We start from the raw sequence: 286833 nt of genomic DNA on the forward strand, positions 1-286833 counted from the left end.
CCATATGGGTGCCGGTTCTAATCCTGGCTGCTCCACTTCCCATCCAGCTCCCTGCTTGTGGCCTGGGAAAGCAGTCGAGGACGGCCCAAAGCTTTGGGACACTGCACCCATATGGGAGACCTGGAAGAGGTTCCTGGTTCCCGGCTTCAGATCGGTGCGCACCGGCCCGTTGCGGCTCACTTGGGGAGTGAACCATCGGATGGAAGACCTTCCTCTCTGTCTCTCCTCCTCTCTGTATATCCGGCTTTCTAATAATAATAAAATCTTTAAAAAAAAAAAAAAAGAAGAAGGAAGCTGGCCACCCTTACAGATATCTGCAGAGATCAAATATTTTTGTCTGAGTGTAAATACAAAATCACATCTCCTGCCGAAGAGACCCCTTGGGTTTGACAGGTTACTGAATTTCCTTTTAGAAGTGGTTGTTGAGTGGAAATTTATTATGATTTTTAAAATGTACATATTTTTTTGAAGATTTTGTTTTTATTTGAAAGGCCAAATGACAGAATGAAACAGAGAGCCAGAGAGAGTAAGTGAGAGATCTTTGCAATGGATGGGGCTGTGCCAGGCCAACACCAGGCACCAGGAACTCCCAGCTAGGTCTCCCACCAGGGTGGAACGGACTCAGAAACTTGGTCTCGCTTCTGCTGCTTTCCCAGGTGCATGCCTTAATTAGAAAAAGAAAAGAAAAAAATATATATATGTGGACTAGTGGCTTACATAGTAGGTTAATCTTCCACCTGCAGTGCCAGCATCTCATATGGGTGCTGGTTCCAGTCCCAGCTGCTCCATTTCCTGACCCAGCTCCCTGCTTATGGCCTGGGAAAGCAATGGAGGATTATCCAAGTACTCATGCCTCTGCACCCGTATGGGAGATCCAGAAGAAGCTCTTGGCTTCACATTAGCTCAGCTCCAGCTGTTATAGCCTTTTGAGGAGTGGACCAGTGGATGGAAGATCTTTCTCATGTCCCTCTTCTAACTCTGCCTTTAAAAGAATAATAATGATAGAAATGAATCTTTTACAAAAAGTAGAAAAAGAAATATGCTTTGTCCTTTAACACTGTCCAATTAGCTAAAATCTGAATGTTTCAGCCAGATTTTTTTTTTTTTTTTTTTTTTTTTGGAGAGGCAGAGAGAGAGGGCACCCTTGTTTGCTGGTTCTCTTCCCCAAAGGCCCAAAAGGCCCAGGGCTGGGCCAAGGACAAAGCTGGAAGGCAGGAACACTAGGCAGATTTCCCCACATGGGTGGCAGGAACCCAATCATTTCAGCCATCAAAGTTGCCTCCCAGGATCTGTGTTAGCATGAAGCTGGATGGGGAGCTGAGCTGGGAACTGAGCCTCCAGGGGTACCTTAGTTGCTAAGCCAAATGCCTGCTCCCCAGGTATATTTTACATGTCCAACCTTTTTAGTATTTTGCACACAAATCTCAGCAAAGAATTCGACTTTTACTGCAACTACTTGTCTTGTGCATTATAAAGGAAAGCAGAGAGGTAGAATTAGGGGGAAGAAGGAACCCACCAAGGTGGCCGTCATCTTCCCCACTGGTTGGTAGGATATGGCTCATCAAATCTCAGCTTTGACTTGTGTATCTGTGTTCTGTACAAGTTTGCTGGTTTGCCTCTCGAGGAGAAGCTGCCGTAGGGTGCGGGGGTTTCTTGGGAATGCTGGAGCAATCCAGCCCATGACTCCCCTGAGATGCTGGCTGCCATCCCTCAGGCATCAGAGAGTCAAAGGAGCTCCATGTCACAGCTGGTACAACCTGCCTGAACCATGCTAAATGCAGAGAAATGGTTCATTAAAAAAAAAAAGAGAGAGAGATAAATAGCATTTTAGAAAAACATGAAGAACAGCATATTCCCTTTTAGGTCCAACTAGTTTAGTAAAGTGAAACAAGTCCTTTTCAACTCAACGGCCGAGGAGCACCACTGAAGAGTTCGCGTAGGAGAGGAGCAGGTGCTAAGATAAGCATTCTCTTGGCCGGCAGACGCCCAGCTGCCTCGCAGCCCACGAAGCATTCAGGGCATCTGGTGGGGGCCTACGTGGATGATGACGTGTTTCTCGTAAGCCCTTCTCATGGTCTTCTCGATCTGCTTCAGAAAGACCTGCGGAATTCGTCCACACAAAGTGTGCACTGTCTCCAGGAACTTCAGCTGGAGAGGGTAGTACATGGATTGGAAGAGATTGTCTTGAAAGGGAAACTGAAAGAAAAAGTCGATGTTAGTAAAACACCGTTCAACATGCAGACCACTTTCCTAAGAAATGACCGGAGATTTTAACGTAAGCACGCAGACACGGGGTTGTGTGGTATGAGACTTCGCAAAAGGATCTCCGAGGGCCTAAATGAAAATCCTGACTTAGTCGTGCAGTCTCATGTAATTTAACCTCTCTGGGCCTCAGCTTCTTTATCTATTAAAAAAAAAAGGAGGAGGGTTTATTTGCATCCTCCATTCTTTTAAAGTTTAAAACAAAGTGCGTCATTAAAGACAGGATAGTCTATAGGCACAGCATATTCATACTGAGTAGAAATAAGACTGAAATAGATAATTTACCTGAAATCTATTACACCAGAACATTCAATTCTTCAGGTTTTTTGTTTGTTTGTTTTTTGCCTTGGAAGTAAGATTTACTTTTTTTTAAAAGATTTGTTTTTATTGCAAAGTCAGATATATACAGAGAGGAGGAGAGACAGAGGGGAAGATCTTCCATCTGCTGATTCACTCCCCAAGTGGCCGCAACGGAAAGAGCTGAGCCCATCCGAAGCCAGGAACCAGGAACTTCCTCCAGGTCTCCCATGCGGTTGTAGGATCCCAAGGCTTTGGGCCGTCCTCGACTGCTTTCCCAGGCCACAGGCAGGGAGCTGGATGGGAAGTGGGGCTGCCGGGATTAGAACCGGTGCCCATACAGGATCCCAGTACGTTCAAGGTAAGGACTTTAGCCGCTAGGTCACGGCGCCGGGCCCAAGATTTACTTTTAAAACAGTATTTATTTGAGAGACAAAGAGAGTGTGAGAGACAGATTGAACCTCCCATTCACTGGTTTGCTCCTCAATGGCCACGCCAGCTAGGACTGGACAAGGCAACAGCTGAGAGCCAAGCTCTCGGTCCAGCTCGCCCAGTCAGTAGCAGACCGACTACTTGCCTCATCACCACTGCCTTCCAGGGTTTACACTAGCAGGAACATGGAGTCAGGAGTCAGGGTTCAAACTAGGATATTCAGATGTGGCACCAAAGTGTCCTAGCTTGCAGCATGAGCACCAGGCCAAATGCCTGTCTGTAAGCGATCCTAGTGAAGAAACTTCAGCACCCATCTAAGGTAATCTCATCAACCCAGAGTCAAGTGATCACTAGTGACATTGATTGGCTGTGAACTTCTTATTCCTATTACACTAATGAATTATATTTTTTGAAAGGCAGAGAGGGACAGACTTCTCATCTGCTCATTCATGAACTCTAATGCCTGCAACAGCAGAGGCTGCGCCAGGTCAAAATCAAGAGCTGGCAACTACAACTCTGTCTCCCACTTGGGTGGCAGGATTCCAGCTCATTGAGCCATTACCACTTCTTCCCAGGGTCTACATAGGCCAGGATCTGTCATCAGGGGCACAGTCAGGATTTAAACTCAGGAGCTCTGATGTGGGTGCAGGCCTCCCAGGGGGGCATCTTCACTACTCCACCAGAGGCCTGTTTCCAGTGAACTTTGTTTTGCAAGTAGATGTACTCCATACAGATGGTTGTTTTTTTCCCCCAGTCAATATCATTCCCCTGAGGTTTTTCTGCTTTATGAGCTAACTTCTCTGAGTTTTCCCATAGGAAACAGCCCATGAGTGATATTTTCCAAAATAAATCTTTCTTACGACTCAGCCACGAGCATGTGTCCCTGTTTGATTACAGTCTTGAAGGAAGGGAAGAGGCTGCAAGGAGATGAGGTTAGGCTCATTCCTGGTGAGGCAAGGAAGGAAAGGAAGGCCGAAGAGCAGCATGGTTTGATGTCTGGTGACTAGAGCACATGCTAATCCCTGAAATTTCCTCAGAAGGAGGACGCGTTGCGTAAGACAAGAAGACCCTATCCTAGACCAGCACTGGGACATGGCTTTCTTCCTGGCTCAATCTGGACCAAAGACAGCTCTAGGCCCCAGGTCCAAGTCTGAACTCCTCACCCACTGTCACCCCAGAGATGGGAATCAGAGGTCAAAACCGCCTTGCCTTCATCCTCTCCCTCACACTCCCATTCACCCCGTCAGCAAGGCCTGCAAGCCACATCCTGACTACGTACGCAGAGTGTGGCCACTTCCCCAGCATCTCAGTCCCCTGCAAACCCACGCCGGTCCATCTGCCACCCAACAGTTATACCCAGACTCACGAAAGGACCAGTGCTATTTTTTCTTTTGTGCCTCTTCCACTCAGTTACCCACGCAATGAATCAGAATACTCTCCAGAGCCCATCACACTCCCAAAGTGGCTTCCTGCTGCAGGTGGACCAAGGTCCAACTAATGGCTTAAGGGGACACAGGCATCTTCCCCAACCATCACCCCCAGCCTATCATGCTCCTGAAAACATCCTGCCCAGATATCCCTGAGGCAGGGACATTGGACTGTCTAGTGCTTGCAGAGGCCTGTCCACTTGGAAGCTCCTGGCTCCCAGCTTCAGATTGGCTCAGCTCTGGCTGTTGAAGTCATTTGGGTAGTAAACCAACAGATGGAAGACCTTCTCTTTCTGTAGAATCTGCCTTTCAAATAAAAGTAAGTAATCTGAGAGAAATGAAGGCAGGCAGGCAGGTATTTTGTGTAAATGCCAGATACTACTTGGGACACTCAGAGCTCATTTTGGGGTACCCAGGTTCAAATCCTGGCTCTTCCTGATTCCAGCTTCCTGCTAAGGCACACGATAGGATGCAGCAGGTGACCGTTGGAGTAGTTGGGTCCCTGTCCTGCACTGGAGACCTGGATTGAGCTCCTGGCTTCCAGTTGCAGCGTGGTCTAGCCTCTAACTGTTGCCAGCATTTGAGGAGTGAACCGGTGCATAGAAAGATCTCTCGGGCCCGGCAGCGTGGCCTAGCGGCTAAAGTCCTCGCCTTGAACACCCCGGGATCTCATATATGGGTGCCGGTTCTAATCCCGGCAGCTCCACTTCCCATCCAGCTCCCTGCTGTGGCCTGGGAAAGCAGTCGAGGACGGCCCAAAGCTTTGGGACCCTGCACCCGCGTGAGAGACCCGGAAGAGGTTTCTGGTTCCCGGCTTCGGATCGGCATAGCACCGGCCCGTTGCGGCCACTTGGGGAGTGAATCAGCAGATGGAAGATCTTCCTCTCTGTCTCTCCTCCTCTCTGTATATCTGACTTTCCAATAAAAATAAATAAATCTTTAAAAAAATAATAAATAAAAAAACAAAAAAGAAAGATCTCTCTGAGTGTCTTTAAAGTACATGAAAATAAATACAATTTTGAAAAAAGAAAAGCTTTTATTAGCTATTGAGTACAACCACAAATCAATCATTTTGTCAACTTCTCACAGTATTTTTATGAAGCAGATACTATCTCCATTTTATAGTTGAGGAAACTCAGGGATGTAAAACCACAGCTAATGACAATCAGGAACAAAGTTGGGATTTGAACCCAGGTCTGTTCTGCTCCAAGTGCAGGAGTGTGCAGAGCCTGGCAGAGGGTGGGTAAGACCAGTAAATACATCCTTTTTTACACAGTCTGTCTATGGTCCGATCACTTTTAGGGATGGTGTTAGTGATTTTGCCAACCAAAGTGCCTGAACGAAAACCTGTCGTGGAGTGTATTTCACAGGATGTTTATGAATCAAAGTTGTCCGACCCTTCTCGTGGTCTCCTAGAACACAAGCCAGCAGCCAGACTTGTGAGAACCACAAGCACTCAACCAAAAACCAGGGCTGTCACCCCATCTTGCCTCACACCACTGCCAACTCTGCAAACGGCATGGCACCCCTACAGCTGCGGCTTACTGAACCCCATGTGTGCCCGGCAGGGTGTTTCCCGGCAGTCAGTGTCTGCAAGAGAGGTTGCCACCAAGCTCCAACCACATCTATGCAGTTAAAACAACTGCCCTTTGCCACCCAAAGAGCAACAGAACAGGTGCAGGCGACTCTTCTCCTCGCACGAAAGATGGCTCCAGGAACCCTAGAGGTGGAATTCTCTCGAACTCTTTTCTGGTTAAAGGTACACTTTCATAGACACACAAGAATGTGTTTCTAAGTCATGGGACTCCACCTGCTTTACTCTTTCCTGAGCCTGTACACAAAACCCTTATGGTTTCTCAAGGGGAAAGAGAGAGAAAAGAAAAAGAAGAAGGAGAAAAAGAAGAAAGGAGAGGAGAGGAGGACAAGGAGAATTATTCAGAAAAAAAATGAACATTTTTATTAGAAACAACTTACAGGGGCTGACATAGTGGCATGGCAAGATAATCTGTAAAAGCAGCATCCCAGCGCCCAGTGCAGTGGACTAGCAGCTAAAATCCTTGCCTTGCATGTGCTGGGATTCCATATGGGTGCTGGTTCATGTCTTGGCTACTCCACTTCCCATCCAGCTCCCTGCTTGTGGCCTGGAAAGGCAGTAGAGGACGACCCAAAGACTTGGGATCCTGCACCCGTGTGGGAGATCCAAAGGAAGCTTCTAGCTCCTGGCTTCAGATAAGCTCAGTTCCAGCCATTGTGGCAATTTGGGAAGTGAGTCAGTGGATGGAAGATCTGACTCTTTGCCTCTCATTCTCTCTGTAAATCTGACTTTCCAATAAAAATAATAAATAAGGGCCCAGTCAGTAGCCTAGTGGTTAAAAGTCCTCACCTTGAACGCGCTGGGATCCCATATGGGCACCAGTTCTAATCCCAGCAGCTCCACTTCCCATCCAGCTCCCTGCTTGTGGCCTGAGAAAGCAGTCAAGGACGGCCCAAAGCCTTGGGACCCTGCACCCACGTGGAAGACCTGGAGGAGGCTCCTGGCTCCCGATCAGCGCAGCTCCAGCCATTGTGGCCACTTGGGGAGTGAATCAGTGGACAGAGGATCTTCCTCTCTGTCTTTCCTCCTCTCTATGTATCTGAGTTTCCAATAAAAAAAATAAAATAAATCTTTAAAAAATAATAATAAATAAATCTTAAAAAAAAAATAGCATCCCATATGGACGTTGATTTGTGTCCCGGCTGCTCCACTTTGGGGTCAGCTTTCTGCTTACAGCCTGGGAAAGCAACAAAGAATGGTCAAAGTCCTTGGACCCCTGCACTCAGGTGGGAGACAGGGTAGAAGCTCCTGGCTCCCAGCTTCGCATCGGCTCAGCTCTCGGCATGAGATCATTTTGGTAGTGAGCCAGCAATGGAAGACCTTCTCTCTCTATAAAATCTGCCTTTCAAATAAAAATAAGTAAATCAAAGAAATGAAGGAAGGAAGGAAGAGAAAGAAAAAGAAAGCAGGGAGGGAGAGAGAGAGAGGGGATCTTTTATCTGCTGGTTTACCACCCACATGGTTTCAATTGGACAGTTGAAAGCCAGAAGCCAGGAGCTTCAGCTGGGTCTCCTGCATGGGTGCAGGAGCCCAACCACTTGGGCCACCTTCCACTACTTTCCCAGGCACATCAGCAGGGAAACAGACAGAATCTGGAGCCTATATGGGAGCTGGCGCTACAGGCAGTGGCTTTTACCTGTTATGCCACAATGCCAGCCCCTGGACTTCTTTTTCTGATATGAAATTTCCCAAACAGATTAATCTTTTCTCTAATTAATTGAGAGATCTATTAGAGAGAGTGTTCCATTAGTTCACTCAAATATCTGCAATAGCTGAGTTTGGACTGGGATGAAAGTCAGGAGCTAGGGATTCTATGCAGGTCTCTCTCCTAGGGGTGGCAGGGGCTGGAGCCATCATTGCTGCCTCTTGAATTCGCAACGGCAGGAAGCTGGAATCAGCAGCTAGAGGCAGGTACACCATTATGGGATAGCAGGCATCTTACCTGGCATCTTTAATCACTATGTCAGACACCTGCCCAAAATAAAGGTATCAAAATACATTTATATGTCAGTAAAAATTAGTGAGTGGCCTACAGGAAATAGAAAGCCAATAGTGAACTCAGTAGAGTATTAGGTTTTAGGGATATGGGCAACACTGAGGGAACTCGACACTTCGTGAGTGTCTGGTCTTCCAAGGGGCTGGAGAGCACTGTTGCCTGTGCTGCTTCGTGCACGTTCAGCACACGTCTGCTGGACACAGGTCAGGGCACACTTACATCCCGTATGGCTTCGTAGAGCGCCCTGAATGTCGGCTGCTTGTCGTCGTGGTAGACGCCGCGGTTGCCGTGCAGGACAGACACACCTTCATGCTCAGCCTCCTTGCAGTTGCTTCCGTACATGCAGTGGTCAGGCCGGTAGTTCCAGTGGCAGGGGAACACATAGAGACACTCTGGGGGGATAAGAGAAGGACGTGTTCCAAGTCAGTGCCAGCTCCTGTCTGCGTGACTGGTGATGAAATGACTCATGAGCTGAACAGCACACAGGAGTGCAACGCCCAGGAACCTGACTGTGACCCATGGACCAAGTCTCACTGCCAGGGTCTGGATGGGGCTTGTTCCTCTCTGGCAGACTGTGAATGTTTCTGGGGTCCAGTGTGCCCCAGGACCCCCTCTATCCATCTCCTAACTGGTCAACAACACACTGTGATGACTCTTTTTCTTCAGATGCCCCTGTTCTTCTGACCTGCATTTCCCTCCACCTGGGCATGTGCGTTGCCCTTCAGGAAGACAGAACAGTGGCCGTATTGAGAATGGAATCCTAACTGCTCTATCCGCTAGCTGTGAGACCTTTCCGCACGGAGCGGATGTGAGGACCAACTAAATAGAAATATCTAAAACTGAGGCAGGTGTTTAGTGGTCCAGATGCTTGCATCACGTATCTAAGCACCTGCATTCCATTCTCCATGCCAGTCCTTAATCCCAGCTTTATGTTAATGCTGACCCCACAGGGCAATGGCAACGGCTCAAGCGCTTGGGTCCTTGCCACCCATGTGGGAGATATACATCAAGTTCCTGGCTCCTGGGGCTTCAGCCTGCCCCAGCCTTTGCAGGCATTTGGGGTGCTGGGGTGAGTGACGTGGTGTGAACTAGCAGATGGGAGTGCTCCCATAAAACATCTGGAAGTGCTTGCGAATTGTGCCTGGTCACAGTCTCATTGTTTCCTATTAGAACCTAACGGGTCATGTTATGATACCTGCCAGGTCATCTGAGCTGTTCAGGCACCAGCTGAAAGGACTGTCTTAGAGCCTGTGTCTGCTTTTGCAAATAGACTGACTGTTGAAGCCATTGGTGCCTACTGAACACGTGCTCTGAGTACTGCGGACCATGCATATGGCAGGGAAGTCCAGCCCCTGTCATGCTGGGGTTTACCATTAGTGATGAAAGCTTTTTGCCTCTTCCCAAATACGTTAGGACAGCATGACACATGAAACCAAGCCTCTCTTTGCAGCCTCCGCAGACACCTGAGCCAGCTGATGGGCGTGTGGGGGTGCAGGAGAAAACAGAATGCGCACGGGCTGTGGAATCAGGCATATGTAGTTTCAGACTTGGCTTTCAGTCCCCCGCCCCGTTCAGCTCTAGAACCATGGTGTTGCTCAAACATTTAGCCTCCACTGAGATTCAGTAAACAGAAGCAGAATGACCCTGGTTTGAAGCGTAACTTAAAAAAGAAATGATTTGGGGCCTGGCATGGCTGACTCCTCACGATGCAGGATCCCATATGGATACTGGTTCATATCCCAGCTGTTCCACTTCCCATCCAGCTCCCTGCTTGTGGCCTGGGAAAGCAGTAGAGGACAGCTCAAAACCTTGGGACCCATGTGGGAGTCCTGGAAGAAGCTCCTGGCCCCTGGCTTCAGATACGTTAGGCTTCTGCCATTGTGACCACTTGGGGAACGAACCAGAGATCTTTCTCTCTATTTCTTCTCTTTGTGTAAATATGCCTTTTCAATTAAGATTTATTTCTTTTTATTGGAAAGGCAGATTTGCACAGAGAAAGAGAGACAGGAAAAGAAATTTTCTGTGTGATGATTCACTCCCCAAAGGACTACAATAGCTGGTGCTGGGCCAGTCTGAAGCTTGGAAACTCTTGCAAGTCTCCCACATGGGTGCAGGGCCCTACGGATTTGGTCCATCTTTCGATGCTTTCCCAGGCACATTAGCGAGGAGCTAGATTAGAAGTGGAGGAAGTGGAACTGGATGGGACTCAAAGTGGCACCCACACATGTGTTGTGGGCACAGCAGGCACCTGCCACATCACAGTGTGAGCCCCAAGCCTAGATTTATCCGTGCTATCTGTGACCTAACAGCAAAATGACTAGGAGAGCAAGTTCTACTACTAGAAAAGTAAACTCAAATTACAGAAATTTTTGTTCCTTAGTTTCATTATCAGAAAAATGGGGAGAATCATAAAAATTTCCAGTACTCTAAGACATGCAGGAGGATTAAATGAGTTGTTCATCTATGTCTGTGTTAGGCACAATGACCGACATAAAGTAAGTACATACTAAACTTTTTAAAAAGATTTATTTATTTTTATTGCCAAGGCAGATATACAGAGATGAGGAGAGACAGAGACGAAGATGTTCTGTCTGCTGACTCACTCCCCAAGTGGCCGCAACGGCCAGAGCTGAGCTAATCCAAACCCAGGAGCCTCTTCTGGGTTCTCCCATGTGGGTGCAGGGTCCCAAGGCCTTGGGCCGTCCTCAAATGCTTTCCTAGGCCACAAACAAGGAGCTGGATGGGAAGTGGAGCTGCTGGGAGATGAACCAGTACTCATTTGGGATCCCGGCACGTGCAAGGCGAGGACTTTAGCCACTAGGCTACCGTGCCTGGCCCCATAACAATCTTAAGCGGTTATAAACTTAACCATTGGAATCAGTTACTGTCATAAAATGAACTACTGGGGCAGGTATGATGGCACAGCAAGTTAAGCCATCACTTAAGGAGCCGGAATCCCATATCAGAGTGCCAGGGATCAGGTCCCCACTGTTCTGTTTCATGGCCCGGATTCCCTCTAATGTGCCTGGGAGGCACAGTTGATGACTCAAGCCCTAGAGCCTTGCACTCACATGGAAGATGAGGATGGAGTTCTTGGCTTTAGGCTTTGGCCTGGCCCAGCCTTAGCTGTTGCTGACCTTTGGGGAATGAACCAGCAGGTGGAAGACCTCTTTCTGTCTTACTTCTCTCTGTGACTCTTCTTTTCAAAAGAAAAAAAAAAGTCAGTATGCTAAAAATAATTTGGGGGGTGGGGGGAGAATGATTGCATTAGGTTGCTGGAGGGATAAAACAAGATGACTTAAACTGAATAAACCCAGCCTAGCTTCCAGCACACAGTACACCTGTGATCAATCTTTCATTCCAGTTGCTTCTGGACATGCTGTTGTCAGCTATTCTTAGCCTTTCATGGGCCACAGATCTCTTCAGGAATCTTATGGAAGCTTCAGGCCCTGTCTTTGCCAAAAAAAAAAAAAAAAAAAAAAACCTCACTGGGTATATTTAAAGAACATTTGCTGGTAAGACCAGGAGCTTACAGATCTTCCAAACACCAGCTAAAAACCTTAGCTGTTGAACACCAAGTGTGAAATCAGATTCCAGACCAAACTCCATTTACATCCTGACAGCACACCTCTAAAAGATCCCAGAGCGAGAAATACGAAATACCCCGAGTATGTACAGCATCCAGCCACCAGTGCACACAAATGCCCATGGGCAAGTGCCCCAGCCATGCTTCTAGCCTCTGGGAGTTCATGCTTCTGTGAGGGACACAGCACATACATGGTTGCAGTGAACACACTTCCTCCCGGGTCACAGAAACGACAGCTCATTCCTGAGAAGTGAGATGATGGCAGGTTTCAATAAAGCTTCTTTCAAAACAAGCAGATAGAAATGGTGGCCCGGAAGAGCATCCCAGGAGGAGAAGAACATGGCCTGCTCACAGTCCGAGGCTCGGGAATCAAGAGTGTTGTAGAAAAGATGAAACCATCTTAGGTGTTTAAAATTTTGGATAACATTTATTTGAAGAGTGGCAAGATCACAGACTTATGTGGGCCACATTCCACGACAGAGCAGGCCAGGAAAGGTGGGAGAGAGAAAAATATTTCAACCCTCCATCCTCTGCCCATGGGAAGAAAGAGAGCGCCCCTTTGTGTTGCCAGACTAGCCCTAAGAGGGCAATATTGACATGATTTTGCCCCCAGGTCCCAGGGGAGAAGTACATCCTAGGGCAGAGGCCATTTGATTGACAGGTAGGCAGATGGGATTACCTAGAAGAGAGGTATGACTTTCCACTACCTGCCTGTCCCCCCTCAGAGATTTCTCACCCTAATCTAAGGGCTGCTGAAGGATCTTGTTTTTACTAAAGTAACGGTGACCCCTTCAGAGGAAGAAGACAATGGGGGAAGGTCATCCCATAAACATGGCTTTGACCTCAAATATTCAAGAAATGAAAATCTACATTCAGCTGCAAGTCTCCAAATATGGTGTTAGGTTGTGAAGCAATGGGAGAAAGTTCTTCTCTTTCAAAAGGAAAATGGGGTAGCTCATAAAGTCAGAGGAGCTGGGGCAGGAAGTGGGGCAGCCTCCAGGATCTGGGGGAGGGAGGGAATTAATGGCACCTTTGCAACACTGCTGTCCAGAAGAACCGGCCCAGGCCACCTTCTGCCCCTTTTGGCTCCCCGGAGATGGTTTGACTGGTTGAACAGGGCTCAGGCAGGTCAGGGCTCCAAGCCTGCATGCCAGAGAAAATGATCTCTCCTAAAAATTTGGGGGCCGAGCCCCAAAGAAATGGAAGCCAACAGTGGGAGAGTGAAGAACAACAGGTGTTTGTATTCGCAGAGAATTTTCTCTTGGGTGTCCCATACACTTGGTCAGTGCAGGAGAGAGGAGATGTAAAATTAGCCTCTCCAGGTGGGCTTGGATGGAAACCTCTGGACAAGCTAAGGAGTGAGGAAAGTGGTGGACTAAGGGCACATGATCAGTCATCGGTTCCAAAATGGGTCTGAGAGAGAGTGAAAGGGAGGGAGGGAGACTGTGCACCCATCCACTGGTTGGCCCCCACCCCAAATGCCCACAACGGGGGCTGGGCCCAGCTAAGCCAAGAACCAGGAACCAGAACTCAATCCAGCTCTCCCCATGTGGATGGCAGGCAGCCAATTACTTGAGCTATCATCCCTGTCTCCCTGAGCTTGCAGTGGCAGGAAGCTATGGCCAAGAGGGATGCCAGGACTCTAATCTAGGTACTCAATGTAGCATCTCAAGTGGCCTGGTCACTGCTCAGCCCAGTGCACCCCTTCTAGTGAACGGCTTTAAGATGTCCAATTCCCCAAACCGCTGAAAATGATTTGACAATACTTTCTCAAACCAACCTGTCTGGAGACTCTTGGTCTTTGCCAATTTTCTCTCAATTTAGATAAAGAGGCTCATTAACTGATGATCTAGGAGTCTGAGATCCCTTAGTGGCACCTTAAGGAGTCTGCATTTACTTCCAGAGCCTGATAACTGCCTGCCAAGTACTGCATGAATTGATTGCTCCTTACATTCCTATTTCATACTCTTGGGTTCTCAAGATTATGGGAGAGTTTCTGACTGCTCATTTTAACTTCACGGCAAACAAGCTCACTACTCTGAATTAAGAAGGGTGGCTATGTGCTTTTTTTTTTTTTCTTTCTGAAGCCACAAGAAGAAACTCAATCCAGGTTTCCCACATGGTGGCAGGGATCCAATGACTTGAGCCACCACCTGCTGCCTCCCAAGGTCTGTGGCAGCAGGCAGCTGGAGTGAGGAGCGAGGGGCGAGAGCTGGGAACTGAACCCTGATATTCTGGTGTGCAGCACAAGTGTCCTAACCACTAGAACAAATGCCGGGGCTGGGTTCTTTTTCTAACCCTCCATCCTAGACCTGAGCTTTCCCAGCATTCTCTTCTTCCTTCCAGCTAAGGGCAACTTACTCTGCTGAGATGTTCCTAATCATACTATCTAAGGAAGCTCATCTCTGCCTCCAACCTTGATGCTTGCACTTTTTAACTTTGTTTTTTTTTAATTTATTAGTTAAGATATATATTTATTTATCCTAAAGGCACTGGTTCACTCCCCAAATAACTGTGCTGCCTTCGGCTGGGTCAGATCAAAGCCAGGTAGGTGCAGGGGTCCAAGCAATAGGGTTATCTTCTGTTTTCCCATGCCGCTGCAGAGAGCTGGACTGTAAGTGGAGCAGCTGGGACTCAAACTGTTGCTCTTACACGGTGGCAGTATTGAAGGCAGTGGCCAGCCCTTTGGTGGCTAGTTTTTCAGCACCCCACCTCCACCACCGATTTGTTTCCTGGATAACATATCGGACTCTGTGTTTCTGCATGCCTGGCTGTGATTCTTGGAAGACCTGCTTCTTCCAATGGAAGATAGGCTTTTTGAACACAGGAGTTATGCCTAACTTGCTACAGGCTGTATCCCCAGCACCCAGCACTGTGATTGTGTAGGTGCTCAAAACTACCTGTTGAATGAAATGAACCTCATCCCTCCTCTACCATATGTTCCTTCCTCTTGCTCTCTGCCTGCCCTTTCTGTCTCCTCCTGCCTTTTCTCTCATTCCCCTTGCTAGGGTCGCTTCCTTCACCCCTTTACTCCTTTCTTTCAATTCCCTTCTCTCAACCAACCAACACCTCCGCAGCTCCTCCAGCTGGAAGCTCCAAGCCTTGCACTGCAAAAGCCAGAGATCCTGGCCCTTCTTGCACAGGCCCTCCCATCTCCATTCTTTTCCTTTCTGCTTATGTCAGGGGATCTTACACTAGTCACAGGCTGCAAATTGATTTGAGATCCATTTCCCAAAACAGTTCTCATGCCCAACAACTGGGCTGGCCTGCTCACACCAGTGTTTGTCATCACCAGTTGCTGGGTGCTTGTGGGCAGTGACAACACAGTATAGTTGCACACTCCAAGGTGGGGCTCACATGATTCCCAGCAGGAGGATAGACTCTCACAAGGCCACCACAGACTTGACCCATGTGACCTTGAGCTCTGCTCACTGTCGTTCTAGGCACCCAGCATGACTCCCTAGTACTGCTCACTCACTTCAGACCACCTCTGTACATCTCATGGGCCCTTCAGCAGCTGCCACTCCCCTCTGACAGGGCTCTGTGGCCTCCAGTCTGGCCAGATGCCCTGTGTACCCATCTGCATGTGGCTGGTTTTATTTTCTCTTCCACTTGCGCATTTCTTGCTGGTCAAGGTGGTCTCCCAAAGGGAACAGATTCATTTTAGGACTGGACCAGTCTCTCCTGTAAAGATGTATTTATTTATTTATTTATTTATTTATTTATTTATTTATTTGAAAACAGAGTTACAGGGCTCTGTGTGATGGCTCAATGGCTAAATCTCCCTAAATACTCCCCTTGCAAGTGCCCAGGATCCCATATGAGAACCTTTTTGTGTCCCAGCTGCTCTACTTCCCATTCAGCTCCCTGGTTATGGCCTGGGAAAGCAGCAGAGGGTGATTCCAGTCTTGGGATCCTTGTATCCCACATGAGAGACCCAGAAGAAGCTACTGGCTCCCGGCTTCAGATTATCTCAGCTCTGGCTTTTGTTGCCATTTGGAGATTGAATCAATAGATGGGAAGATCTTTCCCTCTGTCTCTCCTTCTATTCATAATCTGATCTGGCTTTCCAATAAAAATACATAAAATCCTAAAAAAAAAAAAAAAGCAGAGTTACAAAGAGAGGAGGAAAGATAGAGGGATAGAGAGAGAGCTCTTCCCATCCTCTGGTTCACTGACAAGTGGCCACAAATGGATCAGGACCAAGCCAGGAGCCAGGAACTTCTGGGTCTCTCACATGAACAGCAAAGGTCCTAGCACTCAGACTATTTTCTGCTGCATTCCCAAGCATACTGACAGGGAGCTGGATAGGAAGTGGAGCAGCTGGGACATAAACCAATGTCCATGTAGAATGCTGGTGCTGCAGCTGGTAATGCTGGCCTTGGGTAAACAACTAACAGCAAAATATGGGATGCCAGCATCACAGGCTCAACTTGCTATACCATAACATCAGGCCCTGTTTTGTTTTTCATTTTGAAATAGAGAACCCATCATCTTTGGTTGGGAACTGATAAGGTTGTGTTGACTTGGGTTTGGCAATCAGCCCGGGCCATGGGTGGAGAGAGGATGCTGACAGAGGATGAATCAGATAGGCCTGGGGAGATACAAAGCTGACCCTGAGGCTTCTGAGGCAGGAAGAAGCTGCTCCCGTCCTCAGCAGGTTCCTACAGGAGACACTCTTGAAGCGCAGGTGATCTGATGTGTGTGGACATGAAGCTGCCCAGACTCTTAAGGATGCACTCTCGCTTCGTGGGCCCAAAGGAGTGCTGTTTTCTAAAACCTAAGCACACTGAGCCAAATTCATTTTCTACCTAGAACTCCCCTGTTGGCTCCTGTGGGGGCTTACTCTGGACACAGACCTCTGCTCCTGCCTCAAATGCACCTGATAACACATGAGTCCAGTTTCTCACTCCTTGAACAAGCTGTCTTGGGCTGACCTGCCAGGAAATGTCCTTCCCAAGAGTGGATCCACATGCCAAATCCCCATGGGCTTCAGCTGTCTCCTCAAGTCAGTTTATTACGCAACACCACAATTACACTCCCACAGGCATTGGACTACCTAATTACAGCAAGAGTGATAAAACATATTTTAGCTAATGACGTTTAGGCACATTTTTGAAAGCAGTGGTTTTATCCATTGGAACTCTGACAAGAATCACGTTGCAGACATGTGTCCCTGGTTTTATGTGTAAGGTTTCACCCATGGCAACCCAAGGCACCAAAACAAAAACATACTTATCTCCTGCGATACAGCCAATGGTCTTTCTTTCACGGGACAAAGGTGACAAATCTTTATTCAGATATAGTTTGTCCTGGCTTACAGCAAGTGCTTCTGGTCGACAGAAATAAAAGGAGACCTTAGAATGCGGTAAGTGTGGCTTGCTTTTCAGTTTAAAGATCTCACGTTTAACCAAGTATCTGGATAAAGGAGGAACTAGGAAGATCAAGAGGAGGTCACACAGAGAGCAACACTCAGCAACAGAAAACCAGAGAACTTGGGTGTTTGTTGGCCTTGACGCTGTTCAGATCCAGGAGGGAGGACACATTCACAGCTAGTTGATAATAACTTCTTCTTTTGAAAAATTTGTTTATTTTTATTGGAAAGGCAGATTTTAGAGAGAGAAGGAGAGACAGAGAGGAAGATCTCCCATCTGCTGGTCACTCCCCAAATGGCCACAACGGCTGGAGCTGAGCCGATCTGAAGCCAGGAGCCTCTTCCAGGTCTCCCATGCAGGGTTCAAGGTCTCAAGGCTTTGGGCCGTCCTCCACTGCTTTCCCAGGCACATCATTAGGGAGCCAGATGGGAAGTGGAGCAGCCAGGGCACGAGCTGGCACCCACATGGAATGCCAGTGCTTGCAAGGTGAGGATTTAGCCACTGAGTCATCATGCCAGGCCCTTGAGAATACCTGCTGCCCAATGGCTCCAAGATGAGAAGTACAGCAGCCACTTAGCTGGCTTCAGCCCCAGTCAGCGACAAGAGCTCAGGTCTTTCTGCAAAGCTGCCTACGGTGGCCTACGAATATGATCTACTCACTGATCACACCCTCAAATAATCGGCAACAGGCTACAAGGATGTCTGGGGAAGCCACTGTGGGAATCCTTCCAATTCTTCAGTTTGGGAAGCAATATGGACAACAAGGCTTATCTTTGATAGCTTTAGCCAAAAAACAGAAAAGGCAATGCAGTATATAAAAAAAGCAATGGCATAGCAGAAAGATAGGTTTTAGATTTCTTTCTCACACTCTGGGGTGCCTCCCACCCTCTCATCTCTGAAAAGTCCCTCTCTGTGCCCCATTTGGATGCAGTTGAAGTGTTTTTGGGTTTGTTATCCCTGCCCTGATACACATTAGCCATGTCACAAATTATTTACTTTTCTTTTTCTTGCTAATTAAAAAAGTTGATATTTATACAGGGAAGTGTTTTTAACCAAAAAAAAAAAAAAAAACAGAGATAGCGGAGAGAGATCTTCCATCGACTGGTTCACTCCCCAGATGGCCACAGTGGATGGTACTCAGCCAGAGTGGAGACAGTAGCCAGGATCTTCCTCTATGTCTCCCATGTCAAGGACAGGTACCCAGGCACTTGAAGCATCTTCTGCTGCCTTCCTAGGCACATGAGCAGGGAGCTGGATCAGAAGCAGAGCAGCAGGAACTCGAAGAGAGGGCTGGTGTCGTAAACCACAGTTTAGCCCACAGTGCAGCCCACAGTGCCAGAACACAAGCCCCTCCCTTGTTTTCTTAATCTACAAAATGGGGATTGTAGTCTCAGGATTGTTGTGGGTTTAAGTAAGAAAATATGTAGATGTAGGGAAGAACAGATCTTCACCATGGTTCCTAAGCTCCATGCTCCCTGCCTTGCTGACCCATGTGTGAGCGCCCTTACTCTTCCCCTGGGACTTGGGAAGTGGGAGAAAGTTGGTCTTTTCTGTGTAGCTGAGGCTGTAGCCTGAAACATCAGGGCTTTGCCAGAAGGCCCTGGGAACAGGGAAAAGCAGTCCAAGGAGAAAAATAAACAGCTTCCGTGCGACAAGGTATATCGCGCCTGGGGTCCTCAAGTATCCCCCCCCATGCAGTTGCTGGGCTGTGCTGCCCTCCTACCCCTGATTTCCATGAGACTGTCATCTGTTTGCAAAGCCCAACAGTCTCCTCCATGCTGCAATCCAGGGTTCTTATTTGCAGCCAAGAGTCCTAACCAATACACATCTACTTCAAATCAAAGATGCAATCTACTTGAGAAGAAGAAATGAATGCAAGCTAAATTCCCTACAACTTTCAGTAGGAAATCGGTGAAAGCAAGACACAATGGATTGTTTTTTTTTTTTTTTTTTTTTTTGGTATTTTGTCTTAGCATTAGGAGTACTTTCAAAAGTACATCGTGGGCCCGGCGGCGTGGCCTAGCAGCGTGGCTAAAGTCCTCGCCTTGAACGGCACGGGATCCCATGTGGGCGCCGGTTCTAATCCTGGCAGCTCCACTTCCCATCCAGCTCCCTGCTTGTGGCCTGGGAAAGCAGTTGAGGATGGCCCAAAGCTTTGGGACCCTGCACCCGCGTGGGAGACCCGGAAGAGGTTCCAGGTTCCCAGCATCGGATCGGCGCGCACCGGCCCGTTGCGGCTCACTTGGGGAGTGAATCATCGGACGGAAGATCTTCCTCTCTGTCTCTCCTCCTCTCTGTATATCCGGCTTTCCAATAATAATAATAATAATAAATCTTTAAAAAAAAAAGTACATCGTAACAATATATTTTTTGTCTTTTCCAGGATTTGGTTCTTTGTAATATGAAAACACATGAAATAAGGTCTTCTTAAATATGTTATTTATTTGAAAGGTAGAGATAGATAAAGACTGTTGTATTGCTAGTTCATTCTCCAAATGTCCTCAATGGCCAGGGCTGTGCCAGGTCAAAGGCAGTAACTGGGAACTCCATCAGGCTCTCCTCCATGGGCAGCAGTGACCTAACTGCTTAAACCCTCACCTGCTGCCTCCTAGGGTGTACACTAGCAGCAAGCTAGAATCAGAACCCTAGGTGGGACTTCAAACCTGCCCTTCTGGTATTGGATATAGCCACCGCAAGGGGCGTTCTAACCACCGTATCCAACCCCAGCCCTAGGAAACTAGATTTTACTTCAGACTTATGTTCTGAGCAGAAAGCACGGAATAGGTTTTTCAAGGGTGACATAAAATCACAGGCAGATATCTCAACCTCAGGATTTTTAAAGACAAAGACCCATACAGAATGGAACCAGGATTGCTTATTCCCACCCCCCACTCTCCAACCTTTCTCAAGGAGAAAACATGGCTTTGATTTTAATGGCATTAAATGAGGCTTTAGCAAAGGAGGAGGAAAGAAGGTCGTTGTTTTACCTCCAATGGTTAACGTAAAAACATGGACCAAACACCATGCTCTCCCTTCCTTCTCCGACCCTAGGAAATCATTGGCTTGACAACATAAGAGCTTCTTTTGCTCTAGAGGACAGGAACAGAGTGGGAGGATTTGGGGCCTGAGTCTGTATTCTAGGCTCTTTTAACCTTGAATGAGTCAGTTCTCCTGAAGACTCCTCTAACCAGTTCCTTTCCACGTAGCCACTGTTCAGGCTGGGGACGTACTCGTGCCTTGATTCTAGTATTTTCAAGGACTTGTGTGCCACACGTCCATTGGCACTTCTCTTTGGCACTGCAGAATTGAAAAGATCTTTGCTGAGGATGGGATCCAGTGATGGAGGTTTCAACATTTTGCCTTTTGTGTTGGGAACACAAGGACTCGCCTCTGCTGGATGCCCAGAGGGCAAATGAAAGGGTGAGCATGGCAGGAGAACACACAAGCTGCTCTGTGCCTGAGTCAGCTCAGTCAATAGCAAGCCAGGCCTGGAATGCGCTCTGTGGGGCGAGGTGGGTGGAACTCCCACACACATGGCATGCATGCTAGAGCAACCTACCTGGGTTGAAATAGAAGATGATGTTTAACAAGTCCTGGTCTCCCCACGTGATGGCATTCTTGTACTTCTGGTAAAGAGGGTACAACATGTCCCCCCAAGCCAAGCCCGTGGGAATCATGCTGTTCTGGAAGAGAGAAGACTGTCAGAAGAGCTGAAGCAAAACAAACACGGACACGTTGTCCACTAAGGAAGCAGAGATGAGGGGCTGCACCTCTTTTCCTCTGGAGGACAAAGCCAGTTCAGGAAAGGGTCTCACCACCCTCGGGGTGGGGGCAAAGCCACATTAGGGCTCAGGAGTGTCTTGTTTGGCCTGACAGGCATGCATGTAGGGTGGTAGTTGAGCGTCTGACTTCTCTGAAAACCATGCCTGAACGCAAGCCTCTTTCTTAGGCTTCCGAAGCATGGGAACAAAATACAGGAGCACTGTTAAAGCATTTTAAAGAAAAACATCTTTCCTTGTCTTGAAATATTTTGTTCCTTTTAAGATGGAAGCAAAACATCCACAGACTAAATATGCATGAAGTATAAAGTTAAAATCTTAAACATTATCTGCCTCCATTCACCTCTAGACCCCATGTTCTGTAGAAGCACCCCAATGATCAAATGACCAGTCTCTTGGGTATTCTTCTGGAACTTTTTGACAAGTACAAGTAAGCATATTGTACAGTCTCACGATATGCTAGCTGATTCATTATTTTCTCAATATTTCCTAGAGATCTTCTTAGCTCAGTCATATATCAACCTGTTACTTGTAACAGGAGGGTGGTATTTTTTTTTTTTTTTGACTACTCTATGGATAGTCATTGAGATTCCTTCTAATTCTGCACTGGGATAAAAGATGAGATCAAGGGGCCTGGCATGCTAGCCTAGCGGCTAAAGTCCTCGCCTTGCACACGCTGGGATCCTATGTGGGCGCCGGTTCGAATCCCGACAGCCCCAGCTTCCCAGGCAGGTCCTTGCTTGTGACCCGTGAAAGCAGTCGAGGATGACCCAAAGCCTTGGGACTCTGCACCCACGTGGGAGACCCAGAACAGGCTCCGGGCTCCTGGTTTCAGATTGGCGCAGCTCCGGCCATTGTGGCTGCTTGGGGAATGAATCATCTGACAGAAGATCTTCCTCTCTGTCTCTCCTCCCCTCTGCATATCTGACTTTCCAACAACAACAATAAAATAAATCTTTGAAAAAATATGAGATCATGAACACAACTGAACAAGGGTCTCTGTGTATTTACATGATTATATCCCTAGAGTGATCCCAAGACATTCTATATGACCTCGAAACTGCACAGGATTCAAAAACAATGACATACTTCTCTGTGGCTCTTTCTGTCTCTACCTGCAGACCACTGTATTTCCAAATTCACCATCACGACTCTGTAGGAATGTCATCCTTGACAAGACAAACTCTTACAATGTAAAGAAGGAATTCCGTAACACTTGGTTACCTTGAACTGGGTGCTTCTTATCCGAGTCAGGTTCATCAGCATGACTCCCGAGTTCACACCCGCAGAACCATAGAAAGGATGCCGAGCAAAGCGGCTGTACCAGCCAATCTTGGGGATTTCATGCTCGGGGGCCATTGCTGCGAGCTGGGTGGAGTTAAAATTCCTCAGAAGCTTCCAGATATCCTCCACAGGCCTCAGAAAGAGGACATCTGTGTCCACGTAGAGAAGGGAATCCACATCCTTCAGAATCACCTTCGTGGGGCGAGATCAGCGGGAGGGCAGAGACAAAACAAAACAGACGCAGATAAAAAAAAAAAAACAGCAGAAGTGGCCTAATACCAGCATTTTCCATATTGGTCAGAGTTCTAAAATGGGATCACTCCTGGCTACTCTTGACTCCTTCTCCGTTGACCTGAGGGATGCGGATCAACCAAGGAGTGGCAAATTGGAAGAGAAACCTTGGGCAGGCATTTGGATAGTTGGCATGCCTGCAACCCATGGAGGTTGTTGGTTCCAACCTTGGCTCCTTCACTTTCAATCCAGCTTCCTGCCCATGCATCTGGGAAGGCAGTAGAAGATGGCCCAAGTCCTTGGGTCCTTGCTGTCCGGGGACAGACTCAATGAAGTCCTGGCTCCCCCAGTTTCAGCCTGGCCCAGCCCCGGGTGTTTTGGCCATTTGCAGAATGAGCCAGCAGATAAAAGAACTCTTTGTCTCCTTCTCTCTGTGTGTGTGTCATGCTGCCTTTGAGAAAAGTAAATAAATCTTTAAAATTGCAAACTGGGATGTAAATCTAAAATATGTTATCTCTGAGGTTAAAAAGGGGGGGAGAAAAGAATGGGAAGAAGGGAGGAAGGAAGGGGAGAAGAGAACATTATTATATTCTTAGAACTTTATCTGTAAATCACACTGAATCTATTAAATGCTAATTAAAAATTAAAATAGATTTTTAAAAAGATTTATTTATTTTATTACAAAGTCAGATATACAGAGAGGAAGATCTTCCGTCCGATGATTCACTCCCCAAGTGAGCCGCAACGGGCCGATGCGCGCCAATCCGATGCTGGGAACCAGGAACCTCTTCCGGGTCTCCCACGCGAGTGCAGGGTCCCAATGCATTGGGCCGTCCTCTAGTGCTTTCCCAGGCCACAAGCAGGGAGCTGGATGGGAAGTGGAGCTGCCAGGATTAGAACCAGTGCCCATATGGGAACGGGGGGCGTTCAAGGCGAGGACTTTAGCCACGCTGCCGGGCCCAAAATAGATTTTTTTTTTAAATGACAAATGGGAAGGACTTCCCAAATCAAGCATGTAGAAAGACAGAAATGCATGTGTTTGTAAGAACTCCATACATGTTATACTTATAGGAATAAAAGGTAAATAGAAGTTTGTAAATAAATAATATCAATTTTCATCTAGATTGGCCCAATTCTCGAACCCTGGACTATATTTGAGAGAAATAAAACTCTGAAAGGGCTGAGAATATCAGCCCACTGCTACAGCTCTCTCTCTTTCCAGCCTCTAAATAAGGCCCCCGTCTTCCTTAGCTTTTCCTTGGAACTGCGCTTTTGCCATTTGAAAACCTGAAGTGGACAATCCTGCCCATCTCTGGATCCATTTCTTCCATTTAGTGGTGAGGGAGTGTGGGGCACCATTTTTTTTTAAATTAGATATATTTATCTTTATTTTATTTTATTTTACTTGAATGGCAGATATACAGAGAGAGGAATTTACAGAAAGATCTTCTATCCACTGGTTCATTCCCCAAGTAGCCACAACGGCTGGAACTGAGCCAGGAACCAGGAGCTTCTTCCGGGTCTCTCACATGGGTGCAGTGTCCCAAGGCTTTGGACCGTTTTCTACTGCTTTCCCAAGCCACAAGTAGGGAACCAGATGGGAAGTAGAGCAGCCAGGATACGAACTAGCACCCATATGAGAGAGATCCCGATGGATGCAAAGTGAGGATTTAGTCACTAGGCTAACACCCCGAGCCCTTGAAATTATATTTTCAGTTAACATGGGAATAGTCAAAGCAAGTCATTGGCCAGCATTGGGTGGAGAATGGGGATTGGTAAATTTCTCCTTCTAAAAAGAGACAGGTAGTAAATATTTTCTGCTCTATTGTAACTACTCAGGTCAGCTGCTTGAGCAGACTAGCATGCCTAGACAGGCCTGAATAAATTAGAGACGCCGTGATCCACCACAACTTCACTTAGAGACACTGACATCGGAGCTGTCACGTGGTAATCTTTGTGTGATTCTTTTTTTCCACAACCATTTGAAAGGTAAATGTCATACTGACAACCACCTTAGGTAAACAGGCTCTGGGGGCTAACTGCTTAGCTCACCAAGGCAGTCTGAGGCTTGTCGGGACTATAGCATTCACCTTGTTTTGCCTTTGACCCTAGGTTTAAAGACAGCTTAAGCCAGGCTGTGAGTCTTCCTGGATTTCCCAATGTCATAACAATACTTGCTCTTTGAATGTTTTTGTCCCTCACCCCTAAATTCTTGTATGGAAGCCTTAGCCCCTGAAGATGGAGATGTGGAGGCCATTGGGTTTAGTTGAGAACCGGGGTGTCGGACCCTCAGGATGGGGCTAGTTAGCTACACCTGCCAGTGCCCCGTCTTCGCCAGGCGAGGACAGGGCAGCGAGGACGTCATCTGCAGGCCAGGATGGGGAATGGGAAGAGGGTAGAATGGGAAGAAAATTCTTTACTGAAAGGATAGAAAAGTCAGCTCTTCTCCATCCCTAAGGAAACGAGTCAGTGCGAGAAAGGAGCCTTTGAGAGGCCTTGGAGTAAGAGGTAGGGAAGGTGCTCACAGAAGCTGTTCGTACCCAGTGCAACGGGCCCTCCTGATCCTGCTCCACTCACTGCCACGTCCTGGACAGCCACTCTGGACAGCTGAGCATCTGGCATCGAGCAGGAACCGAAGCTGGGCCACAGTCAGTGTCATTTTCAGGGAACGTGTGTGTCTCACTTCCAAGTTCCCATTGTCCAAGTCCTGTTCTGACTTTGACAGGACAACTTGGTAAATGAGTTTTGGGTTTGAAATTGAACCTGCTTTGTCAAATCCCATGTCTACCATGATGGGGTCTTGCGTGGGCTGTGTAAATCTTTGAAATCTCAGCTTCCTTATCTTGTAAATGAGGAAATGAGACTGGCTGTGCACTTCCTGGTGCTGTTGGGGTGACTGAATGAGATTATATGTGTGGAGCACACAGTTCCTGAACAGAGAGGATGCAGTGATCGCTGGGATATTATTGTGTGTGTTTAAAGACTTATTTTATTTATTCACCAAAGAGATGAAATGAGAGAGAAAGATTTTTCATGTGCTGGTTCACTTTTCAAATGGCTGCAACAGCTGGGGCTGGGTCAGTCTAAAGCCTGCAGCCAGGAATTCCCTCCTGTGTGGGAGACAGAGGCCCAGGCCTGCCTAGACGCAAAAACAGGGATCTCAATCAGAAGCAGAGTAGCAGGGACTCAAATCAAGACGCTGATATGGGATGCTGGCATTGCAAGCTGCAGCTTAACCCACTGCAACACCACACCAGCCAGGCTGTGTAATACTGTTATCCTACTCTCATAAGGGCAAGGTCCCTTGATGCATAGCCAGGTCCCCAAACTGACTATACTAGGAAGAGTAAAAGAGTGAATTCTATTCCTTGTTCTCAGGAGCACTCAGGAGGTAGACAGAAAGCACCAGGTGATGTCAGAGGCAGCCCATAAGCACATGGTAGGGCCCCAAACCAATCGAAAATGAAATCAAGGAAGGCTTCCTAGAAGAAGAAACATCTAAACTAAGAAATAGATGAAGAGCATGGCAAAGAATATTGAAGTTTAATGGAACAGCATATGCAAAGGTCCTGTGACAGAGAGAGAGTGATTGATTGAGAATAGTGCAAGCTGGATGGGGCTGTAGGAACGGTAAGACATTGGGCTGTCAGAACAGCAGGGACGCCTGCTCAGGAGCAAAACTGACAAGTTTGGACTTGACCCTGAGAGCAGTGGGAAGATGCCCAAGGACAAGACTCAGCACCTGGAGCCACTCCTCTTTCTTTCCTTCCACATTGCCCGCATCCAGGGTCACAGGCTTCACTTCCACAACACCTAGCTCAGCTCCCTCACCCTGAGCCCCAGGCTCCATGACAATCCCCTTAGTGTTCTGCAAAGTTCCCCTGGGGGGTCCCCCTGCATCCACCCTGGCCCTCCTCCCACTCACTCCTCACAGGGCCACCCTGGGAGTTTTAATTTCCAGTGTGAACTTTCTGCCTTCATGAGTCAGTAAATGACATGGGTCCACGTCCACGTGTTCGGAATTTGCCTCCTTTCTATCTTAGTTCCTTTGCCGCCAGGGAGCAGGATTCTGCAAACTTACGGGGCCCTGTCTTATGACATAGTGTCTACCTTGGCAAACAACCTGCATTTATATCGAAAAACAGAAGTGTGTGGTTCTGCAGCTATTGGGTGCAGTGTCCCACAAAGACCCTGGCCGTTAATGAGGCCACTTGATCAACGGTGCTGCCCAGTTTCCTGGCTTCCCCGGCTTGTGTGTTTGTTATAACCACAGCAGTTACATGGAGCTTTACCTCCAGACTAAACACCAGGGAGCGGCACGTGGGGCGTGGGGAGAAACACGAAGTGACTACAAATTCACTTACAGCGGCACAGGTGACTAGGGAGTCACTGCTCATTTCCAAATCCTTCCTTCGCCCCCACCCTGGGTCTAGAGATAAATCTTAGCTGAACACCTGTGCGTTGTGACAAATGACTTCCCAGAGCTGTTGGTTAGAGGGCTTCTGAATGCCGCCCAGGGGTAGCCTTGCATGTAAGACTCGGGCCAAACCCCGTGTCTCACATTCAAAAGCTGCACTTTCTGCTGTCTGCACTTCCTGTCGTCAGCTTCCTGCCAATGCAGACCCTGGGAGGCAGCAATGATGGCTCGCGCTGAGGGGAGACTTCGACTGCACTGTCAGCTCTGCTGTCAGCTCTCTGTCCCTGATTGCTTGCCTCTCAAAAAATAATAATAACACCATAATAAACGGCCAAATGAAAACATTTTAGGAAGCCCCTCAAAGCAAGCAGAGCTGTTCTATTCCTTCCAGTCCTCGGCTCTGACCTCTTCCCCCCAAAACAAGCCTTCAAAGGGACGGTCTACCCTTTCCTTGCTTTACAAATGTAGTTCTTTATTTGAAAGGTGGAATGACACACACACACACATACACAAAGAGAGAGAGAGGAGAGAATCTTCTCTCTGCTGGTTCCTCCCCCAAATGGCTGCCTATAGCCAGGGCAGTGCCAGGAGTCTGGAATTCCACCTGGGTCTCTCACATGGGTAGCAGAAGGCCAAGTACTTGAACCATCTGCAGCTGCCATGCAAGGTGCATTAGCTGGGAGCTGGATCGGAACCCAAGCAACTGGGACTGAAACCTGCACGTGTATAGGGTGAGGGCATGGCAGGCCACGGCTGAATGTGCTGTGCCACAACTCCAGCCCCGAGCTCTTCGGAGTTTTCGGTTCCTGGTTTCCACCTGGCATCTGGGGAGCAAACCAGCAGATGGAAGACATCTCTCTTTATCACTCTGTTTCACAAATAAATCTGTTATGCAAATGAAACCACTATGACTGAAAAAAGATGACAGCTCAACATTTTGATGTAAATAATAAGCTATCCAAAAAATGAGAGATTAGCATTTAAAATTTTTATTTGAAAGGCAGAGTTCCAGAGAGACAGGAACACACATACACACAAGAAAGAAAGAGATCTTCTATCTGCTGGTCTGCTCTCCAAATAGCCACAATGGCTGAGGCTGGACGAGACCCAAGCTGGGCACCAGTTCTCCTGAGTGAGTGGCAAAGGTCCGAGCACTTGGGACCATCTGGCACTGCCATCCCAGGTGAACTGGCAAGGAGCTGGTTCAGACGTGGAGCAACTAGGACTTGAACCAACGTTCATATGGAATAGCAGCATGACAGGTAGAAGCTTAACCCACGGTGCCACAAACACTGGCCCCAATACTTAGATCAACAAAATGTTATTTTGACTGGACAAATGTTCAAACTAATGTTACCACTTAGGCACTAGGTACTACTCAATGAGATTTCCAGTATTTGCGTTCATTCTCACAAGCGTTCGATGAGGCAGCCCTAGTCTGATCCTCATTATAATAGACTAGGCAACTGAGACACAGCAAGGTTAAGCAACTTGCCCGAGGTCACACAGCCATGCTAAATACTCACTCAGCATTTTGTCAACACATGCTTTACACAGGTTTCCACCCTTCTCTGGCGGTGTTCTTCCTCTCAGGTGGGTAAGAACAGATGGGCCTATGCGGTTTGCTGAAGGTCACGTACTTGAAACCACAGGTCTTCGGCACCCAAACCACTTATTCTTTCTGCTTTCCCACAGCAACACATGCCCCCCACGGAGCACATGCTCAAAATGCAAATGACAGGTGAGGTCGCTGTTGGAGCATTTTTTTTCAGTTATTTATCTATTGGAAAGGCAGAATCAAACACACACACACACACACACACACACACACACACACACACACACACACAGACAGATCTTCCAACTGCTAGTTAACTCCTTAAATGGCTACAATGGCCAGTGCCGGGCCAAGTCAGAACTAACAGAAACTCCATCCTGTTCTTTCACATGCATGGTAGAAACTGAAGCCCTTGGACCATTATCTGTTGCTTTCTCAGGTTCATTAGCAGGGGACTAGCCTGGAAGCAGAGCAGCCGGGACTGCAACCAGTGCCTTGACAAGGGATGCCGATGTTCCAAGTGGTGACTTCACCCACCGGGCCATGATGCCAGCTGCAAATCACCTCCTTCTCTGGGCTGCGATCCCCTGAAGGCTCACACTGCCTTTTGGTCCCATCCCCTTAGTTTCCTTGTCTGCGTTAATCCTGAAGTCCATGCTTTCTCACCACCCCAGCATCTCAAAAGAGCGCTATTCCGACCAAGACCCTTGCTTGGGGAGCCTGAGGTTTTCTGCTGAGTGGGCTGAGGGAGACACCACGAAGAACCTGGCGCTCCTGCTCTTGGATGCATGTGGTTGCCGACAGATCCTGCACTCAGCGAACTCAGCCTGGACCGCTTGGTGAAGGTGGTGTTTGCTAGTGCAGTTTTCTTCCTGGAAAAGGAGCTATTTCCCCTTCTGAAAGTACTAACTGTTGTAGAGGAAACACTTTAAAGCCATGCACATATCTCCTTCCTGATGCAACGCCCATCCCATCACTTTAGCATCCCCAGGTAGATGTCACCTGTAGCAGTGACCACTGAGACACTCTAAGGATGGCATTCTCTTTTCCTCATTCTTCCTCTGAAATCACTGGGAGGAAGCGGGGTCATCGCTCCCCGCTCAGTTTTTTGGTACAAAAGGCAGATCCCAAAAGCTAAGGGGAAATGTGTACTCGGAGAAAAACAAGGCATGGATTTATTTTAAAGACTTTTTTTTCCCCACTGAAACAAACTTATCCTTTTAATTTCAACTCATTCTCCAAAGTAATTCTGGTTCCTTTCTTGTAGGATGGGGTTCAGAAGTCAGTGTCTGGGTGCAGGGGTGCTCACTGCTTATTGGGGCGCTCTGAGTTTAAGTTTCTCAGTGGCTAGACTTAGGAATACAGATAGATAGATAGGTAGGTAGATAGATAGATAGATAGATACTTATATCTATACACAGCCCTGTACACATACTTATCGAAGGTTAGTGCTATGCCTATCCATGTGGGTTACCTGTTTAAATCTTCCTACATAGGGCCCGGCAGCGTGGCCTAGCGGCTAACGTCCTCGCCTTGAAAGCCCCGGGATCCCATATGGGCGCCGGTTCTAATCCTGGCTGCTCCACTTCCCATCCAGCTCCCTGCTTGTGGCCTGGGAAGGCAGTCGAGGACGGCCCAAACCTTTGGGACTCTGCACCCACGTGGGAGACCCGGAAGAGGTTCCTGGTTCCTGGCTTCGGATCAGCATGCACCGGCCCGTTGCGGCTCACTTGGGGAGTGAATCATCGGACGGAGGAGCTTCCTCTCTGTCTCTCCTTCTTTCTGTATATCTGACTGTAATAAAATAAATAAATCTTTAAAAAAAAATCTTCCTATAAATGTACATGTCCATATACATCTTGGAGTTTTCAAAATACCAGCGGCCTTCAGGGGCACAGTTTCTGATTCTACCTGAGCAGTGGTCATGCTTCCCTTTTTCTGTGTGCAGAGAATGCAGCACCTTCTACATCATGCTTCGTCATTTCCAGCATCCTGTTCGATGCTGCTGACATGATGTGAGTGGTAAGAACAGAAACTTAGAAACAGTTCACCCAACATCGGAAATTCACACAAAAACCAATGTACATTCTTTGATAGCACGTCACCATTTCACTGCTTTGAAATTTTGAGGCTTCATTATTTCAATCAATTACTAGCTTCAAATGTGGTGGCAAAGGAGAGAATTAAAGCATTTCCGTTCTTATTTTTGCTTCTATTGTGCCCCCTTGTGGAACCACATATAACGTGCATATTGACCTTAGTGACATAACAAAAAGGCAGAGGGTTCCCAGGCCAAAGCCTTGTTCACTCAAGCTTCCTTGATTGGAGTAGATCCTTCTCCTAGGTTTAACCCTTGCAAACAAAATTCAGATTTGCCTCTGGGTTGGACAAACGGGAGGTGGCTTAGTTCAGCACGGTCCTGCTAAAATCCTGACTCATCAGGCTGGTGTTTACTCTTGGATTTCATCCTCTCAGCTGGCGGACTGTGAGGTCCGGACGCAGGCCGTTCTCCACAAACCTTGCGCAACCGCAGGCCTCTGGCATTTCTGGCACGTTCTAAGACAATGGCTCAGCTCTTCCATCTGCCCTCCTGCTTTCTTTTGGCTTGCTTCCTCCACTTAGCAGGGCTTGCCATCTCAGCCAGTCACAACACACTCTTTCCCTGTTGGCTACAGACATCACGTTGGCCGTGGTGACTGTCATGGAGAGCAGAATGTGGCTTCTTAGTCATATGGCACCTCCCTAGAGACTGTGTTCTCTGCTAAAGAGTTACAGGAAACAAAATCAGTGGGTCACAAGGAGCTGTAGCTCTGATAGAACTAAAATTAAAACATACCAATCAAAAAGTAGAGCATCAATTAAAACACTGTAAAAATGGTGAGTGGACTGATTTTTTTTTTATTCCCCTTTTCTTATATGTAAGAATCAAACAGTTGGCATTGTGGCATAATGAGGTAAGCCACTGCCTTCCAGGTCTTTCTCATGGGTGCAGAGTCCAAAGGACTTGGGACATCTTCCACTGCTTTCCCAGGCCATAAATAGGGAGCTGGATGGGAAGTGGAACAGCTGCGACTCGAACCAGTGTTCATATGGGATGCTGACACTTGGGGGTGGAGGATTAGCCAGCTGAGCCATTGAACTGCCCCCTCCCAACATTCTTTTTGAATAAAAAGCATCTTTCTATCCCTCTATCTACCTACCCATCCAAGAAGTTTTACTGAGTGTCTGGTTAATACTCAGTGATGAGTTATATTATTATTATGGTTATTTCATTTCTTTCAAAGCAAAGGGCTTTCTTTCCTCGCTTATCTGTACACTTAATTGAGCCCTCAGAATAGAATACCACACAGTTTACTTTATTCATTATCTATAATTGCTCACTATAATTGAGAAAAAACAACACTGCTAACACTTAGTTTAAATTCTTCAGATGCATATGGATATGGGGCAATGTGTTCACTGAAAAACATGCCAACTGGAACCGACATTGCAGTGTACCAGGTGAAGAAACTGGCATCCCACAGGGACTCTGGTCTGAGTGCCGCCTGCTCCACTTCCAGTCCAGCTCCCTGCTAATGAGCCTGGGAAAGCAGTGGAAGATGGCCCACGTGCTTGTGCCCCTGATACCCATGTGAGACCCCAAAGAACCTCCAGACTCCAGTATTTGGCCTTAGTCCTAACTACTGCTGCTATCTGGGGGAGTAAACTCTCAAATAAATCAATCTTTGAAAAGAAAGTATGCTGAAATGTATGTATAACATAAAAAGGCTGCCACGAGTCCACAAGCCGGAGACCACTTTCAGTAACACTAAAGTGCCTCCTACTAGGATTCTGTTTTCTGAATGCATTTCTTCAGCATGACTGAAGCAGTTCAGCATACACAGTTCCATACGCACTGCTACCACGAGGTTTTCTAACAGTATAATACCACAGCCTCCTAAACAGCAATTTCCAATTAACTCCCAGACAGCAGGCTCCCTCCTGCAGAAACCCTGACACTGAGAACAGTGGCTGCTGCGGCAGGTGCTCAACACATTTTACATTGTATCGGATCCTGAACTTTTAGACAAGTGAGTCAAGAGGAACAGAAACAGTTAAAAAGTTTCTTGATTTCAAATAAAAATCCTGATTTGGGAAACTGCCATTGATGAGGAAAATAGGATTAAGCCTAAGCAACACAGTTCCTGATACCCAGCAGTCAGTCACGCAGCCAGGCCAGCTCTTCCCACTCTTCTGCAGGAGTGGATGGCCTGGGGCGCATCCTAGGATCCAAGGGTGAAGCATCCCTGTCCCTGCTTCCAGAGCTGGTGACAGTGTGTAGCATTCACACCCTGAGCCCTCTGGAAACTGCTTGGCAGCCCCAAGGCCACACTCTGGGCTGGTGCAGCTCAACAACCAACAGGCAGCATGTGAGTGACCCCAATACCCCACTCACCAATACATCTTCGACCTGCTAGACTTTCACCTTCCAGGTACATTAGCAATCCTGGAACGTTACACATTCCCTCTGTCATCTACCAGGATGAATAACAGATATCATCTGATATGCAAATGTGCCATGTACTTGATTTATGGCCAGGACTGAGCAGTAGAAAATACCCTGAGGTCCTACCAGAGATAAGCTTATTATCATGGAAAAAGAGGGTGCACTTGTTTCTTTGAGGCTTGTTACTGAATTAGAAGGGAAATTTTCAGTGCAGCGTGCATTTTACTGAGTGTTATAATAAGTGCAAGGCATTTTACGACTTGGTAGGGTGTTAAATTGAACAGGATCCTTGTCCCTTAGGACATTTGCAGCCAAAATTTCTTTGGATCCCTTTTCCTAGGACCAACAATTAACCACAAAATCACACAATTAATTCTCAGGGAGCCATGTATCTAGAGATTAAACCTTCATCATACCCCTACATGACTGTCCAACTCAAATGTCATTTCCCCCCTTCAAAATAAGTCAGCTTTTGTTCTTTTGTTTTTAAAGGTTTATTTATTTTTATTGCAAAGTTGGACATATATATATATATATGAGAGACAGAGAGAAATATCTTGCATCCAATGATCCACTCCCCAAGAAGCAGTGTTGTGCCAATTCGAATCCAGGAGCCAGGAGCTCTTCCAGGTCTCCCATGCAGGTGCAGGGTCCCAAGGCTTTGGGCCATTCTCGACTGCTTTCCCAGGCCACAAGCAGGGAGTTGGATGGGAAGTGGGGCCACCAGGATTAAAATCAGCACCCATATGGGATCTTGGGTGAGTTGAAGGTGAGGACTTTAGCTGCTAGGCCACCATGCCGGGCCCAAAATAAGTAAATCTTAAAACAAACATCTCCCTTGTGCTGTCTGAGCAGCAGGTGAATTTCAAGGAAAAGACGACCTAGACTTTATTTCAAGTTACCTTGAAAATCAGTATATCTCACTGATGCCCAGAAATGCCATGTTGATCATCTGCTGTTATGCCAGGCAGAAAGTAAATGTCCTGGCAGCCACAATCTCTCCTTCTTATTTTTAAGGAGAGCTAGTTTCCATTATCAGAAGCAGATAAAGAATGCCAGCACTCATTTGTCATTAAAAATGGAGCACTTGCTTAGCTGGGGATGAATGAAAACTGTCAGGGGCTAGGTTTGCTGCTTCAGCGGTGGTAATAAAATCACCATTCAAGGTCAGGGAAAATTCAAATGTGGTTCCAGCCAGTTGCTAATATTCTGGACAGGGTATGGAGACAATTTCCCAAAGTAAGCTATGGCTTCTTAATACTTCTGTCTCTTCAAAAGGAGATGAGAAACAGAAGCCTGATGTTTCCTCTCAGCATTTGCAGTGGTAATGAGTTTTTACATCACCAGAGCAGAGTTTTCGGATTCATTAGGTAGTAACTGTTAGTCCTCTTTTTAGGTATTAGGTCCCATCTCACAATATGCCACTCATATGTGAACAGTAGGTCACTTCGTGAGTCAGTGTGCATGCGCAACAGATCAGCACCAAACGTCTATCCAGGCCTTGTTCCTTTTTTTAATTGTACAAATTTTAGTTTTGACAATTTTTACATATTTGATTAGGGTGCGAAGGTCAAGGGCTAGAGGAAAGTGGGTGAGACCACTGTTTTCACATTCCCTTTTTTCCTTTTTGTATCTGAGGGAAGGGAGAGATAAGGAGAGAAGTCACATCCAGCCTCCCAACGTCACCCCCGAGTCCCCGATGTGGGGTATGTTCTGAGGGTCTTGCTCAGATGATTTTGATAGTTCAACAATTTTGTATGGCTGCTAATCTTGCCATTCTGATCACGATGAATTCTCTCCAGACTCCAGTGACTGACATAGTCCAACTTAGTCTCCATTTGCCCAGGTATTCATTGCCAACCCTTGGCTGGGGTAGTTGATTAATTTGTTCTGTCCTCTGCCATCTGTTATGGTACTAGGTATCCTCTGCAGGCTCCAGCATACTGCCATATCCTCCATGTGCATCTGGATATGCTGTCCACTGCTCCATCTAAGCCACTGAGGAGGCCCAGCTCTGACACCTGCATTCCACGGTTAGATCATGGAATCTTCAAATTCTTCCATGGTTGGAATTCTGGGTCCAGCGGTTCAGTTGGGGGAATTCCCAAAGAAACTTCATCTGAGGTGATCCCAGACCTAATTCTTCTGTGTGCATGCCAATACAGGGTCCAGTACAGTCTGTCATCCCAATCAACTTATGCACATGCTGGTGGTTGCAATTGCTGGTCAGTTATCTCCAGTCCTGTCTTCTATGCAAACTAGTGGGTGTTGCAGTCCAGCCAGATCCTGCCCACTACACACTTGACCCTCATGCAAACCAGTGGGAGTTGTAGCCTAGTCGGAGCAACCCACAATAACTCACACCAGGCCTACCCTCTGCCCTGGTTTCCATGCTTGCCAGTAGGTACAGCAGACTCGTCCTGTCTGTACCACATCCGATTAAGCTCTCACACATGTCAATGGGCAATGAAGCCTAGTTCAACCCAGCTATCCCCTCTATCCAGCCCACATGTGTGCCAGCGGATGCCACTCTGTCTAGCCATGCCTGTCCCAGTCCTGGTTCTCATGCTCACCAATCGGAGTGGCAACCCAAGAGGGAGGTGCCACTAATGGGCCCACTCCCACTCCTGATTCATGCACTCTCCAGGTGGTACTGCAGTTTAGCTCGACAGAGTTTTCCCCTGTGCCAACATCTGCTAACTGATGCTGCGGCAAATCCCAACCAACCCTCACCCACTCTGGCTTATACATGTACCAGTGGGTACAGTCAGCCCAGCCTGGCTTGTCTCTGATCCAGCTTACACACAGGCCAACAGGTGTTGTAGCACTGCCCAGCCTGGTATGCCCCCAGTCCCAGCTCTTATGCCCAGGAGTGGGAATAATGCCCAGCAGGGGAGCTCCACATAGCCTCCCTACCGGGTTTACCCACTCTCCCCCAGGGTCTCATGTGTGTTGGTTGGGTGCTGCAGCCCAGTCTGGAATGGCCCACCTCACCTCAGCATTTGCCAGTGGGTACATTAGCCTGGCCAGGTCTGGCCCACCCCCAGGTTCAGCTCATGCTGGTGGCGACTATAGCCTAGCCAGCCCAGCCAGCCCCCAGTCCTGGCTGATACTGCGGCCAGACCTGGCATGACCCAAATACCTTTCTAGCTCTCAGACTTGCAGCATGTGGCCCAGCATGACCCATCCCAGATCTGAGCCAAAGGTTAGTCCATGAGTACTGTAACCTGACCTGGTGTGGGCTGTTCCCTTTCATAGTTCTTGTGCTTAGCTGCAGGGACTGTGTCCTGGCGGAGAAGTTACCAAGCTCCTCCATCAGAACCTCTCCCAATGCCAGATCTCATGCACACCGGTGGGTCCATGGGCCAGCCCTACTTAGTCCACCTCTTGTCCCACAAGAACAGTAATCTTTCCTGACTGGCTCTTACCCATTCCGGTTCTTACTGTTGGGTGTTACAGCCCAGCCAAGCCTAGTCCATGGCCTGCCCCATCTGTCCCAGCCTTTGTATGAGATGGTGTGGCCTGGCCCGCCCCACCCCCTATTTTAGAGAGCTCATGAAGGTGTTGCAGCCTGTTCCTGCCCCGCTTGTTCCCAGCCCCAGTACCAAGGAGCATTGGTGAGTTCCATGGACACATCTAGCTCAGCCCATCACCATCCCAACTCTCAAGCTAACCAGCAGGACTTGTAGTTCCATAGGGTTGGGCTCACATATCCCCCACATAATCCACGCCCAGACCTATTTCTCTTGTGTGCTGATGGTGTCATGGCCCAGTCTAATGTGACCCTTCCTCTGATCTGATACTCACTGTCAGGTATTGGGATCTAGCCCTGCCAGACAGGCTCTCAGCCATAGCTTGCGTGTGCTGTGGTATGTGGTGGTCAACCATGTTCCATGCTAAAAAGCCCAACCCAGGACTCCCATGTGGGCTGGTGCATTGGTCTGATCATCACGTCTCTCCCCTCCAACCTACCAGTTCTCATTCTCCTCACTTACCTGCAAGTACAGTTGCCATGTCGTTGGGTATTCCTCAGGATTCATTCCTCAGGTACATGTACAGTGGTCTTATCCATGGATGTCCCTAGGCAGTAATTCCATACCCCTAAGACCCGTAAGCTCGCCCCCAGGCAGCAAGCTGGTGAATCTGGTGCCACAGGTCCAGAACCCTCCCCCTGCCTAGCAGTGGAGGATGGGAAGCTATGATCCCCAGCAGGAAGCCTGGCCCGGCACAGGTTCCCCCAGTCACAGCCGCATGGCTGGGGGATCCAGATACCCGCCGGCTGCTCAGACTTACCTGGACTGTGGGCTTAGTCCTGAGTCTGCACAAAATGCTATAAGAGATGCTCAACATTTCGAGTCTCCAGACAAATAGACAGGATAACCCCCTTCCTCGAACACACCCCAAGGCATCTCCAAACAAAATATGATCCTAAGTTTTTGGATTATATTTTGTTTGGATCACCTTTTGCCTTTACCAAAACCACTGTTCCTTGACCTCTGAAATACACCTCCATCCATTTCACAGGGTGAACCATAACATTTGCCTTTTTTTTTTTTTAAATTCTGGTAGATCAGAAGTAGTTGAACATCAACAATTTCAAACAAACCAACCTTAACAGTTGTTCAAGGTAGAAATCTCAGTGACACCTGTATGACCCCACTCTATTTCAACTTTCACCATCTTCTAGTCACAAGCACCAATTGAATTCCTGTGTTCAGGTACCAGATCCATCCCTAAGTGCCTGCATAGCTCAGCATACAATGAATTGGCCTCACAAGTTCCACTGGCCACACTGCAATGGACCAATGCATCTTACTTTTTCTAAAAATATATTGTTTTGAAAGTTAGAGTTGCAGAAAGAGAGAGAGAGAATGAGAATCTTCTACCACTGGTTCACTCCCCAAAACGGATACAACTGCTAGGGCTTGGGCAAGGAACCAGGAGCTTTCTCCAGCTTTCCCCTGTGGGTATGGGGGTCAACACCTAGGCCATCTTCTGTTGCTTAGTAGGATGCATTAGCAGGGAGCTGAATCAGAAATGCAGCAGCCAGGATGGGAACCAGCTCCTGTATGGTATGGTGACATTGTAGGTGGCAGCTCTACCCACTGGACCACAACACTGGATCCCAATATGTCTTTAAGACACAGAGCAGACTCTGCCACTGCCACCCAATGGCTTCCCACTTTCTTTAGGACAAAGACCAGACATGCCAGTGCACACTTCAATCCCTGTGGATTTCTTCAATCTTGCCTCATCCTCTATGTTTCAGTTAACGTGACTTTCTCTTATTTTCTCTTTGAACATACTGTTCCATCTGTCTGGAACTCTTCCTTCATTATCCCCTGCACCTTTGTCATCCAGAAACCCCACTTACATTGATTTCAACATAAATGCATGGTCTGTCCCAGACTAGGATGGGATTCCATGTTACACACACCCATGAGACTCTGCCTCAACTGACCATACTTCTTATCACTACTCCATATTTATTACGATTTCATACACAGACTCAACCCACAAGGACCATGGTCACCCTGTTAACCACCATATCGTCTTTATGAATCTAGGGCCTGGCATTTAATGGACACTCAACCAGTGTATACTGAAGGCAGAAATCCCTTGCAAATGTTAAGGCAGCAATTCACAATTCCAAGTGGCTGTTCTTTTTCAATGATAATCTCAGGTCTGACAGACTACTTAACTGACTTCTCTATTAAGGAATATTTTAAAGGGCAAAAAAGCATGCAATTAAAGAATCTGAAGCAGAAAGGCTGCACTGGAACTGTGGATTCATTTTGAATTAAACCCTAGCATGGCTACCTTGAGTAGCAGTCATGTTATCAGAGGAATACTAACAACCAAGCTAGCATTTCTGAGGGCCATCAGTGGGACATGCCCATGGATGAGAGAGAAGCTGGAGGATCTGTTGAGGTTACACAGCTGCTGACTGTTGCAGCAAAGTCACAGACACCCCAGAGCCAGCCCAAGCTTCATCTCCAGGTCGCCAGGCACAGATCTCGGAACACAGAGGGATCCTTACCGGAAGACAGCTGTCCTTACCGGAAGAAAGAGTCTCTGGGCAGCACAAGGTTTGAACAATTTCTTCCACTCCTGAGGGTTTCCTACAGAAAACGTGATGGGGTAGAGTCTGTGCTCAAACTTCTTGGTGTAAGAGTCTGGCCACTGTCGTAACTGGAAAACAGGGGAAGACAATAAGGCGATCAGATGCCAGGAGGCTTCCACACTGCCAAGGAGAAATCCCGCAGACCACTCCGAGGCAGAGCCTAAAGCCAGCAGCCCTGTCACATTCACTGCCTGGAAGGTCATGTTCTCTTATCAACATCATGAGCGCTTTAGCAAAGCAGCACTCACAGTCAGCAAGGCTGTCGGGAGACTGGCACATCAACACTCCTGAGAACGCTGTTCTATACAGACTTCCCAACAAGATACAGGTACTGGGGCTTTCATTGTAATAAAACTGGGGAATATTCTAAATATCTGAGCCTAAGGAATCAGGTCAATGAACTAGGATAATGAATTAAGTTTTCTTTATCTCAATAGAATAACACACACTATACAATAAAGTACATCTATATGCACTGACATAGAAAAATGGTTAGGGGGCCCGGTGGCATGGCCTAGCGGCTAAAGTCTTCGCCTTGAACACGCCGGGATCCCATATGAATTCCATGCAAGTTTCAAACAGTGACTTCAACCTAACATGAAAACTCTCAACGATCTCAGTCTATATAATGGGGACAGGATGGCTACCTTCTCCAAAGGGTTTTCATAGGGATTAAAATGAGATAAATCAGAGGGCCTGCACCCTTGGCAAAGGCTGTATATTGTTATCATTTCCCTTCCCCTGTGGCATCAGAAAATTCCAAACACTCATGACTACCGGCTCCTAGGCCTTCTCTTGGTGAACGTGTCCAGGGTTGGTTTACTTTATTTTATTTTTCTATTACGTGTTTTCTCTGTCCAGCACGCTCTTAGAGGACTTGTCATCATTTCCTCCATCTAACCAGGCACTGTTGACTCAATGCGTAGATACAGAACAAAATAGATGTTCACCCTGCCATCATTCAAGAACTTAATGCCAGAAAAAAACAAAGCTTGGGTCATAAAGGTCATATGCATACCTAGGCTGGGGACCTTTCCAGGGTCTTCTCGTGTGCGGGGGAAAAACACATTACCTGCTCCTCAGGATGGGCAAGGTCAAATAAAGGATGACCCAGACACAACACAATTCTTTGTGGTCACCAAGAAGATGAGCAAAGGATGAGGCTGACATGGTTCAAAGTACAGAAAAGCAGGTTCCACAACAACACAGAGAATATAATCCTGATGCTGCAAAACAGATACATTTTAACCTGGATACATATCTGTGTTTGTAATGATGCATATGTGTACCTGGAGATACAAACACACAAATACATATGCCCGTGCTAGGATAATTGGAAAAAGTACGTGGAGCAGCAGCTGTTTAGCCTAGCCATTCAGATTCTAGTTCCATCCACCCATGTCCTTCATCACAATATCTGGGCTTCATTCCTGGCTCAGCTCCTGGTTGCAGCTCCCTGCTTGTGCAGACTCCAGGAAGCTGCAGGATTTGCTCAAGTTCCTGCATTCCGGCCACACACACATACAGCAGACCTGAACTGCATTCCTGGCTCCTCGCTATAGCCCTGGTCATTGCAAGCATTTGGGGGTGTGAACCAGTAGATGGAAACTTGTCTCTCTAGGTCCCCACTTCTCAAGTACACAAATAAGATTTTAAATGCTCGTGGAAAATGCACACTTCCTTTAAAAATGTATTTATTGGAGAGGCAGACAGAGCTCCCATGTGCTGGCTTACTTCTCCAATGCCTGTATACCAGCAGGGGCTGGCCTGGGGCCTAAGCCAGGAGCTGGGAACTCAGAGCCCCAGCCACCTGGGCCATCATCTGCTGCCTTCCTGAATCTGCACTATTAAGAAGCTAGAATCAGGAGCTAACACTGGGGATAAAACTCAGGTCCTCTGGTATGGAACCACCAACACTGGGGATGGAACTCAGGTCCTCTGGTACGGAACCACCAACACTAGGGATGGAACTCAGGTCCTCTGGTACGGAACCACCAACACTGGGGATGGAACTCAGGTCCTCTGGTACGGAACCACCAACACTGGGGATGGAACTCAGGTCCTCTGGTATGGAACCACCAACACTGGGGATGGAACTCAGGTCCTCTGGTATGGAACCAAGGGCTTTAAGCCCTAGGTCAAATGCTCAGCCTGCACTATACCTTTTAAACTCACATTGCCCACAAACATTTCCAAGCAAAAAATTTTTTTTGAAATCCATCCATAGTCCTTTTTGTAATATGAATCTTTATGAATGTTTGCAGACCCCTTGTACTCATGGATTTCATTTTTTTTTTTTGCACCAAAATAAACTTTTAATTCCATTTCCCATGGACTCCTTGAAGTCCTCTTAGATATGGGGGAAAATGACATGGAAGAACTGTCAGCTCTAACCATCGTCAGTGTGGATTTGAAAGGTAGACAAGATGCTCATCTTTTATCATCTATAGCACCTGAATGTATTGCAATGAATATATATTCCCTGTTACTAAAAAAATGCATAACTACCAAAAATTCCCTAAAGGAGAATGACATTAATCACTTTATCCAACAAGGACAGCACCCTGGATGGAAGGCTATGAGTGCATCACTCAATTCAATCCTCCCTATCTGTCTAGGAGGTGTAACAAACCCTATCTTACAGACGAGAAGGAAAACGTGCCCAGGCCAAGCATTCAAGGGCGCATGCTGGGACACACAGCAATCAGAGACCAGATGAGGCACACGCAGCTCCTAACAGCCAGGCTGTCTCCCACCACACAAGCACCGAGCCACGATACCCACAGACTCACCTGCTTGTCAAACTCAGGCTGTAGAGACTCTTCAGTGAAGATGTGAAACTGGATTTTCCTGTGGCTGAAGAGCACAGCAGACTTGAGCATGACCAGCGTCTCCTCCAGTCTATTGCCGCAGGCCACCACGGCCAGGTGGATCCAGACCTCAGGAGGCTGCCCTGCTTGCCAGGTCCTGGGCTCTCCAGGCCTCCTAGCACGGAGCAAAACAAGGGAAAAGTCATTACCGAATGCAAAGAAAATGAAAACGGCGAGTGAATGGTTGGAACATTTCACAACATGAACAGACACAATCTGTTATATTTTATACAGTGATAAGCATTTTGACAATTCTTCCTGCTCACAGAAAAAAAAAATACCATTTATTCCCATATTTATCCTGGCAGTGACAGGATGAGTCACTGTTTGGACGGCTATAGGTGTCTGAGACTTTTTCTGCCAGCACTCAGCTGTCTAGTGCCTGCTGGCTGCCTCCTGGCCCGTGTTTGGAAATAGTATTGCTAAACTTCCAACAGCTGACTGACTCAAACGCTCTGGCGCTTCCACTCGCATGGGGCATGGAAATCAGATTTCAATGCGATTTGAACAAGCGGAGGGTGGGCTGTGGCTTTCCCATGTGAAAAGGGGCAATGTGATATTCCCATCATCTGGATGCTGTAGGCTGCGGTGGAATGCGTGACTGCCAAACCACAGGAAAATCATGCAGGTCCAGGAGGTGGGTAAAGAAAACAACACTTGAATCACTCCCACCCTCTGCCACACATCCTGTTACATCTCAGGAGAGTAGCAGGTGTTAATCCTGTCTCGCCAAAGACCGGTGAGGTGAGGGGTGTAAAATTCAACTTCCAGCATGAAATTTGTACTAACGAGAAACAGACAGGAGAGGGAGCAGGTTAGCCTAAGAGGGATCAAGGTACCAACCACGGAGTCCACAGCTGGAAAGGCAAGCGGGTCCAAGAGCCCAGAATCATCTTCCAGCTATTTCCTAGTAATAAAAGATTTATTCCAGACAAGGAGACCGAGCCAAGCCCCAGACACCCCACCAAGAAACGTTTGCAGGCAAGTTGCAAGAAATTGGCCTGGAAAAGGTACCCGGAGAGAAATGAAACTAATTTACTTGCACAAAAGATTTGCGGGCCAGGAGAACTTGGATGTCAAACACTAGCTTCCTTCCAAAAGCTTCGACTTCCATCAGCATGCTGCCCCCATTATTCACTGCTCTGTTGAACAATGGAAGTCAGGCTGCAGATTTCTTTCACCAGCAGAGCTCAAGTTCTGGGTGGAGTGCTTTGGGCAGCTTTCCAACAAGATTACTTAAGAACAAGATTACTTAAGAGCGTGCTTAGAAGCACAGCCGCTCAGCCGCATCCGGATGCAGAGGGCTCTCTGGGTTGGGGGAAGAGAAGGGTACCCAGGCAGGCGATAGAGACATTAAGGACCTCTGCAAAGTGTCCTCTTCATCCTCCACTACTGTGACAACCCTCTAGGGGTCCACCTGCCTCCAGTATGACTAACGTTAGCCTAGACCCTATGTTTCCGCCTTACTGGTGCTTGGAAGACTTTTTTTTCCCAACACACAAATAGGATCATAATATTCTACTAAATGAAAATCACCCAAGTGGGGCAGGCATGTGGCCTGGGGTTTAAGACTGCTAGGTTGTAGATCAAAGTGCCTGGGTTTGACTCCTGGCTCATCCCCTGCCAGTTCAGATCCTGGGAGGCAGCAGGGGACAGTTTGCTTGATCGTGCCCTTGTCCCCGTCCCCCCACCCCCACCCCAAGGGAGACCTAGATTAAATTCTCAGCTGGCAGCTTACACCTGGCCCAACCTCCGGCTGCTGCAGGCATTCCGGGAGTGAACTAGAGGAGAGGAGGTGCTTTCTTTTTGCCTCTCTAATAATAAATCAATGCAAGGCCACCCTATCACTGTCAAAATCAAGTTCAAACTGCCAATTGCCAATTCCTACTTCCATCTCCTGTAGCTGTCCCTGCAGCCTTAGGTTGGATGAACAGCTACTCATCCTCACAGCCACAGTCATATCATATTCATAGTCTGTTTCAGTTTCCATCCCTGAGAGCATGCGATGCTGGTTCCAAGTCTTGGCACCTGCACTCTCTCTCTAGTGTTCTTCCCCACCCTCTTTTCCTGGCTAACTCCAGTTCACTTATTAGCTAACAAATCATTGCTGAATACCTACCATGTGTCAGGCACTACCTAGTGAGCAAACCCAAGAGGCTTGCTTTTGCAGAGGTTACATTCTATAAGGGAAAGACAGAAATACATAACAGGCCGAGTAGGTAGTAACTAAGTGATGTCTCTAGGAAGTTTAGACGGTGGTAAGTGCTTTGAAGGGGAGCAACAGTTGAACAGGAAAGGGTACCAGGAGAGGCCGCTGGGCAGGTGCAGGAAAATGCAATGCCCAGGAGGGAAAGCCACCATGGAGGAGAGGTGAGGGCGAGGGACTGAGGTGTGTGTACTGCTGGGGGGAGGAGTCCAGCAGAAGGGCCGCCCAGAGACAAGCTGCAGAATGCAGGCATGCCTGGAGGACTTGCGGACCCCCACCCGCAGGACTCATGCTCTCCCCCTTGGCTTCAGGGGTGGTTTTCCATGACCATCAGTAAAACCAACCCCCCCAAATCCCATATAGGAACAGTGGTAAGGATGTGGAAAAGACAATGCTAGAATGACAGCCCATTACAAAAGAATCACAATCAAGACACCAAAGTACAACATAAAAGAGATTTCATATAAATGCATGTACTGAAAATGATGCCCCCGAGCATCGGAACACAAGCGTGATCCCAAGGGACTAACAAGACATCCAATCACGCTATGACCTGAGACATGAACACACTCCCCACACCCACGAAGAAAGCAGGGCTTCAAACTTTAGCCTCACCCATCAGGGTTCTGTATGAACTTCATATCAAGCGCTAACCATACAGTCAGCAGAGAAATACAAAATCAGACAATGAAGCAATTGATTTTACTTTTAGTTTGGTTAGGTATTAGAAAATGAAAGGCTTGGTCATCCTGAGCCATGGTTGTGGATAACAATCACGGAACAATGCAGGAACTTGTAGGGGTTTGAGGTTTGGTCCACCTGCATGAATAAGGACATCTGTCCGCCATACCTCCTCTTCTACTACTACATATACAAGGGCCTTCAAAAAAGGTTATGGCTGGATTAAAAAGAAATGCATGCTGAAACACAGAAAGAGAGATCTTTCATTCACTGATTTACTTTTTAAATGGCTGCAACAGCCAGAGTTGGGTCAGACCAAAGCCAAGAGCCAGAAACCCAGCTCTCCTACCTGGGTGATAAGGATCCAAGCACTTGGGCCATCTTCTGCTGCTTTCCCAGGTGCATTAGCAGGGAACCGGACTGGAAGCAGAGCAGCCAGAACGCAAACCAGTGATCCCATATGGGATGCTGGCATCTCAATTGGTGGTGTAGCTGTTTACACCACAGCACTAATTCCTAATAAACTGATCTTTTAATTCTACTTTGCATAAACTTTTGAACCTGAAAAAACTCCTGCATGTTTGCAAAAGACTTAGGCAACAATGTTCACAACAGATTTCTTCATGACGATTAAAAAAATTGGACATAAAACTCATTGTTCATGCAAAGGAGAATCATGAAGATACCCAATATATTTAGAAGGGGGAATTTTTTATCTGGAAACCAGTGAAAAAGAACAAACCAGAGTGACATGCACCAACTTAAGGACAAAGAGCAAAAGCAGCGGTCTGAAGAATGACGTCACTCAGGTGAAGCTGAAGAACAAGCAAAACAGCACCGTGCGTCATTCCCAGGGAGACGCAGTTTTCAGGATGGAAAAATTGAAAATGTAGGAGAGTGGCTATTTCTGGAGATTCATATTTCTCAAAAAGAAAAAAAAATCTATATATTGGGACCAGCATTGTAGTGCAGTGAGCAAAGCCTGAGCCTCAGCTACTCTGCTTTCCAGACGAAGGCCCAAGTACCTGGAACCCCTACCACCCATGTAGGAGACCTGGATGGACTTCTACCTGGCCCAGCCTGAGCCATTGTGGCCCCCTGAGCAGAGAGTCAATGAGCAGAAGATCTCTGTCTCTCCCTGTCACTCTGCCTATCAAATAAGTATATATTTTTTTGCCTGAAAGTGAAACTAAGAGAGAGAGGGAGAGACAGAGAGATCATCCATCTGCTGTTCACTCCCCAAATGGGTTCAATGACCAGAGCAGAGCTGGTTTGAAGCTTGGAGCCAGGGGCTTTTTACGGATGTTTCACGTGGGTGCAGGGCCTCAAGCACTTAGGCTTTGAGCACTGGCACAAAGCACTCTGTTGCTTTGCCAGGCCATAAACAGGAAGCTGGATCTGAAGTGGAACAGCCGAGACAAGAACTGTCACCCATATGGGAAGCCAGCGTTGCAGGCGGAAGATTAGCCTGGTGTGCCACCACATTGGTCCCAATAAGTAAATCTTCCTTTTTCTTAAGTGTTTTTTATTTTCATCTAGCTGAGAAGCAGAGAAAGAGAGAGAGAGAGAGAGACACAGAGAGAGAGAGAGAGAGAGACTTCTCATCTGCTGGTACATTCCCTGGATGCCTACAACAGCCAGGAGTGGGCCAGACAGAAGCCTGGAGCCCAGCACTCCACCCAGTTCTCCCATGTGAGTGGCAAAGATCCAAACACATGAGTCCCCATTTCCTGCTTTAGCAGGAAGTTGGATCAAAAGTAGAGGAGTCTGGACTTGAATGAGGCATTCCAATGTGGATGCAGGCTTCCCAGGTGGCAGCTTAACTTGCTGCACCACTCCCTCCAAAACGATTTCTTTGTTTATCTGAAAGCAGAGTTACAAAGAGAGAGAGGAGAGAGGCAGAGATCTTCCATCCACTGATTTGACACCCCCCACCCCCACCATGGCTGCATCAGTAGGGGCTGGACCAAGCTGAAAGCCAGGAGCCAAGAGCTTCTTCTGGGTCTCCCACATGGGTGCAGGGGCCCAAGGACTTGGTCTTTCTTCCACTGGTTTAGCAGTGCCCTAGCAAGAAGCTGGATCAGAAGCAGAGGAGACTGGAAACCATGCCCATACAGTGCCTTATGCCACTGTACCACAGAGTGCTCACCAGCTTCTTAGTTCTCAAGCTGAGTGGTAGGCACACAGACTCCATCTTGCTATTATCTGTATCTCTTTGTGCCTCCAAACTATTTGGCAAACACATTTCTCTCCCCCATTAAGAAATCCTGCACTCACCTGCAGCAAAGCAAGCCACCACTGGGCATGTTGCAGACTCCCAGGGCTGGAGCCTGCCCAGCACAAGGAGCAGGGGCCAGAGATGCCAGCAATCTTTCATGCTATCTGGTGACAGGTCCAAGAGAGAAAAATCAAAGCCCCTACTGGTGCCAGTTCAGGTGTCAGCGGCTAGGATTTACGGAGACCTCTGCCAGACCCGCTCTGCTTCCTATCCTATTACAGGAAAAATCCCAGGCTGCAGGCAAAGAGCACTTGTGCTGTGCGCTCACAAGGAATACAGAACCGCAAGGGCCCTACCGTGGTGTGCCTTTCACCAGCTCCTACCCCCCAGCACACTCAGCCCCTCTCAAATGTCACTGGGTCCCAGGCAGTCTGGGCTAGGATTCTGGGACTCGTTAACCCTTTGAGTCACTGCACCAAACAGTGGGTAGATGGTGGGGAGTTTCAGTATTGTCTCCCTGATGGTTAATAACACTCCTAGCTACCCCTAGTTATGAAAGAGGACTGGAGTTAACGTTTGCTGCCCAGCATATCCACTTCTATTCACTTATTTGAGGGACAGAACTCTCTTCTGGTTTACTCTCCAAATGCTTGTTGGCGATGATCCCTGGCAGGGGAGGAAGCCCTGAGCTGGGAACTCAAACCAGATTTCCCACATGCATGACAGAGACTCAGTCACTTGAAACAGCACCCACTTTTTCCTAGGGTCCCCATTAATAGGAACTGAAACCGGTTATGAAGCCCAGGTACCCCAACATGGGCATCTTAACCAGAGTCTTAAACTTCTAGGATAAACACTTGCCCCGTTGACTCTGGCTGCTAACACTGGAACTGAAAGCAACCGTTTCAGCCACTGCACCGCTGCAGCCTGACTGGTACCAGGTACAACCTGATGGGTGCTGGGTTCACACTTTCTAGAACAAATCTTCTCTTGCAGAAATAAATCTACTCCTGCACTCCTAGCAGCCAGCATTCATCAGTTCACTGGAGTGCAGCCTCATAGCCTAACTCCCTTCCCTGAGGCCTCATCTCTTAAGGATCCCATCACTTCACCACCACACTGGGGACCAAGCTGGCAGCCCACATAGCTTTGGGAGGAACTATCCCCAACCACAGCAGGGCACTAAAACAGATCCTCTCTGAGTCTTTCTGCCTCTCTTATTTCCACCTGATTCTTCCGCCTCAAAGTCCGGTTCTCTTCCTTGTTGCTCATGCTGTGACCCTGGCCCACATCCCTCAACATGTGCCCCGTGTTGGGATCAGAAGAGATGCGATAAATCACATAGGATGTTAGGCTCCCCACCTAGCCACACAGCCTGACCATCGGCAGAGCCTGTGAATGAGCAGAATCCCAGCCTGCAGGGTCTTGTGTGAGGCCCCGGGGGCAGCACAGCACCCAAGGTCTTCCCAGTCAGGCACTGACCACCCACCTCAACTGACATCCTGCTTCTCCCCTCTCTCCCAAATTTTCCCCCATGCAGTTCCATCCTCAGCCTTCGCTGGAAGGATTCTTGATGTCTCTTGCTTTAATAAAAACATCACTACCCTAGGAGAATACCTCCTTCCACGCCCTTCTCCCTCCACCCAGGGTGGGGTCTCACAGTAATAATAGCTGGGGCAGGTGCCCTTGACCTTTATGGTCAAACCCTGACACGCGACACATCTGGAAAGGAAAGCTTGACTCCTTAAGCTGCTCCATCTTCTCCCTGTCTGTCCTTGAAGGATAGTCATCAGTCAACTAGCTACCCTGTTCTGTTCATCTTGGAGTTCAGCTCACAGCACTCCTCCCACTTCCTGTTCCTCTCATCACTCTGGGCTCGTCCATTACTACTTCAAAGAAGCTTTGCAGACTCTTGACCCTTCAATCCTTCCTTTGTGTCTTCTTCCCCATCTCTCTCTCTCTCCCTTCCTTCCTACCAACCTGCCTCCCTTCCTTCCGTCTTTTTGTAGGCAGAAAAATAGAGAAAGCAAGCTTCTACCCTCTGACTCATTCTTCAAATACTTGGAACAGCCAGGACTGGACCAGGGCTAAAGGCAAGAGTGGAGTGCACAGTCCACACTTCCCAGGAGGGTGACAAGGACCCATGTACTTGAGCCATGACTTGCTGCTTCCTAGGGCATGCCCCAGCAGGGAGCTGGAATTGGGAGCAGAACCGGCTTGGAACTCACACATTCTGATGTGAGATGTGGGGCTCCCAACCAACGACTTAACCAAAGGCCAAGCATACATTCCCCTGAACCTCCACGTACATCACTGCTTCCTTCCTTCCACCCGAGACGCCCAGGGTCGTAACCTTCACACAAACCACATACTCCGGTTAAGAGGTTCTCCTCTGGGTCTTTGCAAGGCCCTAAAACATCATCGAAGGAATGCCCTCAGATTATCTACATTTTATTTCCTTCCAAAAACTCACCTCTGTTTATGATTACATATTCTTGCACTGTAATTTATATCTAGTATAAAACGTTACATATAGAAATGATCATAAGCTATACACATAAACAAAGATATCTCTTTAGAAAAAGATTAGGCCATACAATGTGCTTTTAAACTGAAAAACAGAAGACATTGAAAATTTTACCTATTTTTCCATAAACTTAATAAAATGTTTATTATTTGAGAAACAAAGGGAAAGAAAGAGGGGCAAATAGATATAGAGCACTCATCTGCTGGTTTGTTCCCTAAATTCTCAAACAGCCAGGTCTAGGCAAGGGCTTGAGGCCACAGCTGGGTTTCCAGGAACTCAGTCCGGTCTCCCGCATGTGGAGCAGTGACCCAATGACTTGAGCCATCACCACCGCCTCCCACCGTCTGCATTAGAAGGACGCTGCAAAGGAAAGGCCACTGTTCCTACCAGGACAGGAGGTAAACTGAGTAGGGCTGGCCCATGGACCCACTGGTATGCGTGAAATCTGGCATTGGGAGAGGTTCTGATGGAAGAGCTTGGGCAACTCCTCTGTCAGGACACAGGTGAGTGAGTGCAAGAAGCATGATAGGAAACAGCCCAAAGCAGGCCATGGAAAGGTACCCATTGGCATACATTGGGCACAGGTCAGAGCAGACCAGGCTGAACCAGTTCATGTCACCCACTGGCAAATCCAAGCACCAGAACAGAGTGTGGGTCGAGCCAGGTTTGGTCGTGACACAAACCAGTGCACATTATGGAATGCCAAGGTGAGGGGCCCCGTACCACATGTGGCCGCAGTGCCCAACCAGCACACGTGAGAACCAGGGAAGGAGGGGGCAGAGCCAGCAGGGGGAATGTGGGCTGCCCTGCTGGACAGCTACTCCCACTGGAGAGCGTGGGTTGGGATGGGAGCAGACCAGGCCAGGCAGGGCTACAACACCTGTGGGTCTCATGTGAGCTAGATCAGGAAAAAGCCAGGCTGGGCTGACTGTTCCGACTGGTGCTAGCAAAAATTAGAGTGGGTGAGGGTTGGTTGGGCTTAGCTGCAGCATCAGCTGGCAGGGACTGGCACTGGAGGCTAAATCTGTCAAGTTTAATTTCAGAACCACCTCTAGAGTACAAAATCCGGGAGTGAGAGTGGCCTAGAAGGGAAATAGTGGGCTCCTCCCTCTTGGATTACTACTCCCACTGGAGAGCACGAAAACCAGGACTGGGGCAGAAGTGGCTAGACAGAAAGGCAACCAACAGCATGTGTGTGGGCTGGATAGTAGAGCTGGTTAGGTTGAACTAAGCTTCAATGCCCATAGACATGTATGAGAGCCAAATGTGATGTGAGACAGACTGGACTAGTCTGCTGCACATACTGGCAAGCACGGGAACCAGGGCAGGCCTGGTGGGGGTTATTGTGGGTCGCTCTGACAAGGCTGCAGCTCCTACTGGTTTATGTGAGGGCCGAGTGTGTTTTGGGCAGAATCAGGCTGGAACACCCATTGGTTCCAGTGGAAGACAGAGCTAGAAACAGAACTGACCCAGCAATTGCAACCACCAGCTGATTGGGGCGACGGACTGTATTGGGCCCTGTACTTGCAAGTACACACAAGAATCTGGTCTGGGATCACTTCAGACAAAGTTTCTTTGGGGATCTCCCCAATCGAACTGCCGGGCTCAGAACCCTAACCATGAAGAGAAGTACAAGTTCCATGGTCTGCTATGGAGTGCAAGGGCCAGAGTCGAGCCTCCTCAGAGGCTCAGACAGAGCCATGGAGAGCATAACCAGCTGCACATGGAGGATATGGCAGTGTATCGGAACATGCAGAGGATACCTGGCATCACAACAGAGGACAGAACAAATTAATCAACTAACCCAGCCATATGTTGGCAGTGAAAAACCGGGCAAATGGAGACTCTAACGTGGACTATGTCAATCAGTGGATTCTGCAGCAACTTCATTGTGCTTGGAATGACGAGATTGGCAGCAATTCATAACTATTGAACTATCAAAACCATTTGAGCCTGACCCTTGGAGCATACCCCACATCAGGGACTTGGGATGGGTGGGAGACTGGGTGGGGCTTCTCCCTTTATCTCCCCCTTTACCCCACATACAGGAAAAAAACAATGTGGAAAAAATGTCGTAACCACTTTCCTGTAACCCTTGAACCTTTTTTGCCAAAGGCTGTCAAAAATAAAGAAAAAAAAATGAAAGAAAAAGAGAGAAGAAAGCTGGAGTCAGGAACCAGCTCTTAGTAAAGAGCTGAAGCCACGCACAGAAATCATGTCTTCCGGGCGCCTTAAGCACCAGACCAAACGCCCATTCCCACAAAGTAAATTTGGTAAATGAAAAAAAAAAATCGTTACACAATAAAACGTTCAGGATTTTGTATGTTACTTCTGTGTTGTTGTTCAATTAAATATATATTTCTACAGCTGCCCTAATAGTGGGCTTATCTTTTCACATTCCTACATTAATTATTTTTAAAATTTTTTTTCTGATTTCTGCTTGTCTTTGAACTGTTCATTTTCATGGGCTATCTACTCTTCCATCCAACTAAAGCACGATAAGCATTTGCCTTTTATTTGCCTTTTATTGTTTCCAGCTACTGTCAGTTACGTGTGTATTTCACAACCTTACACCAACCATCTGTGAAACAGAGATTATTTTTTTTTCTTTTGCATTGCCACCATAAGCTACATTCCCAGAAATACAATTACTGGGTTTAATATCATCTATTATTTAATCAAGAAAGTAGCAATTTTGATAGTTTCTCAAAATTTATCCAAGAGCTCTCTAGCAAAACATCAGACCATGAGAAAAAAAAAATCCTTAACACTCAGCATCCCAGGCACCTTGAGCTGCTCATAGGATATAAGCATGGGGCCAACTGCCCAACAAGACCAATTGGACCTGCATGAGCTTAGTGTTGCCTAATTCCACCTCTGTGCAGGTTGAAATGCTGCACCAAACCACAATAAGTTTCAAAGCGAGAAAGTTAGCTGCTTTCAGTTCATTTTGAATCATCTCCATCAGGAAATCTCTGCTTGGTGCTAATCAGGTTGGAGCATCTTCCTAGGATTGCCCAGGCCTCCCCTTTAACCTACAAGAATGCAGATCTCTGGGACACAGACCTGAACAGGCATGAGGACCAAGCTAGACACTAACAGCACTGCTCACTTTTCTTCACATTCTACTGTTCTGTTACACTCCCCTTATGTTTTTCCACAATCGCTGACCACGGTGCAGTTTCTGGAGAAAAATCAATGTCCCGAGGATGTGGAGAAACTAGAGCTGCTGTTGGCATGAGAACCTACCCAACCGCTCCACACCTGGTTAGAGACCAACAAGAGTTGCAAACATCTGTGCACATGGAAGCCGGTGCCCGAGCACTCTTCACAAGAGTGCAATCCACATGTCCATCAATGGATGAACGCACAAAGAAAATCAATCACAAAACGGATTTTTGCCTGGCAAGAAAAAAAGAATGAAGAACTGACGCATGCTAAAACATGCATAAACCTTGAAGGCAGGAAACTTATAAATGTGGAGAAAATGTGAAAGTTCATCTACCCGGTGAAATACAGCCACAACCGTGAAAAGTCCAGAGTAGGGAGAGATATGGGGACAAACAGTAGATTGATAGTTAAGAGAATGCGGTAATGGCATGGCTCAAAAAGTTAACCTGCCACCTACAAGTGCCAACACCTCATCTGGATACAAGTTCATATCCCAGTTGTTCCACTTCCCATCCAGCTCCCTCCCTGTAGCCTGGGAAGGCAGTGTCGGATGATCTAGAAGCCTTGGGACCCTACAACCACATGGGAGACCTGGATGAAGCTCCTGGCTCCTGGCTTCGGATTGGCTCAGATCTGGCCATTGCAGCCACCTGGGGAGTGAACCAGCAGATTGAAGATCTTTCTCTTTCCTTTTCACCGTAATTCTGCCTTTCCAAAAAAAAAAAAAAATATTTTTAAAACAAATAGTTAAGAGGAACGTTGCAGAAGAGCAAACAAGAAGTGAGAGTGCATCACAGGCACAAGACTTCTTTCCAGGATGAGAAAAAGACTCTGCTGACGTTGGACATTGGTGACGCTTGTACAGATCTGAAGGGTATTCCAACTTAATCTCAATAAAACCATTACTAAAGAAATGCACGTTGGCATGTAACTGGATAGGGTTGTAAAAACGCACAAGGCAGGCGATGGTAGGCAGCAATTTTCCACAAATCAGGATGCCATGTGGGACTGACTCAAATGCAGAGACTCTTCCCCAGTGGTCCCGGCTAGAGTCCTCTCCCTGCACAGATGAAAAAGGAGATTGACAAGAGCAGAGGTAAGTCGGGGTGGTGGTGCAGAGGAGACAGCTTGCCCGTTTCCCTCCCTGCCGCCTGAGACAAAGTGTTTCCTTAATCGCTTAAAAGTCTCAAGTGTGTGACTTAATTAAGCCTCAATTTCTGGAGTATATAAATAATGAAAGACACGTTTAAGTGTAGTGCTGTTTACTTTGTCGTCGATTACTGCAAAACACACTGAATTATTAAAGTGAGTGATTGTTCCACTCAGGCTGTCTTTGCCACTGTCTTCCACTCCCTCTTATCACTGCTTCTCCTTCACTGACAAGCTAAATTAACCCAGGTCAGCCTGATGCTGCCAAGTGGGCTGCGGCTCCCAGAGGGCGCTGGATGGGAAACCACGCTGCCTTCCACCACGGCCCCAAGCCACACTGCCTTCGATCATGGCCTCAACCATGCTGCCTTCCGTTGCAGCCACAAACCACGCTGCCTTTGACCACGGCCCCAAACCGCATTATGCACAACTCACTGTTGAGCAAAGAAAACTAGAATGTTTGGGAGAAAATGGTAGAAAATGCATTTTTAAGAAGCTGAATGTTCTCACCAGAGGGGAAGAAGAAATTAGTAGAGTTACTCCTCTTTTGCAAAAAAAAAAAAAAAAAAAAAATTTTTAGTTTATTTATTCACAAGTCAGAGTTACAGTTGAGCAAGGGAGAGAATCTTCCATTCACAGGTTCTGTCTTCAGATGACTGCAGTGGCTGGGCCTGGGCAGGGCTCAAACCTGGGGCCTGGAACTCTGTCTGGGTCTCCCACGTGGGTGGCAGGGGCCCAGGCACTTGGGCCATCCTCTGTTGCCTTCCCAGGCACATTGGCAGGGGGCTGGATCAGAAGCAGAGTAGCTGGCCTGACAGGACATGCAGGTTATCATAGGTGGGGGCTTAACACACTGCTCTCCTACACCACCCACCCCTTCCTGACCCTCCACCCCACGGTAGAACCTTTTACAAGATGAGTCAGCTTCTTTGTTTAACATGGGGAAGTCTGTAAGCTAGGCCAGCAAACGCAAACACCTTTCATGGCCCCTAGAAAGCAGACTGTCACCAAGTGCTGACAGCTGAGCTCCTACCCTTCCCTACCAACCATGGGCTCTGGCAGACAGGAAGCTCTTGCCAAGAAACTTCTCCACGGAAACTGTGGTTACAGAGCCCTGTGTTCAACACCCAGACCAAACACTAAGGACTTTGCTAACAGGCTAACTCACTTTGAATTACCCGTGGTTTAGAGTTAATATCATTCACCTTTGTACACAGACAGAAAAGCTGACACATGCCTTGAACACATGCTCTTGTCTAGTATGCAGAGAGAGCCGAACAAACAGTGTCCAGAGAATGATAAACAACCAAACAAAAATGACAGGGCAGGCGGCTTGCTAAAATGAGTTGCTAAAATGTGTTTAATTCTGCATAGCACATATTTTGTTTGGTTCATGACCTCTAAAATGTGGCTGTGGTCCTAAGCAAAGTCTAGGTCTAATGAGTAGGTGTCGAAATATACAGACAACTTGTGTGTGTGTGTGTGTGTGTGTGTGTGTGTGAGAGAGAGAGAGAGAGAGAGAGAGAGAGAGTCAGTCTGGACACCATGGAACACACACACACACACACACACACACACACACACACAAGGACCCAAACCTGGGGAGGAGCTACAAGGCTGTTAGGTTGTATTTAGGAACGTGCACAAGTGAGTCAGAAAGAGCCCTCTCTGCACAAACGCAGCAGGGCTCAGTCCAAGGTTGGATTGAAGCCTCCGGCTCATAGTCTGCCTTGCGTGCCCCATGCAGCGTGAGATGACCACCTGTGCTCTCCGCGCGGCTCTCTTGCCACTGGCCGTGGTCACTCACTCTTGAGTTTCTTGAGTCTCTCCCAAACTGTAGGACAGTGCCCAGGCTGATCATAAGTTTCTTTCTTCCTGATTGTTTCTGACAAATGGAGATTCTGTCTCCACATCCCCACCCCTTCTAATTAAGATGTGGTGGAGATTTGGAAATATGAACCCAGAGTGCTAGTTTGAAATAGATGGCTGCTGCATGTGAAAATTCTCAGGCTTTAACCTCAATTTCCTTTAACCCATGTCCCCTGGTGAAGAACATCTGATACTGTGAACACCATGGCTTGTGACTCCAGGGCCAGTTTTCAGCTAATCCTTGTGATTCCTGCCAAAGTGGGAAGACAAAAAAAAACAGAGTGCAGACTGAAACCTAGCCAGAGGTTCGGGTCCCCCAGGAATAGCGTCAGTGGGCACACAGGTCCCCCAGGAGCAGTGTCGGTGGGCACACCACCTTGTTCTGCTTCCCCGAGGACACCTGCAGATTCCTGGCCAATGCTCCCATCATTCCTGGCTTCCCTCAGCTGGGCACACCAACCCTGGAGCAGACCTCAAGCTGCAGCCATCCAGAACTGTAGCTCACAAACTCGCGAGGACAGGCCAATTCCCCTGGAGGATGAGGAGGGGTTCCTGCAGCCGCCTCCACTGCCCCGGCTTCTAATGAGGACCAGAGGCCTAGGGTGGGCCTACCAAGTACTGTTCATGGAAGCTGAGTCATAGCACCAGGCCCTAGCCATTTCCTGGCCTTTCTGGAGAGCCCGTTGAATCTGCATCTCAGCTCTTGCTGACACTTACTGACAGTCTCATTTTATACATATCTACACATGTATTTGCAGGAGGGACTGACACCGAGCAGTTTGGAGGAGGGAAGCTGGAAGATCTTTATGGGTCAGACCAATATACCAGCCCAAGTGGGAGACCTGAGCTGGGCTAGGTAGCATCCACCACCACACACCAGACCACACTAAAGCTAAGACTGGGGGCCTGTCTGGCAGGGCTAGATCACAGTACTTGCCAGTGTGTGTTGGAACAGGGGATACTGAAATGCTGTCAATCTCACCCACAGGAACAAGGGCTGGGCCTAGTGGAGGTTATTGGGGGTCACTCCAACTAGGTTGCAGTTCCCATTGATGTACGTGATAGACAAGTGTGTGGTGGGCAGGGCTGGGCTGGGCTGCAGCACCCATTGGTTTATATAAGAGATGAGGATGGAGACAGAACTGACCCAGCAATTGCGATTACCAGTGCGTGCATAAGCTGATGTGGGTGATGGTCAGAGCCAGAACCCATACTGGCAAGCACACACAAGAATCAGTTCTGGAATCACTACAGACCAGGTTTCTTTGGGGATGCCTCCAACTGTTCCACTGGGCTCAGAACTCCAACCATGGGGAGAATCACAGGATCGGTGGGCTGACAGAGGAATGCATGTGTCAAAACTAGGCCTCCTTGGTGGCTTAGAGCAGTGGAAGGCATACCCAGATGTACATGAAGGATATGGTCGTCCACTGGATCCTGCAGAGGACACCTGGTACTGTACAGGATGGAGGGCAGAACAAATTGGCCAACTATCCCAACCAAGCGATGGCAGCATATATCTGGGTGAACGGAAACTCTAAGGTGGAATATATCAGCCAATGGACCTTGGAAAGATTTCCTCATCCCTGGAGTGATGAGATCGATAGCATTTCAGAACTATCAAAACCACCTAAGCAGAACCCACAGAGCAAGCTCCACACCAGGGACCCTGGGATGAGATCAGGTGGCCATTCCCCATCTCTGGGTACTGAGGGGGGTTGGGAAGCTCTTCCCCCAGATTCAGGAGGAAGAAAAAAGAAAATGCAAACAATGGCCACCCACTTTCCCATAACCCTCAACCCTTCCACCTTAACCAACTATGTAAACATCATTAAAAATAAAATTTCAAAAAAAAACAATAGCACATGCATGCATGCACACAGAGATCTCTCATCAGTTGGTTTGCTCCCCAAATGCCTGGAACAGTTAGGGAGGGGCCAGGCTGAAACCAGGAGCTGGGAATTCAATCAAGCTGCCCCCTGTGGGTTGTGGGGGAACTGGCTACTGGAGCCATCTACCTGCTGTCTCCCCAGGTGCACATCGTGGGAAGCTGGCACTGGCAGTGGAACATAGGCCTTGCAGTAGTGGATGGATATCCTAAGTGGCATAGTGACATCTTTTTTTTATGTCTTCTTTTTTTTTTAAAGATTTATTTATTTTTATTACAAAGTCAGATATACAGAGAGGAGGAGAGACAGAGAGGAAGATCTTCCATCCAATGAATCACTCCCCAAGTGAGTGCAACGGCCTGTGCTGTGCCAATCTGGAGCCAGGAGCCAGGAACTTCCTCCAGGTCTCCCACGCGGGTACAGGATCCCAAAGCATTGGGCCATCCTCGACTGCTTTCCCAGGCCACAAGCAGGGAGCTGGATGGGAAGTGGAGCTACCAGGATTAGAACTGGCACCCATACGGATCCCAGCGGGTTCAAGGCGAGGGCTTTGGACACTAGACCATGCCGCCGGGACCCATAGTAACATCTTAACCATTGCACTAAACATCTTCTAACAAGCTTCTTCTGTTGCATGTACTACGACAGTTCTTCAGCTGCACCATCTCATTTCACCATTGAACTTTGGAGAAACTCAACATAATGCTGAGGAGAACTGAGGTAGATACAGAGTCACACAGCTAGTTAGTGCAGTCTAGTTAGGGTTCAGTTTTTTTTAAGATTTATTTATTTTAACGGTGTTACTATAAAAGATCCTTGCTGTGTTCTGAAAGGTTTGGGGGTTATTTTGCATTACCATTAAATAACACATCATTAATGACGTAAGCAAAGTCTCAGCATGGGGCTGTCACAGCAAGTGCTGCTTCTGGTCCTGAGTTCTTTCAACATAGTTGTATTGAGTACCTAGTAGGAGATCATCTGTATTGTGGGTGCCAGTGATTAATGACCATTAATGACCATAAAATACAGCCGTCACAGACTGACCAGTTCAACACAAAGCCAACTCTCCATGGGGTGTGAGGAGGACACTGCTGCCTTGCACTGCTAGGAAGGCTGTTCTATGGAGGCCACAGGCCTGGAAGGAGTGAAGGATCAGGGTGTGAGGATGTGAGCTGAGAACATTCAGTGTCAGGACCAAGTCAGACAACCCTGCTGTGGAAATGAGCCCACTGCGGCAGAAACAGAGAGAGTCGGCAGGGAGCTACCTGAAATGACGTCAGAGAGCTAAAGAGGGTTGAGAACTGGCAAAGGTTAGAGGCCCCCCCACTGCTGCATGCTGATCTCAGTGTGATGGGAAGTCAGTCACTGGAGGACATACCTCAGCCCAGAGACCTTGTCTGGTCTAGTAATTCCCACAGCTGTGTAGAAAATGGACTGCAGGGGGCGCTAGAGTAGACATTACATAAACAGTCTGGAGGTTACCCCGGTGGTCCTCCCACCCCCGCTTTTTAAAGATTTATTTATTTTTATTGGAAAGGCAGATATACAGAGATGAGGAGAGACAGAAAGGAAAGATCTTCCATCTGCTGATTCACTTACTCCCCAGGTGGCTGCGATGGCCAGAGTTGAGCCAATCCAAAGCCAGGGGCCCAGAGCCTCTTCCAGGTCTCTCATGTGGGTGCAGGGTCCTAAGGCTTTGGGCTGTCCTCAACTGCTTTCCCAGGCCACAGGCAGGGAGCTGGATGGGAAGTGGGGCCGTCGGGATTAGAACCGGCACCCATTTGGGATTCCAGCACTTGCAAGGCGAAGACTAACTGCTAGGCTGCCTCATCAGGCCCCGTGATGGTCCCTTTTAATCTTGTCCTCCTGGAAGATGGAAAATCAGTTTGAACAGGAAAAGATGGCACAGAGAATCTAAGCCACACGCGAAAAGTACAGTGGGAGGCCACAGTTAGGGTCGCCTGATTCTAGGATACAGGTATTTTGCTCCATATACCCAATTCTTCTTTCAGCAGATTAAGCCAGTCCCCCTATGCACAACAGGGTATTGTGTGTGAGTGTGTGTGTGTGTGCGCACAGGTGTGTAAAAAAACATGGGCTGTAAGGATGAGTCTGAAGACCAACACCCCATACCGAGTCTGTGCTATTCAGGGATAGCAACATGAGGCAAAGACTAAATCTTTCCAAATTCTTGGCTTCCAGGGAGACCCAAAAGTGAGGGCCTCTGTGGTGAGCAGAGCCAGTGTCTGCCCTGTGACGGTAGTAGATGTGAGCATCATGATAAGCAAAGGAGAGAAGGGGAGTTTCATGTACATGCTCAGAAATCACCCACCTCTCTGTATTAAAACAGGAAACTGTAATAGAACAGCTCGGGTGGTGTGTGTCTGATGCCAGTTCCTGTGTATCCCCCAGGTGACCCACCTTCAGTTACTGTAAGACTTCGCGGAGTCCCTGGGCTGGTCATTGCTAGATGGTCTAGTTTGTGTAGATACAACATGATGGTCTTTCTCCATGTTCTTTTGCGATTATGTTTACAAATTTCTTTTCGGTATTGAGAGAAAAATAGCCCAGGCACTCTTGACAGAGGATCTACCCCAGGCAAAAGGATCTGAAATGTAAGCTTGGGGGTCTCCCTCTTCTGGGTCTTCTATCCTTCACACTGGTTCCTACTCTACCGTCTTCTCCATTCCCATCTACACACCCACACATGAATGCTGATTCTTGGAGTGATTCATGCAAAAGTCCTGGAAAAAAAACAAACAAACAGGAAATCTGTCCCTTCTTCCCAACCTCCTGAGTGAAGACCATTTCTTGATGTGATGCATGCCAAAAACCTAAGGCATGGATGTACTGGATGACACAAACCTAGCTGATTTGTATCCTAAAGAAGAGAAGTTCTTGGGCACCTTCCGTGTAGAAAGTGAGATTTAGAGACCAAGAAGGGGACTGTGAATGTATGCTCAAGTCAACTGGGAACTTTAATGCAGGTGCAAGAAACGTACATCAAAGCTAACACAAGTGTTTGATAGGAGATGTACAAACATTAACTCCAAGTTTATGCTAGAAACTGAAGCTTTCCATGAAATCTTGAGTTCATGAGGAGGACAGGAGAGAGGCTAGAAAATCTAGCTTGTGTCTGTGCCTTCATGGTTCCCTTCTCCCCTTCCCTGAACTGCAGGCTCCCCACACCTTGTGCTTTGGGGAGCCCACTGCTGGGGTGAGGTTATGTGAAGGGTGACTGTTCCCCAAAAGAGCACTTCCTTTCTCATTTTCTAATTGCTTTGTAACACATATGTGAACTCTCCCCATCCCTTCTTTCCCTGAGCAAATAGAATAAGTAAATCAAGATTTATTAGTAATGAAAAAAAGAGAGAGAGACTAATTAGAAACTTGGGAGTGACAGAAATAGTGGGACTAGTCTACCTTTCTGGAACAGAACCCACAGGGCTTACCGACAGAGGAGGCCTGAAGGGAGGCAGAGAGGAGTCGCCGGCTACTCAACAACAGCCAGCAGAGTTAAGACTGCTGCCTAGGGCCAGCGTTAGGGTGCACAGGGAGGTGAAGCCGCCATCTGCAACACCAGCATCCTGTATGAACACCAGTTCAAGTGTTGGCTGCTCCACTGCCAATGCACCTAGGAAAGCAGTGGAGGATGGCCCAAGTGCTTGGACCCCTGCACCCACATGGGAGACCCAGAGGAAACTCCAGGCTCTTGATTTTGACTTGGTCCAACCCCAGCTGTTGTGGTCATTAGGGAGTGAATCAGAGGACAGAATCTCTCTCTTTCTCTCTCTCTCTTTCTCTCTCTCTTTCTCTCTCTCTCTCTCCGTCCCTGCATTAAAAAGAAGACAACGACTCATGGCCACAGAGCATCACAGTTATTTCGTGAGGCCTCCAGATCTGCACTGTACTCTGGCGCTAGCCCCTACTGACAGCATGCCACAGGCTCAGATGCCCCTAAAAAGGCAGCAGCTCTATTGACTCAGTCATGAGGTCCCTGAGATGCCTTATCTCAGAGACCAGAGGGAGCTGCAGGAAACGGTGCCTCCTGACGGGCAGGGCAGGTGTGCCCACTTCCTCTCACTGAAGCCAGTGGGGCAATGGGCAAATTTTGCAATGCTTCTGTAGTACCCACAGCCCCCCCCCCACACACATATACATACGTACATGTACACATATTCATACATACACACATATGCATGCATACACACATATACACATACACACATGCACATGGCAAAACTGTAGAAGACAGCAAGTCCATTCACCATTGAACACTGAGTCCCTGGGCGGGTATACACACAATCAACATTGACACAGGGAAGGCCTTCAGGTAGCCTTGGTCTCCCCAGCACGTGAAGACAGCCACATCCAAGCCAATGCAGAAGGAAACGAAGGGAGTCTAGGAAAGGGTGGGGGTGGTAATCAGCAGGGCCTCAGGAGGGAGCCAGTCAGTGAGACACCGGGATTTTGCAAGAAGGGGAGCTCAGGGGGCCACGGGAGGGCTGGCATTCTGCTGCCAAACTGGATGATCTCATCACAGGATTATCCAATGTCCGAGCAGGAAGAGATCTGGGAACACTTTGGGAGCAAGCGATCGGATCATTCTTCAGATGAGAAAAGTAAGGTGAAATGACTTGGGACTAGAACCCACTCTACTGGGCTCCATACTCCAAATTCTTTAGTAACCACACTAATTAGCAGTTACATCAAACTTCCTCTTTCATCATAGGCCCAGGCAGGAGCCTGCAGAAGCCTGGTGGAGAGAAGCCTTCTAAGGATTCTGTTCCCAAACTCTGTCTCCTCTCCCAAGTCAGTCCCATTAAAACAAAACTCACTTCTTGATAAAGATCTCACATATCGATCAGTGAGGAGGCAGCCTGTCACTTTTTGACGTGGTTGCCAGGAAGCTTAGAGTTCAATTAACACTCAATCCTCCTAAGTACAGTGGCCTCAGTTTTTTGAAACAGGATTTACTTCCCCTTGCCTCTTAGGACATTTTGCTTTTTTAAATAACAACTTCAATGGCTTCATTGTATATGTGTCTTTTCTAGTACAACATCTCAAGGCTTTTTGGGGAAGATAAACAGGTGTAAGTCACTAATGAACCAAAACATTAGATTTCCTTTCTCTGTGCTCTGGGACAGCTACCTGCAGATCCCACCCTTGACCTAAAAGCTCAGAGCTTTTCCCTTGGATTTGTTATTTCTAGAAGAGGGAGACTATCTTGGACGGACTGCATACAAATAACTAGTTAGGAAATTGTAGGGTCTACCGAGGCAAGCCCTTGGAATCTTGATGGAAATGAAAACAAGATGTGGAAAGGGAGAGCTGTGCTGCCTACACTGACGTGGCAGAACCTCATCCCGCATAGCCTAGGCAGCTGGGACCCCGCCTGGCCCGCAGGTGTCCCCTCCAGCCAACTCCCAGCTTTCCGCTAGCTACACCCACCAGCCCCGGCCTCCCCAGGCAGGAGAAATGAGCTCACAAGGCCTTTGTCCCCTTCTGGATGCTAGCCACAGAAGGAGATTAAAGCTCTCGCTTTCTGAAAACATGAGGCTTTCTCCTTCCTCCTTAAATGAAATTCCTCTGAAACCACAAAAATGTGGTCCGTGCAGGAGGGCAGGAAGGGAGTTCCATGCAGGGACCCCCACTCCCCTCTCCTGCAAAATCTCCTTGCCCTTCTGACAAGTTAACAAAAGGAGCAAAGAAGGAGGCCCAGCAAACGTCAACTGTTTATATATTGGAAGCCGAGGCAGCGTGTGGCTTTTTGTTATTTCCACTCTGTCCCGAGTTCTTAAATGTTGTTCTTTATTCCGATGGTGTTGGCCGTGATGTCAACGATCATCTAAGAGATATGTTCGAAAGAAAAATGGCTTTGAGAGAATTGTGGCTCATGGAAATAGCTGTTCCCTAAAGCATCCATTTGGATTCTATTCATGGTCTCCTCCAAGTGGGAGCCAATTTGTTCAGATAGCGACAAGAAGATGCAGCCCCAAGAGTTTCCAACACCTTGAAGCTTGAGACAGTTCCAAACAACTATTATTTAAAAAAAAAATCTGATTCTGAATTGTAGGGCAAGACCACCCTGGGACATCACATAGTGGGAGAAAGCCCACCTAGAGCCAAGGCTGCTGGGATTGGTGAACTCCGGGCAAATGCCCAAGCCTTGTACAACAGTCTCTCCATGTGCCTGAAAAACACAGACAGGCTGGGGAAGCCATCCATCTCTGACCCAACTGGGATTCTGGAGGGCTGGGGCCAGGCCCGAGAATCTGCATTTCTAAGTTCCTGGAATCATGCTGGTACTGCCAGAAGCTCACGATTTCAGAGTCACTGTCAGAGTGCTCAAGTGTGGATGACACAGTTACATACAGAAAATATGCCAGCCATGACTAGTATTCATGCTTGCTTGCTGTCAGCAGCATCCCTATGGCAATCAGCTATGCTAAGGAGCTGTCAGCATAGGGGCAAAGCCCTGTGGTGTAATAAGTGCACCTACCAACCGCAATGTTGGCATCACACACAAGCACTGATTGATGTCCAGGTTGCCCCACTTCCCATCCAGCTCCCTGTCAATTTGCCTGGGGACAGTAGCAGGGAATGGCTCTAGTGCTTGAGCCCCTCACATCCACGTGGGAGACCCGGATGAAACTCCTGGCTCTGGCTTGGCCCAGTCCTGGCTGCCACAGTCATCTACAGGGTGAACCGCTGGATAAAAGCGCCAGCTCTCTCTCTCTCTTTCTTTGTTTTTTAAGTACATAAATCTGAATAATAATAATAATAATAATAAAGGAACTATCGGTACTTACTGTAAGTAGTTTCATTGAAATTAGAAATCATAGTAAACTTGTGGTTAGGCTCAAATCCACTCTAACCCATCAAAAGAAACCCCAGCCCATAGGCAGGAGACTTGTGATGAATTCCAAATTTCTACAGAAATAGCCTTATGTTATTACAGAGCGTACACATTCAGAAGGGGTTGTTGAGTTGTCAGCCTTCACAAGCAATGCCAAGTCCACGGATTCCCCCTCCTCAAACTTGGCAGCACCCATCTGTTCATTGACTCCCAGGCACAAGAGAAATATAAGCTGACACAGCGACTTCTTGAGGTTTCGTGTCTTCTCTCCTAGCTACAGCCCAAGTGCCAGACACACTTAGTCATTATGGTCAAAAAAGAATTCTTCAACTCGTTTCAAGTAATTAAAGGAGCCCAGCAAAAGCGGACGTTGCGAGGGCAGTTGGAACAAGGGCTCTGAGAGAGCGGAGGAAGCAGACCCACTCGGAGACTAGGGCATTGTGAGGATGCTCTCCACGACCCTGCCCTGACACACAAATCCCTAACCCGAGGCGTTCCAGCAACCCACCGGCTGAAGACAAAGCACGCTTAGCTTTGCTCTAGCAAAAAGGAGCACCAGGCAGCACGTTCAAGGTCAAGATGTTCTCCTCACAGCACCCCTGGGCCAGCCAGCGCCTGAGGGAGGAACAGAAAACCCCTACTGTGCCCTTCGCGTGCGGCGCACCACCCCTTGCAAAGCAGGAGACTTGTAGGTGGAATTGACTTCTGCGCCTCCAGGTTCAACAGGGAGGCAGCCTTGAACTTTGCCAACTGGATCAGATCTAAGTTCTTTTAGCAAGAACTCTGCAGTGCAACATGAGAACTGGCTCCAGCCTTCTCGCTCCGGGAGGGCTGTGGAGAACTTAAACAAAGGGCGCATGTGGGCAACAATGCGAAAGAGACTCCTGCCCTTGACACTTTGAAAACAAACCCCAGAACGTGCAAGCCCCCTCCCCTGACATTTCTCCAGACCTGTGCCGGGGCGTCAGCGCTTCGCAGGCAGGAGCAATTGCACGTAGGTGCTCATCTCTTCTATTGGGGGAATATAGAGACCTGGGCAGTCCCTGGGTTGGAGGGAATCCTGGGGGGGGGGGGGGTTGGGGGGGGCGGTCCGCCGTCCAGCGCTAAGCCTGCAAGGATGGGGGGGAGGGAGACCAGCTCCCTCCCCCTCCCCCAAACAGGCACTGTGAGGTTGCCACGACTCACCTCGCCAACTTCTCCAAGCTCGCCGCGCCCCGGCGGCCGGTTCGGGGGCGCGGACGCGGGGGTCGGCGCCTACGAGCGCCCGGGCCGGCCCCCGGGAAGACAACCGGCCCGGAGAGGCGCGCGGGGCCCGGTGCGGGGTGGCGCTGCGGGGCAGCCGCAGGGCGCGCGGCCGGCTCGGGGGGCTCGGCGCGGCCGGCGCGCAGGGGCAGCAGGGCGAACAGCAGCGCTGCCAGCGCGAGCAGGAGCAGCGCCGCCGCCTTGCTGCGGAGCCTCATGGTGAGGCGCGGCGGCGGCAGCAGCCCCCGGGCGGCGCGGCCCCTCTGCGCATCGCGGCGTGCCCAGCAGCGGCGGGACGAGCGCAAGCGGCCGCCTCTGGCGCCCGCCCTCGGGGGACTGGGGTCGTGGCGGGCAGCGGGCGGCGGCGGAGGAGGAGAAGGAGGAGGCAAAGGAGGGAGGCGCGAAGCGAGGGGTGGAGGCTCGAGCAGGGCTCCGGGAGGAGCAGCTCTTGCCTACCGTACTGTGTGGAGTAGTGGCCCGCACGCCCACCCGCACGCCCGCTGCGTGGATCACACTCACAGCCACTCCATTCATTCACTCATTTCTTCACTGCCTAATTCACCATCTCCTTCACAGCGCTTGCGCCACTGCATCCACTCTCCCGATTCTCTCGTGCCTTGATTCCATTAGTTCTTCCACCATCGACCATTGATTTTATCCATCTCTGCACTCACAGCCTCTCCACTCTCCACTCAGGCGGAGACATCCTTGTCCTATTGGTGCACAACATATCCCTTCAGATAAAAAAGCGCTCCAGATCTCTCGCTGTATCTATTGATAGATAGATAGTCCGTCCGGATATGAGGTCTGGTGGTGTCACTAGCGTGGTCTTACTGGAGAAGCCACACAAGTTTCTGAGGGTTAATTTGCTTTCATGCAAAGCAGAATGAGACCATGCAGCTCAGGGATGTTTTGTGGGCATTACATTAAATCATGCATTCAGAGAAACTCGCTCACAATAGATGCCCAAGTGAAAGTTCAGCACAGTTCATGCAATAAACCACAGCTCATGGTGTGGCCAGAAATGCAAGCATTCCGGCTTCACTTGGCTTCTGGCAGAGATTTGCAACAGAGTAATGACTTCACAGCCCCCTGTAAAAATGGACCTGAAGGGCCCAGCGGCGTGGCCTAGTGGCTAAAGTCCTCGCCTTGAAAGCCCCTGGATCCCATATGGACGCCGGTTCTAATCCCAGCAGCTCCACTTCCCATCCAGCTCCCTGCTTGTGGCCTGGGAAAACAGTCGAGAACGGCCCAAAGCTTTGGGACCCTGCACCCGTGTGGGAGACCCGGAAAGAGGTTCCAGGTTCCCGGCTTCGGATCGGCACGCACCAGCCGTTGCGGCTCACTTGGGGAGTGAATCATCGTATGGAAGATCTTCCTCTCTGTCTCTCTTCCTCTGTGTATATCTGGCTGTAATAAAAATGAATAAATCTTTAAAAAAAAAATGGACCTGAAGACTTTGAGCAGAGCCAACCACCAGATCAAGGGCAGAGCTTACCAGTTGTTCTCTCCACACATTCCGCTCGCAAATCTGAAACATTGGGACACATCCTCTTATCCACAGTGGAGTCAACACAGGCTGAACTCTATTAACTTTTTCTCAGCAGGCACCAAGTGAAGAAACTTCACTGTTACCAGTGTTCCTGATTTCTGCAGGGGTCCAAGTTGGCTTAGAAATCATCTAAATCCCAATGGTATTCTGAACTGTCCTAGTAATGATACCAAGTTCTTTGTGTTTAACTATCTAGGGACTAGATGGTTAGCAACCCCAAGCCTCCTGCCAGACAAGCATCTTGGAAACAGCAAGGCGCTAGCTCGAGTGAGTGGTAGCTGTTGCAGGTGAGCAACCACAGACAGTCCCTTGGTTCTCAATTGGCAGGGACAGGGATGATCACCCTGTCAGGAAGCCTATGAAATAACTGGAAAGGTGAGTTGGGCTGCCACATAACCAGCAGGTTCTATGGGCATGCTACTAAGCATCCCACACTGCTCAGGGCACCACAGTGGGATATTCCTGAAACCCTGTTAGAATGGCTAGCATCCACGACCCTGCAACACTGCATGCTAGTGATGATGAAGGGTGACAGAAAATGTCACACAGTCGCTGATAAGCATGCAAAAAGTATCACCCGGGCCCAGTGTGGTAGCCTAGTGGCTGTAGTCCTCACCTTACATAGGCCAGGATCCTACCTGGGAGCCGGTTCTAATCCCAGCAGCTCCGCTTCCCATTCAGCTCCCTGCTTTTGGCCTGGGAAAGCAGTCGAGAACAGTCCAAAGTGTTGGGACCCTGCATCTATGTGGGAGACCTTTGAAGAGGTTCCAGGACTCCTGGCTTCAGATCAGCACAGCTCTGGCCGTTGCAGCCACTTGGGGAGTGAATCAGTGTACAGAAGATCTTCCTCTCTCTTTCTCTCCCTCTCTCTCTCTCTCTCTCTCTCTCTCTCTCTTTAACTCTGCCTTTTGAATAAACAAATAAATCTTAAAAATAAAGGAAAGCCACAGCTTTCAATGGATTTTCTGTCTTCCCAAAATACTATGATTTTTTTCTTAAAGATTTATTTTTTAATTTTTATTGGAAAGTTGATACACAGAGAAGATGAGAGAGAGAGAGAGAAGATGAGAGAGAGAGAGAGAGAGAGAGAGAGAGAGAAAGGGATTCCATTCACAGGTTTCACACCCCATATGGTCTCATCAACAGGCCAAGCTGGTTCTGTCTGAAGCCAAGTGTCTGGAGCTTCCCTTGGGCCTCCCATGTGGGTGCAGGGGTCTAAGCACTTGGGCCATCCTTTACTGCTTTCCCAGGCACCTCAGCAGGGAGCTGGATCTGAAGTAGAGGAGCCAAAGCAGCACCCATAGGGAATACTGTTGCCACAGGCTTCACTTGCTCCTCCCTGGGCCCCTAAGCTTTAGCACTCAATTGAGGCACTGCGCTCCAAAGTATTTGCCCAAATTAGTTGAAATTGTGTGTCTGCACAGAACTGCAATTTACAGGAGTTTTACTCACAATTGTCCCAAACTAGAGGCACTCAAGCTGCTTTGAGTAGGTGAACAGTTATGTTGAAGTGAATACCTATAGATGATAGAATAGTATTCGGTAATTTTGAAAATGGGTTTTTAGTGCACCCCACACGCACAGGGAAGCATGCAGACAGCTTCAATTCATGTTGCTAAGTGGGGGAAAAAAGCCAGTCAGAAAAGGTTGCACACCGTTTGAGTCCAAGCTTATGACATTCTGTGAAAAGGTGAAGCCGTGAGGAGAGCAGAGCGGTGGGGTGATCAGGGATTGGGGGGGGGAAGATGAAGAAGCAGAGTACAGAGCGTTTTCAGGGCAGTCCACCTAGCTTTCCCCAGATGAGGGCACTTAAAAACTCCTTCCATCCGGGGCCAGAGCAGTAATCTTGTGGCTAAAGTCCTTACCTTGCACAAACCAGGATCCTAAATGGGCACCAGTTCTAATCCTGGTAGCCCCCACTTCCCATCCAACTCCCTGCTTGTGGCCTGGGAAAGCAGTTGAGGATGGCCCAAAGCCTTGGGACCCTGCAACCATGTGGGAGACCTGGAAGAGGCTCCTGGCTCCTGGATTGGCGCAGCACCGGCCATTGTAGTCACTTGGGGAGTGAATAATCGGACAGAAGATCTTCCTCTTGTCTCTCCTCCTCTCTGTATATCTGACTCTGCTATAAAAATAAATAAATCTTTAAAAAAGAAAAACAAATTCTACTAAAAAATGGGGTGGAGCTGCGGCACAGTAGACTAGACTTCTGCCTGTGCTGCCAGCATCCCATATGGGTGCCAGTTCTAGTCTCAGCTGCTCCACTTCTGATCCAGCTCCAAGTTTATCACCTGGGAAAGCTGCAAAGGTTGTCCCAAGTCCCTGGGCCTCTTCACCCAAGTGGGAGACCTAGAAGAAGTCCTGGCTTTGGATAAGTCCAGCTTTGGCTGATGAAACTATTTGGAGAGTGAACCAACAGATGGAAGACCTCTCTCTCTCCTTCTCTCTGTAACTCTGCCTTTCAAATAAGAAAAATATATATACAACAAATCTTTAACAAACAAAAAACAAAGCAGATATGGAATTTTCATCAAGTTCTCTGGCTGTGCTGTTTGGCTCATGGTCCCAGGTATGTAGGTATATAGCAACTCTGAACATCTCAGCGGGTGAGGGAAAATGCTCACTTCTGTCTGTAGCGGTTTGAATGTCTTCAGTTGTCAAAAAAGAGGCTCTCCAACTAACTGCACCCTACACTAGGACTCCTATAACTTTAATGAATGTGTGAATTATCCAGGGGTCTTGTTAAAAACAGAGGTATTCATGTAGCACATCTGGGCATGGCTTGAGACTGCATTTCCAGCCAACTCTTCAATGCTGTTGCTGCTTCTGGCTTAACGCTCTGAACAGCCAAGATGAGTATTTATATTCATTTGTATGTTATATAGTTAAGACACCCAGAGCAGCTATACAGAGTAGAAGGAAGTATTTTCACTATCATACAATGGCCTGAACATCCTTGTGTTTGTCTTCTGCTAAAAATGTGAGTGCTTTTCTGTTGGGTATGTGGCTAGGAGGGAAATTGCTATATCGTGAAATAACCATATGCTCGGATTTGCTGGATGGGACCCAGGAGTTCTCCCAAGTGATTGTGTCGATTTACACACCCAACAGCAGGCTGTGAGAGTTCTGGTTGCCACATACGCTTCTTGCTAACTGCTATCTTGAGTATTTAGTGGCATTTCGCTGTAGTTTCATTTGCATTTTGCTGATGATTAAAAGAGTTCTGAAGCTTTTGTGTATCATTAGATAGCTTGCTGTATGATGCATTTGCTCAAGTCTTTCGTCCATTTTTCTGTTGAGTTGCTTTTATTCATCTGTGGGATTATCCAGATTGTGTGTCAAGAATGAATGCAATTTCAAAGTTTCATATTTAGATTCCTCAATCCTTTTGGGGTTTATGCTTCAAGAGACATGAACTCAATCTCACTGCTTTTGAGATGGTTGCCAGGTCATCTCAGCACCAGGACTGCACAGGCTGTGCCTGCACATTAATTTCAGATGATGCCTAAGTCACGTGATGCATTCTCTTCCTCCTTATATTTATCTCATGTGTCAGTGCAATTGTATTTACTTACTATTTATAGTGTACAAAAATATCTAGTAGGGGATAGGAATCTGGTGCAGTGGCCAAGACATCCGTTGGGATGCCTGCATCCTACATGGGACTGCCTGGTCCTCCTGCACCTGTTTCAACTCCAGCTTCCTGGTCATTTGTGCCATGAGCGGCAGCAGATGCTGCTGCTGGAGTCCCCTCCTCTCACGTGGGAGATTTGGATGGAGATCTGAGCTCCGAGCTCCTGGTTTCCGCCTGGCCCACCCCTGGCTGTTTTAGGCATTTGGGAAATGAAACAGCAGATGGAGGATTGAGCTGTTCCTTTTAAATACAATTAACACAAATAAATATTTAAATTTAAAACATATATCTAGTCAGAGGAGTCCCAGGGGGGCTTTTCCAGCCTGTTTTACTTTATTATTTTTTCCATAGGACCTCAGAACTAGTTTGTCCCATTCCAAAATTTCTTAAATTGTTAGTCTATGGAAACCAACTTATATATGAATGGAGAGTTAACATTTTTATGATGTGAAATCGTTCCTAGCCAACATGATCGCATGTTTCCTATTTGTTCAAATTTCATTTGGTGTCCTTCTACGGTGCATAAACTTCTTTTGATATGCATGACTGAGATCGTGGGAAAGTGAGACAGCTCTCAGAGGCCAGGATAACCTGTCTGATTATTCAGAAATGAAACCAAATTTTCCCTTGGACAGGAATCAGCCTAGAGCTTCAGGAGGTGTGAAGGTAGGGGTGGGAACCTTACATACCATGAAATTCTCCAAAGAGTGACGCTTTGACTGGGAATGTAGAAAACAACCACCTCACAGTCACTGCCCACGCCTTCTGTGGGCCTCGGAGGAGGAAAGAGGATGGGCGAGTTTCCAACAGCCCACTCTCACTTGGATGTAGCCCTCCGTGAGCAAAAGAGAAAAACAGAAACCTTAGGTTTAAAACAGTCTCAAATCGGTAGTGTCTCCAAACAAAAAATAAGTGTTCATTTGGGCAAACATATTTATTTTTTTCAAAAGTTGTATTTGCAAGGTGGAAAAAATGAGAGCATGCACCTACCCTCTCTAGTTGCTTGAAACAAATGGGCCTAGGCCAGGGCTGAGGCTCACAGCTGGGAGCTCAATCCAGGTCTCCCACGTGGGAGGCTAGCACCGTTGCCACCCACAGTCTGCATTAGCAGGAAGCTGGGGCTGGGGACTGGAGCTGGGAATCCAACCCAGCTAGGACAAATGCCCCATCGCCTGGGCCACGTTTGACCACGGAGACTGAAGTAGCCACCGGTTCTCCGCTGCAGGCCATCTCTGTAAAGCAAGACAACTGCTTCTTGTCCATCCTTTTATCAGGGTCTAGTGTGGTGCCTGTTATATCCTGGGAACCTTAGCCCTAGAACTTCGCTGCAGGGTGTATCAAGTTGAACAGTGTCTCCTTGAAACTCCTGTCCATTGAGAACCTCAGAGTCAGAGCTTACTTGGAAAATAGAGACTTGTAGTTGTCATGAATTAGGTGTAATTGGTTAAGAATCTCAAAATAAGTTCATCCTGGATCTAGCACAGGTGCTAATGCAATACCTGTTGCTGGGCTGTACAGGAAGAGAAGACACAGACAGGCACACTTGTGGAAGAAGGTCTTGTGAGTGCAGAGGCGGAGATGAGAATTCTGGTGCCAACAGCTGAAGAATTCCCGGAGCCAGGAGGGGTTGGGAAGAATTGGAGGGCTGCTCCCCCAGAGCCGTGGGGGGTGGGGGGGATACATGGTGCTGCTGGCATGATAAATTTGGGCTTTTGGCTTCCTGAGCTCTGAGAAAATGAATTCCAGTTGTGGAAGCCACCCAGTTTGCAAGTAATTAGTTATGGCAGCCAAGAAAGCAAAGACCCTACGTTTCAAGGAATTCACACAGATCAAATTCCAAGACACTTGATTTCATAGTCCAAGCCGTAAAACACCCATGAGCAAACAAGCGGTGCTGAATACAAATCAGCCTGAACAACAAACAACAGAGAGCAGTCCACAAACAGCACAGGTGCACAAGTGACCCATAGTGGGATGGGAAAGCAGTATGCTCTGTAGTTCTAAAAAGACCAACCGTCAGCGGCCATGGTGCACATGCAAGAGGCCATCAAAAGGCTGCAGGGCCCATTTGCTCAAACGGGAAAGACAGAGTCCACACTGGAGTTCCTGGGTTCAAGTCCTGGCATCTGCTCTTGACACCAGTTTTTTTGGTCATGCACACCCTGGGAGGCAATGGGTGATGCCTTACGTGTTTGGGTTCCTGCTACTCACATGACAGACTGGTCTTGTGTTACTGTTCCTAGGCTAAGTGTGGCCCAGCCCCGGAGTGAACCAGCAGTTGGGAGTTCTCTCTCTGTTTGCCTTTTTCTGCCTCTGAAGCAGATAATTAGAGATGTGCTTTTAAAGCGTGAGCACAGGGTCAGGCACGGTGACTTAGTGGCTAAAGTCCTGGCTTTGCGTGCGCCAAGATCCCATATGGGAGCCAGTTCATATCCCAGCTGCTTTCCACTTCCCATCCAGCTCGCTGCTTGTGACCTGGGAAAGCAGTAGACGATGATTCAAAGCCTTGGGACCCTGCACCCGTGTGGGAGATCTGGAAGAAGCTCCTGGTTCCTGCCTTCAGATTGGCTCAACTCCAGCTGTTGCAACCACCTGGGGAGTGAACCAACAGATGGAAGAGCTTTCTGTAAATCTGCTTTTAAATGTAAATCTGCATTTCCAATGAATAACTTAAAAATCTTTTTTTAAAAATCTAAAGAGTAAGTGCAGGGCACGGAATGACTGCTCAGTGGCTAAATCCTCATCTTATAACCACCGAAGTCCCATGTAGGTACCAGTTCATGTCCAGGCTGTTCCACTTCCCTTCCAGCTCCCTGGGGTGGCCTGGAAAAGCAGTCGAGGATGGCCCAAAGCCTTGGGATCCTGCACCTGCATGGGGGGCCCAGAGGCAGCTGCTGGCTTCTGGCTTCAGATTTGCTCAGTAATGGCCATTGCAGCTACTTGGGGAAGAGGCAGAGGATGGGGGTTCTTTCTCTCTGTTTCTCCTCTCTGTAGATCTACCTTTCCAATAAAGGTGGATAAACCTTAAAAACAAACAAAACGAAAAAGTAAGTGCTGTAGTTGAAAAAAAAAGTATTGTACCTTAAAAAAATACAAAATATGTGATGGCTAAAAAGAGAAAAACTCGATTTCTCAGTGAAACAGCATGTAAAAATCTTACTGGGAGAAAACCGGAAGAACTGAAATCTATATGTAAGGAGTTAATGACACTGTAGCACTAAGAGATAAATAAATCTATAAAAAATTAAGAAGTTAAATATATGGAGACTAAAATAAGAAGATTTAATACATAAGGGCTGTTGGGGGCACTGACAATGCCCTGCTCTAAGATGGCGCCTGGACCCAACTTCCTCTTGGAGCCTTGAAATAGGTTTCAGGAAGTGCCCTGTGATTGGCCCTTTACCGTATGCCTTGGGCGTGTAAGCTGACTGGATAGGATTGATATAAGCCAGGGGCTTCTGGGCAACAGATTTAACAGATAAGCCAGGGGCTTCTGGGCAACGGATTTAATGGAAGTTTAGAATAAAGCGCCTCTGAGACGTTCTCCAGTGTTGGGTGATTTCTTCCGCGGGACGGGAGACCCCATAAGGGCATTTTTCAAAAATTTGTGGGAAAATGGAAAATCCTTTGTATATCTAATTAGAAGGAAAGACAGGGAGCCCAGGGAGGCAATGTTAAAAAATGGTTGCAAATTCTATAGAACTAAAAAAGCTACACATCTTTAGACTGAAGAAGTATGTTGGGGTAGACTAAATGGAATCTGTGCCTACACATTTCAATAAAAATAGAGAACCTAAAGGGAACGTGAGAAACCTGAGATTTACAGGGAAAACACCTGAGTACCTCCAAGGGAATAAAAACCAGATTTCTCAACAAGCATAACACAGATGGAGGGCAGTGGGCAACCTTCCACGTGCAAGGAAGTTACACTGACCTAGGCTCCTATCCCTGGCAAGCTGCCAATCCACGGGGAGGGTAGAAAAGAACAAATACCTAAACATGAGGAATCGGTTTTAGATTGGATAATGCGATGAGAAGGGAAGAATAGCAAGGTGTGTGTCAGAAAAAGCCTTGATTTCCCAACACAGATGGTTGGTAGAAATATAGGTTCACTAAAAAGATTCATTTATGAGAAAAGCAGTGCTGCAGAAAGAGGGAGAGACAGAAAGAGATTTTTTTTTTTCATTCACTGATTCAGTCTTCAAATGGCCACAGTGGCCAGGATGGGTGGGGCTAAATGCAGGAGCCAGAACTTCCTGTGGGTCTCCCACATGGATGGCACGGAATCTAAGCACAGGGGCCATCTTCCTTTTAAATTATTATTACTTTAAGTTTTATTTGTTTTTACTTGAAAGTCAGAGTTAGAAAGAGAGAACTAAAGAGAGACAGAGCTCTTCCATTTGCTGGTTCACTCTCCAAACGGCTGCAATGGTCAGAGCTGAGTTGATCCAATGCTGGGAACCAGGAACTTCTTCCAGATCTCCCACGTAGATTCAGGGATGCAGAGTTTTGAGCCATCCTCTGCTGCCTTCACGGGCCATCAGAAGGGAGCTGGATGGGAAGTAGAGCAGCGGGGACCCAGGTATATTAGCAGGAAGCTGTATCTGAGCTGAGCAGTGTGAGAGCAGTCACGTGGAGTGGCTGGCTGAGACCTTCTGAGAAGAGTAACCTCAGGTGGCCTCACAGCGTGAACACAACCCCCACGCTCCAGCCTTAGGTCTACCAAACGAATGAGTTCATCAGGCTCATCCCTAGTATTTGCAGGGCCTGGGGTAAGAGCACACACAGAGGCCCACCTCCCATCCATTTAAATATTTACAAGTTCTAAGTCAAACTCACTGCGGACCATATGTTCTACACTGCTGCTTGTCAAACAGGATTTTACAATGACCTCGGAGGCCAGCGTGAGTTTTAAGCATCTATGCATGCACACAGAGGTGGTGGGGAGTCAGCTCCCAGCTGCTGGCTGGCCTTCAGCCCACCCCATCTTCCCTCCACCCTTACATGCAGACATCCTGGCCCACGTGCCCTTGCACATGACCACCCCCCTGGCCACTTTCAGGTCTAAGGGCGTGCATTACAGAGCATAATTCACGTTTGGGCAGACCACTTGTCCAGGAGGCTTGAACTATACCCTGAAGTGAGCTCAGGGTCATTTAGATAGGGCAGTGCAAGGACCTGGGCCCTCCAGAGTGCAGTCTCCAAGGAAAGAAAGAGACGACGAGCTGTGCGCGTTACACTGCGTCTTGGGATGCCCGTTTCTCCCTTTAGAGCAGTGGTTTGAGTCCTGGTTACACTTCTCCCACTTCAGCTCCCTGATAATGCTCTTGGAGGCAGCAGGGGGCGGCCTGAGTGCTTGCATTCCTGCACCCATGGGGGAGACCCAGATGGGATTCCTGAACCAGCTTTTGGCTACTGTTGGGAGTGAATCTGTGGATTAAAACAAAGACAACCAACCAAACAAACAAACAAACAAAAAACCGAAAAACTCTGGCCCCTTTTAGCCACTCTACCTTTCAAATAAATACATCTAGAAATGTAAATCAACCAATAAAAAGGGGAGGGGCCGGGCTCCAAATGAACACTGCCCAAGGAAACCCAATGTGGGATCCTAGAACATGTAAGGTCCAGGGGGTGGGCATCTAGCCTAGTGGCTAAAACACTGATTGAGGCGCCGGTGTTAAGTATTAGAGGGCCTGGGTTCAATTCCCATCTTCAGATCCGGACTAGGGGAGACAATAGTATGGCTTAAGTATTTGGGTCCCTGATTAACCGTGTGTGAGATGTGGATTGAATTCCTGATATCCATGTGGGAGATGTGGGTTGAATTCCCAGCTCCTGTTGTGGGACTGGACCATTCCCGGACACTACAGGCATTTGGAGCAAGTGAACCAGTGAAAGAGAGCTCTCTTGCTCTCTGTCTCTGTCACTTTCTTTTCAAATAAATAAAAGTAGCAAGACAAGATCTAGTAGGGCCTCACTAGCTGGGGTGTTAGGATAGTATAGCCTTGTGTTCCTGGGGGGATATGTCAGCACTCCAGAATAGACTGAGTGGCTTCAGGAGACACTGGTGCTGAGAGGTGACCGTACCTGGTGGTGGCAAGGGAAAGGGAGGGATGGGCATCCCGCATAAGCCTATGCAAGAGATGGGCCCCAGATCATACATCCATGCTATAGTTGTTCAAAGCCTTCCTGGGGCCCGGCGTGGTGGCCTAGCGGCTAAAAGTCCTCACCTTGAATGCGCCGGTTCTAATTCCAGCAGCTCTGCTTCCCATCCAGCTCCCTGCCTGTGGCCTGGGAAAGCAGGAGAGGACAGCCCAAAGCTTTGGGACCCTGCACCCGCGTGGGACACCTGGAAGAGGCTCCTGGATCCTGGCTTTGGATCAGCTCAGCTCCAGCTACTGTGGCCATTTGGGGAGTGAACCATCAGACAGAAGGTCTTCCTCTCTGTCTCTCCTCCTCTCTGTATATTTGACTTTTCAATAAAAAATAAATCTAAAAAAAAAAAAAAAAAAAAAAAGCATTCCTGGGAAGGAAATGACATCCAGAGGAGAATTAAAGAACAAGGCAATCAGCTTAACCTCTTGAATTTATCTTAAGGAGACCAAGCTCGCATTTGAGAAATCAAAGCTTTCTTTCCTTTTGTGCGGTTGAGTTTTGCTCACAGTAAGGTCATACCCAGCGCACACTGTGATGCCTCTGGGTAGATCTGCTATGGTTTCAAGTTCAACCACTTTTAACAACACCCTCCTCACAGCTACTACCCATCTCACCACAGGCACAGAGAAGGAACTCAACAACCTCCTCTGAATAAAAATGAGGTGGGTTGGAGTGAGGTTAGGAGGTGATGAGAAAGGAGGGAGGAGACCCTGGTTATGTGTTGACGCATGGATCCTGGCAAAGTCAGACCGTTGTGCTGGAGCCGGTGCTGTGGCCAGCGGGTGAAGCTGCCGCTTGAGATGCTGGAATCCTATCTTAAGTGCTGGTTTAAATGCTGGATGCTCTGCTCCAGCTCCAGCTGATGTTGCTGGGAAAGCAGCAGACAATGGCCCAAGTACTTGACCCTATCCTGATTATTTCAGTCATTTGGGAAGTGACCCAGGAGATAGAAAATCCTATTCTCTCTCTCTCCCTTCATCTTTCAAATTAACAAGTAAAATTGTTGTAAGATGTATTGATTCTATCAAAAATTTCCTAGGACATGCATATAATTCAAATTAGATGTGCTGGGATTCTTTTTTATATTTTAATTAGGCAATAGGAAAGAAAATACTGTTGAGGCAAGGTTTACACTGTTGTGTGAGAACAAATGCATAAGTGAGCAAGCATAATTATAACAGAATGCTGTGAGCCCCTGGAAGTAGTTTATTGAAATCATATAGAATCCAAGAAAGATTCTACGCTATAAATGATACTTTTCCAGTCACTGTGGATGGATAGTTTTGATGTAAAACAAATGTCAAAATATGTTCAGGGCAGAATGAGATGCTGAATGTAGACAAAAAAACCATAAAAGAACTGAAGGAAAAATAGAAGTAAATAGTTTTATGACTGCAGTTTTAAAATAGTCTCTGCGAGCCTAGCAATAGTCAGTGTTGTTTATAATGGCACGCAAGTAAGATGTAACTGAATTACCTAATATTTAGGAATAGATAAACAAATCACAGTGCATCAACTTCATAACATGCAGTTGAAATAGAAATATGTTATGATGAGGATAATTTAAAAATAAACGATCAAAAAGTCGGTATGATATAGTCATTTGTGAGAAGCCATACAAACTTTGGGGGCAAAAAAACATAATCCTGTCAGGAGGGCAAATTTCCTTTTCCTTATTTTCTGTATTTTCTTGTTTCTGTAAGCATTCACTCCCCCCCTCCACATACACTTAGAAAAGTCCACATCTCTGGGTGGGTGTTGGGTACATGAAGATGAGTCACTGCTTGGGATTAGGATCCACATCCCAGATTGGAGATGAGGTCAAAGCCCCAGCTACTCTGCACTTCCAGTCCAGCTTCCTGCTAATATGCCAGGCAGACAGCCATGCTGCTTCAAATACTTGGGTTCCTGTTATGCATATGGGAAACCCAGATGGAGTTCCTGGCTCCTGTCTTCAGCCTGCTGCAGTCATGTGGTGAGCGATCCAGTGGATAGAAGATCTCTGCCAATCAATTAAATAAAACGTTTTTAAAAACCCACTACATTTCTATTAAGTAGCTTCTTTTCCTAGACAATAAAAGTAGTTTTGTGTATGAGAGCCAAGACCACGCAAAGGAACCGAGTGCTCTTCAAGTAGTCAGCAGATAAACAAAAAACAAAAAACTGTGCTTGCAGGGCCCGGCGGCGTGGCCTAGCGGCTGAAGTCCTTGCCTTGAACGCCCCGGGATCCCATATAGACGCCGGTTCTAATCCCGGCAGCTCCACTTCCCATCCAGCTCCCTGCTTGTGGCCTGGGACGGCCCAAAGCTTTGGGACCCTGCACCCGCGTGGGAGACCTGGAAGAGGTTCCTGGTTCCCGGCATCGGATCAGCGCGCACCGGCCCGTTGCGGCTCACTTGGGGGGTGAAACATCGGATGGAAGATCTTCCTCTCTGTCTCTCCTCCTCTCTGTATATCTGGCTTTCCAATAATAATAAAATCTTTAAAAAAAAAAAAAACTGTGCTTGCAAACAAGAAAATAGCCTTCACAGTGTTACAACAGGTAGAAACACCAGGCTGGGGCGGGCCTTTGGGGCAGGGGTTCATCTGCCACCTGGAATCCCCTCATCCTGTGCCAGAGTGCCTGAGTTCAAAGTCCTGATTCCGACTCTTCATTCCAGCTTCCTGTTAATGCCACTCTCAGAGGCAGGGGGTAATGACGTGAGTACTTGCTTGTCACCCATGGGGGACACTCAGATGGAATGCCAGGCTCTCTGCTTTCACTTAGCACAGCCTTGAGTGTTAAAAGACATTTGGGGGGATGAATTGGTAGACAGGAGATCTCTCTCGTTCTTTTTCCTTTCTGTCTTTCAAATAAACACAAATTTTAACAAACACAACATCTTGTGATGTGAAAGAAGCTGGATACGAAAGACCACATATTACATGATTGTGTTTATGTATGAAACATCCAGAAAAGTCCCTTTAGAGAGAAAGATGAGCAGCCTTGAGCTGGGAGTGGGAACAAGCACAGAGAGATGTGATTGGCGCAATGGAAACGTGCTTGACCATGTTGATGATTGCACAACTCGATTCCTAAAATCACTAGATAGCACACTCAAAATAGAGCGGCTGTTATGAAATGTAACTTGTACCTCATTAAAGTTGTTTTTAAGAACTTAATGGGGAAGTTGGTAGAAGTTCAGAGATTGGAAAGTGTGGAGGTTCTGTTTTCAGTTTCATATGAGAGACTGATACTTTCCAAGTGTCGAAAGACAAGAGTGTGGCTTGACATGCTATAGGGTCTGTAGAAACTATTAGCATAGATGTATACCCTGGTTTTTCTGAAGCCAAGGAAGATGTCCTTACCGAGATTCAGACCCAGAACTGTGAGCCTGTCTCCCTAAAACTGTGGGGTCCTGGGAGGCCTGAAAGCACTGCCTAACTTGGAAAAGTGACTCTTCCCAACAGCTGCGACCCTCTCCCACCCACTGCACGTCCCTGGGTTTCAGTTTCCCAATTTGTTTTTTTTTTAAAAAAAAAGCACACAAAAGGGGTTTTTACTCAGCCGTAGCATTATTTTCCTTGGCGTTCACCACCCTCCACGATTAGCCTCACAGACTCCTTCCCAATTCTGTCCCTTGTTGATTTACCTCCTGTTGCTCTCGTATCACACAATGTGACCTGAATCTACCCACGTGCCTGCCCTTCTCCCTGGAATCCTGGACTGCGGTCCCAGACTTTCTGATTAGAAAAGGAGATTTAACTGTTCCAATTCCCAGGCATTTTGCTATCTCTGGATCTGTCCACTCTCTTTTTTTTTTTTTTCTTCACACTGTACCGTTTCTTCAATTGCTCTGTAATAAACCTGCCCCAAACCTATTGACTTAAAGCCATTGTCATCTCGTTACACTCACAATTTTGTGAATTAGGAATCTGGGCAGTACAGTGGGGATGGCTTGTTTCCACTTAGCCATGACTGGGACCTCCACCGAGGCAGCCTGGCTGACTGGAGGTGGCTGGGATGGGACCACACACACCTACAGCCTTTTGTGTGGTTGTCACTGAACATCTCATTTTCTTCCTGATGACACCTGTTGGGGTGTGCATGTCCAAAACTACCCCCGGTCCCATGAGTGATACAAGGGTGGGGAAGGCTGAGGTAGCGAGGGTGGTGACAATACTCATGGCATGTCAACACCACACATGCCATGACTGCTTTCCCTCCAAGCACATACACATTCCAAGGGTCCACTGGGCAGTTAATAAAGTCTTTTACAATGCAGCCTTCAGAAAATGTGTGGTGCTGCTTCTGCTGCGTTCTCTGCATATGGCCAATGCAGATTTGGGGCACCACCCAAGAATGCGACTTGGGGGGCTAGCAGCTCATTAGCGGAGGGGGCATCTTCAAAAACTGGTCCCCACAGCCAAGAGTATGTTTTATTTTCATAATTGACATTTATTGTCACAATTAAAAGCTGCAATGTTTGAAGTTAGGAATCATTTCTCTCATCTTTCATCACTTCTACTCTCTCCGTCTGCTTGTCAGAGCATCAAGAACAGAAACACATGTTACAGACAATGGGCTGGAGCAGGGCCAGCTCAGCGGCCCCCATCCTGGCTGTGTCACTCAGCAGCATGAGGCCCAGAACGATCATTCACTTTTCTGATTCCTAGTGTCCCTATCCCATTGGTGGTGATATGGTAGCATTTTCATTATGTAATCAACCCAGACCATGATAGTGACACTGCTTAGAAAAGGGGCCAGTCCCGGGTCCTTGAGCCCACCTGCATGGTAGGTACTGGATCCATGATCCCTGGAGGCAGGGGGTTCGGAGAGACCCAGGTTGCCTGGCCTGGATCCTTGTGCCTGCCTAAGACAACTGGTCCTCTTCAGTGAAAAAGATAGAAGAGTGGATGGCTGGTCCAGATCCAGACAGAGGATATGGCAGCCCACTGGGGTCTGCAGAGGACATCTGGTACCATAGCAGAGGAAGGAGCACAGAACAAATTAGACAGATACCCAAGCCAAGCAATGACAGCAAGTATCTGAGTGAATGGAGACCCTGAGGCCGACTATGTCAGTCAGTGGATATTGGAAGGGGTTCCTCATCCTGGGATTAGTGAGATCGACAACATTTCAGAAATATCGAAACCATCTGGGCAGAACCCTCAGCATGTGTGCCACATCAGGACCCTGGGTTGATATTGGGTGACTGTTCTCCATCCTCAGATACTTGGGCATTTGGGAGGTCGGGTATGGCCTCTCACGCCCTTCCCTCCAGAAACAGGAAGAAGAAATAAAAAATTTGGAAACAATGATCACACCCACCTTTCCCTTACCCTCGAGCCTTCCCACGCTGATCAACTATGTAAACATCAACTAAAATAAAAAAATAAAAAGGGCCAGTGTACAATAAGCACGAGCTAGGACTGTTGATTTCATTGTTACCACCAATGTAGCATAACTTGGATCCCAGAGAAAAAGGGAGGGGTCCACGCATTGTTTTCTGAAATGAACAAAAGAAAAATATGTGTTCCATAAACTCTGATGATAGCGGCAATTGATCCTACGGCAGCCACCAGATGCTGTCCCACTCTCTGGAGATTTCTGAAGCCATCAGGACATAGTCTAAACTATCTTGTTACTTCATGTTTTATCTGAAGATAGAAGACTATCTGTTGGCTACCAATTATGATTTTTTGTTTTGAATGTTATATGTTGTGTATAAACTAAAATTGAAGTATAGGTCAGGGGTCACAGAAGGTGGCTGGGAACTTGCATTTACTTTTAACATATTGGCTACTCATTACTATGTCAATTAATTCCATAATGATGTAAATTTTTGCTGATGGTATGTTGGAGCTTTCAATTGACTGGGATGATACTCTGCTGGCTCTGTCTTCAGACCAGAGAGGGTATACCTAAGAAGCCGTTGAACTTGACTGGACAATAAGATGCTGGACTCTATGTTTGGTATACGCTTGCAATGGGGGAATCTCAACTGAACTTGAGCTGTGGTTATGCAACAAGGTGGAGGAATCCACCATGGTGGGAGGGTTTGGGGAGGGGTGGGGAGAACCCAAGTATCTATGTAACTGTGTCACATAATACAATGTAATTACTGAAGTTAAATAATAAATAATTAAAAAAAAATCACCAAAAGGTTGTTAAATACTTGCATGACCACAAAAACCAAATGTAACTAAAAATAACTCATAAGGCAAAAAAAAAAAAATAAAGTTTTAAACCATTTGATGTGAAGGTTGCCTTATATCAGAGAGAACATATGATATTTGTTCTTTTGAGATTGGCTTATTTCGCCAAGCATAGCAGACTCTAGTTGGGACCATGGTGTTGCAAATGGTAGAATTTCATTCTTTTTCATGGCTGAGTAGTTTTCCACGGAGTAGATGTACCATATCAAGAAGTGAAGATACAGTGCAGTAAGTATCGCTACTGCCAAATCAAAAATGGACTCCCAATGAAATTGTTAAATGTATCTTGATAATAGAATGCTGGATTTTGTGTTATTATATATACCTAAAATGTCAGGATACACTTAAATGACAGAATGATGGACTTAAAACTGTTTTGGGAGGACTATACTATTGCAATAATATAAGGGAAATCCATGGGAAGGGAGGAATTGGGAAGAGGGAGAGGGGAAATCCCCAAGCCTAATGGAACTGCATCATAAAATAATTAATTTTTAAAAAGACAATTGAAACCATGGCCTCTATCAATTCTATATGGTGCCCTGGAGCTGGCATGGAGCTGGCATGGAGCTCTGTATCCCCAGTATCTTAACGGCCTTTTACATGAGCTTCCCCCCTGAGGAAGGAGCCAGGCCTTTGGACTCCATTGGCAGTCTGAGAGACACAACTTCAGACACAGCGCTTGTCTGCAGCCAGAGGCCAGGATCTGGGCTGAACTCCGCTGTGGCAGCCGGCAGCAGCCCGTGGACCCAGCACTCAGAGCCAGATCAGTGTCCGAGTGACTGGATGTTCTCTCACTGAGCTGTTACATGTGGTCAAGGAGTAGAACCCCTACACTTTATGATGCTCCCATTCGTCTGTATCCACATGGCTCCCACTCTAAACAAGATAGGGACCAATTTCTCAGCACTCCGGCAAGTTGCCTTTGTCCTGCTGGTCAATGACTAGATAATCATGGTGCTCATTCACTTGTCTGGACTGTTTTTGAATTCCAGACACATGGAAATATCTATTATCCGGCCTTTTTGATAGAACATGCCCTCAAGATTTGTGTGCTTGGTGCACTGGAACCAGGAGAGTGGTTCCAGGCTCTCCTGACAGTACCCAAGTCTGCAGCTACGACTGTGTAATTCCTTTATGTAAAATGCTAGAGTATTTGCATGTAAACATATAAGCACATCCTCCTGCATACTCTAAATCATCTCTAGATTATCATACCTAATAGGATGCAAATGCTATGTAAATAGCTGTTATACGTTGTATCTGTCTAGGAAACAAGTCTATACATGTGCATTATGAATACTTATCATTTATTTATTTGAAAGAGAATGGCAGAAATAGAAAGATAGATAGATAGATAGATAGATAGATAGATAGGGATTTTTCATTTGTTGGCTCACTCTTCAATTGTCTGTGGCAACCCGATCTGGTCCAAGCAGAGCCAGGAGCTCTGTCTAGGTCTCCTACATGGATGGCAGGAGCCCAAGTGCTTGGGCCCTTTTCTGCTGCCTTCCCAGGCACATTAGTGGGTAGCCAGGTTGGAAGCAGCACACCATGCCTTGAATCAGACACGCCAATATGAGGTGCCTGGGTCACGAGCACAGCACCAGTCCTTTTCCCAAATATTTTCCATCCTCATCTGAATCTTTGGACTAATGGTTACGGAGGCCTGAGAAGTTCATTCTTTCTTGCTGTGTAGCCATGCCAGGAGAGTGTCCCCATTTTAATTATTTTCTCAATTTTTAATAAATGCTTTGTTTTTATTTGAATGGTAGAGTTACACACACACAGAGAGAAAGAGAGAAAATCTTCCATTTACTCATTCACTCCCAAATGGCTGCAATGGCCGGAGCTGAGCTGATCAAAAGCCAGGAGCCAGCAGCTCCCTCTGAGTCTCCCACGTGGGGGCAGGAGCACAAGGATACGAGCCATCCTCCATCGCTTCCCCAGGTCATACGCAAGGAGCTGGATTGGAAGTGCAGCAGATGGAACACAAACCAGCATCACCCATACGAGATGCTGGCACTGCAGTCTGAGGCTAAACCTATTATGTCTGGGCCCTGGACCCTTTCTCAAAATTTTAATTTATTTGAGAAAGAAGGAGGCACAAAGGGGTGGAGGAAAGGAGAGAGCATGTGAACAAATTCTCCCATCAGCTGGCTTACTCCCCAAGTGTTTGCAACGGTAGGGGCCAGGCTTGGGCCAGAGCTGGGAGCTGGGAACTCAGGTTAAGGTGCAGGATCCCAATATTACTTGCACCATCCCTGCTGCCTCCCAGGGTCATTAGCAGAAAGCTGGAGTGGAGAGCCGGAGCTCAGCATCCAGCCCAGCTACTTTGATACTGGACGCTGATGCTTTTGTTGTATAGATCATACAGAGGAGCTGCAAGGTGTTCCGGCACACAGACACTGACAAACAAGTATCTAAGGTGGTTGTGCCAGTTAATACTGCCACCACAATCTTGAAGCCAAAGGAGGTAGGTTCAAATCATTTCTATAGGAAGTACTAAAACACTTTTCACTCTGAATCAAAGAAAGGAGGAGTTAGATGAAAGGTAACTTAACAAGGACTTTCTGAAAAGGGAGATCAACCACTCGAATCAGGTGTTCTCTGTGGCCATTGCAGAGCTCTGCCCCAGGGGGTTAGATAGTGGTAGGAGGTTCGGCATGATGTAGTAGTCCCAGGCCAGGCCTCCTAGCAAAGCCTGGGTCAGAAGTCTGATGTCCATCATTTCGCAAGGACAATGTCTCTGGAGCAACCTAGGAGGGAGGAAGTCATGGTGAGAGGCTGAAAGGGAGGAGGGCTAGGAAGGATGCGGGTTTGTGGGGATGGGGGTGGGATCTGGCTTTGTCCCGACCCCATGAGTCACATCGCAGGGTCCCCCTTCCCCCTGAAGGAGGATCTTCTGCAGCCATGTTAGTCCTTGTGGTTATATGTGAGCCTGGAGGGTCCTATCCATGCAGGGCAGGGGACACTTGGCAAAGGCTGGAGATCTCTGTGGTGATCACACCAGGAGAGCTGAGAGTGGGGTTGAGAGCTCAATCAGTGAGAAGGCACACACAGCAGTCATTGCCAATGACAGACCCACTCCCTGCCTCCAGAAAGGGCACCTGCTGTAGACGTCCTTAGAAATCTTAAACCAAGAATGAAGCTCACGGTGCCATGAGCCTCGCTGTGTGATCTGCCTTTCATGACTGGCACCAGCATGTTGAGCCATGTGCTGCTAAACCTGTAGGATGATGACATAGCATGTGCTGGTAGTCATTTGTAGCCACTTAAGATTTTTTCAGAGTCTTACTGAGTTTACGTGAACTGGGGATTGGACTAAGTTCTCCCTGAAATACTCACTGCTGTGCTATGTGATGCCAGCATTGTGTTGTGTAATGAGTTTCATTCTGACAGATATCACTTGAATGGGCAGAAGGGTTCGTGTCAGGAACAGCTGTACTTAGGGGCAGGCCTTTGCCTCGTGGTGAAGTCACAAGCTGGGATGCTCGTATTGCGTTTCAGAGTCCGTGGGTTTGAGACCAAGCTCCGTTCCTGACTGCAGCTTCCTGCTAATGCAGACCCTGAGTGGGGGAGGTTCGGAGAAGACAGCAGGTGATGGCTCAAGTTGGCTGGGTCCCGGACTCCCACCTGGGAGGCCTGGATTGAATTTCCGGCTCTAGGTTCTCTTGGGGCCCAGCTCCTGATGTTACAGATCACAACTCTCTGACTCTTAAAATCAATCCATGCAATTTTCAGAAAATGCCTCTACTTGGAGGAGTTTGAAGAGCAGTGGCGACATCATTGGCTTCAGACTGTTGGCTTGCCTGGTGGGACTGTCTCAGATTTGCATTTACCTGTCAGTTATCCATGAGTTCGTAAGTTCTAAGCCCACTCAGGAGCAGTGGACAGCTTAGAACGGCACGAACTCAGGATAGCTACTGTCATTATATTTACTATCACACACACACATAACACACACACACACATATCTTTTTCCCAAATTTCCAAATGTGTTATCTAGTTTCCAGTCTATCGTTTGTAGTTTTATTCTAGTTTTGTGATCTGTGTTTATGATCTCAGTTCTACTTTCACTTTCTTTCTCTCAAAACAAGTCATTACTTCATTGCTTTCTGTCTTTAGAGTAAAAATGCAGATCCTAAGAAATATAAAAGGTGTAATTATGGGTCAGTATATTCTTGACAAAAGAAATGGCTCAACTGGAAATCTTTCAACACCATACGGGAAGAAATATGGGAAGAAATGCCATACGGGAAGGAACATTTCTAAAATGTTCCTCTGCTTCCGATGGCTCTGAGTCTGAAAAGACACATAAGCACATGATCACAATGGCTCAGGTGTAACTTACAAGTTCTTTGACCACCTCCTCAAAGTCACAGGACGAGAACGGCTTCTTCAGAAAACTATTTTCCAGGTTAAAACTCAGTTTGAAATTGTTCCACGTGGTAATACTGATTTGCTCCCTTAGACACTGCCACCTGCTGGAAACGAGGAGTAATGCAGCATCCAGGGAACAGGGTAATCAGGCTGAACTTGGATTTGTTGATCTCAGTTGCGTTACAATTTAACATTTAGTTGTGAACCTTATAGAAGACAGTTAGGCTTGTTAGACCAGAAGTGGGAATAACTAAATGTCATCAAAGATGACAGGTTCTGTGCTTGTCTTCAATTAGGTGGTCCCAGAAAAAAATACTTTTGAAATAGCAGAAGACCACCCAAAAGTAACACTTAGATGAAAACGAAACAAAAACAAACAGCACAACTTGTGTACGACTCAACAAATGATGAAAAATTTCAGTACCCCTTCCCCTCTTAACCAGAGTTCACATAAAATGTCACAGTCATATTTTTACTTTCAAGCAACGTCTGTATCCAGAAATGGGAATTCAGTTCACTCTAGAATCCATAGGGTTATGCCTCAAAAACACACAACGGAAAAGAACATTGCAGAATTACTTTCAGGGTGGGATAAAGCAGCCACGTGAAGCGGCAGGGGCAACAGAAAAAGACCGGCAAGCATCGACGGGAAGGTTCCCGCTGCAGAAGCATTAAAGAAAAGCAAAGGTGCGTGCAGTCTGACGGAAGGGGATGCTTTTTTGTTTTTTTAAAGGAGAATATAACTTGAGGGATTCACTGCTACTTAAAAATGCAAAAGTAAAGGCAATGTCACACCCCAAATCAAAAATAAATTCAAGCATCCTCCACTAAACCAACAGCGCTCCACGACGCGGGTGCGACGCTCAGTATTTTGTGTAACTCACGTTTCTTATGAGCCATCCGCGGCTCCCCGCACCTGTTTTCCGTAACGCCAACACGTACTAAAGTGCTCAGGACTTGCGCAGCTCGAGCTGTTGAAAGCTCTTTTAATCAGGGATTGGTTAATTCCCCCACATTAATAATTCAAAAAAATCTTAATGCTGGTGACCTACAGGAAAAAGGTCCCTGGGCAGGTGTAAAGACTTTTTTCTAGAGAAGTTAATTTGGAACAATTGAACCCAAGTCTTCTCTCTAGGGACTTTTCAAGGGATGTGTTAATTTCGAGTTGGCGGCAACTCACGGTCAGTATTGAGCTGAGGTGGATTCTTGGGTTTCTGCTCCTCAGAGGAGGCTCCGGCGCCCTTCGCTCTCCTCAGAATTTTCGAAAGCGCCGCTGCTTTACGGAGTGCGTCCCGTCTCCATGGAGATGGACGCGGGGCGGGACTTGCCGCCGCACGCACGCGCGCTTCCGCCTCCTGCCGGAAGCGCTGGCGCCCCGACGGGACCCCAGGCGTGCGGGACTTGGCGGAGTTTGGCTGGCGGCGTGGCGGCCACCGTGGGCTCGGGGACATGCTCACGCCGGCGTTCGAGCTCAGCCAGGACCCGGACTTCCTGACCGTCGCCATCCGCGTGCCGTACGCGCGAGTCTCCGAGTTCGACGTGTACTTCGAGGGGTCGGATTTCAAGTTCTACGCCAAGCCGTACTTTCTCAGGTCTGAGTTCCGGGGTCACCGCGGGGATGGGGCGTCGTGGGGTGCGCGCTCCGGGGCCCCCGTCCTTGAGCCATCCGCAGACCCCCTGCGAGCCTGGGGCTTGGGGCCGGGGCTCCTGTCTGCGCCGTGGCTCCTGCCGGACTTGCTGCGCTGCCTCCCTCGGCTCGGCGTTGGCTCTCCCCGGGCCCGGGGTCCTTGCATTCTCCCCGGCCCGGCATCCCTCCCCTGGCCCCTCCGCACTCCCTGCCGCCCGTGGCCATCTCGCCAGGTGTGGTAGCAGTGTTTTCCTCCCATCCTTTTGGAAAGGCCCCTCGGCTTGGGGCACCCGCGATTTTGCTTCCTCCAGCCGCAGCCAGTGTGGGTCCCGCAAGCAGCGTCGCTGTGTGTTTGACCTGGAGTGGCGATCCTTGCAGGTGGATGTTACTGTCCGTCCCGTTCTGTGCAGGACGCTGCCAGATTGTTCTAGAACATGGCGAGGCCTTGGCCTCCCCTTTTCAGCTGGCCGGAGTCCACTGTGTCGTCCGCTTGGACCTTCTTTGCCCAAATTATTCTGTAATACAAACCTTCCTTTGCAGCCAGACTAGTTCTTTGTGTGCAAACCAGTACTGCTCATATTTCCCTAGATCTGGACTTCATCTGCCCCACTGGTTACTTGAACCTGTACAGAGCCCAGAAGTCTGTCAATGGAGTTCTCCCCTGTACACACCTATCTATGATAAAGTTCAATGTATAAATTAGGCGCAGTAAGAGATTAAGAACACACAACTAATACTAAAACACAGCATTGTACTTTCTGGTTTCTTTATTCAGTTTGTTGGGCTTTCGTGTTGGGATGATAGTGCTGAAATACAAGTTCTTCCCTCCTAGAAGAAGAACTTTTTACATCCTACAAGTTGACCTAAAAAGAGGTCCATGTTTATATAAAGTGGCCAGAGGAAGTGTCCTCAAGGGTGGCACGTCATGAGGAACAAGATGACAGTGGTGGTGGGCACTGCTGACTGGAGTTTCACTGCAGGTTTGAGTACGTCTCGTGGGTGCTCGCATGACTGACCACAGCCCGCCCTCGTCGGTGTTGCTTGCTGACACACTGCTGTGTTCTGGGTGTCTGTGTCCCTCCGGAGTTCAAAGGCAGAAGCCTTAACTCCCCATGTCCCTGTGTTGCACTGTAGATGAAGTGATTGAGTGGATACATGAAGGCCAGTGGCTTAGGGGTCCCAGTGATGAATGCCCTTAAAGGCGAGGAGACCAGGGCGCCCCTCTCCTCCAGGTCAGGGTTCAGCAAGGGTATCAGGCAGAGAGCCCTCCCCAGACATGAACCCGCTGGCACCTTGACCTTTGACTTTCCAGGTTCCAGTGTTTGTGTTGGAGTGGTCCAGCTTGCAGAGTTTTTGTCGTCGTCGTCCACACCGACACTCGTGTGACAAGAGATCAGAGACTTAGGGGGGCACCTGTAGCCCTCGGTGTCCTATACACATGTAAAAATATGAAATGCAATAGAACTGGGAAATAAGCCATGAAGCCCTAGTCCAGGAAACCCAGCAAGTGAAAATGTTAAAGTGAAGCCCCTCGAAATCTGTCAGTTGGTGAGAGAATGAGTCAGAAGAGGCGGATGCCTGCGAAAGCTTTCTCCCCCACCCAGACCTGTCCATCCCGTGGGGAGTTGGAGCTTGGGAGACGGCACGCAGCATCCATGCCAACACATCTGTGGCTTCACACAGGCTCCCAGATCTGTAGAGTTGGACCTGTGTTAATGAGCTTAAGGAGTTGTGTGGGAAGTGTGAGACAAAGTATGTGGCAAAGTGCTTACTGCGGTGCTTGTGTGTGAGAAATGGTAGGGGTGGTGGTGCCCCTCGTCAGGGGGAGATGTGTTCCAAGGTCTCCAGCACATGCCTCTGATAACAGAACCGGGTCTGCTCTGTTCTTCCCATACATCAGATCTGTGATCAAGCCCGGTTTGTGAATTAGGTGCAGTAGATTAGCATTGATAACTACAGGTAGAAGACTTGTGGCAGTGTACTATGAGAAAAGCTAGGCGAGTCCCAGCTCAAGGCAACTGCCTTGGTTGCCTTGTACCTGTTCAAGTGTTACACCACTGGGAGAAAAGCTGCTAATAGCTGGCGGGCATTCTGGGCCTGGTTAATGCCGACTCTGTGCTAACTGTGCCAGTGTGCCAGCAGAGTTGCCTGTTCTTTTTTTTTTTTTTAAAGATCAGGGCCCAGAGAAGGGGGCAAAGCATCCCCATGCCCCCGTGGATGCACCCAGCCAGGGCCACCCCACCACCATGACTGCCTCCATATGGGCATGTGGGGAGGGCACATAATGCTAGGACGCTGGGGGTGACTGGGAACAGGTCGGAATGGGGACACTGAGGACTTGTTTGACATACATAAAATGATTTCTGGAGGTTTCCACAAACCGGACCACTCACCTGCAGATAATTGAGGGAGCTGAGATGGGTGGTTCGGAAGAAGGAATCCAGAAAACCTTTGGGATCAAGCCAGAGCACCTGCCTGTGCACGTGAGAGCCAGGGCTGGAGGTGGACCTGGCCTAGCTAGGTCGCAGTACTTGCTGGTACATGTGAGAGCCATGTTTGGAGGTGGGTCTGGTAAGGGTTCTTTAGGGTCACTCTGACTAGTTCTCAGTGCCTGCCAGTGGCTGCTGGGGCTGGGTGCTGGCCATGCCAGGCTTGGCCACAGCACCACAGGTACACACAGCAGCTGGAACTGAGAGCAGGCTTGGTAGAGGATCTTTGGGGACACCTTTGCTAAGCCACAGCACACACAAAAGCCAGGGTTGGGGCAGGCAGGGCTGGGCTAAGCAGCACACCCTCCAGCACCTACGAAAGCCAGGGCTGGATCTAGCTAGGCTTCAGTACTTGCCTGCGAACATGATAGCCAGATCTGCAGGTGGGCTATGAAGGGGTCCTCACGGGTCTTCCCAGCTAGACCTCAGCACCTGCGCATATATAACAAGAGCTGGATCAGAACACAGCACTTGCTAGTTTGTGCGAGGGCTAGGTCTGGGGATGGGTCAGCTAGCTTATAAAGCTGCCAACTCATTAGGGAACTGGTCTGGGTCTGGGATGTACTGGGTTGCAGCACCTGCTGGCAGGAGTGAGCAGGGCTGGGGCTGGGCCAGGCTAGGCTGCAACACTGGTCAGCATACTTGAGAGCTGGTTCTGGAGGTGAGCCTGGAAGGCGTCTCCAGGGGCTTCCCATCTGAAGGCCGTAGTACCTACCAGTACAAGTAAGGGTCAGGTTTGGGGGCGGGCCGGGTCTGAGAGTGGACCAGGCGGGGCTGGGCTACATCACCCCATGGTGCACAAACAAGCCAACTCTGGAGACCAACAGCTCAGTAGTGGGGGGCCTTAGAAGTCGGCACAATGGGTCTACTCCACCAACTTGTAGGAACACCATATGGACATCTGATCTGGCGTTGAGCACCTGCTGTGGGATTGGTTTGTCTCCATTGCTGACTCTGTAAGGAAACACAACCTGCTGGGAAGCACACGAAAGGACCCTGAGTGCCGCACTGAAGACGGAAAGAAGAGCAGCTTGGACAACACCACAGGCCAAGTTCTCCGCCAAGCATCTAAGGCTGTGGATACGCTGAAACAGCCAGCCAGCCAGAAAGCATGGGAAGTGATAGCCTACGCCTGGCACCTGAAACGAACACCATCTCAGAAGAATTAGGACTCAAGCGATGCCCTCAGGACTTTCTTCCCCCATCAGAGGACCGTTTCTGTCTGCTGACGCTGACTGGATCTGGCAGCAAGGAATGGCACAGCATGTTCCCCCTCCCCGAGGTCACGGGAGGGAGCCGGGTGTTTTCCCTCACCCACCTTCCTGCTCCTTCTCATCCCATCTAGAGACCTGCGTGGGTCTGCAATCCCCTCACCTATGTAACAGACTTTCAAAAATAAATTATAAAAAAAAGGTGAATGTGGTCTCTGTCTAGCTGTACTGCTGTGTAGTTTTAGCCTGCAGTAGGCTGGAGCAACTGAAACTATGGGAAAAGGCCCCACAGATAAAGGGGGCTACTGTGACTATTATTGAGGGCCCCTGCTGTGTCACTGTGTAACCAGTGAGGCTTGATGGTGTGAGACAGCTGCAGTCATTTCACTCATCTGTAAGGACTTTGTAGGGGTTTGGCAGGGTTCTGGCTTGAAGTCTCTAGTGCCACAGGGTCAGATGGTGATTGGGCCTGGGATATAAAGCGACTGGAGGCCAGTGGGCCATCTTTCTCGCTGTGGTCTTGGGGCATCCTGGTGTGATCTCTGTACACGGGTCTGGCTCCTGTTTCCTTGTTGGGAACTGAACTCCTAACACAGCCACTCAAGTTTTCAAGATCAAGTATTGCAGCCAGTAAGGCAGAATCTAGGTCAGCTTTTGGTCTAACTTAGCAAAGTCTGTAATGGTGTCTGCTTTATTGTGTTGATCCACACAGTCCTGGGAGCCTGTGGATTATAAGCCCACGGGACACAGAGGTTCTGGTAGACAGGAGTGGTGCCGGCCAACTGGGCAGGCTGTGACATTACCAGTTGTCACAGTACGACAAAGATGAATAGAACCTGGCTCCCCTTGGCTGAGGATTTGAGAGGTTGGCCTGTGAAGCAGATCTGTAACTCAACATAATTTCACTCCTGTGTTCCTGTAACAAGTTAAGAAGAAGGAACGACTTCTCTCAACTGATAGAAGCAGTTACTTTTCCCTTTTTATCGCGTGATTTGTGAAGTTAAAGTGACTGGAGACACTTGCCCAGCTGGAGCATGTGGAGCTGGGCCTCGGTAGAGATGCTGGTGGTAGGTAGTGTTTGGAACTGTGGAACACTGTTTTATCTGTGCGTGGATTCCTTCTCCTGGGTTGTGTAGCTGCTTAGACTAGGGACTGAGAAAACATTAATTGAAGGAAACTAGGAATGAAGCCTTGGGCCTTTGGGGGGCTGCCCAGTGGTGCTGGTTTTCATTTTGTAATTACAGGAAGCGCGGTGAAGCAGGAGGGGAGGCAGACATTTTGTGTTAGGAATGGTGAGGGGTGAGCCTGGCGTGTTCAGCTGACACGTTTGCTTCGTTGACATCAGACAGATATAGATTTTTCGAGTGGAAAAGTGACAATCCAGCTGGCGTATTGAGTCAACAGTCTAATTATTTACCTGCAAACACCAGCATCCCATAGAGGCAGCAGTTTGAGTCCTGGCAGCTCCATTTCCCATCCAGCTCCCTGCCTGTGGCCTGGGAAACAGTAGAGGACGGCCCAAGGCCTTGGGAGCCTGCACCTGCATGGGAGACCCAGAAGAAGCTTCTGGCTCCTTGCTTCAGAATGATTCAATTCTGCCCATTGTGGACACTTGGGAGTGAACCAGTGGATGGAAGTTCATTCTGTGTCTCCTTTTCTCTGTAAATCTGCTTACTCAATAGAAAAAAATACTTTTTTTTTTTGAAAAAGAAAAAAAAGTTACAATCAGAGTTGTGTGTTAGGTAAATTCTTTTTGATGAGAGATTGCTTGAACTAGGGTAAACACAGAAGCAGGAAATCAGGGTATTTCCTTTTGATGAGAAAGGGAAATCCTCATATAGAAATTATTAGACTTGGAAAAAAACTTGTTTTATGCTTTTTTTTTTTAATGGTAATTTGCCTGACGTGAGCAATTAGTTAAATTATTTCTTTTATTTCCCATTCTTTGGCTTTTTCCTTGCAGGAGGAGTCACTTAGTAGTAGTTCTTCTTCTTATTCCTATTCTTATTGTAAATGCAGACTTACAGAGGAGAGAGCCAGAGAGAAAGATCTTCAATCTGCTTGTTCACTCCCCAAATAGCTGCTTTGGTCAGAGCTGAGCCAATTTGAAGCCAGGAGGCAGGAAACTCTTCCGGGTCTCCCATGTAGGCAGGGTCCTGAGGTTCTGGGCCATCCCTCACTGCTTTCCCAGGCCATAAGTAGGGAATTAAACGGGAAGTGGAGCAACCAGGACACGAACTGATGCCCACATGAGATCTCAGCACTGGCTCCAGCAGTATCCTTTTATTGAGCCCTTACTGTATGAGGCACCATGTGTATAAGAAAACTTTTCATTACTCATTGAAAAGGGGGAAGTGTTGTAACAACTGTGTTAACCAATTTATTGTAGTTTTCTTTTTCAGTATCTTTACTTGGTGACAGAGGTTTTCAAATAGTAAGATAAGTCATCTCCAGTTTGTACTTAAGTCAGGAGGGAATCAAGTTTTAGTTTGTAAACTGTGAAAGAAATGCTGATGAGTTCAACAGTTGGCGAATTCTGATGGATAAACCTGAACTGTGATCGATGGTTTAAATTTCATTGTGGAAGGATTTCATGAGACCTGTGTTCAATCTTCAGGTTGACCCTTCCGGGAAGAATTGTAGAGAATGGAAGTGAGCAGGGCTCCTACGACGCAGATAAAGGTATTGCCTTTGCACCTTCATTTTCTCTTTGGATTCTTCATGTTAGAGTGTCAGCACAGTCAGCGGTCCTGCAGGTGTGGTCTGCTCCTGCTTTTCGTGTCTTGTTTTTGTCATTAGTCAATTTTTTGGACAGTTAGTTTCCTCAGTTATTTAAAGTATTTAAAAACTATTCTTCGAAGTGATTCTGTGGTTCTGTTTTCTTTTTTAAAAGATTTATTTTTCTTGGAAAGGTAGATTTACAGAGAGAAGGAAAGACAAAGAAAAAGATCGTCCATCTACTGGTCACTCCCCACTTGGCTGCAGTGGCTGGAGTTGAACCCATCCAAAGCCAAGAGCCAGGAGCCAGGAGCCTTGTCTGGGTCTCTCATGTGGGTGCAGGGTCCCAAGGCTTTGAGCCGACCTCTACTGCTTTCCCAGGCCACAAGCAGGGAGCTGGATGGGAAGTGGAGTGACTGGAATGCAAACAGGTGCCCATGCTGGTGCTGCAAAGCATAGGATTAGCCAGTTGAGCCATTGTGCCAAGCCCCTGGTTCTGCTTAGTAAAAAAACTTCCCACAGGTCTAATGTGTGTTTTTGAAAGTGGTAATTGGACTACTTGGAGTTGTTGATTATAGAAATGTGGAGGATACAGCTTTGGGTACAGCCTTTATTGTACAATTTTCAAACTTGATTTTTAAAAATTAATAAATTCATGTTATTTTTTTATTATGTTTACATAGTTGAGAGGGATGCATGCCCATGTGGACTCCCAATTAGGGTGGGGAGGGTCGAGGAATGTGGGAAGGTGGATGAGACAACTGCCTCCAATCTCCTTTTTTTTCAAACTCCCAAACTCCCACCCCCCATCAGATTTTTCCCATTTTGTTACAATGGTGTAGTCTTTCATAAAGAATCGTAATTCTGTAAGTCTCTTATTTAAGTGTACCCCGACATTGTTGGCACAGACAATTTCAGGACAGTCCAGCATCCCATTGTCTGCACATGTCCAACAGCTTCATTGGGAATCCATCTTTTGTCTGGATGCAGGGATGCATGTTCCATTATACCCTCAATCCAATCTCCTTTTTTCTTCTGGTATCTGGGTAAAGTGGAAAGAGAAGGGAAGAAGGCCACTCCCAGCAATCCAGCTGCATCTGTACTCATAAATGGGGGAAGGAAGGCCACATGATGTCATCCCAGGGTTCCCAATGTGGCGCATGTTCTGAGGGTACTGCTTAAGTGGTCTCAGTAGTTCTGAGATGCTGTTGATTTCGTTGCTCCAAGGAAATCCTTGCAAGGTCCATTAGCTGACATAGTCTACCTTAGAGTCTCAATTCACGCTGATACTGGGAGAGCTGTCCAATTTATTTTGTCCTCCATGGTACTGGATGTCCTCTGCAGGCCTCAGTGAACTGGTTGTCATGTCCCCCACAAGCATCCTGGGTATGCCATTCACCACACAGGCCTCAGCAACCGTGGAGACCCAGATATGAAAAATGTACTCTGTGGTCAGACCACAGGTCCTGTAATTTTCACTGTGGATGGAGTTCTGAGTCCAGGGGTCAATTATGTGTGTGTGTTGTGGGGTTCCCAAAGAAACCTCACCAGTGGTGACCCCAGACGTGACTACTGTGTGTGCTAGTCAGTGTGGAGTCTGGCTGTCTGTCACCCACATCAGCCTATACACACACACTGGTGATTGCAGTCAACTGATCAGTTCTGTTTCCATCCCCATTTCATACGCAAACCAGTGGATGCTACAGCCCAGCCTAACCCTGCCAGTCACACACTCGGCCCTCACATACAGCAGTGGGAGCTGCAGCCTAGTCAGAGTGAGCCCCAGTAACTCCCACCATGCCTGTTCCTAGCCCTGATTCCTGTCATGCTGGTATGTGCAACAGACTGATTCAGTATGTCCCATATCCCATTTAGGTCTTATACACATCAACGAGTATTGGAGCCTAGCTCAGCCCAGCTGACCCCACAGTCTAGCCCACACTCATGCCGGCAGGTGTCTAGCCAGGCTCGCCTCCAGCCCTGCTTCTCAAGCTCATCGGTGGGAGTTGCAGCCCATGAGAGAGGTGCCCAGTTCCCTACTGGGCTGACTCCCAGCCCTGGATCATGCACTTTCCAGGTGATTCTGCAGCCTAGCTCAATGGGATTTGCACCTGTTCCCAGCACTTGCTAGCTGATACTGTAGCAAAGCCCAACCAGCCTGAACTTACTCTGGCTCGTGCATGCACCATTGGATACAGTCAGTTAGCCCAGCCTGGCTCTCCACCTAACCTAAGCTCACAGAAGGTCAACGGGTGTTATAGCCCTGCCCATCCTGGTCCGCCCCTGGTCCCAGCTCTCATGCTCACCAGCAGGAGCAGTGGCGGGGCTCCCCTGCTCTACTCACATCCATCCCTGGTCTTATGTGTCCTGGTGAGAGTTGCGGCCTACGCCTCACCTATCTCACCTTGGCATCCACCAACAGGTGCTGCAGCCTAGTTGGACCCAGCCTGTCCCCAGATCCAGCTCATGCTGGTGAGTGTTTAAGCCTAGCCTTGCCAAGCCAGCCCCCAGATGTGGCCCATGTGTGAACTGGCTGGGTTTGTGGCCTAACCCAGCCTGTCCTGCACCCGTCCTGGTTCTCACGTCTGCCAGTGGGTGCTATGAACTGGCCTAGCCCAGCATGCCCCCAGACCTGACCCATACATATGTTGGCAGGTATTGTAACCTGGCTTTTTCTGGGCTGTTTCCAGCATTGGTTCTTTTAATTTTTTAAAAAAGATTTATTTACTATTTATTTTTATTGAAAATCAGATATACAGAGAGACAGAGAAGATCTTCTGTCTGTTGATTCACTTCCCAAGTGGCTGCATTGGCCGGAGCTGAGCCGATGCAAAGCCAGGAGCCAGGAGCTTCTTTGGGGTCTCCCACATGGATGCAGGATCCCAAGGCTTTGGGCCATCCGCGACTGCTTTCCCAGATCACAGGCAGGGAGCTGTATAGGAAACAGGGCCACTGGAACATGAACTGATGCCCACGTGGCATCCTGGCATGTGCATGGTGAGGATTTTAGCCACTAAGCTACTGCACTGGGCCCCCAGCCTTGGTTCTTGTGCTCACCTGCAGGAACTGTGTCCTGACAGAGACAGATCTCATGCACACTGGTGGGTGCTTGGGCCAGCCTGACTTAGTCTACCTCCTGTCCTGGCAGGAACAGTGGCCTTGCCTGATTGGCCCATACCCATTTTGGCTCTTACCATTGGATGCTATAGCCCAGGCCTGTCTGGTCCACCCCAGACCTAGCTCTTACATGGTTTGAGGAGTGCGGAGACCTAGCCCATCCTGTCCTATACCTACCCTGGTTCTTGTGAGCACCAGCAGGAGCTGGAGTCTAGCCCTTTCTGGCACACCCCACACCTCAGACCCCTGCTAAGGGATGCTACAGTGATGTTCAGCCCAGATGGCTGCCTTTTCAACGTTGGTGCTCTCCACTGGGAACTGCAGTCCAGCAGGAGCATCCCCTTAGTTCCCAAACCAGGCCAGCTTTCAGCCACAGATCTTGTGTGAGCCAGTGGTTTCTCTGACTCAGCCTGGCATGGCTATACGCTGTGTTGTCCTTTGCCATCGGGTGCTGCAGCCTGGTCTGACCTGGCCCTGCCTGCCCTCTAGCCCTGCCCAGCCTGCTCCAATCCTAGGCTTTTATGCAAACTGGTAGGTGTGATAACCTAGCCTAGCTAGCATGGCCTGCACCCCATCCTGGCTCCTGTTATGGTTTGGCCTGTCCTGCCCAGGCCACCCCCTCCAGAGCCAACCCATACGCCTGCGGCAAGGGAAGCAACCCTGCCTGGCCTAACCAACACCCAGGCCTGACTGACATGCTCAACAGCAGTATCAGTGGCCCAGCAGGGGAGTTCCCCAAGTTCTCCACCAGGTCTACTTCTAGACCCAGATCTCATGTGTGCTGCTGAGCTAGGCCCTTACCTGGCACCTCCCCTCCTCCTTCTCCCCTGCCAGTGTTGGCCTTTATGTGTGTGCTGGTGAATGTTGTGGCCTGGCCTAATTCTTGGGTGTGCCTGTGGGTTCTACAGCCTGGACCAGCCTAGCCTGTTCCCAAAGGCAGCACGCATGAGTGTTGTTGAGGTCCGTGGTCATGCGTAGCTCAGCCCGTCACCACCCCAGCCCTCGAGCAAGCCAGCTGGTATGGCTGTCCCACAGGGATGAGTCCATGATCCCTCCACAGAATCTTCTCCCAGACTCACTTCTCTCGTGAATTGGTTCGTGTCATGGCCCAGCCTGACATGGTCTACCCCCTGCCCTGACACTCACTGATAGGTACTGTGGTTGAGCCTCAGCTGTTGCTTTTGTGTGCTGCAGTAGGCAGTGGTGGATACCAATGAGTCCAGCTCAGGTCTCCCACAAAGGCAAGTATATTGATCTGGCCCCAAAAGGTCCTCCGGTTTCCCTCCTGTAAACTACCCAGTCTTAGCCCACTCATGACCTGCAAGTGCAGTAGCCAGGTTGGTGGAAATCCCCAGAAGTCACTCCTCACCTGTCACGTTCTTCCTTGGCAGTCCTCCCTCCCACACATCTCCAGACCTGCTGCCCTGAGAAATCACAGCACCTTGTGTCCGGTCCTCTGGCTGTCTGCTGTACCAGCCGGGGGCCCTGCCTGCCTACCCAGGACTCATGCACGTTTGTGTGTGGGTCCCCAGACCCTGTCTGGTGGTATGCTAGTATCTGCCCCCCCAACACATATCTTTAAAAAATAATAATAATAATAGAATAGATATCTGTACTGGCACACTGGTATAGTTAACATAAATTTGGCATTAACCAGGCCCAGGGTGTGTGCCAGCTATTAGCTGATTTTCTCCCAGAAGTGTAACACTTACCTGGGTGCATTGCAACCTAGGCTGTTGCCTACAGCTGAGGGAATTTTTTTTTAAATTTACTTATTTTTATTAGAGAGGCAGATCCAAAGAGAGAAGGAGAGACAGATAGAAAGATCTTGTATCTGCTGGTTCACTCCCCAAGTAGCTGCAATGGCTGGTGCAGAGCTGATCTGAAGCCAGGAGCCTCCTCTGGGTCTCCCATGTTGGGCCATCCTCTACTGCTTTCCCAGCCTGCAAGCAGGGAGCTGAAAGGATCATGGAGCATCCAGGACGTGAACTGGTGCCCACACGGGATTTTGGTGCATACAAGGCAAGGATTCATACACTAGGCTATTGCGCCAGGCCCCAAACTTGAATTTTAATACCTGGCGGTGGGAGAAGCTGTCTGGGTGACAGGTGAAAACTGTTTTCCTGTTCTTCTGATGATCGGTGACCCTTTCAACTCAGCCTGCTGTGAAGCCATCTCTATTTTTATGGATGCCATCGGATCTGTTTGTCACTGGATCTGGAGTAAGACTGCCTTATATATTCTCTGGCAGTTTATTCCCTAAGTGTTTACTGATCACAGTGAATGAGGGTAAAGGTAGTTGGGATGAAAAAATTAAAGCAGCCGAGATCTAACACATAGTGTAGTGTAATCAAGTTAAATATAATGAAATTGCCTTTCTTGGTAGTAAATCTGCTTTTAATTGCAGGCAGGTTGCATGCTGAAGCAACGTTATTAAATTTTAAAAGTACACAGTACTTCAGGAAGATGTTTGGGTTGAGTTGTGTTGGATATGTTACAATGCAGTTGAGCCACTGAGAAAAGCAACACGGTTTAAAACTTAAAGAGAAGTAGATAAATCCCTAGGGGAGGCTAGATACATAGTTGATCAATTCAGTGAAGGAAAGAAAAGAAGTAGGAGATAGAATTTCAATCTGTCTAGACAGATTTTTAGGAATAATTCTAAACTTCTGAGATCATTGGTGTTTAGAACTTTTGACTTGGATTTTTAATATCGGTAGGTTCGAGTCATACCGTGTGAAGAGTTGAGCATTCTGTATCCCAAATGGATCTGCCGGAAGTCACAGTTGCTGAAGGACCATGGTGGAGCCCTTGTCCAGCTTGATATATAGTCGCTAAGTCTATGATCAGGGCATAATTTTGGGGTTCTAGGAAATGAAATTTTGTTTTGCCAAACACATGCATTTCTTAGATATATTTGTGAGGTCTTTGAATGTTTAATTTGTCTAAGCACAAAATAAATTTCTCTTTTAGGAATTTTTACCATTCGATTGCCCAAAGAAACACCTGGCCAGCATTTTGAGGGGCTGAATATGTTAACTGCTCTCCTGGCACCCAGAAAATCCAGGACGGCAAAACCACTTGTGGAAGAAATCGGTATGTTTACTCCAGTGGGAGGAGACAAAGATAAACAGAAATATTTAGGATGTTTTGTTCTGTAGGGAGAACAGGTTATAGTAAGTAGGGAATTAGAGCAAATGCATCGTGACTAGATAGCTAGATGCCCTAATAGCTCATCTGGTGCTCTAATTAAAATACGCAAGAAACCCTAGTGAACCAGTAGGTCCGTCACATGTTGGATCCAAATGAAACAGCATGCTTTCTTTAGTTAAATATTAGCCTCATGAGTTGAGATGATAGGAGTTCAGTTCTGTGAGTTATGTAAAGTGCACAGCCCCGAGATGAAGAAATGGAAGATCCGCTGACGCCCTGGAGTCCTGCTGTGTCTCCCGGCGGCTCTGCCCCCTCCTCTTGCAGGAGACTTTTGCTCTTCTTCCTCCCTGCTTTGAATGCCATGTGTAATCCACATAGTACGGATCTTTTTTTGAGGGGGGGGTGTCTGGTTTCTTTTCATGGGATTAGCTCTGTTTGTTTTTATTGCTATATGGTATGTATATGCCACATTTATTTATACTTCCTGTGGATGGGCCTTTGTTCTCTTGAATAGTGGAGTTGTGAATATTCTTGTTCGTGTTTTGTAGAACACCTGTACAGGCACCTTTTTTCCAGCACTTTTTCTTCTCCTGATTGTACCTAGAAAATCCAATACTTTTATAAAACCATTAGTACTTAACACATTTAGGTACTTCAGAAGTCTCTGAGGAAGTAGAAGAGGATGATGCTGATGATGAAGGGTTCGATTGGGAAATTGAACAGACTCCCTATGAAGAAATATCAGAAAATCCTTTGAATCCACAGTGCCACTATGGATTTGGAAACTTAAGAGCTGGAGTGGTTCACCGGTTGCAGGTGTGTTGTCTTTCTGAAAGGTCTTAGTCTATGGGATTTTCCAGTTGGATGTGTAATTTTCCCTTCTGTTTGCCCTTGGGATTTTTTTTTTTTTTAATGAAGACTGCAGTTACCTATTTGTATATGCATATATGTGTAGATCACATACTTAGGGCATGATTTCTAATGTTCCTGGCGAGAATGAGATTGTGGTTTTGGTCAAAATGTTGTTATAGGCACTGTTGTGTATTGTTGATGAAGGTTGAATGTAATCTTGCTTTAAAACCCAGTTAATTGTCATTGAGCTAAAAAAGCACATCTGGGGTGAGTATTTGCCGTGGTTATTTGTGGTGAGGATGTTACTTGGGGTGCCTGTATCCCATGTCAGAGTTCCTGGGGCTGAGTCCCTATGCTCCTTCAGAGTCCAGCTTTCTGTTAATGTAGACCCTGAGAGGCCGGCAGAGGAAGGCTTTTTGTCTGCTCCCCTCTCTGCCTTCCAAACACAGTGAAAACACGCACACACACACACGCACACATAAATGTTGCATGAACTGCTGACCTGAACCCTTAATTTTTAATTTGCTTTAGTGAAAGAAACAGGGATGATTCAGTCTCTTACTTGATCCCTGATTAAGCAGAGGATGGTTAAACCTAGAGAAAATATGATTTATTGTAGGAAGACGTATATTTAAAAAATATTTCTTGGAAAGACAAAGTGACACAGAAGGAGGGGTAGACAGGGATCTTCCACCCACTGCGTCATTCCCCAAATCCCTGCAGTAGATGGGGTTGGGCCAGGCTGAGCAGGGGACCAGAAATTGCGACTTGGTCTCTGTGAATGGTAGAAACGCAGGCCCTTGGACCGTCATCTGATGCCTCCCAGGTGCATTAGCAGGAAGCTGGATCAGAAATGGAGGCAGAACTCAATGCCAGGTACTCTGATATGGGGTGCAGGTGTCTCAAAATGGGGGTTTAACTTGCTGCACCCTAACATGCTAATCCTAAGTCAGACATTTGAATCTACCTCGGAAAGGTAAAGGCCCTAGGTTCTGATCCCACTCCTGCTGTTTAAGTTTGGGCTGCTTGGCAAGTTATTTGTTTTATCTCTTCTTTCTAAAGTAGGAATAAACTTGCTCACCTACTTATGCAGGGATATTTTGAAAAATTAAGGAGATATAAAATGTGAAAATTCTATGAGAAGGATGGAATACTATAAAGAACACTTTGAGAAAAAGTAGAGTGCTAAAAATAAAAATTTTAAAGGGAGTAAGATTCCTTAAAGGGAGCAGGTTTTAGATTTATATTGGAGCCGATGTGGGTGATGAGATCTTTCTCTAAAAGCTTAGGTGTTTTTTGGCTTAGGTGTCTGTGGGCCTGCTCCCACTCCATGCTGACCCTGAGCAGTTAGAATTGAGTTGGTTTTGTTCACAGTAGGCATTTCACCGCATAGACTTTAGTAATTTGGCCAAGAGCTACTGTGTGGCCAGACTGTTTGGGGGTTGTCAGTGGATAACTATCAGTTAGTGTTGGTAAATGCCACACAGGCTAAGTACAGGTTGCACGTTCAGATTGAAAGTGCTTGCTGCTACCACAGATTTTGGTTTGTTTAATTGCTGCTGTTTAGAAAATATCCTCCTGAGGGATTTTTCTCCCTTTCTTGTACTCCAGCTTCTTCCCCTTTGGGAGGTAGAGAGGCATGTGCGCATGCCTATAAACACACACGCACACACACACACACAGTGCAGGGGAAGTAGGGACACAGCACCCACTGGTTCAGTCCCCAATGCATGCAGTGGTTGAGCTGGGTGGGCTGGTCTAGATCAAAGCCTGGAGCCAAAAACTCGGTCCAAGTCTCCCTTGTGAGTGGCGGGAGCCAATTACTCCAGCTATCACCTGTGGCCTTCCAGAATCTGCAAAGTGGAAGCCTGAATCAGAAATTGAACCCAGGCACTTTGATATGGGATCCAAGTGTCTTAAGTGGTGATCCAACTACTAGTTCAAATGCCAAGCCTGTGCCTCTTCAGGGATTTCGATAGGTTGTCGAAAGAAGTGGAACTGCCATAGTCAAGGCCAAGGTACTTTTAGCTCAGTAATTCATGTATCTGTTGGAAAAGTCCACTAAATAATTTTGAGGGTGGCTGACATTGTGACATAGCGGGTTAAGCATGCCTTATTTGCAGTGCCAGTCTACTTCTAATCCAGCTCCCTACTAATACGCCTGAGATGGCACCAGAGTCTGGCCTAATGCTTGGACCCCTGCTGCCATGTGGGAGGTCCAGGCGATATTACAGACTCCTGGCTTGGCTTGTGGCTGTTTGAAAAGTGAACCAGCAGATGGGCCATCGTTCTGTGTCTTCCTTTCTGTGTCACTCTGCTTTTCAAAGTAAATCATAATAATACTTTAACAAAGTAATTTAGGTTGATTTAAAGCAGAAATTTTATTAGGGAATGAAAATCATGTTGGGTTTGTTAGCTCACATATCAGATATCTTGGTAGCCACTCCGCAGTTGAACGTAAAGGAACTGCTGAGTTTCATGTTTATCATCCTCAAGCATTTAGCTGGATTCCTGACAGTTGGCCTGCATTTTCCCTTCTAGTAGGCTTAGCACGTAAATTCAACCCACTAGTAGTACAGGGTTCTAAACTCCGTGTGGGCACTGGTTCTAATCCTGGCAGCCCCGCTTCCATCCAGCTCCCCGATTGTAGCCTGGGGAAGTAGTGGAGGATGGCCCAAAGCCCTTAGGACCCTGTACCATGTGGGAGACCCAGAGAAAACTCCTGGCTCCTGGGTTTGGATTGGCTCAATTGGCTCAGCTCTAGCTGTTGTGGACACTTGAGTGAATCCCCAGATGGAAGATCTTCCTCTCTGTATCTCCTCTCTGTATATGTGACTTTCAAATAAATAAATAAATAATTTTTTAAAAAAATAGACTATAAAGAATAAAACAGGAAACCTTTTATCACCCCAACACCCAGGCATCTCCTCTGCATTGAATAATTTAAGCTTTTACAGGCTGTGCAAAGTCTTTTAAATCGGGTTTGAAGTGTTTTCACAGGAACACGTTCTTCATCATTGCTCCCCTACCCCTCCTATGTCCTCTACCTGCCTTGCTCCTTTCTGACATTCCTTCCAGCCACCAGGGTGCCTTTGGAGGCTCGATGTCAGTGCTGCCCAGCAGCTGCCAGCAGCAGCAGCTCAGGAGTCTCTGGACGCCCACCCAGCCAGCTCCTGGGCGGCCACTGCCAGCAGTGGGAGGATGCCAGGCTTGCTGGCTCTTGCCTTCCTCTTGGTTGCCCTGGATACCCAAGGCCATGGAGTCCAGGCCCCTTGAAACTCCCCACTCCCCACCAGATGTGCACAGAGTTCTTCATTTGCTCTTGGCATTGCCTCCAACTTTTCTGGGTCAAAGCCTTGTGGAACTCCTCCAAGGCCCTTTCTTGGCAGAGTCTCTGTTTAAAACAGCACTTGTAGCTCTTGCCACGGCAGTTCATCACAGAGGAATCCTTGTCTCCCTGGTGTGGTGTAACATTTCTCATTCTCCTTTCTTCCCTTCTGTTGGTTGGTAAGTGTCTTAGGCTTATAAACTCCAAACAATCCTGGCTTTTAAGTGTGTTTCAGTTTCTTTGTGGTACACTTTGAACAGTGACACTGTGTGTGTGTGTGTGTGTGTGTGTGTGTGTGTGTGTATAACCAATCAAGGAGGTAGGCACTGTGGCACAGGGAGTTAGGTCATTGGAGTGCTGGTTTGAGTCCCTGCTGCTCTGCTTCTGATCCAGTTCCCTGTGTAGGTCCCTAGGAGGGCAGTGGGAGATGACTTCAAGTACTTGGGCCCTGTCACCCATGTGGGAAACCTCAGTGAAGTTCTTGCCTTCAGCCTGGCCCAGCCCGAGTATTATGACCATTTAGGGAGGAAGGCAGTAGATAGAAGCTATCTCTTTTTCTCTCTCTCTGTGTGCCACTGTACCTTTCAGATAAACAAATATATAATTTTTTTTTAAACAAGCCTGGGCAGGGCTTGCCCTGCTGGAGCAGTCACCTTCTGCTGTGTGCATGTCGTATGGCTGTGTATGTAGGCCCTGAGTCTGGAGGCTGGGAGAAGATGAGTGAGCCAGGCACAGGGGGCTGCTCTATTCTGGTGAATTCTCACTCCTGTGAGAGCAAGGGCTTTGTGTGTACGTGACCCAAGCTCCACTCCATCGAGAACCTTCAGGCACCAACTACTGAATCAGTGAATGCTGAATGTCAGGCACAAGGCTGAGGACACAGTGGCAGAAAAGACAGGTGAGACCTGTGTCTTCATGGAACATTCTCATGGAAGCAGTTGTGCAAACAGCAAGACGGGGATATCAACAGCTGGTAGCAGTAAAAGGAAGCGGGATGTGATGCAAAGACTGGAACAGGGGGGCACTGTTTTGCCTGGGACGCCCAGAGATGGCCATCCCCCTTTAAGAGGTACTAATTGTTTTGGGGGCAGCAAGAGCGAGAAAGGGAGAAACCCCATTGGCTGGTTCACTTCCCATGCGCTCACAGTGGCTGGGACTGGAAGCAGAGACAAAACCGGGAGTTGAAAATGTGGTTGAGGTCTCCTGCTCAGCCAGTCGAGCCATCAGCACTGCTTCCCGGGGTCTGCATCAGCTGCAGTCAGGTGCCTTCTCTGAGGACCACACCTAGCCACTGCAGTCTGAGATGCTGTATGGAGACCAGCACCTTAGCCGCTAGGTCCTATACCTGTCCCAGGCAGACTGCCTGAGAAGGTGGCATAGGCCAGGTTCTGAGTGACGAGAAGGCTGCTGTGAAGGCAGAGGCTCATTGCTGGGACTGGGTGCATGGGTTATAGAAATGGAAGGTTGGGGAGTGGATGGCTGGGGTAGTTGAACACGCTGGGAGTGTGAGGGCTGGCAATGGCTCTTGGAATATTCGGTTAGCTAAACTTCTACAGACACTTTACAGTGCCACTTTGCCAGTCCTGTGACTAGCGGAGCTACCTGCAGGCAGGTGAGGAAGTGGAGGAAGAGAGGAAAAAAACCCAGTTTGCACTGCTTAGGAAAGAGGATTCAGTGGATTCAGTTCCAGAGCCCTGCAGGTCTTTGCCATGGAGACATTGCTGCAGGTGCTAGGACGCTCTGGTGTCGTGAGCACTGCCTAGACCAACTGGAAGGCGGCCTTGAGACTCCAACGTCTCTTTATAAGGCTGTGTCTGCATTCTAACTCTCCAAGACACAAATTACAAGGGAATTCTTACGGTGGATGTTTTTGTATTGGAGACAATCAGTAGTTTGGTCTTTGGCCAGAATGCTTGGACCTGGAATTATTAGGATGTTTTGAATATTCCACTGACTTCCAAAAAGGTCTCTGGACTTTTTATGTTAGAATGTAGTTAGAGTAAATATTGTTGGTATTACCTCAACTAACTGGATTGTGGTTGGTTGGTGGAGGTTGGGGTTTAAGGGAAGAAAAAAAAGCTCCATTTTAGGGATGTTTTGCATTGTCTAAACTTTCTTTGCTTCCCAGCTCTAACCAACAGAATAAAGACAATTTGGTGTCCTGGGAAGTTTTCCTATTGTTCATCTGTTTTGTAGGATTTGGCTTAGGAAACTGTGTTATCTCTCTCTCTATATATAGAAATTGCTGTTGGGGCAGGTGTGGTGGTGCATAGTGGTAGGCCACCACTGGAGGAGCTAGCATCCCATATCAGAGTGCCAGTCTGAGTCTGGCTGCTCTGCTTCTGGTCCAGCTCTCTGCTAGTGCACCTGCGAAGCAACACAATGGTAACTTCAGTGCTTGAGTTCCCTCCTGCTCTGTGGGAGAGTTGGATGGAGGTCTACGCCTGCTTCAGTCGCGCCCAGCCTGGCCCTGTCCTAGCTATTGCATCCATGTGGGGGATGAACCAGTGGATGGAAGCTCTGTTTCTCTGTCATTCTTCCTTTCAGTGAGTTTATATGTATATATGTATATATAATTTTAGAAGATGATTACAGTGAAATTGATTTTTACTTAGGATTAGGTTTTAAATTTTCTGTTAAGTCATCTTCATTAGAATTGCTCCTAAAAATTCTTAAATCTGCTCAGAAAGTAGAATGTACAGTTTTGTATGTATGATCTTCTTCATAGTAATTCTTTGAGACCAGTTGATCTAGTCTATTTGGGTCAAAGGAAAAAATGGATGGAAAATGTTCGAGTGTGCAAGAATGGCTTCATTCCATCTTGTTTTTTGAGTTTACTTCTGTAGCCTTTACGTATGTTAATCAGTTTGTTTGCTGTAAGGATTAAATGAGATAATTTCTGTGAAAGATCCCAGCAGGGCCTGGCCTGTGGAAGGTGTTCAACAGCTGTGTGCTGGAATGAAATCTGAATGTTGTAGTTGCTGTGAGTCTTTTCATCAGCTAAATTCTTCGCCTGCTTTGGTAGTTTGTGTAAAACGTGATTTTGAAATGCTAAAAATAGGAGATAGCAATTATTTCTCTCTTCTCTGGGTGTTCTTAGGATGAATTGAGTGATGTGATTGATATTAAGGATCCAGATTTTACTCCTGCAGCTGAACGAAGACAGAAGCGCCTGGCTGCTGAGCTGGCCAAGTTTGATCCTGATCATTATCTGTGAGTACTGAGCTTTTGAGGATTCAGGAAGTCACTTGACATTTATTTTAAAAGCTTGAGTGTCTTTTTTTTTTTTTTTTTTAGCAATGGTAGCCATGTATGTTTTGGATCCTATAACCTCGTGCTGGCCCAAAAGCTTAATTAACATTTGAACTTAACAGCCAATTTTATACCTTTGTAGTCTTTGTTTCGAGTTTCTTTTCTAGGCAGGCTTAAAACAGCACACTGCATGCGTGAGACTACTCGTACGTCTTTGAAGTGAACTCCGTGTTGTAACTACAGGTGTGCCTGGATTTCTTTATGAATCGGAATCTGCATGTGCTTGCATGTTCACGGTGCAGAGCAGTAATCCAAGATGTTCCTAACACTTGGTTCACTTGCGCTGTAATCAGCCATCTGTTTCAGACGGACAACAAAATTATTCTTTGTTATCTGAATTTAAAGTTTTGCAGCATTTTTAGCCATGTTACTTCTCCCTAAGATTAAATTCACATCAGGACCATATCTATTTAGCTGATAATAATTGCCTGAGGAAAGACTGGCCAGCATAGCAGTCCTTCCCCCAAGGCGTGTCACCTGGCGTCTGGATGTTTAAAATGTGTTTTTATTTTTAAAAAAGGATTTATTGGGTCCGACATGGTGGCCTAGCGGCTAAAGTCCTTGCCTTGCACGCCAGGATCCCATATGGGCGTTGGTTCTAATTCCGGTGGCCCCACTTCCCATCTGGGTCCCTGCTTGTGACCTGGGAAAAAAGTTGGGATGGTATAAAGCCATGGGACCCTGCACCCGTGTAGGAGACCCCAAGGAGGCTCTGGATTCCTAGCTTCAGATCGGCTCAGCTGCGGCCGTTGCAGCCGCTTGGGAAGTGAATCAATGCCTTTCCAATAAAAAAAAAAAAAAGAATCTACATGAAAGGATATATGTATTTTAATGGTGGAGTTACAGAGAATGAGGGAGCAGCTACTGAGAGAGATGGATTTTTTATCCACTGGTTCACTCTCCGAATAGCTGCAATAGCCAGGACTAGGCCGAGTCCAAGCCAGGAGCCTGGAACTCCATCCAGCTCTCACGTGTGAGTGGCAGGGGACCAACACTCGAGCCATCTTCTGTTGCTTTTTTAGGGAGCTGGAATTCAAGCTAGCACTGTGATATGCCAGCGTCACAGGTGGTCGCTTATCTGACTGTGCCCTGAGTCTGTCTTACTATTATTGTTATTTTTTTTTGTGGCCCCTGGATTCCTGACTCTCCAGATGTGTAGAGAATGCGTATCCTGTGTTAATGTAGACTCCAGTTATGACTCTTCCCAAGCCCTGTGCCATCACTTTGTAAAGTGTTAATGCAATTATAATAATCATGTCCCTTTATGCTTGTATATTGCCATTAGCTTATCAGGCACATGCATATGAGTTTTTAAAATGCAGCTTTCACAGCATGTGAGGAAAGGTTAAGGGACTTGCCCAAGGTCCCTTGGCCACCATTACAGAGTGGCTTGGCCAGGTCTTGGAGAGAGACTGCTCTTGTGATTTTGTATTTTCCTCTTTATGTTCACAATTCCAGTTTAGCTGCCCTTGCTCTTGTGATTAACATTCTGTCTCCTGTGACACAGTAGGGTACTAATTGGAATGGCAGAAATATGTCTTGTGATGTGCAAATGGGATGAGTGATGTGTCATGATAAATGGCTGAACGGTTCAGCATCCTGAGGGAAACCTAGAGATTGGGCTCCATTTACATGGCCATTTCTGATTGCCTTTGTCTCCACTAGTGGCATTAAAGGGCCACGAAAGAGCCATTTGCAGAAAGCCATTTCAAGTCATGCTAAAATATGTCAAGTGGAAATTTCACCATCAGCAGATTTCTGGGGCTGGCATGAAAACAGGATGAGCTTTGCAAGAATGAAATTTCAAGTGAGAGGGAGCTAATTAGTGGAACTGCCTATCTCTTTTCTCTCAAAATGAAAAATAAAAGAAACTGTGGCCCAGAAGAATTAGGAAAATGAAATTTATGGTTGATAGTGGGACATTATAAGGAGTCTTTATTTCTCCATCTTCAGTATTTCTTTTTCAGGCTCTCATAATTTGTAAAAGTATGCATGAAATGTGCTTTTGGTATCTTAAGGAATAGTTCTTATAGGAGTGACTTAAGCTTTAATGTTGGGAATCAAGTGGTGTAGATTCTTTGTGACTTTTTTAACGACAGTAAGACTGGCTAGTTGTAATTTTGTTTTACGCATTGTATGAGCTGACTGACGCACTCAAATGTGTATTGATATTAGGTGAAGTGCATATACAGGTATTATAGATTTTCGGTTAAAAATTCTTGTTAGCCTATTACTGTATTTTGTTTTTATTAGTGATGAATACAGTGGAGAAAATAATCATTTTAAAATTCTTCATTATCCATTATACAGATCACAATTTTTAACATATTTTGCACCAGTGTGATAATATACGTACGTCATTCATGGCACATATTACGTTAATGTAAGACGTTGCCTCCTTTCAAGTTGTTTGACTTGCCCCTAGAAGTCATGAAGTGCCCTTGTGTTTTGTTGTGGGCTTGAGAAAAATTAATTTTTATTTAATTCTAAGTAACCAATTGAGTGTTAAAAAAAAAGAACTTGAATAGCTTAAAGGCATATATAAATGGATTATTATGATAACTTAAATCCTTTGTTGTGAAATCTGCTTGTCAGTTTGGTGTGATCTGTGTTATTTTGTTTGGTATGTTTTGTAGCACAGCACTGAGTATATAATAGATGCTGAGTATATAATAGATGCTATAATAGATGCTATAATAAACACTGATTTTTGTGTTTTTAAAAGATTGATTTATCTAGGGCTAGCATTGTGGTGTAGTGGGTAAAGCCACCATTGGGGATGCTGATATCCCATAGAGTGTTAGTTCGTGTCTTGGCTACTCCAGTTCCCTGCTAATGTCCTGGGAGAAGCAGAGGATGGGCCCTGCCACCTGCATGGGAAACCCAGATGAAGCTCCTGCCTCCTGGCTTCAGCCTCGCCCAGCTTTGCCCACCTGTAATTTCTTGCCATGAATAATTCCTTTTGGATATCAATTTTGTACTGAAATATGTTCATGATCTTGAAGCATTCCTTAATTCTTCTTTTGCATATTTCTGATGGCTGGAGTGTTGGTTCTTTTCCTTCACAAATTGCTTTTAAAGTATCAGTGTATGTTTTACCTCAACCAGTTCACAGACTTTTACCTATTTCTTTATTCAGGGGGAAGCATTAGAAGAATTTGGGTTAAACATCTGTGAAGTAAGAGAAGAGATGACATGTAGCATTTACAGTGCCATTTAAATTGTAGTAAAATTATTCCAAATATAAGGAAGGTAGTATTCTGATCAAACTTTGGATTTATTAAGCAGATACAATGAGCAGTAATTAAAACGTGTTTGTTTTATGGTTGATGGAGTTGAAAAAGTCCAGAATGGAGGAAGAGATGCCTATTAGGCAGTTGCGTGCGTGTTGTGGTAAGCCAGACTCAGAGGAGAGCCAGGACGAGGGGGAATGAAGGAAGCAGTGTAGGGATGAATGACACAGCTTCAGGGTTGGCAGTGTGTGGCACAGGAGAGCAATCCAAGGTGAATTGTAGCTTTCTAACCTGCATGGCTAGGATGGGAAGTAAGCCGCATGACCAAATTAGAAAACGCAGGCATTTGACAGCTAAAATGTGAGTTTGACGCTGTACGTGTTGAAATACAGGCATCAGTACGATCCGGTCGCTGGCTGAGCCTTTCATCTGCTTGTCACGATGGAAGTAGTGGCTCCCTCCTCCACCAGAGTGCCAGCTGCAGGAGTTACAGACCTTCTCACGCTGACCAAGTACTCAGCTGATGTGTTTCTGTGTCCTAGAGGGCACCTTACACTCCACCTGTCCAAACACAAGTGCTTTTCCCCTCGCTCTCATATCCTGGTTTCCATGAAGGACACTGTTCCCTAACTTGCTGAGATTGCAACGCTGGGCAGCACATGGGCTCCTCCAGTCTGTCCCCTGTCGGTTCTCAGCTTTTCCAAGTAGGTGATCCCATTCTACTTCGCTGCAAGTGCATGACCAGTATCCTGTTCTGGGTCATCAGTACTTCTATTACTTGAGGTTTGTCCTTTTAAGTCATTCCAAGACACGCTGGTATCCTTCCTCTATGAGATGTTCAGGCATTCGTAGGGATAAGTCTCCTGACTTCTGAACGTGGCTTGTTGGGTTCTGTCCCTACACTGTAATGTTGCAGCTTCTCCTCATTGTTCTTTCTTTCTCTTTAACTGTGTGTGCTTCTTTTCTTCGCCTTTGCCAACTAGGTCATTCCACGGCGTCCCTAATCTGCTTAGTTGTTAATTACCATTCAGCAGTTGGCTTAGAATGCTATTTCCTACAGGGTCCTTCACCGAGCTCCCAGTTTTATTTTGCCACAAACTGTTGCACTGTTGTGTCCTAGCAGTATGCTGTATCATAATTGTGTTGCTCTCCTGTGGGACTGCAAGTTCTACACAGGTTGGATTATGTCTTGTCAGCAGTGGAACTCCAGTGCCTGCCATGGAACCTGGAGCATGGCAGAAAATTAATACAGCGTGTTGACTGAATGATCTAGTTAGCTGTGTTTCCTCTTTTTTTTCCCTTTCTTCTTTTAAAGAGATTTACTCATTTGTTGGAAAGGCAGAAAGAGAGAGAGAGAGAGAAAGAGAGAGATCTGTAGTCCATCCACTGATTCATCTTTGAAATGCTGCAGCAGCCAGGGCTAGCCAGTCTAGAGCCAAGAACTAAGAACTCCACTCACATGTCCCATATGGGTGCAGAGACTCAAAGTGCTTGGGCTGTTGTCTGCTGCCGCTGTCCCCTCCCCCGCCCATGAACCTGCACAAGCTGCATCAGAAGCACGGCAGGACTTGACCGGTTCACGCTGATGTGGGACGTGTGTCCCTGGTGGCAGCCTGACCCACTGCTCCACAGCACCTACACCTGCACATACTCTTCCCATGTGTCCTTTTCGAAATTCGTCGCCCAGAAAAAGCTTACATTTTTGGTTTATAGATGAGTAGGTAGAAGAACCTCCATTCTAAAGAATTTTCCTTTAAGGAGGAAGATAACAGTTTATAAGGAAACAGATTTATGAATAGTTTATAAAGCAATGTGTTCATCCTGGTGTCAGGCACCCTGTGCAGCTGACAAACATTGACTGAGAACTCTTATTTCGGGATGTTAGCTGTTCAGTTCTGTCCAGTATGTACTTCCAGTTCCTCACTGGTTCCCTGAGTTAGCCTAGATAACACAACTTTTCACCCTGGCAAAGTGAAGGTGTTAACAGTCCTGACCTGCCTTGCTTTTCCCATGAATACCAAATTTCAAATTTGGATGCAAGGCAGCATAACTTCTCTTAGAGATATTTATCTGTTAAGAATGTGAGAGAGAGAGAGAGAGAGAGAGAGAGAACGCTCATCTGTTTCATTCCCCAGAAGCCTGCTACGGTGGTGTGCTGAGCCCTGTGGGCACAGAAGTGTGCTCTCAAAATGACAAGTGTATTTTGAATGTAGCTGTTACTGTTCTAGTTAAAATTGAGAAAGTAGGGCCCGGCGGCGTGGCCTAGCAGCTAAAGTCCTCGCCTTGAAAGCCCCAGGATCCCATATGGGCGCCGGTTCTAATCCCGGCAGCTCCACTTCCCATCCAGCTCCCTGCTTGTGGCCTGGGAAAGCAGTCGAGGACGGCCCAAAGCCTTGGGACCCTGCACCCGCATGGGAGACCCGGAAGAGGTTCCTGGTTCCCGGCTTCGGATTGGCGCAGCATCGGCCCGTTGCGGCTCACTTGGGGAGTGAACCATCGGACGGAAGATCTTCCTCTCTGTCTCTCCTCCTCTCTGTATATCTGACTTTGTAATAAAAAATGAATAAATAGAAAAAAATTGAGAAAGTAGAATGCAGAAAGTTTTTATTTTTCCCCTTTACAATGATTACACTTATCTTCTGTAATAGTGTAGAGTCGCAGGACAGTTACTATTAGCATAAATAGTAGGAGATTACACTGTGGTAGAAAATACTAGTACCTGTATGTAGGCCTTACTCACAGCTCTTTGTGGATTTCCTGTTCGTCTGTTTGTTTTTAGAGTTAAAAATATCTTTGCTTTCTCACAACCTTATCAGACTCTGGCATACACAGAACTGGCACTCATGCCAGGTTTCAGCCCAGTGTGTTCGGGTTGCCTTTCTCCCACACTGCTCAGTACAGGGTGGGCCTTTAGGGTGGGACTGGTCCTCTCCATCTTCTCTTTGAAGAGATCAGAATGTCAGCCTTGTGCAAATTGTAAGATCAATAGCCCTTTCAGTACCGTTTTTGCTGCAGCTCATGGGCTTTGATATTTCTCTTAATTTTTATTGTTTTTAGAATAGTTTTTCTCTTGCTAAATTCTTCACTGACTCACAGATTGTATAGTAACTCGAGAAGTGAAGATACAAAGCAGTATGCATCTCTACTTTCAAACCAAGGATGGACTCCCAATGAAACTGTTGGATATATCTTGACAACAGGATGCTGGACTGCCTGCCATTGTCTGTACCCGCAATGTCAGGACACACTTAAATAACAGAATGATGGACTTATGAATGCTTAAGAAAGACTATCCTACTGTAATTAATATGGGGGAAATCAGTTGGGGGGAGGGAATTTGAGAAGGGTATAAGGGAAATCCCAGAGCCTATGAAATTATATCATTGAAACTAAGAATAAAATAGGAGAAGAAGAAAAAAGAAGTGTCAACCATCTCTTTGGTCAGAGGCGGGCTTTTCATTTTTATGTGATTAGGAACCACAAGGAAAGAAAAACAGGCCGTGCTGGAGGTGTACTTTGTATTAGCCCTCTGTGTTTCCAGTGCAAGCGCAGGGAGTCTGGAGAGGACTGTGGGAAACGCAGACGAGCCTCAGCTGTGTAACCAGCCTGTCCACTGTGCTTTCCCAGGGCTGACTATTTTGAAGACGAGGAGATTAAGCAGATTTTGAAGTATAAGCCTTGGTGGACTGAAGCATATTCAAAAATGATGGCCTCTTCGGGAACAAGCCAGGATCAAGAACTGCATGCCGCGTTAGGTAAGGAAGTCGGAAGTATGCTCACTTGTTTAATTTTAAAGTCTTATGGTGTACCACCTTCCTTATTATGGAGCATGTAATTATAATTGCCTCATAACGAGCAAACGCAATTTTGGATTGCTAATTTTGGAAATGAAATCTTCAACCCTGACTGGAAAATGCCACTCCCTTATTAGACGTTGGAAAAATCTTTTGAAGTTGAAAAAATCTTTTGAAGTTGATTTTCTTTGAGAATCATAGGAATCCTTTTTTTTTAAAATGTTTTTTTTTTTTCTTAGATTTATTTATTGTTATTAGAAAGTCAGATAAACAGAGAGGAGGAGAGACAGAGAGGAAGATCACGCGTCCATTGATTCACTCCCCAAGTGGCTGCAATGGCTGGAGCTGAGCCTATCGGAAGCCAGGAGCCCTGAGCTTTCTCCGGGTCTCCCATGCGGGTGCAGGGTCCCAAGCCTTTAGTTTGTGCTTGACTGCTTTCCCAGGCCACAGGCAGGGAGCTGGATGGGAAGTGGAGCATCTGGGAAATGGACCAGCACCCATATGGGATCCCGGTGCATGCAAGGCGAGGACTTTAACCTTAGGATACCGCACCAGGCCTGAATCATAGGAATCCTTTTAAAATTTATCTCTTTTACTTATTTTAGGGATGGTCCCACAGAGGACGCTTGAAGTTTTTGAATAATCTGGGCCATCCTATCAGGAGATTAGGCACTAGGAGTGGTACAAGGACAACCAGTTCACGTCCCGCAGTGTCTCTGTTCACGTAGCTCCACCTGAGGGCTTTCCACGTATCCGAGCCTTACAGAGGGTGGGTGGCTAACTGCCTGAGCTGAGCCACGTGAAACATAAGCTGCTTGTCATCCCCAGATTCTTTCTTAGATGGATGGATTGTTAGCATCCATGTGTGAGGCTGGTGTATTAAGTCTGTACATTAGAATATGACGGTTTTGAGGCCTAGCACGATGGCTCAATTGGCTAATCTTCCTCCTGCATGCGCTGAGAGCCTATATTGGCACTGGTTCGTGTCCTGGCTGTTCCATTTCCCGTCCAGTCCTCTGTTTGTGACCCGGGAAAGCAACAGCAGTTGGCTTAAAGCCTCAGGACCCTGCAGCCACATGGGAGACCCAGAAGCTCTGGCTGTTGGCAGCCGTTTGGGGAGTGAGGCAGCAGCTGGAAGGTCTTTCTCTCTGTCTCTCCTTCTCTTTGTAATCTGATCTGCCTTTCCAATAAAAATAAATAAATCTTAAAGAAAAATATGAATATGACAGTTTTAAGTACATCAACAATTGAAGTTCAAGTTTTCTATCATACTTATTTGGTTTTTATTTATATACTAAAAATAACTTTCATTTGTAAATGAAATTCACACATACCTATACGTTCTGAAGTTTATTAAATGGAATATAGAAACTTCCCATCCCTTTTCTCAAAATAACAAGTGTTAACAGTGGATTATACATATCCCACATGTAAGCACTTTAATGCACACTCACATATGCTCTCTCTTTTTTTAAAGATTCATTTATTTATTTGAAGGGAAGGAGACAGATGGAGAGAGAGATGCTAAAAGAAAAAGAGAGAGAGAGGTGGAGATCTTCCATCTACTGGCTCATTCCTCAGATGGCTGCAATGCTCCCAGGGTTGGTCTGGCATGCAGCTCTATTTGGGTCTGTGATGTGGGGTGGCAGGGGTCCAAGCACTTGGGCCATCTTCTGCTGCTTTCCCAGGCACATAAACAGGGAACTGGACTAGGAGCGGAGCAGCCGGGACTCAGAGCGGTGCTCACAGGGGAAGCTGGCATTGCACGCCACCAAGCTAGCTTTCCTCTTACCTTGCTGTTTGCAGTTTACATTGTACATGGCTGAGCTTTCGCGTCTGCACTTGTGGATCCAGCGGAAGCTTTCTGTCGTGGCTGCCTGAAACCTGTTGTATGTTGTCAGAATGGGTGGGCCTTCGACTGTTTACTGCCGCTGGTAGACGTTTGAATTGTTGACAGTATTCTGCTGTGGCCTTCTGTGTCCACTCTGTGTGAGGTGGCCGCAGGGTCACTGCTGCATTCCAGCTCTGTGCAGAGCAGTGTGGCAGCCTGTTATTATATAATACAGTAGGCACTCTGCAGCTATTTGCAGAGCACGTTTTGATAGAGTTTATTTGATTTCCACCAGATTTAAAAATTGCTACTGCCCTCTTTTAGAACGTAGAGGATCAGCTAGCTCATTTATAATGACCTCTGATACATTTATTTAGTTATTTATGAACTAGCAAATTTGGGTTTTATATTTCTCTTAGGAGCTTTTCATGTTTTATATAAACACTTTTTCAGGCCAGGATCGCTAAACAGTTTAAAAGATTAACTGTGTATATGCCATGCATGTCTGCTCAGAAACTTTGCCCAAACTTGAAGCATCAAGGATAGCAGTAGCTGTGGATCAGTTTTCTCAAGTTTTCCTCAGTATTTGAATGAGGTCACGCAGGAGGAAATAGGTGCTTGCGTAGTTGAGTTTTCTGTCCACCAGGGTGAGCTAGTTGCCTTAAAAATCCAAAGCCCTTAGCATTAATGTAAATGCTCCCTTGTTCTGCTTTGATGAATTGCAGCTTGTTCTTGGCCTGGCTTTCTGTGTCAGCTGGGCTCTGAGTGAGTTCTCTCTGCCTGACGTTGGCAGATGAAGCCAGTGCGTGCTTTTAACCAGTGCAGCTCCTGCCCCTTCATCTGCCCTGTGACTTAGAGCCAGCCTGGTACGACACCAACGGTTGTAGTCTGCTAAAATAGCAAGGGCATGGGAATCTAGGATACGAGAACTTGAACAGAAAGTACCTGTACTGAGATGCCGAGTGTAAGGTTAAGTATGGGATACAAGCTTGATGTAAGTGTGGGGCTCGAGCTAGCTTTGCGATCTTGCCACTTTGGATTGTTGTGGAATTCCTGTGCCCATTTCAACGCTGTCCTGGGGATTGATTGAGACAATGTATTAAGCCCTTCTTACAGTGTAAATGTTAGAAATTATTGCAGATGAAAGTGAACAGTAGGAAAGCCAAGAATTAGGTGGCTTCTCCATGAAACTGCAATTTTTGTATACAGTTGCGTAGCTTTGGGGGAAAGTTCTTTGTTGATGAGACTTCTCTCTTTTTTTTTTTTTTGGTGGTGGTGGTTGTTGATTAAGGAAGTATTTAAGGGTTCTTGGTGTAGTGGTTGAGTTATCTGCATCCCCCATTGTAATACCTGGGTCTGAATCTAGCAGGCAGTGGAGATGCTTGAGTAATCAAGTTGCTGTTACCTCACAGGGACCTGGGTTGGGTTCCCAGCTCCCAGCCTCAGCCTGCCTCAGCCCTGGCCCTTGTCGTCTTGCAGAGTGAGCCATCAAGTTTCCGTTACCTCACAGGGACCTGGGTTGGGTTCCCGGCTCCCAGCCCCAGCCTGCCTCAGCCCTGGCCCTTGTCATCCTGCAGAGTGAGCCATCAAGGGGGAGTGCACCTGTGTGCTCTCTTACTCTCTAGCTCCCAGTCTCTCTCTACCTCATGTAAACACATACAGATTAGAAGAAAATACTTTATTTACCCAGCATTCAGATACATTGAAGTATGTTGAACCAGGATAAAATGTCAGAAAAAAACCAAATACACCAAGAAACAAGCTTTAAAAGTGCATTTCTCACCCGATGCTCATTGCTCTGTGTTTGACATTCCTCCTTTTCCTTTGCTGTTTGCTCCCCGGCCTTCCTTCCACGTCTGCCACAGCAGTGAGCTGTTGCCACTTTACTTCGCCCTCCTCGGAGGTTTCCACACAGAACTCACAGTCTGAGGGAGGGGCTCCCTTTTAAGGCATCCCTCTTAGATGAACCTGCATTGTTTTGAGTTCCAGGTAAGCCCTGAAAGGTAGACTGCTGCCATTTTTGCCTTGGCTGTGGTTCTCATCATTGGCTGAGACTTTTTATTAACTGCAGCTTTGTAATGCTGCACGTCTTCCCCGGAGGCAGCGTTGTAAATGGCGACACCCAGGCCCGGGCTCCCTGGAGCTCTGGTTTCCGGAGGATGCCCTTCCCGCATTTCCCATGTTGTCTTTCTGCGGTCACTGTCAGCCTGGGAAGCTTGGCATGTTATTGCTCATTAGGAAACCACGGAATATTTATAGTCGACGTGCCTCCTGGCAGGGCTGTCCTTCTGGGCACCAGTGAGCCCTTCGGTGTTACTCCAGAGACGTGGCGGTGGCACCGTCTGAAAGTGGTAGCATGGCAAGGCTGCCTGTTTAGACTAAACGTTTGAGGATGGCACGTTTTCTTCTGCTACCCTTGATTTGTTTCCAGTAAGTGTATGTTGTTGTGGACAGTTGTGCACAACTCTGTGAGGAAGCTGATTGTGGCTGACAAAGAGACCCTGCGAAACTTGGGAGGAGGATTTAGAGATGAAAAGAAGGTTTTAAAAGAGCAAGGTTAGAAAAAGCTGGGGAGGAAAAGTGACCTCCTGACCAGCAGAGTCTTGCAAACATTTTGGCGACCTTCTTAATGTTAGGAGGTGGTCCTAGGCCCATGGCCGGGGCACCAGATCTTTCCCCAAATGGAGTGAGCTTTCAGCTGGCTTTTGTTTCACTGTCGGTTATTTTTAGGAGTATAATTAACTGAAATGTTGTGAACTATCTAGCAGAGCTGCTTTGTAGTGTAACTACGTTACACAAATGCTTGACGAATGCTGCTGGGGGTGGCATTCATCCCAGTATTGTTGGCGTGGCATCTGCAGTGATGCCCGCTGCTGCTCAGTCAGACCTGATTGTGTGCAAGCCTGCCCGTTCTCCTGTGGGTGCTGTGACTTACAGCTCTAGTCAGAAGGCCTTAGGGACGTGCACTTTCCGTTTCTCCAGTGATGCTGTTGTCGTTGTTAGTGTCATTGCTATGGATCTGCTGCAGTTTCTTTGCCTGAATGTCGGGATTTAAATGTATTTGTTTACTATTGAACAAAGTAGGCCAAAATGGAACATTATGCTTTTTTTTTTTTTAAGATTTTAAAAGTTTTTTGGAAGGCAGACATAGAGGAGGAGAGACAGAGAGGAAGGTTCTCTGTCCGCCGATTCTCTCACCAAGCGGCTGCGATGGCCGAAGCTGAGCTGATCCGAAGCCAGGAACCTGGAACCTCATGTGGGTTTCCCATGTGGGCACAGGAACCCAAGACCTTGGGCTCTCCTCAGCTGCCTTCCCTGGCTGCAAGCAGGGAGCTGGATGGGAAGCAGGGCTGCTGGGATTCTGGCGCAAACAGGGCAAGGACCTTAGCCACTAGGCTGCTGTGCCAGGCCCAACATGATCTTTTTTTTTTTTCAAGATTTGTTTATTTTTTATTGCAAAGTCGGATATATAGAGAGGAGGAGAGATGGAGAGGCAGATCTGTCCATTGATTCACTCACTCCCCACGTGGCCGCAATGGCTGAAACCGAGCTGATCCAAAGCCAGGAGCCAGGAGTTTCTTCCAGGTCTCGCATACTGGTACAGGGTCTCAGGGCTTTGGGCCGTCCTTGCCTGCTTTCCCAGGCTACAAGCGGGGAGCTGGATGGGAAATGGGATTGCCAGGATTAGAACCGGTGCCCATATGGGGTACCGGAGCGTCTAAGATGGAGACTTTAGGCCGCTAGACCACCACACCAGACCCGTGATGATGTGTTAAAGAAAGACCGGGCGCCCCTAGTGTCGAGGGGCTCAGAGGGGTACATTCCAGTAGGCTCTGATTATGTGCCACTGGCATTTATAGTAGCGGGAAGGCTCAGATCTGGGTGATGTAACATTGGAGGCCACAGTGCCCAGAGCAGTCTTGCAGATCGTTAAACATGTACAGGGGTGATTGCTTAAGAGTGGCGGCAGGAGAGGGTGAAGAGCTGCTGTGTTGTTAAATGGTCCTGGGCATGCTTGCTTTGTGATTCAGAATTATGTGGAAGCAGAGAGATCTTTATTAGTCAACTAGGATATAAAGGCTTTTCTCTGGTGAGATAATATCATCACGAACACCTGGCACTTTCCTATTAGCTAAATTAATGAACGTCTCAGAAACGATGCTTAAGGGAATACTACCTCATGTCTTGCTAAATAGAGGGGTCTTAAAATACTTTGGCAGGTATACTTTCTTTGTGCAGTGGGTTTTTTTGCGCCGTTTGTGTAAATCGAATCGCTTGAAGTGTACTGAGGACTTCTGTTCAAGTGAAGGCATCTTCAGATGAGTCCTTAATGAGGCAGTCAACACCCAGGTTCCCTTATTTCATTTGTAATGCTAGACTTTAAAGAATGCTTCCCCTGATATCTGCGGCATTATTTTTTTAAAAGCTACTTATTTACTTACCTTACCAGCCAGCAAATAAAATACATTCTTATTATCTGTTTTTTTTTAATATGGGTAATGCTTGAATAAATGCATTTCTTTCTTTTTTAATGTAGTCCTGCTAGCATGACTGGAAAAAATATATATAAATGCGTTTCAAAACCCGTTTTTTTTCACTAAGTGTATTTTAATGGGTGAAAGGAATATTATTCCTAGTAAAGTAAATGTGTGTACGATTTTTTTCCCCCTGTAAGCCTTAAAAAAAAAAAAAAAGAAGCCATGTTAAGTGCTGAGACTTATAAGACAGACAGAAGAGGGTTTGGAAAATTAAATGTGGAAGGGCCCACCTTTAGTTCAGGTTCATATTCTCTTTCTCTGGCTTTTTTGATGAGGAAAAAAAAGAAGGCAGCCTTTTGTTGAGCGCAGAGAGGGACTGGGCACTATGAAGAGGAGGGTCTGGGAGCACTAGAAAGGCTGGCTGGGGGTGTTTGGTCTCTGGAAAGTCGGCTGTGACAGCAGGTGTCTTTTAATAGTACTTCTCCCCTTCTGTGACTAAGAGGACTTCTTGAGTCAGAGCTGACCCCTTCCTCGTGACTGAGTTCCGGGGATGGGAAGTGAGAAGTCCTCTGCGCCCTTGCTGGATCAAGCCTTTAGAAAGATGGTGTTTTCTGTCTTCTGTCTCTCGCTCAGTGGTTTGCAAATACTGAAAACCGAAGCAGCTTTCTGGGACACCCACAGGTGGATGCTGGGTGACAGGCTGATGGTGCTGAGCCAGCCCCGGGTCATTTTTACTGTGGATAGTAATGCCCAAGAGAAGCTTCTGTCTAATTTAAGCCCCGTCTTTCAGGGTCTCTCTCTGTTACAGCAGTTCAGCCAGTCTTTACCTAAATCTAACAGTTCTGAAATAGAGAAAAAAAAAAAGACTTGAAAGTGATTTTGACATTGCCTTGGCTCAAAGCGCCAAAATGGAAGCAGCATGCTTCTCTTCACTAGGTTGAACAACTTTGTGGGTGAATTTGAAAGTGATTATCTGATAGGGGATAAAGCAGAAATTAAGGGTTACTTTGCAGAAGGAGGTGGCTGACATTTTGCCTTAGAGGCAGCAATTTATGTAGATGCTTAGACTTCTTTGAAAAATGCCCTAAGACAAGCTGAAGGGCCCAGTTCGATGGCTCAGAGATTAAATCCTCTCTTTGCCTGCTTGCTCCGGGATCCCGGGTGGGTGCCAGGTGTTTTAGTTGCCCCACTTCCCATCCCTGCTTGTGGCTTGGGAAAGCAGTTGAGGATGGACCAGTGCCTTGGGACCCACAGGGGAGACCCAGAAGACGCTCCTGCTTCGTCGGTTCGGATTGGCACAGCTCTGGCTGTTGTGGCCACTTGGGGAGTGAACCAGTGCATGGAAGATCTTTTCTCTGTCTCTCGTTCTCTCTCTCTGAACCTTTCCAATGAAAATAAATCTTTAGAAAAACAAACAAAAAAGACAAGCAGTAGACCCTGTTAATGATGGCCAGATACCGAGCACATCTGCGTGTTTAGCTCGTACGATTCCTGTAGATCTTGCTCCAAGACAAGAGGTCTTCTATTTCCTATGAACAGGACTAACAGCACTTATGTTTTCTTTTTTTTTTTTTTGACATTTTCTTTTTTTTTATATATATATATTCATTTATTCATTAATTACATTGTATTATATGACACTATTTCATAGGTACTGGGATTCCCCCCACCCCCTTCACCCCAAACCCTTCCCCCATGGTGAATTCCTTCACCTTGATGCATAACCACAGCTCAAGTTCCGTTGAGATTCCCTAATTAAAAGTTCACACCATACAGAGTCCAACATCCCACTTGTCCAGTTCAAGTTCAATGGCCTCTTAGGGAGGCCCTCTCAGGTTTGAAGGCAGAGCCAGGAGAGCGTCACCTCGATCAATTAGAAGCTCCAACATACCATCAGCAACAGTCCAGGTATGATGAGGCTGGTGCAGAGTCCACTGATTAACATAGTCCATTTTAGAGTTTCCCCTTGTCCAGTTTTCCGCTGGAAGCATAAAGCTGAGGTGGTTGATTGATCTACTCCATTTTCCATCTTTTCTTGGTTAATGCTTTGATTCCTCCATTTTGTTCAGGGGAATCCCCTAAAAAAACTTTGAGGCATTCCCAGTCCAGGCTCCTACATGTACTACTAGTGAGCACAGTGCCCGCCACAGTCCATCACTCCGATCAGCTGGTGGTTTTAACCCCTGGGTTGGTTCTATTCTGAGCCCCGACCTCCATTGGAACCAATGAGTATCGCAGCTCTCCCCGGCTCTGCCCATCACACTCTCGTCCCTCACCTAAACCAGTGGGAGGAGTGCTGGTCGAGTGTTGCATTCCCTACTGGCACAGGCCATTTCACCTTGGCATTTTGTGTTTTGTACTGTTTTTTTTTTTTTTTTTTTTTTTTTTTTTTTTATCGCAACCAAACCCGGCCAGGCCCCCAGCTTATGTTTTCTTAATGCAGAAAGATGCATAATGGAGTAGAAAAGCATGTTGCATGATCTGTTGTCAAAAGCATAAGAAGACCTGAGGTCCTGTGTTCGCTTGCCTTTGTGTAGACATCGTTTCATTTATACATAACATGTATTATTTCAGATTTTTGTTTTGGTCTGCATAGCCAATATTTTAATACATAAAAAGAAATCACTTTTAGCAAGAAGTACTTAATAATAAAAGTGAGGAAAATGCTATATTCCCAGCAGTGACAAAACTGAATAAATAGAAGTGCTTATACAAGAAAAGCAGCAGAGCTGTTTAAAAAAGTGTTTAACTCAGTATAGTGGGGAAAATGGATTATTGGACAATTTGTGCTGACATCATTAACTGTTCATCTGCAATAATCTGGAATCTTGAAAAAAAACCTTTCAGATAGATTAAAGGTTTGAATGTAAAAAGTGGAACAAATCTTTTTTGTTTTTTAAAGATTGATTTACTTTTATTGCAAAGTCAGATATACAGAGAGGAAGAGAGACAGAGAGGAAGATCTTCCATCCGATGATTCACTCCTCAAGTGATTGCAAAGGCCAGTGCTGTGTCAATCTGAAGCCAGGAACCAGAAACCTCCTTCAGGTCTCCCACGTGGGTGTAGGGTCCCAAGGCTTTGGGCTGTCCTCGACTGCTTTCCCAGGCCACAAGCGGGGAGCTGGATGGGAAGTGGAGCTACCGAGAATTAGAACCGGTGCCCATATGGGATCCCGGCACGTTCAAGGCGAGGACTTTAGCCACTAGACCACGCCGCCGGGCCCCAGCACTGTAGTTTTATCTTGTTGGCTCCCTAACGACCTGCTGCCAGCTTGACACACTTTGTCATCTCTGCATTGCAGTCAGCCAGGAGTTGGGTGTGACTTAGCTGGCTTCTTTGCTCAGGCTCTTGGAAGACTGTAGCTACTTAAGAAGTCTTCTTAATTTTTTTTTTAAATTAAAAAACAATGTTGAGTTTCTGTTCATTTCTGACAATCCTCCTATAGGCTTATGTGATTATTGCCACTTCCGTTTCTGCACCTGTAGGGTGAGGCCATACCTTGTTACTGGGTGTCACGAGCAGCAGGTCCCTGCTGCATAGATTTCTCTGAGCCCCTCTAGCGCCTTGATAACCTTATTTCTTCAAAAATGGCTGCAAGTGCTTCACTGCAGTCTGCAAATAATAGGGCAGATCGTGAGTATGATGGTTGCTTCGTTTTCTTTGCCATGATTCTGCTTGGTCAGAAGCAGGTCACAGGCCCCAGCCTCATGCAGTGAGTTGACCCCGTGGGAATTATCTTAGAATTCTGCCCACCACAGTCACTTAGTATCTGATACTCTAGAAACAATTGGAGGGAAAGCTGTTAACATTTATAACCAGCCTGTGCGGGAGCTATATATAAGAAGAAATTTTCTTAGAAAAAAAAAAATATTTTCTTTGAGACAGACAGCCAGCCAGCCAAAGGAAGATCTTCCATTTGATATTTCTTTCTGCAAATGCCTTCAACCGAACGAGCAGTCCCAGGACAAAACTAAGAGCCAGGAATTCCAGCTTGGTTTCCTGCACGGGTGGCAGGAAACCAGGTACCTGAGTGGTCAGCTGTTGCCTCCAGGGTGTACATGAACAGGAGGCCAAAATGGGGAGCTGGGACTCCAAGCCAAGCACCTGGTACAGGCTGTGGGTGTCCCAACTGCTGTGGCAAACGCCTGCCCTCCTGAAACTGCCAGGGAAGAGGGTATTGCAGTCCTCATAGGGCGTACCTTTAAAACAGATTTATTTATTTATTTATTTATTTGAGCCAGCACATCTACTTTTGAGGATCTGTTACGGAGTAAGCCTCCAAATGCAAGGATCTGTGGCTAGGACATGCACTGTAGCGTTAGCAGCAGTGGCGTAAGATCAGTGCTCTTCAGTAGGGGGAGTACTTGCTTCAAGCATGTAGATCATGAACTGTCATCCTCCTCTGTAAAAATCAGCCATGTACCCACTCACTTGAAGGGAGATGCTAGAGAGATTGATGAGTGGGCCATTAGATGGGAGGAAATTATCCAGTTCTTGGGAGAGGAAGCTGCCGGCTCCCTAGTGTATGTGTGTACTGTGTGTGATTAGATGGCGGTAGCTGGAGTGGTGTATGCTAAAGTGTTTACATGAGCAAAGCTGTTGAACATAAAGGTGGAGAGAAGGTACCAAAAAGAAAAAAATCTTTCGAAACATCTTTTTCCCACAAATCTAATGTGTATAATATGTTGTAAAATTTTACTTCAGTGAGCACAAGAATATTAAAAAGTAAATACTAATCATCAATATTGATTAACATATAAAAATGTTCCTCTTTACATAGAACTTTCAAATTAGATAATGGCTATCCATGTTACTTTACATAGCTTATACATGTTCTCTGTTGTTAGATTGTCTTAAAGTTAATAACTCCTGTTTTGATGTCATAAATACAGAATAATATGCCAAAAAGTAAGCACTAGAAATAAGGATGGATACTGTTTAGAAAATTACATGTGTGTAGATGCAGAGCACTTAATATAACTAGGAGTGTCTACTTCATACTTGTATGTCCCGAGTTGGGTAGAAGCAACTTACAATTCTGTAGCTTTCATTTCAGCTTCTGTCTTCAACGTTCTGATTTTTGGCAGGTATTCTACATTGGAAGTTTTACAGAACTGAATGAAACGTAATTTTTAACAGTGATTTAATTGAGAGGGAGGCATGCGCATGTGGACTTTGGAGTAGAGCGGGGAACATCAATGTGTCTGTTCTTAGTTATTTGTCTTTTTCTCCTGAGTGTGCAAGGATGGGCCTGTGTCAGTATCTGGGGATGGGGGGACAGTCATTTGATGACGTCTTAGAGAACCTGATGATGAAATACTTCATTTTTCTCTTAGTGTCTTTCTCTGAAGAAGAGAAGTACCAGCTACGTAAGTTTGTCAATAAGTCTTACCTGCTGGAGAAGAGCGCCCAGCGCCAAGTGTACTATAGTTTGGTCGACATCCTCCTGGCGTACTGCTATGAAACCCGTGTCACGGAAGGCGAGAGGAACGTGAGTGTGTGTGTGTCTGTGCGTATCCCCGGAGCTCCCTGTGCTGGGTCAACTGCGTCAGGTGAAGCTGGCAGTTGTCAGGGTTGATAGTTGAGGGGCCACATCAGGCAGAGGAGCACGTGGGTGGTGGCGGGCACCAACACGCAGGTATAATGCTGGTGTGGCCTGTCTGTATGCTGGGCATTCATCTGGACGGGACAGCAGAAAAGGCAAGCCTAAGGCAGGAAACTGAGTGGAGAGAGAATGCGATCCTCACTCTCCTTCCGTTCAGGCTAGGGACCTGAGACCTGGGTGGCCATGACAGCATCTGAGCTACCAGAGCCATCTTCATTCCATCTCTAAGCCTTCCGCGAGCAGATACAAGTAGAGCATTCTTCAAATAACGCATCTTAGCTTTCGTCTGTGTCTCTCGAGCCACGAGCCATGTAGTATATGTACTTCTGGAAAACTGTACATAAGTTACATTTTATTTATTTATTTATTTATTTTTTTATAATCTTACATAGTTGATTAGTGTACAAAGGCTCAAGGGCTACAGGAAAGTGGGTAAGACCATTGTTTCCACACTATTATCATCACTTTTTTTCCCCTGTATCTTGGGTCAGGGGAGAAACAAAGGGAGAAGCCCCACCCAGCCTCCCACCCATCTCAGGTCCCCGATGTGGGGTGTGCTCCAAGGGGCCTGCTCAAGCAGTTTTGACAGTTCAACTATTCTGAATTGCTACCGATCTCGCTGTTCCAAGCACGATGAGATCTATTCAGAATCCACTGGCTGAAATCTACTCAGAATCCATCTTCATGATTGAGATTCTGAGATCAACAGTTCAGCTGGAAGGATCCCCAAAAAGACTTGGTCTGAGGTGATCCCAGACTTGATTCTTGTGTGTACTTGTCGGTACAGGGTCTGACATAGTCTGTCGCCCCAGTCAGCTTATGCACATGCTGGTCATTGCAATTGCTGCGTCAGTTCTGTTTCCAGCCGTCTTCCACATGAACCAGTGGCTGTTCCAGTCCAGCCTGATCCTACCCACTTCATACTCGGCCCTTCCGCAAACCAGTGGGAGCTGCAGCCTAGTTGGGGCAACTCCCCATAACCCCCACCAGGTTTGCCCCCTACCCTGGTTCCCATGCTTGCCAGTATGTACTGCAAACTTGTTCAGTCTGTCCCACATCCCATTTAGCTCTCATACATGAACTAGGCATTGAAGCCTAGTTCAACCTAGCCAGCCCCACTGTCCAGCGCACACACATGCTTCGGGTACTGTTCTGTCTAGTCACCCCGTCCCTGTCCTGGTTTTCATGCTCTCCAGTGGGAGTAGTAATCCAAGAGGGAGGTGCCCACTATTTCCCTCCTAGGCCACTCCCGCTCCCTGATTATGCACTCTCCAGGTGATTCTGGAGTTTAACTTGACAGATTTAGCCCCCAGTACCAGCCTCTGCCATCTGATGCTGCAGCTAAGCCCAACCAACCCTCACCCACTCTAATTTTTGCTAGCACCAGTCGGAACAGTCAGCCCAGCCTGGCTTTTCCCTGATCTAGCTCACATGAGACCCACAGGTGTTGTAGCCCTGCCTGGCCTGGTCTGCTCCCATCCCAACCCACGCTCTCCAGTGGGAGTGGCTGTCCAGCAGGGCAGCCCACATTCCCCCTGCTGGCTCTGCCCCCTCCTTCCCTGGTTCTCACGTGTGCTGTTGGGCACTGCGGCCACATGTGGTACGGGGCCCCTCACCTTGGCATTCCATAATGTGCATTGGTTTGTGTCACGACCAAACCTGGTTCAACCCACACTCTACTCTGGTGCTTGGATTTGCCAGTGGGTGACATGAACTGGTTCAGCCTGGTCTGCCCTGACCTGTGCCCAATGTATGCCAATGGGTACCTTTCCATGGCCTGCTTTGGGCTGTTTCCTATCATGCTTCTTGCACTCACTCACCTGTGTCCTGACAGAGGAGTTGCCCAAGCTCTTCCATCAGAACCTCTCCCAATGCCAGATTTCACGCATACCAGTGGGTCCATGGGCCAGCCCTACTCAGTCCACCTCCTGTCCTGGTAGAAACAGTGGCCTTTCCTTGCTGGCCTTCAGTCCATTCCAGTTCTTTCTGTTGGATGTTTCAGCCCAGCCAAGGCTCTTCCATACCCAGACACTGCTCACATATGACTCAGTAGGGGCAGAGACCTAGCCTAGTCTGTCCTACATCTATCCAGGTTCTTCAGAGCACCAGATGGTGCTGGCATCTAGCCCGGCTAGGTGTACCCAGCCCCACTCCACACTTGTGCCAAGGGAGATTGCAGCCATATCCAGAGCAGAATGCAGCCCCCACTCCAACCCCTGCACTCTCCTGTGCTAACCCCAACCCAGCAAGGGTATACTTTCACAGCTCCCCAACCGAGCCTATTCCCAGCCCTCAGTTACTACGCATGCCAGTGGTTACTCTGACCCAGTTGGCTTAGCCCCTCACCTGTCTCAGCCTTTGCCTTTAATGCTGTGGCCTAGTATCCCTGGCTAATGCAGACCAGTCGGTGTAAGAGCCTAGTTCCTTTTCCCAGTCCTTGTTGGTGCTTGTATGTGTGCACTGCTCAGATGCTAATCGAGTACATGGATGTGTTTACTTACAAGTGCCGTTACCTCTAAAGTGATGGTACTCTTTTTTCCCAAAACAAAGGTTGAATCGGCATGGAATATCAGAAAACTGAGTCCAACGCTGTGCTGGTTTGAGGTATGATTTTCAGTTGTATTTGTTGAGATTTTGTTATTCACAGTCACTTTCCTGTTGTCATGTGGGCTAATTCAGGTAATTCTTTGCTTTTCATCAATGAAAGCTTTATTATACAACTTTTTTTTTCCTATTTTTTTTTTTAACTGTGATAACTGACCCAGGTGGCTGTTTTGGAAGCCGGAGGAGGGAAACGTACCTTAGAGTTGAAGGGGATGTGGCTTGCCGGGGAAGCCTAGGGCATGCGGTTGGAGGTGTGTTTTAAGCTGGCAAATGCTGGGGTTTACAAGCTCAAAGCTGAGGAGAAACCTAGGTGAGAACCGGCCACACGGGTCTGTGCTAAGTGGTGGTACTTGCCCGTTTCTTCTCAGAAAGTCTGTGAGGTGAGCACACGTTCTTACACGGCTAAAATAACTTGATAGTAAGTTTTACGGTTAGCGTAGTTACCTCTGGTTCCTCTTCTAGCAGAGAAAAAATTCTTGTTTTTTTTTCTCTATTTTCTAGAAAATGTGCAAGATCTCTCCAAAATATCACAAGATGGTATCTTTAAATTTACTAGATTTGAACAAACTGTTGCACTTCAAAACACAAAAGTAGCTGCTTTTTAAAAAAAGATTTATTTTTATTGCAAAGTCAGATATACAGAGAGAAGGAGAGACAGAAAGAAAGATCTTCCATCTGCTGGTTTACTCCCCAAGTGACCGCAGTGGCTGGGGCTGTGCCGATCCAAAACCAGGAGCCAGGAACTTCCTCCAGGTCTTCCATGTGGGTGCAGGTTCCCAAGGCTTTGGGCCGTCCTCGACTGCTTTCCCAGGCCACAGGCAGGGAGCTGGATGGGAAATGGAGCTGCTGGGATTAGAACCGGCGCCCATATGGGATCCCGGTGTTTTCAAGGCAAGGACTTTAGCTGCTAGGTCATTGCACTGGGCCCCAAAGTAGCTGCTTTTTAAAAGATGTGCTTATTTATTTGAAAGGCAGAATTACTGAGAGGAGGAGACAGAGATCTGCACCCACTAGTTCACTTCCCAGTTGACTGCAGTGGTCTCAGCTGAGCCAGGCTGAAGCTTGAAGGCTTGGACCCCAGCCGTGGGCCATTTTCAGTGCTTCTCCAGACTCATTGGCAGGGAGCTGAACCGGAAGTAGGCCTGAACCGTAACTCCAATATGGGATGCTGGCCTCACAAGCGGTGGCCTAGCTCGCTGTGTCATGATTCCACCCCCCAAAGTAGAAGCTTTTTAAAAATGTCAGTCTAAGCCATTCAAAATTGTATCACCAAAGACAACCACAGCCAGTGTTTTCCAAGTGGTAACATTCAAGGTGACTTCATGGCATCACCGACTATAAGATCTTGAGATAGACAGCAACTGAAATAATTACTTCATTGGAGAATATCACCACTCCAAAGATGGTCCAGGATTCCACAGCTGAACCAGCAGCTGCAACAAGAGCGTATCAGAAAGATAGGAGCTCGGTCCTTCCCTGGGCCCTCTGAGTTCACACCAATCTGTGACATGCTTTGCAGGCAGTTTTGCACCCATAGAGGTGCTACCCTGTATGCTTTATCGGGGTTCCTTGTGTTGCCAGAGTCAGCTTAGCATAGGAGAGTCAGCTTTGTTAATAATAACACTGCCACCATTAAACTATTGGAGGTATATAGAAGATGTAGTTCACTTCTAGGTTATTTGTAAAAAATTCACTTTTTTTTTTACAATTTATTTGGAAATTTTTAGTGTTTTGGGGATAATTTATAATTGCTGTATTTATTTATAGTTTTGATAAGCTTTTCTGAGTGGTTTTTTTGTAACAGTTTTTTGAAGTTCATAATTATTTTTAGACATAAAATATTCTTTGTCAAATATTCAGTATTTTTAATCAGATCTCTTATGGTGTTAAGAAAATTAACATATACATGGAAATTAACTTGCTCCCTTCGTTCTAATTTTGTATTTTCGACTTTACATATGTGTTACAGTTTTCATATTTTGCTTATCAAAACCCAATGGGAATAAACTTGATTTTTCAGAAAATCGTTTTTGTCTGGTGTCGAGTAAGTGACTGATACCAGTTTGATACCATTTAAGATGATATACCCGCTCCTCCCTAGTAATCCGTAAAACAGGACTCTCTGCCTCCCCAACCCACCTGCTTTGCTAATTGAAAGCAAATTAATCAATCAATTAGCATTGTATTACTCATACCTAGATGCCCTCCCCCAGTAAAAAAGGAAGCGCGATGGGAGAGTGAACAGACTGGCCCTTGGAGATGAAGACAGCCGGAGCATCTCAGGATGCCCTTCACGTGCGTCTGTGCTTGGTCAATGCCGTGTGCTGTAGAGGCAGAGTCCTACTTAGAATTCTTCAAGACTTTTCTGAAGTTTCCTGCTACATCTGTGATTCTTTTTTTTAAAGATCTGTTTACATTTATTGGAAAGTCAGATATACAGAGAGGAGGAGAGACAGAGAGCAAGATTTTCTGTCCGCTGATTGACTCCTCCAGTGGCCGCAGTGGCTGAAGCTGAGCTGATCTGAAGCCAGGAACCAGCATCCAGGAGCTTCCTCTGGGTCCCTACACGGGTGCAGGGTTCCAAGGCTCTGGGTTGTCCTCAACTGCTTTCCCAGGCCACAAGCAGGGAGCTAGATGGGAAGCAGGGTCGCCGGGATACTAACCGGAGCCCATATGGGATCTCACCGTGTGCAAGGCAAGGACTTTAGCCGCTAGGCTGTCATGCTGGACCCACTACATCTGTGATTTTTAAGGGACACTCGCGCTATGTTGATACTCCATGAGAAATCACAAAGGTGAGGCTGAAATATAAAGCACCTGATTTCATGGTTTTTATATTTCTCTTCTACTTGGCTTTATGATGTTTAAAATTTGTAGTGTTTCCTTGAGAATTATGTCTTGTTTCACTGTGGGCTTTTGTAGTTGTAACATTTGATGGCAGTGACTACTTGTTAAAATTACGCTTGCAGACCTGGACTAACGTTCATGAAGTCGTGGTGTCTTTTGGAAGAAGAGTTTTGTGCTACCCACTTTTTCGCCATTTCAAGCTGGTGTTGAAGGCCTACAGTGACACCATAAAGATACTGCAGCTAGGTAAGATGTTGTACTTGCAAATCTAGGAGAGAGAACTTTGCAATCTGTAGCACAAGCTATCTGAGTGAGCTGTTCTCTTCACCTCTGGTGTATTGAAGTAGTTATTTCTCTACATAGACATGCCATCACACTGAGGTGTGATACTCTGCTGTGAGGAGAGTGGAGGGTGAATATGGAAGGTGTGTGCGCCATACTCCAAACCACTTTATTTTCTAGTAGGTTGCACCATCCAGTATTTCCTGGTTGCTTCTGATTTTCTGGCGCTGTAGTAGGGCTATGGGTATAATATTCAAGAGGACAGGTCAACTCTCTGCCCAATGAGATTCACTGTTCTATCAGAGACAACGTGACGTATAAGTGAGTGATTCCATTATGTAGTGAGAAGTGCTGTGCTGGGGAAGCACAGGGACCCTTTAGGACAAGTGACCCAGACTTGGGGTGTCACAAAGGAGTTTGCTCTGAAGAGCGTGGCCACTCTGAGTTTTGACTGTTGCTAAGTTCAGCCCGACAAACATTTGCTGGGTTAAAGTGTGTTGATGAGTCCGGGCTCTGAAGCAGATTCCTGAGTGGCTATAACAGCCTCCATAGGAGTTTGTACTTTCCAGGGTAATAACTTGGAGGGCGAGTGCAGTGCAGCATCCAGTTGTATGCGTCGGCTCAGGCACGTTTACTTAGAAGTCACTTCTGGCGCTTTCAGGCTTTTTGTTGTATGCCCTTCTGGGGAGTCTCATCATTCCTTGGAGTCAGAGGAAAGGGTTTCTGAGAGTTGAGTTTTCAAACCTCGGGGCCAGAAGGGGAGGGAAGGTAGCTTCATGGACTGACGGGAGAGTCGTGTGCGCTGTGTGCGCCTGCCCTGTCATGCACCTGCCTTGCTTTTTCTTTGCCTTCTGCATAACCGGTTAGAGTTGTTTGAAGTCAGTGAAGTAGATTCCTTTCAAGTAGACAATAATTATAAAAATGAATCATAGTTCAAATGAAAGATAGCTTTTTATTCTTCTGTTTGGTTTAGACGAGCTGTATTTTATTTGGAAAGATTGATGATTCGATAACGGAGCTATATTGAGAAATCTATCTTCTTTAACTTAACAGTAGGAAACAAACTGCTGTGTTTTTTTCGGAAGTTATTTCTTCTTCAATCCAAGATATTTTTTTGAATGGCTACAATTACCTTGGAAAAATCAATCTCCTATAAATGGGCGGCTGTTGAGCTTGGGTTGCATATCACAATTAATTTCTTTTGTAAGTCATGCTACATTTCTTAGGCATTTAGACAGTGAGCATGCAGTTGGTGATTACGCTGGTCTGTTATATCGTGGTTTCCAGATGGAACTGCCATGTCCATGTTTGAACACATGCTGACACATCACACTCTCACAGTCTTCCTCACACATTTGAACTTACTGCCTGTTACTGTTGATTCTGTAAAGGAATCTAGCCCTCCGGATTTTTATTTGAGAAGTAATCAGTTCTAAGATTACATAGCCCAAAATAAACACGTTTGCCTTGACTTAACACTGTATTCCGTTACTCAAAACAATTTTAGTAGGTCAGAATTGAAATTGAGACTTAGCATCTCATCATTATCACTGTGACAAGAAATAGTCTTATCAGCTGTGTTGTGGTAGCAACAGAAGACTTGAAGTAACACATTGGAGGCCTGTCTGCTAAAAATGTGTCTGAACCCTTCCTAAACCATACGCAGTGTGTTCTGTGACTCATGTGGACTGGAACAGAGTGCTGGATTGGCTGGGATACATGCCAACAGTACTGGGGTGACAAGTACTTAGTGACCCAGTGACCTGCCTTTGTCCAGGTAGGCGGCGCGTGCTCTGGACACCCCCTGATCTAAGAAGAGAGAGCTCCGGTTTGGCATAAGAATGAGTTTGTGCCTACTTACCGTTCAAAATGCAATTGACATTCACACATTTTAAGAATAAAGGTCAGTGTAGCCCTCCCGCAGTCAGTGGAAAGTAGCAAGTAACCCATTTCTACCAAAGAAATGCTGTTGTGAAACCCAGTGAGCTTCCAGGACCAGGAGCGCTACAGAGTCTACAGAATGCTTCGTGTTGATTGGCTGAGATTGGGGTTTGCAGAGCACATCCCCTGGCTTCATGGATGCCTGAGCAAGGATTTTTTTCCAAGTTCCTGGGCCTCTCCAGGGATTTGCGTTCTCCTTCCCACTTGCCTCCTCCAGAAAGGCGTTTTGCTCTTGCTGTGTGTGTAACTCAGATTCCCCAATGGGCAGGAGTCCCTGCTTTGCTCCTGTAAGTACTGTGTCAGTGCATCCCGAAGGTCCCGCATGTGGAGTTGTTCTGGCTGGCTCCTCTTGGGGCCGTGACGACTCTTTTTTCCCTCTGTTCCTGTCTCGTCAGCAACTTTCAGCATCTGCTTGTACCACGCTGTTGGGGAGAATGGGTAAAATCCTTCAGGGAAGCATTGCTTACTTGCTGTGAGCCAATTGAAAATAAAACTAAAAAGCAGCTTCTCTAATATCTCCTCAGAAGTTTTACTATATTTAAAAATGACAAGTCTTACAGTTTCATCTTAGACCATGCATTATTTATGCACTTCACTGAGTGCACTGGTATCTACATCTTACTCATGTCGGTAAGGAATTCCTCACACTATTTCATTGGGAGGGCTGAACATGACAGGGCAGAGGAAGGCAGCTTAAGTTTGTGTCTAACAAGTGTGCCCTTTGAGCTCATTTTCTGGACTCTTCTTGTATGGAATCTATATCATGACGTATACTTCATATGTCTCCTCTGATATACACCCTTTGTAACTTTTTCTTATCACTTCCGCTGCCTTTGACCACAGGAGAAGTGTTAATTCCAGCACTCAGTGTGCACCCTGTACTTTATTACAACGGCTTCTTTTCTCTTCCCTGGTGTGTAGCTGCCTCAGGTTAGGAAGCAACAGGGAGAGCAGACCCTTCTGGCTATTGCAGGAAGCAGCCTCACTTCCAGGGCAACCCTGCCATCTTCAGCTGCTTTTCCGTCTTGTTTGAGGCCAAACATCTGTCTTTTTACCCTGCAATATGGCAGCTTCCAGTGCAGTTAGGTTGCCCTCTTGGAAGGCCTGGAGTTGAGGAAAGCAGGGCGTGGATCCCTAGTTCTGGTGTCTGACTGTAGTTTCCTGCCGTTGCAGGCCTGGGGAGGCAGCAGTGGTGGCTTAGCTGATTGGATTCCTGCCACCATGTCCAAGTCCTGGCTTGAGTTCCTGGCCTCCAGCTTCAGGCTGGCCCAGCCCTGGCCAGGTGGGTGTTTGGGGTAGCGAACCAGCAGGTGGGAGCTCCCTCTCTTTGCCTGCCTGTTGTTGTCATTTGTCTCTTTTTGAAAAAATAAAGAAGTTAAAAGCTTTTCCTTTGGGTTAAGGTAACAGAAGAGCACCTCCTCCCTCACTAATGGAGAGCAGTAGACCCCACAGCACTTCACCAGTTTGATGTTCAGAGTTTTTTTCCTGGACCTCTTTACCCGTAAGCTTCTGGAGGCTAATTGAGTACTGGGGTAATGGGTTACAAATTATTTTTAGTTTCTCTGTTTATAGATTCTGCACAGAGAGGTGAGCATCTTATTCTAAAAGAGAGTTGATCCCTGTTTTGTCGTTTCTGAGCCTCCCTGGTAGTGGGCCAGAAGGAATTCTGGGTTAATAAGCTCACAGTAGCCTCACATAGGCTGCCCTATGTTGCTCTCTTCTTGTGACTGCACTAGGGCTGGTTCTTTAGATACTGTATGTCATGGCACAGGAATTGCAGTCATGAGAGTCAAGGATCATGGTCCATGTTTTGCAGAGAGAAGATAGGCTCCAAGATGTCAGTAGCCTAGGCCACACAGCTCGTAGATGGAAAAGCCTGCATTTGTCTCTAGGCTTATGAGCTTGTGTGGATGAAATTACACGAGGACTTAGTTTTGCTTCGAAACAGCAAAGGGCTGAGACAAAGGGTAGGAAAAGGCTGAGACAAGGCTGGCCTCTTATGGGACAAGCACATGATTGATGGGCCCACCCCCAGACCCGAGTCCCATGTATACCGGTAGGTACCTGACTTGGTCTGGGCTGCTGCCAGCTCTAGTTCTTGCACTCACCTGCAGGAACTGTGTCCTGACAGAGGAGTTCTCCAAGCTCCTCTATTAGGTCACCTCCCAGTGGCAAATCTTGTACACACCGACGGGTGCTTGGCCCAGCCTGGTTTGACCCACCTCCTGTCCTGGCAGGAATATGAGCCCACACCCATTCTGGCTGTTACTGTTGGGTGTTACAGCCCAGCCACACCTAGTCTACCCCCAGACACAGCTGTTGTGTGGTTCAATGGGCGCTGAGACCTAGCCTAGCCCATCCTACACTCACTCTGGCTCTTGTGTGCACCAGTGGGTGCTGGAGTCTAGCCCAGTCTGGCACACCCCAAACCTAGTCCACACTCATGCCGAGGTATTCTGCATTCACGTCCAGCCCAGTTCTCCACCTGCATTCTGGCTCTTGTACTCACTAGTGGGAACCACAGCCCAGCCAGGGTGTGCCCTTAGCTCCCCTACCAGCCACAGATCTTGCAGATGCCAGTGGTTGCTGTGACCCAGCCTGGCATGGCCTAACCCCTGTATTGGCCTTTGTCATCAGATGCTCCGGCTTGGCCTGACCTGGCCCATCGCCAATCCCAGCTGTCACGGATGAGTACTGCAGTCTCGCCCTGTCCAGTCTGCTGCAATCCCTGGCTTTCATGCAGAGTGATAGAAATGGTAGTTTTGCCTGGCATGGCCTGTACTACATCCTGACTCCTGCACATACCAACGTGCTACTGTTTGCCCTGGCCCTGCCCAGCCCACCCCCTCACCCCACAAACCAACCCACACACTTGCTGACAAGTGGAGCAGCCTCTCCTGGCCTGACCTACAGCGAGGCCTGAATCGCGTGCTCACTAACGGGGGCTCCATCCCAGCAGTGGAGTTCCACACCAGGCCTAGTCCCAGACTCAGATCTGACCTGCGCAGGTGGGTGTTGGCACCTTACCCAGCACGATCTGTCCCCCAGTGTTGGTCTTTGTGTGTGCTGGTGGGTATTGATTGCTTCCTGGCCTGCCCTATACTCTATTCTCAGGTGTGTCTGTGGGTTCTGCAGACTGGACCAGCCTTGCCTGTTCCCAAAACAATACCCATAAGTGTTGTTGAATTCCATGGTCATGCCTTGCTCAGCCCATCACCTCCCCCAGGTCTTGAGCAAACCAGTGGATATGCAGTTCCGCAGGGGTGAGTACACATATACCCCACAGAATCTATCCCAGACCTGATCCTCTTGCGTGCTGGTTAGTGTCATGACCCAGCTGAACCTTAACCATCCCGTTCTGACACTAACTGGCTGGTACTGTGATTTAGCCTTGCCAGGTAGGCCCCCCAGCCCTAGCTTTCATGTGTGCCAGTGGGTGGTGGTCAGTAGTGTTTGAAGCTAACTAGACCAGCTCAGGTCTGCCATGTGGGTGGATGCATTGGTCTGACCCAGAAAGATTCTCCAGCTTCCTTCCTCCAAACAGCTTGGTCTCAGCCCCCTTGCTTACGTGCAAAAACAGTGCCTGGTCGGTAAAAGTTCCCCAGATGTGTTCCTCACCTGCAACATACTCGCTCAGAGGTTTTCCCTTCTTTACAGCCCCATACTCCCTTCCCTGAGCAATCAACAGCCTCTGTGCCTGGGAACGCATGGGTTCCCCAGCCCGGTCTTCCCAAACACAGTTTTCCAGTACGGTGGTGTGCTGGCTTGACACTCTGCCTGCCCACCAGGGACCCAGAGTCATAATTGGGTCCCTAGACCCAGTCCTCTGGCCTTGTGCCGGCCTGGGATCTCACCTTTCTGCCCACCTAAGACCCAAGCATGTTCACAGTTCCCCAAGCCCTACAGTGCACCAGCAGATAACGCCAGCAGGCTCTCTGCTCATCCCTGCCCCAAAGCTGGGATCAAGTGCAGAAATGCCCAGGCTTGCTGTGCCTGCCTGGACTTGAGCCCCCAGCTCCCTGCACACCCCTGCTGGAGCTATCCCCCAGATAGCCTACAAACCTACACCCCTAAATCCCCACGAGTCCACCCACACTGGCAGAAACCAGGCACTCACACCAGCCAATCTTGTATTTATTGGAGCACGGCCGTGTGCCTTGATTCAGTATCTGTGGCTGCTTTTGTCACACAGTGGCAGAGTAAGTAAGTACAACAGAGTGTATGGCCCCAAAGCCAAAATATTTACTTTCTGGTTCTTTGCAGAAAAACCCACTGTGCTGCCTTAGGTACACACTCAAGGTGGGAGGGGAGCCCTTTCATGGTGGGCTGAGGTCTTTGGCTGCCTTCCATCCCAAACAGTGCCCGTGTTGAAGTGGAGCGTGTGGGCTGTTTTCTCGTTCCTCCCCACAGGGGTCCATGTTGCTGACCCAGCAGGTTCATGCTGGAGCTGGCCCCTGTGTGTTACAGGAAGCAGACTGAGAGGCTCTCGTGACCAGTGGGTAGATGAGCAAAGATGGCAGGGTTAGGACAGTCAGAAGTAGTGGGTGAGGCTTGTGTGGACTCGAAGGGTACAGGATTTATATATGGCCTGCTGTTGCCTTGTGAGCAAGTGACCTTGCCAGTTTGGGCCACTTTAAGAAGTAGCAAGTAATGAGCTCTAATATAAACACCTATTAAAGTTTCAATGTGGATAACGAAGTGAAAGATTTTTTTGATAACCTGTAAGAGTCACAGCGTGTCTGGGAGACCAAGTCGCCTGGGGTGGGCCCCCGTTTTCAGTGTGTGCCCCAAAGCAAGCTAAGGACCAGCCAGTCTGGCTCCCACCGTGGTCCTGCCCAGCTGTAGCCGTGGTGTGAGCTTGAGTGTGTGTCCTCCTTCAGCCCCCTCTGAGTCTCTGGCCTGGCTGGGTTGTGTGACTAGGCCAGGGAAGGAGGCAGGGACCTGCATCCTCCTGTGTGTACTGGCCACCCTCATTGTTCTTGTCAGCCAGCACCTGCTGAGGCCTAGGATCCCAGTTCCACTAGTCCCACACCTTGCTGTGACCCAGAGGTTGCCTGTGAGTCGGGGTGGGGGTGGGAGTAGAAAGGGAGCAGCAACAGCCCTAGGAAGTGGGGCATGATAGTAGTTGGAAAGAATGTGGAAGAGGGTATGTCCTCTTCCCCAGCCTGCTTGTATGCTCCTCGTCTCTTTGAGTTAGCTGGTGATTCTTAAGAATCTGCTTCTCTTTCCCCTGTGGGTACAGGTTCTGAAGTGGTGACTCCCAAGGAAGCTAGCCGAGAAGTGGCTCCCGAAGCAGGCCCAGTGTGGACTGTAGGTGTAACAGTTCCCCTGGCTGCCATGTTCCCTCTGTGCAGAAGCCCCCCATGAACTGTGCAAGATTATCCTTGTGTGGCTTTTTAATGACCCTCTCTTAGCCTGTTAGAGTTGGGGACCAGGATTCTAAGATCTTAATTCCACAAGCCAAATTTGGCTTCCTGTAAGTCAAATTTAATCCTATCTCTAAGTTGTATTTACTGACCGGTGGGTGGTTAAGTGTGCAGAAACATGACCCAGTCCTCCTGGATGTGCATCACGTAAGCAAGCATTCCCTCTGGGGGGCTGACGGTGTTGGCGGGGTCAGTCTCTGCTTTCTCCTTGACATTCTCATCAGTGTCTCAGATCACCGGGTGCGGGGGGGCTCGTTTATGGTGGGGCTGGGCTGCTTTTCCTTTTAATGAGTCATTTGCAGGAGCCACGCATTTTTCTTCCTGCACTCTCTTTTCTGACCTCATGCTTGGTTTTAGTTTTCCCAATTTGAGACTAAACCAGTTCCAAAAAAGTAGTCATAACTCTTAATATTAAGTAGTACCTATTGGAAAAAATAAATACAGTAACCTGAATTAAAGCGATATTTTTCTAATTTAGTATTGAGATACATAATGTGTCCTTAAGGTAGAATAATTGAATTATAGTTTTAGCTGAGCATTATGAAGTTTTTGATGCTCGCTTATTTTTTTAATCATGCTCAGATGCAGTTGTTTCAAGAATTTTTACTCACGTACCTTTTTTTTAAAATGTAGATATATATTTTTAATTTAAAAGACAGATGAACAGAAATACCAAGAGGGAAGAGAGCTGTCCCATGTGCTGGTTCACTCTCCGGATGGCCACAGTGGCTGTAGCTGAGTCTGCCCTAAGCCAGGGGCCTGGAGCTTCCTCTGGCTCTCTCATGTTGAGTTCAGGAGTCCAAGGACTTGGGTCATCTTCTGCTGTTTTTCCAGGAGCGTTGTCAGGGAGCTAGATGGGAAGTGGAGCAGCCAGGATGTGAACCAGTGCTCATATGGAATGCCACTACTGCAGACAGTGGCCTAGTGTACTGTGCACAGTGCTTGCTCCTGTCCTTATATCTTAAACTTCCTAACTATTCTACTTTTCTGCCTTACTGTACAGAAAGGAGTTTAAAAACTTACTTTCCTTTTACTTGCAAGATAGACAAGGGAGAGAAACACAAGTTTTGTTTTTTCAGGTTCATTTGCAAGGCTGAGTTCCAGAGAGGATGTAGATCTGTGCTCTGATTTACTCCCCAGATGGATCCAATGGCTGACCTAGGCTGAAGCCGGGAGCCTGGGTCTTCCGCACGGGTGGCTAAGGCCCGAGTACCTGGCACACCCTCTGCTGCTTTCCTAGTTAGACACGTTGGATGCCCACCTTGAGAATTTTTTGCGTAACTTGGATACCTCAGTCTTAACTGTATAAACAGGTTGACATTAGGCGAGTTAGCATTATATGATTTTTATGCTATCTGGCTATGTGTTGTTAAGTGACTTGAGGAGGATGAATTTCATGTCAAACCCCTCCTTCTACACTAGCACATGAAAGAGATTGTCAGAGCAGAAAAGGCAAAAAGCAGTTCTGGGTGAAATTCTTTACTTGAACTTTGGGTGTTATGGTGAGGTAGGAAATCTGGCCCAGCCATGATACTTTCTTATCAGGAACTAGCTATAATAAGGGGAAAGGGGTGGAGTGGTGGTGGTGCTGGCTAATCCTCTACTTGTGGTGCTGGCATCTCATGGACAGCAGTTTGCATCCCAGATGCTCCACTTCTGATCCAGTTCCCTGCTAATGGCCAGGGAAAGCAACGGAGGATGGCCTAAGTGCTTGGGCTCCTGCATCCAGGTGGGAAACCTAAAAGAAGCTCCTGGCTCCCAGCTTTGGACCAGCCCAGCTCTGGGGAGTGAACTGGCCAGTAGAAGATCTTTCTCTGTGTAAATTGTAACTCTGACTTTCAAGTAAAATAAATAAACCTTCAAAGAAAGAAAGAATAAACAAATTAAAGACTACCAACTGATCACAACACAGAAACTTGAATTTAGTGTGCAAAATCATATAGCTGTTAAAAGTAGTGGATGAGTTGGGAGCCCCACGCGGTAGCCTATTGGCTCAAGTCCTTGCCTTGATGTGCTGGGATCTCATACAGTCGCCGGTTCTAATCCTGGCAGCTCCACTTCCCATCCAACACTCTGCTTGTGGCCTGGAAAAGCAGTAGAGTATGACCCGAAGCCCTGGGACCCTGCACCTGTATGGGAGACCCACAAGGAGTCCCTAGCTCCTGGCTTTGGATTTGTTCAGCTCCAGCCATTGCAGCCCATTTGGGGAGTGAATTGGCAAATATAAGCTCTATCTCTGTTTGCCTTTCCACTTCTAATAATAGAAAAAAAAAGTAGTGTCCCCTTCTGTGTGGTAGATCACAATAGCCACTGATGAATATTGACATTGTATTGCATGCAGCTGATAGTCAGGGCTCCTTGCTGTCAGATCCTGGCTGTGCTTTGTGGCTGTTATCTGGGGCAGCTCCTTCATGTCCATGAGCCTCGGCTTCCTGCTATATGAAACAAGGAGGCAGGAACCTAACTTAGAGGGTTAAGGATGTAGTGTATATGTATGAAGCACCTGGTGCGGGGCCTATGGGGTTCTACTACCAAATGTCATAAGTGTGCCGGGCAGGATGGGGGGGGGGTCCCAGGCCAGTGCGGAGGAGAGCTGGAGCTCTGTTCTCAGAGTTGGATGGCAAATTGGGGCTTGTTCTGAGGTTCTGCATTCCATTTGCAAAATGTATGTTTGTTTTGTGTTAATTTTGCTTGTGACTGTGGATAATACATGCAAATTTAATAAGATGTTTTTTTAATTACTAAAAGGATATAAGTTTCTACTTAAGATAGTAATGCATGCTTGAAGTCTGTTTCCTGGAACATCAGAAATGCAAGAGCTTAAATGGCATCTGAGGAGAAAGCAGTTACGTGGACAGAGCAGCTTTCTTCTTTGAAGATTTATTTATCTTTATTTGAAAGACTTACAGGGAGTGAAAGCGAGGCAGAGAAACTCAGGAAATAATGCTAAATTTAACCTATCTGTCAGGAACTTTATTCTCTTCTCATACAGGGCCTGATATTGAAGTAAAATTATTCCACTTTGGTATTCTGAGTTTTGATGAATTTGACACGATTTTTCTGGGCCATCCTTCTTTTTATGATTGAATGACCTGTGCAAATGAGGTTTAAAGTAATTCGTCAGATACTCCTTTAGACAAGAGAGCCTCATCAGAATCTTGCTTTTGTAACCAGGTATCTGTTAAGTTATAATTTCAAAATTGTGGTGATGTGGATGTTTCAGATGGCTTTCCAGGTCAAGACCAAGCAGTGGGTAGAGTGTTTGTTGAAGCTGTTGTGACACAGCTTGAGGCGCCTGCGTCGCCTGTCACAGCGTCTGGGTCCGTGGTCAGCTCTGCTTTTGATTCCAGCATCCCGATCATGTACGCCCCAGGAGGCAGCTGGTCAGCAGGTGATGAGCCCAGTTCTTGTGTTCTTGCCACATGTGTGGGAAACCCACATCTAGTCTGAGCTCCTGGCCCAGCCCAAGCTGCTAGGAGCATCTGTCTCGCTGCCTTGCAGATGAATGAAAACAATAAGAATGTAAAATAAATAAGTAAATGGAGCAATAGAAAATAAGCAAGTACATTTAAGTAATTGTTAAAAAAAATAATAAAGGGCTACATGGTGTTTCCTTCAGGTATCTTAAATGATGGAGTCTTTTTCGTTTCTTTCTCCCCCCAACCCCCAGAAAGCCACAGCCACCTAGCAGTTGCTAGGTGACAAGTTTTCTGTTTGTTTGTTTTGGGTTTTTGTTTTGTTTTGTTTTGTTTTTAAATTAATTCCTCCATGGCCCCAGCAGCGTGGTCTAGTGGCTAAAGTCCTCACCTTGTACGCACCGGAATTCCATATGGGCTCCGGTTCTAATCCCGGCAGCTCCACTTCCCATCCAGCTCCCTGCCTGTGGCCTGGGGAAGCAGTCGAGGACGGCCCAACGCCTTGGGACCCTGCACCCGCGTGGGAGACCTGGAAGAGGTTCCAGGTTCCCGGCTTCGGATCGGCGCGCACCGGCCATTGCGGCTCACTTGGGGAGTGAATCATCGGACGGAAGATCTTCCTCTCTGTCTCTCCTCCTCTGTGTATATCTGGCTGTAATAAAAATGAATAAATCTTTAAAAAAAATAAATAAATAAAATGCAATTAATGGCTTTCAATGGACAGATTTGCTTCAAAACAACCCATGCCTATGTTTTGTCTAGTTTTCCTTTTGTGATTTGTCCTCATTTAAAATCACCTGTGTAATCTTAATGTCTCAGTTTTGGCAAGAATACCAGCCAAAGTAGAGGAAACTACCTTATTTATGTTCTGGTTTTGATCCGTAACTCATTTGTAATTGGAGTAATTCTCTTCCCACCTCGTGACAAGAAGCTGAGGTATTGGACTCAAGTACTACATTTAACTCCTTTTGAAACCAAAACTAATCTTTAAACCCAAAGGTGTAGTAGTGATTTAATACAGGATGACAAACACCGAATGTGTAATATTCTAAGTGGATTGTGCTAGCAATTTGGAAACAGGATGTTATTATTTTGTGCTGAAGCCGATCTGTTTTAGCATGACTACATTGTGTTTTCTTCCTTTGCTGACTGAAATAAATGACTGGTGGTTTGCTAACTTTACTATATGGGTTGGCTGGTTTTTATTAATAATTATTTAGGGTACCATAAGATCTGCAAGTGCAAAAGATATTCTACCAGCAATGCATTTTATAATCATTTCTATGAAATGTCTTGTTTAATCAGATAAGCTACTAAGTGAACTGGTCCCTTCATTTGTATTTGGTAGCCTACTGGACAGCAACTGTGCCTGGTGCACCACTGGCTTTTGATAAATACCCATTGGTTAAATCCCCTGCTAAAAAAAATTAAAAATAAATAAATAAAAATAAACAAATAAACAAAAAAGTTGTGGGAGGTGCAGAAGAAGCTTCAGGCTCCTGGCTTGAGCTTGTCCCAGGAGCCCTGGGCATTAAGGCCATTAGGACCAGAAGATGGGACACATTCTCTCTCTTTCTCTCCCTCCCTCCTACTCCTCCTCTCCCCCTTTCTTTCTCTTTGTCTCTAGTTCTGCCTTGTCCTCTCTGTAACTACAAACAAACAAATCTTTAAAACAAAGTTATTTTGATTGGATTAGATCAGTGTAGCAGCTGGGAAGAGTAATTGAGCAAGACTTGGAAACTTGATGGTGTTTTACAAAGAATTTTTCTTAGCTTATATCTGAGGTAGTGTGCTATTATATTTTGGTTATCAGTGTGACTTTTCTGTTACAGTGGGCAAAAATGTTAGTAATTGGATACTTCTTTGACAAAAGATGTGGACTAAGAAACAAATTCTAAAGTTAAAATAAAGGGCCTGGCGTGAGGGCTCCAGTGGTTAAATCCTTGCCTTGCATGTGCCAGGATACCGTATGAGTGCTGGTTTGTGTCCGGCTGCTCCACTTCCCATCCAGCTCCCTGCTTGTGACCTGGGAAAGCAGTCGAGGATGGCCCAAAGCCTTGGGACCCTGCACCTGTGTGGGAGTCCCAGAAGAAACTCCTGGCTCCTGGCTTTGGATTGGCTCAGTTCTGCTCATTGCAGCCACTTGGGGATTGAATCATCGGACAGAAGATGTTTGCTTCTATCTCTGTAAATCTACTTTTCCAGTAAAAACAAACACATCTTTTATTTAAAAAAATTAAAATGTAGCTTTGCATGTTATTTTGAGAACTTGAATTAGAAGAACATTATCTGGTTAAAATGATGACGTCTTAAGTATTCATTTAATTTGGGAAAATTTTCCTGTCCATTTTTTAATTGATCTAGTTGTGTTTCATAGCATTTTTATGGTAACCAAAATTTTATATTAGCTATGATTAATCAACCAACAATAGAGTATAACGCTTACTCATAATTTTAAAAAAATAAGGGGTTCAGACTTAACGGGGTTGATGTCTTTTAATGTGCTGAAGCAGTATTTAAGATGTTGTTAAAGAATGATTAAAGCTCTGAGCTGTTTTAAATAAATTACCTCTCTGTTTCTGAATTTTGCAGTTAAACATCAGATGCTTTTTTCTTAAGGGTCACTCATGTTTTTACACTCCCTTTTAGGTAAAAGTGCCATTTTAAAGTGTCTTCTGGATATCCACAAAATTTTTCGGGAAAATGATCCAGCTTACATCCTAAATGATCTCTACATCTCGGACTACTGTGTGTGGATTCAGAAAGCTAAGTAAGTTTTAGGTCATTTTTGAAGTTCTGGGTGCTCATATTGCTTGAAGTATATTCACCTCAGAGGAATAAAGTGAAATACTTTAGGGAATATGTTGTAAAATTTTTAAGATTTGTTTTCATTCTATTTGAAAGGCAAAGAGAAACATCTACTGGCTTACTGGCCAAAAGCTGCATTGGCCAGAGCTGGGTCAGGCCCGAGCCCAGGACCACTCAGCCCATGTCTCCCATGTGAGTGACAGGTACCCAAGCAATTATCTCCTGCCTCCAAGTTGGTGTCTTAGCAGAAAGCTGAAACTGACCAGGCACTGTGATAATAGGATGCCAGCATCCCAAGCAGAAGCTTAACTGCTGTACCAAATGCCTGCTCTAGGTATAACTTTTATTTATTTTTTACAGATGTATTTACTGATTTAGTAGTCAGAATTACAGAGAGAAGAAAAGACAGAGAAAGAGATCTTCCATCTGATGCTGGTTCACTCACCTGATGACCCAGAGTGCTCAAGCCATTTACAGGAGCCAGGAGCTTCTTCCACGTCTTCCCCGATAGTAGCAGGGACTCTAACACTTGGGTCACCTTCCTCTGTTTCCCTAGGAGCTTAATAGGGAGCTAGGTTAGAAGTGGAGCAGCTGGCGCTCAAACTGTTGTCCCTCTGGGATGCTACTCACTGCATTGCTGAGCTAAAGTACAAATTTTAACAAAGGAAAAACCTACATAGCTCCTGAACAGTTAAAAAGTACTGAATTAACATAAAAGGTTTGGTTCATTTGCTTAGGAAAGGAAGTGCAGGTAACAAAAAAATGTATTGGAAAAAAAATAGTGTTAATAGAGTTTATAGAATAAACATTAAAATAATTATAGGGCCAGCTTGCAGCACTGCCATTCCTTATGGAGTGCCAGTTCAAGTCCTGGTTGCTCCGCTTCTGATCCAGCTGCCTGTCTGTGCACCTGGGAAGGCAACAGAAGATGACCCAGGCCCTGAGCCCCCTGTCGCCCACGTGGGAGATCAAGATGGAATTTATGGCTCCTGGCTTCATCCTGGCTCAGCACTGGCTCTTGTGGCCATTTGCAGAGTGAGCCAGTAGTGAAAGATCCTGTTCCCCAGCCCCTAGCCCATTGATCTGCCTTTTTTTTTTTATTAATTAATTTAAAAAGAGAGTGTGAATATTCATTTCATTTCATCTCATGTTTTAAGGCTAGGGATATGAGTTGTTATCTGCTGTTGGCCCAAGTATATATTCACATTTGAACATGCAAACATGGTAGGATTCAGACCTCATGCAAAATGAGAGGTGGCATTCATTGGCTAACTACTAGCTTCCAGAATTCAGAGTATGAAGGCTCAAACCTTCAGAGGCTGAACATCGAAGAGTGTGCAAGGCCCTGGTACATAAGATATTCAGAAAGTGCTTGCCGTTGCTGCAGTCAAGGAAATCCGGTAGATGAACATGTCAATTTAAAGGTACAGTGAAGTTTTGATTTGGAAGAAGTTTTAAAGCTCTGACTTGTACCAGATGTGACCAGATTTATCCATTTCAGTGGCAGGGGGCTGTTAATAGAGAACATAAAGAAAGCTCTTGATTGGAATGACTTCTAGGTGCTGTGGAAAGTGTTGACACAGTATTAATCATGACTAGAGAGGGGGAATTGTGTTGTTTTTCCTATTCCTGTAATTGGTAAATGAAATATCTCAATGCCTATTATGAATGAGCCATTATATAAAATTTCTTTTTGATTTTCGTTCCTGGGGAAGCAATTATGTTGCAGAGTACAATATGGGAAAATAAAACTTGAGGCTATGCCTGTTGTATGGGAAACAGCTTACGGATTGCGTAAGATAATGCCTAATAGCATACAGCAGGTGGTGTCAGCGTTTGTGTTGGGAATCTGGGTTTCGCCAGACAGAAAATTGAATCTTTAACCCCCGAGGTCATAATGGCATGTCATCACTTCATTTGATCCCCGTGCTAATTGAGGTTATCCAATACTCTGCTGCCATAGCCCATTTCTACTTTCATTTTCATAGTAAAATTAAATTGAAATAATCTATCTGTGTGAGTTTTGTTTTTGCTCTTTAAAGGAGGTAATGAGTATTGAGGTTCTCGCCAGGTTCCCATTTCCTGGAGTATCTGTTCGCTCCTGACATTGCTGTTAACCAGAGCAGAGATTAGATTGCATCAGAGTGGAAGGAAAGAGGCTCTCGGGTTGATGTGGGGCTTCTCGCGTTCTTCCTTCTTAAACTTTTTTTTTCTTGGTTTTAAGTTATGGGAAAATAAAATGGAATTCCTAGGTTCTTTGTGATTGTTGTGATAGTCATTTTTGTTAGGATATAATGCACTGGAAAGTGAGGAGTGAAAAACTAGCAGACTCTTTAAGTTACTCAGTGAAACTTTTTTTTAGCCTCACTGCTTTGACTGTCTAAGCAGCATTGTTTTCACCTTATGTGTTAACTCTAGGCGAATTATTTTTTATGCTCCTTTGAAATAAAATGCTTGTGGGCTCAGTATGATATCCAAGTGGCTAAATCCTCTCTTCGCCTTGCATGTGCCAGGATCCCATGTTGATGTTGGTTCATGTCCCAGCAGCCCCGCTTCCTGTCCAGCTCCCTGCTTGTGGCCTGGGAAAGCAGTCAAGGGTGGCCCAAAGCCTTGGGACCCTGTACCTCCATGGGAGACCCGGAGGAGGCTCCTGGCTTCAGATCAGCTTTGAGTTGGCTCAGCTCCAGGTGTTACAGTCACTTGGGGAATGAACCAGCAGATGGAAGATCTTTCTCTCTGTCTCTCCTTCTCAGACTTTCCAATAAAAAAATATATGGATATATCAGTATATCTGACTTTCCAATAAAAAAATAAAAATAATCTTAAAATAAAATGAAAGAGCACATTTGCTCATGTACCTAGCGTCTGTCAGGATTCCTGCTTCTGCCCTCAACGTTCCCAGCACAGTGTGGCCCAGCTGTCCTGTATCACCTGGTCTCTGATCCTTCCTTGTGTGTGCTCATAAATAAATCTTCAGATACACACACACACACACACACATCCCCTGAAGCTTCTGAATTTGTATTGTAAATTGCAGACTCTGCAGATCGTTTTTCTGAGCAAGAGTGCTTCCTACTCTCTCCGCGAGCGTCACTGAAGGTGTCAGCGCTTCAGTGGCAGATATTTCCTGTTACAGCACAAGGAAGTGATTTGCTGGAGGTTATGGCTTAGACGAGATGGGTGTGTGATAGTGTTGGGTCTTCTGGCTCTGGATTTCACATTTATCCAGGTATGCCACCTGCACAGCCAGATGTATTCACCCGTGGGTCATAGAAGGAAAAAAAGAGGGAGAGAGAGAACCTCATTCAGACAGAACCTTTCTGTAGGAAGGGAATTGAGTGACTCATGTGACTTTCTGTGCACTTGGTTGGGAACTCACGACACTGTAGAGCACTCTAGCTACACATCCTCTTCACCTCTCCAAGGTCAAGGTTCATATGAGTGAAGACCTGCCTGGACTCCTCTCAGCTCATTGTGAGCACATGAATTTTATAAGAATTTAAGTACCCGTTAGAACCAATGAAAGGAGTATATTTTCATTACTTTAAAAAAAAGGTAACACTTCAAAAATACTAGTTAGGCTGCAAGTGTTAGCCCACATTCCCTGTGGGAGCACCTCAGTTTGATTCCTGGCTCTGGCTTCTTATTTGAGCTTCCTGCGCACCTGGAGAGGCAATCCTGATGGCTGCAGTCACTGTGGTCCTGCCACTCATGTGGGAGACTTGGCTCTGGGGACTGTAGGCCTTTGGGGACTGAACCACTAGGGCAGGAAGGGGCCCTCTGTCTCATGTCTTGCTCTTGATATCTCTCACTCTCATTCTCTCCTCCCTGCCATCAGTCCACCCTTGGTAATAATTGGCTCTGACTTATTTTTATTGAAATTCTTAGCTACATTCGGTGTAAGAGTTCCTTCTTTTTTATTTTTCCCTAGTGGAGAGCTCTCGTTGGTAACAGTGATAGTTCTGGTCCTCTGAAGGTTTAGCTGGTATGGAAAAGAATGAACTGGAATATGTTCTAGCTCTGCTTCTCATTGTCCATGAGATCTTAGCAAGCCACTGCATTGCTTTGTCTAACGCACTTGGTATTAGTATTTTAACACTTCCTCTGGTTATTTCCTAATGCATTTTTAAACCAGTATAAATAATACTACACATTGTCATTTTTTAAACTTTTTTTTACTATAATAGTGCTCTATAAATCATTTCCCCTTATAATAGCCATTATATGTATTTTTCAGTATATTTTACTCTTCATTGTAAAAGTGACATATGCCTTTATAACAGTAGAAAGTCCTGTTAAAACTGTATGGTTTTGATGGATGGTGTGTTTTGAAATGACAAGAGATCATGTAGGGTATTGTTTTTGCTTCATGGAAAAAACAATTTTTTTTTTAGTGAAGCTAAAATGAAAAACCCAGGATGTCTTCAGTACAGATCTGAGTTTGTCATTAGGAGTAAAATCACACTTTTTCGAAGAATTTCTTTAGTAAGTTGTGAAGATAACAAAAAAATGTGGAAATGCTTACTGTCTGATTTAATCCAACTAATACTTGTAATGTTATTTAGTTTTGTGCTATTTTTTCAGCATATATTTCTTGCTAAATGAAATCTTATTTTGTGAACCTTTGGACACTAATGTGGAAAGTTTGTAGTAACTACAGACTTTTGATAAATGTTTAATAAATGCTGGATTCCATTTCCTCTGAGCTTAATTCAGGCTGTTTCTGCGTGTGGCTTTATACTGTGTGCATTGCTTCCTCTACGTCTGTTCTTTGGCAGCGGGTAGGGTATACTCTCTAAGAGCAGCATCGATGCCTGTATCTCTTCGTCCTGGCTCCCTGGGTCCTGGTTCATCTGTGAAAACAGAGGACCAGGCTCACCAGACATGCAGAGGTCAACGCCACATTGGAACAGTATATTTTTCAACCAGTAGTCTTCGAGTCCTCCTCTGTGCCAGATGTGAAAGAAATATTGGTGAACAAGACAACTCCATTGAAAGCCAGTCTTCTAGAGAGGAAGCAGATGAGAGGACCTGAGGAGCCGCAGGGGACTGGTCAGTGCTGGGGGACCAGCTGGGAGGAGAAATCACCCAGAGGAAGGGGGCGGGGCGGAGCAGAGAGCAGAAAGATGTCTGGCATGTGCCAGGCACAGGTGGGAGGTGGAGATAGAGAGGCGTTCAGACAGGGGCACAAAAGAACATGACCCCAGGGGCCTGAATCCCACAGAGCCTTCCCCACCTAGAGAAGTTTGGGTTTTGTCCTTCCTGGGAGAGCTCTGGGCTGTGGACTGTTTGTGGTGTAAGTGAGATGATAAAGTCCCTTTATGGAGAATGAGTTGGAAGTAGGGAGTCAGAGGAGCGGAACTGAGCCTCTGAAAGGCTAGTCCAGAGGCCTCCTAATCATGGTGGTGGCTATCCAACTGAGCCAGCACAGGGGAGGGAGACGGGAGAGGCAGGTGGGGCAGGCTTTTTTTATAGATGGAGTGGAGAAGGGAGAGAAGAGGAGAAGTGGGAGTTGTGTATTTTCCTCACGTGCTCTTGACCTGGTCGGTGTTGGCAGAGCAGTTTTGGACATATGAAGTTAGAGTGGCCAGACACATTGGAATCACTGCTTGGAAAGCTGTGCAGAGAAGATCTGGAACAGAGCAGGAGTCTGAGTTAATAACAGTGTAAAAAATGCTCTCTGGCTGCATGGTTCTGTGTTCCCCATACGAATGTAATGAGACGTGGATGCATTCCAAGCTGGGAAAATAACACCTTACAGAGGAGTAGACAAGGAAAATGTGCATGCAACATGGTGAGCAGATGTCCTGGTTGGAGCTGCGGTTGTTGGAAGGGCAAGAACGGATGGGAGGTGCTTTGTGTTTGCATCTCTCTTCATCCTTGCAGTATCCCTTCATTTTTGAGTAGGAGAGTCTTCCGTTCATCTGGAATCATGATATTTTAGTAACAATGCCAGATAAGAAGTCCTTGTTTGTTCTGTCGGTGCTGGGGACTGTCAGTCTGTGGTTACACAAGAGAAACTCAGATTTTCTCAGGGAGAATGGGGATTTATCAGGAGACTTCCAGGTCTTCTGGAACCAAGGCTCTGGGGAGTGTGGCTGGACCTTGGGAGCTCAGACTGTGGACAAGTGAGGCAGTCGCCTGTCTCTCTGTCACACTGCTTTTCCTGCCAGGCCCTGCACTCTCCACACGCGTGAAGGAGGAGGACTTCCATAGCTCTGAGTTTACAGGTCCTCTCTGTAGTGATGGGCCTGAATTCCGTGTTCATGTAACTGCAGCGGAGGAAGAATGTGGCTGGCCTGGTGTCAGTTGTCTGTTCCTGGTCCAGTTACCTTTCTCATGGGGGCGGGCAAAGGGTGGAGGTGAAGAGGTGCTTCCCAACAGGTGTGGAGCACACACCTAGCTCTGGGACCTGCTTTGTCAGTTACTGAATGCCGTTTCTCAGAAGTGTGTGTGGGGGGGGGGGGTGCGGGGTGGGTGAGGGCCTGGTATCTGGCCACATCGTGAGGATGTTGTGATTTGCCAGCAGCATTTTGAGCTGTAACTGGGGGAGAGCCATGGCACCTCTCAGAAACCATGTCATGAACGTTCATGATAAATCGACAGCACTGAAGGTGATCTGTTAGCTCCATGCATGTGAGATGCTAATCAGACCAGAACTCTAGGTGGTCTTACTTTTGTGTGGGAAGTTATTTCTCTGACAAATGGTAGAACATTAAGTGTTAGATCTGCTACTACTGATTAGCATGTAGAAATTTCAGGAAACAGTTGTGTGTAATTTTCAGCAAGTTAAACCTCCCTCGAATTGAAATTGTTCATAGTTAGTAAGGTGCTTATTCCGGCATGTCAGGTTGCTCTTTGGTTGGACTATTTATTTTTAATTAAATCCACAAGTTCACCCTAGGTGGAAGTAGGTCTTATCTCCATGAGGAAAGATTAGTCCATGCCAGTCTCCATTCACTTGAGTCCATTCAGTGTGGTTTCCTAGAGAGCGGATTTACTTAAGGGTTCTCTGCCTTATCACCAGTCATTCCGCAGAGCCCACTGGGGACTGTTGCTCTTCATTAGACTTCTCTTACAACAAGTGTGCCAATAAATCATAGGATTACAAATGTTCCTACAGCTTTAAAACTAAAATAACCCCTTGTAAAGAGGCCGGTGCTCCCTGTCATTGCAAATACTGAGAAAACTGACAAAGAAATGATATATCTGAATGTTACAATTTTTATTGCATTTTCTTTTTTTTTTTTTAATCTTCTTATCTGTAATTTCTGTCTAGCTTGTGTTTTCAGATAGATGTTTTGTTTCAGAGTCATTTAGACTTACAGAAAGTGTGCCGTGGTGGTCCCGAGTCCCCACACAGCATACACCTGCTTCCATGGTTGGCGCTTCCCGCTGGGATGGCATGTGGGTCACAGTTAGTGAGTTGGGACTGATGTCTTACTGTTAACTAAGACCTTAGATTTTTACCAGACGCGTCTTTTTATTTCAGGAAACCACGTTTTAATTGTTTCTACTAAGAACTGGAACTCAAATTAGTAATGATCAATTTTGGGGACATTTTGACTAAGCTGGTAAATGCTATTGAGAGGTGGTGAAGCACTATCAAGATATTTAGCTATCTGGGGAACATGAGACATGCAACCATTTTGACCCTCATGAATCTAGAAAACATTCTGTTCGGCATATTTGAGGAATTGTAGACATTTAGAAGCAGTCGCTCGTTTTTATGTATTTGTACACTGGGGGAGTCATGAGTGTGATACATGATAGTGACAGAGAAGGTTTATAAAGATAAATTGGGCAAGGCTTTTGTATTTTCATATTAGAAACGATGCCATTAGAGGAGAGTGCTTGGGGGAAGGACAAGCATTTCCCAAGGTAAGTGGGCCCTAAAGGTGCTCGTCCTGCGGAAGAGAGCACCAGTGGCCTTTAGCTGTGCTAGACGGGTCTCTTCTTTCTTGTGCAGTGTTAGGCTCTGGCCTTCCCAGGCCTTGCTGTTGGCTTGCAGGTGCCAGACCTTTGGGAGAGCAAGTTAAATGGTGTTTTCCTCTGCCTCGTGTTCTTGCGTATTTTTAAGTCTTTGGAGGAAACCCACAGCATCTAGCGAGCTTGGGTGGTGATTGATTAGGCAGATTTTGTGCAGCAGTGTTGTCTGCTTCCCACAGAATTTACACTGCGTTAGGGATTGTCTCCGCATCTTACTCGGTGCACAGACTTACACTGATTAATGTGGCGGGTGTGGTTATCGCACTTAGAAAGCGCTCCATTTAAGAAGAGCTTTGTCAAGAGTGTCCTTTGAATGGAGTCACAAGAAAGCTTTTTGAGAAACCTGACAACTTCAAGTACAATTTCCTTTTTCTTCTGCCTATTATGATTGAAACCCAATCCTTGTTATAACATTATTATCTCAACTGAAGCCAGCAGGGAGCTGCTGCCTTTGTGTGCGGGGTGTGAAGTCCCCTAAATAAACAGAGGATTAATTACATTCCCAGCGTGTTCCGAAGGCGATGAGATTGATTGTGATCGTTTGACTTGTCCCATTTCCTGCCCTGACTACTTTCTTGAGTAAACAGAAGCTGGGAACATAATAAAATTAGTTAGGAAGCATGTTGTCAGGCAGAAGGACTTCAGGAAAGTCCTTCCCCAGATTTTAAGTAATATTTCCAGACTTCAAGTCTTTTTTTTTTTTTTTTTACGATTTAGTTATTTTTATTGGAAAGGCAGATACGCAGAGAAGGGGAGAGACAGAGAAGATCTTCCGTCCAGTGATTCACTCCCAAGCGGCCACAATGGCCGGAGCTGAGCTGATCCAAATCCAGGAACTTCTTCCTGGTCTCTTATGTGGGTGCAGGGTCCTAAGGCTTTGGGCAGTCCTCAACTGCTTTCACAGACCACAAGGGGAGCTGGATGGGAAGCGGGGCCGCCAGGATTAGAACTGGTTCCCATAGTGGGCTCCTGGTGTGTGTGAGGCGAAGACAGTAGCCCCTAGGCTACTGCGCCGCTCCCTCAAGTCATTTTTATGATACCGTATTTTCAACAGGTTTACCCTAAATTATTCTTTACTATCCTCAATTTTTAAATCTTTCCAGAAAACTTTTCACTTCAAAAAAAAATGCTTTCAAGTGTTTAGAGAAGTTGATAAATTGCATTTTGATCAATATCAGCAGATTTCTAATTAGTATGTAGCTCTTTTCTTTTAGTGTGGTCTTTCCAAAGCCTTAAAAACTAAAGAAAATGTTAGCTGCCAAGTGCTTCTGTTGCCTTTTTCATGTAGGAGCCTAGAGTTCTGGTTAAAATGACAGGTTCTGACCTCCATGAGGCGGTTCATGTTTTCTGTTTCTCGTTTCTCTTACTGTCTTTTTCTCAGAGTGTTTTACAGTGTTCTAAAACTGTGATTACACTTTGATTCTCCAGTTTATCTGCTCTTGTGGCTTCTTAAGTGAAGTGCCCTGGACTCCAGGGAAAACAGCCTTTGGGGAGTGCAGGAAGAGTTCCCATGTACGTCCTGTCTGTGGCTTTTCAGCAAGGAGTTGAGCTTCTCTATTATTTTATGTGTAGACTAACAGATCTGATGTCTGATGGATATGGCCCGTGTATCTTTTAGTGAGAGTGTACCCAGGCAGCGCCTTGCAGGCCACTGCGCTGCGGAACAGCATCTTCAGTAGCGAGCCACATCACAGCCGTTTATCCTGAGAGTCTGAGGGGAGAGGCTGCCTGTGCAGGTAGCTAGAGGTGGAGGACAGGGACCGTTGCTGACATACGCTTGATGATTGAGGAATTCGGCTTCTGGAACGTGGGGTTCTTCCCCACTAGGTGCACTTGTTCTGGGAGGGGAAAGAAGTCTCACTTCTGAATGAGGAGAGCATGCTGTGCTTCGGGGCAGCAGCAACAGGCTGTGTCTGATGTTTGCTTTGGGGAATGTTTTTTCTTACATGTTTGTTTAAGTCATTGAAGAACAAAAGCCGGACCCGGCCTAGCAGCTAAAGTCCTCGCCTTACATGCCCGCGATCCCATATGGGTGCCAGTTCTAATCTCGGCAGCTCCACTTCCCATCCAGCTCCCTGCTTGTGGCCTGGGAAAGCAGTCGAGAATGGCCCAAAGCCTTGGGACCCTGCGCCCGCATAGGAGACCTGGAAGAGGCTCCTGGCTCCTGGCTTCAAATTGGCACAGCATCGGCCATGTGGCTTCTTGGGGAGTGGATCATTGGACGCAAGATATTTCTCTCTGTCTCTCCTCCTCTCTCTCTCTCTCTATATATATATATATATCCGATTTTGCAATAAAAAATAAATAAATCTTTAAAAACAAAAGAACAAAAGCTGACTTATTTTGAAGGGGGAAATGACATTTGAGTTGGACAGTCATGTAGGGGTATGATGAAGGTTTAATCTCTAGATACATGGCTCCCTGAGAATTAATTGTGTGATTTTGTGGTTAATTGTTGGTCCTAGGAAAAGGGATCCAGAGAAATTTTGGCTGCAAATGTCCTAAGGGACAAGGATCCTGTTCAATTTAACACCCTACCAAGTCGTAAAATGCCTTGCACTTATTATAACACTCAGTAAAATGCACGCTGCACTGAAAATTTCCCTTCTAATTCAGTAAGAAGCCTCAAAGAAACAAGTGCACCCTCTTTTTCCATGATAATAAGCTTATCTCTGGTAGGACCTCAGGGTATTTTCTACTGCTCAGTCCTGGCCATAAATCAAGTACATGGCACATTTGCATATCAGATGATATCTGTTACCCATCCTGGTAGATGACAGAGGGAATGTGTAACGTTCCAGGATTGCTAATGTACCTGGAAGGTGAAAGTCTAGCAGATCGAAGATGTATTGGTGAGTGGGGTATTGGGGTCACTCACATGCTGCCTGTTGGTTGTTGAGCTGCACCAGCCCAGAGTGTGGCCTTGGGGCTGCCAAGCAGTTTCCAGAGGGCTCAGGGTGTGAATGCTACACACTGTCACCAGCTCTGGAAGCAGGGACAGGGATGCTTCACCCTTGGATCCTAGGATGCGCCCCAGGCCATCTCCGCCTGCAGTGGAGAGTGGGAAGAGCTGGCCTGGCTGCGTGACTGACTGCTGGGTATCAGGAACTGTGTTGCCTAGGCTTAATCCTGTTTTCCTCATCAATGGCAGTTTCCCAAATCAGGATTTTTATTTGAAATCAAGAAACTTTTAACTGTTTCTGTTCCTCTTGACTCACTTGTCTAAAAGTTCAGGATCCGATGCAATGTAAAACGTGTTGAGCACCTGCCGCAGCAGCCACTGTTCTCAGTGTCAGGGTTTCTGCAGGAGGGAGCCTGCTGTCTGGGAGTTAATTGGAAATTGCTGTTTAGGAGGCTGTGGTATTATACTGTTAGAAAACCTCGTGGTAGCAGTGCGTATGGAACTGTGTACGCTGAACTGCTTCAGTCATGCTGAAGAAATGCATTCAGAAAACAGAATCCTAGTAGGAGGCGCTTTAGTGTTACTGAAAGTGGTCTCCGGCTTGTGGACTCGTGGCAGCCTTTTTATGTTATACATACATTTCAGCATACTTTCTTTTCAAAGATTGATTTATTTGAGCGTTTACTCCCCCAGATAGCAGCAGTAGTTAGGACTAAGGCCAAATACTGGAGCCTGGAGGTTCTTTGGGGTCTCACATGGGTATCAGGGGCACAAGCACGTGGGCCATCTTCCACTGCTTTCCCAGGCTCATTAGCAGGGAGCTGGACTGGAAGTGGAGCAGGTGGCACTCAGACCAGAGTCCCTGTGGGATGCCAGTTTCTTCACCTGGTACACTGCAATGTCGGCTTCAGTTGGCATGTTTTTCAGTGAACACATTGCCCCATATCCATATGCATCTGAAGAATTTAAACTAAGTGTTAGCAGTGTTGTTTTTTCCCAATTATAGTGAGCAGTTATAGATAATGAATAAAGTAAACTGTGTGGTATTCTATTCTGAGGGCTCAATTAAGTGTACAGATAAGTGAGGAAAGAAAGCCCTTTGCTTTGAAAGAAATGAAACAACCATAATAATAATATAATTCATCACTGAGTTTTTTCAAACATTAACTTAGCATCTAAATCAAGTAGTAATTGGCTGTTGCAGAGACGTTCTCATTGTTTTAGCGAAGCCTTTCCTTCCTGTAAAAGCACGTAGAAATAGAGAGCATACCATCAGAAGCCTGTTAGCATGCGAGGTTTGCAGTTCTACACCAACATGTCAAGTGCTGTTTGTCCTCTGTTTCAGTGGCCTGCCAAGTCTCGTGATGGACAGATGTTGCTGTATGTCACTCGTGTGTAATTCTGCGTACACTTTAAATGACAGAATGAAGTGAGAAAAGTGTGGTCTCTCTCATCTGCCTCTTTCTTTCCCTGTCACCTCAGCGCATTTTCACACGCACGGTTATTCTTCGAGAGTCTCATTTTTGATGCCTTACTAGAACCCAGAGGCACTTCTTTATTTTTTGAACAAAGAATAAAACACGTTCTCCAATATAGCATTAAGTGCCATCCCAAGTGAGCTTGCTAGCCAATTTAGATTTTATTCTGATCCTTGGAATATCTCAGTGCTTCAGGAAAGTAAGGGTTTAGTTCTTCCTGGAAGAAATTGACTTCACTTTCAACTTGATGTCTAAAATTAACAGTTGTCAACACATGTCTTGTCCACATGTGTTAATGGACATAGCAGATAAAAGGACTTCCCTGCACTGGCTAAGATAAAGTCCTCTGAATAAAACCATTGGCAGAGGATCTTCACTCTATTAAACACAAGATTAATCATAAAAAACCAAGCTTCTAAATCTCAATTTATGAAGCTTTTGTATTTCTGAGCACAGCAGCACCGTACATTCTTAAGTTATTACATGCCAGAGCTTTTAAATAATCCAGGATTTAAAAATCTAGACATTTTCACTTGTGAAGTCCTGGGTTTGTCTTACCTTTTTATCAGTACACTCCACCCTGGCTGCAGGTTAGTGTTGGAACCACTGTGTGCTTTCCACAAAGGCCACATAGCCCCTCTTGTTGTGTATACAGGTCAGCCTAGTGTGCTCCATTGGTCAGAGAGCACCCGCAGGCTGGGCAGCTCAGTTCTGTCCCTTTATGCCTGGGTGTGCGGTGAGAGGTCAGGAATTGGCGTTGTGCTATTTCCTTTAGCGTCTCATTATCCTTAATGTTGGTAAGGATGGTCTTAAAATTATGACTGCTTTCCCTGTGGGTATCTGTTATGTAATCCATTCATTCAACAAATCGTTACAAGTTCCTGTGATGTGCTAGGTGCTGGGCCTGCAGTGGTAAACATACCAACCATGGCTTCTACCTTCATGAAACTCTTGGTCTAATAGCCAGAGAGATGATAATGAAGTGATCACATACACAAAAGGTAAATATTGCGAAAGACTGCAGAAGAAAACACTCACACTGTGACGTGAGAGCGCATGATGGCTGCCTGAGCGTGGTGGAGAGGGAGAGGGATCCCTGGGGGATGCTTGCTTTCAAGACTGAAATAGCAGGGGCAGTTAACTTGAAAGGGGTGGGGAGTTTCAGGAAGATATTGTAGATCCACCATCTGCAAAGACCCTGGGGCAGCAGGGAATTGTACATGAAAGAAGACCCTGGTGACTGAAAGCCAGGGCAAGGGCCTCTAGGTGAGGAGGATGATGTAGGCTGGACTCTGGTTACAAGACACTTTGTCAGTGATAGTAACTGTGTGTGTGTGTGTGTGTGTGTGTGTGTGTGTGTGTGTGACCTCTTCTAAGAACAGCTGGAAGCCAGTGAGGCATTTTTTCACATGTGATGTAACGAGGTCGCTGAACCTGTACTCTGTATGATGTAGAGGTTTGTAGGTCAGTTGGAAGACTCCATGGTGTAGTGGTCAGTGTAGGATTAGGAAGTGAGGTGCATCTGGCAACTGAGGGAGAGTCTGACATAGACAGTGATGCCTGAGTTTGTTACTTGCACCCATGAATGATGGATTTTGGAAAAATAATCCTTGGCATGGGCTTTGAATTTTTATCTATTTGAATGACAGAGAGAGGAGATCTCCCATCTGCTGGGTTACTCTCCAATTGCGCACAACAGCCAGGGCTGGACCTGGCTGAAATCAGGTGCTGAGAACTCAGCTCAAGTCCCAGTGTGAGTGCCAGTGGCCTAGTTACTTTAGCTGTCACTTGCCAGCTCTCAAACTTTTCATTAACAGGAAGCTGAAATTAGAAGTAGAGCTGGGACTTGAACCACAGGCACTTTGCTATAGCATGCAGGTATCCTGGGTGACATTGAACACCTGTACCAGAATATTGGCTTTTATTAAAGGAAGTTTTTCTATGTGCTAGCCCCTTTGGGTGGGTAGGGCGGGATGGGGGGCGGGTGGTAATTGTTCAAAATTCTAGGTAGAGGCTTGTTTTTGTTGGATGCCTCTGATACTGTTTTTCTAAAGATTAATTTATTTGAAAGGCCAGAGAACCAGAGAAGGAAGCACACACACACACTCACATACATAGAAAACTTACATGCCCTCACTGGTTCAAATGTCTAAAACAGCCAGAGCCAGGCCAGGCCAAACTCAGGAGCTGGAAACTGTCTAGGTCTCCCTTAAGGTGGCAGGAGCCCAAGGCCTTGGCCCATCATCGATCGCTGCCTTCCCCAGGCGCGTTAGCAGGGAGTTGGACCTGAGGCTGAGCGGCTGGGATCTGAGCCAGCACTCTGATACGGAGTGCTGGCATTGCAAGCGGTGGCTTAACTAGCTATGTCACGATGTGGAGCCCTCCTTTTTTATTTAAAGGGGTAGTTTGGCTTAATCTTGTGTTGTGTATATTTAGCCGTTTCCTTGAGAAATATGAATGGAATCCTTGTGTATCTCTCCTGTTATTTATTTCTCTTATTTTTAGATATATTCATGACGATGCTTACAGTTGCAGTACTTTTTTCCCCATTGTATTCTTGATTGTGGTGTCCAAGATAAACTAGTAAGAAACCGCTGCTGTGAACATCACTGTGTCTCGTGCTCGACCTGTGCAACTTTTTGTGTAAGCCCTATACGTAAGAATTGAATCTCTGACTTTTAAGGGATTGTTGTGGTTAGACTTTACTGGTTAGTATCAAACTGTTTTCCAAATGGTTTTACCAGTTCATCTCAGCGTTCCCACTGGCAATGAAAATTTCCCTGGTTCTTCTTTGATGCCAACACTGACCTTATTCAGATTTTTAAAAACTGGGTTTAGAAGGAGGGTCCCATCCTCTGGCTCCCTCTGCAGATGTCTGCATGGGCAGAGTCTCAGCCGTGAGCCAGGGACTCAATCCAGGTCTCTCTTGTGACTGGCAGGACCCAGTTACCTGAACTGTTACTGCTGCCTCTCCCCAGCTGTTCCACCAGGAAGCTGGGATTGGGAGCCAGGGTTAGGAGCGGAACTCAGGCACACTGGTTTGGGATGCAGGGATCTTCGACTTCTTAAGGCTGGGGAGTGAATCAGCTTTTAATGATTTTGATCATCTGGAGGAGTGTGAACTTTCTTTTATCAATTTAATTTGCATTTCCCTGACTACTGATGAAGCTGAGCATCTTCTCTGAGAGCCATTGTGTTTCGTCTTCTGTGCAACAGCTGTCTGCTGCCGCCTGCCGCTTCTCAGTAGAGCCGTCAGAATTGGTGATTTACAGGATTCTTCCAGTATTCTGGGTACCAGTCCTTTATTAGTTAAATATGTTGAAATATTTTCTCCCGGTTTTGTAGTTTACCTTCCCATCTCCTTGTCATATGTCTTCATAAGCAGAAGTTTTTAATTTGAATGTTGTAGAGTTTATCAAGATGTTTTTTATGGGTGTGCTTTTTGTTTCTTGTTTAAGAAAGTTTTTTATGATTTGGATGTCATAAAGATATTCTCCTTTAGTATGTCTAAACTTTTTATTCTTTTGTGATTAGCGTTTCAGTTCTCAGTCCACCTGGAAATGATCTTTTTTGTATGTGATCTGGGATACTGTTTCCTTTTTCCCCATATGGATAACTTTATCCCAATAGCCCCATTTATTAAACAGTCTGTCCTTTCCTCATACATCCTGCAGTGCTCATGGTCATAAATCAAGTTGAGGTGTGTGCACGGGGTGCTGTTTCTGAGTCGTCTATTCAGTTCTTCTGATTTACTTGTCTGTCATGTGCCAATACCATCTTTTCTTAATTACTATAGCTTTCTATCTTAGAAGCAGCTTGTCAAGTTCCATGAAAAGCATTTTGATTGGAATGGCTTTGAATCTGTTCATCACTTTGGGGAGACCGAAATGTTTAGTCTTTCTTTCCAATAACATGGAACGACTCTCCGTTGAAGTTTTCCTTGATGTCTTTCGACACAATTTTGGTAGTTTTCCCCTAGCAGGCTTTCCCCCATTTCCTCAGGTTTATTGCGTGGTGTTGTGGTTGCCATTGTAGATGGCATCTTTTTCAAAAGCCTATTTAGGAGCAAGAAGTCATTCGTGGTCCCCACACAGGTGGCAGGACTGTGGTTACGGGGGAGCCGTAGCTGCTGCCTCCCGGGTCTGCACTGCCAGGAAGCTAGCATCAGGAGCAGAGCTGGGAATCCAACCCACATGCTTTGATGTGGAAATGAATGTCTCAACCATTGGGCTAAACGCTCACCTCACAGCTCACATGAAAATAATTGATGTTCTATCTAGCTACCTTGCTGAACTCTTAAGTTTTCTGCATAGGCAGTAGTAGTGCAAATAAAGACAAGTTCGTTTTTTTTGTTTTGTAAGCTTCTTTTTAAAAAAGGTTTTTTTTTTTTTTCATGGTATCATTATTGTTCAGACCTAGGTCTTCTGGATACAATGTTAATATGCTCTTGCTCTTTAAGAAAACACTTTAAACAATTCACCATTAAATATGAAGTTTGCTGAAAGTTTTTATAGATAGTCTTTAGTAATTTAAAAACAATTTCCTGTTTTTAATTTGCAAAAAAGACTTTTTTAAGACTTATTTATTTTTATTGGAAAGGCAGATTTACAGAAAGGAGAGACAAAGAGATCCAAGGCAGTTAGCAGGGAGCTGATCAGAAGTGGAGCATCTGGGCCCAGCAGGGTAGCCTGGCAGCTAAAGTCCTCGCCTTGCATGCGCTGGGATCCCATATGGGCTCAAGTTAGTATCCTGGTGGCCCCACTTCCCATCCAGCTCCCAACCTGTGGCCTGGGAAAGCAGTTGAGGACGCCCCAAAGCCTTGGGACCCTAAACCCACGTGTTGACCCAGAAGAGGCTCCTGGCTCCTGGCTTTGGATTGGCTTAGCTCTAGCTGTTTGCAGCTGTTTGGGGAGTAAACCATAGGACAAAAAATCTTCCTCTATGTCTCTCCTCCTCTCTGTGTATCTGCTTTTCCAATAAAAATAAATAAAATCTGTAACAAATTTTAAAAAAGAAGTGGAGCAGCTGGAATTCTAACCAGTATCCATATGGGACAGTGGCACTGAAGGTGGAGGCTTAGCTGGTTATGCCACAGCACTAGCCCAGGTTTGCAAAATTTTTGGTCCTGGAGTTATTAAATATTGTCGACTATTTTTCCTCATCTCTGAGGTCATCTTAAGATTTTTCTCCTTTCGTCTGTTAATGTAATGAATGACATTTATAACACTTGGAATTTAGTTATGCCCTGTGTTCCTGGTGTAAATTCTTCTGGATTGTAATGTTATTCAGACATGACACTGGATTTAGCTTGCTGTCTGCATGCACTTAGGATGGGGTGAAGGGATGGGCCTATAATTTCCATTCTTTTTTTACCAAGCTGATAAAATGAGCTGGTGGGTTGCTGTTTCTGTTTTCTGAAATAGTTTACGTGTAACACTGAAATTGTCCACTCTTGAGTTATCATAGAGTTCACCAGAAAGCCATCTTGGCCTTGTCTTTTTACAGACTTTTCTAGTTCCTAATTTCCCTTTGAGTCATTTTTTTTTCCCCTAAGAGTTATTTATCTATTTGAAAGGCAGAGTTACTGAGAGAGGGAAGGAGATAAAGAGAGAACTTCCATTTGTTGGTCCACTCCCCAGGTGGTTGCAGAGGCAGGAGCCAGGCTGATTAAGAGCTAGGAGCCAGGAGCCACTTCCAGGTCTCCCACTTGCATGCAAGATCCCAAGCTCGTGGGCCATCCTTGGGCACATTAGCAGACAGCTGGATTGGAAGTCAAGCAGCAGGGATTTGAACCAGTCCCATATGGGATGCTAATGCTGCAGGGCAGGGAGGGGTGGCTTTACCAACTACTCTGCAGAGCCAGCCCCATTAACCTGCTTGAACAGGGTATATTTTCCTAAAAATAGGTCCATTTTATCTGATTCTCAAGCTTTTTATCATAAAGTTGTTCTAATTTATTCTTAACCTATTGCCTTCTGTACCAACACTGTTACTATTTGATATCTGTCATATTTGTGCTCTTTGTGTCATGTTAATTTTGCATGAGAGTGCATTTGATGGGTTTGTCGGAGGCGTGACGTCTTGCTCTCTTGATCCTATCTTGTAATTCATTAGTTTTGCTTTTTCTGTACTAGTTTCGTTTTGTCTACATGCTGGAGGTCTGTGTGCTCAGTCCTCTCCTGACTTCTTTCATAGATGCTTATTAACTCATTAACGGTGACCCTGTCTTCATTTAGGATTATACATTGTCCTCTATTACCAATTTTATACTGACTTGAAATGTACTGAACTTTCATCCCTAATCCATCCTAGATATCTTTCTGATTTTCGTCATGAAATGTTTAGAAGCATATTGTTCCTTTCCAGTGTGTGGGTTTTCATAGTAATATTTTGGTTGTTGATTTCTCACCTAATTGCCTAGAGAGAGAATTATGCATTCTTTTTAAATTTGCAGGGATTCATTTTTTATATCTAGATAGTAGTCAGTTATTCTTGAAAGTGCTGTTTATTTTTCTGTGAGTTAGCCGCTGTGTTCTCTCTGTTGGTTGCTTAAGTCTTTCATGTCCTACTGATTTGTCCGTTTCATCTGTCAGCCTTTAAATTGAAAGGAATGTGTGAATATCTCCTGCTGGGTTGGCAGTATTGTCAGTTTCTTCCATAAACCTGTCTGTTTTGACTTCCATTTTGAGGCATGTTATTTGGTGTTAATGGTTTCTAATTGTAATATTTCCCTACTGAATTGTAATTTAATTATCTTAGTTATCCCAAGTAATGCTGTTTATTTTTTTAGATGATTTAGCTATGTTTTGAAAAGCAGAGAGGCAGATATGGAGACAGTGGTCTCCCAGTGAGTGGGTTTCCTACCCAAATACCCACACCGGCCAGCGCTGGGTCAGGCCTTCACCAGGAGCCAGGCCTCCTGGTGGGCTCTCCCTGGTGGATGGCAGGCTTCCAGTTCCCTGAGCTATGGCCCACCGTATCCCAGGAGGCTGGCATTGAAAACAGAACTGGGATTCCAATTCAGGCACCCCAGTGTGGAATGTGGAGATCCCAAGGAGTGTCCCACCTTGTAGTCTGTGCTGTTTCTCATGGTGATTCCTGCTTTTTCTTGATTCGGGTCTGTTTACATGTGTATGTTCTTTCTGCTCAAAGAAGATTGAATTTTGGGAAACGTTGGTTCAGTTAACTTTTGATAATGATTTCCAGTGAATTCAGATATAATTACAAGATGTTACATTTTTGTATACTTAAAAAAAATACTTTGAACATAAGATGTAATGCTGTGGTAAGTCCATCCTTTTGGGAGCCAGTTATGGCTTTGGATGTTTTTGGTTTTCTGGTCTTGTCATTGTGCAGGTTATCATATTGGGGTTCCTTGAGTCATGTGTTTTTGTCTTTGATGCCCCCACTCCACATTGAATCAATCATCAAGGCCTTTTAATTCTCCTGCACAATTTTTTTTTTCCTATAAAGCCCTCCCTTTGATCTCCCCACCTTTCCTTTAATATAGGCTTGTGTTTCTTCATTTCCTGTGAGAGTCCTCTGGTTTTCTTGGCCAGCCCAGCCCTGCTCCCCATCTTTCGTGTTCCTTCAGTGATGCCATTCTGGCTGCTCTGAAGGGCCTTTTGATCATGCATGTCTTACTCAAACGTTCCTGAAGATTCCTCTTTTTCCACAGTAGAAGAAAGACCTAAATGCCTGAGCTGGATCCATGGCTCTCAGCCCCCTCCTTGCCTCTCACCGTCTTCTCTATCCCTGCTTCCTGCTGATCAGGCACCTGCTCTCCCCCTGCCCAGGATAGACTCACCACTCCCCGGATCTGCTGGAAACTTCGACTTCCACTTGCCTTCTTGCCTTTGTGCATTCTTTTTTTCCTCTACCAGAAATGTAACATTTAGCTTTATGCTTTCCCTAACCATCCCAACCAGGCAATCCATCTCTGTTCTAAGACGTGAAGATGACACTGACATCAACCTTTGTTGGTGATGATCATTTGTAATGTGGCTGGTCATAGAACTGGCAAAATCTGCTTCTTTGTCAGCCTTATTTTATGGGTCAGTCCCATCTGCACTGTTGTTGCTGTGTGATTGCTTAGCCCTGGAGTGAATGATGCCATTACCAGGAAACTCAGAGAAGTCTCTTGCGCCCAAGGAAAACTCACATTGTATGAAAGTTCTTCCTGGGGCAGGGGTTTGGCGCAACAGGCAGCTTTGTCTTGGACAAACTGTCTGGCTGTCTGTCTTCTGTGAGTGCATCCTACCTCAGAATGCTTTGGTTCAGTACCTGCCTGCAGCTGCCGATGTGAGCTCCCTGTTAGTGCCAACCCTAGGAGGCAGCAGTGACTGTGCCAGCAGCGGGATCCCTGCTGCCCATGAGTCAGACCCATGGCTCCCAGCTTTGGCCTGGCATAGCCCTGACTGTAGGTAGGCATTTAATGAATGAAACAGTGGGTTGGGATGGGGATGGGACGGGTTTTACCCCCCCCCCCATCTCTCAAGTCAGTGTATAATTTCTCAAAAGGAAAAAGAATCTGTACCCATATGGATCAAGTGGACTCTCTTCTTGGCTGCCTAAAGAATACCCTTTTGCCCCTCCTGAGGCATCCAGAGTAACATTTTCTGCCTTTAAATCGTTCTTCTAAGTGCGAAGTCCCAACCTTTTGCCCATCCTAATGTCATGTCAGGACCTTGTCGGTGTCCCATGTCCCTTCCTTTCACATATACCCTTGTTAAAATGTGCTCCAAGTTAACTCTAGCATGAAAGCAGTTGCTTTTGTTGTCTGTAACATTGCCTTGCCGTCGTGGTCTAGGAGCTCCTCTCTTGAGCTTAGGAAACATTAGCATGCTACTGATTCTTGGTCTATCCGTATTTTAAATCACTAAAATTGTTGTCCCAAAATCCACTTTTAACTCTAGTCCTCTCTTCTGTGGTGGCTGTTTCTCTGTGGGATTCAGTGTTTGCCATCCACCTGTTTACAGTGTTTCTGGAACTGGAATCTGTCGTCTTGAGATATTTCCTGATTTTTTTTTCCTTTTAAAAAGACTGTGTGCTTATTTGGCAGAGTCACAGAGAGAGAGGGCCTCCATCAGCTGATTCACTCACTACATGATCACAGCAGCTGGGACTGGGCCTGCTGACAGGAATGTGTTCCACGTCTCCCACACATGTGACAGGGAGCCAAACACTGAACCATCTTTTGTTGCTTTTCTCAGTCCATTAATAGGGAGCTGGATCAAAATTTGCACAGATGGGACACTAACTGGCACCCATAGGGGATGCTGCCATTATAGGAGGTGGCCTAGCTCACTGTGCCCTGACACCAGCCCCATGATCCTGTCACTTTGGTAACACTTTGTAAGCTTGACTGCTGGGATGCATGCACGTTCTTTTTGGGAGCACTTAGTCTATGCCAGGCTCTCAGGCAGGCACTGGGGAATGGCATGAGGTAGATACGGCTTCTGACTGTAGGAATTAGAATGAACATTCTTTTCCCCCTGAGACAGGGAACAGGATGTTCCGTAGGGAAGGCTGTGGTCTTACCTTGGGATAGTCCACTACGTAACTGCCCTCACATTGAATTCTGTCTCACCTACAAGGCCAAATGTGAGCACAGTCAGTGTGCTAATCCTGCATCCCTTGCTGTGTTGTGATTGGCTGTGCTTTGTTAAAACCCAGACATAGGTTTTGCACAGGGCTGCCAGACTCAGGCTGGTCTGTGGGGTGACCTGTAGTTCCTGGGGACTGCTTGTTCATTTCCTACTTGCCTACAGTCCAGAGGTCATGAGTTTGCGGTTTCATCTCTTTGCATCTTTGCCCTTGGGAAAGTTAAGCAAGACCCCACTGGTCCTTTGTCCTGTCTCCTGAGTGGGTGTTGGGAATCAGGAACGTTCTGATTCCCTCCACAGCTGTTTTTTCTGAGATAAGCAAAAACAGCTTTGCCATTCGTCCTACCCTAGGTCATGGCTTTTGCTATAGTATTTTTGTACTTTCTGGGCATTGTAATCATTCAAATCAACAGAGGAAAACTCCTTCTTCCTGGAACTTCTGATGTGTAGACCATGATCCTTCTAGCATCTAAGCCTTGGTCCACAAAACCAAATGCCTCTTTTGATTAGGGAGGGATATAAGACAGAAAAACTTGTCCCCTGCCATTAGATGTGTAGCCTGGCTCTAGCTGTGCTGAAGGGCACGGGCTGTGGAGCTACTTGGTAGTTTCAGATCTCTGCTCTGTTTGTATGGGCTTGCAAGCCATTCAAACTCTGCTTCAGCTTTCCATAAAATACAGAGAAAATTGGGAAAATAAGACACACTCACACATGCAGTATGCTTTCAACATGGTAGCTCAAAGTGGTCGGTGGATGTGGGCTAAGATGAGAGTGCCCATGATGGCAGCATGTGTTGAGCTAGCCTTGGCTGAGCCCAGCAGGCAGTCCATATCAGTAACAGCCGTCCCTTACCAAGGACTCCCTGCAGGCCAGGCATCACGCCAGATGACTCACAGGCATGCTTTCTCTTGATCTCTCACAGGCTTCCCAAGAATTTGGGTCCTGTCTGCATTTTATCATATCTTAGGATTCAAAGTGTGGAAACTGAGGCTCAGGCTTCATCCACTGCAAGCCTGAGCTCCCGTGCTCTGGACAGTCAATCCTCTGGTGTCTTCCAGAGCTTGTGACCTCCCTAATCTACAGGCACATTCTTTCAGGGATGTCGCTGACATGGTCTCCATTCCTGAGCATTCTGTCAGGGAGTTGTGGCAACATCTGGAAAGAGCACAGTCATAGAAGATGACCCAGGGGGACGTTCAGCTGGTCGACAAGACTGCAGGGAGTAGGGGTCTTGAACAAGGGGTCTTAACCGAAAGATAGTGGGGTCTGCCCAGGCACTGAAAGAATGGAGGAAATGTAGTAGGCAGGGATGACCTGAAGCAAGCCCCCGGGAGTGGTGGTTCACCGGCCCACTGCCTGCACAGGTGTAAAGCATGTTACGGATGTGGAGCATGTTAGAGGGTTGGGAAGATGGAGCGTAGCTACAGAATGTAAAAGTTGCAGGCTGGCGGCCCTTGGGTCACATTTGGCTCTCAATGAGATTTTAAGAACTTTAAATTGGTTGTCAACACTTAAAAACGGGAAGATTTTATGTGGCAGTATGGATTTACAGCTGCTCTTGAAATCGCGGAAGTTCTGGCAGTTGCTGGGCTCACAGCCCCGCATGGGAACAATTGGCTAGAGCTTGGCCCAGTTGTCTCCATTCTGCGGGCCGAGCATTCTCCATTCTGTCACCGATCCCACCTGCCCACTAGCCTCCATTTGTCTGGCTTCAGGAAGCAGCAGGTTCTGTGGCCCTGGCCTCAAGGGGCAGTGCTCTGACACTGGACCAGAGGATCTGCTACATGTTTTCTGGCAAAGTGCAAGCTCCATGCACATGGGAGCCCCCTTGTCAGGAAGCATTGAGGTATTACGGAGGGCCTAGCAAAATGCCCAACAAACCCAGAGCACCTTATCAGCGTGGCACTTGGATGTCAGCTGGGTTGGTGTGCTAGGGGATTCACTCCTGGAAGCTGCCATGGATCTCAAGACTGCCTGTGTGAAAGCAGGCAGGCACACAGTTGCTGAGCCAGTGACTCGTTTCAATCCCAGCGTGAAAGGCACACGCTTTGGCTGCCAGCAAGCAGCAAGCAGGATGCCTCTAAAGTTTTCAGTCAAGGGGAAAAAAAGAAAGAAACCTCCAGTCCTGCATTTCTGTGTTCCCAGCTCCCCTCGTGGCCATGGAGAGCGAGCGTGCTGTGTTCTTCTTCGGACACCCACTCTATAGAACAGAACATGCGGGAGGCTTAAGGCACATACTTACAGGCTGTACTCAGCAGGGCAACAGCACGGTGGAGATCACAGTCAGGGCCCTAGGCTCTGTGTGTTTTAGCAGAAAACCTGCACAATCCACTTGCTTGGACTGGGGATCTGATCTTGCATCCTGGCTGCCCATGGTGACGCTCCCCCACAGCTCGGCCCTCACTCCTGTTTGCTTGTTTATTTATTAATTTCCCTTTCTTCTGCGCTGGGCATTCCTTCAGGCTCCAGCTGCATGCACCTCGCCATTGGGAGCCTTAGGAAAGAAGAAAGTGGACGGCCTCTGCCTCGGGCACAGGCTTTGGAAAATCAAAGCCACGTGGAGGCAGCTCCCCTGCGCCTGCAGCAGGGTCAGCGGCTTGTGTCATGTTTTCCCCGTCAGCACGTGTCTCTGCTGAGTGCCTGTGTGTTTGAGCGAGGGAACCGAGAGCTGTGTATGTTGCTGCTGCCTCTTCAAGCAGTTGGGATCCACAGCTGTGATCAAAGCCAGGCTCCGTGCTCCCTGCCAACAGCATCCCTGCTTTTTTGTTAAACTTCTCCTGGTGGGGCTGCCTGTGTCTCTGGAGGGAGGTGGCTTCAAGAGGGGGGTAAAAAAAAAAACACAACTCATCTTTCTGTCTCTCTGACAAGGCATGAAAGAAAAGCACTTACATGTCCAGCCCCACGCAGGAAGCGTTTTGATAACATCGTTGAGTCAACCTGTAATTAGGCTGCGGCGTCCACCACTTGTAGGGACACGAAGTGCTCAGCCGCCAGCAGGCTGGGTTCTGACGACTGGCTGCGGAGGTTTCAGTTGTGCGGTGTATTCCTATATTTAGTAAAATAATACCTCAGAGCCATGTTTAGCAGTCAGTAATTTTCCCAGATAGTAATTTGGGCCTGATTGGGACATGCTGGCAGCGCTTCAGTGCTAATTATGGAAGCGTGTTTGCCTGTGTGCGTCTGGAGCATGGAGTGAACATAGGATCTACAGAGCTGTCCAGCAAGCCAGGGGAGTCGTCGACATGCGCATCAGGATCACCAAGAAGACATGGACTGGCCGCTCTGCAGCACCCAGCATAGCCATCCTAGGAGACCTCAGTTTGTCCACTAGTCCTGCTCGCCAGTGTTGCCTGGCAGCAGCTTGTTCATTCTCATGCAGTGAATAAGCTTGGTGGTTAGTGGTGGGTCGCTGCTTCCAGTGAGCCTGCACGATGGGGTGGGTCTGTGCATCAGCACGTGTTAGCCTGCTGGGGAATCCGGATAGTGGGACCTACTCACGTGGCTAATGAAGGGATTGCTCTCCCAACATGAAAGCCACGAAAGTCCTCGGGTCTGTTGCCCGTGGGGAGTTTGAGCACTCCGGGCTTGTGGGCTTATCTGTGTCACTGAAGCTCCCTAAAGTCTTGTGTCTGTCAGAAAAAAAAAAAGAAGAAGAAAAGAAAAGCTTTAGATTAGATCTGTGTGATCCTGTTTGATACTTGTCACTTGTGAATACTTTCATTTAAATTGGTTAGCATCAGATAAGCTTAAGATTCAATTCTCAGGGTACCCACAGCATTTTAAATGCTCACTGGCCAAGTGTGGGTAATGGCTAGGGTATTGGTTATACAGTGTTTCTTATCATTATGTTAAGCTCTGCCCACAACCCTGAGGGATTTCTGCTCTGGGATTGTATCAACTTCAGAGTAACTCATTGCATCTTTTTTTTTTTTTTGCTTGTTTTTTAAGGTTTATTTATTTGAAAGAGTTACAGAGGGTGGGAGAGACGGAGATTTTCCGTTCTCTGATTCACTCCTCCAGATAATGACACTGGCCAGGCCTGGGACCAGACCAGAACTTAGGAGCTTGCTCTGGTTGCCCTCACGGGTGCAGTGGCCCAAACACGTGGGTCATCTTCCACCTCTTTCCCATCTCCACTTGTGAATCAGAAGTGAAGCAGCCAGGACTCGAACTGATGCTCATACGGGATGTTGGCATCGCAGATGGCAGCTTTAGCTGCATCCTTAAAGCAAAGATGTTCCTGTACTGCCCCCAGCAGACCATATCAGGGGAGGGGATAGGCTGGAACCTCTGCTGCGCATCCTGCTGTTGCAGAGCCTGAAGTCTTCATGTCATCAGCTTCTTACAAGAAACAAGCTAGTAGAATGAGCATCTCTTAGCCCTCCAGTAGTCTTATCTACTTTATATTGATAATGGAAAATTCTGATGCGGGCAGGATTTTTTTTTCTCCTTTTTTACTGAATCTTGTGTTCTTTCCTGTTCTTAAAGGAGGTGACTCTTGGTCCTGTTCTCTGTACCTGGGATGGTGTAGGCTGGGGTCAGGCTCAGGCATTGGCAGTTAGTCCCCAGAGGTGGACAGAAGGTGCAGAAGCAGCAGTCTAGGTATGAATGTAAGATCTGGAGACCCGCAGTAGTCTCGTGAGAATTGACATCCAAATGGCTGTTAGGAATGGGAGCAGGGTGAACATGCGAATGCTGTACATGGAGATGAATGCACTTGAGTGTTGTGATGCAATGGGTTAAGCCATCTGCTGCAACTTTAGCAATCTGTGTGGGTGCCAGTTCAAGTTCCAACTGCCCCGCTTCCGATCCAGCTCTCTGCGGATGCCCTTAGGAAAGCAGTAGAAAATGGCCCAAGTCCTTTGGCTCCTGTTCCCATGTGGGAGACTTCAGTGGAGTTCCTGGCTGCTGGCTTCAGCCTGGCCCAGTCTTGGCCATTGCGAGCCATTTGGAGAGTGACTCAGTAGATGAAGAGTTCTCTCTCTCTCCCTCCCCCCCCCCACCTGTCTGTGTGGATATAGACGTTCTCTCCATCTTAGTGGTTTTGCTTTGCGAATAAATAATGACTTGTATTTGGAAACGCTTGTTTTCCAATTCTGAGCTTTTCCATGGCACCTACACAACCTAGGGAGCTCTATGTTTCACTTAGTTCTTGGTGTTCCCTGTCTTTTGCTACGTAGAAGCCATCAGCTTCCTGAGCTCAGAATGCCTGGACACATAGTGCTGCATCACTGAAGGAATGAGTGGCAGAAACAGGACTTGTGTGCTGTTCCTGTGAGAGCTGGGTGTAGGGGCTGCTGGTGGGAAGGGGGTGCTGTAGATGGAAATGAGATGGTGACGGGTGGAGATCCTAGCAGGCAGACTAATGGTAGCATCAATGCATAGAACAGGAGCAGGGGCAGGTCTTTGGTCCCTGGCCTCAGAGCACTTGCTCCAGAAGTTGAAGATCTCACCCAGGAAAACAGCTAATAGGGAGAAACCCCAGCTTTGCAGAATCAGGGTCCAGGAGGAAACATTTCTGTAACTGGAACCCCCGGGCCAGGGACCTGCCAGAGCAGGACTCCAGCATCCTTGGAGGCAGCGCAAGAGTGGTGAGTGAATACTGGCTGGAGGTTCGTATTTGGACTCTGGTTGAAGAGGGCTGCAGGCGCTCCTAACAGCATGTGTGAAGACACAGCAACGCTTTGTCCAAGAATGGGGAGAGAGCCTGTCACCACTCCCTCCCTCTGGGTGTGTGACCTCATCTGAGCATCCCCAGTAGTGAGAGTCAGACAGACACACAGTGGACATAATCACTTCAGTATTTCTCAGACACCCATGTGCATAAGAATTCCCTGCAAGTTTGTGAAAATGGTTGGGGCTCAAAAGTCTGAGAGCATTTCTAACAAGTTCCAGGGTGACCATGCTGCCCTTGGTCACTTTAAGGAGCCAAAGGCTCTATGAAGTACAAGGGCTAAATATTTGTCTTTGAAATCAGTTGTGTTGATTTAAAGTATTTAGAGATTCCTCTTACATTTAGTAGAAGCTGTTGCTTAAGGATGTTAAAGTTTAAAAAATTTTTGAACGTGAGTTGGCTTCTCATCATTGCAACCGAAGTATCTGGGAGGATCTACTTGGGAAGAAAGAAACTGTATTTCAGTCTGCAATTTTGGAGGCTCCCATTCTGAGATCAGGCAGCCCAGTTAGTCCATCATGTATTAGCATTAGCATAATGTATTAGGCATCAAGCCGCTAGCACTTGGACTTAAGCTATCATCACCGTATAAGCATCAGCAGGAATGAAGAAAGTCAACCTTGGACTGGTGTTGTATCACAACAGTTTTAAGCCACTACCTGTGACACTGGCATCTCATGTAAGTACCTATTTGAGTCCTGGCTGCTTCCAATCCAGCTGCCTGCTAATGTGCCTGGAAAAACAGTTGGCCCAGCACTGGCAGTTGCAACTGCCTGGGCAGTGAGCCAGCAAATGGAAGATGTCTGTCCCTCCCTCTCTCCCCTTCTCCCCCTGTCCCTCTTTCTCTATAACTCTGACTTCTCTTCTATAGAGAAGAAAATCAAATCAAATCGGCCTCTCCTGGCTTTGGTTTTTCCAAGAGAGTAGCTTTGAGAACGGTTGGCCAGTCTAGCTATCAGATCCGAGGCTTCCTAAGGCACTCATCGGTACCCAGGCCTTAGTGGGGGCTTTATATTGTCGCCCTGCGTGGGAGGGGTGCTTAGCAGGGGTGGGTGTATATATAGTTGCTAAACCATGAACCAGGCTAGGCCTAACGTGCGCACGTCTGGTCAGAATCTGTCCTTCAGTCGAAACAACGTGTGACTCCTGAAAGTTCTTGCCGCTCTCAGAAATGCTGTCCTGGAGTATTGAGCGGGAAGAAAAGGCCATGACATCCTCACCGCCTGTGTTCCGACAGCCTCTTCTAAGTAGCTGAGCTTACCTGCATCTCTCCTAATTCCAGCACAGTATTTAGACCTTGTGAGGCACAGTGTGTCCTTGCAATGGTTGCAAGTCTCAGGAGACTCTTCATGTTTTATATAGATTTTGGTTTTATTTAGCAGGCAAAGAAACAAGTCTTCCACCCCCAGATGCCCTCAGCAGCAAGGACTGGGCTAGGCTGAAGCCAGAGCTGGGTGCTTCATCCAAATCTCTCACCTGGGTAACAGGGCCAGCCAGGGACTGCAGGGCTTGAGCCGTCATCTGCCGCCTAATGTATGCACCAGCTAGGAGCTGGGTCATCTGCCGCCTAATGTACGCACCAGCTAGGAGCTGGGTCGTCAGCGGAGGACTCTGGACTTGAACCAGGCACTCATCGATGGCAGTGATCAACCACTGCACCAGGTGCCTGCACTGGGACCCTGAACACCTGCATTTGGGGCCACACTGAAGCACACTTCAGCAAAAGCAGTTGAGCTGTGGGTGTGGGGAGGGGAGAGGGTGGGACCACATAGAGGAAAATGTGGCCAATTTACGAGACCCATGTCTCCATCTTTGTTCATGTGACCCGGCCTGGCGTGAATGGAAAACAGCTGCCGACAGGATGGGTTACATTCCTCTCCAGCACTTGTTCCAGATGTTGCCCTTCCTTTCCTTCTTTGTCAGCCGACCCTTCCATTAGGTGGTGTCAGTGGAGGCAGCTGCGGGCTTCTCTGGATTTGGTTAAACCTTCCTTCAGGTACCAGGGGCCTCTTCAGTACTGCTTACCACTGCACTGCCATGGCAGGTTTTTTGTTGTTGTTGTTTGTGTTTTATTTTAACCTAAGATTATTTCTTCTGCTCTAAAAAGGTGTGTGTGTGCGTGTGCCTGTGTGTGTGGATGTGACACGTGTGTGTAGATGTGACACGTATATGTGTGTGGTTGGGTGCAGGTGTGCGCCCAGAACCCTGCATGTATGACTGCACACCTGTTGCCCAGCTGGTCATCATTTGAAGATAAACACCTCTGTGTAATGCAACCGAGGAAAATATGCATGTGAATTACAAGCATATGAGCTTAGCAGCCGTGAGAGAGCTCACACAGGAGTCCCATCAGACACCTGGCTGCACAGACAGGATGTGCCACGCTTCTGCACTGGTCAGGGTCACTCCAGCACTCGTCACACAAGGTGGTGGTGAGAACGCTGTCACTTCACGCCACGACCCACAGGGGGCTGAGTCTTCATCACAGCTGTGTACCATGCTGATTGGAATGTGTTGTTCAAAGAGATTAACAATCCTATTCCCTTTTTTAGTCTTTTGGATCTCTCATCTGCTGTGTTATGTATGTGTTAATGGGCTAATGAACATTTATTTCCACCCTCTGCTTAAGGACTTGTGCAGTTTTTGGAATAGCACCGAGAGCGTTAATTCATCTGACTATAGAATTACTTGTAATTGACTGTTCACAAGAGAGCATGTAGGTCTCTCTCTCTCTTTTTTTTAATCTCGATATACTTTACAGCATTTCAAGAAGATGAAAGATATTTCCCACCAGAGACTGTGGGAAATGCTCACTGCCAAGCCCTTAAAGAACAGTTTCACACTGATTGTTTTCTGGCTTCACTCGGCTTGCATTGTCTTTTTCCTAAGCTCATTACATCACTGTCAAGTTAACGTCTCCGTTGGAATTGAGTAGCACGGGAATTTTTGCCTGGGTTCTTCAAAGAGGAAGTAATTTCTGTGACTGTCCTACCAGCCACTCTGGTGAGCAGGTGAAAGAGACCAGTCCTTTGGATTTGGAACTATGGTTTTACTATCCAAATGCAGCTCTTTCAATTTAGGACACAGGAACTTTTAAGTTTATTTGAAGATAAAGTACAAGTCATGGCAGCTCCCTGTGTGAGGTGGAAGGACTGGAACAGGTGACTGCTGTGCTCCCTCGGAGAACAGCCAGCCAGGGGTGGGCATTTAGTGCAGCGACCACATCTCATATTGGATTGCCTGGTCGTGTCCTGGCTCCACTCCGCATTCCAGCTTCCTGGTGCTGCACCGGTGCTTGAGACCCTGTGGCCCGTGGGGGAGAGCTGTATCGAGCTCTTGGCCCTGACTTTGACATGGCCCAGTCTTGGTTGTTGTGGGCATTTGGGGAGTGACCTGGTGGATGAGGGTTTTCGTATTTTCTCTCTTTCTTGCCCAGTTTTTTTTTTTTTTTAAGTCAATGTACCACTTGCTACCAAGTAAGACCTGAGATACTGTGTAGGTATGTGTTTGCGTATGAATCCTGTAATGTTAAAAGGCCAACTTCTCCTTGTGTAGCACGTGATCCAGTATGAACTGTCTTAACGTTTATCTTTCTTGAATCCTGTTCTGTGTTTATCACTTGCTGGCCCTCGTCTTACTGTGCCATGTCTGCCAGTCTGCTAAGTTTGGGCAGAGGAAATGAAACCTACTCAGGAACTCTGAGATTTATAGTGGACCTGCCTCTGCAGGAAGTGATGAAATGTTGATGGATAGTTAAAGACAAAACTCGGCACCCAGAAACCGGATGTGTGTTTCCCATTTATTTTTCCTTCGCAAGTTTCAGGGTTCCTTTGGCACTTCTGACTGTTTCAATAGGACTCTACCCCTCCTCTTTTTTTTCGTTTCTCTAAACTCAGTCACCAAATGTAAAATAATTGAGGAAATTTCGTGTCAGTTTAGCTATGGTAAAGGGGCGTACTTCCAACTGTTAGCTATTACTGTTTCCCAGTAGTTATATTTACTGTAACTTGTCAGCAGTCTTAACTTGGAAAAGCCTTCCAAAATAGAATATTATTTCACATATACAGGAAGAGTTTAAAGGTTCTTTTAAAGTCATGCCCTAGGATTCCATTTCTAACAACTTGCCAGGCAAAATCTGCTCTGAGTATAATGTTACTGAGACATACATTGGTATGATCAATTGACATGACTCCTTTTTTTTTTTTATTTATTTATCTGTTTAAACGGCAGAGCAGCAGAGATGAGCTGGTTTGCTTCTCAAACAGCTGATGGTGGCCAGGACAGGATCAGGAGCCCAGAACCTCAGACAGGTCTCCCCACATTGGAGGCAAGAGCCCAAAGCACGGGGGTCACTATCTGCTGACTTCCCATTAGGAGCGAGCTGGGTTGGAAGTGAAACAGCTGGGATTCAAACCAGCACTCCAAAGCAGGCATTGCAAACAAACGTGGAATCCATGTGCCACCATGTCCGCTGGTCCAGTCCTTTAAGTGCCGAGTGTGTTCGCTCAGTCATAGGATCATCTTCCTTGGGGAGATGGTCTCCACCGAAACATAAGATGCAGGTAGTAGCTGGAGCTGGTAGTGCAGTGCGCATGTTTCTTGGGCTTTTCAGAACAGACCTGGTGTTTCTCAGAGTCTGCTTATTGTGATGATGCCCTTGACAAAGCTTTCCACCCATAGACTAGCCTGTAGTGTCTTGATTAGGACAGAGAAAAACCACTAACCACCCGAAACGAGCTGCTTTCTGAAGCAGGAAGGCCAAATCCAGGGGCGGACTCTGGGTCTTACGGCAAGTAGCAGACTGGAGCCAGCTCTAATTGTGGCTGCGGTTCAAAGAACAAAATGGCCACTCTTGGATGGCTCAATTATTTTCCCCAAAGGAATGGTTTCCTTTTTCTGTGAATAATGCTCATGGGAAGTGGTCTGTGTACAATAATTGGATGAAAAAATAAGCCCAGCTTTCATTCCTCGGACACACTTCACACCAGTGCCATTTGGAAATTGTAGTTGCTTTGTATCCTTTCACAGGGGTGTAGTTCAGAATGCTTCTTTTGTAAACGTTGAGCTCCTATCAGAACGGTACTATTAATTTAGGAAACTAGCCAGTTTGAAGGGGTAAATGTGGGATAAGGAGAAATATAATGAATGGGCTTAGATGCTGAAGGATCAAAAATAAGCATATAATTCTTTTTCCTCCTTTTTTTCATATCCTGTATAGAAACTGGTCACTGTAAACATAATGCTAAAAGAGATAAGGGACAGCAGGGTGGCGCAGCACGTTAAGCTGTGCCTCGGGCTACTCATACATCATAGTACCTAGTTCAAGTCCCAGCCACTCTGCATCCAGCTCAGCTTCCTGCCGATGTGCCTAAGTAGCAGTGGGTGTTGGCTCAAGTATTTGGCTCCCAGCTTCAGCCTGCCCCAGCTCCAGCTGTTGTGGCCATTTGGGAACTGAACCAGCATGGGGAAAGTGTGTGTGTGTGTGTGTGTGTGTGTGTGTGTGTGTGTGTCTTGTCGTCTGTCTGCCTTTCAGATACATAAATACAAAAACAATGTTTAGGAAGGGGAGGCGGGGATCAGCGAAAAGCTGTTGCCCAGAGGATAAGCATTCATGTCAGGTGGTTACCAATACTAGTTCTTTTTACGCCCCAATGGCTTATTCTTGCATTTTTCCTGCCTGTCTCGGGAAATAGTTATAAGTCATATATGGAGAATGCATTCTGAAAAAAGCCTGGAATACAGCAAGGAACTCTTTTTTTGAAAGGCATATTTATTTTGAAAGAGTTACAGAGAGAGAGACAGAGAAATCTATCTGTGGGTTCACAATGTGGAACCCAAGTGGCCACAATGTCAGGGCTGGCCCAGACAAGTCAGCAGCTGCTCCTGGGTCTCCCGTGTGAGTGGCAGGGACCCAGGCACTTGGGTCATCTGCTGCTGCTTTTCCCAGGACATAAACCATCACACATAGGAGATATCAGTGTCACCAGCAATGGCTTTACCTGCTGTACTACAGTGTCACGTTTATACTCCTATAAAGGACATTTAGGGTATAATCTTATCGCACAACAGTTACAATCCAAACAAAATCAACCTGAGAATTCACATGTCAACCATATTCAGAGTATTTTAAAAATAGTTGGTGTCACCTGTCCCCCTTCTGAACCTCTGTAGTCAAAATTGGATGTAGTCTATGGTGCTAACCTTGAAGATGTTAGTCAGCCATTGGAAGATGTTGAGAGTAGAGCTGCCCTCGGGAAGAAGTGAAGCGAGGGGTCTCACACCCAGGGGAGGCCCTGGGGCGAAGGAGGAGATGTTCTGGCATAGTGTGGGTTGCCAGTCTCCATTGCCCCTTAGCTGGATGTTCTTCAGCTCATTGGTAACACAGAGATAATATGGAAATAGCTCCGTGGGCTGGTGGTTGGGAGCGAGTGCAGTGATGTTTATGGACCTTCAGCCTTTGTATATTGTTCCAAGTCCCCCTGAGAACATATGGTTAAAATTGCATATATGATCACTGAAATAAACCTCTGAATTCTTCAATTCTGTTTTTTTTTTTTTAAGATTTGTTTATTTTTATTGGAAAGGTAGATTTACAGATAGAAGATACAGAGATAAAGATCTTCTGTCCGCTGGTTCACTCCCCAAGTGACTGCAACGGTCAAAACTGAACCAATAAAGCCAGGAGCTTCTTCCCAGTCTCCCATGTGGGTGCAGGGTCCCAAGTCTTTGGGCAGTCCTCAACTGCTTTCCCAGGCCACAAACAGGGAGCTGGAAGGGAAGTGGAACAGCCAGCAAACGAACCAGCGCCCATATGGGATCCTGGTATGTGCAAGACAAGAATTTAGCCACTAAGCCATCGTGCCAGGCCCTTAACTCTTCATTTCTAACATCATAATTTATATAAGAGGCATTATCTTCTTTTCCAACTTCATCAGCCTTTATCGCTTAACACAAGACACTGGTCAGGGAGAACTTCTCTTCAGTGAAAAATCCTCTGGTAGACTAGTTTCCAGGCTGACTGGGGCTTGGGCTAGCGATGTGCTAAAAATGAAACTGCAAGGGCCGGCACTGTGGCATAGTGGGTAAAGCCGCCACCTGTGGTTGCAGCATCCCATGTGGGCTCTCATTCAAGTCCTGGCTGCTCTATTTCTGATCCAGCTCCCTGTTTATGGTGCCCCCTCCTCCCCTACCCCGGGAAAGAAATGGAAGATGGCCCAAATCCCTGGGCTCCTGCACCATGTGGGAGACCCAGATGAAGCTCCTGGCTCCTGGCTTCAGACTGGCCCAGCTGCAGCCATTGCAGCTATCAGGGGAGTGAAGCAGTGGGTGGAAGATCTCTCTCTGTCCTTCTGTATCTTTATAACTCTTTCAAATAAATAAATAAATCTTCTTAAAAAAGAAATAGACTCAAACTGCAATGAAAAAGGCGCTTTCACCATTGTCTTCCATTATCCCCCATATTTTCAGGCCCCACCCAAACCCTCCCTCGTAAGTTACTGCGTTTTGGTGCTATGCAAAGTTTATTGATAAGCAGACAAACAATTGCATGTTCTTAGATCTTTCCTGGGTTGTGCTCTCTCTCACACACTCTCTTTTACATAAAAGATAGCATCTACACATGTGCCTGTTTTACGGCGGTTGTTAAAGTAGTGTGTCTGGATCGGCCCCCAGAGAGCCGTGTTCCTGGATGGCTAGCTGCAGGCTGTTCCTCCGAATGGATGTCCGTGGCTTACTTAGCTAGTCCCAGATCCAGGCGTTTGTTTGCTTCCCATGTGGGGATGTTGAAGACAGTGTGGTCATAAATAAGTTGAGCATATGTGCTACATGTGTTTAATTTCTGTCCACGGACTTGCTGGTTCAAGGGCATGTGCATTCTCAATTCTGAAAGTTATTGCTAAACTGTCCTTCACGGAGACCGTACTGTCTCACCTCCCTGCAACAGGATAGGAACACGCAGTTTCCCCCTGCAGCCTTGCTAACAGAATGCCATCAAATACCTGGATGTTTGTCAAACTGACAGATGGAAATGGTATCTCAATATGATATGGCCATTCTTTTATTTGCCTAAATGGAACCCGTTTTCATGTGTTCATGAGGCATTGTATTTCCTTTTGTGAGAATTGTCTACCTGTATCTTTTGCCTACCTTTCTGTTGGGTTGAAGCTCAAGGGAATATGGCCCTGGTGTGTGACATTAAGTTACAGATGTTTTTCTTTTGTGATGTCTGTGTTTTGAATCAGCATTGGCAAGGCCTTGCTCATCGTTGGGTCACAAAAAAAAATCTTGGATTCCCCATAACATTTTAATAGCTTATGTTTTACATATGGGTCTTTGATCTGTTCAGGGGTTTGTCCTGGTATGCCATGTGAAGTATGGCTTCAGCGTTATTTTGTTATTTTTTTTTATAGTGCATATCCTGTTGTCCCCTGGCCAGTGAATGAACAGTCCTAATATTTCTTCTTTAAAATGTTTCTTTAAGGTCTAAAAAGTTGGCAGCAGTTGCAGAAGCCTTGAAGAAAGTCTCCCTTACAAAGGCCCAGCTGGGCTTAGAACTGGAAGAGCTAGAAGCAGCAGCACTACTTGTCCAGAGGGAAGAAACGGCCTCAGAAGCAGTCCCTTCCGTTTCCGGGCAGCAGCCACAGCCTTGCAGCCCCGAGACGGACAAGTCAGAGTCAGAGTCAGGCAGCACTGCGTCATCCGGGTCAGAAGACTCTGATTCAGATCGAGAGGAGCTCAGACAGCCCTCTGCGGCAGAAAACTCTTTGGAAGGCCCCTTTCTGCAAGAAAGCAGCTCGCTGCTCTTCGCCGGTCGTGGGCTCTGCGGAGACCCAGCCATCCAGGACTCTGAGGTTAGCCAGCCGGAGCTGCCTGCCTCACCCTGGGCTCCTGCAGGGCGCAAACCTCTGATAGAGGAGCTTGGGGAATACCTGGAGACCACTGTGCAGGTGTCTGGGGCCGAGGGCGCCACAGCTGGAAACCAGGGCAGTGCACAGCAGCGTGATGGGCAGCAGGTGCCAAGTGACTGAGAGCCTGTGGTTGCGTTTGCTATCAGGAATAGGAACGACTTGGTCGCACCCGTGACAGAATGCCTCACCCTGTCTTTGTTCTTGTCTCTGGCATATAGAACCCTGTGTTTCAATGAGCTGATTTTTATGCTGTTTGCTTTCCTTGTGGTAAGTCTAAAATACAAGTTCTAAAGTCATTTCACACAAGTGTCGCTGATAAACATGAAGAGAACAGTTCACTGCCAGCAGCACACATGGAAGACTAGAAGGTATCCCTGGCTCTCCTGCCTATCCCAGTCCTGGCCATTGTGGCCATCTGGGGAGTGAACCAATAAATGGAAGATCCATCTTTCTCTGACACTCTAGTTAAAAGTTACAGGAGTCTTTCTTCATCCATCTTTGTCCTTACTTGGGATCTAGCCAAGCTCTACCTTCAGAGAGACATCGTGAGCTGGGAAAACATTCTTTTTTCATGAGCAAAGCTCATCTTTCTGGGAGGTACTCATGGCCAGGGAGTCCATTCAATGACCCTCGGGAGTATTACTGTGGGGGGGGCCTTCCTTTCAGACTGTCCCACTGCAGCCCCCTCCCCATCTCTGTGTTCATGGTGGTGAAATCTCCATTCTGTCTGGTGACTCTACCTTGGAGGATGGTGGGCCAAGAACACTCTGTGTAACCCCAAAATTCCTCCAAAGGAGTGGCCTCTGCATGAACAGTAATAAAAACTAGGCAATCTGCCAGGCAACTTTAAGCATCTCAGAACCAGTGGAGTTTCCCAAGAACCCTGAGTGATGGGAGAAGGAGAAGGTGGGGCAAACACAAGGAGGAGACGTCACCGACTGCCCAGTCCCAGTCCAGTGACTCGCAGAGTTGGGTTCCAGAGCTAGAGCGAGGACTGGGCCCATGACGGGTACGGAGACCCCAAAGCCATCCCTGCATCTGGACACCAGAAACGGAACTTGGGCTTCTTCTCTTGCAGGTCCAAACACTAAGTGGAGGAGTAGTGGGCCAACATGGGACGTATTATAATTGGCTGGCTGCCCAGAGCCAAGGAGGGAGGGTCTGCTGAGCTCCACAGGGTCGTTGTAGGGAGAGCCAGCTCTGTTCCTGGCTTCTGTGGGACGCGTAAGGGAGCAGGCAGCCCTGGAGATAGTAACAATATCCATGAGTCACAGTGCCGCTTGTGCAGGTCTGCCTTATTCTTGACCTGTCTCTCCTTTCCCATTATCCTCAAAGAACTGTGCCAGGCCTCGCTGTGGGCCAGCCGGTTCAGGTGCAGTGGCTAAGCTGGTATCGCCTTTCGTTGGCACCATATTAATTTACAGATGACACAGGGCTGCTCTTGACCACATTCCAAATGGGCTGACAGCTGGAAGACGGTTTTCACACCTGCTAAGAAAAGGCTCACTTGGGTTGTGTGGATCAAATTCTATTACCAAGAATTAAGGGGAGGAGAGTGAGGGTCAAATTTCCTAATCCCTAAGACATTATAAAATTACTATCTTAAGACACCGGTTTTAGGAGGTTTTGTCATACATTTTTGGTAACTAGAAACTGATCTATATTGTTGTAGTCAAGGGAGACACAACAAATGTCACCTTAAAAAAAAAACTAAAAATAAGAGGGTTGGAGTGGTGGTGACAGGCTAATCCTGCACCCTGTGGCGCTGGCACCCCGTATGGATCGTGGGTCACATCCCAGCTGCTCCACTTCCCATCCAGCTCCGTGCCTATGGCCTGGGAAAGCAGTGGAGGATGGCTTAACTCCTGGGGACCCTGCACCCACGGGGAAGACTCACAAGAAGCTCCTGGCTTCGGATCAGCTCAGTTCTGGCCATTTCAGCCATCTGGAGAATGTACTAGTGAATGAAAGACCTGCTACTGTCTCTCTTTATCTCTAAAAAAATCTGTCTTTCCAATAAAAATAAATGTTAAAAAATAGAGAGAGGGCCCAGTGTGGTAGCCTAGCGGCTAACGTCCTCGCCTTGCATGTGCCTGGATCCCATATGGGCGCTAGTTCTAATCCCATCCAGCTCCCTGCTTGTGGCCTGGGAGAGTAGTCAAGGATGGCCCAAAGCCTTGGGAGACTCAGAAGAACCTCCTGGCTCATGGCTTCGGATCGGTGCAGCTCCTGCTGTTGTGGCTACCTGGAGAGTGAATCAGTGGACGAAAGATCTTCCTATATGTATCTGACTTTCCAATAAAACATAAAATACATCTTTTAAAAATAGCAAATGTCAGTGGCGGTGCTGATTTGGTCAGGAGTGTCCATGAAAGCAGATCAAAGATGGCCAGCATCTCCCTGCTGCCCCTCCCTCCAATCCGCCGTGGGAGGCTGTTGATGGGCCCCTTTTCCCACCTGCGCTCTGAGCGCATTATATATAGTTCCAATCCATACCAAATGAAGGGAGCATTGATTCGACTTGATTTAAGGCAACGGGTGATAAATGCAGCTGGGAAATTGATTCATGTCTCTCAAGTGACTGGGGCACAGCCATCCTCCATTGACACCGCTCATGTGCGTCTCAAGGCTGCAGAAAACAAACAGGGGAACGCGCGTCAGGCAGATAAATGACTCTGCCGCGCTGAGCGCTCCGTGGAGGCCATTTGTCTCCCAGATAAGGACGACAGCTCTCCAAAGTCACGAGAAGATAAGCTCCCAGGAAAAGGATGGCTTGGCATGGGATGCCGGCACATTTGGAAAAACTGCAGCAGGAGAAAAGAATGCACCTCCACGAAGGATCCGGCTGCTCTCACCTCCAACAAGCCAGCCTCAGCCCTGGGGGGAGATGGCTCCTGGGTCTGCAGGTGCACAAGGCTGGGCCTGCAATCTTGGAAGGGAGACCGTCCCCTACTCCTGGGATGAGCTGTCAGAGGAGCAGTCAGCAGGCCCAGCTGCGTGGCTTGAGAGCCTGGGGGAAGGATTCACTGGCAGTCTGGTGGGACCACAAGAAGCAGCCCCGTTGCATCCTGGCATCTCCTGCAGAACCGCACCTGCACCACACAGCTGCATGGGTATTGAGTTGGTTCCCTGCGTTTCTTTCTCTACCCTCTTCCTTCCAGTGTGTGTGTTTCCATTTGCTCTACCCTTTGCAGTGCCGCTTCCTCTGGGAGCTGACCTGGCCTCCCTGGATGTAGGGATGTTGTCTGGAACATCCCCGAACAGTCTTAAACTGCTCACAGCTCTCTGCTAGTCCTTTCTCTCTACTGGAGCTAAGATGCTTTCTTTCGACTTTGAATCTCACACAACACTGCAGATGACACTTGTTCGAAGGAAAAGCAGGGCTGTCATTGTGCTGCAGTTGGGTGAAGCTGCTACTTGTGACGCTGGCATCCCATACTGGGATACTGGTTTGAATCTGGCTGCTCTGCTCCCAATTTAGCTCCCTGCTCATGCACTTGGGGAAAGCAGCCCTGGACCCTTGCCACCCATGTGGGAGAGCTGATGAAGCTCCTGGCTCCTGTTTTCAACCTGGCCTTGGCAGTGGCATCTGGGTAATGAACCAGCAGAGAGAAAATCTCTCGCTCTCGCTCTGTCTTACTTCTATCTTCCCTCTCTCTGCCATGCTACCTTTCAAATAAACAAATCTTTAAAAACCACTGTGGTGGGCCCAGCAGAATGGCTCGGTAAATTGTCGCCTTGCAAGTGCCGGGATCCCATATGGCACTGATTCATGTCCCAGATGCTCCACTTCCCATCTAGCTCCCTGCTTGGGACCTGGGACCTGGGAAAGCAGCAGAGGATGGTCCAAAATCTTGGGCCCCTGCATCCGTGTGGGATACCTGAAGGAAGTGCCTGGCTCCTGGCTTTAGATTGGTTCAGTTCCAACTGTTGTGGTCACTTGGGGAGTGAACCAGCAGAGAGATCTTTCTGTCTCACCCCCTTCTCTGTAAATCTGCTTCTCCAATTAAAAGAAATAATCTTAAAACAAAACAAAAAATGCTGTGGTGTAGTAGGTAAAGCCACCATCTGTAACATCAGCTTCCCATATGGGTGCCAGTTTGTGCTCTGGCTGCTCTACTTCTGATACAGCACCAAGACTAACGTGCCTGGGAAAAACAGTGGAAGAAGCCCCAAGTGCTTGAACCTCTACACTCACAGAGGAGACCCAGATGAAGCTCCTGGCTCCTGCCTTTGGCCTGGCCCAGCCATGACCGTTACAGTCATTTGGAGAGAATCAGTGAATGGAAGATCTCTTCCCTCTCTGCCTTTGCCTCTCTGTAACACTGCCTTTCAAATTCACAAAAATGGCCCAGCGCAGTAGCCTAGCGGCTAACATCCTCACCTTGCACATGCCAGGATCCCATTTGAGCACTGGTTCATGTCACGGTGGTCCCGCTTCCCATCCAGCTCCCTGCCTGCGGCCTGGGAAAGCAGTCAAGGACAGCCCAAAGCCTTGGGATCCTGTGCCTGCATGGGAGATCCGGAAGAAGCTCCTGGGTCTTGGTTTCAGATTGGCTCAGCTCTGGCCATTGCAGTCACTTGGGAAGTGAATCAGTGAATGGAAGATCTTCCTCTATGTCTCTTCTTCTCTCTGTAAACCTGACTTTCCAATAAAAATAAATAAATACGTAAATAAATCCTTAAAAAGAAAAAAACAGATAACTACATAAATGGCTGAAATAAATGTGTGGTTCAAACCCTGGATGCGCTTTCCTCTGCAGTAATCCCCACCTGGCACGATAGCTGCCTTCGTTGCATGAGACTCAGTCTCCTGTGATTTTGAAGATGATTCCTGCCAACATTCTAATTGGGAAGAATCCCTCGACAGCACCACCAGCGTGCCGGGTTCCTGCAGTCTCTCTTACCTACATCCCTGGAGCTGGCTGCATCCCAGCCGACATCCCCTCAAGTCAGTAGCCCCAGCAGCTCCCCCGCTGGCTCGTTAACGCCACCTACCCCCAGCAAAAGCCCTCGTAGTTACTCAGGTCACACCGGCAGTGCAGAGTCAGCTACCCTGGGGCTGGGGCTGGGGCTGGGGAGCCCCAGGGAACTGCAGGGAACTTAACGAGATGGGAGACGGAGAGCAAAAGCAGAAGGTAGCTGATAGAGACTGCCACCTTCTCACCCAGTGAGCACACCCAGTGAACGCCTGCAACTTCCGGCAGCCACCGACCTCCTTCAACACCCACGGCTGTGTTGCACCCAGGCTGCTAGAGCTGTGCCTTTGCTGCCCAGCAGGGGACTGGCCACTTCCCTGGTCCCCAGACTTCGAAACTGTGCTGCAGAAGTGGGGAGCCCTCCATGTCCCACTCCTGTCTCCTTGACCTCTGTGCTGCACGGAGGTTGCTCTTTAAATTCTCCCACAGCCTGAGCTGCTCTACTCGGAGTGGCTCAGCTCCAGGGGTATTTGAGAGTCCCAGGACACAGAAGGGCCGCAGGGTCCAAGTGGAATAAACAGGTGGCCTGCTGCCGCCCGTGCGGCACACCTGCTCCTTACCCGTGTCGCCCGCAGTCACTCCAGCTCGAGGGAGTGTCCAGTGGGCTCCTCTGGCATGAGTCACACATTGGGGTGGGGAGGGTCACAGCAGGCTGAGTGACCCAGAACCCCTGGAAGCCCGGACACTGGACAGTCAACAGGAGACAGGCTTCCTCGCTCAGAAAGTTATCTTGGCATCCATGAGCCAAGAAAAGGAAAGGCAAAAGCCGACTTCACTGGACCCGGGCCCTAGAAACCTCACCGGGGGTCGCCCCAAATCCTATAGGTCAGTAACGGGCGTGGGTCCAACACCGCAGCCGGGAGGACGTCGCACCTTGCAGATGATGCAGACCCGGACGGGTCGTTCTCACCGATCACCTAGTTCTCCAGGCAGCCGAGCCTTCCAGGCAGAGCCAGAGTCCAGGCTCCACCTGCACCTTCCTCACGCACATCCCAGGGCCGATGCGCACTGTGGCTGCGCGTGCGTGCGTGCGGGCCGGGCGTGGGTGCGGCGAGCAAGCCGGGGGTGCGGGGAGCAAGCCGGAGGTGCGGGGAACCTGGAGACAGCAGGTCCAGGCGTCCGCTAGCCTGCACAGTGTCTGCCTACTGGCCGCCGGCGGAGGGGGCTGTTTTATTCGCGAATTATTGGCGGCGAGCTATGATGAAGTTGTGAGTGGAGCAGGGGGAGGCAGTAGCTGGAGGCTGTTGGGCGGCGGAGGGCCGGCGTTTTTTCGTAGAAAGTCTGAAACAATCAGTTGGATCTGGAATGAGGGAGACTTCGTTAGAGGAGTCGGCACTTCCGTCCCTGCTGCCGCCAGCCCCGGACTGGTGGAGTCGGCTGACACCAGGCAGACCCATATTCACTGGCAGTCGTGTTCCTCCCCATGACATGTGGGGTTTTACCCAGGGAGGTCCCCTGGAGAAGACCAGTAACCACGAGCTCTTCTTGGAACCGGGTGTCCACGGCAGCTCCCAAGGGCTTTGCTCTCCTGTGTCTCATTTTGTAGGCAGGTGATCCTGTTAATTTTCCATTTGCAGACTCATTTCCCCCTGTGTGTCTGCCAACAGGCAAGGCTGGGCCAGACGGAAGCCAAGAGCTTGCAACACCGAATTCAGGTTTCTCGTGTGGGTGGCAAGGACCCAAGAATTTGAGCCATCATCGCCGGCTCCCAGGATACACATTAAATGAAAGAGGAGGTACCAGGCACTCCCATGTGGGATGTGTGCTTCCCAAGCAATGGTGTCTTAATCACCGTGTCCAGCGCTTGCCACAGTCGCTGCACATATAATACACGGATTCATTTATTTGAAAGGCATAGCTACAGAGAGAGCAACTTCTATCCACTGGTTTAACCCCCAAATGACCACAGCAGCTGAAACTGGGCCGGTTTGAAGCCAGGAGCCAGAAGCTTCTTCCAGGTCACCCATGCGGCAACAAGAATCTGAGCACTTGAGCCATTTTCCAGTACTTTTCCAGGTACATTAGCAAGAAGCAGCATTGGAAGTGGAGCAGCTGGGATTTGAACTGGTGCTCATATGGGATGCTTCCACTGCAGGCAGAGGCTTAACCTGCTATAGCACGGCCCTGGCCCCTTGCAGGTTTTCCCATTTTAAAGTGAGGAGCCTGAGAGGCACTCAGGCTTCCCTGCAGATGGGTACCAGGAGGACATGGCTGGAGGGAGCCATGGAAGGTCCTGAGGAGAAGATGAGAACCAGTAGGTTGAACGGAGGGAGACGGCATGGGGGTGTGGGGCTTGTCCCAGGTGGGGAGAAGGGTTAGGTGCAAGAAGCTGATTGTGCAGGATGGCTGTGGCCCAGGGGGAGGGGCCAGCAGGACTGGTGTGCTGGGCAGGGACTTGCAGAAAGCCAGGTCCCTTGTGGGTTTGGGGCTGGGTCCCACTAAGAGCGCGAGCATGGCACACAGACCCAGGATCTTAGGGTCTCCTGTGTGAGTGGCAGGGGCCCAGAGACTTGAGCCGCCACCTGGTGCGTATTAGCAGGAAGTCAGAGTCCAGAGCCAAGCTGGGACTGGAGCCCACCCAGTCTGACAGGGGATGTGGGGCCGGCAAGTGGCATCCTAGTCTCTGGACCACACGCCTGTCCTGGGGGAGTGGGGAGAGTTCCTGAAGGACACCCTTCCCTTGCTCAGCAGGACGGCTCTGTGACCTGCAGCACCTCACCAAATGCCCCTAGCCTCGATTTCTTCATCTGGGAAATGGGGGTGATGACCCCTGTCTTCCAAGGCTGCCTGGGGCCTGCAGTTGGAACTGGGCCACTTAGCTTTATCTTCTCCCAGAAGAGGCTGGAGAATCGGGGTTGCTGTCCCAGCAGAGTGCCTCCCAGGCCCTCGGGGCATACTTACTGAATTGAGCCTTAGGTTTCTGAGCCTGTGATTCTGTGAGCTGTGAGCTGAGATGCTGGGGATGTGCCCGGAGCTGGGTTATGCTCCGGAGGTGGAAGGGATCCAGGAGCTGAGCTTTCCCCAGAGGTGAACACAGAGCCGCTGTCCTGTGGCTCAGTGGTCCTCGGAGCCACGTGGCTTGTGTGGCCCAGCTAGACTCCTGCTATCCCCTTCCTCCTCCTCCTCCCTCCCCACAGCGCCCTCTTGTGGTCGTGCCTCACAGCTGGCACAGCCACAGGCTTGGAAAGGGCCCGTCTTGGGAGACCAGGCACCACAGGTGCTGGGTGGGAACCACTTGCCCCCAAACCTGCGACCCAGGGCGGCTTCATCTGCAGAGCACAGGCTCTGGGGCTCATGCTGGAAGTGGGGCTGTTTGTGAGGCACTCCTGTTTTCCCCAGGTTCCCCAGGAAGAAGGCAGTGCAAATTCAGAGACTTAAGAGATAATTGTTTGCCAGTGAACCCAGTCAGCTTCTGGCCATTTCCCTCCAGCTAACTAATCGGGAAGGACTCTGGTCCAGTCGCTCCTGAGCCCAGCTTCCTGCCGAACACTGGTGATGGCACAAGTGGTTGAGGCTTTGCTGTTCCCGGGGACACCTGGGTTGAATTCCCAGCTCCTGGCTTCAGTCTCGACCCGGCCCTGATTGTTGGGCAGGATCAACCAACCCCTGGAAATTCTCTCCTTTCTCAACCTCAATTGAATTTTTTTAAATGAATGTTTTCAAAGAAACAAGAAGTTACCCGTGTTCATTCACAAACCTACAGCAGTCAATGACGGTGTGTCTTTCAAGATTTAGTAAAATTGGAGTTACAGAGAGAGAAGGAGAGACTGGGAGATCTTCCATCTGCTGCTTTTCTGGTTCACCCCTCAAATGGCTGTGATGGTTGAGGCTGGCTGGTCCAAAGCTGGAAGCCAAGAGCTTCCTCTGGGTCTTCCATGTGGATACAAGGGCCCAAACACTTGGACCTTTATCTGCCGTTTGAGCTGGATCAGTAGTGGAGCAACTGGGACTTGAATTGGTCCCCATATGGGATGTTGGCACTACAGGTGGAGGATTAACCTATTATGCCACTGTGCCCCCAGTGCACCTCAAAAAATGGGGGTTCTTGGAGGAGCATTTATATCCTAGTAAAAATTCTTTGAAGAGCTAATAACAATAGTGACTACTGCCATATATGAAAATGTTTATTGGCTCAGTTACTTCTATTAGAAGCCTTGTCTACATCATGTATTATTTCAAGCATCTTTCATTTATAGAATCATCTGTATGCATCTGTGTGTATGTACATAGTTCAAAATGCGTAGAATTTTGCTCTTGAACTTACCTGGCTATGTATAGGAAGTCATATCATTTACCATTGCTTGTGCTCTCCCAGTAGTCGTTGCGTAGATTTGGAAATTCTTGCAAAATGAGGTAACTGGCCCATGGGATGCTTTTCCGATATAAGGACACTTTTATGAAGACTAGACATCATGGACAAAGTAAACCAATATTTGTACACATATGTGCATTTTCTTTTTGTGCGTATTTTAGAAGTACTTTTAAAAGATTTACTTATTTTTATTGGAAAGGTAGATATACAGAGAGGAGAGACAGAGAGGAAGAACTTCAGTCCGTTCATTCATTCACTCCCCAAGTGACCACAATGGCTGGAGCTGTGCCCATCCGAAGCCAGGAACCTGGAGCCTCTTCCAGGTCCCTCACGTGGATGCAGGGTCCTTAGGCTTTGGACCATCCTCGACTGCTTTCCCAGGCCACAGGCAGGGAGCTGGAAAGGGAGCAGGGCTGTTGGGATTAGAATCAGCCCCCACATGGAGCCCTGGTGTGTGTAAGGCAAGGGCCTTTAGCCACTAGGCTACTACACTGGGCCCAGAAGTATTTTTTTAAAAAGAATGTATTTGTTTGAAAGATAGAGTTACAGAGAAATGAGGGAGGAGAAGGAGAGAGAGCTTCCATCTGTAGTTCACTCCTCAAATGGCTGCAAAGAGGCTAGATCACACTGAAGCCAGCAACCTGGAACTCCGTCTTGATCTCTTACAAGGTGGCGGGGACACAGGTTCTTAAGCCATTACCTGCTGGCTCCTGGGTGTGCGTTAGCAGGAACCACTCCAGGAGAAGCTGGCGCAGCTGCATCCTGCTTGAAACCACTGAGAGGTCCGGGACAGCCACGAATGGATAGCTTCGTGGCAAAGGATCATGAAGTCAGCAGGGTGGGCTGGGGCCTTTTCCGTGGCCTGGGCACCCCCAAGGGATCTCTGGTGTTTATTCACAGCGAGCACGAGGGATCACCAGCAGTCTGCAGTCCAGGGAGAGGAAGGGCAGATGGCAGTGAGCTTTGTCAACGCTGTGGGAGCCGGTTGGCTTCCTCGCACGCGAGTGTTTTATAACCTGGCACCCAGCAGCAGCAGCAGGCATCCATGCCACTGTGGACTTGACCCAGTTCTGAGTGCCAGCTGCTCAACTCCACGAAAGCCCAGGGAGCTCAGCAGGCTGCAGGGGAGGAGTGAGGAGGGACTGACCAGGCAAGCTCAGCTTGTGGCAGCCCGTCTGCTCCTTGCCCCAGGGACTGCTGGCTTTGCAGCCAAACCCACCGCAGCGCTGGAGGCCGCGAGAGCCTCCCTGGTGGGCTGCAGTCCCAGGGGCAGAGGTAGTGGTGGTGGATCTGAGCTTCAGCTCCGTGCTAGGAATGTGCAACACTCTCCAGGAGCTGGTGGGGGAATTTCTGGCATGCGTGAGCAGCAGCTTCCTGCAACTTCCAACTTCCTCTAGAACTGAGAGAGAGAGTAGGTGAGTAGCTGACTGTTTCGGGGACTCCATCTGAAAGAAGTTCGTGGAGAAATGGGACACAGGGACGAGTTTATCTTGGTGCAAGAAAACATGAACATGCATGCCCATTATCCGTGAACTTTTTAAAGACCCCTGGCAGTGCAAAGACGTCCAGCGGAGGGGGCAGAGATGTAGCCAGCATGGCACCTGCCTGTTGGTGCCCCAGTGGTGGGCTTCATCAGATCGGGACAAAGTGAAAGGGAGGAATGGGCTGGGGTGGCAAATGGTTGGGTCTCAGGAAAGACCTTTTCAAGGAGGCGACCTGAGGCTCCAGAAGGACTTTCTACAGAGGAAGCAGCATGCATAAGAGCTCGGGGGTGCATGGGACAGTTGGGGAAACAGGGAGAAGGCATAGTGCCTGGAGCAGAAGGAAGAAGATGGGAGAGAGGGGTTATTGGCGAGGGGGGCATGAAGTCAGATACCCCAGGGCCTCAGGGTCTGGTGGAGGGACTCAAGTCTACGTTAAGTGCTTTCAAGGACTGTCGGCAGGTTCATGGGCATTGGCAGACACATGGCATTGCTCTCTGCCAATTGCACATTTAGGCGGCCCAGCTGAATGTTGCCTCATGACTGAGAGCTGACAGAGGCACCTCTGCCCCAGGTGTGGTCTGCACCCTCTGAGCCCCAGGGAACATGGCAGGGCATGGCGGCTGACTGCTCCAGCTTTCTTTGGTCAGCTGTCAAGGTTCGGCATCAAGGGGTTGACACGTCTCTCAGTCCCTGTAAGCCCAAACAGCTATGACCGGGTGCACAAGGTCACACGCAACATCCAGGAGTCTACGTGAGCAGAAATCATTCTCTGAATGCCAGTGTGAGTGTGTGAGGGGGGAGGGCACAGCCTACAAAGTGTCTGGGTGACCAGAAAGCCTGTGAGTGACGCATGCACCCACAAGCCAGCTGGGAATTGAGCTCTGAGCTTCCTGGCAGCCAACGCAAGAGAGGGATAAGAATGAAAGGCCTTTGGTGTTGCCATTGGCTCAGGAGAACCGAATCGGAGGCGAGTGCAGCCCCATGTGCCCCTCCAGGCAGCAGGATGGCTTGGGGGGGTTCTGCGTGGAAGAGCTGAGATGGGCAGCTGCTGAGGGGTTCAGGGATGGTGACACTGTTCAGGGTGTGCAGCCTTCATTACGCAGAGTTCTGGAAGTAGAGGGGGTGTTAACATGAGGGTCGCAAGGGAATATTGAAGGCACTGAAATTACCCTTATATTTCTTTATTTTTTTTTTTCAAAATTAATTGATTGATTTGGAAGTGTTCCATATAGAGAAGGAAAGAGAGAGAGAGAGAGAGAGAGAGAGAGAGAGAGAGAGAGTTTTGGTGTACAGGTTCAATTTCCTAGGTGCTTGCAATAACCAAGGCAGAGCCAGGCTGAAGACAAGAAGCAGGAGTTTCATCTGGGCCTCCCACATGGGTGACAGGGCCCCAAACTCCTGGGCTGTCTCCAGCTACTCTCCTGAGGCACATTAGCAAGAAGCTGGATCCGAAGTGCAACAGCTGGGACTTGAACCAGGGCCCCCGTGGGATGCTGGTGTTGCAGGCAACAGCTTTACCTGCTTGTTCACAATGCTGGACCCCTGTATGTTTCCTTCTCACCATTTCTTGCACACTTCAGCAGAAAGGTCAAGCCCTCCAGCACCACCTGTGGGACCAGGGAGATGCGTGTGCGAAGTGGGTGGGGGTGTCGGGAACCCACCAGGAGAACTGGCCTCTGTGCCATCTTCCTGCCCCACCCCCAGGCAGCAGCTGAGCCGTGTGTCGGGGGACCTAAGGCCGTTGGCCTGCTGCCTCTGGCTTGGCAGCCTAGTGATCTGGTAGCTGGACCTTGCCTGCCTTCCTGGCCGATGGCCAGGGCAACCAGGCTGGCCATGAATGCCCTGAGATTGAAGGGGAGTGGGAGGAGAAGGAAGACTTGGAAAGGCACCTGTCTCTTGTCACTCGTTAGGGCGACTTATCAGGTGGGGGCTGGGGGATGCAGAGAGGGAGGAGCCAGTTCAGATCCTGTGGAGTAAGCACAACCCTCCCAAACTCAGAAATACAGTGCCTGCAGAGGAAGAACGCAGGCCCTTTCAGCGCTGGATTAGGGCGTTGCTGGCCAGACCCGCCCAAAGATGACTTCATTCTCCATGGGGACTGCGCCTGCCTTGGCTGGCTTCAGCTGTTTACTGCTTGGGCCAGCGGCCATCACCGAGTTGCACGTGGGTGCATTCTGAGTTAACCCCTACTGCACAGAGGCCCAGGGTTCTGGAGTAGTGAGGCACAGGAAGTCCCAAGGCATGGCCCCGGGGTGCTGCAGGACAGTTATTGGGCCTGGGAAAGGCTGCCAACAGTCTTAGCTACTCCAATGGCTTTCGCCCCATGTCTGGCTCTCCCAGCGATGGGTGCGCTGAATGTGCTTGCTGCGAGCTGGCTCGCCATTGGTTTCCAAGCCAGGCTTGTGTCTTGCCAACACTGCTCATTGCTGGGATGCTGGGAGGCATTTGGGGAGCATCCCCAGATGAGAGCAGTGTCAGTGCTCCGAGAGAACGGGCAGAGTCGGGATCTGATTTGTACCTTCGTGCAGGGGTGAGGGGGAGGTGTCACCTCTTGGAGAACTAGCTGGTCTGGCTGACACAGGGTGGAGGTGGAGCGCTGTTGTCATCGCATTGTTAAGTTTCAGAGCAGTGGATGGTGGTTTCTTGGACTGAGGTCTGTTGTGGGGTGCGAGTGAGATCATGCCTGATAAGTCTAAGGTTTATTAAGGAGTCTTTATTAACCAAGCTTAGTGATAACAGGGCCCACTAGAAATAGCAAATGACAGGTCCATATGGCAATCCAATCAATCGAAAACCCAAGAGGAACAAATAGTCATTACCCTGAAGTCCATCCGTTAAGCTGAAGACCTATGTCCCAGTTTCCCCAGCAATGTAAGTTATCCTGTGAGACGTACAGCGAATACCCTGGACACACAAAGCTGCAGACAGTCACCTTTCCCTGGCTTCTCTGCCCACATTCCACCACTGCTAGGCCTCACCTCTCAGACACACAGGGGCCGTGCTCAGGGGCTACCTGCCCTCGGAGTCTGTCCGCAGGAAGCCGGAGAGCAAGCAGGTACTGGGAAGGCCAAGAGTAGAGAGTGCCAGAGCGATGGAAGCACGTGACCAAGAGAGCGAGCCCCTCCCTATCAGGGACCTTTAGGGGGGCTTGCGAGGGGAGTGGTTACACAACACAATATCGCGCCCTCTGAGGTTCCAGGTGGTGATGGGTGAGCATCGCAGGTGGGCAGGAGGGAACACCTAGGTGATGGGGCAGTGGCTTCCAAGCTCGTGACCCTGATCTAGCTGCCTACCCTACCACAGATCCACACCGAATGAGCTCCGTTTGCAATTACAGCGCTGGAGGGAGGGTTCTTTTCTCCAGGGTCTCTGACACACAGAGGATCACTCTCAGATGGGTTAAATGTGGGACAGAGGGGATGGGAGGGTAGGGGGTGGTCCAGTCTCCATCTGTAGCAATTATTAAAGAGTGTGTGTTTGTGGAAGTGTAAACATTGACCATGCTTAGCTAGAGAAGCAGAGACACACCCAAGGACCCCCGTGCATGTGCTGGAGCTTTCTGTGCTTGGGGCAGGATGGCCGTGAAAGGGTCTCCCTGAATCTCCAGGGTCAGGGCCGTTAAGCCCTTGGCAGGCAGGCCTCATCAGCCCCAAGATCTTTTCCTCAGCATGTCTGCTCAGGAATGATGAACTCATTAAATCAAGGCTTAATCATCTCAATGCTAGCCTCTGCTCTGAGAGTGGCCAAAGAAACCAAGACCCCAGTTCCCCTGAGGCTCAGACAGACTGGCTGGAGCCGCTTTCACTGGCTGGCGACACACTGCGTGGACCCACTGGAGGCCCACACCCACCAAACTGCTCAGCCGCAACCTGCAACTCCAAGCCTCCCGGCCACGAGCTGACTCCCACGAGGAGCCCTGGGGAGAGGGGAAGCTGCCCGGCTCCCTTCAGGCCTGTGAACACCCCAGCACCCCTGGATCAGGCGTGGGGTAACTGCACAGCGGGGTAGTGGACTCAGTTTGAAGGTTCCATAGCAATTCCTGCAAGCCAATTTTGGGGGTGTTCTTCAGCAGTCTCAGGAAAGAAAGGTATAATTTCCGCCCCCCACTCCCATCACCTTTAGTCTCTCAGCACATGTGAGAGGCCTGTTGTCACCTCGAGGCAGACAGGAAGCTACGCGCCAGGTCACACAGCAAGTGGGTTGCGGAGGTGACATTCTTATTATCTTCTGTTTGCTGGTTCACTCCCCAAGCGGCCACAACGGCTGAGAGCTGAGCTAATCCAAAGCCAGGAGCCAGAAGCTTCTTCTGGGTCTCCTATGCAGGTGCAGGGTCCCAAAGCCTTGAGCCATCCTCCACTGCTTTCCCAGGCCCCAAGCAGGGAGCTGGATGGGAAATGGAGCAGCTGGGACACGAACCAGTGCCCATGTGGGATCCTGGTGCTTGCCAGCCAAGGATTTAGCCAATTGAGCCATTTCACAGGGCTAGACAGATATATATTAAGCACCCGCTGCCTTCCAGTTCTAAGCCTGTAACATACTAGGGAACAAAATAGGCAAACGCCTTTGCCTTTGGGGGAAGACAAACACTGAATAGGTGAATAAGCAGGCTCTGTAATAGATTAGAAGAGACAAGTGCTAAGTGGGGAGGGGGGAAGGGACTAGAGTCCCACAGAAAGGCCTTGGGCTCAAGCAGGTTGCCTGGGTGGGCTGGCAGGTGGGGGCGGGTAGGTAGAAAGAATTCACGTGTGAGGCAGACAGCATTGGTAAGCAAAGGAGCAGTAGGGCACCCATCAGAGCATCACTTCATCGGACAGACTATGAGAGAGCTCAGTCCCTCAGAGTTGGGGCAGGGGGCTGGAAAGGGTACAAGGTTGGATGGAAAGACCACACCTGGCCAGCCTCAGGAAACAGCCGAGAGCTGAGCGCTGGGTCCCCGCACTCACACTGGGGTCTATAAGGAAGTGGGGCCCAGTCATTCCACTCCTCTGCCTTGTCCCGGATGTGTGTTAGGTAATATTCCTCCCCAGGTGTTACTACTGCAGTGGTCAGACCCAGCTGCTCCCAGCTGCCCAGAAGATTCCTCAGGGGGCACTCCTGGCGACCCCACATCCATCCAGTAACCTCCCGGGGGAGGATTCCCTTGGGGAGCCTTCCCAGGGCAGCGTGTGATCTGGGACCACCTGTAAACCACCTGTAAAACAGACGGGATTCAGTGGTGCAAGCTACGTGGCTGGGGCCACTTCCAAGGATGCTCTACAGCTTTCCTTCCCGCAGAAGTTGTGCTTGTCTTTCATTTCCAGCTGCACCGGGACCGGGCTCTCCTCAAACCCTCTCCCCAACTGGCCCCTGGCATCTGGGCTTCTGCCTTACCTGCAATCCCCAAGCTTGAGGTCTGAGCTCCCGCAGTATTTCATCGGGATCCTCATCCTGGACCTCCGGTCCCCACCCCACCCACTGCGGGACTCCAGCGAGAGTCCCCGATAGCTCAGCTAACCTCAAATTACTCTGATTCCTGAGGTTTCCTCTTGGGATTTTCCAGCCGCCCACACCCCTCCCCGTCCCCCCCCCCCCCACACACCTTGGTTTCCTGGTATTCAAAGTGGAGCTCAGCTATCCCCTGCCCTCAAGTCACCATCAGCCCCTCTGCCTGCCTTACCATCCTTTAAATACATTTAAAAAGCAGAATGGTTGGGAACCACAGAAAGGCACAGTGACTGACCTGAAATGCCTGGATTCAAGTCACCTTCCCCGGTCAGTGCAATGGCTCAATAGGCTAATCCTCCCCCTGCAAGCGCTGGCATTCCATGTGTTTTTGGTTTTTTTTTTTAAGTCACTCCTCAGTATTGTATCGCATTTTGCTGTTCCGTGGGCTGTCAAAGTTACTGCAGCCACTGTCTGCGACAGCACATCTCTTCCCAGGTCCACGGTGATGCTGCCTGACAGGTGGCAGTTCTAATGGGCCAGAGAAGGAACAGCGACAGTGCATTGGCAGCACTGCAAATCAGAACTTGATCCATGGTTGGTGATCTTTTGTTGATGGGAAGCCATTGAAATGAAGTGTATTACATGTATATACACATACACTAATATATCTGTTGCAGTATGACTAGTATAAAACTAAGGAAATACACTTCCAGGAGTCACAAATATTGTCCTACGTGGGCGTTTGATCCAGCAGCTAAGAACTGGTCAGGAGAGTGGCATCCCATCCGAGTGTTCGGCAGTAAGCCCCGGCTCTGTGCCTCACTCCAGCTTCCTGCTAATGCTGACCCTGGAAAGCAGGGATGACCCGGCGACCTGGGGCCCTGCCGCTCGTGTGGGAGGCTTGGCGGTGGCTCCTGGCTTATGGCCTCATCCCCCGCCACCCCAGCCCAGCCTGGCCCAGCAGCAGCCATTGCAGACAGCTAAGAAGTGAACCAGCCAACAGAGCTCAGCTTTGTGTCTGTGTGTGTCCACTTCACAACAAGGCTAATGATTCAAGGGAGTGAAGGATTGGTTCAGACGTTTGATGTCTGAGAAAGTTACGGCGTACGTCAGCTTTGCCTCACTGTGATCTTCCTCTGTAATATAAATGAGAATGTCTACCATCCTGCATGCAATATATGCACCTGCTAGCAGGAGTTGTGGCTGCCTGCTGATAAAGCAGTTGGGCAGGTTAACAAGTGTGTTCTTTTTTTAAATTTATTTTTTAAAGATTTATTTCCATTGGAAAGGCTTTTTTTCTTTTAACAGAGAGGCGAGACAGAGAGGAAAGATCTTCCATCTGTTTGTTCACACTCTCCAGATGGCCGCAACGGCCAGAACTGAGACAATCCGAAGCCAGCAGCCAGGAGACAGGAGCCTCTTCCAGGTCTCCCATGTGGGGCCAGGATCTCAAGCCTTAAGTCATCCTTGACTGCTTTCCTAGACTGCAAGCAGGGAGCTGGATGGGAAGTGGGACAGCCAGGACATGATCTGGTGCCTGTATGGGATCCTGAAACTTGTAGGTAGAAGATTAACCAGTTGAGCCATCCCACCAGGTCTCCCCCCAACGAACAAAAGTTCTTTGTGAAAATCAGTTAGCAAAGAGGAATTTATAATACCAAAAAGTATTACATAGTTTATTATTTTTAGAAGTGTTTACATTGTCCATATAGGTAAGATACACATATAACAACATATATGTGTACATGTATGTTTTATCAATACTATTTGGGGATATACATTGATTAAAACTTTAAAATGCACACCGCTGGGCGCGGTGGTTAAAGTCCTCACCTTGCATGCGCCAGGATCCCATATGGGCACCTGTTCTAATTCCGGCAGCCCCGCTCCCCATCCAGCTCCCTGCTTGTGGCCTGGGAAAGCAGTCGAGGACGGACCAAAGCCTTGGGACCCCGCACCCGCATGGGAGATCTGGAAGAGGCTCTGGGTTCCTGGCTTCGGACTGGTTCAGCTCTGACTGTTGAGGCCACTTGGAGGATGAATCAATGGACGAAAGGTATTCCCTCTGTTTTTCCTCTTCTCTGTGTATCTGACTTTGCAATGAAAATAAATAAAAATATTTTTAGAATGCACACCACTGTATTCAGCTGTCCCCAGGTAAGGAGGTTGGCACAAAGAGAAGAAGAATGTGCCCCAATCCATATTTTTTGGTTTCTGACCTGCCTTACCCCAACTCCAACCTCCCACCTCACACCCCCGCCAGGTGACTTTGGGATTGAACTGAAACTGAGTTGCCGGCATGCAGAAGCAGCCCTGGCCCCTGGTCTGTCTCCTCTAGCCCAGGGTGTCCTGGCCCTTTATCAGAAGGAACTCACTGACTTGAGGGAGTCATCAGCTGACCTTACAAGGTTCTAACCACCTGACTCAGGGAGTCATTCTCTTCTCCCAGGGATAAGAACCATGGTCAGTGCTGTCCTGGGCGGTTTGTGGGCAGAATGTAATTGTGACCTTCACTAACCCCAGAGCACTGGAGCCCTCGAGGCCGTCACAGATCCCCTAAAGTTAACTACAGCATCTCGGGGCAATCAGAGGAAGGTCCTGAGCACCATCAGCCGAGCAGGAACCTGGACATGAGCTGGTCCTGCACCTCCCAGCCCCGATTTCGATCAGTAAGAACTTTCACCCCTAGCTCCTCAGGGAGCCCAGGAATGAAGCAATAGCTGCCTGGCTCCCTGCTCTGCGCTTTGGACTTTCTGCACCACCCTCAGATCAGCCCTGTACTCAGGGCGGGCGGACCCAGTTTGGGGGCTCTACAGCAACACCTCCTACCACTTTGGGGTGTTGTTTGACACCGCAACCATTGCTTTTTGTTCTGCTAAGCCCCAAATCCTAAGAGGGGCAATAGTTCCTTACAAAGCTGAGCAAGAAGGCACAGTGCAGCCCGGCCATCCCAGTCCTGGGTACTGACCCAAGGGAAGCGAGAGCACACAGCTACATCACATTGGCCCACGCGCATTCATGGCAGCCTCACATCCTCACAGCTCATATTTGCAAACTACCAAATGTCCACATTAACAAATGGTGCTACATCCACCTAACAGGAGAACAATACAACTGAGAGCGGTGGCACAGCCAACAAAGTGGATGTGTAAATAACTGTGCCAAGGGGCAGAGCAGCAGAAAAGCAAGTGTGTACCATGTGATCCTACAGGAGATGACATTCCATAAGGCAGGTGTGCAAGGACAGAACCCCAGTGAGTGGCTGCAGGAGCTGGAGGGGCCTCAGGAGAGGGATACCTGGGGCCCATGGTGGGGGCAGACATTTTGTAATTGGTGATATTTCCATCAGGTAGCTGCTTGTCAAAGTTGTGTATTGAATTGAATACAAAGTTGTGTATTGTGTATTGAAGGTATATTTGTCATGCAAAACTTATTCCTCAACAAAGTTGATTTTCTAAATATTTGTTTTTATTGCAAAGTCAGACATACAGAGAGGAGGAGAGATAGAGAGGAAGATCTTCCATCCGTTCATTCACTCTTCAAGCAGCAGCAACAGCTGAAGCTGTGCCAATCCAAAGCCAGGAGCCCAGAGCCTCCTCTGTGTCTCCCACATGGGTGCAGGGTCCCAAGGCTTTGGGCCATCCTTCACGCTTTCCCAGGCCACAAGCAGGGAGCTGGATGGGACGCGGGTCCACTGGGATTAGAACAGGTGCCCATATGGGATCCTGGTGTGTGGACGGCAAGGACTTTAGTCACTAGGCTACCATCCTGGGCCCCAAAGTTGATTTTTTAAAAAATGTATTTATTGAAAGGCATAGTGACACAGAGAGAAGAGAGAGAGAGAGAAGAGAGAGAGAGAGAGAGAGAGAGAGAGAGAGAGAGAGAGAGAGAGAGAGAGAGAGAGAGAGAATCTTTACCTGGTGGTTCATTCCCCAAATGACTGCAAGTGCTGGGACTGGGCCAGGCTAGAGCCAGGAGCCCAGAAGTCCATTTGGGTCTCCTAGCTGAGTGACAGGGGCTCCTTGGGCCATCTTCCTCTGCTTTCCCAGGTGCATTATCAGGAAATTATAGCCTCTGGAACTTGAGCCAGTGCTCCCATACTGGATGCTGGTGTTGCAGGCAGCAGGCTCTGGCTTAATCCACTGCACCACAATACTGATCTTTAAAGTGGACTTTCAAAGCACTAACCATGCAGCCACAGGGCAGGCTGCACTACTTTCCCGCTCTGTAGTTACTAGCCTGGTGGGGGTGGAGCTGAAGGGGAAGGCTTTGAGGCTGAGAAGCCAAGCTGTGCAAGGGGCGCTGTGCAAGCACCCTCAGCACTCGTGTTCCTTCTGACGCCAGGACCCCAGGCTGTTGGTGCACTGTAGTCTTGGATTCGCAGCAGAATGCCTCAAAGTCCAAGGGGCTTCCTGAGCTTCACTGAATAGCTGTGTGACCTCAGGCATGTTATCAACCCTTTCTGTGCATCCGAAGTGTGAAAACGGAGGTCAGCATGGTGGTGCAGTGGAATAAGTCTCTGTCAGCAGCCCCGACATCCTATGTGGATGCCTGTTTGAATTCTGGCTACTCTACTTCCCATTCAGTTTCCTGCTAATGTGCCTGGGAAGACATTGGTGGATGGCACAAGTGCTTGGGCCCCTGCACCCACGTGGGAGACCTGAAGGAAGCTCTTGACTCCTGGCTTTGGTCTGGCCCAACCCTGGCCATTGTTACCATTTGGGGAGTGAACCAGTGAATGCCAAATCTCTCCTCTCTCTGACTTTCAAATAAGTAAATACATTCTTAAAAAGTGTCAAAATACTGCTGCACCTTTCTCAAAGGTTGCTATGAGGTTTAAGTGGAAAAAAATATGTACATATATGCAGATATGTTTAATTAAGATGGAGAGAATGCTTGGTGCCTGCCACGTGGCATGTTACAGAGGTGCTAACTTCCAATGATGGTTACTCTCTGTGGCCTTCTTGGACCCCTGTTTCTCTGTGTCTTTAGACCCCAGTCCTGAGGACTCCACATTTGGATCAGTCAAAAAACAGAAAAAAAGGACCGGATGGCACTGTGGTGACTTCAGAACCAGAAAACACAAATATCCACCCAGGCACGGAAATGTCCCATTACTCAATCATAAATTCAGTTAACAAATAATTTTAACAGCTCCAGTTAATGACCACAGCGTATAATTCATCCACTTGAAGTGCATAATTCAGTGGTTTTCTGTGAATCCTGAGTTGTGAAACTCCCATCCATTACAGTCAAGTTCAGAAGGCTTCGTGTCCCCTGGGAAGGACTGCAGGCCTGTGGCGGTCATGCTTGCTTCTCTGCAGAATGCTCTGCCTGGACAGACCTGGGCCCGTTTTCCATCTCCGCACATCTGCCTGCTCCAGGCCTGGTTCACACTATGAGGGTGTTCCAAAAATTCATGAAAAATGCAATGCAAAGAGAAGTTTCTTTTGGTGCCCCAAACTGGAAGCCCTGCATATGGAAAAAAAAAAAAAAGAACACTCCATATTTTTTATTATGAAAAGCACACAGCTTTAGCAATTTTTGCACCAAAATGTTTGTTTCCTATAGACTTTAAGAAGAACCCTCCAGGGCCCAAAGCAGTAGCCTAGTGGCTCAAGTCCTCACTTTGCATATGCCGGAATCCCATGCGGGCGCCCTATTTCCCATCTCACTCCCTGCTTGTGGCCTGGGAAAGCAGTTGAGGATGGCCCAAAGCCTTGGGACCCTGCACCCGTGTGGGAGACCCAGAGGAGGCTCTGGGCTCCTGGTTTCGGATAGGCACAACTCCGGCTGTTGTGGCCACTTGGAGAGTGAATGAACAGATGAAAGATCTTCCTCTCTGTCTTTTCTCCTTTCTGTAGATCTGTCTTTCCAATAAAGTTAAAAATCTTTAAATAAAAATATCCTCCAATCTTTGGTTTTTCTGGTTAGTGATTTCTTTCAGTTAGCTTATATTTTCAAAGATCACGCCTGTTGCAGCATGCATGGGTAAATCCAATAACTTTCCAATACCTGTTGAGTGCCAGAAGATACACCATGAGTGAACCTGCTGTTGTGCAGGTCTGCAGGCCCACACATGAGTTCCCAGAGACTGCCGCACACGATCGCTCTCAGCAGCCGATGGCCAGACAGCACACATGGGAAGCAGGCCTGACAACCTGCAGCTGGTGAGGGAATACTAGCACCCATGCAGCTCCGTCAAGGCTGCGCTGCCAGCAACAACGTGCATGCATTTGAAAATCAGTGCATTCACTACATGCAAGATGCAGCTAACATTAGGGCCAACACGGGTCCGGCGGCGTGGCCTAGCGGCTAAAGTCCTCGTCTTGAACGCACCGGGATCCCATATGGGCGCTGCTTCTAATCCCGGCTGCTCCACTTCCCATCCAGCTCCCTGCTTGTGGCCTGGGAAAGCAGTCGAGGACGGCCCAAAAGCTTTGGGACCCTGCACCCGCGTGGGGGACCTGGAAGAGGTTCCTGGTTCCTGACTTCGGATCGGCACAGCACCGGCCATTGCGGCTCACTTGGGGAGTGAATCATCGGACGGAAGATCTTCCTCTCTGTCTCTCCTCCTCTCTGTATATCCGACTTTGTAATGAAAATAAATAAATCTTAAAAAAAAAAAAAAAAAACATTAGGGCCAACACAAGGCAAGCGGTTCTCAATGATGCTGAGCTACACTCTGTCGCCCCCTCTGTGTGTGCCTATGGCCTAATCTCTTCTTTCTTTTTTCGTTTGAAAGAAGCAGTGACAGAGAGAGGGAGGAGAGTTTGAGAGGAAGCGCTTTCGCTGGCTGGTACATTCTTTAAATAGCCAAATTTGCCTCGGCTGGGCCAGAGAGAAACCAGCAGCCAGGAGCTTCTTATGGATCTTGCATGTGGGTGCAGGAGCCCAAGCACTTGAGCCATTCTCTGCTGCTTTCCCAGGTGCATCAGAAGAGAAGGGTAGTGGAGCAGCCGGGACTTGCCTCTGTAAATTTACTAGTCTCACAACCCCAGCTCCCTAATCCATGGCTCAGATGGATTATACAGATGGCTAGTCCCCACAGATTTGATTGAACTGCAAGCACTCTTTAAGGACTTTCCCTCCCGATCCCATCACTTCCGGAGGTCCTAGGCAGCGGAGAGCAGGCGGCAGCTGCTTGTCTTCCCGCCGAGTGGACTCCGTGGTGCATGATCGAAGTTGTGCTGTGGTCTCCTCTGTAAACACAGGACACAGGCGTGAACTCACAGTGAAGTGTAGATGGCCCACCCGCAAGCCGCAGCCTCGGAGGCTTCGGTGTCAGACACCGTGGCTTCCTCCGGCTTCTCACCCACAGAGTGCTGGGAGCAACTGTCCCGCTCCACCCCCAAGCCCTCGCCAAAGCTGGGATCCTCCCCGGCTGCGTGTGATGTCCCCTGCCGCGTCTTCTGTTTTCTGTGCATCTGCTGCTTTGCCCTCGGGGTTTTGCTGACCTTGGCAGGATGGAGAGAGGAAGTGGTTTGCCAGAGAGGGCGCGGACCAACTGATGCAGCCCCCCCCCCCCCCCCACCGTGCTGAACTCTGGCACCCAGAGCTGTCCCATGCTCTAGCGGCCTCAGTACCAGGTGCCCGACACTTTGTCACTCAAAGGCTCTTCTGTGGCCTGTTTACCGCCCCCCACCGGCCGCCACTCCATGCCTGCCATTGTGTTTTATGCCTCCCAATGAGCCAGCCGTCTTTGCTGTGTTTGTCCCAGGGATGGCTCCCAGGGAACAAGGCTAAGGCCGCATATAAGTGAATGGGCATCTTACGTAAAGAAAGTGAGTAGAAGTGGAGATATGGGCCTCAATGGACCGCTGTTGGTGCATTCTATCTTTAAGATTTATTTATTTATTTGAAAGGCAGAGTGACAGAAAAAGTCAGGGGAAGACAGAACAGGGAGAGATCTTCCACCTGCGGATTCACTATCCAGCCCCGGCTGGCCCGGACTGACCGCCAGGGCCAAGGAGCTCCCCTGGGGTCTCCCACTTGGGTGCAAGGGCCGGAGCACTTACACCATCCTCTGCTGCGTTCCCAGTAGCATTAGCAGGGAGCTGGATTGGAACTGTAGTATTCAGGACACAACCTGTTACTCAGATATGGGATGCCAGGATTGCAAGCAGCGGCTTAATCGTCTGTGCCACAACACCTTGCTTACGCTGTCAGAATTTACACAGTAGATGATTGCACGAACATGTTCTTGGGGGTGAATGCGCCTGATGAGGATGGAGTCTTCTAGCGTGCAAGGACAGGTCTAGAACACGGGCTGCCACACGGGAGTCCCACACAGCATGGTTCAGTGAGAGAATGCAGAGGCGGCCGGTGGGGACCTTGGCCAGGCCATCTCCCCATGACAGCTCACACAATATTGATGACTGTCAGGCTAGGTCTTCTGAAACCCTTCTGGAACATGTTCAAGACCTGACCTTTGCCATAGCCGTGGGTTCTTGGGATATCCCGAAAGAGGGAGAAGTGAGAGCTTATCTCATTCCAGGATGAGACCCTTTCTTTTACAGCTCAGGCAGGAAGCAGGAAGCTGACTGACCCAAATCGTTTTCTGTAAACAGAATTGGAAGGACCTGTTTGCTTGGTCTGTTGTTCCTGCTAGGTGGGATGCAGCTCTTACCGATTGGATAGTTTAGGGTGCACCATTTTTAAACTGATTAAGTATCCGTGTTGATTGAATGGGTCCTACCATATACCAATGTACTTTAAGCTGATTGCATGATTGTTACTTTAAAAACCCCTGAACACGACTGGTGTGTGGTGGAATGGGAAAGTCCATAGGTTGGTGCGGGCCGGTGAATAGGCTCCTGAGCTCCCAAGAGTCTGCCTCAGTCTCATTTGTGGGAGAGATTTGGTCAACTTGAAACATTCTCCCAGGGCACCACGGGACTGCCTCCTTTGGAAGACTTCCTGCAGATGGACACAGCTTTGTCCTTGAAGTGCACCAAGGCCTTCATTCTCACACACCTTGAGCTACTATTTTGTGATGCCTGGTGGACTAGTGGTGATTTAGGTCCCAGCTGGCAAGCCTGCCTTCCGGATTTCCAAATTCTTTGCTGGGGTGGAAGATTAGGTGGGTGACATGGGTAGCCACACAGGGTCCATGCATCATGCTCATTATTGCTTGGTGGGCAGCTGTAGCCCCTCTCTCCACCCCCAGAGAGTCTACTCCTTAGCAGAATAACCCAGGTATGTTGCTTAGCCTTCCTGAACCTCAGTTGCCTTGTCTGAAAAATGAGGATAATGCTGGCAACCAGCTTCTAAACTAATGGGCAGAGTTAGGTGCTAAAACAGGCAAGACCCTGGTGCGCCCGTGACCTGCAGATAGAGCTCTGTATGGGGGACTGTTTGTTTTAAAGATTTATGTATCTATCTATTTATTGGAAAGGCAGATTTACAGAGAGAAGGAGAGACACGGGGAATGATCTTCTGTCTGCTGATTCACTCCCCAAGCGGCCACAATGGTATGAAATGAGCCAATTTGAAGACAAGAGCCAGAAGCTTCTTCTGGGTCTCCTAGGCAGGTGCAGGGTCCCAAGGCTTTGGGCCATCCTCGACTGCTTTCCCAGGCCACAAGCAGGGAGCTGGATGGGAAGTGGAGCAGCTGGGACACAAAACCGTGCTCATATGGGATCCTGGTGCTTGCAAGATGAGGATTTAGCCACTGAATCATCATGCCAGGCCTGTGGGGTGGGGTGCTGTTTGTACACCCAAACACTGCTACCCCAACAAGATCCAATTTCCTCACCATAATCCACAGGCCTGGGGCTGCATGGAGCTAACTGAATGTGGCATTTGCCGGGCCTCCTGCAGCTTGTGAAGTGTAGCATGAACAAGGTACCTGTGGGGATGGCTGACTGGTGACAGCAGTGAGTCAGGCCCCTCCGTAGGGCAGTGGAGGATGAATGACTGAGCAGGGGAGTGTGTTTGCCAGCAGCTCTTTAAGGATAATGGGCAGAGGCATATGCACATGATCATTTCCCACAGACAGGCACCAGTCCGTGTGATACAGCAAGCTGCTCTCTGAGGCCTCTTTGGGCTAATTTCATAATAATAGTGATACTGATGTGGCTGACGGTGTGGTATAGCAGGTTAAGCCACTGCTGTGACTCTGGCATCCCGTATATGTCCTGGGTTGAGTCCCAGTCGCTCCACTTTTCATCTAGCTCCCTGCTAACGTGCCCGGAAAGCAGAGGAAGAGGGCCCAAGGTGCTTGGGTTCCCACATCCAAGTGAGAGATCCAGAACATGCCCAGGATGTCAGATTCGTTGATGGTAAACCCATGAGGCGTCGTCGCGATGCTGGCTGCTTTACAGCGGAAGAAACAAGCTTTCAGCATTCATCAGCAGCTGCAGGTCACAGAGGGACGGGCAGGCCGAGCTGGGCTGCAGGTGTGGCTGCAGAGTCCACAGGAATGGCTGCGGCTAACCCGTGTGCCTGTCCAGGCCCAGGCAGTTGAGCAGGCTGTGTGCTGACATCGGGAGCTCTGAGCCTCACCTTGCGGACAGCTCTTGGACACAGGCCGCACACACTGGTGCAGAAGGGATGTCATACACTCACTCAGATGTGTCCAGAACTGGTGATGACCAGCTGACCAGGAAGGAAGGAACCCACGTATCTAATGACCCAGCTTTGGCTGAGTAAGTTATGCTGCATGTACTTCTTGGAGGAGGGCGCTGCCTGGAAATAAATTGGTTAATGTGGGAAAATATTCCTGACACGTCGTTAAAGGATAAATGGTGACAATGGTGAAATGTATTTGTGTGTGTTGGGGGATGCTTTATAGATAGTCATTTTGTTTTTTCCGTCTCTCTGGCTGTTCTGACTTTGTGGGGGTTGGGAATTAGCACATAGTCCATGTCCAGTTGGAATAACAAACTGTTTCCCTGTGAGGGCAAGAATCACTTCCTACTCAGATGAGCAGATGGCCTGTTGACACCAACACACCTGGTCTGTTCCATTCCTTACTTTGAAGATGCCACGAGTCACATGCAGCTGTTCCGGAGGCTCCCACGGCTCCCGGGAGCTCCAGGCTGGCTGGAAGCCACAGTCTGGCTTGCCATGTGTGTATATGAGCAGCATGCTCTGACAAGTCACACCTGTAGAGGTGGGGCCTAGCTTCTTGCTCCTCCCTTCCTGCCTTTGGACACCGCAGAGGGAGGACGGGAGGTTTGGAGCTGCTGCAGCCATCTTTTAACCACGGGGTGCGATACTGCTAAGATCTCAGGGGTGGTCTGATAGGCCCCTGGGTACCGTGCCCTGTGACCTTTGGAGAAATGTCTACAGGCTCTTACATAATACAGACTCCAGAAGTATGTTGTGTCCACTGTAGGAGGAGGAAAACCCGGCTCCCTGGCTTGGAATCAGGGCACATTTTGAGGGTGACTTTATGCTCCAGAGCTGAGGCCTGGACTCCATTAGAAACCATCCTTGACTTGGTATCTTGCCTGTGCCAGCCTGCCCCTCCCCACCACTCCCTGCCCAGGGCCCGTGGGAGCACTCCCTTAATCAGTGGCTTGCACACAAATCGTTAGCTCTTTCTGGGGGACCTGCCGTTCCGCCACCGGGGCTTGCACATCCCAGCTGCTCTGTAAATATTTGTTGCCTGAGTGAACGGATCCATGAATGAATGCACAAGCCCAGGGAAAATCACAGGCAGGTGGAAGCTGAACAGGTGATTATCCTAATTACAGGCTGTCTACATTTCTGCATGGCCTCTGCAGAGACAGGTGGGCCCAGGGGGAATTTCCCCAAAGCTGGCTGTGTGTTCCCTAATTGGGCAGTCATCAAGAAGGGGGAAGGTCCCCTCCTCAGGGAAGAGGACAGACCTGGGTCACTCAGGATGAGGGATGTGTGGGTGGGTGCTGAACGGCCTGGATGTCTGCGATGCTTGTTGGCCCTGCAGTGGCCGCAGGGAATGACGCTTTGGGACCGCATCAACTAACCCTTTGACCCGACTCCAGTTTAATTCACTCATTCCTTTCCATTAGCTGGTGTAAGGGGCGGGGGGGGGGGGGAGGGACAAGAGGGGGAGGGGAGACCTATTTTATTTTTATGGCATCTTTATTCCAAAGGCCCTGCTGGGTCAAACGCACTTTCTTTTCATGCATTAAGCCTCATAGATGCCTTTGTGCTTTTCTGGTAACTTTTGCTGAGTTGTCCTCCTCCAAAGACTTTTTTGTTTGTTTGTTTGTTTCCAAAAAAGCAAGTACTTTCATTAACAAGTTCATCTCTTGCCACCTTCGTTGACACAGTTGTAATTGGGTCAGTTATTCCATCAAGAGCATTGGTAGAATTTTCAGGCTTTCCAGGGTCTTAGAAGTCATCAGTCCCATACCCTCATTGTTACAATAACATGGGAAGATGAAAAACCCAGAGGCTAGATATGGCATGGCCAAATTCACGCAGCTAGAGAGCAGCATGCAGCCCTCATGGGACAGACACGGGGAACAGCGTCCCCTCATGCGAGTGAGGTCTGAGCTGAAATTGGCACCTGGAGCACCCATGGGTGGCCTCTTCACGTCAGCTCTGCATGTTCAAACACAGGGCTTCAAAAGGGAGCCCTGAGAGACGCAGGCAGGCAGAGCAAGATTACTGGGGACTTTCATGGACCTGCAAGCCACTCGGTGTCACTCTCCCAGCATTCGATTGTCGTTGCAACGACAAAGGTTAGTGCATCTGGTCTTGAGGAAAGGGAATGTAGACCCCACATGGCGTGGGAGGAGTGAGGGCCTATCCAGCTGAAAGAGAGCATATGGGCTGGGTGTCTACGGAGGCAGGCATCTTTGGAACGCACGGGCTGCCTGTGAGACAGAGCTGGTATGCCTTCCGTGATGCCTTCGTGAGTCTGTCTGCCCCACTAGGCTGGCCCTGGGGGGCCAGGAGGGAGAGGGAACCTGGGAACAGCTGGCCATGTACAACAGGAAGACAGGTTCCCGTGGGGGTCTCCTTGCCATCCAGGAAGGCAGCGAGAGTGTCTGTCTGCTAGGTATACTGGCACCATTTCCGACACATGCGTGGATGCCAGAGTGACCAGGTGGAGAGCAGGTGGCAGGGGGCGGAGGATAAATAAGACCTGAGTGAGTGAGGAATGGCATTCCAGGAGTGTCTCTCCTTGCCCCCCTCCAGGTCTGTGCATCCCAGAGCCCCCAGGATTCGATGTGTCAGGCCATGAGCTGTCCTCTCCACCGAGCCCTGGCAGTGGCCTGATTTCACCTCCCACCCCAGCAGCCAGAGCCTGGGTTTCAGCTCTCAGGGGCGGGGCTGCGAGCACAGCTTCTGGCTTGGCATCTGCTATTTCTATGCACACAGCGGTCATCCTGTCTGTCATCCTTTAGCTACAACCACCACCCAATCTGGGTCGGACCGGCCCCTCTGCCTCAGTACCAGGGATGTCATATGGCCCACATCTGGCTCGAGAACCTGGGGGAGCAATTGAGAGAGAGAGAGAGAGAGAGAGAGAGAAGCACTGTTTTTGCCGGGGTGAAGAGCTGCTGCCAGCACCCGGGAGAGCAAGCAGCAGAGCGAGCAAAGCAGCCGTGCCACAGCTTCTGGATTCAGCCCTGCCTGAAGCCATTTAATCCCTGGATTTCTCAGTTTCATGAGCCAATAAATGCTCCATCCATGACTGTCAGGAAGGGCCCGGGGGAGTTCAAGTGCTATCTTCACGCTCCCAGCAGGAAGAAGCTACTGGCAACCTGGTGGGGTGGCGGTGGTGGTGGGGTGCTTAGGCTCGAAGTAGGTGGGAGGTGTTCCTTGGGAATTCTCCCACCCTTGCCACAGAAGGGAAAATTCCTTCTGCCCCTTCAGCCCGGATCCTTCACCTGTCAGCGCCTTCTTGCTTAGGAAGTGTCAGGCACGCAGGGGGCCAGCTTGAAGCCCTCTGCCCCTCCCCAGTGGCAGCGGCCCCCGCACTCCCTCAGCTCCACCAGGTGTCCAGATGTGCCCAGATGGGAGGCTTCACCTGCACCCACCCCTCTGACCCGGTGTTATCCTATACAGGGGTGGCTGGGGCCTCCAGTCATATAGTAGAGGTGGGAGAGTTTTGGGGGATCCTTCCATGCTGGGGTAACTTCTGTGTGCTGGGAAGGGGCAGATTGGGTCAGATGTAGCGTTGGTCCTGAGTTCTTACTCTGGCCTTGGAAAGGGACTTAATTGCACCTCTGACCCTCCTGGGTGGCTGCAGACTCTGGTGAGAGCAGAGAGAGGGGGAAGAGACATCTTAAGTGCTGATTTGGCTAAGAGACTTCGGGCAGAGTTGCAGTATTTCTGACCTCAGTTTATTCATCTGTAAATTGGGGATATTGACAGCTCCAGAGAGATGCTGCTTTTTGTGTGTGTGTCTCTCTTTCAGTTCAGACATTGCCACCGTGTAGTTTTGGTGGGCTTGGCAGTCACTGTGCCCCCGTCCTCCACTGGGTGAAAGCAGTGGGTGCACAGTCTGGATACAAGCCACCATCCTGCCTCATCTTCATGTTCATAGACATGGGTTGAGGGAGGCAGGGGGCAGAGGTCTTCCAGGAGAGATGGCATGGGGCTGTTGGGGCTGGGAGAACTTGGACTTGAGCTATTGCTATGTCCAAGTTTTCTGGAGAAAAGACACCTGGAAGGGGAGAGGAGGGGAGAAGGAAAGAGGTAGGTGGATGGATAGAAGGGGCACTACTAGATGACAGAGTGTCGCGCTTGGGTCAGGACTTCTAAAGGCCAGACCTCTTCTTGCATTTCTTGGTGGGTCTGTAGAAGCCTGTTTGGGCACAGATTGGGCAGAACTGGGCTCCGCCACTCACTGTGGGCGTGTGCTGCGATGTGTGTGTGTCTGACCCCACCTTTGAGCGCAGAATGGTGACGCGCTGACCACAGACGCTGTGCTCCAAGCAGCCCAAGCACACAGGATTAGGGTTCCCTGATGATTTCAATCCTAGAGTGTATCCCCAGAGTCTGTGCTGCTTCTCCCTCCACCCCACCCACAGATGCCTCCATCCCACGGAGCCACAGATGCCCCATGATAGCAACTGTGTTCTTCCGTGCTCCCCACACCACCGCCTGTCGCACCTGCTTCTCCCGCCTCCTGTGGGAGCTCTGTTGGAGATGTGACTGTGACTGTGTTGCGGCTGGGTTCCCTGTGGCTTCTGAGACAAATCTAGTTGAATTCTCTTCCACTCCCCAATCTTTTTCTCAAAGCTTCTGTGATCTTGGGCTTCAGAGCAAGCCCAATGGGTGGTCCCGACCCCTGGTGCCTCCACAGTGAGGTCCAGACAGAAGCCAGCAATCGGAGCTCTGAAGGTGAGGCAGGGGCTGGAGAAATCACTTCCCACCCAGAGACAAGAGAATACCATGGGGGCTCTCTGGAGCTGCTGGAGCATCCTCACAGCATGGCAGCTGTGGCTGTCCCCAACAGCAGGTGGTCCAAGTGAACGGTACAGACTGGCGTGGTTTTGTACCTCTGAAATTACACCAGTCCTCTCTGTACCTAGTTGTGGGGGGGGCAGAGGTCACCGGGGCCAACTTGGAGTTTGGCCCCTAGAAAGGGGTGATGTCATCACTATTGCATCACTATTGTTGAGGAAGCAGTCCCCTGGGTGTGGCGGGGGCAGGGGTGGGGAGGACCCTCAGGATCACGGGGTGAGGTTGAGGCCCCATAAGCTCCCCTCCCCCTTCCTGCAACTTGTGCTTGGCAGAACTTTTTCTGCAGAGCCAATGAAGGTCTCCTTGTTCTGTTTTTGTTCTTTCGAAGATTTATTTTTATTGGAAAGTCAGATTTACAGAGAGAAGAAGAGACAGAGAAAGATCGTACATTCACTGGTTCACTCCCTAAGTCACTGCAATGACTGGAGCTGAGTTGATCTGAAGCCAGGAACCAGGAACCTCTTCTAGGTCTCCCATATGGGTGCAGGCTTTGGGCCATCCTCTGCTACTTTTCCAGGCCACAAACAAGGAGCTTGATGGGGAGTGAAACAGCCGGGACACTAAACAGCTGCTGTATAAGATCCTGGCGCATGCAAGGCGAGAATTTAGCTGTTGATTCATTGCGGTTGGCCCCAAAGGGCTCACTTTGAGTGAACAGCTAAAATGATGGCATGTATTTGCAGCTGGGAAGTTTCCTGGCACTTCTGGAATGTCCTACCTGACAACCAGATCCCAGCTGGTGACCTCCCAGTGTCTTCGCCCCCTCCTGAGGGCTGTGCAGGAGTACCTGGGAGTGTCCTGGAGGTTTGGTCCGGTCAGGGGGGAAGGGCACAGCCTGCCTGGGTGTGAGACGGTTTTGCCTCTTGACCACCGCCCCATGCCTCAGTTTCTCCCTCTGGAAAAGTGAAGGAAGCCCTGGATTATGATGGCTGAGGAGGTTTGGGTGCAGTGATTCCTGGGGTGCCAGCACCAGGATTGTTAAACCCAAAAGTTAATCCAACAAAGTTCTGCCATGCTGTTGCGTCTTCCTCCTGGGCTGCAGGCAGGGCCAACCTGTGCCTGGGTGGAACGGGCCCCAAGTTCAGAAGGGTTCTGCACTTGCAATGGCTGTCTTAAAATTCTTAACACTCTTTTTTTTAAAAGTTTTATTTATTTTTATTGGAGAGGCAAATTTGCAGAAAGATCTTCCATGCACTGGTACCTCAAATGGCTGCAGCAGCTGGAGTTGTGCCAATACGAAGCTGGAAGCCAGGAGCTTCTTCTGGGTCTCCCCGTGGGTGCAGGGTTCCAAGGACTGGGCTACCCTCCACTGCTTTCCCAGGCCACAGGCAGGGAGCTGGATGGGAAAAGAGCATCTGGGATTAGATCTGGTGCCCAACTGGAACGTCTGTGCTGGCAGGTGACGGATTGACCTGTTGAGCCACCATGCCTACTTCCTAAATTCTTGACTCTTTCAGAAAAGATTTCCTTCTCTCTCTCTCTCTCTGTCACTCTTGTTCTTGTTTTGCCCTTAAAGAAAAGCAGAGAGGGAGAAAAGGGAGAAAGGGGGGCAGAAGGAAAGAGAGAGAGAGACTTTACCTTTGAAGTTGCATTCTGTAAGTGAAATCTGATAAGACCGGTGAGCCAGCATCCAGGGCTTGGGGACTTCAATTAATTGTGGCCCCTCCCCCCACTGTCTGCTCTCCTTGTCCTCGACTCCAAATGCCAAGCGGACCCTGAAATGAGGCCGTGGCACCCAGACTGTGGCAATCACGGCAGGAACTGCTTCCCACCAGGATGCCCTGGTCTGTAGCGCCCTGCCCCTGGCAGCTAAACCAGTGTTGGGCAGGTCACTCAACACCTGCCTCTCTCTCTCTCCTCTCTGACCCAGCAGCAAGAAGCCACAGCCCCTTGGTGATCATCTGTCCCCCCCAGGCTGGGGTGCTCTTGGGAAGTGGAGGTGGACTGTTGGGGTACACAGTGACCCAAGTGATACAGCTGGGTCGTGCCTGCAGACTTAGCAGACCCTTTAAAGGCAGGGGAGTAGAAGGGCTCAGAGTGCCGGGAGTGTGGGTTACAGCCCCATGCTAGCTGCTGCTTTCTTCTTGACCACTGCACCTGACCTCTGACCCAGGCCTCTCCTCTCTGAGATAACCACCGCATAGTGGGGGGCCACATCAGCATTCAGTGGGGGAGGCACAGGCAGACTGGAGCAGAGTGCACCTGCTGATGCTGGTCCCTCCTGCTGCACCACCTCCCACCGGTCCCCTGGTGGTGCCTGCCACATCCTCTCTCCTGCCCACTGAATTCTGGCCTAAGGAGACCCGTGGGTCAAGGTGCCCATGCTGAATGAGCTGAGGAGTTGCAGAGCAGCTGCCTGCAAAGGGAACACCTTGTCCCCTTGGCATAATCAGTGTCGCTCAGATCACACATCCGGAAATGCAGGTTCACTCTGTGAGGGAAAGCACCCCACACTGAACTGCCCAGCCTGGGAGACTGACCCAGCGCCATCCCTGGCTCCCCCCTCTAGCTCCTCCCTCTAGCTCCTCCCAGCACAAATTGGGTGGAACTACACCTTGCTTCTTTCCCTCCTCCCTGCTTGTGTGAGTGCTCACCCCAGCAAGTCGCAGCCAGATTTTTGCTCTTCCTAAATCTGTGGAGATAGACTGTTAGAACTAATTTTCTCGCTTTTCCATCCTACCCCTTGGGTGAGTTCCTCCTAGGGCTTCCTCAAGATGCTATAGGGGAAAATGGTGTATGCTTCCAAAGATGGCCTGAAACAGGCTTGGGGGGAATGGATTGTTTAGCAAGCGATTTAGGAAGCCAGGAAGCAAAGCCACTGAAGGGGCCCGATTCTACAGGTCTTCCACTGAGTGACTGGCAAGGAGCCAGCGTGCATACCGAGTTGTCCCCTGGGAGGAATGGTGGCAGGCATTTACCCAGCTCCCCACATCAGCCTGGGAGAGGAGTCCCTGGGGAAATCAACTGTGCAGTTGAGGGGCTTTCTTGACTTTGGACAAAGGGGGCTTCTGAAAACCTCTCTGAGCTTTTGCACTCCAGTTCTGCTGATGGTGTGTGTGCTGTGGGGTGGACAGTAGGGTCTGGTCAAGGACCCACACACGGTCTCCTGCCTTCAGAACGACCTCTGTTGCCTTGGTCTGTTGGAAATTGTTTGCAAAGACTCAGTCTCTATTGCAGACGCCTCTGCTGCCTAGGTAGGTTGGAAACTCTGATTGGGAAGGGTTTTGCTGTTGTGGGGGTGGGCTCCAGCAGGTGGGCTGCTACACGGAGCAATCAGAGGAAGGTCCTGAGCGCCATCAGCCGAGCAGGAACCTGGACATGAGCTGGTCCTACACCCCTCAGCCTGCCTTCCTTCCTTTGTTTCTCCCTTCTTCCCTTCCTTGCTTCCTTCCTACCTTCCTTCTTTCCTTCTTACCTTTCTCTCTTTCTTTCTATTCTTTTTTTTTTAAGATTTATTTTATTTATTTGAAAAATAGAGTCACAGAAAGGAGAGAGGAAGAAACAGAAAGAGAGATCTTCTATCCTCTGGTTCACTTGCCAAATGACCACAACAACTGTGGCTGGGCTAGGTGGAAGCCAGGACCCAAGCACTTGGGCCATCTTTTGTTGCTTGCCCAGGTCATTAGAAAGGAGTTGGAGTGGAAGTGGAGCAGCTGGGTCTTGGACTGGTGCTCCTATTGAATGTCACCATTGCAGATAGCGTCTAAATCTACTAGCCTAGAGTGCTGGCCACTCTCTTCCCTCTCTCTGCATTTTCAACTTATAAGAACCTTCACACCAACACCTCACAGAGCCTGGGAATTAAGTTATAGCTGCCCAGTACCTTGCTCTCTGTGCTTTGCAATAAATTCCAACTATCTTCCACCACTCTGATGTCAGCAACTGGCTTTCTGTGTGACCGGTGAGCAGATACAGGTTTGGGGGGGGGGCGTTCAACAAAAACACTGCCAACTAGTTTGGGGTACTGCCCAGCAACAACAGCATCTGCTACAGCTGCCGACCTTGGTGTCTGGAATATGTTCGACACATCTAAAAAGAGACAGTTGCTCATCAGCTGGATATGCCAAACAAGAATGTGAGCCCAGCACTGCCAGACCTCCCGATTATTCCAGAGAAGCTAGACATCTAGATTTTAATGTGAAACTTCTCAATTTGTAAATGTTGACAACAAATTCAAATAAAAAAAATACAGCCATGCGAGCCAACCAAAGCATGTTTGTGGGCTGGATCTGGTTTACAAGCAGCCAGATGATGAAATCGAATATGCTCTCCGGGTTCCCGGCTGACTCCAAGGATGAACTTGAGGGAAGAGGGCGGGCATGTGGGATAGCAGAAGACTAAGGTGATGTAGCAGAGACCCTAAATGCAGCGCCAGAGGCCAGGAGGGCACATGCTGCTTTCTCAGCTCATGGCCTGCAGGAGGGTGGTTGCCACAGGGACCCTGGGATCCAGAGCATTTTCTTCATCTTCAGGACCGGACTGGCTCCCCAGTTCCTTGGCTGCATTCCAGCCATTAGAAAAGCAGCGAGAGAGGCTCAGTTAATTGTACAGTCCCTGTCTTTTTGCATCCCATTGATGGGAATTTAGTCATGTGATCTATCTAGCTACAAAGGTTCCTGGGAAGTCTAGTTCCCCTCCAACTTGCACTAGTTGATCATATGTTCAGCATCAGTTTGAGAGTTCTATTACAGAATTGGGGCAGAGTCATTATTAAAGGACAATCAGAAGTGTCTGTCACAGGGGAAGAAGGGTCTGGAAGCAGGGTGTGTCCCAGCATGAGACTCCCAGCGGACGGACTTTTTCTTGGGAGAGTAGGGTTGACATCAAAACTCTCCTCACCCCAGCGGCCAGAGAGCTTTCACATAAGCTTGCTCCTTAGAGACGTGAGGAGTCTCCATGACAGCCCAGTTCACCTGCTGGCCGCTCTCAGTTGCTCCCATGGAGACCAGAAAACCTGAGCCCCCAAATCTGCAGGGATGTTGAAAGGGTAAATAAACAGTGAATAACGCATCTCCTCTCCTATTGTGAATGTCCAGTTCTTATTATTCTGCGCACTCCAGGCCGCTACCCCACCTCTGCTGGTGGATTTCCGGAGAGTCAGGAAGCCTACAGCTGCCACCTGAGTTAATGAGGAGTGTGAGACTCAGCTAGTGGAGCTTGGCTTTACCATTAACCCAAACAAGGCCGTGAACTCTGTTGCAATTAACTGGATTGTTCCAGGACAAAGCGTTGCCCTAGAAATGTTCACTTTGGGTGTACCCCACTTTGCACAAGCTCACTATGAAAATGGAGACTGGCTGAAAAGATCAATGAGAGACAACTATTTGATTCGCCAAGAGAGTTTGTTGTGTAAACCAGGATTTCCGTACAGTTAGTTTCGGAATAACACTGAAATTTTTATCCTGGAAGAAAGGAAAGATACACAGCCAATTCCTTTCTGGTTCATCTGGGACTGTTTAGAAATGATTTCAAGAATTCTGCAATGAGAGATGGCACTGTGGCAGAGCAGGTGAAGTCACTACGGTATTGGAATCCCACAGGGATGCTAGTTCAAGTCTCAGCTGCTCCAGTTCGGATTCAGCTCCCTGCTGGTATGCCTAGGACGGCAGTGAAGGATGGCCCAAGTTCTTGTGCCCGTGTACCCATGTGGGATACTTGGAAGAAGCTCCCGACTCCTGGCTTCGGACCAACCCATCTCTGGATGTTGTGGCCATTTGGGGAATGAGCCAACAGACAGAAGACCTCTATTGCTCCCTCCCCCCCATTTTTCTGTAATGTTGCCTTTCAAATAAATACATACATACATATACATACATACATAAGTCTTTTCAAAAACCACAACCAATTTGCATTCCAACATTACGGAACTTTTAAAGAAATATTTTATGTATTTGAATGGCAGTTTCAGAAAAAAAAAAAAGGGAAAAAACAGAGAGAGATCTTCCATCAACTGCTTTACTGCTAAATGGCTGCAATGACCAGCACTGGGCCAGATCGAAGCCAAGAGCCAGGAGCTTCTCCCAAGCCTCCCACATGAGTGCAGGGGCCCAGGCACTTGGATCATCTTCTGCTGCTTTCCTAGGCCATAAGCAAGGAGTTGGATCGGAGGTGGAGCAGCCAGGACTTGAACTGGCATCCACATGGGAGGCCGCCCAGCGGGTGGAGGCTTAGTCTGCTATGTTGTGGCCCTGGGCTCCAACTTGTGCTTCGTTATAGTTCAACTGTAGGACTAAGGGAGCCCTATGTGGCAGCTACTCATAACCATTCCCACTTTATGGATGGGAAAAGGGAGGGGCTCTCAGCTGACTTCGACCCCTCCCACACCCCTGGGTCTCCTGCCCCTTTCAGTGGCTAAGACAGGGAGGGCCCAGGTGTCTCTGACTGGCAGCAGGGCCCCGGAACTCGGCTTTTCTCTTTTCTCCTTTCTGGCAAGCACAGCTGCCAAGCTGGAACGCTGCCCTTTCCAAGAAAGCCCAGGAGAGAAGCCAAATGTTGACTCACCTGCCAGGCCCAGGATTCTGCTGCCAAGCTGCCTCGGGGGCCTGTATGGGGAGGGTTGGCCTGGCGGGCTGCCTGCAGGAGCAGGGGCGGGTGTGGGGGGAAGCCCTGAGAGACACGGGCAGTTCTGGGAGTTGGAGGAGGGGGAAGAGGAGAGAGCCAAGCCTTCAGGTTCTAGAAACTAAAGGGATGCAGATGGGCTCCTGCCCAGCCTGTAGCTCTGGAAGTTTCTAAAGAACACTGGGCCCTCATTTCTGCCTTTCCTTCCTGGACCGACCTGATGTGTATACCATGCTCTGATCTCCAACCCTGAGAATACAAATAACTCACTCGATGCCCGTGACCCTGTAATATCATCTGGCCCGACTGACCCTAAGGAAGGGAGCTGACTTGGGAACCTGCTGCAACGCCAGGAGCCCTTTCAGGGCAGAGGAAGAGTGAGAGGCTGGAGGCAGGAGAGAGAGTCCACCTGGCCCAGGAATGTGGGTGGCGCCTAGTGGCCCAAAGTCCGGCAGCAGACAAGGCAGCAGGGCACAACTTGCTTGCTTACAGTCACCTGCAGGCCAAAGGAGAGCAGGAGGCTGAGTCCACCTGGGCTGGTGACCTAACTTAGGCTACTGGGGGCATGGAATTTGGTGATGAAGTGACAGAAAGTGAGTGTACCTGGGGTAGCCAGGCAGCATCTCCAGCTGACATGTGCAGCTTTGCGGATGCTTCAGACAGCTCAGGGGCCGTGGAATGCAAAGGTAAGTCTGGCGGCAGGCTTTTAGGCCGGCGGGTCAGCTTGCGGTTGGGATACCTGGGTTTGAGTTCAGGGTCCAGCTTTCTGCTGTGCCCCCTGCAACACAGCAGGGGACAGCACAAGTAGTTGTGTCCCTGATCCCCCTTCCCCTGCCCTGCAGCAGATCTGGCTCAAGTTCTGGGCTGCTATCTTTGTCCTGACCCAACCTTGGCCTTTGTGGACATACGTGGAGAGAACCGGTGGATGGGAGATCAATGGATCCCTGTCTCGTGCATTGCCATTTCAGAGTGACAAACAACATTTTGGTTTTAATTGGAAAGGCAAGTTTTTAAAGAGAGAAGGGGAGATAGAGAGAAAGATCTTTTATTTGCCGCTTCACTCCCCAAGCAGCCACAATGGCTGGAGCTGAGGCAGGAGCCGATCCAAAGCCAGGAACCAGGAGCTTCCTCCAGGTCTCCCACGCGGGTGCAAGGTCCCAAGGCTTTGGGCCATCCTCTACTGCTTTCCCAGGCCACAAGCAGGGAGCTGGATGGGAAGCGCAGCAGCCCGGATGCAAACTGGCGTCCATATGGGATTGTGGTGCCTGCAAAGGGGAGGATTAGCCAACTGAGCCATCAGACTGGACCTACAAATAGCAATTATGAAACAGGTTGAGTTTGTTTTGGTGGAGAAGTTTTGAAGTCTGTGCATAGCGCTTTCATGATAAGCATCTTTCAAGTGATGCTTATCAGATGTCTCCTACCCCCTTCCCAATAGACTAATAGCTACCCTCCCCACTCTTTTATGCTCAGGCCAAACATCTTGAAATCAGCAGGGCATGCTCCCCGCCTTCTGGGCGCTGCAGGGTCCTTTATTGCAGTTTTGATTCTGCCTTCATCACGCCGCAGACTGACTTCTCTCACCACCCCCAGGGACCTGTCGCTTGCCCTCTTGCCCTGCCAGCTCTGTGTCTGTCCCAGCAATGCCCAGCCCTTGCACTAACCCCTCCTAGTCAGACTGTGCCATGGGGCAATGGTCAGTCGCCCTCCTCTGTCTTCTGTGCCCAGTTCCTGGGGAAGGCTCAGAGAGCCGGACACATACAACACAGATGATGGCTGAGAGGTGGCTGCCAAGCTCCTGTGCGGTTAGAGGGGGGACACTTGTGTCCTGGCCCCAGTGCAGGCTTGCTGGGATCTCATGACCCTCTTCCCTGCACGTTTATATATGTTATTCCATTGTCCTTGCAGGGACTGCCCATTCCTGCCTCACAGTTGGCCATGTTCACAGGGCGCACTGTGGGATACTTCCTAGGGACCAAGGTTTTATTTATTGCTCCATATTTTGAGTCAAGAGTGGAAAATTGGTGTTGGGGATGCCTGGGTGATTTCCAGGAGGCCTGGAAAAACCTACCGGCAAAGAGAGGCCTCCTGGCGTGATTCAAAACCAACACTTTCTCTTAAAGATTTATGTATTTGATAAGTCTATCCCAAAAGAACAAATATTATATGGTCTCTCTGATATAAGACAACCTCCTTGCAAAATACAGAATCAATAGCACTTCCAATACTATTTTTTGCTACATCTTATGGGTTTTGATATTTTTGTTTTTGTTTTCATTTCTTTAAAATAATTTTTTCTCTTATTCTTCACTGACTCAGGGGTCATATAGTAGCATCATTTTCTTCAAGAAGACTTTTGATTTTCTTTTTTATTTCTTTGGCAACACATTGGTCATTCAGTAGCATGTTATTTAACTTCATGTTGTTGTAAGTTTCCTATTTTTCTCTCTGTTGTTGATTTTTTTTTATGGCTTTTCATCTAAGGGGATGTACAGTGACTGTGTAATTGAGCCTATCATATCCCGATGTGAAGATACAATGCAGCATGCCTCTACACTTGCAAATCAAAGATGGACTCCAAATGAAACTGTTAAATATGTCTTGACAATAGAATGCTGGACTCTCTGCCATTGCGCATACCTGCAATGTCAGGATACACTTCAATAGCAGATGTACGGACTTCTGACTGTTTATGAAAGACTACACTACTGTAAAAATATGGGGGAAATCAGTAGGGGGAAGGGACTCGGGGAGGGGGCAAGGGAAATCCCAGAGCCTATGGAATTATAGCATAATATATATAATGTAAAATCTATAAAAACTTATTATATATATATATATATATGTATGTATTTGAGAGGCAGAGTGACAGGAAAAGAGGGAGACATGGAGAGACAGAGACATATTCCACTTGCTGGATCACTCACCAGGTCCCTCGTGTGAGTGCAGGTGCCCAAGCACTTGGGCCATCTTCCAATGCTCTCCCAGGGAGATGGATCAGAAGCAGAGCATCCTGGACTTGAAGTACTGCACATACAGGATGCTGGCATCGCAAGTGGTGGCTTTATGTGCTATGCCACATGTCTCGCCCAGGCCAAGGGCTTCAAGTCAGCCGAGTGGCTCCTCCTCCCCCTTGTTCCTTGGCTTTCCTGGGGTGTTGGTCTCCTCAGTGAGTACTTAGTGAGATATCTTGTCTTGTGGTCCAACACTTAGTCCATGGATTCTTGTTAAACAGTAGCTGTCATAGCTGACAGACTAGGGGGAGTTCAGTTCTAGAACTAAGACATAGACAATCTATGTGCTTGTGTCCTGTGTGTTATAGCAACAACCAGTTAGTGTCCGAGTGACCCCAGCGCCACACTCCAGAGGCAATGCTGTCTGTGCTGCAGTTGTCCATGGGAGCTTAGCAGCCACAGCTGAGTTATCCAGCATCATGCTTTCTAAGATGGATTTTCACGGATGAAAACAATACATCCCAGAAATGTGGAGGCTCACAGTGTTTCCTGGTGTGTGTGCTTGGCTAGAGCATGGAGTGCAAATCTAACCAGACCAGCTGCTAGCTCCTTTGCCTTAGCTGGTAAAGGGATGATTGGATTGCCTGCCCATTCAGGTGAGCTAAATACTGCACTGACATGACTGTCATGTATGCCTTGAATGAACTTCATGAGAAAGAAGCTATCAAGATGTCTGACAAGCGAGAGCAGAGGTGTCCCAGGCCTGCAGCACAGGTTCAGCGGCTTTCTAGGCACCTGCTTGCCGACAAAGGGCTCTTTCTGCAACAGGCAACCTGGGTAGGTGTGCTTCCTGTGAAGCCACCCCCAAACACCTCCCTGTTTGACTAGTTGATTGCTTAGGCTAGTTTTGTAAGTATTGCTTTCAAATGAGGAAGAGTGCTTCAATCCAATCAAAAGAACAACCGGTTTTGTCTAGTTTAGGAAAGACATGTTAAGACAAGAAGTCAGCAGAGTGGGAGAATAAGACACCAAAAATCATGTCCAGGGTGGAATCCCAGTGCTGTTTCAGATGCAGGTCAAATGGAGGGGGAGTGTGAGGGAGGAAAAGGGTGTAGACAGAGCCAACAGGTAGATCTTGGATGAGAAATTCCGATCCTATTTTTCCTCCAGAAAAGTTGTGGCAGTTTGTAGGAGCCGCATGCCTGAATGCGCTGGGTGGAGTTTGGACTTCAGACCAAGATGGAAAACTTTTCTTCCTTTCTTGCTAAGTGACCTTGGTGAGTCTCTGAACCTCCCCCACCCCCATCCACCCCCAAGATAGCATCATCCTCTACGAAATGGCGACAGAGAGTTTTCCTTGGAGTTGATGAAAATGATGACCTTGAACTGAAACCGCCTGACAGAAGGTCAGGGGCAATGTGGGGCTTCCATCAACACACGACCCCCCCATCTGGTATGTGTGCACGAAGCATAGGGACACACGAGTTCCTTCTCATCATTCCCCCCCCAAATGATAAACAAGGTGGACTTGTTCAATTTTAATTATTTGCAGAGAGAGAGAGAGAGGGAAAGAGAGGGAGGGAGAGATGGGGGAGAGATTGTTTATCTGCTGGCTCATTTCCTAAAGGTTCAGAATAGCCAGGGCTGAGCCAGAAACTCCATCCGGGTCCCCAGGTAAATGGCAGGGGTTCATACTTGAGCCATTAGCTGTTGCCTCCCAGGCACATTAGCAGGAAGTTGGAGCAGATTGGGCAGGACTTGATCTCAGACACTTCCGATATGCCGTATCACCATGCTGGTCTCTTACCCCTTGTCTGGGTATGTGAACAGATGAGTTATTTCTTTTCCTCCACCAACTTAACATAGTATGGTCAGTGCTATTTTTGATCTGTCCTTCTCATTTAATAACATGTTTAAATACAAAGTGATTTTTCCATGCCATTCAATATTCCTCTACAGCAGTGAATTTCCTGATGGGTGGGACCAGATGGGACTCAGGCCCTTAATGTTTTCCTCAGAGCAGCTCTGCTAGTACCTGGTGGAAATTCAAAGGAGTCAGAAGCTTAAGGACTTAGAAACTTTAAGTCATCATAAGGTAAGCTTAAATGAGGGCTGGCCTCATGGTGTAGTGGGATACGCTGCCAACTACAATGCCAACTCCCATACTAGAGTGCCAGTTCCAGCTGCTTTGCTTCCAATGCAGCTCTTTGTTGATGTGCCTGGCAAGGCACCAGAGGGTGGCCCAAGTGCCGGGATCCCTAGTATCTGTGTGGGAGACCTGGATGGAAGCTGGCTTCATTCTGGCCCAGCCCTGGCCATTGTTACCATTTGGGGAGTAAACCAGTGGACGGAAGGAGCTCTCTTCTCCTCTCCCTCTCTCCCTTGTTTTTTCCAACTTGTCTTCGTAACCCAAACTAAGAGGCTAGGTATTGACAAAGAATGCTAAGGTGAGACGTGTTTGGGGGCAGGCATGTGACCTGGTGGTTGGATGCTTGCCTTCTACCTCATGGTATCTGGGTTCAAGTCCTGGGCCTGCTCCCTATTCCAGTATTGCTGCTAATGCACCCTGCACTAGGCAATGGTGATAGCTCCAGGGACTAGGTTCCTGCTGCCACTGTGGGAGGACCCGACTGAGTTTCATATTCCTGGCTTTGGCCTGACTCGGCTCTGGACATTATGAGCATTTGGGAGTGAACCAGTGCAGGAGGGAGTTCTGTCTGTCCCTCAAATACATACTTTTATTCTATTTACAAATTCAATAAGTTTGTCTTTTTATTTGAAACATATTTTTACAGGGAGAGAGAGAGAGAGAGAGAGAGAGAGAGAGAGAGAGATCCTCCATCCACTGGTTCACTTCCCAAAGAGTGGCAATGGCAGGAACTGAGTCAATCTGAAGCGGGGAGCCGGAAACATTTCCTGGGTCGCCCACATGGGTGCAGGAGCCCAAGAACTTGGGCCATCCTCTGCTGCTCTCTAGGCCATAAGCAGAGAGCTGGAATCAAAGTGGAACAGCTGGGACATGAACTGGAGCCCATATGGAATGCTGGCGTTTGTAGGCAGAGGATGAACCTATTGATTCACTATGCTGGGCCTCAAATACATTTTCTCAAACAGCCCAGAGTCTCCTCTGCATGGACAATTTCCAGACGGAGATCCTGAACCTGGAATTTAGGGACAGATATCTGATGTGGAGGTAGAGTGACAACTTTGCTGATTTACTGGGTGACCAGGGGTCTCCCAGGATGAGCTGGGAGGCCCACCATAGGACGCAGTCTTGGGAAGGCACGTCATAAGATTGGGCAAATGCGAGGGGTCCATGCAGGGAGCAGGTGAAGAGCAGGTAAGCCCTGGGACAGCTGGAGCTGGGCCCTTTCGGGAACCCCTGGAGGGGTCTTCTAAACAGCTTAGGGGTCCCTGCCTGTAGGGAGCTGTCCCAGGGGTCAGAGGTACCAACTGCTGAGGGCAGGTCCTGGTGGCTGAGACCCAGGAGCTGTAATACATCTTCTAGAATACAGCTGTGTGTCAAGACATTTAAAAAAAAAAAAAAAAAAAAAGAGAGGCAGTATCCTTCCTCCCCAATCCATTGGCAACTTCTGTGAGGCATGAAGAGGAACGCCACACCACAAGGCACGCTTAGCTCTACAGTAGTCGCTGCAAAGGCAAGTTCAGAATGGCCCTTGGATCAACCCTATCACAAGGTGCAATCCATCTCAGGCAGCGCCACTGCTAATGAAAGCAGCTTTGCACTATTCTCTGTCGCATCCGGCTCCAAGCTGCCCGCTGAAGCTTTAAAAGAGACGAACGGACACAGTCAAGCGCCGTGGTTGCCATTTCTGCAGCGCTGCACGCAGCTCAGCCCTGACAGCAGCCACGTGCGAACTCCCTCCGGGGCAGCCTGGCTGCCGTCAGGCTCTCCCCAGGGCCCCGGGCGTCGCACGCGTCAGGTGCACGCGCGTCTCCGGCCGCCAGCTGCTCCCTGAGCGCGCGCCCGGGGCTCCCGGGGCGCCTTGACAGCTGTGTCTCAAAAAGGGAGACCGACGAGGAAGTTGCTTTTCGTCACTGCGCGTCTCCATGGTTATGGGGCACGTGATGGTGTTTTCGGAGTTCTTGACAAAGCCTGCAGTGGGTCTGGTTCTTGCGTTTCTGCCTGTGATGGCAGCAGAGGGACCCAGTTTCTCTTCCCTTGGATGCTTCTTGAAACAATTTGGGAGGTGCAACCCCTGTTCCTTCATTCCTTAACCCCTCCTCCTCACCCCTGTGTAAGAAATCCAAGCCCCAAGTGTCAAAATGGATGTTGTTGAAAGCACATTTCTTTTTTGGTTTTGTGGGTTTTTTGTTTGTTTGTTTGTTTTGACTTTAAGCCAAGTTCATGACACTAAAGAATGAATGAGTTGTTTTTTTTTTTTTTGTCATGATACACTTAAATAGCAGAATGATGAACTTGTGACTGTTGCTGAAGGACTATACTATTGTAATAATATAGGAGAAAACAGTTGAGGGGAGGGTGGATGGGGAGGGTGGAAGGGGAATCCCTGAGCCAATGGGACTGTATTATGAAAAAAATTAATGATTTATTTGAAAGACTGAGTGAAAGAGAGAGAAAGAGATCCTCTATCTGCTGGTTTACACCCCTAATGGCCACCTTGGAGTTGGGTTGGTCCAAAGCCAGCAGCCAGGAACTTCATCCAGGTCTCCAACATGGGTGTAGCAGCCCAAGGAACTGAACCAGCCTCTGTTGCTTTCCCAGGTACATTGGCAGGGAGCTGGACCGCACCTGAAGCAGCCAACCCTAGCAGGAACTGGTTGGGGTGCTGGCCTTCCCAGCCAGGCCTCAGTGATGGCCTCCGGAGGTCACATGGCCTCCACATGATCAAGGTGGTTAGTTTGTTTTCATTGTAATAAAGATGCTGTGTTTCATTTATATGTTTATTAAAAATATTTTGCTGATGCCACCTTCAGGATTGGGTATCTGATAAGGAAATTCATTGTAGGTGTTTAAAAAAAAAACTAAAAGCAATAGCAGGGGAAAAAAAATTTGAAGATTTATTTTATTTTTATTTTTATCGGAAAGTCATATATTTTTAGAGAGAGATGGAGAGACAGAGAGAAAGATTTTTCATCTGTTGGTTCACTCTCTAAGTGTCTGCAACAGCCAGAGATGAGCCAATCTGAAGCCAGGAGCCAGGAGCTTCTTCTGGGTCTCCCAAATGGGTACAGGGTCCCAAGGCTTTGGGCCCTGCTCTGCTGCTTTCCTGGGCCACAAGCAGAGAACTGGAAGGGAAGTGGAACAGCTGGGATATGATCCAGTGCTCATATGGGATCCCCGGTACGTGCAAGGTGAGGACTTTTAGCCAGTAGGCTACCGTACTGCCCCCACCCACCCCCTTTCTTTTTCAAGTATTTATTTTCTCCACTAGAAGGGCAGAGCACCAGAGCACCTAGTTTGCCCCCAAAACCTGCAGAGGCTGGGGATGGGCCACGCTGCAGGCAAGAGCTCCAGCAGGTTCTCCCCTGTGGGTGGCAGGGGCCCAAGCATTTCTTGGGATTGCTCTTGGTGGAATGAGCCAGAAGCAGAGGTACTGTTACTCAAACTGGCACTCCTGTATGGAACATCGCATCCCAAGTAGCAAATTGACCCACTGTGCCACCATGCCTGCCCCTCACCGCTGTGTGGCGTGGTGTGGGTTCTGTTGCGACAAGCAAGGTGCTCTGAGAGAATGCCATCCTGTCACACTCACTGGGGTTTGCTGTTGTATCTGACTTTGGAGGGCATCTGGGGTCACACCAGCTAAGCAGGGCTGCCAGGACTGGCTGCACCTGCTAAGCAGGCTCTAGGGAGCTTGAGCTGAAACGCTACTGCTGCAGCTCAGAGCTAGCCCTGGGCAGCTCCGCCTCCATGCCTGGAACCCGCCTGTCCGTCAGTCTCAGCTGGGGAGGGGCGGAGTAAACAAGAATGGGTTGGATGGTTTCTAATCATTGCCTAACCCCGCTCTGCAGCATTCTCCACTAAAAAGCGCCTTTAGTTCAGCGGGTTTCTATAACGCACCCATTTCTTTACCAAAACCATCTCTATCATCACTTCGTGTGTGTGTGTGTGTGTGTGTTTTAAGGCTCTGTTTTCTGGTTTGAAAATTATGGACTACTGCTGGACTAAAAGCCCTTTTCCTGATGTTGCCCTGGGTGGTTCTGGGGACTGAGGAAAAGCAAAGCTGGAGTTGTAAAGACCAACGTGACTGTTGTCTGTCTAGATTATCCAATGAGCTGGTCCTCAATAAACCCTCCTTCTCTGGATGAATATGAACGCTAATTTGCTTCCTCTTTCTTACTTGACTTGGGTGAACCCCAAACCCAAGAGAGACAATCTCATGGAACTATGGAGCCGGGATCACAAACTTGGTGGCTCTGCTTGAAAGGGTTTCCGGCGCTGGCTCCGGCCCAACCTTGGGACTCTTGCCTCCTCCTCCTCGGGTGGTAGAGGGCATGGTGGCCAAGTCTGGGTCTCACCTTCTCACAGCAACAAGATGCTGTTCCTTGCAGGCCTGCTAGACTCCGGGAAGCCCCTTGGAGATCTCAATGGCTGCACCCCAGCTTTCTTACTGTCAATTAACTGTCGGGTCCCACCTTTTGCAACCACTGCCCTTCCCCCTCCCCCATCCCATTCCTCTTCTTTATTTTTTTTTTTTTTTAAGATTTATTTATTTTTGAGAGGCAGATTTAGAGAAGGGGGGACAGAGTGAAAGATGTCGCATCTTCAGGTTCACTCCTCAAGTGGCCGCAATGACTGGAACTGAGCTGATCCGAAGCCAGGAACCAGGAGCCTCTTCTGGGTCTCCAACATGGGTGCAGGGTCCCATGGCTTTGAGCCATCCTCTATTCTTTCCAGGGGCATAAGCAGGGAGCTGGATGGCAAATGGAGCATCTGGGACTGAAACTGGTGCCCCATAAGGGTCCCCGGTGGTTGCAAGGCAAGGATTTAGCCACTAGGCATCGTGCAGGCTGTTCCCTTGTTTGTTTAATGAAGCTTGTGTAATGATTCCCTTGGCCTGTACCTATCTTGAGTGGAGGTTTTGCTTTTCATCTTCTTGTAATTCTTACCAGAATGCTTTGGAACCTTGAGCTCTGCATCACAAAGTCATAAGGAGCTTAATTGATTGGAAACTAAGCATGCCCCGAAGTGTGTACATGTCAGATGGATTCAAATTGATCCCCTGGTTTAAATAAAGCTTAGGCCAGAGAGCGCAGTGACACCTGATAGGAATTTTCCTAAAAGCGCCAGACTCGGGTGACTCCGTGATGCCGCTGCTTCTTGTTGGGACATTTTATCACAGGCTGAAAACCTAGCAGTCTAGTGAACGCACGTGGGGGAGTGAGTCGGCATGAAGTGTCTGCTTATTGACATGTTTGTTTCAGAGCCTGACAGCGTGAGTCTCCAGTTCAAACCAGTGGAAGTTAGGTACTCATCGCAGAGTGATCCACGAGGAGTTGGTAGAGCTTGCTGTCCAGTCTGCTCTTCATTCCCCTTCCCCTCTCCTCCCCTCCTCTCCACTTTCCTTTCCCATCTTCCTTTTCTTTATTTTTTTTCAAAATGCATTCATTTGAAAGGCAGAGTGACAGAAAGAAGTAGACTCAGAGAGATTTTTCCTTCCACTGTGCGTTACTTCCAAATGGCTTCAACAGCCAGCACTGGGCCAGACTGAAGCCAGGAGCTAAGAACTTCATCTGGGTCTCCCTCGTGGGTACAGGGGTCCAAGCATTTGGACCATCTTCCATGGCTTTCCCAGACACAGTAGTGGGGGACAGGACTGAAAGCTGAACAGAACTTGAACCTGCACTTCTATGGGATAGTAGCATCACAGGTGTGGCTGCAATGCCAGCCCCTGAGTTCACGTTTCAGATCTTCAACAGTGGTCATGTCATGAGCGCTTTTCCATGGAGAACTTCCTCTGGGACAAAGCCTGCACAGGTGGCATCTCCTGCTTCCTAGGACAGAGTTAAGCAGCCTCTCTGCATCCTGTCCCACTCTAATCAGCCCTGATGGGCACCCCGTCCCCAGAGGCTTGGTTCTTCTCCATGCCTCCTGGTAGACTCACCAAAACGTGAATTCCCTGTAGAGGTGATCCAAGATAAAGCAGGGGAGACCAACAGGGAGGCCCAAGGAACTGAGCCTGATTCCCGGGGCTCCTCAAAGGTCCAGTGTGAACAGTTACGAGGACATTTCCTGAATGATCTCTCCGAAACGATGTTCTTTGTAAGCAGTTTGAATGGCTCCTAGTGTGCTTCCGTATCTCTGGCTGCCGTGTCACACCGGCTGAAGCATTTTAGAAGAAATGTTTCGTGGTCAGGAGAGGAACAGGCATTAACCTGGCGGTTAGGACACTGGCTGATACTGACGACTCTGCCTGTGCCTGGGGTTCTGTCTCAGCTCCGGCCCCTAACTCCAGTTTCCTTCTGGTACAGATCCTGGGAAGTGGTCATGCTGCCTCGAGTGGTCAGATCCCTGCACCCACATGAGCGGTTGGATTGCATTCCTGGCTGCCGCCTCAGCCTGGCCAGCCCTGGCTGTTGCAGGTACCAGTGGGTGCTGTAGCCTAGCCCAATCTGGCACACCCCAGACCAGTCCACACCCATGCTGAGGGATGCTGCAGCCATGTCCAGCCAGATTGTAGCCCATTCCTGCTTTCAGCCTAACCAGGGCGTCCCCTTAGCTCCTCCACCAGGCCTACTCCCAGCCACAGATCTTGCACCTGCCAGTGGTTACTCCGACCCACCCCCGCATAGCCTATTCCCCTGCTTGGCCATCAGATGCTGTACCCTGAGCTGACCGCCTGCAGTCCAGCTCTCACTGGTGAGTGCTGCAACCTATCCCTGCCCAGCCTGCTCACATTCCTGGTTTTCATGCAAACTGGCAGGTGTGATGACCTAATCCAGCATGGCCCACACCTCATCCTAGCTCCTGTGCATGCCAGTGTACTACTGCCCAGCCTTGCCTGGTCCACAGCTCAAGAGCCAACCCACACACTTGCAGACAAGTGGAGCAGCCCTTCCAGCCCTGACCGACACCCAGCCCTGACTCAGTGGTCACCAGCTGGAGCTACAGCCCATCCAGGGAGTTGCCCAGCCAAGTTCCCACACCAGGCCCACTCCCAGAACCAGATCTCACATGTGCCAGCGGTTGCTAGGCCCTTCCTTATCCGGCAGAGTCTGCCCCTGAGTCTTGGCCTTCGGGTGTGCTGGTGGATGTTACAGCCTGACCTGCCTCAACCCTAATTTTTAGTTGCATCTGTGGGTGCTACAGCCTGGACAAGCCTAGCCTGTTCCCAATGCCAATACCATGAGTGTTGGAGAGTTCCATGGTTATATCTAGTTTGATCCGCTACCACCCCCAGCTCTGGAGCAAACCAGCAGATACTGCAGTCCCACAGGGGTGAGCCCACATATTACCTTCAGAATCTGTTCCCCAAGCTGGTTCTCTCACGTGTTGGTTAGTGTCATGGCCTAGCATGACCCATTCCCTGCTCCGACACTCACTTGTGGGTACTGTGGTCTAGCCCTGCCAGACAGCCGCCCCAGCCCTAGCTTTTGTGTGCACTAATGAAAGGTGGTCGATGCTAACTACCCCTGCTCTGGACTCTCATGTGGCAGGTACATTAGTCTAACAAGAAAAATCTCCAGTTTCCCTCCATGAAACCTCTTGGTCTCAGCCTCATTGCTTTGCTGTGAGTACAGTGGCCTTGTCAATGGAAGTCCCCCAGAAGTTATTCCACATCTGTAATGTACTCCCCTCGGTGGTCCCCCCTCCCACATATCCTATACCCCCTTCTCTGATCAATCCACAGCCCCCACACCAGAGAGCACATGGGTTCCCCAAGCCTGGTCTTCTGGTGAGATGGTGTGCTGGCCATCACATTTTCTGGGAGAATGTGCAGTCAGGAGCCGGAGCTCAGACAAATGGCCCATGACTTGAAAGCAGGAGCGGGTATGGCCTGAATCATGCCTGTACCATGTGATTCCTTCTGCCCACTGTACAGGGGAGGAAAGCAGGTGTGTCCCATTCAGAGCCAGGGCTCTGGGCCAGAGTTGTGACACAGCCAATTAAACCACTACCCATGACATCAGCATCACATATTGAAACACTTGCAGCTACTCCACTTTCTATCCAGTTCCCTGCTGATGCGCCTGGTAAAGCAGTATCAGACAGCTCTGGTAATTGGAACCCTACCACCCGCATGGGAGACATATAAAATAAATCTAAACTAATAATCACGAGAAGCTGGCACAATGGCTCAACTGGCTAATCCTCCACTTCCAAGGATAATGTTCCATATGGGAGCCGGTTCGTATCCCATTTCCAATTCAGCTCCCTGCTTGAGACCTGGAAAAGCACTAGAGGATGTCTCAAAGGCTTGGGACCCTGTAACCAAGTGGGAGACCAGGAAGAACCTGCCGGCTCCTGTCTTTGAATTGGCTCAGTTCTGGCTGTTGTAGCCACTTGGGGAATGAACCAGTGGATGGAAGACCTTTCTCTCTCTCTCTCCTTCTCTCTGTAAATCTGCCTTTCTAATAGTGCTAGTAATAAAAATAACAATATTAATAAGGGTGAAAATTAAAGGAAAACTCAGGTCATCATGCCATGCCATTTTGTGTTGCAGAATGCCTGCACACCCCCAGCTAAGTTCAGGGTGTCCTGGAGTGTGCAGGGGGCAGACATTGCAACTGCTTTGAGGGTTCCAGAAAACCTTCATGGGTGGTGAAGATCTTTGGCTGATGGCTGAGAGGAAAGAAATATGGTAAAAATCCTTCAGATGGACAAAACAGCAAAAACAAATTCTAAAAGCACAGACTACAGGGAGGGGCATAACCATGAGAAATCAGCCTCCAGTCCTGGCAGAAACTTTGGTTCAGATCGCAGCTCTGCCAGCTCTTAGCTGTGTGGTTTTGGTTCTGTTGCTTAACCTCTCTGTGCCCAAATTTTCTTTTGGTAAAACAAGAACAGCAGCAGTTCACTTGAAGGGTTTTGGGAGGATGCAGTGAGCTGCCAGTAGGCCCTGGGCCATTGCGAGTGTTCCATATGTGTGGCCCTCCCTGTGCACGCACATAGTAGGCTGGTGGCCAGGGATGACACCCGCTCCCCAAGGTCAGGGTGGTGATGCTGGCTCTTAGGTAAAGATATTGCACATGCTTGTTCCTCCTGGTACGAGTCACGCCACCTCTCCGAGTTGGTCTCCGGCAGCCTACCCGTCTCCACAAAACTCAAACGGAACCACAGGCCACGTTCACGTGTGTCCCTCCGGACCCGTGCCTGGCATCAGCGGGTATTTCAGGCTCCTCCTCTGGGAGCGCCAGGAAGCTGCTCTCTGGGATGAATTAGACAAATTGGTGGTGGAGCTGCTACCATTTCCCGGTCACTAGCGAAGCCCCAAAGGGGCTCTGGGGGCGGGGAGGGGCAACTCAGGAGGTAAGATAGGGGTGGTTAGCTTAGTTCGCGTTGTCCTCTGTGTGCTGGCTGGACAGCGGTCAGCAGCCTGCCTGGCTAGACCTTCCTGCGCTTTCCACGCCACCCCCTCCCCGCCTGCTTCCCACCCGTTCCCCCCAGAGAGCTACGGAGAATTTAATCCATATGGTTTTGATTCCCTCACTCATCAAAATGCAGTTTTCCAAGAGCCATTTGATCTCTGAGATGTTATGTGAATGTCTTTTTGGGGTTTGATTCTTTTTTTCCCCCTTGGAAAGGGGAAGCTACAGTTTGCCAAGAGAAAGTGAACTCCAATTCCGTGGGCTTCGAACCAGGCTCAGCCAGGGGAGGCAAAGGCCCTGCTGAGTCAGCGCCATGCTCTCCAAATACCAGGTAAGTCGCAGTCCAGGGAGGGGTACCGTCCCTGCTTTCCCTGCCTCTGTGTGTGTGCTTGTGGGAGCATGTTTTGTGAGTGTGTGTTTCTGTGGGTGAGTGTGAATGTGTGTGAGCATGTGTGTCTGTGTACGAGCACGTTTGTATACATGTATGTGAGCATATGTGAGTGTGTATGAGTTGTGTGTGTGAGCATATTTGTGAACGTGTATATGTGTGTGTGTGTGTTGCTGTGTGCTAGACCCTTGTGGAGACCAAGGCAAACTGACTCCTGCTGCCGTCCTTGGACCCCAAATTCCCTGACCCCTGGAGCTGGCCTCATGCTAGGATGGAAGCCCGGGGGCTGCCTTTTCAGCTTTTCCTACTGCGAGTTGGATCGTCTGTGGTGTCAACCAAGCCCAGCAACCCTGTGAGGTGGCATGGCCCCAGGAGAGCCTCTTCATTCCCTCAAGGAACCTTGCTGATGAACTGTAGAGGGGTGTGACAGAGGGGGCAGGACCTGCTTTTATTACTGTTATTATTATTATTTAATGCTATTGGCACTGATGTAGCTGTGTAGGTTTCACTCAGTCGAAGGAACAGAGTGCTCTATTTCAATGGAGATTTTGTCATTTTTTGCATAGATTTTTTTCCTGGGAGTGGTGGGGACTTTTCCTGGGTTTGTTTTCCCACATCGGAAGTCACACTTTGAGAAACTGCCGGATTCGGTAACAGTTCATGGTTTCCCTCGACAACAGGTGGCACACACAGCAGCGTACGCCACCAAGCCTAGCTGTGAGCTAGACTCCAGCATCTGAGTGTGTGCAAGGATGCGCAGTGACGTTGGCTCCACAACGAGCTTGCCTAGGGACGCAGTTCCCAGCAAGGTCTGACTCTGTGTTGATAAGAAAGCATGCCGGAGCATGAGCAGGAGCTTCTGCAGGAGCAGAGTTCCTCAGAGCCCTGATAGAGACCAGCCTTTAGAATTATCAGAACAAGGCCCAGCAAGATGGCTCAGTGGCTAAACACACCTTGCACGCTCCGGAATCCCATATGGACGCCGGTTCTAATCCCGGCAGTCCCACTTCCCATCCAGCTCCCTGCTTGTGGCCTGGGAAAGCAATAGAGGACGGCCCAAAGCCTTGGGACCCTGCACCCGCATGGGAGACCTGGAAGAGGCTCCTGGCTTTGTTTGCTTCAGTTCCAGCCATTGCAGCCACTTGGGGAGTGAATCAATGAATGGAAGATCTTCTTCTCTGTCTCTCCTCCTGTGTAGATCTGACTTTGCAATAAAAATAAATATTAAAAAATGTGTCTGTGATTTTATCTCTATATCTCTCTGGGCCTTGAGCTTCCTATCTGTAGAATGGAAATAAACCTGGATCTCTTGACTCCTCAGGTGATTATGGACAATGAAGGGAACACTGTACTGGGCCTCTCGCAGACACATTCTCCACCCATCTCGGTCCTGCTCCTAGTCTGGGGCACTGACCTAGGGGCTGTAATCGTTGGGCCTCTGGCCGCCACCAGTTCTGAGACCACAGGAGTTATGTGGCTGCAGCAGCATATGGGAAGGGCAGACAGGCTCCCGTGGGGTTGGCGGCTGGGCCATCTGAGCATGCCCTCTGCACGTTTCTCCACCACCCCACCCCAAGGCTTGGCACAGCAACTGGCACACACTCCACAGAGGCAGCCACCACTGGGATGCTTTCATCTCCAGAGGCTCCGAGGAGGCATGAGGGATGTGCGGCTTACCCATCCATTTCATTGTATCAGGTCTTCTTAATCAAATGTTGTGGCTTGGCTCTCACGAATCAGGAATGGCTTGATGAACGGCTGTGTCTTGCCCTGTAAGTGCTAGCATTGAGTTTGCAGAGGCATGAGTTAGGGACATGATCTCCAGCTCTTGGGCATTGTCTTAGGCCCTCTGTCACTCCTATCAGAAGCCTGATACTCTTACCACAGCCTGGGGTCCTGCTGCTCCAATTTGACTGGGAGCAAGCCCAGGGGAGGGCCCGTGCCTGTTATACACGGAGTGGCTATGCTGCCTACATCCTGAGGATGGTGGGGTTTGGAGGTGGGGCCTTTAGGAGGGATGTGGATGAAGTCATGAGGGTGCCCCCCACAACCTGGGGTGGACCCTGTGTTTTAATAAGGAAAGGAGAGACCAGAGCTCTCGCTCCCCTCTCCATGTGTAAGTGCAATACGGCATCACGTGCACGCCAGGAAAAGAACTCTCAGCAGGGAGTGAAATTGCCAGATTGAACTTGAACTTGCCAGCATCCAGAACTGTGATAAGTAAAGGGCTTGGGTTCCAAACTTTGCAGGCTCTGGTGTTTCGGTAGAGCGGCCCGAGCCGCATGTGTGTGATGACAGTGCTGAAGGCTCCTGCCCCAGTCGCTCACCGTGCCCTGGGCACTGTGCTGGGGGATCTCCTTCAAGGACCCCAGGGACCCTGAGGACTGCTGCTCTCAGATACTGCCTTTGGATTTTAGTGAAAGACCAGGACTAACACGGATTGCAAAAGGTGCTTCCTTTTACTCGCACTGGTAAGGAGCCTGGAGTTGCACGGCCATGTGTGGCAGCGGTCATGTTGTCAACAACATCTCAGACCCCTGCTTGCCCTGGATCAGCAGTTTCAGCTGCAAGGCTACCTCATGGCTCAACATGGGTGCTGCAGCTCCAGCCAATATGCCTACATTCCTGAAAGGGAAGAGGAGAAGCCCAAGGAAATGAAGCACCAATTTATGAAAAAATCCCCCTTTCCCACCCAGAGGCCCTACTTTCTTTGGCCAGAGATAGAACTGCTATTACGGACACACCTAGTCCCAAAGCAAGCTGGGGAAGGGAATTTCTGAGCTGTGTTCTTTGTATCTGTCAGTAAGCCAAGATTCTTCTAAGAAGGAAGGAGGAGAGAGGGGGATGTGAGGCAGGCATCATCATATTGTTGCCGTCATTTCTCTCAACCAGCAGGCAGGTTCTGAGAGCCTGGTGTGTTGCCTAAGACTGTGGGCAGACAACAAGCATGTGGCTGGAGGTTGGCCTGACTCCAGCACCCATGGTCTTTGCTTAAGAAGTGAGACAGGGAGGGCTGGGGTGGTGGCATAGCAAGCTAATCATCCACCTGAGGTGCTGGCACCCCACATGGGCACCGGTTTGAGTCCCAGCTGCTGCACTTCTGATCCAACTCCCTGCTACAGTAGCTGGGGAAGCAGTGAAGGATGGCTCAAGTCCTTGAGTCTCTGCACATGTGTGGAAGACCCGGAAGAAGTTCCTGGCTTTGGTCTGGCCCAGCTGTTTGAAGAGCGAACCAGCAGAAGGAAGACTTTTTTTCTCTCCTTTCTTTATACCTCTTGACTAAATAAAACAAACATATCTTTAAAAGAGAGAGTGAGAGACAGGTGGCTTCCTAAGCGAGCTCTTGTCTGTGCTGCTTCTTCACAGGACACCTGCTGCATGGCTCTAGCTTTTGAAACACTTCTGGCTGCTGCTCCAAGCCCAATCATGAATGGTTAGCTTCCAGAGGGCACCCTTACGTGGAAGAACCTCCTTGGTTCTTTCTCTCCTGGTCTTTCTCTCCTTCTTTTGCTCCTTGGTCTTTCTCTCCTGGTGCACAGCAGGCTCTAAGAGAGCCTTCTAGTGCAGCCACAGCAGCCGCAGCAGCCACCATGTGCGGCTCTGTGTGCCGTAAGGCTCCACTAAGTGTTGGCTGAATCAGTGAAGGCAAGGGACGGGCTGAGTGAGCTTGAGCTTGAAGCTAGCTAGCCCACAACTGGAAGGAGCTTGCTTTTCCTGGCCGCTCCTTTCCACCAGGTCAACTGTTGTAGCAAAGCTGCCCCTGTAAGGAGAAGCTGACCCCTGGTGTCCACGAGGACCAGGAGTCTGTGACCCGTAGGACGTGCAGGCCCCTGGAGATTCCTTGAGAGTACTGTTCCTCCTGGGCTGATGATTCATGCTCACGCAGGTGGCTCTCCAGACACGGCCTATTGATGGCGATTTTTGCAAAGACAAGACTGGAGTTCTAATTCCGTATCCCCCTTGATAGTTTCTGGTTCAGGCGCTCGAAGGAGGATTCTGCGCTGTGAGAATCCCTCCCGGCAGGCTTCACTTGGCGCCTAGGTGCAGGAACTCTCTGCACGCCTTCTTTCAGTTGGCAGCACAGTGACACAGCGGAGAGCTGCTGTCTGGGTTTTCTCCCCGCTGCAGCAGAAAACATCCACTTGGCATTTTCTAAGCCATTTTAGCCTTCTTGCTCTCTTTTTTCTACTTCTTACCCCAGACTTGGTGGTACTGTGCTGGGGGTGGGTTACCATTGGGGAGCAGGGGGTCATTTGTAGAGCGAATTCCATGGTTAGTCCCTCTGGGGAGCCACTCTGCGAGTCTTAGCATCCCTCTGTGATGGTAATTCTTCTTCTTTTTGAAAATATAGATTTATTTTTGTTTTTATTAGAAAGTCAGATATACAGAGAGGAGGAGAGACAGAGAGGAAGATCTTCCGTCTGATGGTTCACTCCCCAAGTGAGCCGCAATGGCTGGAGCTGAGCCAACTTTGTTGGTAACTCTTAAGAGGAGGGAGAAATGTGCGGACAGGAGAAAACAGGGGCTTGGGATGGCTGTTGCAGGAACAGGGAGAGAGGAGAGCCAGGTGAGGGCCTGGTAGGTGTTTCCCGGCTGTGCCTGCCACACAGGAAAGGACAGTACCACTGCCAACACCACCTGTCATGGCCCTTTTGTGACCCGGGCAAGGAGCTGGCAAAGCCATGGCTACCATCCAACAGGAAAGAACTTCACTGCCCCTGCAGCCTGGAGAGGAGACCCAGCCCCTCCTACCTGCACGCTGATCATGAGCAGGTCATGGGTCAGGGTGGCCCTGCCCAGCAGGGTCAACCTTGCCTTTCCAGCCTTCTAGCACTTCCACGGGGCCAGGCTGCAGGCCTGAGGACAAGGTCGGGACAAGATAACCTCCCAGCCTGATCTTCCAGATGTTACAACAGCTGGGGGTGTGCTTCACAGTGGCACTTGCCAGAGTAACACACACTGGGCTACAAGCCAACTGTTCCCCCAGCCAGCCTAGTTAAAATGGCAAGTTTGTAGCAAAGATAATCAAGGGAGACCCAAGGCCGTGGGGTGAGGGCTGGGCTTCGGTTTCCATGAGGATTTGCTCTGGGCTGGCTTTATTGAGCATATTCTCCTCCAAGGATTCCTATTGGCTATGTCTATCATTTTCTTCAGATAAGTCATTTCTGTGCAAAAACCTGAGGCAGGCCACTTTGGGAAAGAGGCTGTTTTTGGTGTTCATCATGGCTGCGAGATTGCCTACTTGCCTCTGCATATATTTTGTTTTCCTTTAATCTGCATGGCTTTCCATGGAGGGCACACCCTGTCATTTCTGAACACAACACCTCAGGGTTGGGCATGTAAGGGCTTTTATAGATTCAGTGCACCTGCCAAAATCCCCTACAGGGGCCTACAGCGCGAGGCAACAGGAAAGTCTGTGAGTGCTAGCCACCAGCGCTTGCTGGATCCCTTCCGCCCGTGCCTCTGCCATCGTCCAAGGAAATCACCTGCCCCAGATGTGTCGCGAGTGCTGTTTCTCAGGGAACTCCAGCTACCGCAGACCCGGGGCCCCCAACCCTGCTCCCAGAAGCAGGGCATCTGCCTGATATCCTGTGCACACACGCACACACACACACACACACACACACACACACTCAGCTCTTCCCACCCCACCTGCTGAGTCGCAGCAGGCTGCGTCTGCATCTCCTGGGGGGCTGACTGGTTAACCTTTGGCCTCCAGGTTTCTCTTCTTTTTTTTTTTTAAGTTGGACTTTGTGCCAAGGCCACCTTGTCGGAAGGGCTAATCCTTGTTTTTCCTCCTTGTCACTTCATCCCTGAGTTAATCCTCTCCTGCAATTCAGAGCTTTCCTTATCCATCAGTCTTGAGCAGCCTCTGCAGCCTCAGCCTTAAGCCCGGGAGCCCGAGGCCTTGGGCCACCCCAGGATGCAGATGAGGATTTGTTCCTGGCTCCTCTTCTCCCTACTCGGAAAGCCCTGCTTTTCTTGTAATCCCCCTGGAAGGAAGCTGTCACCATCAGGCTTTCCTGTGAGTGACACCGCAGCCACAAGCAGACTGACTTTGCTTTTCCAGCCCCCCCCATTTTTCCCAAACTTGCTGGTTTGAGGGACCCAAGTCTCTCTCTCTCTTTCTATCTCTGTGTGTGTGTGTGTGCACTCTATTTTTAAAAGATTTACTTTACTTTTTTTTGAAAGGCAGAGTTACCCAGAGAGAGGGGAGAGAGATTTTCCATCCGCTAATCACTCCCCCAAATGACTGCAACAGCCAAAGCTGAACCTATCTGAATCCTCGAGCAAGGAGTTCTTTCAGGGCACCCATGCGGGTGCAGGGTTCCAAGGACTTGAGCCATTCTCTGCTGCTTTCTAAGGCCATTCGCCAGGAGCTAAATTAGAATAACCAGGACTTGAACTGGTGTCCATATGGGATGCTGGCGCCAGAGGCGCAAGTTTAACCTACTAAGCCATGGTGTCAGCCCTGAGTCTGAGGGCTCTGCGAAAGTGTGCTCTAAACCAAGCATGGCCGCGCGCCAATCTAGGAGCGCGCACCGCGTCTGCATGCTGTCCTTGCTGAAGGTTGTTTTTAACCTGGGAAGGTTAAGCCACAACCGTGACCTTCTAGGTGGGCATTTGGGGCACTGTGGTAGGAGTCTGAATGGCTCTCCAAGAGTGGCATGGATCTTTTAAGGTTTTTTTTGGTTGTTGTTGTTGTTGTTGTTTTAAGGCAGAGTTGCAGAGATTTCCAGAGAGAAAGAGAGAAATCTGTCTGCTGTACAGTCTCCAAATGACTGCAATGACCAGGGCTGGGCCAGGCTGAAGTCTGGAGACTGGAATTCCACTCACTTCTCCCACATGGGTAGCACGGGCCCAAGCACATGGGGTTGGAGGGGCGTCCACCACCTTCTCAGGTGTGTTGGCTGGGTAGGAAGCAGAGCATCAGGGACTCAAACCAGTGCACATGAGGGATACCAGCATCAAGTGAACTAACATTTGTGCAACATCTGGAACAGAACCTGGCTCAGAGCTGTCTTACACAAGGCAGCCACTCGCGGCAGACTTGCGGCAGCACGGTGGACTAAGCGCCAAAGCCTCAGGTGACTGGAATGGTTTAGGTATGGCTATGCCACCGGCCTTGAGGCAGAATCCGTGAGGTTAACTTCCTTCATTAGATGAAAAGAGGCCATCTGGGATGAGCTTCCTCCAGGAAGCCAGCTGTGATTAGATGCAGGCCAATGTGCCATCTCAGTTCAAGAGTGGGTACCTTCAACCTCAGGTCTGAGGGGGAGGATGAAGATGTGGGACAATGGACTGCTGTCACATTGGGCCCTGGATAGTTGGCAGTGCTGCGTGTGTAAGTGCAGGCACCTGTAGGTGCTCCTGGTGCCAGACCCAAGGTTGGGGCGCTGGTGAGCCTCTCCCTCCAGCTGTCTCCTTCTCTGGAACAAGCTCAGCTGATGGGATAAGAATATGGGTTTTGGAGGCTCACCCAGAGAGATGCCAAGGGCATCTCCCAAAGACCTCATGGTCCCTCTCTCCCGTGGCGGACACCCCTCCCTGCGAACATTGTCTCTGTCACCTCTTGTGATCACAGACTGCCCTGATCACAGCCATGGGCCACAGGGCCAGCCCTAAGGCTAAGTTACAGGAAGGGTTTAGGGTCTGCCTGTGTGTCTCTCTCTCCTCTTAGGGACACTTGTCTTTCAGCCCCAGTTGCCACATAGTAAAAACCGAGGCACACTGGAGGGTCCTGGGGGGTAGCGCAGCTGATAGCCTGGCTTAGACCTGCAGGCCACGGCTGGCGTCCACCACCAGGCATGTGTGTGCTGAGCCTTCAGATGTTTCCAGACACATACCCTTGAGATAGCTACTCCCTCCCCCAATCAGGAGTGATTTAACATGTGCGAGCAATTTTGCTTCAGCACAGGCTAAGGGCTAAGCTGCTTGCTGCAGAAGCGGCTGACGTCACGGTCAACTGACTCTCATTATCCTGACGGTCTCTGTAGGTATCCACAGCCTTGCCCCATCTCCTGCGGAGGGTCAGCAGGTGACCTTGGCCAAGCAGCTTCTGTAGAAGCAGGGGAGCCCTGCCTCACTCCCTTGGGTCACCCATGTAGTTGAAGAAGGGAGGGTCTGAGCCTGCAGCAGACAGCATGGGGGCAGGGCTGCCTGCCTGAGCTGGGCAGATGTGAGCGCTTGGGCGGGGTACTGGTGGTGAGTCCTCACTGCAGGAGGCGGCATGGGAGCCAATGGCAGAGGCTCAGCTGGGCTAAGCCTGGGGGAGCCGTGGGAGGTATTAGAAGGGGCTGAGTGGGAACTGCGCATGGAAGGTGTTCTGGGCAATGGGGAAGGCGCAACCAGGAGCCTGGGAGAGAGAAAGCGTTTTAGGGGTGGGAAGCACCAACAGCTACAAGTTCAAGGGTGTTCCAAAGATCTTCTGGTCTGCTGTCTTTGGAATGTCAATGCTATGAAAGTGAAGGAAGGATAGGAAGAGACAAGCATGCTGGCCGAGCATGGTGAGGGCCTCTGTGCTGGGAGGCAGAGTGGAGGTCTGTGGGTTGGAGAGACACCTCCTGTTGACAGGAGTCACAACTACTTCCTCTTGCTGGGGCTGCTCCTCTCCTCTCCCTTCCACTTCCTGCCAAGCTTTGCAGCCACCTCATCTCTGATAAGGGCCTGCCTTTTAGAAAATCCCTCCCAAACAGGAGAGGGAAGGGTCCGAGGTCTCCATGGAGTGGCTCCGGGTAGGTAATCTTGATGTACACCAAGTGAGTTAATAAACCAACTGCAGCAAAGTGCAAACCGGTGGAGTTGGGTTGAGGGTTCAAACGATGTAGCCTTCTTCCATGCTTATCATTCTTCTGTGAGAGCAAGACAGTTTCAGAACTGAAAGCTTCAACATCCAATGGAAAAGAGGAACCTGTTGGCTAAGAGCTGGGGAGAGGAGGAAAAGAGGGGAGCCTGGAGGTTTGGCTGGCTGTCTTGGTGGTATAGACGCTGAGCTTAGGAAAGGCTAAACAGACTGGTCAAGGGTCAGGGAGCAAAGCGTGTCGGCTTTAGACTGCCGACCTTCTGACCGCCAAGCCTCCCTCTCTGCGGTTGAGGGCAGTGTGCCTGTGGATATACAGCCTCCCAGCCTCCGAGGTGGGTAACACCCTCCCAGCTCAGCAGGGGGAGCTCCCTGCCCCCCAGTATCTCAGGCTCTCCTTCATGTGAGCTGGGTGGTGAATTCCCCCAGTGCAGCATCTTTGGGGATTTTCCTACTGTGAGTAGAAGCTATAAAGTTTCCATGGCGGCTGTTCCGGGGCACCCAGCATTGGCTCTGCTGCACTGTTTGAAGCACACATATCTGACAGCTGACAAGCAACCTGTTCGCCTCTATGCATCTCAGACACACGGCTCTCGCGTCTGAGATAAGCAAACAGAAGCCTGCCATTGATACCTTCCTTTCCCCCCTCTCAGTACATTAAAGGTCGGATAACGCCAAGCTTTTAAGTAAAGACCTTGGCTACTCAGGAGGAGAGACTCAGATGAGAGGAGACTTCCTAAGAAACTAACTCTTGACAATTAATTCTGTGGGTAAGAAACACAGAGAGCAGTGCAAGTGGCCCCTCACATCCGAGTCCGTGTTTGGATGCTGTGTTCCTGTGTATTTAGTGATGTGTCAAAGGAATTCACATCTACAAAAGAAAGAGAAACCACCAAGAATGGACGAGTGACGGGAATGTATTAGGAACCAAAAAATAGGGCTCACCTAATTTGACACAACTGGGGTGACTGATGCTAAACCCTGGGTTTGTTTTCAGAATTGCCCAGTGTTCTATCCGCAGTTCAGCACATGGGCTCATTGTGGATAATGTCTTACGTAGCAACACAAGCGCACCATGATGGTGGTCTCCTCACTTCTCATGGCCTCTAGAAAGATACAGGCAGATTGAATACAAGAATGCCACTGAAGCACCTCTGGTGGCTGTGTTTGGTGGGAAGCTTGGGTACTGAGGAATGAAACGTGTTCTCTGAGGTTCTCTGTGAGCGCCAGCTCATGTGTGAGGGTAGATAGAGCTGGTGATGGAGAAATGTTGTTTCTCGCATTTAGTGATTCTATTGTCATTTGTGAACTATGAATTAACTAGCCAATGAAGACATAAAGTAAGAGAAGCATGGTTGGACTCGTGATGAGTATCATGTAGTATCTGAAATCAGAATATTTAGATTAAATTCATAGACAACTCTGAGGTCCACTGAAAAGAAATCAGATGCGCACCTGCCTTTCCCCTTTTCAAGAGAGCTGCACAGCCAGGAGCAGTGGCAGCTAACTGTGGACTCAGGAAGCTGCCTCTGCTTCCGTAAGAGTTGGCAGAAGTATATATAAATGGGCATGGCCACTTTAGATAACTCTCCCATGGCAGCCAATCAAGCCTACTGCAGGCCTGACAAGCCTGGGCTTGTCTGCAGGTTCTGCTCCTCCCAACCCAACTCGAAAGCCAAGTTCATTCCTTGCTTGAACAAGACGCCAACTGATGGCCTCAAAGGCTGAGAAACTGATGTCTTCCTCCAACAGCACTCAGGCACAGAAAACACATTCAGGCAGATTCCTGCAGGCGGGGCAGTTCTGGGTCAGAGTTGGCAGAGGAGGGGGTCGCAGGCAAGTGCAGAGGGGCCACGGAGTGCTCTGCCCATGGCCAGGCCTGCCCCGCCAGCAAGGGTCATGTGTGAAGGACATCGCTCAAACAAAGATAACAAACACCTCCAGACCCATCTGCCCCTCTGCCCACGTCAAGCTCCATCTCAGCCAGAGGAAACTCAACTCCTGTGCATGCTGCAAGCTGAGGGCACACGTACAGGGGCAGGGATCAGAGGAAAGGTCCTGAGTAACAGAGGTTGAATTCCGCTTTCACAAGAGCCTTGCCAAGTTACATATGCAGAACACATTCTGAGAAACACTGGACTTTAGATATATATAGAGTGTGTTATAGCTGCATAATTACCCCTCCTGGTTACTCCTTGGAAATGAGCCTTCAGACTTAGAGATGTTCGCAAAAAGGCGGAAGAAAACCCCTCCAAGTTAAATGAGGCCAAATGGCTGGCTGAAAGACCCCTTTGCCTGATCTCATTCTAGTCTGTTCTAGAGATTTTTATTCCCAAACAGATGGAGAATTGGCCAGACTTCATGTGTTTTTAAGACGAAAGATAACAAGACCCCACACATTTCCCAAAGCTTCCTTCATGAACTTTCCATTGCAAATCAAACACCACTGCGAGCTCCTCAGTGGGAACTAATGAGCAGTCTCCATTCTCCTTAGACCACGGGAACAACGGCTGCCGCTAGAACACCCCTCCTCCAGGCCTGCTCTAGGGATTAATGTCCTGATAGGGCTCTAACAGAAAGAAGCCGTAAGGATACAGCAGGTGTGAACTGTGGGGCTAGATAGCCAGTATTGAGTATGCTACTAAGAGGGCATGCGTTTCGCAGACTGGTTAGATTAGGACGCTGTTTGGGATGCCTGTATTCCATATCAGAATGTCAAGTTCAAGTGCCAGAAACAGCAGGTGATGGCTTAAGTGGCTGAGGCTCTGCCACCCATGTGGAACACGGGCTGAGTAGGAACCTCTTGGATTTCGCTGCCGACTGTCATGGGCAGCCGGCACATGAGCTGGCATAGGAAGGAAGATCTTCTTATCTCAGTCTGTGTACCTGCCCCTCTTTGCCTTTTAGAGAAAGGAAAGAAAAGAAAGAACATACTACCATGTCCCAGATGTGCGTGAATTTATGTCCTCATTGATTCTAAATGTATATGGTAAGAAAGCATGTTAAAAATCCATCACCAAGAACTGCACTTAACACTCAGTTTTAGCTTCTAAGAGATAAATCACAAATATCATACTTTGAAAAGATTCCATAGCTCCTTTGTAATTGTTTATTTTTAAATGCTTGTTTATTCATTCTCATCTGCTTGAAAGGCAGAGGGATTAGAGAGAGAGTGAGACGTGCCATGCTCTGGTTCACTCCTTCAAATGACTACCAGAGCCAGGGTTGGTCCCACTGCTCTGTTTGGTTTCCCATCCATTGTCCCGCAAATAAGCCCGGCAAAGCAGGGCTTTGTGTGCCTGGATTTCCTCCATGGTGGGTGACAAAAAGGATTGTTCTGGAAGGTGGTGGCAGTAAAAATGAAATTCAATTTCTAGCTCGGTGGCTGGCCCTACCTAGTGCAGCCTAAATGTTGTTCTTATAAATTTATGTCTTCCTGGAGGAAGTGGGCACAGGCAAAGCAGCATCGGAAGGCTCACCCCTCCAAAGCGCCTCACAGACTTTTAATAAAACCTTGTTTTTCTCCCCTCCCCCTTCCTAGCCAGGTCCACGGGAAGCCAGGCTGGAACAGAAAACCCAGGAGCCAAACTCAAGCTCCCAGGCCCCTCCTGGACAATCCAAGCTTTGTTCTACGGGCCAAGGTGAAGGCTGCCTGTTCCATTTCCCTTCAGGGTGGTTCCCCTTTGAGTCCAACGTGTGAGTAGACACTCAGGGGCCCAGCCCCTCCACTAACCTGGAATCCGTCTCCTCCTGGGCAGGTCTGGAGCCCACACTGGGGTCATTGCCCTGCCCCTGTCTTACCGACAGCTGAATGTCCAGCCCAGCCAGTTTGATCACCCCTGGTGGCTGGAGATGGATCTGGCTGAGGCACCTGAGGCCAGAGCGGAGTCTGAGGCTACAACTCAGACCTGGCCAGAACCATCTCAGCAAGAGAACTTCTCTTCCTTCTGTCTGCATAATCTGGTGCCCCGGTTTCTTCTAGGAGAATGGAAAACAAGACTGGCTTCTCCAGAGAGACACGAGTCTGGCCAGGGGCCAGATTGCTATTGATTTTTCTTGATAGGTCTGAAGCCTAAGACAAGAGGCAGCTCTCTGATGCAGCTGTGTGGGTCAGCTAAGGGAAGACTGGGGGCAGTGGTGGTGGGGGTGCGGTAAGTAACTGGCAAGGGGCCACAGGCTGAGGTCAGTGGGGACAGGGCAGGTGTCAGATGAGGAGTCAGGACTACAACCACTGCTAACTCCAACATTACCACCATGTACGGTGTGCCCTGGAGGGAAACGGTAGAGAGTTGACCCTGCCATGCCCCAGCAAAGCATCCAGGGGTTTCTGTTCATATCGTTGGCAATACTGCCCTTGAGCATGTGGCTTTGCGGTAGGGAAGGGTTGGACACTTCCAGCTGCTGGGAAGATGGGAACACCGCAGAGCAGAGCAGCATGCTCTGGGTCCTGGGGAACGCACTGTGACATGATCAACCCCCTCCCATCTCTCAGCAAAATGTCAGACCAGAGACATCTGGTCCACCCAACTTGCCTGCTACACCTAGCTGGTGTCCTGTGACACTAAGAGTGAATTGTAATTTCCTGGACTCCTTTTCTTTTAAAGCTTTATTGTTATTTGAAAGGCAGATTTACAAAGGGAAGGAGAGACTGAGAGAGAAATCGTCCATCTATCGGTTTATTCCCCAAGTGAACGAAACAGCTGCAGTTGAGCTGATTTGAAGCTGGGAACCAGCAGCTACTTCTTTCTGGGTGTCCCACGTGAGTAGAGGGACCCAAGGCTTTCCCAGGCCACAAGCAGGGAGCTAGATTAGAGGTGGAGCAGCTGGAACGTGAACTAGTGCCTAAATTGTGTGCCAGTGCTTGAAGGCAAAGGATTAGCCTGTGGAGCCATAGAGTGCCAACCCTCTCTCGGACTTCTTGGCATTCTCTATGAGAATGGCAGCAGCTGCATGCTGCTCACTCCCCTTCAATTACATCTTATTTTGTCCTGAAAAGCGAAGCAGTACAGTTTCTCAGCCAGGCTGGCTCGTGAACGCCCCAGCTCCGCATATCCTCACTCCATCCCCAGCCTCCAGCCAGCAGCTGCCCCTCTCAGACATGGCTGTGCCCTGATGGCAGGTTTGGCTCCCCAAGAGAGGAAGAAGGAAAGCCAGGAAACAGGCTCATTGCTACTTAGGCAGGGACTTTGAGATTCCCAGGCACCCGGGGGAGCGATTACATTAAACAGAGGTGCTCGGAGCCCACATGGACACTACACCTTGGTCCCAGCTCCTTAGTGGACCCAGAGGAGACCTGGAACCAGGGGAGGGGAGAAGGATTTTTGAAACAGTAAGTCACCCACCACCATGAGAGCCCGACTTGGCACCAGGTAGGAGGTTTCTGATGGATTGGGGGAGTTTTGCGTGTAACCTTCTTCCTGGGGGACCATGCTCTGGCTCCCCGACACCCACCCCGGGACAGGTGGAATTCCACAGAGCATTAGCAAGGAGCAAGGCAGAAAACGGCGAGTGCCAGCTCCACAGCCTTCACCTGGGTCTCTGTGCCCTGCAGGGTTTCCACCCACCACAGCTCTGCCATCCTCTGCCCTCTAAGCGTGTTTTCTGTTGTTCTACTTGGCAGGCCCAGGAGTGGCGCATTCCTATTTTTTGTGTGCTCTTTTGTCTGCTCAGTTTCTTCCTACAAGCCTGAACTGGCAGCCACGAGTCTGCAAAAGGAAGCCACAGCCCTTTCACAAAAAGGATCCAGCATGCTGGGCTTTGAAAAGGCCTTTCCAATCTTCATCTCACTGCCTCTGGCCCGCCGCCTCCCTTCTCTGGGAGCGCCATTACCCATCGTCCAGCAGCCCTGGCCTTCCTGCAGTTCCTGCCACCAAGTTGCCGGTTATGTAACCATCTCTGGTCCCGCTGCCTGAAACCCTAAGAATCTGTTGCTATAACTACAAGTCTCATAAATTCATTCTCCCTTTCAATAACACCTTTCCAAAGCTCCCAGGTGAAGACTCGGAAGTGTTGGTCACTGGCTGTGTTTTTCACTGTCAAGTTGATGATGTTCAGCTTCCCAGATCAGCCCCATTTGGGTTTCAATTGTTGATAGAGGGAACCTGGGCCTGAGGGAGGGGGAATGGCTATAGGTAATGGTGACTGTGACAGCAGAAAGCCAGGTCTGCAAGAGCAGAAGGGCCGATCCTCCTGCAGGAAGCAAGAATGCAATGGTCACTTCTGTACCTGCTGCTGCCCCCTGCCCCAGGACACCAGCAGCCACCCCCAGGCAGCATCTTGAAGGCTTCCAGGAGACAGATGCACCCGCCCACCAGGATCCCTTCTCCTCCCCTTTGCAGGTAACAATGAGCAACACTGAAAGCTACCTCTGTAGTCTCCCTCGGGGACTTTGTATTAGTCATCCAGTGCGCCCTCGCAGGTTCTCACACTTCAAGATGCACCTGTGGCACAGGTGTTTGACACAGTGGTTGTGGGGCTGCCTGGGACACCTGCCTCCCTAACCAGAGTGCCTGTACAAGCCCTAGTTCTTTTTCAACTCCAGCTTCCTGCTAATGTGGACACTGGGAAGCAACAACTGATGGCTCAAAGAGACCTGGGTGAAATTCCTGGCTCTTGGCTTCTGCCTGGCCCAGCCCCAGTTCCTGAGACCATTTGGGGAACTGGACTCTGTCTTGTCTCTCTCTGTCTTTCTCTCACTCTGCCTTTCAAAGCAAAAGATATATATACCTTTTAAAGTGAACTAAATACAATGTGCAAGCTAGCCAGAGAGAGGGCGGGGCCTTGTGACCTGATCCCTTTGGCCCTGCCTCATGTGCTGCCAGCTGGGCATCTCACTCCTGTCTGAGTCCATGGGCTCAGCCACACTGACAGGTCCTGATGCCCAGAGCCGGCAGTTATAGGAGACAACAGTCCATGTGAGCTGAGCCTTCTCTCTCTCTCTCACAAGCCACCCTAATACAGTAGAGTCTAATTCAGTAGGCTCCCATAACTAGTTGATGAGTGGGTTCAGAGGAAGTGCTAAAGAACTGATAAGCAATTTTAGAATCCTGCAGGCTCAAGTGCCTGGAAATAACACCCAGGGACTGGAAAATGTCTTCTATTGATCGGCCAGCTCATGACACGAGCCTCTGGGGACCACATAGTCTCTGTTGGGGGCCGGCAAGTTGGTGACTAATCAGTTCCATTGTTGTTGTGGAAAGGCAGGTGCCAACAGTCCTGGAAATGAGCATGGCAGAGCCTCAATCAAACTTTATTTGGATTGAAGATCAGGCAGCCAGTGGGTTGTTCCATAGGTTGTAATTTGTTGACCTGTGCAACGTGGGTCAACTGTTACCTATTACGCACTTAAAAATCTGGGGCCAGGGCCTTGGTGTAGTACCTAAAAACCTCCACCTGCAATGTTGGCATGATATGTGGACGTCAGTTCAAGTCCCAGCTGCTCCACTTCTGTTCCAGCACCCAGCAGCACAAATCCTTGAGCCCCTGCATCTGGAGTGGAAGACCTACAACAAAAAAACAAACAAACAAACAAACCTCCTACGGATTCCTAGCTTCAGATCACCCCACCCTGGGCCTTAGCAGCCCTCTGGGGAGTAGACCAGTGGATGGGAGATCTCCGTCCTTCTCTCTGTCTTGGGGAGGAAGGAAAAGGACTTCCTATTGCAAGATGCACATGGCAAGGGGGTGGGACTCCTGCATGGAAGTCCCAGGAGAGCAGGAATGGGGTCCCTAGGCTCTCCTGGGGCCTTGCAAGGCCCAGGGCAGCTGAAGCAGGCAGGGGCTGAGCCCAGCCACGGCTGACTTCATCTCCAGGCGGCTCCAAACGCTGCTGCTTTAGCGGGGGCCGGAGGCAGGAAAGGCGACTCTGTCCTGTGTAATCTTTTTAAGTGACTTCTTTGGAAAGGGCTTTGCATGCATTAAATGCTGGTTTGGCGGAATCTTAAGCCTCATTCAGAAGCAGTGTCAGCAGCCGATGCCGGCGGGGACCATGCACGACCTGGAAAGAGGTGGAAGAGGAATTATCTCCTGGCAGTGGAGAGGAGTGATGGAGCAGCAGAGCCCAGAGCTGCTCAGATCGCTGAGGGTCTGCAGGAAACCCCATGGGCCATTCTTCCTTCTCCGTCAGGCTTGGGTGGTCTACAGCCAGGAGCTCAGATCCCACACCCTTCCCCACCTGCTTCTGTTCGCTGTGTGATTCTGAGCAGGTGACATTCCCTCTCGGTGTCTTTGTGTGTAGAAATCCTGCCTTGTGCTGCAGACTTATTACATGGAGTCATGGACTGTCCATTTAGTGCCCTTGAAAATGCCCAAAATTGCCATAAAATTTGCTCTCTGTGATTTTGTGCAATCTGCGGCACCCTGCGGGACTTTCTAACCCGCCGAAGGGGCCCGACACCGACGACGGGCAATCTGTGTGCTAGTGTCTGAGTTCAGATAATCGGCACCCAGTCTTGGGGCGGGGTGGGGTGAGGCCCCCCAGGGCTCCTCACTGGCTCAGGGCCTTGTCTTTGGTCTGATTTCATGGTTTCTGTGGTTCTTGTAAATGCTACTCACCAGTTTGTTTGTGATGGGTGAGATCAAAGAAATAGCAGCCTGAGAGCTGAAAAACTTGCAAAGCGCTCCCTCTGACAGCTGTGCTGTTGATTCGCAGCAATTGCACAACACGTGGGGCTGAGCTTGGTGGGAAGAAAATGCTTGGTCAGGGCTAGGGTGAGGGTGGGCGTTAGCTGGAGGTTAAGTTGTCAGGTAAAAAAGCTTGCATCCCATGTCAGAGTCCTCAGGTTTGATTCCAGGTTCTGGCTCCTGACGCCAGGGTCTGGGAGGTAGTAAGTAGTGAGGGCTCACATGGCAGTTTGTCATCCGTGTGGGAGATCTGGACTGAGTTCTTATCTGTGGCTGAGGCTTTGGCCCCTGCTCAGCCCCAACTATGTGGGCGTGGGGTGGGAGTAATCGAGAGAATGGGACTCTCATCTCTCCCTCTCCCTCTTTTTCATCTTTAAGGAAAGGACAGTTTGCAGTCTAACATTACTGCTGTTTGCATATCTTTGTACCATCCTCTCAGTCTGGCTTGATTCCCTAGTCATCTTCTAAGTGAGGCCGGTCACCAGCACCATCGCTCAACTGGCTAATCCTCCACCTGCAAGCACTGCATTCCATATGGGTGCTGGTGCTTGTCCTGGCCGCTCCCCTTCCCACCCAGCTCTCTGTGTATGGCAAGGGGAAGCAATAGAGGATGGCCCATGTAGTCTCTGGAGGCAGGTGCTGGAGTCCAGAGGCTCAGAGAGGTCCGGGGGGGTTGCCTGTGGTCACCTTCCTATGGGTGGCTGAACCCACCAGATGTGTCTGTCAGCTGTCAGAGGGCCCAAGGCTGCCTACTTTCTGTATTTGTTGAGTGAGTGGGAAAAAGTAAATAAATGGATGGACGTGTGACTTGAAGGATGGATGGATGGGCAGGTGGGTGGGTGGATGGGAGCATGGATGGATGGAAAGGTGGATGGATGAATGAGTGAATGGATGGATAATGAGTATTTCAGATGAAGGAACAAATTCGGTATAAAATGTTCCACTTGGAGCTCAGGAATTCACATACTTTGGTTTAGTGTGGGGCTGAAACGTCCCCAATCCCTGTTCTTCCAATCCTAAGATTCCCAGGAAATTCTTATTTATAATTGGCACCCCATCCACAAAGAACAGGAAACTGACACGCTCAACCTCAGCTAGCACACTTGGCCTGGGGTTTAGTCTCCTCGTCTGTTGGTCCCGTAGCTAAGCAGCATCTTTTTCCCCAGGGGCAGAGGGAGGCAGCTCTCCCTGCCTCCTGGGGGCGAGAGCTGGAACGCAGAGCTGCCTTTCAGAAAAGCACAGCGGCTGACGCTGACGTGGAAGCAGGCAGCTGGTGGCCTTTATTTCACTGGAGCAGCTTATCTCAGATCATCTCCTCAATCACAGGCTCTTAAACAGCTTCTGACAATCAATTCATATCCCATCGCAGGGAGGGGGGAAAGGAAAGAGTTACCGTATTTGCCTGTGTGGAAGCAGCAGCCACTGGGGGTCCCTGTCTCCCTGTGCGGGATGGGGTGGGGGAGCCACCAGCCTCCCCTGCAGGAGGACAGCCCTCTAGAGTCCCCTGGGTGCCCCCTTCTCGCACTCCTCTCCCTTACCACCCTCCTTCCCCTCCTCCAGCCTGGCTGGCACACTCTAACCCCGTAACTAAAATACACTGCATGCCCTCATGCCCCAGGGCTCTGCACTTGCTGTTCCCCTTGGTTGGAAAGCTCTTCCCCAGAGCTTTGCAGGACAGGCTCCCCTCCCTAATGGGGGTGGTGGGATCTCAGTCTGGGGTCTGCACCACCTCCTGGGCAGAGCCCCTCCTCCACCTCCCATTTCGCCCTGGTGCTCTGAAAGCCTGATTGTGCCTCTGTGTGTGTGTGTGTGCATTGTATGGGAGAATGAATGTGGGAATGAGTGTGCATATGTGTGTGTGCATTAGTGTGAGTGTGTGCGTATGTGAGAATATGAGTGAAAATATGTGCATGCGTGTGGGTGTGCATGTCAATGTGTGAATGACAATGTGTGTGTGACCATATGGTAGTTGCATTCCACTGCTAGACCAGGAGCTGCTGGCTCCTGACCAGGCTAGGCCCATGAAGGGGGCTCCTGCTGGTTCACCAAATGAGTCCTGCTATTATTTTGGTTCACAGATGGGGAATCTGAATAGATTCAGAGAGGTTAAGTGACCTGCCCCAAGTCACACAGCAGACAAGCCAACCCAGATGTGTCTGATCCCAAGGAGAGAATAGGCAGTAACTGAACTCCACCTCCATCTGTGACTGAAGCAATTGAGCCAGAGACGCTAAGCATGAGTTGTTGTTTTACTGATTTAAAGAACATAACAATGTGTTAAATTTGAAAGGCAGCCACACACATACACAGAGGCAGTGCGCTCCCACCTGCTGGTTCACTCCCCAAGTGTCTCTAATGACTGGGACAGGATCCAGTCCAAGCTGAGAGCCAGAAACTCAGCTCCCACGCAGGTGACAGGAACCTAATTACTTGAACTGCTGCCTCCAGGGTCCCCATGAGCAGGAAGCTGGGTCCCACTATCAAACTCCGACTCTCCAGTGTGGCAAGTGATGGGGCAGAGAGGGCAGGTGTTATCCGTAGGCTCAGTACCTGTTCCTTGTTGAACTTCTGATCTCATTTCCTCCTGTGGTCAGGGCAGGGAATTGATGACACAGTAGCTCCAGTTTGCTGCACGCTGCTCCTGGGTCTGTCACGAGACTCATGACTTCTACACACAATCCTGTTTCTTTCATTCCCATGGTGTGTGGAGGCAATGGGAACCAGGGATGCAGGGCACCCGTGAGTGCCGCAGGGTGGTATGAAGTCAGAAAGTCCCCCACCACGGATGACCGACGTGGAGCAGAGGCACGGGACCAATGGGGAGCGTGGGATGAGGGAGCTGGGGTTTGGGGGATCCCTCTCCTCTCCCGCCCTGCCATCACAGGGGGCAGTGAGCCTGCTGCTAGAGCAGGTGGAGGAGGCCTCGGCAGGTCCTGGCCCCAATGGGAAGATTTAGCCCAGAGCTCTGGCAATGCCAGCGTGGCAGGTGGTCTCCTGGAGTTCCTGAGGTCAGCGGGGAGCCCCCCAGGCGGGCCACGTGAAGGGTGGGTGGTAGGGGCAAGGACAGAGCATTGTGGTCACTCACAGGAGGCCTGGGGCAGGCTGTTGGAGGCACCTGCTGCGCTCAGCCTTAACCCTTTCATGACTATAGCCCAGGCAATCTGGAACTATCAGCAGAGGGGCCAGAAGCCTCTGGGAGTGGGTTGGGGTAGGGAAAGTTGTAGACACAGGCCAGGGACATTTACTGAGAGATCAGGAAGAGAAGTAGGGCAATATTTTCACAGGTATAATGGCCAGGTCCGGGCATACATGTGGGTACCCTCTAGAGGCAGTGGGGGGAGGGGAGGTGGGGATGGGGAGATGGGGGTGGGGAGGGGAATAAAAACAGATCTCTGAGATACAGCTAAGTTAGACCAGATCTGAGGGTTTCTCTACTGGGGTCCCAGCTTATCACAGCCTTGTTCAGTGCTCTCGGGGATGGGTGGACGGGATGATGTCAGCGCAGCCATGGCCATGGCCTTTGCGTAGCTTTGCCCGTTCCTATCCACGTACCCTATTTCCCTTGGGGAAAAAAATTCTCCTCCCACTTTGGGCCCACGTGGCCCAGGTGCCTATTTCCTGGGTCTGACCAATCTGCTGGGCAGAGCTCTGGATTTAATGACAACACTGTGATTCTGGTTGGCCAGTGACGAGAGTCAATCCTGGGAATTGGACGGGAACTTCTGGCAGAAAGAGGCCTCTTCCCACGGGGACTGCTAAGCTACAGGATCCAAATCTTGGGGAGTGGGGCTTTGCCTGAGAAATAAACCAACATAGGGCAAAAAGCAGGGCACTCTTCAGCCCCTGGAGGCAGCTGCATCTGAAGCAGACACTGGCTAATAAACCTGCTTTGTTTCTTTTCTTCCTTCTGAAGCCGGTTTGAGTTGGGTCTTGTCTCCCCTGCAATCAGATTATTCTGCCTGGGGGAAGCAGGAATTGAGACACCAAGAGAGGAAGTTCGTTGATATAGGCCGAAATTAAGATAGTGCATAAAGCCAGGTGGCACGGCCACACGCTCACCTAAGCACAAACAACTCAGAGATACCGACAACCGCAAGGGCTGAAAGGAGGGAGAGAAGGAACAGACAAGGTGTAGGACGTCAGACGGCGCTTTCCCACCCCAAGGGGTCCCCCCATGCCTGCTTCTGCATCCACAGGGCTCCTCCGGCCTCTCCTCCCGCCTTTGCCATCCAGTCAGTCTCCTGGATGTGACTTCATCTGAATTATCTCTCATCCTTGGCCCCCAAATAATTCCTAGACAACCCCCCAATGGGATGAGTAGGGAGAGATGAGTGGCTATGTGGGTTTGATGTGGGCAGAAGAGCAGGAGGGAGGCTGGGGGAGTTTGGGGCCAAGGAGGGAGAGGAGCAGCAGGGCTGCAGGGAGAGGGTAAGGCTGCCCTGAAGCCTGGGAGAGCTTGTCAGGAGCCTGCAGCTCAGCCTGCTGCAAATGCTGCAGACGTGCCCCTCCAGATCTCTGAAAGTCCAGGCAACTCAACACACAGAGTCCCGGGGTCCTGCCCTGAGTGTTGCTGGTGCTCATCTTTCCTGGGGTTATAGGCTCCCTCAGATATTGTTGTCGCTGGCACCACCCTCCTCTCACCTATTGGTCACCTCATACTCCCAGGCCTCTCCCAGGCAGACGCGGCCTCCATCTCTCCCATCCCCGCATCACCTCGTTGCAGCCGCTGTTAGAGCCTCACACGCATCTCTAGCTTTCCATGGTAACACCTGCAAGTCTGCCCAGGGCGATAGGGCAGGCCAGGCTCTAGGATGGTTTGATGGTCCCAGGAGCTGCCTTGAACCAATGCCAGCAGGCATTAGCAGGTGGCAAATACCTCAATCTGGACATCCCTTTGATGGGACCCCCTGACACTTGTCTTGGACTATCTGCCGCCTCCTGTCGCCTGAGGGAGCCCAGCCTGTGTTACGCTGTCACAGCCCTAAGTCTCGCCCCGGTCTTTCCCCACCTGTGCTCCTATCCGACTACATGCGAAGCCATTCTAGAGTCCAAGGAGTGTTCCTTTTCTATTTTTACTTATTGATTAGAGAGAAAAGGGAAGAGAGTTCTCGGCAGCTGTTCACTCCCAGACACCTGTGATGGCTGGGGTTGGGTGCAAACTAGGAGCCAGGAACGCAGGTCTCCCACGTGGCATGGGTGGCTGAAACCCAATCACTCTAAGGAGAGCCAGGAGTCAAGCCCAGGCATCCTGGTAGGAAATAGATGTCTTCACTCCTGGATGAATGGCCTGCTCCCAAAGCAACTGTTTAAAATGCAAAATGGGTCATTTTGCAGCGGTGTCCCTCATTGCCCGAGGCAGAAGTTTCAAGCCTCCTTCAGACAGTTTCTGGCTTCAGCCACACTACAGTCCGTAGTGAGAAGCTCACCTCCCGAGCCGGAGCACCCAGGCTCCTATCTTGGCCCCGCCTAGGCTGGCCTGTGTCTTCAGACCCTCCTGACGTCAGTCAGGGTTTGATCCCACGCCTCATACCCACAGCTACTTGTTCTTCACCTCCTCCTACTGCCATGGGGGTGGGGTGCAGGGAGCGGGGCAGGATGGCAGAGCAGCTTCCTCTTGGCTGTGGTTTTCAGGCGGTGCAGCCTGTTAGAGACACCTGAGGCCCAGCCTCAAAGCGCCTTCGAAGCCACCCGGGGGACCCCCACCAGCACACAGGTGCAGGGACACTTCCTGGGAGCCTGGGGTTTTCCATATCTCCCCTCCAGACACACACACACACACACACACACACACACACACACACACACACTCCAGGAGCACGTAGTGGAAGATCCTGCCAAATGCCAACTGTGAGTGTGAATGACAGGGACTCGGGACCTGTCCTTCTGCGCCAGGGAATGAATGAAAGAAGGCGTGAGTGAACGAATGCTTCAGTGCATAAAAGGCCCACCCACACGCATCTGTCCCTAGAGGTGTCTCATTATCTCAAGGCAGCATAAAGCCTGTTGCCTAGCTCCCAGCAGAAGTGGAGCAGTCGGAGATCAACCCTCACCCCCCCACCACCACCGGGGGTGGAGGGTGGAGATTGTGGGTGGTCATTGCGCAGCTGCCCTCCCCCAGCGGGGGCAGGGAGGTGGGGGCGGGGGCCGAGCGCAAGGGAGGAGCCCCTTCCTTTAGAAATGAAGGAGATCTTGAACACTCACTCTTTTTGGGGGTGGCAGGGAAGGGCTGTGCGCAGCCCCAGCCGCCGAGTCTGGGAGTGGGAAACCGGAGCTGGCAGGCTCTGGGTTTAGCAGCGAAAACGCACCGCAGAGTTCAACGGCGAGGCTTGGAAAACCCTCTCCACGCCTCCCCGGCCAGAATGAAAATATATGGCTTAATAAAAACGGCTGATTCAATTTCAAACAAGTGGCTCATTTCCCACCCCCAGCCCCCTTCTAAGTGGCTGCCGTGAAATCCCAGTCGTCGCCTGCTTTAAATAAGGTGAAGGTGGGCAGCACCGAAGGGGTGCAGGGAGGAGGGGCTACCCGGCGGCAGCTCCGAGGTTTCTTGACGGAGCCAGAGCAAAATCTGGACATTGTCTTCATTTGCTCTCAGTGTTCTGCATCTGGGGGCCCCCTCTAAGGGACTCAGACCCTCTTCTCTTGTCTGTGGGGATCCTCGCCCCCTTTGTTCTGTCTCCGTGCGGCAGCCACAGGGTGGCATTTGGAGCCGCCCACTCCCAGCTGCCAGTTCCCCGGTTATCTGAACTGAAGAGGTCAGAGGTTAAGTGAGAGATCAGAGTCCCCGGGTCAGGGAAAGAAAAACAAATCCCGGGGGCCTGCAGCCGTGCTCCGGGAGCGTGCTGCCCTGCCCTCGGTGCAGATGGGGGAGTATTTTATCTGCAGGCCTGCTCCTCTTCTGTTACCATGTCAATTGATTGATTTTTTTTCTACTTTAATTGAGTTAGGGGAATTTCATGGAGGGGAGCAAGAGGAATGGGTGGGTATTTGAATAGTGTCAGAGGCCAAGGCGGACCGACTACCGTGCTGGCCTCGGCTGAGAGAGCTGTGGATGGGTACAGCCTCAGTTTCCCTACTCTACAGAGGTGATCAAGGGAAAGGGACTTGAGAAGTGACAGGAAGGAGGGAGGTGCTGCGATGGGCTGTCACCCTGCCCTCGACAAGCCCCGCCTGGCAGAGGCCCACCACTCAGGAGTTGAGTCAGTTCTGGGTTTTTAGCTTTAGAGAGCCGTGAGGGTTCCTGAACAGTATAGCAAGAGCCTGCTTCCCTAGGGGGCGTTGTGTGTTTGTCTTAGAGCTGGAAAGACTTGGGGGTTTCTCAGCTCTGAGAGTTCTCAGCCCTGTGGCCTTTGGTTTGACTTCTCCAAGCCTCAGCTTGCCTCTCTGCAATATGGGTCCTCTGCCCTTACCACGTCCGTGCACCCAGCACCTGCACTTCCTCACCTAGGAGCTTCTCTGGCTGCTGACACTTGCCACTGCAGGGAACAGCAGAGTCGGTGCACGGCCTTGGCCTTGGGGCTGTACTCCCTGCACACACAGCCCTCAGCCAGGATCTGGTGGGAGGTGCTGAGGTGGAAGCACAGTGTCACGGTGGGTTATGCTGCTGTTTGCAATGCCTGCGTCCTGCATTGTAGCTGCTAGTTTGAGTCCTGGATGTGCCACTTTCTGATGCAACTTCCTATAAATGTATCTAAAGCACAGAAGATAATGGTTCAAGAACAAGGGTCCCTGCCAGCCATGTGGGAGACAGGGATGAAGCTGCAAGCCCTTGGGTTTGTTCTGGTCTAGCCCTGCCTATCATGGGCATTCGGGGAGTGAACTAGCAGATGAAGAATGTCTCTCTCAGTCTGTTTTTCTAAATATATAAATTAACAAATCTTGAAGAAGAAAGGCAGCCCTCCCCCCTCCGTCCAAGGAGAGGGTCCCTGAGTGCCTCCAAGGCGTGCGTCCCTCGCCCTTTGCCAGCGTTTCCCACCAAGAGAGGCCCCACTTTCCCCACGGTAACCTGGCTGGATGAAACCCCTGCTTGCCTGCCTGGAGTTTCCTTCAATTCCCAAGTAAAACACTTGCTCTCTGGAGCCTCGTCTCAGGTCAGCTTCTGGAGGAATGAAGACAATGCGGATGTGATACGAACTATTACTGTGGGGTCACCCATTGTCATGACTTTCTTTTAAAAAGTATGTATTTATTTGAAAGGCAGAGTGCCAGACACACACGCACGCGCACACACACTCTTCCATCTGCTGGCTTACTCCCAGAAATGGCCACAAAGGCCAGAGCTGAGCCAGGCTGAAGCTACAGGCTTTATCTGGGTGCTCCCAGATGAGTGGCAGGTGCCCAAGCACTTGTGCCATCCTCCGCTGCTTTCCCCAGGCATGTTAGCAGGGAGCTGGATCAGAAGTAGAGCAGCTGAGACTTGAACTGTGCCCATACAGTATGCCAGTGCTGCTGGCCACAGCTTAATCCACCATACCACAACACAGGCCCCCAACTATGATCATTGCTGGACAGGACTGGAACACACAAACGACTGTGACCAGGGCCAGTCCTCCTTGGAAAGATTTCAAGAGACAGTGCTTTTCAATGAACAAGCCAGGTACACGGAATGGAACCATCTAAATAAAGCCATGTTGGAGTTGGGCTGGGGTGAGGAAGTGGAGGCTACCCAAGGAGAGACGCCTCCCTGGGGGCATGAGGACAATGGGAGGGGGAGCCACGTTCAAGGCTTGCCAGGCACCTGCAGACTGCCCGGGTGATGTCTGTGAAGTTCACAACACACTGGCCTGCTCCCTCCAGGTGCAAGCCAGAGCCAGAACGCAGTGACCGCCTGAGGGACCTGTTCATGCTTCTTAGGACATTGTGCGATTTAAAATAGGAGGCCAGGCAGATCGGGTCTGTTCAGTTTCGTGTTCCTTATGTCCTCTCATTCAACTCCACCTCTCTCAGGCCTGCAAGAATTGAGTAAATGAATAAGTGAATGAAGGGCAAAAAATCCCACACGAGCCCTGGTTCAAGTCCCTGCTGCTCCACTTCTCATCTAGCTCCCCACTAATGCCTGGGAAAAGCAGCAGAGGAAGGCCCATGCGATTGGGCCCCTGCACTCACAAGGGAGACCCGGATGGAGATCCAGGCTCCTGGATTTAGCCTGGCCCAATCACTGTGGCCATCTGGGAAGTGACCCGGAAGATGGAAGATCGTATGTATGTATGTGTGAGTGTGTATTCCTCTCTGTCTCTCTACTTTTCAAATAAATACATTTTTTTTTTTAAGAAACAGGGAATCTCTGGGCAAATTGAGGAAGGTCATGGATGCTGAGTGAGGAGTCTGGGCTTTTATTCTGACAGGTACTGGGAGCCATCAAAGGCCTTTGCGCTAGGAATGGGTTTTATGGGAAAGTCTTTCCAACGCTTTGGTTAGAAAACGGAATTTTCACACTGTGTAATCCCGCTAGATTTCTGTGAACTTAAATGAGATAATACATTCAGTCCTCAATGCACTGCCTGCCCGTACTCCTACTTCACCCCAATAAATGTCAGCTACTGCCCTTAGTTTCTAAAAGGCAGAGTGACAGAGAGAGAGAAGGAAAGAGAGAGATATCTTCTATGTGCTGGTTCACTCCCCAAATGCTCGTCCACGGCTGGGATTGGGTCCAGCCAAAGCCAAGACTCACCATCCCTGTCCAGGTCACCCATGTGGGTGGCAGGAAGCCAAGTATTTGAACCCTCCCCTGCTGCCTCCCAGGATGCCCTAGCTGGAAGCTGACATGGGATGAAGACATCCCAAGTGGTGGCTTTACTAACTCGCCACAGTGCCCACCTCCTGGTTCTTCTTTCCTAAGTGTTTGCAGAGCAGAGACCAGAGGCCTGAGTGACACATTCACGGTGAGGGGAAGCAGCAGCAACGGAGAAGGTGGGGGTGGTGGACACTGCACTGTGCCGTGGGGGAGAATTGTCTGCCTCTGTTGGGGACGCTAGCAGAACAGCCTCAGCTGGAGGCCATGCAGTCAGCCAGACACTGGCCTCTTTCTGAGTCTGCAGTCACATCCAGCAACGAATCAGCAGGGAGTTACAAAGAGCCAACCAGCCTGCTCCAGAGTGATTTTCTGAGCACCTGTCCCAGCCCCCGAGGGGCCTGCTGAGGCCTTGCGGAGCTGACATCCCTGCTCAGCATCTCCCGTGGTCCAGGCTGGCTTTCCTTCTCTCCCATACGTGAGGTTGATGCTGAGAACGCTCCCTGGTCATGTCCAGCTCAGAGTGAGCTGCCCACGGAGCAACAGCAGCAGCAGCAGCAGCAGCAGCAATGGCGGCAGGCAGAACAGGGCCGAGCAGACCTTGGAAAGAGAGAGAGAGGCTCTGAGATGGGGAGACCAGATTGGAGAAGAAGCTCTTTCCTGGACTTGGCAGCCACTCCTTCTGCCAGCTAGAGCCCCAGAACTGGCCACTCCCCTTCATGGCAAAGGCTGAGAAAGTGATGATGGAGGAGAATGAGCATGGCAGGTGCAGAGGCTCCTGACATCGGGCCAGGAGAAGACAGCCGGAGAGGCGCCTGGGTCTCGTCACCAGGGTGCTTTTGTAAAACACAACCAGAGCCAAGAGGCACCACATCTCTCTCTCTCTCTCTCTCTCTCTCTCTCTCTCTCTCTCTCTCTCTCTCTCTCTCATGTTTTGTAAGAGCAGTTGGTATTTGTAGGCTGTAGAATGCAGGCTGGGGGACTTGCTGAACACAGAGGAGCCTTGAACAGGCTGTGGCCATCGGACCCCGGGTGTTGGGTGATTGGCACTTGTGTGCCCTGCCGTGCTTGTCCCATGAGCTGTTCAGTCCCATGCTTCCATCCACAGCCTCTGTTTCATCCCTTCAGGCCTCCCTTAACCCTCATGGATTCAACAGATATTCTGGAAACCAACAAAACTGCAGCAAGCCCAAAGCAGCTTGGCCGAATCTTTTCCACATCTACTCCCCAGACTGGGACAATGAACAGGCTTCCTGGAGGACCGCTGTTGGTCTCTGCACAATCCTTGCGGTCTCCCAAATTCTACCAGGTCTGTTCCTTCAGGCCTGCAACTGGAGTCAAACAATGCCCAGGCCCTCATGTGTTGCTGATGGAACCTAATGTGGTACAAGTACTTTGAAAAGTAGCCTGACAGTTTCTCACCAAGTAGACATATGTGTGCTGGGTCATCCAATCGTATCTCTTAGATACACAGAGATGCAGTGGCTATACAAGAACAGTGCACACATGTTCCTGGCAGCTTTATGGATAATAACCCTGAACTGGACAACATCCAGGTTACCATCAGTCAGCAAACATGTAAACAAAATGTGGTACATCTCTCCAGTGGGTACCGCTCAGCAACAGTTAGGGAGAGGTACCTGGTAACAGTGGAAGGGCCCAGAAAGCACAAACTGGTCTCCGGTGAGAGAAGGCAGATCAGCTGTGGCCCAAGGAAATAGTGAGGATGGATTAGAAGGGGGTTTGGGAAAGTCAGGGGAGGGAAGCCTTCAGTTCATCATCTTGATTGTGGTTGCAGTGACATGGCTGGAAGGGTTTGTGAAAACTCACCACGCTGCATGCTTTGCTATGTGCACGTTATTATATGCCAATTGAGTTGTATCTCCCCTAAGGAGAAAGTGCTTTGTTCACTTTGTTTCAGGAATCAGCTTTCCCATATTGCAACCAGGTTCTGAAATAGCCAGGAAAGACCGTCTGGGGCATTAGTTTTGATGAACTGAAATACAACGGAAACAGGGACGGTTTTGAGAGAAAAGCATGTCCGTCTCTGATTGGTCGAATTCCTTGAACTTGCTGAATGATCAAAACTACACCGGGCTTAACTGTATTTGGATCCCCTCTCAAACACTGAGAGGTGTTCACGTGCTCTGTGTACGGCAGCTATGACTGCTCCTGTTGCTTTAAAGGATCCCGTGAGGGCTGCATCGATGAGGCAGGGTTTCTCTGGTTTTCTCCTGACCCTCTTGTGGGAGGTTTAGGTTATTTCCAGTGTTGAACTGCTACACATCATAGCAGACTATTTGGTCAAGAGCAAATTGATTAAGCTGTCACTGTGGTTGGAATGCTGAATTTGTTAATAATGAAAATTTTCAGTTACTGTGTTTATACAAAGGGGAAATTTTGTTGGCCGAGGGGAAAATCTTGCTTCAGGTGATTTTTCTATTTTTATGCCTCTTTCAGCAAGGTCATATTTTCTTTTTTTCTTTTTTTCTTTTTTTTTAAAGATTTTATTCATTTTATTACAGCCAGATATACACAGAGGAGGAGAGACAGAGAGGAAGATCTTCCGTCCGATGATTCACTCCCCAAGTGAGCCGCAACGGGCCGGTGCGCGCCGATCCGAAGCCGGGAACCAGGAACCTCTTCCGGGTCTCCCACGCGGGTGCAGTGTCCCAATGCATTGGGCCGTCCTCAACTGCTTTCCCAGGCCACAAGCAGGGAGCTGGATGGGAAGTGGAGCTGCCGGGATTAGAACCGGCGCCCATATGGGATCCCGGGGCTTTCAAGGTGAGGACTTTAGCCGCTAGACCACGCCGCCGGGCCCCATATTTTCTTTTTAAATAAGTTTTTTATTCATTTATTTTCTACTTTTTAAGAAAAAAGGCAAAGGCAGAGAGAGAGAGAGACAGGGAGGGAGAGAGAGACACACACACAGAGTGAGAGAGAGAAAGATTTTCAGTCACCTGTTCATTCCCTACAACTGCTAGGGCTGAGCCATGATGGAGCCAGAAGCCAGGAATTTCATCCGGGTCACCCACACGGGTGGCAGCAGCCGGAGGGCTTGGACCGTCCTCCACTGCTTTCCCAGGTGCATTAGTGGGGAAATGGTCGAGTCACTGGAGTTCGAACTGATGCTCTGATGTGGCATGTTGACCTTATAGGTGGCACCGGCTGTGTCACACTGGGGCTCCCTGGAGAGCAGGGCGCCTCGGTTTAAGTCCCAGTATAGGCCAGTCCTGGCAGGTCCCCTGAGTCCTTCTTGGAGTCCCCCAGTTCTCTCTGACTCTCATGCACAGGTCACTCTGTCACTCTGGAGACATAGACTCTTAGATAGAAACATTTTTGGATATAAACAGAGGTGCAGGTTTCAATTTATCTCTGTCACATCACACATGGCAGTGAGCATCAAATTACTGCTGATGCTTCCCTGTTCCGGACTCCCTACTGAGGACAGGAAACTTTCTTTTTTTTTCCTTTATAATGATCTAATTTACTTTTGAAAGGTGGAGAGTGGGATGAGCAGCATATTCTCATTTTCTGGTTCATTCTCCAAAGGTTTGCAAGAGCCAGGATGGGGCCAGTCTAAAGTTGGGAGCTAGGAACTCAATCTAGAACTCAAGATCTATAATTGTCCCCTAGGGATTTATTCCAATGTATGTGTTTAGTACCATTTGGGTGATAGAGTGTATGAGTTCTAGGATCCACTGATTTAATGGGGTCATGGCCTCTTTAAGTTGCTCTTACAGAGTCCTGGGACAAACCTTCAGCAATCATTCAATACGTAACTGTTCGATGAACACAGGGATGACGAAGGAGTGAATGGACGTGTGTCAGTTGGCTTTGGCCATGCAGCAAATGCCCTTCATATAGGCAACAAGCAGCTTTTATTTTTTTAAAGATTTATTTATTTAATGTGAAAGCCAGAATCAGAGAGAGAGAGAGAGAAAGGGAGAAACAGAGAAACCCACATCCACTGGTGCACTCCCCAAATGCTCACAACAGCCAGAGCTGGACTGGTCTGAAGCCAGGAGCCAGGAGCTTCTTCCGGACCCCACGTACAGGTGCAGGGTCCCAAGGACTTGGGCCATCCTCTACTGCTCTCCCAGGCCACAAACAAAAGCTGGATTGGAAGTGGAGCAGCAGGGACACAAACCCATGCCTTTACGCAGGCGGAGGATTGGGCTGATACACCACCATGCTGGCCGAGTAGTTGCGATTTTCCATGTTCTTGTGAGTCAGGCCCATGGTCCTCTTGTCTGGGCTGTGTGGTCAGACAAGGGCGGGCACCAAGGTGCGGGCACGCATCCCATCCGCCCCACCCCATTAGCTGCTATCTTGTGGGTCCCACTGCATCTCACTGCCAAGCCCCAGAGTTGGTAGAGAAGGCTGTGGTATAGGATGTGATGCCGGGGAGGAGGCTGTGATGGGGGCAGCTAGGCAGCCTGCAAAAACAGGAGCGTTCACAGGCTGTGGCTGGAGTCGGCAGTTTGGCCCAGAGTTTCTGGGATTAGGCTTCAGGGCTCTGAACTTGTCTGGCTGCTACGTTTCTCCCTCCACCTGCAGAGAAATAACCCAGCACCCCTGATTCTGAGGCTTCGCCAAGAAAGCCATTTGCGTGGAGGCTGAACATGGGTCAGAATGCACAATCAGCACCCTGTGTGTGACCTTTCCAGAGAACAAGCGTGGAGAATGATAACACAGTGCTGCCCGCGGCCACCGGCGACTTCTCTGACCTCAACTCCCGCATGCAGATAAAGTTCAAGGATTTCCCTCGCCGCCGCGCCGGCCCCAGGGTCCCCCAGCCCCTAGCCACCCAGTCTCCGCTAGTTCAGCACTTGCAGTGTGATTTAACGCGAGAGTCCTTAGCACTGGTTAAACATTTGCGTGGTGCTAGCGACTGCAGAAAAAAGGACCACCTGGGGAGAAAAGGACGCCCCTCCTTTTCTGTGTAGGCTTTCCCACTCGGTGGCTGGAATGCCCGCGCCTCTGTCACACCTGGAACTCGCTGCACGTGGCGGGGTCCAAACAGCAGAGCCCAGCGCTGGGGCTCGCTCTCACATTCTTTACTTGCGAGGGCACGGAGGTTAATTGGGGGAAATAGTTCTCTAATGGAAGCCAGACTTGGGGAATGTTCGGCGAGGCACGTTTAGAAGTCCTATTTGCGGCGTGAGCGAGGGGGACGCTTTGGAAGGAGTGGACCCCCTGGGTGCACAGGGCTGCCTGGATTAGTTATGCGAATGGGCTGATCTTAATAGCTGCAATTTATTCTCCCCTCTCGCCCTCCCCTCCCTCTCTCCACCAGGAATTGGGGATCAGAAGATTGTTCCGTGGTCTGTTTATCCTCTAGCTTGCTTGGTTCTGGGAAAGGTTTTTGGACAGACTTACATGGAAAGGCAAGTTCCTACTAAAGCAGGGTCTATCGGGTTTACCTTCCTGTGCCCCCCACCACCCCGGTGCCCTACACACTGCCATCACCCCAGGAGGGGTGGAGAGGACAGTGCCTCTCAAAATACCCAGGGGCAAAGGGCCAGCTCTGTGGCACTACAGGTAAAGCCACCACGAGGAACGCTGGCCATCCCACAGGAGCACTGGTTTGAGTCCTGGTTGTTCCACTTCCCAGGTCTGCTTCACGTGCCCCTGGGGAAGCAGCAGAGTGTGGTCCAGATGACACCCACTGTGGGAGACCCAGAAGAAGCTCCTGGCTTTGGCCTGGCTCAGCCCTGACTACTGCAGTCATGTGGGAAGTCAACCAGAAGATCTCTCCTTCTCTCTCTGTAATGATGCCTTTCAAATAAATAAATAAATCTTCAAAAAAAGTCTTTTGATTTCTACTCTGACGGTAGTCAGGTCAGTTCTGTCTTTGCTCATTTCTTCCCTCATTTATTTCATTCATTCATCCATCTGCCCTTCACACACTGGTCAGGCCTGTGTTGCATGCCTCCTGGGCAGCTACTTAGCCAAGAGTGACAGCTGGTGGGGGGCGGCTTCCCCAAGGGCAAGGGGTTAGGACTTTGAACCTGAGCAGCCTGCCAGTAAGGCCAGTGGAGGAGGGAGGGATTGGTTCATTGAAAAGAGGCTTGCAAAGGTACCAGAGTGTGAGGGCCCAGAAAGCTGAAGTCCTTGGGGGCAGGGCAGGGGAGGGAGACGGTGAAAGGGTCCTTCCTGTGGTCTGGGTTTGCTACAGGTACTGCTTTGCTGGGAGGAAAATTGGAGAAGGACAAGGCAGGTGAGCAGCTAGAGTGCTTTGCTAGGTCTTAGAGGCCGTGGCAAAGAGCAATGGCTTTGTCTTGAGCGTCCCAGGGAGCTGCTGGTGGCCTTGGGCACATGGACACTGGAGGAGGTGCCCTGAACCTAAATGTGGGCAGGCAATGGCTGCTGCCCTTTAGTCTGCTGTGGTGGGACCTGGGTCAGGCTCAAGAAAATCTGTGGTCCCCTCTGCCCCTCAGCCCCCCGCCCCCGAGCTCCCAGTAGCATACTGTGGGCACAGGCAGAGAGCACAGGTCCCAAAGATAAGTCATTTGCAAAAGACAGAGAGAAAGAAGACTCTGAAATCTAAAACAGTACCGGTGGTGCCTCCCAGTGCAGCCCTGTGTGTGTGTGTGTGTGTGTGTGTGTGTGTGTGTGTGTGTGTGGCTGAGACCTCCTTCAGGCCATACCAGCTGGGCCCTTCAGCAGTCACACAGCCCAGGCCTTCCTTCAACTTCTGGTTGAGAAGAAGTGCTGGTTGTCTCCTTGTCCAAGCCATAGGAGCCCTGCTTCCCATCCAGCACCCTGCTTGTGGCCTGGGAAAGCAGTCGAGGATGGCCCAAAGCCTTGGGACCCTGCACCCATGTGGGAGGCCCGGAAGAAGCTCCTGGCTCCTGGCTTCGGATCAGCTCAGCACCAGCTGTTGCAGCCACTTGGGGAGTAAATCAACCTTCAGAAGATCTATCTTTTTGTCTCTGCTCGTCTCTGCATATCTGACTTTCCAATAATAATAAAATAAACCTTTAAAAACAAACAAAAAAGAAGTGTGGGCCAAATCCTTGGGCCGTGCCACCCCTAAGGGAGGCCCAGATGGAGTTCTAATCTCCTGAATTTAACCTGGCTCAGGCCCTGGCTGTTGTGATCATTTGGGGAGTGAGCCAGAAGATGGAAAGATATCTTTGTTTCTTCCTACCGCTACCCCCTCTACCGCCCCATGTATCTCTGCCTTCCAAGTAAATGTCTTTTAAAAGATTGACTTAAAAACGATCTTGAAGACTCATACAAAAGGCAGTACAGCCTACGGTTTCCACGGTTCTCGTGAATGTACTCGCTGTCACTGCACACCCACTCTGCCCTGGCTCACAGTGCCAGGTCTGGGAGGCACTTCCTGCCATAACCTGCACATTTCTGTCCCCCTGAGGCAGTCAGGCATTCTTACATATGCCGTCACCATCTTTTTTGCTTTGCACTGATTGACATGCGGCCATTCCTGCAGCTTGCACTCGGGGTCAGCCACGTCGTGTCCCAGCCCACAATGGTCCACCCTTCCTCCCCCTGCCGCATGGAACATTGCAGAAGCCATACACCATCGGTGTCACAGGAAAGTGATGTGATCTCATCTCCTTGTTCCTTTTCTGCGTTTGCCAGGTGAGGGGATGGCAGACAGAGGAGGTGACGGGGGGGGGGTGGGCAGGATTGTGGTGGTGTGGGGGGCAGGGAAGGGGTGGAGGGAGAGGGCGGAGGGGTGGGTATACTCATGCCTTGTGGTTTTGTAAGACAGTTGCATCTGTCTTGGTTGGTTGTTTCCCTCTGAAAATACTCAAGGACAGAATTGCCAGTGGGAGCCACGGCCTGGGAGTAGGAGCATAGAGGCACAAAAGGGTACAGGGTCGGCGTGGATGGGGGTGTGGGAGTACGGCATCCAGGGAATCCAGAGCTGTAACAGGGGCCCTATGGACCAAATGAAGGTGTGTTGGGGATGGGGGCGGGGTGGGAATATCAGTTTCACATCTTCCTCTGAGTTCTAACCATGTATGTTGTCTCTGAAACAGCCCACATGTCAGTTCCTTCCCAGAGCTGATGGGCATGGCTAAGAGCATAAAGCCAGTGACCCTAAGCAGGAGCCAAAATAAATGTTGGGCTGTGATTGGAATCTGACAGCACACCTGTGAGCGCTCTGCGTCTCCTTCCGCCCCTCGGCCCTGCTGGGAGAGTGGTTACAAGCAGTTGTGAGCTCCTAGGGCAAGCCCCCAGCTTCAGCCACAGAGACACAAAGCAGAGATTCAACAGAGGCCTGGAAAAGCAAACCTAGCCCGAGGGAGAACCTGGAAACTTCTTGTCAACAGGAAACAGTTGCCTTTTGCTGTGTCTGATCCAGAAGCGGTTAGTGTTTAATGAGTGCGGGGTGCCCTCCCGTTTTTCTTCTCCTGCAATGGAATAAAAATAGCCGTGAAGTTTACAATCAAGGAAACCAAGGAGCCCAAAGCCCTCCCAGCGTGGCTTGGTAGCACCCCCTGGGATGTATTAGGGATGCAGACATAGCCTGGACAAGATGAATGGGACAAGATGAATGTCCACAAGGTGCCTGAGTGATTGAGGGGCTCACCCAGAACCGCCAGCTTAGAGCCCAGGATTACACATTGAGAAGCCCCAGGCCACACAGCCCCTCTGAGCCTCAATTTGTACGTCTGTAACATGGATGTAAAAAGAGAATCTACCACTCACGATTGTCTTGGGAGTTAAAGGATCCACAGGCATCTCTTACAACAGGGTCCCCAGGAAAAAATGCCTCCATATCAGCCCGATTCCTTACTTTCAAGCACATGATCCTGGGCCAGTCCTGATGTTTGCTTCTAAAACCCCTGCTCCTTCATAACCCACAATCAGGAGGCTCCTCAAAAACAGACTGGAGAAGGAGTCCACTGCCTTCCCCTCCCAGCTGAGGGCCCTGAGGCCAGGGCTTGTCTTGTCTGCAGTCACAGAGCTAAGGGCTGGCAGGGCCGGCTCAAACTGTGTTTCTGAATTCTCTGGCTGGAAATTGCCTGATGCAGCCAACACAGCAACTGCTGTGTTTTGGGACCCCTGCTGGATGCTGGGTCCTGGGCTCAGGGTTTGCTAAAAGAAACCTCTCATTCAATTTGTACCACTAAAAGAGAGAGAGAGAGAGAGAGAGAGAGAGAGAGAGAGAGAGAGAGAGAGAAAGAGAGAGAGAGAGAGAGAAAGAGAGAGAGAGAGAGAGAGACTTGTTTATTTGGAAGGCAGAGTTGCAGAGAGACAGAGAGAAAGGGAGAGATGGAGAGATAAGGAGATCTTTCATCTACTGGTTCACTCCTCAAATTGCAACAATCGTCAGGGCTGGGAGGGCAGAAGCCAGGAGCCAGGAGCCAGGGGCTTCATCTGGGTGTCCTATGAGGATGGCAATGGCCCCAAGTGCTTGAGCCATCCTCCCCTGCTTTCCTAGGTACTTCATTGGAAGTGGAGCAGCCGGGACTTGAACATGTTTTTTGGTATGGACTACCGGCAATATGTGAAGTGATTTCACTTGCTGCTCCACGTGCTGGCACCTGTTCGCCACTTCAAAGATGAGGACCTTTGATGTGACCTGTGTGCTGCTGGTCTCTTTACTGCCCTCTGAAAAGCCTCTTAGCAAAGATCAGCACCCCGGGGTACTTCTACATAGTGACTCTTTTGTTTCTTGGCCTGGGTGCTGGACATAGGGGTCTTCATTCTGTTATTGCTTTGTAAACTGATACAAACGTTGTTAGAGGTTAGCATCATAGTGTAGCAGGCGACACTGCCATTTCTAAACTGGTATCCTATATTGGAGCTGCTTCCTGTCCTGGCTGTTCTGTTTCTGATCCAGCTCCCTGCCACAGTGCCTGGGAGGGCATTGGATCATGGCTCAAGGACTTGGGCCCTCGCCATTTACATGGAAGACGCAGCTGGAGTTGCAGGTTGCTGGCTTAGATCTAATCCATTTCTGGCCATTGTGACAATGTGGAGAGTGAAACAACTGGTCAAGTATCTCCCTCTCTCCTTTTCTGTATCTTTCAAGTAAACAAAATAAATCTTGAATTTTTTTTTAAAGATGTACTTTATTGGAAAGGCAGATATACAGAAAGGAGAGACTGAGAGAAAGATCTTCCATCTGCTGGTTCACTCCCCAAGTAGCCACAATAGCCAGAACCGAGCTGATCTGAGGCCAGGAGCCAGGAGCTTCTTCTGGGTCTTCTACCTGGATACAGCATCCCAAGGCTTTGGGCTGTCCTCTACTGCTTTCCCAGGCTACAAGCAGGGGGCTAAAAGGGAAGTGGAGCATCTGGGACATGAATAGTGCCCCTGTGGGATCCTGGCACATGGAAGGCAAGAATTTTAGCCACTAGGCTGTTGCGCCAGGCCCTGATTTTTTAAAAAAAGATTTATATTATTTTTATTGGAAAAATAGATTTACAGAGAAGGAGACAGAAAGATTTTCTGTCTGCTGACTCACTCCCCAAAATGGCAGCAACAGTTAGAACAGGAGGCAGGAGCCTCCTCTGGGTCTCACATGGGTGCAGGGTCCTAAGGACTTGGGACATCCTCTCCACAAGCAGGGAGCTGGATCAGAAGTGGAGCAGCTGGGATACAAAGTGGTTTCCATATGGGATACTGGTGCTTGCAGGTGGAGGATTAGACTATTGAGCCAGCATGGTGGCCCCACAAAGTAAATCGTATTAAATAAAAAATAAACGGTGATTTTCAGCACACATGCACAGTATACAGCAATGATTGAATAAGCACACCCTTAACTTAAAAACAAACCCAACAGTACAGACATGGAATCTCACAGGGGCTTGACTACAACCCTGGGAGAACCCAACAAGGCATTGTCCAGGAAACATACCTGGGGGTTTGACCTTGACTCAGGGCCAGAGGGGCTCAGGGTCTGAGAAGCTCCACATGTCCCCAGTTAGGAGAGGTGGGTTAGCTTATCTCATTCTTTGGGTTTCCCATGGATGAGCTATATATGAAACTACATATGAGCCGATGAAAGGCTTGGGAACTTACGGTGATTTGGAAACCCCCCTGAAGTCCCACAGTTGGGATTAATTTAATAATGCTTGGGGTGAGCGCTTGGGGTCACGCTGAAGACGCTACCTGGGACGGTCACATCCCTGGCTAGGGGTGACGTATTGGCTCTACTCCCGCTTCTAGCCTCTTGCTCCTCCACCTCCTGGAGGCAGCAGGTGCTGGCTGGTCCTTGCCACCCACAGGGGACACCTGCGGGATTGAGCTCCTGACTCCTGGCTTCGATCTGGCCCAGCCCCAGCTGTTACAAACAGCAGGAGAATGAAGCAATGGATGGGAGATCTCCGTGTGTTTCTCCCTGTCTTTCAAATAGGGAACAGCAGCAATAATGTGTGATGTTTCCATTTGTGACATGGTCATTAAATGCCATTTAAAAACCATGATGGAGGCGTCAGGGGTGGCCTTGTGGATAAAACCACCACATGTGATGCTGGCATTCCTCGTGAGCACGGGTTCAAGTCCTGACTGCTCTATTTCTGATCCAGAACACCTGGGAAAGCAGTGAAAGATGACAAGTGTTTATAGCCATTTGGGAAGTGATCCAGTGGATGGAAGAGTTTCTCTCTCTTTACCTCTTCTTCTCTCTCACTGTGCAGGCAAGGGTTCAGGGCTTGACTGGCATCTTGCAGTGGTAACGTAGGAAGACATTCATGATACATTCACTTAGAGAAATGAGCATACGATGCCAGCATGTGGTGGGACTTTTCCTACAACATGTCCAGTCGCGGGGACTCATGGGCAGCTCAGCAGCCACTGCTGGTGAAGGTGCAGATCCCTAAGAGTCAGTGTGGAAGGAGTTCTCGGTGTGACAAACCCAGGAAGAAGGACAGGGCGGCATTTGCAGGGTATGTGTGTGTGATCTATGATTCTGTTTTCTTTAAATTTCTGAACAGTTTTCCTTTTTTTAAAAAAAGATTTTTAAAATTTATCTGTTCGATGATTCACTCCCCAAGTAGCCTCAATGGCTGAAGCTGAGCCAATCCGAAGCCAGAAGCTAGGAGTCTGGGTTTCTCACGTGGGTGCACGGTCCCAAGACTTTGAGCCATGCTCGACTGCTTTCCCAGGCCACAAGCAGGGTGCTGGACGGGAAGCAGGGCTGCCGAAATTAGAACCGGCGCCCATATGGGATCCTGGTGCGTTCAAGGCCAGAACCTTAGCTGTCAGGTTATAGTGCTAGACCCTGATCCATGATTCTAAGCCAGGGCTTCTTTTGCCCTGCTGGGGACACCTGGCATAACTGATGAGCAGGGATGAGATGAGAGGTGCCGCTCATTGTGCAGCTGCTCGGGAGAGGCCCTGCCTGGCACAAACACGAACCTCAGCCCAAATGTTGGTGGTGCCAAGGGCAAGGACTGCTGATCACACACGAGCACACACGTGTACACATATCAAAACACATGTGCCTGCGTACATGCTGAGAGAGACAAGTCTACCAGGACTACTTCAGAAGGCTGATGGTGGTTGATGTGAGCATATACGGTACGTTTTTTAAAATATCTTTGCTTTGTAACTTTTATTTAACAAGGAGCATGAGCAATGTGGGGAGTGGAAGTGTTGCAGGGGCCAGTGCGGGGTGCGGGGGTAGGATGCCGGTCCCTGCTGGTCTGACAGCTGCAGTGGTAAGACTGCGGGACTGGGGGGTGGGTGGTTGTCTGCCCACCCTGCTGGGGATGGCTCCTACACTCTCACCTGCTCCTCCTGCTCTTTGCTTTCTGCCCTTTTCCCAACCATAGCATGCAGCCTGCAGCAGTCCTACAGCCACCTGGGTCATGGCTCCTGATGGAAAAAAAAAAAGAGGGAGACAATAGGGCCCTGGTTGAAAACAGAGAGGCCCCAACAGCTGCTTAGCAACTCTTGGGAGGGTCCCCTTCCCAGGCCCAGGAACAGACATAAACCATCTTGTAAAAAGAGGGCAAGAGGGACTCACACAACGGTTGGCAGGTTTCCCGAAAGCCTGTTGAACAACCAAGCATTGCTGAACAAAGAGCCACCTCCTGGGCCACCCTGCTAAGCCACGGGCCTCGCCTGGGCGCCGAGCCTGTCCCCAAGCGCCCTGGTGGCGTGTGGAGCAGAGCAACTGACGCTTCCAGGTATGAGTGCTGGCCTAGGACTCCTCCCACCCACATCCCTGCTTCCTGTCTCAGCAGCCCCAGGCAGCGATGACAGCAGGGCAGGGACCAGAGCCACTGCCACCTCCTGCCCAGCGTGGGCTGCAGGAATCTCTGGTCCCAATCCTCTGAAGCTGAGTCATGTGTCAGAACTGACTAGGACCTGAGGGTCAAGGGCTGCCAACAGGTTTCAAGTTGCCCACCTGCTGTGCTTGCAGAGCTGTGCTGAAAAGCTCCCAGAGTGTGGGAAACATGAATGCTGGCACGGCCCTGTCCCCCATGGGTGTATGGAGGCAGCGCCTTGCCCACCTGTCACTGCCTTCCTGCTTTGACCCATGTACCGTTCCCAGTTGTATTGGAGGCCCGAGTACTGTCATCTGAGTACAGCCAGCTCCAGTGGCAGTGTTTTTACAACCTTGGGGGACTTGTCAAAATGCAGGTTCCCAGGTCCCTTTAAGAACCTATCAGAAAACGTGAACTTCCAGGCCCCATTGTAGGATGTCTTGGGAATCTCAACTTTTAATGATTTATTTAATTTTTATTTTGAAAGGCAGAACTACAAAGAAAAGGAGAGAGCGAGTGAGATCTTCCCTCCACTAAATCACTCCCCAAATGGCCAAAGCAGCTGGAGCTGAGCCAGGATCCAGGAGCTTCTTCTGGGTCTCCCACATTGGTGTAGGGGCCCAAGGACTTGAATCACTCTTTGCCACTTTCCCAGGCCATAAACAGGGGTGGAAGTGGCATATTCTGGGGCATGAACCAGTGCTCACATGGGGTGCCAATGCCACAGGGTAGAGGATTAGTCTACTATGTCGCGGCACCAGACTCAAGGAAATCTTAACTTTTTTTTTTTTTGAGATCTTGACTTTTAAGAAGTATTCCCAGATGATCCCTGTACATACCAAGATCTGATAACCAGGAACAGAAATACTGTTCCTATCTGGACTGTTACACTTGATAATACTCTTTGTTCTTCAATTTTTAAAGTTTTTATTTGTGTGTGTGTGTGTGAGAGAGAGAGAGAGAGAGAGAGAGAGAGAGGGAGGGAGAGGGAGAGAGACTCTCCCAACTACTGTTTCACAACCCAAATGGCTGCATCGGCTTCATCTGGGCCGGCTTGAAGCCAGGAGCTCCAGCTGCGTTTCCTGCATGGGTGACAGAGATTTAAACACTCGAGCCATCAACCCCCACCTCCCAGGTGCACTAGCAGGCAGCTGGATCACAAGTGGAGAAGCTGGAACTGCAACAGGTGCTCAGACACAGGATACAGATGTCCCAAGTTGTGGCTTCACCCTCTGTGCCACGGCACATAGGAGATCTCTGTCTTTCCCTCTCCTGCTGTTGCTCTGCTTTTTAAATAAGCCAATCTCTAAAAAAATGGGGGAAAAGTTGCATCTGTACTGAACAGGCATTTTTCTTGTCCTTATTCCCTAAACAGCGCAGTGTGACAGCTGTTTGCATACGGCTTACACCATATCAGGTATTACAAGTCATCTAGAGATGATTTAAGTATTAGGAAGATGCAAAGGATACATTTTATAGAAGGGACTTGAGCACCTGCAGATTCTGGTACCCAGAGGCCTCATGGACAGGATGGATGGATTTACTTACAGGTGGGTGTAGACTGAAAAGATACATACATCACAATACTAGTGATTTTTTTCCCCTAGGATCTGACAGTTTTAATTCTTTCTCTGAAGCGCCTCAGTTTTCTATAGGAACTTGAATTATTTAGTAATCAGGAAAAAATACAATAACCACCTCCCCTATACACATACACACAATGGATTCTAATTGCTTCAACACTGAAAAAAAATGAAGTTCAAATTATTTGGTTGTAGTATTAATGGTATTTGCTAGAATTTGGGCTTCTGTTTTATTTCTTTAAAATTATCCCGGGGTGCTAATTTGCCCACTAAAGCTTTGAACTTCTAATTTCAAGTTTATAAAATGTTATTAATTAGTGTAAGTTCTTTCCGTTTGTATCCAATCTGTTCTGTAGATGCTGGGAGCTCAAACCTCCTTAGCAAGTGAGATACCCAGGGGCATTGCACTGACTTCTTGGCACAAATGACTCCGCAGTGTTGTGATTTAATAGCTTGCCCCTGGCTCCTATCAGGGTCGATACACAGGAGACGCCAGCAAAGACCATTTCTGCATCTCTTACAAAACCGCTGCCAACAATCTTGTCTGCTGGCTGGTTCATGGTCCTTCTGCGGAGGTGCTCCCAGTAGAATCCTCACTTTATGAGGAAGAGGGGTTTCCATGATACCCTGGTGTACTTGCTTGTAGGAGGCTGTGGGATAAGGTAATTTATTCTGTTTGCTTCTCGCCTTCACAGCTGGGAAGCTGAGAATCACATTTTGTGCTCAATGAGGCGACTTCCTTTGACCAAAGGTTCCTGTCTTGTAATATCAACACCTGTCTAAGTTGTGGGAGTCAAGAATTTCAGGCAGCCTTCTGGATTTTTCCGTTCCCTCGTGACAATCATCCAGTGAAGGTGAGCAGGAGAGCCCATCCCCAAATAGTGCTCAATTCCCCCAACGCCCTTACCAGCTGGGCCAGGCCAAAGTCAGGAACTCGAAGCTCAATCCAGATCTCCTATTTGGGTGGCAGGGACCCGAGTCCCTGAGCCACCACCTGCTGCCTTCCAGAGTACATATTAGTAGGAAGTTGTAATCAGGAGCTGCAGGTGGATATTGGGTACAGGTGCCTGATGTGGGGCACTGGTGCCCGGACCACTAGACCAAATGCAGCTCCTGGTTCTTTTATAGCAACCCTCTGGCAAGAATGATTGAGGGCTCTAACAAGGAAACTGCCTCAAGCTTGCAATGATCCAAGGGTCTCCCACTGGCTCTGCCTCTTAAAGGGTCCCACCACCTTCCAGTGCCAACCCCCTAGGGACCAAGCCTTCCATGCCCAGACCTGGAACACCCGGATTTTCTCCCTATCATAGAAAGATCAAACAACAAGTAACTGGGTTAGGGAGAGGGCATAGAGAAAAGGAAGAGATTCCCAAGCTAGGCTGCTGTTTTATTTATTTCCTCATCCTTGTAACAGATATTCTGTGGGTATCCGCTGCAGGTGCTGTACTGATCCTAAGAATGCAGGCCTAGGTGTGGGACCTACCCTGCAGGGGCTTGGGATGTAGGATGGGGCACAGAGCAGGAAGCCTGTTCCCTCATTCCCCACGGGAAGTTCTCTTTAGGGAAGCTATAGGCAACCATGTGGGACTTGCAACAGGAACCCCCACTGCTCTCTCTCTCTCTCTCTCTCCTTCTCTCTGCCTTCCGTAAAAATAAATAAAAATTGTAAAAAGCAGTTCTAAATGACAAGCGTGGCCCCTTGCCATGGCTGCACCCTGAGTTTGAACAATAATGTTTCCCCAAACTCCCCTTGGTGGGGTGGGGGGGTGTGCACCCTTAGACCCTCATCAGAGGTCACACCACTGGGACTGCTGAATGTTGGAGAACTGTGAGCTAAATAAACCTCTTTCCTTTGTATAAAGTTCATTGCCTTCAGTCTGCTGTTGAAGGAATGAAAACCTGTCTAGAGTAAGTGCTCTTATTTTACATGCTCTGTTTTTGCTACCATAAGCCAACCTGTAGATCTTCCCTCTTCCCCCAAACTCACCACCACGTCCCTTGGTTTGCAGCAAATCCTCAAATCCTCGCAGCAGGGGAGATCTGGTCCCCACTCCTGGAGTCAGTGTCTGCCCTTCAGTGAAGAACAGGCAGCTGGCCACATGCTGCTGGGTCTGTAGCTTCTTGCCTGGCAGTCTGGCATGCTCCTGCCCCCTGCCCAGCACCATGCGGCTGCCCTGCTGTGTGAGCAATCCTGTGCCAGCCCTCCTACATGCTGAGGACAAAGGGCTCAAGCTCCTGAATTGCTCCTGGCTGGGCGGCCTGCTGGTGCCGGACATGGATGGGAGGTCACTATAGACTGGACAGGCCCAGGTCACCTGTCTGTGGGGGGACGAGCCCGATGGAGATCTGCCACAGTGGGCCCCAGGCAATGGACATGCCTGGCTGGACAAACAAATTGGAGAAGAGCAACAACAGCCCTTATGCCCTGTGGATTGCGGTGATGTCTTACACTATGCCTCGGGATCTATCCTGGAAGATGTCCTCAGGTGACACCATCCAGCACACAGTTGACACCATCCAACACACAGCAGCTTCCAGAGGGTCATGGTCAGGCTGTGTCTCACACTGTAGCCACTTAGGGTGCATGTCACCAATCTGTCTTTACAGACGGAAGTCTATGGCATGTCCAGATTTTGACATGGTCAAACTCCATTGACACTTCCCTCATCTCCACTCTACTTTGAGCCCTTTCTTCTCTCCTAAAAAGAAAAAAAAACCTAAATAAAATTTAATTCCTCCACCCTGGACTCTATCCAAAGTATCCACATGCTGCTTGTACTGGGATCTTTTGAACTCACCTGGTGGCTGGCTCTGAGGTCTGTGTGGTCTGTTCTAGTACCTGGCTCTGCTGTGACCCCTCAGCAACTAACTCAATTACTCTGTCTCTGTTTCCTCATTTATAAATCGCCCTCTGTCTCCCTCCAGGACTCTTGAAAATTCATCCTGTGGCTGGCATTGAGGTATAGTGGGTTAAGCCATTGCCTGCCATGCTGGAATCCCATATGAGTGCCAGTTCTAGTCCTGGTTTATTCAGTTCTGACCCAGGTCCCTTTTGACAATCTGGAAAAGCAGCAAAGGATGGTACAAGTGCTGGGGCCCCTATACCTGCATGGTACACCTGGACAAAGCTCCTGGTTTCAGTTTAACCCACCCTAGCTGTTGCAGCCATTTGGTCGAACTGGCAGATGAAAGCTCATTCACGTTCTCTCTCTCTCTCTGTAACTCTTTCAAATAAAATAATACAAATCTTACCCTCCAAAAAAGAAAGTCATTCTAGACCTTGAAGATTCACCAATGGACCAGCAGAAATGATAGGATTAACTCTCCTGGGAAGACTTTGTGTCCAGGGAGACAGAGAGTGAGCAATTGAATATCATAACGAAGGGGGTTACATACTTGTGCAGGTGAGAGCAATTGTGAAAGATCCATCAAGGTAAGGGATTCCAGAGGGCAGAGAGTCGCAGCTGCAGTTATAGATGGGATTGTTGGGGCATCTGTCCTGTGGATGATGACTGAGACAAGGCTTGGTGGCCAGGCTTCAGCCTTGCAAGCATCAGGAAGGACAGCACCTTGTGAATATACATAGTTCTGGGACAGATTTGCATGAGGGTCCCGAAGCCTCTTGGGAAAATGAGAAAAGTAGACGGCCTTCACCTTCCTGAGGCTTGGCAGCAGTAGGGTTTTGTCATAGATAGCTCTGTACATGGAGTGACAATTTCTCAATGGAACAGACGGAGATACAGAGGACCAGGATCAGGGCCAAAACATGGCTGTCTTGCAGGATTAACAAGGGATTGTACTAGGGCTGCTTCATGCTCCTACCATGACCTAAGGACCAGGCCCCCCTCTAAAGATTCTGCTGCCTCTCAGTACCACCAGTTTGGGGACTGAACTTCCAATACATGGGTCCTTGGGAGACACTAAGCCACATCCAAGCTCATGACACTCTGCCTACAGGTAGCTGTGGGAAGTTGAGGAAGTTGGTGTGGACACCTAGATCTTCAAGGGCTCTCTCTGTCTATGACCAAAGATGTAACACATCAGGCAGGACCAAGTTCTCAAATCCATCTAACAAAAGCAAAAAAACAAGTCCAAGCTGGGTGCCGCAGTCATGGTTGGCTTTCTCAACTCTCTCTAGCTTGGCACTAGGGATACGGGCTTGGTTATGTTGGAGTGGTTAGGATGTGGTGTTCTTGAAAAGCAATGGGGCAGGGATAAAGCAAAGAGTTACTAGGCATGCTGCTGGTTACGAGGCATGCAGGTGGTAGCTTGGGCATGATCATGTGACTATCAAGAACTGACATGTTCCACATGTACTTCCAGCTGCTGGGGAGACTCAGCCGGTTACTTTGACCATGGTCACTCTTACCACTGTTCCTTGTTTGAGTCAGTCTTGTCCTCATTTTGTTACACCCAGGCTATGCCATCATGTCTCCAAGTTTCAATCCTTACTGTTGACAGACAACAGGGTCTTATGGAAGTGGCACAAAGATGAGAGCCAGCTGCCCAGGTGATGCTCCAACTTTCCCAGCCATGGGGCATATGTTTAACCTAGCAGCTAATAGGTCTATGTCCCACACTGGAGTCCTTGGTTTCAATTCCCACCTCTGGCTCTTGACTTCTGCTAATGCAGATCCTGGGAGGCAGCAGGGATGACTCAAATCCTCAACATCTACGTGGAATACCTGGATGAAACTTCTGTTCCCAGCTTTTTTCACAGCCTAGTTCCGGCTGCCACTGACATTTGGGGAATGAACCAGCAGCTAGAAATGCTCTCTTTCTTCATAGTAAGGGCATTGTGCTCAGGATTGGGAATGTGCCTGGATGAAGGGACTCCAAACTGAAGGAAGTTTTCTCTTGCCTCTCCCTGGGAGGCCGTGGGAGGAGCAGGTGCCTTCTTTGCAAGGAAGGCTTTGACCTCACGAGACACCAAACTCTGCTGGCATCTTGTTCTTGGGCTTTCCAGCCTCCAGACCTGTGACAAATACATTTTAGCAGCTTCTTAGTCTATGATCCAGTCTGTGGAATTGCATGACAGATGTACCTGGGGTCTGCACTGGGACCTATATCCTCATTTTAAGAAGCCCCCTGCAGATACTGAGGCTGCCCAGAGATGACAGCATAGAACAACGTGACCACAATGTTGGCTGCATGACAGAACCACCTGGAAGCTCAAACCAGTAGCGTTGGGCTCTTCCTCTGAAATGAAATTCTGCTCTCATTAATTTAGGGTGTGATAGAAGCATTGGGAATATAAAAACTTCTTCCCCAGCAAGTTGGCCATGCAACCAGAACAGAAAGCCATGATTCGGCCTCTGTGGCCATGCCTCTTCCCTTTCAGGACTTTAGTGTGGAAGGATTTTATCATTTATCCTCTGGACTGAAACATGTTTTAGAAAAGCATGGGTCACACAGGTTCAGCAGGTGGAAACCAGCGTTGTGCTAGGCAAATCTACACGTGTGGTCAAGTTAATGTGTACCCTTGCAGAACTCCAGCTGGGCCCCAAGGTCACAGAGGGGGATTGGTGGTAGAGCTGGGATTTTGCCCCCAAGCCAGTGACTTTCAAGTGAGTTCTCATTTCACTTCCTTATAACAGGGAAAAAGAAGGTCAACCTTGTCAGTGCTAGCCTGGAATAACTGTGACCATGCAAGACAGGCGTACCCCACGTCATTGTGATTTTTTTTTGTCAGGGTGAGTCTGTGGCTACCAGGTGCAGACTGGGGTCTCCACTTCCCCAGAAATTGTGATCACAGCTATCAGAACAATGCATAATGAACGGGGCTTGGTGTTTACAATAACCTTGACAAAGTGGTAAAGTGAGGAGGAGATGAGAATCGGGAAGGCATTTAATAGAGACAAGTGCCATTGTGTGGATCCAGGCAGAGCAGAGGCAGCTCCTCTGGCTGGGGAGGATAAGAATCTGCGAGTGGCCCACAAGCTACAGGAGAATCAATAATGCTGCCTCTAAAAATAATGAAGCTACTGAGATGTGTAAATAGAAGTGCTGTGAGTCTAGACCATGAGGTCATCCATTGTCCCAGGCCTCTTGGCTCCAGCGATGTTGTCAGCATGATGAAGGGACAGCAGTGGAATCTGAAGTGTCAGGTGCTGAGGCTAGCAGGTGGGGGAACTGTGGGTGATTCCCTTCCAACTGACACACTTTGCAGAGGGAGAAACTGAAGCCCAGCAATGCTGCATGAGCGAGTGAGCGGCATCCAGCTCTTGGTGGAGCTGAGAGTCAGTGTGGGGTCTTGGAGCAATCTTTTGGAAGTCTGCTGCCCCGTGTGCTGCTGTCAACAGCAAATTGAAGGGCTGGTGCCATGGCATAGCAGACTAATCCTTCTGCTGCAGAGGGGCATCTCGTATGGCCACTGGTTCATGTCCCAGCTGCTCTATCTCCAATCTAACTCCCGTTTATGGTCTGAGAAAGCAGTGGAAGATGGTTCAAGTCCTTGAGCCCCTGCATCTGCAGTGGAAGCCCGGAAGGAATGCCAGGCTCCTGGCTTCAGATTGGATCAGCTCCAGCCTTTGTGGCCATTTGGGGAGTGAACAAGTAGTTGGAAGCATGCTCTCTCTCTCCGATAATCAGCTTTTCTTTTTTTTTTTTAATATTTATTTTTATTACAAAGTCGGATATACAGAGAGGAGGAGAGATAGAGAGGAAGATCCTCTGTCTGATGATTCACTCCCCAAGTGAGCGCAACAGCAGGTACTGCGCTGATCTGAAGCCAGGAGCCAGAAACCTCTTCCAGGTCTCCCACATGGGTGCAGGGTCCCAAGGCCTTGGGCCATGCTCGACTGCTTTCCCAGGCCACAAGCAGGGAGCTGGATGGGAAGTGGAGCTGCCGGGATTAGAACTGGCGCCCATATGGGATCCTGGGGCGTTCAAGGTGAGGACTTTAGCTGCTAGGCCACGCCGCCGGGCCCGATAATCAGCCTTTCAAATAAAAATAAATAAATCTGTCTTTTTATAAAAAAGCAAGAAAATAACTCTTCTTTAAAATAAAAACAAATAAAGCAAGGCTGATTAGGAGGGAAGCATAATTGCATGTCATGGCCTTACCCTTCAAAGTTCTTATCTCACACTTGACCCCTCTTCAATTTTCCCCCAATCATCAATCAAGCTTGCACTAAGGTTAGTTGGTTCAGATCTACAGCTGACACTCTCTCTCTATGTCTCTTCCATTTGCTGGTTCACTCCCCAAATGCCTGCCATGTCTGGGCCTGAGCCGAGCAGAAGCCAGGAGACAGGGGCCCAAGCACTTGAGCCACTACCTGCTGCCTCCCAGGCACATTAGCAGGAAGCTGAATGGAAACAGAGCAGCCAGCACTCCAACCGGCACGCTGATATGTGACATAGATGTGCCAAGAGGCAGCTTGACCAACTATGCCCCGACTCGGCTGCAACTAGCAGATTTAGTTACGTCTTAGTGGTGAGGTTGAACGTATCCCTCTGCTCCCTGTGTTTCCTGTAAACAGGGTTAGCTGCACAGACGTGGCAAGCCTGAGGCCCAGCAGCCGTGGCATGACTCCTTTGTTGTGCATGGTGCCCTCTGGTTTCCCACGGTGTGCATCAGGAGGCTCCTCAGCTGTGGTCCTAGTCTGTATGTGGCCCAGATACGCACTTGTATATGTAAAAGCGCAGCAACGCCATGTCCAGATACGCTCATCCAAACCTGCAGAATGTGCAGTACCAAGAATGGTCACATCTGGATTGTGAATGTGTGTTGACAGTGTATGTGGTAGGTTCATGGGCAGTAACAGGTGCACTGCCCTGGTGGA

The 286833-nt window shown here is 48.7% G+C and overlaps 2 protein-coding genes across 3 annotated transcripts; one reads left to right on the forward strand and one right to left on the reverse strand.

Annotated features, from left to right (window-relative positions):
• Positions 1 to 1385: 1385 nt before the first annotated feature.
• GXYLT2 (glucoside xylosyltransferase 2) lies at positions 1386 to 65924 on the reverse strand. Its single transcript, XM_058678584.1, has 7 exons — positions 65473 to 65924; positions 41641 to 41833; positions 38785 to 38916; positions 21973 to 22224; positions 20529 to 20652; positions 8228 to 8400; positions 1386 to 2196 (listed from the first exon to the last, which is right to left on the reverse strand). The coding sequence occupies exons 1-7, from the start codon at positions 65745 to 65747 to the stop codon at positions 2014 to 2016; spliced, it is 1332 nt and encodes a 443-aa protein (XP_058534567.1). The 5' UTR covers positions 65748 to 65924; the 3' UTR covers positions 1386 to 2013.
• Positions 65925 to 88773: 22849 nt separating this feature from the next.
• SHQ1 (SHQ1, H/ACA ribonucleoprotein assembly factor) lies at positions 88774 to 184225 on the forward strand. Of its 2 annotated transcripts, XM_058678585.1 has the most exons (11): positions 88774 to 89047; positions 95400 to 95464; positions 101591 to 101713; positions 102420 to 102586; positions 109051 to 109163; positions 116123 to 116250; positions 127936 to 128090; positions 130755 to 130808; positions 133778 to 133901; positions 147370 to 147490; positions 183656 to 184225. In XM_058678585.1, exons 1-11 carry the CDS (start codon positions 88905 to 88907, stop codon positions 184200 to 184202), a joined length of 1740 nt encoding a protein of 579 aa, XP_058534568.1. In that variant the 5' UTR covers positions 88774 to 88904; the 3' UTR covers positions 184203 to 184225. The 2 variants fall into 2 exon arrangements, with proteins under 2 accessions (XP_058534568.1, XP_058534569.1); XM_058678586.1 differs by lacking the exon at positions 95400 to 95464 and having other exon boundaries at positions 88909 to 89047.
• Positions 184226 to 286833: the final 102608 nt, after the last annotated feature.

This window comes from Ochotona princeps, chromosome 21 (genome assembly GCF_030435755.1).
Source record: "Ochotona princeps isolate mOchPri1 chromosome 21, mOchPri1.hap1, whole genome shotgun sequence".
NCBI lineage: Eukaryota > Metazoa > Chordata > Mammalia > Lagomorpha > Ochotonidae > Ochotona > Ochotona princeps.

Coding starts and splice junctions, on each gene's coding strand:
- GXYLT2 (XM_058678584.1), bottom strand. CDS start 65,747: ATGAGGCTCCGCAGCAAGGCGGCGGCGCTGCTCCTGCTCGCGCTGGCA. Junction 41,834..65,472: donor AGCTTGGAGAAGTTGGCGAG/GTGAGTCGTGGC, acceptor GCTCCGTGCTAG/GAGGCCTGGAGAGCCCAGGA. Junction 38,917..41,640: donor AGCCTGAGTTTGACAAGCAG/GTGAGTCTGTGG, acceptor CCTGTTTTCCAG/TTACGACAGTGGCCAGACTC.
- SHQ1 (XM_058678585.1), top strand. CDS start 88,905: ATGCTCACGCCGGCGTTCGAGCTCAGCCAGGACCCGGACTTCCTGACC. Junction 130,809..133,777: donor CAACGCTGTGCTGGTTTGAG/GTATGATTTTCA, acceptor TTACGCTTGCAG/ACCTGGACTAACGTTCATGA. Junction 147,491..183,655: donor GTGTGGATTCAGAAAGCTAA/GTAAGTTTTAGG, acceptor TGTTTCTTTAAG/GTCTAAAAAGTTGGCAGCAG.